At 48.9% G+C, this 286,547-nt stretch overlaps 2 protein-coding genes, 3 long non-coding RNA genes and 1 other non-coding gene across 12 annotated transcripts; 2 read left to right on the forward strand and 4 right to left on the reverse strand.

Annotated features, from left to right (window-relative positions):
• The first annotated feature begins 19,689 nt into the window (after nucleotides 1-19,689).
• CORO2B (coronin 2B) lies at nucleotides 19,690-154,135 on the forward strand. Of its 5 annotated transcripts, none has more exons than XM_077881649.1 (12): nucleotides 19,690-19,835; nucleotides 86,963-87,163; nucleotides 129,836-129,952; nucleotides 139,333-139,482; nucleotides 140,123-140,287; nucleotides 142,179-142,295; nucleotides 142,418-142,522; nucleotides 143,060-143,156; nucleotides 146,725-146,837; nucleotides 147,188-147,278; nucleotides 147,480-147,619; nucleotides 152,167-154,135. In XM_077881649.1, exons 1-12 carry the CDS (start codon nucleotides 19,821-19,823, stop codon nucleotides 152,296-152,298), a joined length of 1,443 nt encoding a protein of 480 aa, XP_077737775.1. In that variant the 5' UTR covers nucleotides 19,690-19,820; the 3' UTR covers nucleotides 152,299-154,135. The 5 variants fall into 5 exon arrangements, with proteins under 5 accessions (XP_077737775.1, XP_077737776.1, XP_077737778.1 ...); XM_077881650.1 differs by lacking the exon at nucleotides 19,690-19,835 and adding an exon at nucleotides 25,777-25,903; XM_077881652.1 differs by lacking the exon at nucleotides 19,690-19,835 and adding an exon at nucleotides 34,803-34,943.
• Nucleotides 33,161-40,500, reverse strand: LOC144303453 (uncharacterized). 2 transcript variants are annotated; one of them, XR_013370504.1, is made up of 4 exons: nucleotides 39,926-40,500; nucleotides 38,813-38,979; nucleotides 35,472-37,044; nucleotides 33,161-34,426 (listed from the first exon to the last, which is right to left on the reverse strand). It is a non-coding gene; the product is annotated as an uncharacterized LOC144303453 (long non-coding RNA). The 2 variants fall into 2 exon arrangements; XR_013370503.1 differs by having other exon boundaries at nucleotides 39,592-40,500.
• LOC144303450 (uncharacterized) lies at nucleotides 74,689-81,036 on the reverse strand. Its single transcript, XR_013370502.1, has 3 exons — nucleotides 80,066-81,036; nucleotides 77,935-78,041; nucleotides 74,689-77,051 (listed from the first exon to the last, which is right to left on the reverse strand). It is a non-coding gene; the product is annotated as an uncharacterized LOC144303450 (long non-coding RNA).
• A 14,027-nt stretch (nucleotides 154,136-168,162) lies between the features above and the next one.
• LOC144303454 (uncharacterized) lies at nucleotides 168,163-183,430 on the forward strand. Its single transcript, XR_013370505.1, has 2 exons — nucleotides 168,163-168,251; nucleotides 171,966-183,430. It is a non-coding gene; the product is annotated as an uncharacterized LOC144303454 (long non-coding RNA).
• An 8,301-nt stretch (nucleotides 183,431-191,731) lies between these two features.
• Nucleotides 191,732-229,582, reverse strand: ANP32A (acidic nuclear phosphoprotein 32 family member A). 2 transcript variants are annotated; one of them, XM_077881655.1, is made up of 7 exons: nucleotides 229,375-229,582; nucleotides 199,011-199,160; nucleotides 198,704-198,826; nucleotides 196,681-196,879; nucleotides 195,448-195,545; nucleotides 193,247-193,310; nucleotides 191,732-192,991 (listed from the first exon to the last, which is right to left on the reverse strand). In XM_077881655.1, exons 1-7 carry the CDS (start codon nucleotides 229,426-229,428, stop codon nucleotides 192,930-192,932), a joined length of 750 nt encoding a protein of 249 aa, XP_077737781.1. In that variant the 5' UTR covers nucleotides 229,429-229,582; the 3' UTR covers nucleotides 191,732-192,929. The 2 variants fall into 2 exon arrangements, with proteins under 2 accessions (XP_077737781.1, XP_077737780.1); XM_077881654.1 differs by lacking the exon at nucleotides 229,375-229,582 and adding an exon at nucleotides 207,749-207,808.
• A 22,308-nt stretch (nucleotides 229,583-251,890) lies between these two features.
• LOC144303694 (U6 spliceosomal RNA) lies at nucleotides 251,891-251,997 on the reverse strand. Its single transcript, XR_013370673.1, has one exon. It is a non-coding gene; the product is annotated as a U6 spliceosomal RNA (small nuclear RNA).
• Between the last annotated feature and the right edge of the window lie 34,550 nt (nucleotides 251,998-286,547).

The raw sequence follows: 286,547 nt of genomic DNA on the forward strand, positions 1-286,547 counted from the left end.
TTCTGTTTCACTGCCGTATCATCTCATCTCAGTAAATATTTCCTGAGCACATTACATGCTGGACACTATTGTGCTCGCTAGGCAGGAAGGGTGGGGAGGCAGATATGTGTAAGACACGGCCGTGCTTTACCGCAACCGCAGTCCTGGGGGGCAAGGAACAATGATAACTCAGTGGCAGCCCTGCTAGTTAAAAGTGCCAAGGTGTTTCATTAAGAATTTTATTAAGGTAGAAATTACCCTGTGCTTCATCATCTTAGAGGTTCAGCCCATCTTTCTCAAAGTGTGGTCAGAAGACCCCCCAAACCAGATCCCTGGCTCCCACTCCGACTGTGCCGCAGCAGCATCTCCGGTGACAGGGCCCAGGAGTCTGCATTTTAGCAAGCTGCCCACAAGATTTGGAGCAGGCGAGGATCTGCGAAATCCTGCCAGGCCGCTGGCAGGGCAGGCTGGGTGGCATCAAATGGGTGCTGGGTGTTGTGGGCATTGAGGGCTGGAGGGGGAAGTGGGCCTGCCTGGGGAGGTCAGAGGCCAGGCCACACAGAGTGCCCTGGGGGACAAGCGATGAGCTGGGAGGCCTTGCAGCCTGGCAGGGATGGCGGGGTGAGGGTGGGGGGAAGTGGTCCGTGCAGTGGGACCCTGCTGGAGAGGGCGTCTCTGCTCCCTGCCCCCTGCAGCCCCTCTCAGAGAGGCAGCAGGTCCAGGCAGGGATGTGATGCCGCTGAAGTTGCTTCTTGAAGCAGAACACGAGACTAAGACAGTTCCCATCCTGTGTTAAACAGAGACCAAGAGGAAATGACTCCGTGACTTGCTCCGGGAATGGGAAGACTGTGCGCTAATGGACTAGTCTACTAAGTACCAGATGCAGACCCACTTCGCGCCCCTTCTACCCGCCCCCGCCCCCTCGGGTCCCTGTGCACTGTCCTCTGTCCCAGCAATTTCCCGCTGCTTCAGGCAAGTGGAGGCTCTCAAATCATATCAGTGCTCTCCCCCCCACCCCCGCCGCCTGCTCCCCATTTTGGACACTTGCTGACAGCCTGTCAGAGCTGCAAGAGGTCTAGGAAACTCAGCTTTACTTCATCAGTGGATTTCTGGAATCTAGGGAAATGCATGGTCGACTTCTTGCCAACAACTTTGGTTGGTGCCTGTGATGTAAAAAGAAATGTATATGTGATCGGGGTGCCTAGGTGGCTCAGTCAGTTGGGCTTCTGCCTTGGGCTCAGGTCCTGGGATTGAGGCCCATGTTGGGCTCCCTGCTCAGCTGTGAACCTGCTTCTCCCTCTCCCTCTGCCTGCTTCTCCCCCTGCTTGTGCTCTCTCTTTCTCTCTCTCAAATAAATAAAACCTAAAAAAGGGGAAATGTATATGATCTTTGTCCCCTGACTCTGGAACAGAGCTCTTAAAACCCTTGGAATTTCCCAAAGTATTAGGAGTGTCATTCATCAGGAGCCCCTTTTGAGCACACCTGAATGTAGGCTGATGGGGTGACTTAGGACGGAGCCCCTAGATTGCCTCGGGATGGGGCTAGCCACCAGAAACACTGAGTAATTAGAGAGTTGGAACATTCAGACCCAGACAAGGACCTCCTGGAAAGGGGAAGGGAGGTAGTGGCCACGCATGAAGCTCTATAGAGATCATCGAACAGCAGGTGGCCATGTGGAGATTTGGGGAGAGGGCATGCTTGGAGCATCTGGAAGCTCCAGACCCTTTCCCACATCTCTTCCCCTGTGTATCTCTTCCACTTGGCTGTTCCTGACCTTTATCCCTTATAAGAAACTGGTAAATGTAAGTAAATGCTCCTCTGAATTCTGTGAACCACTTTAGCAAATCGATCAAACCCAAGGAGGGGGTCGTGGGAACCTCTGATCCACAGCCAGTGGGTCGGAAGCCCAGGTGAACAACATAGGGACTTGGGATTGACATCTGAATGAGGGGATAATCCTATAGTACTGGGCCCTTATCCTTTGGGATCAGATGCTATCTTCAGATAGAGAGTGTCAGAACTGAGTTAAATTTGTGGGATACCCGGGACACCTGAGTGGCTCAGTGGTTGAGCGTCTGCCTTGGGCTCAGGTCATGATCCTGGGGTGCTGGGATCAAATCCCGCATCAGCTGCCTGCAGGGAGCCTGCTTCTCCCTCTGCCTGTGTCTCTGCCTCTCTCTGTGTCTCTCACGAATAAGCAAAGAAAATCTTTTAAAAAAACTGTTGTGGGACACCCGGTCAGTGTCCACGGAGAATTGCAGAACTGTTTGGTGGTACGAGAAAAAATATATGCATCAGAGGTCATTTTGGCTTAAGAAAATAAAGACCCGTCCCCCTTCTTACACTCTGAACGCACAGATTGAACCTTGCCTACTGAGTAGTGGCCTCAATAGGTTTGCAGAATAACGAGCCCTGCTGACACCTTGACTTTAGCCCAGCGAGACTGATTTTGGACTTCTGACTTTCTGTGAGAGAACAAACTTGTGTGGTGGTGAAGTCACTAGGCTTGCGGTAATTTGTTTTAACAGCAATAAGGGACTCTTACACCTGCCACACGGGAGAAAGCCTCTGAGACGGGCCGTGGGTGCAGGGCGCTCAGTCCACGTGGCGGAAACAACTGCACCTGGGCTGGGGGATGTGGGGCTTCTGCGGGGCTCAGGTGCTCAGTGACAGTTGGGTGAGGGTGGGAAGCAGCCAGATGGGAGGAGGCACCACAGTGCAGAGGCTGGGCTGCCACGTAGGCTAGTTTCAAGAAGGTCGCTGGGCTGCAGGGAGGTGGGGGGCAGTCACAGGGGCTCGGGGAGCAGGGGTAGTGCAGAAGGCCCGTGTAAGAAAGGATGCACGTGTGTGGGATTGGCTCCCAAAGGAAGAAGAGAGCAAGGTTGATGGCACCAGCTGGCGCCCAGAAGAGGGGGCAGCAGAGGAAACAGGTTTGGTGGTGACAAGATGTTGTCACTTGCGAGGCCTTTTATTTTTATTATTATTATTTTTTTAATAAATTTATTTTTTATTGGTGTTCAATTTGCCAACATATAGAATAACACCCAGTGCTCATCCCATCACAGGGCCTTTTATGTCACCAATCCTTTCTCTCCCTGGACCTCAGTTTCCCTGTTAGTAAAGTGAACCCTGCGAACAGTCAGTGAACCTGAGGCCACACGGAGAGACCCTTACCCGCGGCCCACCTGCCTCCACTGGGGGAGCGTGGTTCCAGGCGGTGTCCACCAGAGGCCAGGGAGGCCTGCCGCCTCCTTAACTCCAGGGTGTCATGACCACCCTGTGCTTCCACATGCTCCCATGTGGGCCATTGTGGTTCTTGGCATCTGTGTCACTTTGGGTCCTGTGGGAGGAGCTAGGGGTGCAGGAGGTTTGTCGAGGCTTAAACTTGTGGCAGACAGGGAGGGGAAGATGCAGGGCAGGCCCTGCACAAGCCTCACAAAGTCCCCCCCGAGCCCCCACCCAGCAGGGACCCCTGGAGCACAGACCGCCAGTCTGAGGGGTCCTCCACTTCCACCTGCGCACGGGGAGGTCCCTGAAACCTGCTGTGCTCACACATATTGGCTGAGGGCTGCTGATGGAAGGTGCTGGAAGCTGTCCTCTGGCTGCACTCCCTGGAGGGGGTCTGCAAGTACTTTCCTGGAGACAGACGGGACAGGCCGCAGCCTCCCCTTCTTTCAAAGTGATGTGCTCCACAAACACCCCGTTTCCTCATCAACCTTTGCCGGTTGGTCTCCTTGAGTAGCCCAGTGTAGACCCTCCCTTGCACATGCGGTTTTTAGGGCCTGGGGCCAGTCTGCACAATGGCAGAGCCTGGACAACCCGAGGCACCCAGAGGAATCAGAGCTCAGGCCTCCTCGCCCTGCTGGGAGGTTTGCACAAATTAGCACCCACTCCTCGGGTTTCATATGGCACACCAGCAGCCCCAGGGAGAGGATCCAAAATGCGAATTGAGGAGGGGCCACACGGCCCTCCAGGGGAACGGCAACCGAAGGACGAAGGACGGAGAGCCCTGGTGGTTTGCAGGAGCCTGGGTGCCCCACCACACACTCCCAGCACAGCTCCACCTCTCAGTACCGGCGGGGTCCCAGGGCACTTTGGAAGGTGTTTTTCCAAAATCTGTGAGGCTGAGAGTGCTCAAGGAGATAAGATTGTCGGGGAGGACTGGGCTGCAGACGCTCTGCTGGGCTGTCTCCCTCCCCCCCGCCTCTCAGGCACCATCATGCCCATCTGCCATGGTGGAGCACTTGGGCAGGGCCTGCAGCTCCCCTCTCCTGGGTCCAGATGGCCATCCCAGGCCGTCCTCCCCCACTCTCCCCACTGCCCTCGCCCCCAGCCCCCCTCAGAGCCAGGGCCTGGGCAGAAGCCAGCACTGCTTCCCAGCACCTTCTCCTTCCCAGGTGGAGGGTCCTCGGTTGTCATGGAGACCGGGCCTGCCCACCCTCCCTCAGCCTTCCCTGTGGGGAGGGGGAGGATGGCTGGGGTGGAAGACAGGAGGCTGGACGGATACCCAGATAGGGATCGAAGGAGAAAAATGCCCCCCCCCCCCCACACACACACACGAGTGCCTGAGAAAGGATGAGCAGAGTATATGAGGTTTGTTGTGACTGTCCCTGTTGGGTACAGGGTCGACAGGGTGTAAACACGTATGCAAATGTGTCCAGGGCCAGGTGTCTGTGTCAGTGGAACATGTTTCAGGGACCTGAGCAGACGAGAATGTGTTTATCCGGTGGTGTGTTGGGTGATCCTGTGTGTACCGTAGTGCATGGGAATGTGTATCTAGTGACTGGTGTGCTGGTAAGAGCGTGTTTATGAGCTGTGGTGACTGTGCATGTGTCTAGGAGAATGCACATGTTGTGGGGTTTGCAAGTGCTCTGGTCTCCCACATGCCTTGTCCCTAAAAGCAGGCTGACTAGGACTCCTCAGCTCCTACCCACTGGGTGAAAAGGTGGACTTTGGGTGCTAGACACTGGGTGGTCAATGAACAGTGGGTGAGGGAACCTTGGAAGAAGCAAGAAGGAGCAGGGACCTTGGTGCCAAGGCCTGCCTAGCCCCTTTTGCCTTCATAGTGAGATCGTGCTGCCTTCCCCCTTCCTCATCTCCTTCAGATGGTGAGCCGCCTGGACAGGGATTATGCTTCCCCCTTGAAGTAAGTAACTGTCCAAGCTAGGCCCTGATTTTTTCCCTTAAATCAGAAGTTTCCAGAGCATAGGGCTGTGTCCTTACATTCTTATTGGAATTAGGTTCTCAGATAAAATACAGAATGCTCAGTTAAATTTGAATTTCAGATAAAAAGTGAATATTTTTTTTTAGTAAAATGCATCCCAAAGAGTACATGGAATATACTTATACTAAAAAATTACTCATTGTGTCTCGAAATTCAAATTTAACTGAATGTCCTATATTTTTATTTGCTAAATCTGGCAACCCTATACTGGAAGCCCCCCAAAGACACAAATAGGTTGGAATGAAAGGATGGAAAAAGATATCCTATGCAAAGATAGACCAAAATAAGGCAGAGTGGCCATACATACTAATACCAGGCAAAAGAGATTTAAAATAAAAAATTGTTACCAGAGACAAGAATATTATATATTCATAAAAGGGTCCATCCAACAAGAAGATATAAGGACATAAACAAATGTGCACTTAGCAACAGAGTCCTGAAATACATGAAGCAACCATTGACAGAATTGAAAAGAGAAGTACACAGTTCTGCAATTATAATAAAAGGCTTTAATACTCCACTTTCAATAATGCATAGGACAACTATGAGAAAGATCAACAAGGAAATAAAGGACTTGAACAGAGTTATAAACCATAGACCTGAAAGGCATATACAAAATATTCCACCCAACAACAGCAGAATACATATTCTTCCCCAGTGCACATGGAAGGTTCTCCAGGATAGATCATATGTTAGGTCATAAAACAATTCTCAGTGAATCTTGGAAATGTACCTCATCCAAACTATCTTCTCCAACCACTATCTTCTCTAGTTTCCAGTGGGACGAAACTAGAAACCAACAAAGAAGGAAAACTGGAAAATTCACAAATATGTGAAATCAAACAGCACAGTCTTAAGTAACCAGTGGGTAAAAGAAGAAATCACAAGGGAAATGAGGAAGTTAGAAAACACTTTTATACAATACAAACAAAAACACAACATACCAGAACTTCTAGGATTCAGAGAAAGCAGTGCCGGGAGGGAAATTTGTAGTGGTAAATGCCTACATTATAAAAGGAGAAAGTTCTCAAATTAGTACCATAACTTTACACCTTAAGAAACCAGAGAGAAGAGAGGCACCTGGCTGGCTCAGTCGGTGGAGCATGAGACTTTTCATCTTGGGGTTGTTAGTTCCCCACATTGGGCCTAGAGCTTAATTAAAAATAAAATCTTTAGGGACACCTGGGTGGCTCAGTGGTTGAGCGTCTACTTTTGGTTCAGGTCATGATCCCGAGGTCCTGGGATGGAGTGCCCTATTGGGCTCCCTGCAGGAAGCCTGCTTCTTCCTCTGCCCATGTCTCTGCCTCTCTCTGTGTGTCTCTCATGACTGAATAAATATAATAAAATCGTTCAAAAAATCAAAAAATAATAAAAAATAAAATCTTAAATAAATTAATAAAAAGAGCAATCTGAACCCAAAGCAAGCAGAAGGGAGGACTTAATAATGACTAGAGCAGAGATAAAACCAAATAGACATTAGAAAAGCAGAGAAAGCTGATGAAACCAAAAGTTGTTTCTTCGGGAAGTTTACAAAATTGACATAACATTAAGGAAAGAGGTAAACCTCAAGCAACTAAGGTCGGAAATGATACTGGAGGCATTACTACCAACTCTACAGAAATTTTAAAAGGTTACGAGAGTACAACCAACCAACTGAAAGCCAAAAAACTGGAGGACCCGGATAAAATGCACAAATTCTTAGAAAGACACAAACTACCAAACTTGACTCCAGCAGAAAATGAAAATCTGGACAGAACTGTAAGAAGTAAAGAGATTGAATCTGTAATGAAAAATCTCCCAACAGAGCCAAGCCCAGAACTGGAAGGCCTCCCTGGTGAATTCCACCAATCATTTAAAGAAGAATTGACTCCCATCTTTCCTAAACTCTTCCAAAAAAAAGAAGAGGAAGGACTCCTTCTCACTCATTCTTGGAGGCCAGCATTACCATCATACCAAACCCAGAGGAAGATGTTACAATATCCTTTGAGAACATTGGAGGGGTTAAGTTCTACATAACTACTGTATTTATTGTTGTGTGTGTGTGTGTGTGTGTGTGTGTGTGTGTGTGGACTGGGCAAGGGGGTATTATAAGTCAGCTTTTACTTACTATTTAATAAACAGTGTTTTCAACATGAGTCAATTTAGAGGACTGCCAATCATACAGAGGGCTTCATCACACCTAAACTAAGCTTCTACACAGCATTGTTTGGAGAACACTTCAATTACAGTGAATTCTTTCAAGCTTTGGGCATCCTTTGTGTCTTCATAGATTCAAAATCATCAGTGACTACAGTACAGGGTCATTGTAAAAATGAAGAAACAGAACATGAACTGGTCGACTGTCATCTCTCTAAAGCAATGGGTCAAGATCATGTCAATAACCTCTTTCAGCTATTTTCTCTGATTTTTTGGAGAAAAAAAAAAAACTTGAGGTTTTACCAAGTGGAGTGAAAGTTTTCTGGAAAAGATCTTTTACTGGAAGTTTTTGACTATGGAAACATTTGAAAACCACTGTAATCAATACTAAAGAAACAAAGAAATAAATGCATTGTAATTTCTAGATTTTGTTGTGTAATAATCTCGACCAAATTTATCCTTATATTTAAGACTTCTCCTACTTATATATCTGTTGCTCCATGTGGAAGAAAGTTTTCCGAGGTTAAAATTAATCATTGTTATTTCATGAATTATGAGCAAACATGGATGGGCAACTCTGGCTGCAGTGTCATGAACTGAATGTGATTTGGGAAGATTAATTCGGATACATTTCCATATTTGCAGATGCTGTAATGTGATTATTTGCTACCTCAACAGGCTACTATAGAGATACAAGTTTTTTGTGTGTTTTCAAATATATATTAATGTAACTAAAAAGTATTAATCATCGCTATTTTCCTTTTTTGTACTTGTAAATTTTTTATTGGCATGTGTGTGTATATATATATATATATATATATCTTTTAAAAACATTCTCATTGTCTGCATCTCTTCCAGCAATTTTTATTACTCCTGTCTTTTTTTATTTTATTATCTTATTTTTATCTTATTTTTTTTATCTTATTTTTTAAGAATTTTTATTTATTTATTCATGAAAGACCCAGAGAAAGGCAGAGATACCGGCAGAGAGAGAAGCAGGCTCCCCATGAGGAACCCAATGCAGACTCGATCCCAGGACCCTAGGATCACAACCTGAGCCAAAGGCAGATGCTCAACCACTGAGCCACTCAGGTGCCCCTGATTATTTCTTTCATTGCAGGATTATAGCTACTAGTAAGTTCCTTGTACAGCGGAATGAATGACCCTCACTCTAGGAGCCAGATGCTCTAGAAAGGGTCACTGCCTGGGAGAGCAGTTGCCTATGACCTTGAGACCAGGCCTACCTGATACTCTATGCCCACTTCACCCCTTTCTGGAACCTGGAATAATACCTGCTGAGGTGCCCAGTCTTAGATGGTGTTTCCACAGCATGCCTCTCGCCCCGCCCCAGGCCTGGCTGCTTTGTCTGCCATGTGCTTCTAGGCCCCGAGCCAGCAGGGAGGCAGACCAGGGTGAGAGCAGAAGGGAGCCTCACGGTGTTAATTGGTGCTAACGAATTCCTGCAGCCCCATCTTTACTCCACCACTATAGGGAGGCAGCTGAACCTACTGCTAGCTTTGTACTTTGCACCCTAAAGTCAAGCAGCCCCATTCCCCTGCCCTAGGTTCCCTGAACACATGAGAAGGGGGAGAAGGAAAAAGGGTGGTTTTTTTTGTTTGTTTTTAAGATTTTACTTATTTATTCATGAGAGACACAGAAAAAGAGGCAGAGACACAGGCAGAGGGAGAAGCAGGCTCCCTGCAGGAGCCCGATGTGGGACTCCGTCGCAGGACCCTGGGATTACAACCTGAACTAAAAGCAGATGCTCAATCACTGAGCCACCTAGGTGCCCCAAGAGGGTATTAATATTAAAAATAGTCAGTGCCTTCTTTGGGCCAGGATCCCTCCTATGCACTTTTCATATATGTAACTCATTTTACCTTCATGGCAAAGCAGATATTACTAGGAATCCCAATAGACTGCTGATAAGTAGCTAATATGTTCTGAGTCCTTACACCTTCCAGGCCCCATCCCAGGCCAGATACAGACTTTGCCCCAGTAGGTGGCTGCGATCATTCATTATCCCTAGCTGATAGCATAAGAAACTAGGGCCCACAGAGGCTAAGGAATTCAACCAAGGTCATACAGCCAGCAAGTAGCAGAGAGGGGATTGGGACTCAGATCGGGCTGATTCTAAAGTCTTATGCTCCTGATGGCCACACAAAACATCCTCTCTGGTGGGCTCCTACTTAAAATCCTGTCTCTATCCCGTGGATACAGGAGGGCCCTACAGGGACACCAGCCCCTCCCCTCCAGCCTTGGGGCGCACACCTGTGGGGAGTCAGCACACTCTACAGGGACTTGTTTCCAGCCATAGATGCTTTACTTTCCCCCGGGCTACTACCTGCCCCCTCCCTGCATGGTGACCCATCCCTGCTCCAAGGGCCTCCTCCGTGTTTAAAGCTTTCCTCTGCTGGCCTGAAATATGGGGTCAGAAGTCAAAAGGGCAAATGGGCTTGTACCGCCAGGTGCTCCTGGGGGGAATGCGGCAGGAGCCAAGGCTTTGGAGGCCCAGGTTTGGCCTCTCTTGGCTATTGATTTGGTGGGTCCCAAAAGGAAGGATTACAGCAACAGCACACACACACACACACACACACACACACACACACTTGCTCACTCATGCCTGACTCAACTGACCTCACCGCAGCTCAGGGACCCGAGGGGGTCAGTGCAAAATGTGCAATAAAAAACTCGGACCAGCTGCTCCCCACACTCCTTCTTGGGTCTGACATTTTCTGCTCTTTGACGTCTAAGCTTCAAATTTCTCTTCTTAAAGTAGGCATTAAAACTACCTATTCCACAGAGTTATTGTAAGAAATAAATGAAACGGTGTGTGTCATGTGCCTGAGGTTGGTCTGGGCTCACACTAAGTCCTGCAGAAATGTTGGCTATGATCATCACTTGTTATTATGAAACCAGTCCTCAGTGATCAGGCATTGGGACCAACCCCTGGGGCTTGGTCAGCCTGAAAAGCATGGGGATAAAACAGGAGGTTGAATACAAGCATTAGGCCTTCTAGAAACCTCTTTGCCACTGACTGGCTGGGCGACCCAGGGCAAGTTGCCTGTTCCCTACTCCACCTGCTGCTACCCCTCCTCTGCCAAGCCCATGCTTTTGTTTCTCATCTATAAAGTCAGGATGGGAGTAAGAATTAAATGAAATCGTGTGTACAGAGTGCTTAACACAGTGCCTAGACATAAATGGTGCCTATTATCATCATTATCACTACTCACTCTCTGAGGGGTTGTCATGGGGATGGGAACAAAAGAACAAGTATTCTTTTCCTTGATTCATAATGAAGGATATTGGGACCCAAAAAGTCAAAATGACCGACCTGAACTCCACCGCCGATTTCTGGTGCAGCTGGGATTTAATAACATAATATCACTGATCCCTCATACCAATAAACCAACTTGCTGTCTACAAACGATCTCCATGGTCACAAGCGTGTTTATCCTAGTCTCAGACCTGGGTCATTTTGCTTCTGGTTTTTAAGATAGATTTTTATTCTTTAGGGCAGCTTTAGGTTCACAGCGAAACAGAGCAGAAAATACAGAATTCCCGCACACCCCTCACCCCTTCTATAGACAGAGCCTCTGTCTCTATCAGCATCCTGCATGCACCAGAGTGGGACATTTGTTACCATCCACGAACCTGCATTGACACATGGTTGTCACCCAAAGTCCATAGTTTACGTTTAAGGTTCCTGCTTGGTGTGGGTTTTGACAAATGTGCGATGTTGTGTGTCCGCCGTTACAGGACCATACAGGATGGTTTCACTGCTCTGAAATCCTCTGTCTGCCTATTAAGGCATCCCTTCTCCCCCTTAACCCCTGGCAACCTCTGATCTTGTTACCATCTCCACAGTTTTGCCTTTTCCAGAATGTCCTGTGGTTGGAATCATACTGTATGTGGCCTTTGCAGAGTGGCTTCTTTCACTTCGTAATATGCAAAGTTTCCTCCATGACTTTTCATGGCTTCAAGGCTCATGTCCTTTTAGTGCCGAGCACTATTCCATTGTTTATCCGTTCACCTGCTGAATGACGTCACGGTTGCTTCCAAGTTTGGGCAATGATGAATAAGGCTGTTTACTGCTGTAAACACCACACACAGGTCTTGTATAGACGCAAGCTTTCAACCCCTTTGGGTAAATGCCAAGGAGCACAGTGGCTGGATTGTATGGCACGAGTATGTTTAGTTTTGTAAGACACTGCCAAACTGCCTTCCAAAGTGGCTGTGCCACCTTGTGTTCCCACCAGCAATGAACGAGATGCCCTGTCGCGCCACATCCTGACCAGCATTTGCTGTCATCAGTGTTTGGGAAATTTGCCCCCATTTTGCAGGTGGGGGGACTGAGGTGCAGAGAGGTAAAGGCTTCGCCCCGGCAGTGACAGATTGTCCTCCCACTCCACCTTCTCCCTGTGCACATAGCTCTCACGGCGCGTAGGCTGCTGCGTGTTCTTTGGCTAAGGAGTCGTTTTCTAGTGGGCTCTGTGCCCTTCCCAGCAGGCTGCAGAGGGGAGAGTCTCACCTGCAGGGAGAAACTACTTTGGTGAGTCACCTGAGTGAGCATCCGTGCAGAGGCGATCCTGTGCAAAGGGCAGACCTGCTGGGTGGGCTGTTTCTCTTTCCCTCTGTGGACGGCCAGGTGGTGCTGCAGGAAGGGCTGTCTTGCTTAGAGTTGCAAATGAGTCTGTATCCCAGTTCTGCCTCTCAGTAGCTCTGCGGCTGTGCATTCAAGTCACCTGCCCTCCCACCTGAAAAAGGAATGCCGCTCCATGGGGTTGTTGGTAGGGTCAAAGCAGACTGTGCAGGTAAAGTGCTGACAGGTAACACACCAGTTACTTAGACCTTAGACCATCTATATTCAGCAGGGATATTGCTCTATATCTTCTTTTTTTGTGATGTCATTATCTGGATTTGGTGTCAGGGCAATTCTGGCCCCATAGAATGAGTCAGGGGCTATTGAGGGTCTTAATCATGAAATTGTAAGACATTGGAGGAAACTTCTGGGTGGTGACTGGGTGTCAGGGGTACCAGGTGACTGGGTATCCTTGGAATGGAAGGGCTTTATGCTGAGCCAGCCGGGAGGAGAATGCATGGCGCATTCCTTGGGTGCCAAAGGGGGAACCAGGCACCAAGGGGCAGAGGGAGCAGGACCTGGGGGGAGGAGGGCCACTGTCAGGGACTGGGCTGGCTGAAGGGCATCTGGGAAGGGCAGCCCGGCTGTGAGTGTATCTCTAAGACCAAGTCTCTGAGGCCTCACACCTGCCTTCCAACTTGAGAAGCTCCTCTCCCATGAGGCAATCAGGATACTTGCCATTCCTACTCCTGGGGGCATCTTCAGGATCAGCCTATGGGAGCTAAGGGGGGCTAACTCTGGGCAGTACCCGGGGCCACTGAGTCTGCACATGTTATTTCAAGCTAAAGCACAAAAATCCAGAGCCATGGCCCCCTCTCTGGAGCTGCAGCAGGCTGACTCACCTCACCCCTTCCTGCTCCCTATCAAGCCTGTAATCTCCATGTCTTCAGTGGAAAGATCTTAAAAGCTTCCAGCTATGAATTTGAAGCCCAGGTTAAAATGCAGCACCACTGCCTGAGGGATGGGAGGTAAAACAGCCCCTTCCTACTGGTTCTGCGTGGTTTGTAAAGCACCTTCCCATCAGCTGGTCCACTGGGTGCCCACCGGACTCTGCAGAAAACCGGTGCTTCTCGGAATCCCAGGAGGACTTATTTAAACACACCCTGGACCTACCTCCAGAATCTCTGTGTCAGTAAGCCTGGTATGAGGCCCAAGAACCTATGTTTAGAACAGCTCCCAGGTGAAGCTGCTGCTGCTCTGGGACCCAGGCTTCGAGAACCACCGATGTAAGGTGTTACCAAAGTTGAGATGCAAAAGGAGCTCAAGGCTGGGAACCTGGTTCCGCGTCCCAGGTGGCTCTGTACCAGCGACTGCTCACACCCTCTGTTGGTGGTTGGCGGCACGGCGGGCTTTTCTTCCCCTTTCTTTTCTCTTTTGAACATTTTTCATTTTTTCTTTTTTAAGATTCTATTTATTTAGAGAGAGAGAGACAGAGAGAGTAACAGAGATAGCAAGAGAGAGCACGAGCAGGGAGGAGAGGGAGAGGCAGGCTCCCCGCTGAGCAGAGAGCCCCACGCTCGGCTCCATCCCAGGACCCCAGGATCATGACCTGAGCCGAAGGCAGACCCCCAACCCACTGAGTCCCCCAAGCACCCTATTTTTCATCTTTGATAAATGTTTGCCAATGGATAGTTCTAGAGTAGATGGGTTCTGTTATCTCATTCCACAAAGGAGTACGCCGTGCCTGGCGAGGCTATGGTGCTTTGATAAACCACAGGATCATGGGTGGCAAAGCTTGAGCTAGAACTCCCATCTCCTGATTCCCTTCCCGGTGCCCTGGAGGAGTCCTAATCCACAGGCTGCTCGGGCAGATACACAGCCCCCAGTGCTCTCTCACTGAGATCCTGTGCCAGCTCTCTGGGCCAACGTCATTACCTCCACATTGGAGAGGAGGAGATGGGGTACGAGGAGGTCAAACTAGTGTCCTGATCACACAGATAGTGGAGGCGGTAGGGGGGTGGTGGGTGGTGCAGAATTTGAGCCCAGGCACTGCAGCTTTCGAGCACAGCACCCAAGCACTGCGCTGTTTCTGGAGCACATCTGTCTCTGGGCTGCATGTGCAATGCCTGAGAGGGAGCCCTGCAGGGCAAGCCATCCTCCCCGCCTGTGGCTGAATGTGTCTGTTGGCCACCAGGGCCTGAGGGAGAGCTGCGGCAGCAGACAGGGCTAGGGGGAGCTGACCCCGGCTTCCCTCACTGTGCACCGTTATGCAGCTCCTCCTCCTTCATCCGTTTCCGTACATCCCACATATACACGACATGCATATGGACACACACGCCCATACTCACACACACGAGCTCACAGAGGCACAGAGTGGGTCACGGATGAACAGCCTGTAGCCCAGCTGATGGCGTCCCCAGCCAAGGACGCAGATGTGTCTGCTTTCAGGAGGCTCACCGACCACCACCCCTCCGATATGGGGTGAAGGATGACACCCCAGAACAGCACCCCTCCCTCCCCAAATCAGCATTATGTGTGTTCTATAGGGGCCATGGAGAAAAAGGGTGAGGGACAAGGAGAGAGAGTGGGTGAGAGAAAGAGCAAGACAGACAGGGACATGGAGATAAAAACAGAGATGAGAGGGCAAGAGAGTGGAGCTGGAGGAGAGAGGGGAGACAGAGACAGGGCATGAACGTCCAGCGGCGGGGAGGAGAGAGGAGAGCCCCCACCCGGGCATGAAGAGCAGTGGAGGGCCTGAGGAGGTGGAGGGCAGAGTGGGAAATGCAGGCATGAGGGGTGTGTGTCGGTGAAGAAGTGTGGAGAGGACACAGTCATGCAGATTGGAAGCCAGGAGGGCGGGGGCAGTAGAGACACGGGGTGGAGAGCACCTGGGAACTGAGGCATGTAGCCGGGGAGAGAGATTGGGGCAACAGGGAAAAAAAGACAGGAAGGGAGAAATTGAACCCATGAGAATTGTACAGAGGGAAGGGGATGAAGCAGGGTGCTGGAGTTGCTGTGTGCTGGAATCACCGAAGCAAGGAGCAGCTCCTGTCCTCAAGCGTGTCCTACTGCACGTGCCAAACACACCAACAGGAAGCGACAAAACAATGCACAAGCACAGAAGGTAACTCAGGGAGTATGGAAAGTAGCACTGAGGCTGGGCGGCTACCGTCCTACTCATACATAGTCCAGGAAGGCTTCCTGGGGGAGGCAACATCTAAGGAGAGCATGAGGAAGACTCTGATAAGTACTGAGAAGGAGAGATGGGCAAGAGTATGATGAGACAGGAAGCCTGAAGATTAAAGGGGCTGGAGCAGGTCTTGGGGAATCCTGTTCGGGCTTCATCCTGATGGCCCCGGGGAGCCCCTGATAAGTTTCAGGGAGGCAGATCTGTGTGTGTTTGTTCAGGAGGGCATGGGCTGCTGGGTAGAGAAAGGATTGGTGGGCATAAGACAGGAGGTGGGAGGACCAGGTGGAAGCGGCCCAAGCGAAGCAGAAGGCTGTGTTAGGGCAATAATAGTGGAGGCAGAGAGGAGGGGAAGGACTGACGGGCAGTGAGGCCTGCAGGCCCCGTGGACTCAGTACCCAGGGCAGGCGTGCGTGTGTCCTGGGATGGCATGAATGGGGCAGCCAGGCCTCCCTCCTCTGGGGCTCCATGGCTTTGGCCATCTCCCCTGATACCCTGATACTGGGTAGCGCTCATGCCTGGTCTCGGATGTGTCCCCACGTCTGTGGGCAGGTGGCACCCAGCATGGTGCCGGGGCGCATGAACCCACTAGGCAGGGCACAGCCTGCAGTTGAGAGCACCGATGCCTCCCTCCAGGGTGCTGGGACTGGAGCCAGGGGGTCACTAAGGCGGAAGCTAAACGTGCCGGCTTACTGGATCAGCTGACCAGTTACCCAGCATCTGCGTGCCAGCTACTCCTTGTGATGAGAAAGAGAGAACACATGGTCATAGCCCATCCAAAGAGACAGGTCCAATCTACTTAGTTAGGATAATTATCAGGCAGTTCGAATCAGGCCATCGTGGAGGTGGTGTCAGGAGAGCTGCATAGAGGAGGGGCCATTTGAGCTGGGCTTTGAAGGGTGAACAGGAGTTTGCCATGCAGTGAAAGAGGCGGTAGAGGCATCCGAGGCCAAGGAGAGAGCATAGAGCAAAGCACCAAGACATGAAAGCGTCTAGCGGAGACCAGAGCCGCTACTGTACACTCTACTCCACAGATTGTTTTTGTTTTGGGATTTTTTTTTAAGATTTTATTTATTTATTCATGAGAGACACAGAGAGAGAGAGGTAGAGACACAGGCAGAGGGAGAAGCAGCTTCCACACAAGGAGCCCAATGCAGGACTCGATCCCGGAACCCCGGGATCACGCCCTGAGCCAAAGACAGACGCTCAACTGCTGAGCCACCCAGGTGCCCCATAATACTGATCTTATATTGGCATCTCTTCCTTCCCAGACTCACTACTCACCCCCGTCCCCTCTGTCCCACTCCTACTTGCTGGGATCACTTTCCAAGTAAACCACCTGCACCCAACTCCTTTCTCAGGCTCTGCTTTGCGGAGAATGCAAACTAAGATGAGCCCAGGAGCCCAGGACGTTGCTGGAGCCCAGGGCAGGAGGAGTTGGGGTATAGACAACTGCACCACGGAAGACGCATTTCTGAATATCTTCGATGGGCCAAACCCTTGACTTGACAAAGGGATGCAGAGTTCTCTGAGAGGGTCCACGCTCTCCCAGACCTCCGTCCTGGTGGGGAGATGAGACAAGGGGGGGTGAGCCACCAGCTCGTGAGGGATCAGAAACGTTCTCTGTCTGCCTTTGGAGCATGTCACGTGGGTTGTGGGCAGCAGATTGATGTTCCTAATTACATTTGGCTCAAGCTGATATTAAGTATTTGTCTCATTCCCAGAGCCCACAATGCCGGCGGATGGTGGGGAAGGTGCCAAGAGCCATGCTGGCGAGCTGAGGCTAACAATCTGGGATTTTAAATATCCATGAGAGATAAAAGTGGACAAGTACAGCCATGGGGGAAGGGTGATTGGTGTTTTGGGGTTGTCCTTTAACGTCTTCCAAGAAGGGCTGGAGGGGCCCCGGAAAGGTCTTGAGTTCCATCCTCCTGTCTCCAAGACTGACCTACCCAGACAATCCAGACAGGGAATGTGACCCACTTCTGATGCAGGACAGCTCGCTGAGGGGAAATGCTTTTGTGAGTCTAATTTAAATTTCTGCTGCTGCACATCCAAGGTTTATTTGCTTGATTCATTGTTAATGGCATTAAATATTCACTGAGCACCTACTGTTTGCCCAGGGGTACACAGCAAGAGAAACCATGCCCTTGTGCTCGAGACACTTGACAGCTCACCATCTATGCCAGCAGAAGCTCATGAAGACAAGACCAGGCACCCGGGCCCAAATGCAACAGAGGGAGCAGGGGGTCTGGACTTGTCAGGGACGGGTACAGCAAGGAGATAGGGCCCCTGAGAGGTGGGGGAGTGTTTGGGTTAGTGCATAAACATGAAGAGAGCATTCTAGGCAGGGGAGCGGTGTGGTCAAAGGCATGAGGTCCAACCTGGGAACGGGAAGAGTGTGTACGGAAAAGACGGAGAACAGCATCGACATTTGCTCCCCAGGAGAAACAGTAAGCCATCCAAACTCCTCGTGTGTGGAAGCAGGGCTGGCAGCTTAGCTGTCCATCCATCTCCCAGAACAAGGGTGAAGCTCAAATAAGGCAGCAGGTTGGGCAGCCCGGGTGGCTCAGCGGTCTAGCGCTGCCTCCAGCCCAGGGCCTGATCCTGGAGACCCAGGATCGAGTCCCACGTCAGGCTCCCTGCATGGAGCCTGCTTCTCCTTCTGCCTGTGTCTCTGCCTCTCTCTCTCTCTCTGTCTCCCCATCTCTCATGAATAAATAAATAAAATCTTAAAAAAAAAAAAAAAAAGGCAGCAGGTATGAGTACACCCTGGAATCCACAGAGCCAAGGCACAGCGCTGTGCTCCATTTAAAAAGACCTCTGTTCCAGTGCCTGGGTGGCTCAGCAGTTGAGTGTCTGTCTTGGGCTCAGGGCCTGATCCTAGGGTCCTGGGATCGAATCCCACATCGGGCTTCCTGGCAGGGAGCCTGCTTCTCCTATGCCTCCCTCTACCTATGTCTTTGCCTCTCTCTCTATCATGAATAAATAAATCTTATATATATATGACTTCTGTTAAAGTCCTGGCTCTGTCACCCTGTGATCTTGGGCAGGTCCCCTCCCCTCTCTGAGTGTGTTCACTCATCAGCAAAATGAAGATGGTAATTCCTGCCTCATACTCTTGCATGTGGGATTACTGGAAAAAAGTGAAAATAAAAATAGCAGGTGGATCCACAAAGCGCTCTACAGATGCTGATTACTTGGCGCAGGGGACTCCGTGCGCTCCCTGAAGGCAGGTAACTGATCTCCCCTCTTCCTCCAGCACCTTCCACAGAGCAGGTGTCCACACACCACCTGGTCCACTTGGTCTAGTTCACTGCTTTGTGCAGTCGCGGTGGAGCAGGAAGCCAGCACTTCCGGGCTTGCAGAGGGGGTGCCCCCCCTCCCCAAAGATCCCTCAGCCTCGGTTTCCACTAATCCCTCCTCTTCTGAGTCTCAGCGGTTCAGTATCTGCCAAAACCGGTTCTGCTCAGGTGCTCGGGAAGGAGGAGACCTGCGGGGTCACCTTCAGGTGGTTGCCTCTCCAGTCCAGGAGCAGCTCGCGTGTGTGTACACACACACACACACACACACACACACGATGTGACCCGGGTCAGGAGTCGTGCACCAACAGGTCACACCCATGCTCCTCCAGGCAGGGCTGCACCCAAGCGCAGTGTGCACACCTAGGGCACGGATCGGCCGCTTTTGCACCAAGGGGCTCCGCAGAGAGCGCGAGGCGACGTGGACGGAGCGGGCGCCAGGAGAACCGCCCGGCCCGGCTGGGTGCGCTTGCCCAAGTCGCCGGGCGCGCGGCCTCAGGGTCTTTCCCTGTGAATTGGCCACGGAGCCCGCGGGCCCAGCCCCCCGCGGCGGGAGTTAGGCTCCGGGACTGCAGGCGCAGCCCCCCCACCCCCACCCGCGACCCCGCGCCGGGTCGGACGAGGCAGGGCCTGCGGCCGCCACGCCCCTCTCCGGCCGGACCGACGTCGCCAACCTCCAGGGGGGGAGCCCGGCGGGCTCCTCGGCCCACGCGGCGCCCCGGCCGTCCAGCGCGGGACTTCGGCCGCGTCCCCGGGCCCCCGAGCGCCGCGGTGGCCGCGCGCGCCCGCAGCCGGCAGGTGCCAGGACAGGGCCTCGCCGGGACGCGTGGCATCCGCGGGCGCGAGGGGGTTAAGGCCGCGGGCCTGGGCGCCGGGCCGGGGCTCCCGGAGCTGCGGTGCCCGGAGAAGGGCTAGCGAGCCCGGGGCGCGGGGCAGGGCAGCCGGCGGGCGCGCGCTTCCTCCTCCCCCTCCTCCTCCTCTTCCTCCCCCTCCTCCTCCTCCCCCCTCCTCCTCCTCTTCCTCCCCCTCCTCCTCCACCCCCTCCTCCTCCTCCCCCTCCTCCTCCTCCTCCTCCCTCCGCCTCCTCCTTTGTAGCGAGTTCCCGGCCCCCCTTCCTCCCCCCGCCCCCCAGCCTGGGCCCTCTCCCCCTCTCCCTTTCTTCCTGCCTCGCCTTCCTGCGGCGAAGGAGGCTCATCTATTATAAATGCACATTCGGGGCTGACATCAGCGGAGCGGCGGGCGAGCGCCGACGAGCGGTCCCTGCGCGCTGCCCGCCCGGAGCGCGGCCCCCAGGCTCAGCCGAGCGGCCCGCGGGGCGCAGGGCGCGGGGCACGGGGAGCGCGCCCAGAGCTGCCCGCGCCGCGCCCGCCGCCTCCCGCCGCCGCCCCCGCACCGCCCCGGACTTCCTGCATGACTGTCACAAAGGTAAGCGCCGCTCCCCGCCCGCCGCGCCCGGGACCCGGCCCCCGGCCCCCGGCCCCCGGCCCCCGGGACCCGGCCCCGCCGGCGCCTGCGGCCCCCGGGCTGGGCGGCGGGGGGCGCGGGGGTGTGGGCGCGGGGAGGGGGCCCGGGCCGGGGAGGGGCGGCGCGCGCCTCCTGGGCTCCCCCCAGCCGGGCCCTCGGGTCGCTCGCGCCCCCGGGACTGCGGAGGGAAGGGGGAGGATTGGCCCACATCCCTCCGCGCCGGCCCGCCCCGCGCCTGCATTTTTAACCCTTGTTTGGGGGTGCTGCATTTTTAACCCCTGGAGAGCGGCGTGGGGCAGCTGCGCGGAGTCCCCGTCGGAGCGCGCCGCGGGGAGCGCCGCCCGCAGCACAGTGGACGGGGAATGGGCTTGTCGCCCCGGGGAGCCGCCGCACCTGCCGGCCTCCGCCGCCCACCCCACCAACTCCGGCCCCACTCCGGAGCTGCTCCCCGGGAGAGGCGCTCCCCCGGCCCAGGAGCTGCTGCCACCAGGGATAGGACAGCTCCCGTGGTGACCTGCTCCGAGATATGGGGAGGGAATGTGACAGGGAAGGGGGAGATGCGCATTCGGGCAGCCAGAGTTCTTGGCCTCTGGCACGGGGGCCCGGGTTTATTGGAGAGACTTTGGGGGAACACTCTCTGCTATGGGAAGCAGACCGAGGTAGCTGCGCAAAGTGCCCGGCGTTAGGAGACCTGAGTTCACTCCCCAGCTCTACCCCAAACCCCGCGGGTGACCTTGGCTGGGCCCTTCCTCTCGTGGAATATGAGGATGAGAACATGGGTCCTGGGGATGGTGACAGACAGTTGGAGAACCAGTAAGAAGATCCAAGGTGGTGAACCCACACTTTTCAGAGGGCTCTGTTAGGGTAAGGAGTTCACGGCCTGGTCCGTGGTCCTTGGGGGTCCACGCACCCAAGGCCAGATTCCAACAGCTGCCCACCTGGCTCTCGGAACTGGAGAGTTGGAGGCTCGTGGGGAGAGGGCAGCTTGCTTGTGGTCAGAGCAGTGGACCAGATGGAGGGTCAGCTATGGAGGTGATGGGAGGGGTGGTTCTGGTTCCTCGTGATAAGCCAGGGGCTACCAGTCCCCCACCGGGAGATTTGCCTGCCATCAGACAACGTGTCTGACCGGGGTCTTGGGCTCAATGCCAGAATTGGGACTTAGAGCCGTTTTGGGAGAATGTGCCTGGGGGCTGAGGGTCTGCCTCAGTTTTAACTACTACTGGCAGGGCTGCTGTGGCCCACAGTGGGGAGGATGCTCAGTGTTTTGAAATGATGCAAATGCTCTTTGGCTGGGGAGGATTATTATCGTTAAGGTTATTAACGTCAAAGACGCAAGCAGGCCGAGGCAGAAGAGTAATGGATGGGCCTGGATGAGAGATAAAGCCTAGGAGATTTGTAATAACAGCACCGAGGTTTGACTCAATGTCTCCCCTGTGTCTCTTTATTATGCACATGAGCTCAGGCAGCCTTGCTTCCCAGAAGGCCTGCAAGGAAGGTGTGTTCGGTCCCCCTTAAAAGAGGAGGAAGCTGAGGCTCGAGAGGTAGAGGGACTTGCCTAAGGTCATGCAGCAAGTAAGTAGCAGAGCTGGAGTTTGCCCTCAGATCTGTCTCAACCCATGGCCTGTGATCTTTGCAGTGCTCTGCACTATGGAGTACCCCAGCGACTGGGTTATTCCCATGAGAGGGGGTCACTGCTTGGAGGCTCAGGCCCTGGGTGGGGAGAGCCCACGAGGGTCAGTACTCATCTACTAAATTCATTGACAGGCTAGCCTCTTGGTATCTAGTGATTATTCCCTAATGGCCTCCCCTTGGCCCCCATCCCCCACCAAGCCCTTCTGTATGTCCTTCCTGTCCTAACCAATGTGGCATCAGTTTAAGCCAGCTCAGAGGATTAAATAAAATCCCCACCTTAACCCTAGCTTCCCTCCCCTTGCCAGGCCTTCACAGACTGGCAGTGTGCATCATGGGGAGGCCTAGAAGAGCAAAAGAAATGCAGGAGAGGGCCTGGGGGCCCTCCCGCTGCCTGAAAGCCGGCTGGAAGAGGCTTCTCCATGAGTCCTAAGGAGAACCACAGTGGTCTGGGAGTCTGAAGGCCAGGCCTCTGGTCCTCAACCAGCCAGGAATAGGTTGTGTGACCTTGGACTAGTCACTTCCATCCTCTGATTTCCCATCTGTGAGGTGCAGCAATTGGTTTCCTTGATGTGTTGGGTCCCTTCTGTTGGGCCTTGGCTCAGTTCTGCAAGGAAGTTGGCTCTGATGGAGACAGAACTTTCTGTTCTGGAGTGAGGGTTGGTCTAGTTACAAGACAGATATGAAGGGGAGCCCTGAAGGGGGAACTGGGAGGTGGAGTGACAGGTAGTGGAGAGCAGGGTTAGAGGGTGAGACCCCAGTCCTTGCTGCTCCTCAAGGCAAAGGTCACCCCTTTCTGGTGACCCCCAGCTGCCTGCCCCCTTAGGGTCCTCTGGGCCAGGGTCCATTGTGGGTTGCATGGAGGTTCTTGTTAGCTCAGAGGGCCTGGAAAGTGGAGAAGAGGAAATCTGATGACAAGCTGCTAGATTTTCAGTAGCACTTCCTGAGAATACATGGGTCTCCAGTTTCTATTTACCATCCCCTGCCTCTCGTGCACGTACCCCAGCCCCCTTCCTTGTGAGGTGCAGCTGCTAAAGTCCCACATAAAGCCTGGACTCAACAGCACTGGAGATAAAGAACAGTGCAGGCCTCTTCCTGGAGTGGAACCTTCCAGCCAGATGCCATGACTCCTGGGTGTGACGCTTTAAACTCTTGCTTTATTGTGTGTAATTTCATAAGCTGTCTTAGTTTCTTTATGTAACGAGGAGGAGAAGGAAGAGAGAAGAAGGGATGCAGCTGCCCAGACCGTACACATCCACAGGAGGTTAAGGCCCCACCTCCTCCTCCCAGTTTCAGTCCAGTATCCGTCCAGAGGGCAAGTGAGGGCTGAGGGTGCAAAGGCTGCTTTCTCAGGAACAGGGTGCTTTGATTCTTTGAGCCCTTCTGCTCGCTCTCCACACGTTTTCTCTCTCTCTCTCTATGCCATTTCAGCCATATGCCAGACTACCAGCACTTCTCTGCTTCTGAATATGTGTCTAAACTGCCATGAGCTGCGAAAACAGAACAAAATGCATTAGAATTGTGTGTAGAGTACAAGTCAATAGGCTATAAGAAAAGTCTGCCCGCTATAATGCAGGACTGCAGGCATCTGCAAACTCCTTTTGCTGCTTTGAGGTCCTTCAGGGTGACTTCATGGCTTTTGTCTGGATGCGACCAGAGATGGGGACCAGAGGTGGGGCTCGTAGGTAAGGAATGTGATGGCTTTTAGTGACTGGGCTGCCTTGTTCTCAGGTGTGCCTTGTTACATTACATGCCAGCTGAGCGCTTTCCGCGGTCCCGAGGCCAGCTCAGGGGGTCAGCAGCCCAGGAACAGTACCCTGAGCAACCTGTGGGAATGCCCGCGGCGCCTCAGGTCTTAAGAGAAGGAGTGTGGGCAAAGAGAATACTCGCCTTCCAGGCCGCCAGTTCCAGATTCACAAGTGGCATCATCAGATCCGCCTGGCACCTCCCGCTGAGCGTCAACCTTTGCTCTCCTGCCGCTGGCCCAGCAGAGCCCCGCTCATCGCATAGGAGCCTCCGGCTCCTGCTAAGTGTGATGGGACAGAGGACAGTGTTGCCTTGTCCAGGTCGTCACTAACAGGCTTTCGCTTGGCGAGGTCACCGAAGAGCGGCCTCAGGGAATAAGATGTTTGAGTCAAAAAATCCAGATCTCTCTCTTGACAAATAATGGATCTGAGACCCAGGAAATGAGCCATGACTTACCGAAAGTCCCTCAGCAAGTTTGACGCCGGAGGGTCCAGAACCTGGGTCCTCCTCACTCCCAGGCAGTGCTCCTGCCACCTGGCTGTCCTGCGAGGGGGACCTCAGGCAGCCTGTGCAGGGACAGGGGTTTGGGGTCCACTCCAGTTACCCTACTGGACCCCTGGTGTCAGAGTTGCCCTCTGTTGGGCAGCCCTCTTCCCTTGTTGAGAAAGCATCGGCGGAGGAGTGGGGGGGCACATGGGTGGCTCAGCGGTTGAGCATCTGCCTTCTTTCAGGTCATGATCCCCTGGGATCATGTCCCGCATCAGGCTCCTTACAGGGACCCTGCATCTCCCTCTGCCTGTGTCCCTGCCTCTCTGTGTGTGTCCTTCATGAATAAATAAATAAAATCTTAAAAAAAAAGAAAAGAAAAAGCACAAGGCCAAGGTGTAGAGGAGCAGAGTCGGGATAGGAAGGAAGGGGTACGAAGCCCTTCTGGCTCCAACTCCCGGACCCAGGACCTGGTCCACCCAGGAGATGCCTGGACTCCCAGACATTCCACTTGCCAGCACCTCTTTCCTGTCTGGCTCTTACTGGGAGAAGAGATGAGCGAGCAAGCCTATGACAGAGCCAGTTCAAGGGCGGAGACGTTACCACACAGACCCAACTTCCAGAAACCTGAAGGGGGGGGTGCTTCTGCTGCCTTCTCTGCTGCGTGCACCCTTTCTACCTCCTCCCTCCACTCTGTTCTTCCTCCAGATACCCAGCATTCTCATGCAGAAGGTATGTGGCTAAAATTCACGGACTCTAGGGCCAGCGCCCTCCGAGCTCCTACTCAGGGCCAGGCCGCGTGTTAGGCATTAGGGCCACAGAACGCCGAAGCCACAGCCCCTGCTGTCCAGATGAGGGAGGAGATGTGCCAAAGTTCTGAGTTAAGAGTCTCAAGGTCCAGGGGCACAAGCCAGGAGAGGTCTGTCTTCTCCACACTGTAAGTGCTCAAAACTTCGAGGTCCTTCCATACTGTCTCTCCCTCTCGGAAGAGCTCTGATGAGTTCTTTTCTTCCCAGATGTGCCCCCGCTGCCCTGTGTTCTCTTGGCCTGGGGGCCCTTGCCACCTAAGTGCCTACGGCAGCTTGCAGAGGCATCTGGGAAGGACTGCGAGGCTCCCCGGGGCCCCAGAAGCTGGCCCTGCGGAATCAGCATAGACTTGAGCTTGGCGGGTTTGGGAGTGTGGACACTGGCTAGACCAACGGCCTGGCAGCCTCGGCCCCTGGCAGCTCAGGGATGGAGTGAGTTTTTCCATCTCTCTCCCCGGTTGGCTAGCCTGGAGCAGACATGGCCTCAGCCACCGCTGGCTCCTGGCACTGGGGCAGATTCTGATTTGTATATGCTAGCCACAGAATTTGTCTGGTGTCCAGGAGATGAGAGAATGTGCAGATTCCCTGGGCGCCCAGCCCCCTCGCCTTCCCTCTTCTCCTGATCGGCTTGTTCCGTGTCCTGCCTTCCCTGCCCGTGGGCCCTATAGGCTCAGGCCCCGTGCAGCCCATAGCCTGGGAAGCTTGGAGCAGCTGGCGCGGAGCAGGCCCTGCCAGGCCAGGCCAGATGCAAATCCAGTGGCTTCCACATGAAAAGAAGCTGTTGAGAATGAGCCTCTCCTTTGTGGGCCTGGAGTGGGGGACCAGCTGCAGAGGAGGCACCAGGCAGTGGGTTGGGGACAATGGAGGAGGAGCTGCCCCTCCCCCTGCCCTTCCTTGCCCACCCTCTCCCCTCCCCCAAGAGGCCCCTAGAGGACTGCCTAATTGGTTTCTGGCTGGCACCCTCCTTCCAATTAATTAACCCAGCAATGGGAGGCACCCAGGTCTGCTCAGGACAGTCCCCTTTACAGAAAACAAACACGAATCCTTTGGAGGGTCCCACAGTGAGGAGGGATCCCCCTATTTACAGCCGAATAAACAGAGTCTCTGAGTGAAAACATGGCCACACCCTAATCCCAGAGCTAATGTGGGTCAGAGCTGGGATGCACACCCAGATCTTCTGACTGGGAGCCAGAACCTTCTCAATCCAGTCGCTAATGGTCCGCATCCTGTGAAGATTAATCACCATCCCCTCAAGAATAACAGTTATTAAGCGGGCACTGGGCACACACGCTCGCACTGACTGTGCAACCATGAGGTGGATTCTGTTCGCAGACCATCCCATTTTCCAGAGGCTCAGTGAGGGTAAGTGGACTGCTCTGGGTTGCAGGTTTAGTGGATGGGGGAGTGTGGGTGGGGATCCGTGCCCAGGCTGTCAGACCCCAGAGCGCTCGGTGGGTGGGTCGGTGGGTCGTCTAACTTGCAGGGCCCTATTCTGACCCCACCCCCACCCCCAGAGAGGGCTCTCCCTCTGCGTCTGGGGCCCTGGCACCCAACGTGTGCTCGCCCTTGCCCTGAGGGTGAGGACACCCGTGGATGTGTTCTGCTTCGGCTTCCTGTGGCCTTTGCTGGAGCCGAGCACCACGTATTAATTTAAGGGGTGGGGGGAACAGTGTGAGCTGAGTGAGAAGGAAGGCATCCTGCACAGGGTGTGTGCCATCAGACAGGGCAGCCGGCCCCCAGGTGCGAGAACAGGTGTGACGGAAGCACAGCTTCTCATGTCCACGAAGCAAGCTTTGCGTAGGGAACACAGGTCTGCAGTCCAGCCCTGCAGGCCTCACCCTTTTAAATGTTTACACTCGCTCTGTGCCCCGGTGGGTGGCCCTCTCGAGATGGCCCCCGTTTCCCAGAGGGTGCTCGTGGCTTAGAATGCCAGCTTTCGAGTCAGACAGATGGCCCCGTATCATTTACTTGCTGTTTGTTCTTGGGCAAGTTGCCTAACCTCTCTGAACATCTGTTTCCCCATCCATTAATTGGGATTGGTAATAGTAGCACTTAGAAGGATTATTATAAAGATTAAATGAGCTGATCCGTGTGAAGCACTTACCACACGCCTGGCAGTTAGTGTTGGCTATTAACGTCGGGAAGACAGAAAATTAAACAAATGCTTGCAATGAGCGTCCTGGGGCTCGTGAAATGAGGAGTACAGGGAACTCTGAGGATAAGAGCAGAGGACCTGACCTAGTCAGAGGGGTGGGGAGGGGACTTTTAAGCTGATTCACGGGAGGATGAGTAGGAGGTAGCAGGTAAAAGGAGAGGAGCTCAGGTGAGGGGAGGAGGCAGAGAGAGGAGCTCAGGCCGATGTCAGAGGCCCGGAGTCAGAGGCAGTTCAGCGGGAGCACTTCCTGCGTGCCAGGGTCTGAGAGCTTGGCACGGGTATGCACTCATTTTATGCCCCGGAGTGACTCCATGGTGTATTCCCACTTCAGGAAGGAGGAAATGGGCACAGAGAGGCCGAGGATGCTGCAAGACGTTGTCCCGCGAGGCCCAGTAGAGGCTGGTCCAGCCCCGGGCCTCCTGGCTCTGGCACTGTTTTTCTCCTCCTCTCTGCGGCTTCCTGATGGTGGGAGGTTGGCCCTTCGTGGGCCGCTTTTTCTATCTGACCTGGGCAAGAGGGCTATGGAAGTGCCACGTTCTGTTGTCCAGCCTCTGCCGCCCCTCGCGGAGCCTCCCTGGGCTGCGTTCGGGAGGGCAGGGCCTCTCCTGGCTGGCAGGCAGCGCCAGGGAGGGGTCATTTATTTTTTCCAAAAGGAAACTTTGCCCTGGCAGGGAAATTTCCACCTTATATTTTTACCGGGCCCAATTATAATGATTTTTAGTCCTTAAATCTTTCCAATGACCTGGATTGGGCTTTGGTCTTTAAAATAAAACTCTAGGGGGAGGGGGACGCCTGGCTGGCTCAGTGGTTGAGTGTCTGCCTTTGGTTCAGGGCTTGATTGCGGGGTCCATGGATCGAGTCCCGCATCGGGTTCCCCGCAGGGAGCCTGTTTCTTCCTCTGCCTGTGTCTCTGCCTCTCTCTCAGTGTCTCTCATGAAAAAAATAATAATAATAAATCTTTGGAAAAAACTAAACTAGGGATCCCTGGGTGGCTCAGAGGTTTAGCACCTGCCTTTGGTCCAGGGCGTGATCCTGGAGTTCCAGGATCGAGTCCCACGTTGGGCTCCCTGCATGGAGCCTGCTTCTCCCTCGGCCTGTGTCTCTGCCTCTCTCTCTCTCTCTCTCTCTCTCTCTCTCTGTGTGTCTCTCATGAATAAATAAATAAAATCTTTTTAAAAAATTTAAAAAAAAATAAAACTAAAATAAAATAAAACTCTAGAGATAGAGTGAACTTCCTGGTTCCCTGGTGAGACAGAGGAGACACCCGTGGAGGCTCCAGCTGCCCAAACCGGCTATGTAGGGAGGCTCCCGGGGTGGGCGCTCACATGCACTCAAGGTTCAACTTTGGAGCTGTCCGAGGCCCTCTGGTTCAGCCCCCTGCCTCCGTGGCCCTCCACACTTTCTAGAAACACAAGAGTGACTCCTGATCTTAATTTAGATCCGTTTAATAAATACTGGTTTGTTAGAAGGCAGAGCCTAGCCTTTCATCAGGTGTTAGATCCCTGCTTTCAGGAAGCTGACCGCAGAAGGAGCTGACCTTTCTAGAGTCTTCGTTGATACGAGGCTCCCACAGAATATTTCATACTTATTTCCTCATTCACTCTTCATGTCCTCTTACCATTTCCCTGCCCCTCGGTGCAGAAACAGAGGCCTGGGGAGGGAAGGGAGCTAACTTCCCAAGACCACAAAGCTGGTGAGCAGCTGAGCCTGCCTTCCATGCCTTTCTTGCCACCTGGTCAGGCTGGTAGGAATGACCCTGAGACCTATGGCCAGAGCGGGGGATCCGGAGGCAAAAGACTCAGGCTCTGCTCTTGGCTTTGCGCCTCCGTGTGTGACCTTGAGCTAGTCCCTTATGTCTCCTGCCACCACCGGGGTCCCATGGCCCTGGGAGTTGGGCAGCGCATCCAACGACAGCTAACCCTCTTCTCCCCTGCGGCTGTCCTGACTGCAGAGCTGTCTCACACTGGGCAGAAGAGACCAGCCTCCATCTGTTTGTACTCCGTCAGGCTGGATTGGGCCAGATGAAAAGTTGCTTTTCCCTCTTCCTGTTCTATTTCGGCTGCTTTAGGATGCTTGGGACAAATGATCTGGCTATAAGAATCAGATGTCCTGCTTTCGTCTGAAAAGTGAGACAAATAAAGCATCTAAACGTTGATCTGTATCATCCTGGATCCCCACAGGCCTGAGCTCCCTGCAGGACGTGGGGGAAGCTTGATCCCAAAGCACAGTCTTGCCCAAAGTCTCCTGGCAGAGAGACCCAGCCCCCACTGGCTAAGGACCTTGACCTTTGCTCCAGATACACCCTGGCACCCCTGAGGCTCAGACCCACTTTTCCTTTGAGTTTATGGAGGGAATATCCTCTACTAGCTTGAGGGATTTGCAGCAAGCCACTTAATAAACACCTTGAGTATGACTTCAGAGCTCCCCGGGTTGTGATCAGGGCTCTGCGGGAGTTTCCAGGACGTCAAACAGCTGATGGAAAGGAAGGTGTTGGGGGAAGGGGACAAGAGGATTTCATTTCTGCTGGGCTTCAGGCTTCGTGAAGAAAATGCTGTTGGTGCCTGCCCTGCTGACCCCCAGGTGAAAGGTCACTTTGCAGGAATGCCTGGGGGAAATTTGGGATTCCGAGAAGTTTGGAATTCTGGGAAAGGGGATTTCTGTGTACCTGAGGGTCCATCTGATAACTTTTCATAATCTCACATGTGTCCTCTACAGACCCCAGGGCTGCTTTCCTGCCATAGTCATTAGAGTGTGAGAACAAACTCAGGTTGTTTTGGTCACAGGCTATTTCAGGGCCCCGATCGTCCTGTGAAATTGGCCTTTCCAGGGTCCCGATCTGAGTTAATTCCCTGTTCTGGGAGCTCCTGTCCTGCCCGGTCTCCACCACGCCAGCCACAGGTAAAGGTCCACCGCATTATGTTGTAGGGGGATTGTTTTGGGAGCTTGAACTTTGACTCCTTGACTTGATTGTGAGCTCCCTGAGGCCAGGGATAATATCTGATTTGGGGGGTATCTTTCCCCAGCACTTGTCAAAGGTGTGGTGTCGACTTTGGGGGTACTGGGTGTGAAATACAAGGTTGGGCAGGATTTTGAGGAAGCCGGAGCTACTCCCTGTATGTTGCTGCCTGGGCTAAATAAATCCTTGCTCCCCTACGTGCGTGGACTGCGAGAGCTGGATGGAACTCTAAAGAGATGGGATAGGATCGCCTATGTTGCAAAGGAGAAAATCCAGGCCCTGGAAGGTTTGTCAAGGGGGGGCACACGTGGCCGAGCAGGAAGCGGGGATCCCTCTGGTTGATGGCAGGCTCTAGTTGGGTGAGTTTCAGTTCAGTGGGTTTTTCTAGGTTTTTGGTAGAAATCAGGTTAAGGACTGATTCAGAGTAGGTGGTGGGGGGTGTTCTAGAAAGGAGACTTCGAGAACTTCGCCTAGATGGCAGGGGGCACCCGAATGGAGAGGCTGAGCTCCCCAGGTAGCCAGCCAGGAGCACCCCCACCCCCACCCCTGAGTCGTGGCCCTGGCCCTGGCCGAGGTGGGAGGAGAGAGTTCTGAGACTCCTTCTGCTCGGCCACGGGGCTGTGATTTCTGAGATCTGGCAGCCAGGTGCCCTATCTGCCGGGCTACCACCCTGGCTGCCAAAGGGGGGGCCCATGAGCCCCACTCTCCCTCCTGGAAGCCAGCCCTTCTGGCACGCTGGGCTGCAGGCAATCCTTTGTTTCTCTGAAACCATTAGAAGGGCCTCTGGGTTGGGAGCCTGGGTTGCTAAGAGCTTTCCTCTGGCCAGACCTTATCAGGGCTTGAGAAGCCTCCCGGCAAAGTTTTCCCTGGATCTCTGGCTTGGAGGGAGGGCGGGAGGGAGAGTGGGCGGAGGGAAGAGGGGGGCTCAGGAGCCTCACACAAAGCCACCCCTCTGCGCCCCGGAGAACCCGAGTGCTGGACAGCATCCTCTGTGGGCCTTTGCTTTAGAAAAGCAGCAGGAGCGATGGTCTCCCCTGAGCCTGCGCTCCATGCCAAGGATGTCACATCCATTATCTTATGTACCCCATGACTCTAGCATCACCCCCACTTTACAGAGGGGTAGAGCAAGCCTCAGAGAGGGTGGCACACACCCTGGCTCCCACCGCGGGGAGGGGGGGACCTGGCCCCTATGTGCCCAATTGCACTGCCCTGTGGACGTGCAGAAACTGAGCGGCCTGCGGGCCAGATGGGGGGGGGGGGGGGGCGTTGGTCGTGCTGTGTGATTGTCTTTCTAAGCTCACCCTCCCAGCACCGTGTCCAGGACTCCGTTCCTTTGGGCCTTTTAAAAGTTATTAAAATATAAATTCCCCCAGGAGGAGTAATACCTGACTTAAGTGGCTGTCGCTGACGGCGCCCAGCCTGCAGATAAGGAGACCCGAGGATAATGAGACTCCAGCTGGGGAGAGGTTGCAGAGGAGGAAAGTGAGGCAGCAGTGGGGGCTGGTGAGCCAGACGTCCCGGGGGATGGCCGTTGTTCTGTGTACCTGTCCGCCCTGGCTGCCCTGCTATCCTGACCACTGACCACCCTCCCTCCCCTCGCCCCTAAATAAAATGAGGCCCTAGTTAAGTTCAAAAAGCATTTGCCCTTGAGTGCTAGGCCCAAGGCTCATGCACCAAGCATGCAGGGATGCACCCACGCAGCCCTCTTGTCAAGGGATCCCCGTCCAGTGGGGCAGACAGGCCGCCCAGAACACACACTGCAGGGATGTGGCGCAGGGGAGCTGGTGAGCAGTGGTGTGGAAGGAGCAGGGATGTGTGCACAGAGCTTTGGAGCCCGGGGCACAGAGCAGGGAAGCCAGGCAGGGTCTCTGGAGGGAGAGATCGTAGCTCTTCTCCAAGGATGAGAAGGCAGAGACAGGTGAAGGGAAGGGCATTCTGGGGAGAGGGAACAGCATGAACCACACCATGGAGGGGGGCGCAGGAGTCGGGTGTGGCTGGGTGGGTAAGGTAGGGAGTGGTGAGTCAATGCTGGAGGGGCAGGTGGAAGCGGGTGGTGGGGCTTTGGGTGCACCTTGGGGAGGCACAAGGTGGTGAGTCAATGCCGGAAGGGGAGGTGGGAGCTGGTGGCGGGGCTTTGGCTGCACCTTGGGGAGGCACAAGGTGCCCTGGCAGGGTTTTAACAGAGTGATACGATCCAACTTGCCCTTTAGGGGGTCTGCTCCAACCCGACCTACAGGCAGAGAGTGAGTGGACATCCCAAAGCTCACACGCCACCAGGTGGGGGCAGGGGTTTCGGGCCCCCAGCCCGGATCCCCTACAGGTATCTCCCTGCACCTAAGAGTGAGCACAGCAGGTGCACCCCCCCCCCAAGGAGATACCCACTCGGTGGCATTCCCGGTACTGGGCTTTCCACCTGCCTGGGGCTACCAGAAAGGCTGGTCCTGGGAGTTGAGAAAACAGAAGCAGGGCCCAGAGGGCCATAAGTCTCCTGCTGGGAAGACGGGGTTGTGCTGTGGAGAGAAGACCAGTGCAGGCGGCTTCTGGCAGCTTAGCCTCAACCCCAGCTCTGATGCTGTGTGACCTTGGCTCAGTCATTTCCCCCTCTGGTTGGGACTTTTTCTTTTCTTTGCATTATTTTTATTAAACTTAGACAAATGTTACATCTTTTCATTGTACATTTTGCTTTTTTCCTCTCAGTATTATATATTGTGATCTATGTAACTATACGTCAAATTTGCACCTTCTTCCTAAATACTGTATTCCTATCATAGCAATTACACGGTATTAATCTATCCTTCTACTGATGAAAATGTAGTATGTATGTCCAATTTAGTGTCATACAAACCTCAAGGCAGTGATGAACATAGAGATGTGTATCTGTGTGCCCACAGGTGCATGCCTCTGAAGGCAATACACCAAAATAGAAGTGACTGTTTCATATTTGTGTTCTCAGAGTGATCCTGTTACTCTAAAGTAATAAATCTAGTTTATTTTCATCGTAGTTTTAGACATTTGCTTTTTATGTTCTGATCTTCAGTCTTGCTAGATTTTATTTTTGTATGTCATGTAAAATAGAGACTTATCATTTTTTGTTCATATGACTCTTCCATTTACTGAATAGGCCATTCTAGCTATCTTAGGATAAAATCACCTGGTCCAAGGCTGGGTGCGGGAGGAGCTTACGGATATACTTACTCCCTATTGCTGCCCAGCCTCAGACCCTGCCCCATCCGCCTCCCTCTGAGCTACATCCTCTAGGGCGTGCACACACACGCACGCCCCCGTGCACATGCGTGTGCACACACACTCCGGACTGCCAAGGTCGTGAAAAGCTAACAAAACTTGGGGGTTGAGGATCAGAGTTTGAGTCCTGGCTCTGACACAACTTGCCCCGTGACTTTGAGCAAGGGCTGAGCCGGTCGGAAACTTTGTGCTTATTCCCTCTCATTCCGTATAAACAGCAGCCCTTCCCGCACCAGGAACTCTATCGGTCAGCCTTTTCTGCGTCTTTTCCTTTTTTTTTTTAAAGATTTTATTTATTTATTCATAGAGATGCAGAGAGAGAGAGAGAGAGAGAGGCAGAGACACAGGCAGAGGGAGAAGCAGGCTCCATGCAGAGAGCCCGACGTGGGACTCGATCCAGGGTCTCCAGGATCATGCCCTGGGCTGTAGGCGGCACCAAACCGCTGCGCCACCAGGGCTGCCCTTTTTTTTTATTTTTTTTTTTTATTTTTTTTTTTTTCTGCGTCTTTTCCATACAGCCTCCTCCAGCCAGAGAGCCCTTCTCTGATGAACATTCTATTCACTTTTTATTGGTGACCCAGGGTGAGGTGGGGTATAGTATTAGCTGGGATAGGGCGCAAGAGAACCGTCTGGAGGGATGGGAGTCAAGTGATTGTTAGCATGTGTAAAAACTTTTCAAGCTGAACACTTAAGGCCTGTGCACTATGGGCATGTTGAATGTGTTTTAGTATATTAATATTAAACTATGAATATTTTATTTTTTATACAAAACAATTATTGACTTATTATATTGACTTGTTAATAATATAGTATTAATATTTAATATATTTGATTTTTTAAAGCAAGTGGGAAAAAGATCCTTCCCGGCTTTCTAGTTCAAGCTTCATTTCCCTCCATCCGTTCATATATTCATTCCTTCGACAAATATTTGTGCTCCGGGCAACCCAGGCACGCAGAGGCGCGTTACTGCCGTGGGAGCTCAGAGGTGCAGAACCCTCAGTGGCCCCACATTGTCATGACTGGTGGTGGCTCTCAAGGCTGGTGCACATCCCCTGGGGAAGTTTAAATAGTTGCCCCCAGGACCAGCTTCGTGGGATTGTGACCTGTGTGACGCTTGATGTTCTGCAGATACTATCTTGAAATTCTTTATAATTTTTGATCAAGGGCCTCTACAGATGATGTAGTTGGTCCTCTCTGCCCCCTTCCAGCCAGAACCATAGAATCAGATTCTCCGGGAAGTAGAGTCCAGGCATGAAGATCTCTTTAAAGCTGAATTTCCTTCTGGAGTCATGTCCAGGGCCAGCCCTCATCCTCCAGATACCTGGCTGAAACAGAAGCTGGCACCTGGCTCTCTAGACACTTGTAACTGAGTCGGAATGATAAGACCTCACACGTGAGGGTGTCACAGGAGCAGGTCCCAGGTGGCAGCGGCGACGGCGATCCGTGAGGAAGCTCGGGGAGGCAGGGGGGATCCTCGTGGGGTAGGAATGGTCAAGGAAGGCTTCAGGGAGGAGGTGGCTCATTCGCCATCCTGAAAATGGTGAGAGAAAAGAATGAGAGAGGGGAAGAGGCAGAGGCAGCTAGCATTTAGGAGAGGGAAGGACTCATCTCGGGGAAGGGAGCAAGCAAGCTAACCGTGGTGTGCGGTGTGACTGAGTGGAGGGAGTTGTGGCTGGGAAGCCGGAGTGGGGCGGGATTGGGAAGCACAGGAAATGACAGTCTGAGAAGTCAAAATCCGGTTGGCAATGGGGAGCCGATGAATGTTCTTGGCTCAAGAGTAATGTGCTCCGTGATCGACAATGAATAAACAAAAAGAGGGTGTGGGGGAGCCATGGGGGGGCTGGCCCGCTAAATTGCCAGGGTTTCCAGCCAGAGCTGTGGTCCACCTGCCCTTGGAGGCTCTGCACCCCCTCCCTGTAAGAGGTGCCTGTCTGTGCAGGAACCCCATGTCCCCTCCGCTGTGGTCCTGGGCAGCAGCGACTGACGCATCCCCAAGAACAACAGACACCGAGCAGGCCCTGTGCTCCCATTTCTAGGAACGGCAAGCGGTAGGTGGATGGGCCGGGGGGTGCCTCTGGTAAAAAGCGGGGCTGTACTCTCCCACTCCTACCGGGTTCCCCCGCCCAGGTGGGCCACCCCCCTTGCAGGAAGGCAGCTGTCCCTGCCATCCTGTATTTCCCATGGCCTGGGGGACACTGCGGGGGGCGGGGGGTAGGTGAGGGTCCTGCCGGAGTCACAGGAGCCCCCATTTCTGAGTAGCCGGCAGCAGAGCAAATGCAGATCTGTTTGTTTCTCAGCCTCCTGAAATATGTATGCAGGAAGATGAGAAAGGGGTTCTGTTTATTGAACGCATCCTCCAGGGAAGAAGCCACAGGGAACGGGCTGCTTCCCGTGTCTGAGAGCCAATGAGCAGAGAAGGAATTTCTTTGGATTTAAAGCCAGACAGAGCCTGTGTGCTTGCAGAAGGAAGGGGGAGATGGGATTTCTGGAGGGGACCGAAAGCCCTCCCAACCCCCTGCCTCCGGTCCCAGGAAAGCCTTTCGGCACACGCTTTCCTAGTGACTCCAAATACTAACTGAAATCTCAGCCTAGTTCTGTCCTGGGCTCTGCCTCTACTGTGCTGTGTGACCTTGGGCAAGTTACTTGACTTCTCTGGGTCTTTGTTTCCAGCTCTGAAAAGAGAGAGGTATCAGTCCAGTTCTGTCTGTCTCTTGCCAGTGTTTGGAGAGTCAGGGGGGCTGTGGGATGGGGAGCAGTGGAGGGGGAGGAAGGGGCGCAGGGAGCATTATACCACGCAGAAGTCCCCGCTGTGCAGTGCTCGAGGCCAGAGAACTGACCGGAGGCAGGACTGGACGGCCAGCCCAGCCGGCAGCCTCAGCTGCGGCCTGCGGGGTCAGGCCAGAGGGAAGGCTCCCAGGCCCGAGGCCCCCCCGGGACCCCTTCCCTCCCTCCTCCTCCAGCTGAGTCCCGCTGCATGTGTCTCTGAGAACTCGGGCAGGATTTCCTCCCAGGAAGGGGACACGGCTGTCCGGTTTAGACCCCGCGGGAGTCGCAGGCACCAAGGAGCACGGCTGCGCTTCCCCCTGACAGCGGGGCTGGCCTTGTCTTCAGATGTGAAAGTCTGCGCTCTGGGCCCCGAGCGTCCCGGCAGCCCACGCTGCACCCTGTTCTGTTTGGCCCCCGGGGCAGGGCTGCAGAGGCTTCTCCGGGGGCCAAGGTTCGGTTCCCAGCGACATCACTGGCTCGCTGTTCCCAGATCCACGATGGGCCTTGTAAGAGGTGAAGGTCAATAACGGTGTGAGTGTCAGAAGCACCTGAGTCTTGATCCAGGAAGCACCAGCTCCAAGCCAGGCACTGCTCAGAGAGGGGACAGAGGGGACAGGGGTCCCCCACCATTGAGGAAGCTGAGTTCTGCCTGGGAGGCTGACACTGATCCCGAGACGTGATTGGGGCAGCACCGATCGCAGGTCCTGAAGGCCGGGGGCGTGAGAGAGACTGGACGAGGCCCGCAGGAGGAGGTGATGTTCAAGTCTGACGTGTAGGGTAAGCAGGATTCGGAAAGGTGCCGAGCAGGGCATGTGGTGCGAGTGGAGACAAGGACAGCAGTGCTGCTGGGGTATCCAGAGCTTTGGGGTGGCCCAGAGAGGATCAAGTGTGGGGGGCAGGGGCTGGGAGCTGGGGCGGGGGCCACGGGAGGAGCCAGAGAAGTGCAGATTGAGGCTGGGGCCAGTAGCGGATCAGCCAGTCCAGAGCTTTTCATAGAGAAGAAAGATGATGGAGTCAATAGATCCCATGACGATAAATATTCATCAAGCACATACTCCGCCGGCCACCGTTCTAGGTGACAGGGCACAGCAACATCGCTGAACAAAAGATCCCCCCTGCCCTCAAGGGACTGGCTCTGGAGGCTCAGGAGACAGGAGAGAAGAGAAATACATAAATATTAGGATGTCAGGGTGTCAGGGGGTGGTAAAGGCTGTTGAGACAAATGCATAGGGGCGCCTGGGTGGCTCAGCAGTTGAGCGTCTGCCTTTGGCTCAGGGTGTGATTCCGGGGTCCTGGGATCGAGTCCCGCGTCGGGCTCCCAGCATGGAGGCTGCTTCTCCCTCTCCTCTGTCTCTGTGTCTCTCATGAATAAATAAATTAAATCTTTAAAAGAAAAAGAAAAGGAAAAGTGCATTGGGGCTGGGGGTGGGGCAATAGGCGAGCAAAGGGCCGGGCTACTTTAGATAAGGTGGCTCTGGAAGGGGGATGTGGAGGCCCAGAGTGGAATGAGGGGAGGGATGGAGCCACGTGGAGTGTGGGAAGCCCTTGCGGGCCGAGAGCAGCAAGCTCTCCGAGTGGGGGAGGCCGCCTGTCCCTGAAGGCGCAGCCAGAGGCCCTGGTCCAGGGCAGTGTGAGGGCAGAGGGTCAGAAAGGAGGCTGAGTCCTCCTCCTTCCCACAGGCTGGCACCTGCTTCCTGCTTGCTACTGTTTGTTGACTGACTGCTTGAGAATGACGGCTCAGAGCAGTGGGGAGAGGAGGCAGAAGAGACTGGAGGTCGAGCGCCCAGCAGCCACATTGAGCTGATGAGGCGCTGACCCAGGGCAGAGGCTGGGGCACAGGGAAGAGGATTCTCCAGGCCCGGTGACTGGGTGGGAGGAGAGGCAGATGGCAGCCAGGTATTCCCGGAGCTGGATCCACAGATCCGTGGGGCATTACCACACCCCCCGCCGCAACCGGTCACCTGAGCCAGCCCAGCCCCTGGCCGGTACCCGTGGAGCAAAACCAGAGCTTCCCCACCCCACTTGTCCTTTTGAGGATGCTCCAAACTGGGCTGCGTGCTCCCGCAGGGCCAGCTGGGCTCGGCAGAAGTCCTCGGGGGTGGCCTCCCCTGCCAGCCTCACCTGGCGTCCAACCTCATTAGTATTTTGAGCAGAAGCATATTTATTTTTTCCTGCGGGGAATTGGTGCCCTGCTCATTTCAAATGGAGTAAAACCAAAGAGCAATTAAGAAGAGGCCCAGCCTTCTCGGGTCAAGGAGAAGAAGGGAGGAGGGAAGTGATGTTGCTACGTTGCAGGCCGCTGGGCACCCACCTCTGTTCCGGGTTGGCCAAGGTTTGGGTGGCCAGGAGGGAGGTGCTGTAGGATTTGAATTCGCCAGTAACAAAATACTAATGATCAACGTTTACCTGGCGCTGAGCATGTGCCAGGGACTATGCTAACTGTTCTACACGCATCTCATTCTTTCAACAGCCTGTGAGGAAAGAGGGTGGGTGGCACGGGGTGTGTTGTGTCCATTTTATGATTGAGAAAACTGAGGCTCAGAGAGTTAAGTAGCGTGTCCCGGGTCCCACAGCTGGTAAGCTGGTGGAGCCAGGGTCCTAGCCCATGCCCGATGCACTGTGGAGCCCATGCCCTTTAGCTACCTGGCCATTTTTGAAATGTCCCTCAAAAGTATTGCATTTAACCCATAGCTTCCCTCTAATTTCTGTTTCCCTCTCATCAAGGGGGAAAATGGGCCAAACAAATAAAAAGCTCTCACTGGGCTGGCACACGGAGGCTTTAGTGGAGTTATTGAGGCTCACAGGACAGAGAGGGGGCTCAGCCAACCTCTGGTCCAGGCTGTGGGGCTGGCCCTGCCCCTCTCCCTGGGGCCTGCAGTTACACCCATTGCTCTTGGTGAGCCGGGGGGCAGCAGGCCTGTCAGGGGCCATCGTGGTGGATGGGACAGGAGGCCTGAGCCGGCCAGGTGGAAACGGTGAGGGCTGGAGAGGGAACAGGACACAGGCTGACGATTTGGAGGCAAGGGGTCGGTGGGGACACGTAAGAGAAAGCAGTCAGTGGGGCACTGGGGTTCCTGGGGCACAAAGGAGGAGCCGGCTCCGGTCAGCGGCCGTGTCCCAGATCCAAGCCCCCCTCAACCGAACCACCTACCTGTTCCACATGCTTGGCTCTGAGAGCATTTCCAACTTTCAGAAAATCAGCTCCCCCAGAGGCTGAAGCTCAGGAGGAGAGGGTCGACGGCTGGCCGGAATTGGGGTGTCCTGGCTCCTGGGCCCCTGAGCTGGGTTGCTGGCCAGAGAGAGGGCTGGGGGCGGGGGCTGGAGGGGTGGAGAGAGAGAGAGAACAAACAGGAAGTTTTGCCATCTCTGCTTCTCTGTCTTGCAGGGTCAGTGATTTTGCTAATAGCAACCTCCTGGAAAAAATTGATCCCATTTTCTCAGGATAGGAAGCCTGCTTTCTAAAAAAGTCTGGACCTCAGAGAAGCCGGGGGAAGGCAAGTCCCTGGCAAGCGTCCCCCCCATTTCCCCCCCCCCCGGCGCCCCGCCCAGCCCACCAGATGCGGGGGGCCTCTCTGCCTTCTCTCCCCAACTCCTTACTTCCCACTCGTGGCTCTGCAGCCAACCTTCGCCCTCCCTGCTCCCTTCCTCTCTCTATGCCGGGCTCTTCTCTGGGCAGCAAGGGGCTCATCTGTCACCTAGTCTGTGTCTGGGGCGCTGTGGGTTTGGTGCAGAAACCTTGCCAGGAAAAAGCGCCCATTCTGCCTGGAAATTCTGGAAGTCTCGCAAGGGTGATGCTGCTTGAGGGAAGCTGGGGGTCGGGAGCTAGGGGGACACGAGCTGGGCTGCCCTGCTCTGAGCCTGTCCTGGCTTTAGGCCTAAGCTGGCCTGGGCTGCCCCGGATTAGGGAAGGGGGCAGGAAGGAAGTCCTACCAGCCTGTGCACCTGGAGTCGTTGTCCACCTGGGCAGCAATATTCTTTGGCTTCCCCCTGCCCAGGCCGCTTCGCTGGGTGTTCAAAGCCTTCCCTCTCCGACCACGTTTACTTCCATGGCTCCTGCCCACACCCCGCCCTCGAGCCACACTGGTGTGCTTGCTGCCCCCAGATTCAACGTGTGCTTTTCACGAGGCCTCCTGCCCCCTGCTTTCAGGGTCCAGCCAAAACGCCACCTCCTCCACGGAGCCTCCTCTGATCTCTCCTCAAGTCCCAACTCTGTCCTTCTCCTGTCACTACTGTGCTAAGAGGGTTATAGCTGAAGATGCCCTACCTCCCCTGCCAGAGGGCAAGCCCCGCGTCCTGAGTGGGAGGGAGCGTGCGATGCCACGGATCCCGTGATGCATTTCTCGTGCCTGGCCCCGTATATGTTCGAGTAGAGATGTTTGAATGACGTATTTGTCTTTTGCACGGACAGAAGGAGCTATTCTGTGCCTGCAGCATGGTTTCAGCCATGTGAGATGCATTTGTCGGCAAATCTATCAAAGGGTGCAGGATAGAGCTCCCCAGCCCTGACCCTGGAAGGGCCTGGGACAGATATAGGGAGCCTATTCTTCTATCTCCCGCTCCCCCCCCCAACACTGCTATCGGCTCTGCTGCCCTTGAAGAATTCTAAAGGGGGGGAAGTGTTCCCCAGTGCCTCCCAGACCTCTCGCCCAAGAGAGGCGGTGGCCTGGTGACCTCCTAACAGCAGTGGGCTCTGCTGGGGCTCTCCCGTCCCCTGGGCGGCTGCCATATGCTCTCCGGACGTCCGGGTCTCATTATGCTCCAGCTCAAAAATTCATCTTGGCTAATTGTGCTCGAGGCCTGAGTGAATTCAGGAACTCTCACCCAGCCTCTGTGGGGCTGGAGTTTCCATGGCAACGAGGGAGGTGTTCTAATGAACTGCATCCTTGGAGACCGGCTAGGGGACCCTTGCCTGTCCCTCCTCGTAGACTGTTGGTGCTGCTGGACTGGGGGCCCCCCTCCACACGGGGCCTGGGGCTGGGGAGAGGGGATGCAAGCAACCTCAGCAGACCCCCCCCCCCAGGGGGGGGAATCCACAATCCACCCCAACACTGTGCCGCAAGGGATAAAAGACACTCCGATGATCTCAATCTCAGCCTCATTGCAGGTCAGGGAGTTTCCCTTCCTCCACAAACAACTAAACAAATACCCTTTCATCTATAGCACACACACATACTCCGAATTCCATTGCTTTGAGTGCCATCTCTCTGTGGAAGTTGCCCTCCTCCTTGAAGGTCTGGCTCAAATGCCGCCTCCTCCAGGAAGCCTTCCTGGAATCTCTCTTTCTCCCAGCCCCCTTTGCCACTGTGCTTGGTCTGTGCTTCACGATTGTTTTTCAGCACAGTTGCCCAGAAGCGGACTTTGCCAAGTGTACACCAGGTTCATTTCATACCAGGTAACAAGCTCCTCCAAGATAGGTAACTCCCTGCCTACCTGGAGTGGAGCCTCAGATGTGGTGGCCTCATAGGGCTCAGAAGGAGAAAAGGGGTTTTTGCTAGAAGCCTCTCTCGGCACTCGGTCCTACCCGAAGGCCCAGGCCTGGGAGCTTCTCTGTCGATGTGGTTTCTGGAGACCCTCTTTCCTCCCACGACTGCATGATGACCAGGAGACAGCTCTCTGTCTTTCCCATCCCTGAGGAAGAAGGGATGCCCAGGCTTTTGGGGGAAAGAGTGGGAACGAAAAAGAGACTAGAAGAAATGAAGACAGCAAGCGGGGGCAGCCCTGGCCCAGGGCCCAGCCTCCTGGCTGCTGGGCCCTTCAGCCCTGCGCCTGGTCCCCCACAGGGGAAGACGAGTGGGGGAGGAGGGTCGGGGGTGGGGAGAAGAGAGATGCAAACCCAGCGATTTCTCCACATCCACCGCACTTCCTTCTCATCTGTCCTGCTGACTCTTGGTCTCCAGAAGTGACCTGGAGACAGAGGAATGAGAGGGGAGGAGGCCGCCTGTCTGGCTTTTAATTAAAAGAGACAGGATACCTCCCAGCCAGCCTTTTGGGCAGTGGCACCCTGCAATGTGTGTGTCTCCCTCAAGGGATGGGGTGGTGGGCGAGTTTCTGGGTGTGTGAACGGCTGACAGAGAGGAGAGATTTGAAAAACCATCCGGAAAGCGGAGTCATCTTCTTGATCCCCCATGCCCTCTCCTCTTTAAGGCCACCAACTGTCCTTGAGCACCTGCCGTGTGCCAAGCCCTGGGCTGGGCCCTGGGGATGCAGTGATGGATGAGATGCCTCCCTGGCCACCAGGGCAGCGGGGACGGTGGGAAGGATGTTGGGACCCACCTGTCACTGGGCCTTCCTTCACCCGACATCCCCCGAGTGCTGCCTTTTTGTAAGCACTGACGATAAAACGAGGGACCTGGCAGCTTGACGGTCAAGGACAGGTGCAGGGCAGTGCAGGGTGTGGGGCCTGATGCTCACAACCGAGGCAGAGGGAAGTACAAGGAGGCCTGGGGCAGGAGCAGCTAACATAGTCGAGGGGAATCGGAAGGCTGGCCTGAGGAAGTGGCCCTGGAGCAGAAACCCAAAGGAGGAGGAGGATTTGACCAAGTTAGGAAACGTGGCTGAGAGAGAGGAAACTAGCATGTGCAAAGGCCCGGAGAAGAGAAACAGACTCCATGGGCCAGGAAGAAGCTGAGTGCATTCGGGGCTTCCGTGTGCCGTGCTGGGTGCAGGCCGAAGAGGGGGCCTCCAGTATCCAATGTGCAAGGACCACAGATTTGTTCCTGAGGGCAGAGGAGGGGGCTGTTTACTGGCTTTACACAGGGGAATGACACTGGATTTAGGTTTAAAAGGGTCACTCGAGTGTGTATTCTTTTGTGATGAAAAAATTAAAAGATTCCCAGGGTTGTTTTTTTTTTTTTAAGATTTTATTTATTTATTCATGAGAGACACAGAGAGAGGCAGAAACACAGGCAGAGGGAGAAGCAGGCTCCATGCAGGGAGCCCGATGTGGGACTCGATCCCAGGACCCCGGGACCACGCCCCGAGCTGAAGGTGGGCGCTCAACCCACCTCAGCCACCCAGGAGTCCCAGATTCCCAATTTTTCATGTAAGATCACTCTTGGTGCCGTGAAGGGAAGCTAGTGAGAGGCAAGGAGGGTATCGCAGCGATTGGGATATTTGGCCCACATTAGGGTCTGACTCTGACACACGCATACTTTACATAGACGTTTTCATTCACCTTGATACAGACATTTCAGGCCACTAAAGAGAAAGAGGAGCACAAGGGCTCTCGCTGGTTTTCTAACATGTGTCTTTAACTCCTGTCTGGCTCTGTTGTGTCCCCAAGTTAAACAGGATCCAGCGGTCATCTCCATGGTTCCTGGGGCTCTTATTGCCCTGGTTGGTGAGGGTCCCATAATTTGCCTGCTTTGGGGTGTCTCCTCTTTTATTGCCCCTTGTGGGGAAAGGATGGTAGCTGTGAGTTTCATAGCTCTCCACCCTAGTGAAGGGAAGTTCAGCGAGATAAGCAAAGCCCACTTTCTTCCCCACTAAGAACACAAAGAAGTAATTCCTTCCTTCCTTTCTTTTTTTAAAAGATTTTATTTATTTATTCATGAGAGACACAGAGAGAGAAAGTCAGAGACGCAGGCAGAGGGAGAAGCAGGCTCCATGCAGGGAGCCCAATGTGGGACTCGATCCCAGGACCGGGGATCACACCCTGAGCCGAAGGCCAGATGCTCAACCACTGAGCCACCCAGGTGTCTTGAAGTAATTCCGTTCTGCTCTTCTAATAGAAGTATTTCATGGAAGCAAATCTGTTTTGTGGGCAAAGAGGGACTGCTTGTACGAGTCATGCACACACACATAGTTATTTCTCTTGTTGGGATGCGTGCAATTTTATTTTAGAGGAGGGGGCACAGAGCTTTGCAACCCCTTGCTTGGAAACAGCTGTCCCATGGGATTAACGCCTGTTTCCCCCTGAGCAGGAAGGTGCTAGAGAGCCCCCTGCCCAGTTTGGGTTTGGCAGGGCAGGTGACAGATATCAGGTGGCCTGGGCTTAGGGAGAGAGTAGCCAGGTCGGCTGCTTTCAGATGCAGAATTGTCCCTGTCCTGTGCACTCATGCACCATCAAAGTCCCAGGGCTGGCAAGTGCCCGGCTTCTAGCAGGTGACTGGTTTACTAAACTAGGTGCTGGGTGGCTGAGTGGCTGACCAAAGCAATGACTGAGTTGAATGAATGGATGGGAAGATAGCACAGAGGAGGGGATGTTGGCCTGGAACCTCTAAATAATCATGATCCAGTACACACAAGGATGCTAAGGCGAGGCATGGTGACAGAAGGGCCTTCATGGAGGATGAGCCACGGGGACAGTGCGAGGTCACCCAGTAGACGCCAGCAGTCTGCATCTCCCAGAGCAGAGCCAGGTGCACCCGGTGTCTTGAAGTGGTTGTCCCCCGCCTCCCTCCCCATTCATATGTTGAAGCCTTAACCCCCAGTGGTGACTGTATTTGGAGATGGGGTCTTTGAGGAGATGATTCAGGATGAACCAGGGAAGAAAGGTGGAGCCCTAATCCTGTAGGACTGAAGTCCTTATGAGAGAAGCAAGAGACACAGGAGTGTGCGGTACGCAGAGGAAAAGCCATGTGAGCACCAGGAAAGGGAGGGCTCCCTGGAAACCAATCCTGCCAGCCCCTTGATCTCATCGGAACTGTGGGGGGGTTTAATGCAGCCAGCCTGTGGCGCCCTGTCACGGCAGCCCTAGCAGAGGAGCACGCATGGAGACGCTGGAACTCAGCTGGGAGGTCAAGGTGGACAGAGCAAGGGGGGGGCGGGGGGCAGGAATTCAGAAGGGCAGCTGGTCTCCTTCGGAGACTCATTCTAGAACGTGCACAACCCTGGAGATTCTGAACAAGAGGCCGGCTGTGGGGTCAGACTGGTGGGGCCCAGATCCCGGCCTCTTCCACCCTACAGCTATGAGGTCCAGGATGGGTTTTAAACCTTCAGTTTCCCCATCTGTAAATGGGGATAGTAAGAGTAGTCACTTCGGTCACCCCCTTGTACAAGTAGCATCGTGAGCATCGAGTTTCCTCACCTACAAAAGGAGTGAACACAGAGCCTGGTGCACAGTAAGCCCCCACCGCCCCCCGGAAACATACCCGCCCCTCTTTATCCCCACTGTGTTTGCTGGCCCACGATGTCACTTAGATGTCCCCTCATGTCACACGAATTCCAGGGGCTCCAGCCATTGCTTAGAATGTGTTGAGACCTACTTGGGAGCATCTTTCAACACCAGCTTCTAAGTAAGGTCAGGAAATCATTTGGAGCTTCATGGCCAGCCTCCCCCCACCCCCTCACCAAACCATCATTCCCTCCTTGAAAAGACCAAGCTTGTGTCTACATAACTCTGCTTGTGGCTAAGGAGAGGAACCCTATTAGTGAGGGGCAAAGCTATGCCCTCACTGAGGCCATCCCTAGCCAGTCCTAAGTGGGATTTCACTCCGGGAATTTAAAAAGTAATTTTTTGGTGTTCGTTTAAAGAAAAAAAAAGTGTTGATTTGCTCTCCACGATGTGGTTAGGATACGTGCATGTCCTTCCCAGGTTCCCAGGGGGCCACTCCCCGGAAGGCCAGCTCTCTGTATGTATCAGGCCTAACCTAAAACAACCATTTCACTTCTGTGTAAATACAGTGAGTTCTTTGTCCTAGCATCCCAACAATCAGAGGTCCTGGGAACCCGTGCAAAAGTGAGATTGTAGGTGCCTTCGTTATGTTTGGTTATATGTCTCCTTTCGCCTTTCTCTATTATTTATTATCTTGCTCGTTTGGAGAAAATTAAGCAAACTTTTAAGAGGCCTTCTAAAAAAGAAAGAAACTCCAAACTTCCAGCTGCCCCGGGTTGTCCTCGGTCCTGTGGCAGTGTGTTCCATAGGAGCCGTTATCAAGGACACATAAAAGTAAAGGAGTATCAGCCTTTTGCAAAGCAGTTTGGCAACATGCATCACAAGCCACAAAAATGTCCATATCCTGTGACCTAGTAGTAATCCTGCTTCTGGGAATCTGTCCAAAAGAAATAATCCAAAGACGCAGAAAGGCTCTATGCATCAAAATGCTCATCATGGCATTATTTATAACAACAAAAGATGGGAAGCAAAATAAAGGCCTCGCAATATGAGACTGGCTAAGTAAATTAGGCAGCATTTATTCAATAGAACATTTTGCAGCTGTTAAAAATTCTAATACCAAAATGATATGGCAATGTGGAAAAATGTTCATGCTGAGTGAAAAGGAAAGGATGCGGAGTTTTTCTGCACACCGTGGTTATCGCTGTGTAAAACCAAATGGAGGGAAAGTGGACAGGACCTAGAGGCGGGCCGGGGGAGAAGGGATGGGGGATTCACAGATGCTCTGAGGTTTGAGGGTTGATCTGCTTGGTAGATGGAAGTCCCACTTACTGGGAGTCACGGTGGCCGAAGAGGAGCAGATAGGGGTGGGGAGAGGATCAGTAATCTGTGCCCATGTGTTAAGCCAAGCATGCATGGGAGAATCCAAATGGATGGGATGAACGCTCAGGAATGAGGCCCAGGCCCAGGGTGGAAATTGCAGAGCCGTCAGCTTGTAGATGGTGTGAAATCCCCGAGTGTGGATGACCCGAGGCAGGGCAGTGGGTCTCAGCCATGACACAGCACCAACGGAGGTCCCTCCGGGCGTTGAATCAGAATCCCTGGGTAGATCGTATCAGTGTTTGTTCAGAGCTCCCAGGTAACCCAGGGGTGGGGGCAGCTGGGTCAAGGTGAGAGAAGGGGGTGGCCGGGCTTGAACCTTCTGAGATTAAGGACAGGAAAAGCCCCCAGAGGTGACTGAGGAGGTGTGGCCAAGAGAACGTCAAGGAGTGGGGAATGGTCATCCGTACCAACTAGCACCCAACTGCAAGAGTTTTGAGCTGCTTCTGGGTGGAAGAGGCCATGTGGAAAGCGCGGTTTGGATACAGAAACATTGAACTGATGGGGATGTTTTGCTAGCTCATGGGTATCGCAGGGCAGAGTATTTGAAACTGGGACAGACAGAAAAATCTGGAACATAACTTAGCACAGAGTTGCATATGCCCCGGTATCTCTGGTCAGCCTCTGATGGCTCCAGATAGGGGGTGGTTTCTTGAGCAGAGCAATGGGCATGGAAGACATTTTTGGCATCCCCTGGAGCTGCTGGCACAGGACTGGCACTTTGTAGGTGTTCGATACAGCCTTCATTAACTGTGGATGATTCAGAGCCGAGGAAAGGGTGTCCCATACTGGGGAGGGGGGGGACACTACAAAAAGGAGCCTTCTCTCATGTTCTGAGTGTCTCCCGGCTTTCTCTCTGGCTCACCAGGATAAAGACAGACATTGGGGTCTTTTGGAGTCGATGGAGGGGTTAGCAAGGAGTCTCATGGGTTCTGTGGTCAGACGATCATGGGTTCTGTGGGTCAGACGCAGCACAAAGACAATAGCTTGTCCCCCTTCCACAATGTCTGGGGTCCTAGGTAGGATAATGCAAATGATGAGGGGTGACTTGAAGAGCTAAGGGGCTTGAATCATCTGGAAGTTTCTTCGCTCCCTTGTCTGGTGCCTGAACTAAGGTGACGTGACTGACGGCAGGCTCATTTGGGACTGGGGACTGGAGCATCTATACGTGACAGCGCTGTGTGGCTTGGGCTTCCTCATGACATGGTGGCCTAGAGTAGTCAGATTTTTTTTTTTTTTTTTTTTTTTTTTTTTTTTTACATCATGACTCGGGGCTTCAGAAGCAAGCATTCCAGCAAACAAGATAGAAGAGGCACGGCTTCTTATGACCTAGTGTCACTTCCACACCTGGATTCAAGGGGACCGGACATGGAACCCACCTCCAAGTCTTCTTAAAATGGTACTTCTCTGGCTCTCTCGAAGGTGGGTCAGACTAGATCTCCAGGAGTGGGCACCATCCCGTGTTCATGTGGCTGGCTTTTCTGAGAGCCCACAGCCTTTATCATCTTCCAGTCAAAACTCGGGCTCTGCCTCTGGGCAAACCTCTCCTCTCTCTGCAGCCACCCCCAAACCTGGTGGCTTCCCCAGGGGTGCCTGTGGGTCCAGAGCCAGAAGCCAGAGCCTGTCCTGTGACCTGAGCTGTGCAGTCCCCAGGGTCGGTCTCCTATGGCAGCTACCACGGCCAGACCCCAGCAGTGGTGGTCACAGTCTCCAGGCCTCCTGGGGAAATAGCCAGCAAGGCTGGCTCTCCGTCCCCATGCTCTGCTCCCCTGGCCAGGCCAATCCGAGCAGGCTGACCTTCTGGCTGGCAGGGAGCCTGGCTCTCTCCACCTTCTCAGGTGTGTGTGTGCGTGTGCACATGGCGGGGCGCACTTCTGTTTTTCAAGGATTTGGAGGGGAATGAATTTTTGGAGAATGACATGAAGACCCAAGTCAGAGAAATGCCCCCCAACTTCTTCCCCCTTCCTTCTAGCCTAGAGAGGAACCACCCCCCTGGAACCAGAACCCCAAACCCTGAGTAATTGGGGCCTCCAGGCTTCGTTCTCCACCCCTCCCCTGCCAGACTCCTGGTGGCCCTTTCTCAGGAGTGAGGGGGCTGCAGGAGGGGACTTGGAGTTCTTCCTCTTGTCATCATCATCATCGCCATTATTCGCCACCTCCTGGGTGCACGATTCCAGCCCCCCACCCATCCATTCAAGTGTTGCAGCAGTATTTACTAAAGCTGCGGGAGCAAGAAGTCCAGTCCAGCTGTCCTCAGGTGGCAGCAGTGGAAAGGGCCGAGGGCATGGGTGCTAGCACAGTGTGCCTGGGGAGCAGGGAAGGGGTCACAGACGAGCAGTGCTGACCTGTGCCCCTGGAGGGCAGGGGGTGAGGGGGCGCAGGGGCTGGGATGTGGTCCCAGCAGGTGGGGAAAGGAGAGGGGGAGGAAGCTATGGGTGACTGGAGTGACCTGAGTGTGGGGCCTCGTCCCAGGGTGCAGGCACCCTGCAGGGGCACATTTGCTCCATGGAGAGAATTAGCCCTCACCCGCCAGCATTCCGCTCTTGAGCCTTTCCTAGCAGAGGGGAAGAGGGTTTGGTGACCTGGCTCACACACACCGGGCGGTAGGAATGGGCTTTCATCCCTCTCCTGGCGAGGGTCTATGTTTAAGGAGGCGCTGGCTGTGTGAGCTCCGGGATGAGGGGATCCCCACAATGAGCATCTAGTAGGTGGTAACAGGCATTTGAACCATCGTGGGGTCAATGGAAAGAAGAGGTGTGTGCGGAGTCGGGGAGTATCCAGGGCTCCATCTTCTCTCTGCTGCTGGCCGCCCCCAGCCCCTTCCCATGCCTGGCCTAACACTCAGGTGCTGCTGGCCCTTGGCCTCGTCACTCCCATTCTTTACCTGGAGCATCCTATGTGACTTAACCAAAGGCCTAAGAGCTACGGGTAGAAGGCTGCTGCTCGAGCTGCCCCGGGGTGAGCTGGGGTCAGTTGGTGAGGACGTGGGATTGAGAGCCGCTTTGCACCGCACGCGGTGTGGATGGGCCTTCTGGGCCTCATCACTGGCTGTGATGGCAGATGGGATGGAATGGGGCGGGGGAGCCCAGAGATCCCACTCGGTACACTGGCTTGACCTGGAATCCACATGAGTCATCCACATTGGCCCCCTAGCCCATCCCCGAGGGGCCCCATCATTGTGCAACCAGCCTCTCCCCTCCACCCACCAGTTTTCTTAGTGGAAACCGGCCAGAGACTCAGGCACAGAGAGAAAATCGGATGTGGTGATTATTCCAGTTGTTAGTCAAAATTAACTAGGTGGCTATTTACTGAGCACCCCCTACAAGGTGAGCCTTGAAGATGTGTCAGAAATGGACCCTGTCCTCAGGAGGCCAGCAGCGCTCAGTAAATGTAAACGGGTAGAGACCAGAAGAGGAGCTAGGGCCTCGCAGGAAAGCACATGGTCTCCAGTGCCCGGCTTAGGAAGCAGGCGCTGAGCCACTCCCTGACCCCGTGGGGGATGAGCTGGAGGCAGGCTCAGATCCTGGGTGCACCCCTTCACTGCCTACCCTAGATTTGACATCCCAGACCAGTCGCCTCCTGACCCCGTCTTCCCAGGCTGGTCCCCTGCCCTGATCTCCAGACGCCCTGTTCCAGCAACAAGCTCCCTGCTCGTTCCCAAATGGCCCATGAACTTCACCCGCTGTCCACTCATGCCTTTGCTCCTCTACGCCAAATGCCACCCCTCCCTCCCTTGCCCCTGGTTCTGTATTCCGAATCTGGAATCTGAGTTAAGCTTCAGGCAGATTCCCATGCCCGCTTTTCCTCGAATCCTTCCCCATCTTTCTTTTGGAATTAATCAGTCATTGTCCCGCCTCCTGCCCAGCATGGCAGTTAGTTGTCCAGCTCAGGCACTTACTGGATTGTGAGCAAAAGTAGTGCCTTTTTTTTTTTTTTTTTTTAAGAGGGAAGATGAGACATAGTGGGTTAACCTGAGTTAGGCTCTCAACTCAACTACTTACTAACTTATGTCCTTGTGCAGATGACCTAATAAGCCTGAAACTCAGTTCTGTTGTCTGTAGAATGGGGACAATATAGTACCTGCCTCCTAGGATTGTCACTAATCATCGGGGCAGCTTGGTGCCTGATGAGTTATTGTATGTTCTGTAGGTGTGTCCCCCCTCCCATTCTGCTTTGCAGTCCTTTGGTCCTAATGCTGTGCCTTGCATAGATAATATGTTCAGTAATCGTTTGATGAATAAAATGAGTGGCTTGAGCCCAGAAAAAAACCTCAAAGCATATACAGTCAGCTAATTTTTGATAAGGACGCCAAGAATGTACACAGTGGGAAAGACAGTCTCTTCAGTGGTATTGGGAAAACTGGGTATCCACATGCCAAACAATGAAATTGGACCCTTATCTTGAAGCACACATAAAAGTCAACTCAAAATGGATTTAAAGACTTAAATGTAAGACATGAAACTGTAAACATTCTGGAGAAAAAAAAAAAAAAGAAGGAGAAAGCTCCTTTACGTTGGCCTTGGCAGTGATGTTTTTGGATATCCAAAACACCAAAGCTCAGACAACCAAAGCAAAAATAAACAATTGGGATTACGTCAAACTAAAAAATCCTGCAAAGCAAAGGAAACCATCTACAAAATGAAAAGGCAGTCTACAGACTGGGAGAAAAAACTTTCAAACCATATATCTGATAAGAGGTTAATGTGCAAAAATATACAAGGGACTCCTACAACTCAATAGCAAAAAGACAAACAGCCTCATTTTAAAAATTGAGCAAAGAATTTGAAGAGACGTCTTTTCCAAGAGCAATCTACAAATGGCCAACAGGTACATGAAAAGGTGCTCACCATGACTCATCATCAGAGGAATGCAAATCAGAACCATAATGAGATATCACCTCACACCTGTTCAGATGGCTAGTGTCAGATAATAAAATAAAAGATAACAAAACAAAACAAAAAAGATAACATGTGTTGGCTTGGATGGAGAGAAGAGGAAACACTCGGGGCATGTTGGTGGGGATGTAAATGGGTCCAGCCACTATGAAGAATAGCATGGAAGTTCCTCAAAAAACTAAAAATAGAAATCCCATATGATCCAGCAATTCCTCTTCTGGGTATACAGCCAAAGGAAATGAAGTCAGTACTTTGAATAGATATCTGCACTCCCATGTTCACATCATTATATACAATAGCCAAGATATGGAAGCCACCTAAGTTTCCATCAGGGGTGAAGGGATACAGAAATTGTGACATGTTTGATATGTGTGTGTGTGTGTATATGGAACCAGACCAAGACTCCACCTTAAAGAAGGAGATCCTGCCATTTGTGACAACACAGATGAACCTGGAGGGCCTTGCACTATGTGAAATAAGCCAGGCACAGGATGAAAAAAAAATGCATGATCTCACTTACATGTAGAGTCTAAAGAGCCAAATTCATAAAGGCAGAGAGCGGAATAGTGGTTACGACGGGTAGGGATGGGATGGGGTGGGGGGCAGGTAATGGGGAGATGTTAGTCAAAGGGTGCAAAGTGGCAGTTCTATGGGATGAATAAGTCTAGAGATAGCATGGTGACTCTAGTTAATCATATTGTATTAAAACCTGGAAATTTGCTAAGAGTAGATTTCAGGTGCTCTCCCCATATGCGAGAGTGCACACACACACATGCACACACACGCTAACTGTAGAAAGATGTTGATTAGCTTGGCTTTGGTGACCATTTCACTACACACACACACACACACACAAAATCATTATGTTGTACACCTTAAATATATACAACTATTATTTAAAAATAAAATAATTTTCTTTAATGAAATGAGCTTTAATGAGCTACTTGATTGAGTTGCATCTGTTTCGGAACCATAAGATGTCCGAGTCAGAAGGGACCTTAAAGATCACTTGGGTTCTGCTCTCCATTCATATTTCCTGAAACTGACCACTGGAGAGCACATGATGATGTACTGAAGGTCACTTTAAAGAGTCGCAATGTGAATCTTAGTCTCCTGGTCCCCGTCCAAGACTCTGACCATTCCCGACATTTGGCTGGTCCCTTGGGGCCACTGAGCATGGGCACTACCAGGATGTGGATCCTTTGTTATAATCCTGCATCTTCATGCTCCTCTGCTCTTCCCCGCCCCACCCTTTTGTCCTACTCATCCAAATACCTCTAGGAGGTTTGGCACAACATCCAAAGATGGTAGAGACCTGGCTTTCCCTGGCTCTGCAGGGATGCAGGTTTGCTCCAGCTTGCTGATTCCCCTGGGAAAACTTGTGCCCTTTGCTTTGGTCTCACGTCCCTTCTGCATTTTCCCTTATGTCCCCTCCTCACATACATCCCTCTTACTTGCCCATCCCTCCCTATCCCGTTGCCCCTTCCCAAAGCACCCTGTGCCTTTAAGTTCTGTTGAAAGAAACCTGGCCTCAGCCTAGATCCTATGTCCATCTTCTATACCTGAGAGTACGTCTCTCCCAGAGTCCCATCTCTCAGGGAACTTTTCATTTTCCTTATTCAAATGGCTTATCACCTTGCAGAGTGTGATACTCTACTCCCCAGTAGAAGGATTCCAGCTTCTGTGAGGCAGCTTTGGGAGGCCAATGTGCCATCAGGCTTATCCAGAATGTTCACATCTAGAAACAGAGCGACAGAGTGAAAATAGTCTTTAGACCATCCTGTCCCTTGACTCCAACAGAGATACCAACCAACACCCAGACATGTCAGGTAGCACCTTTCATTCGACACCCTGGAAGGGGCCAAGGAAAAACCCCGAGAGGGAGCACAAAAGAAGCATTTTGCACAAGGCTTTATTTGTGTTGGCAAAAAAATTGGGAAATATTCCACGTACATCCATGAACATTTCATGAACAACAACCAAGCTAAACCAACTGCGGTTCTTCAACACAAGGATATGCACCCCAGGCACTGAGTACAACTCATGGGGACAGTCTCTGTATAGACGTGTGTGTGCTCACCATGGTTCTATCTGTTCCACTGTATTCGTTTCTACATTGACTTTTAAAATTACAATATCTTTTTTAGATTATACAAGTGACATTTTCTCATTCTGGAAATTTGGAAAATCAGAACACCGTAAAGATGGAAATAAAATATCACCCTTTAGCCTACTCTCTCAGGGTACTACCCTTTGTATTTTAGGCTTTCTCCTTTCACTTAGATTTTTTTTTTCCTCTGAGTGTATGTGAGCTTATCCTACCCTGTGCATTTATTATTATGATATTGTATCGAGAGCATTCCTCCATGGTATTATTTACACCATATTTCATTGATTATAATATTTTTTTTACATTTTGTGATCCCTGAAATTGCAATTGTATTTTCAATTGATAGCATGTTGCAGTTAATGACTTCATTTTTTTTTCCTCTGAATAATATAAAGTAATGGTCAGTCCTAGAAGTGGTTGATTTAGATTTGATGAAATGTGGTATATCCTTTTTATGTTTGTGGAACAGTCTATCCTATAAACGTGAACATACTTGATTTTTTTAAGATTTTTTATTTATCATTTGAGAGAGAGCAAGAGAGAGCATGAACAGGTGGGGAGGGGCAGAGGCAGAGGGAGGAGCAGACCTCCCCCCATCCCTCCGCCGAGCACGGACCCCGATGTGGGGCTCGATCACAGGTCATGAGATCATGACCTGAGCCAAATGCAGACACTTAATGGACTGAGCCACCCAGGCGCCCCAACATAGTTGATTTTATCAACCTCTTATTATTGGACATTTAGGTGGGTCCAATTTTCGACTTTTAAGTAATATCCAATATGTGAAATGCATCCCATTGATCGTTGTTTATTGGGGTGGATTCTTAAGAATAGATACAATAAGACAAAATGAATGAAGATTTTAAAGGCTCTTGATGTCTTTTCCATATACATGTTGACAAGGACCAAAAGTGAATATAGAGGGATAAAGATAGGCATTGAATTTAGCAAGTTCTTATTTTCTATGCAGTTCTTTGTGTGCAGACATTGAAATGATGATCATAAGACCAAATCAGCAGTAACTCCACTTATTTATGGAGGTAGTGTGCAAGGAGGAGGAAGAGAGAATGGGAGAGAACTTAGGAGACTGAGAAATGCCCAGCACTGCAGGGGAGCCCTCAAATCCTGGAATGGATGATGGAGGAGGGAGTGCTCTGATCTGAGGTCTGGGGTGGGCAGGAGAGCTGTGGGGATGAGGGGAGGTCGTTTGGTTGGATTTTGCATACTGCTAATTTCTGGGAGCCAGGCTCTCCCACTAGCTGGAGCACAACATCTAGAAAGCCCATTAACGGAGTGGGGCCAGGAAACCCGGGTTCCAGCCGTGGCCTGCTGGTAACTTACTCTCTAGCTGCTGACCTTGAACACACATGACTTGTTTCCCCCTCCATAAATGAGGGAGTGGGATTGGATGATTTGGGGATTCCTCCAGTGTGTAGATCGATAGCTTGGGAGTGCCCAACATGTGGGGAGAGACAGATGGCAGCGCCTGGTTTATAACCCATCTCGGCCCTCCCCACCCCACTTGTTCCTTGGGGCCTAGAACAACTTCCTTGGCATCTCTTACCAAGGCAGAACAACAGAGCCATTAACCACCCCCGGGCCTGCACAGGGAATTGGCATGGCCGGGCTTAGCACAACATGGGACTCCCCTCCCTAACTGCACCAACACTGATGACTCCTCAGAGAAACCCATCCATCTTCTCTTCTTGCCCAGAATTTCCAGGAGAGGCCATGGGATTGACAAGACTCTAGTCCTGGCTCGTGTGCCGTGTCTTCCCTGGCTTTTCTGAAGCACAAGACAGACAGCCCCCGACCCCCACCCGCACCCCTGGAGTCATGAAAGAGTGAGAAATGGGATCAGAAATAGGATTTCGGTTCGGGCTGGTCTTTAAAGGCCATAAACATGGCATAAAGTGGCATAAACAAAATTGAAGTTGATTTCTCTCTTACATTGCATCTAGATAGAAGAATCTGGGCTGTTAAGGCGGCTCTCCTTTCCAGAGGGCTCGGGGCCCAGGTTCCTTCTGTCTTTTAGCTCTGTCATCTAAGATGGCTCACCCCATGTCCCTGTTTCTACCTAGGGGGAGGGGGAAGGGGGGGAAAGGACTCCCCCTTCCTTTACAGGAAGGTACCTGGAGTTGCCACTGTGGCACTATTGCTCATATCTTATTGACCAGAACTTTCATCACATGATTACACATTTGGCTGCAAAGATGGCTGGGAAATGTAGTCTTTTTCCCTGCTAAAAATTGAGACTCTCTTACTATAAGAATAGGACAGAACTGGGGTGGGGGTGGGGGTGCAGGTTGGGGGCGTAGTGAGCAAGCTCTGGGGAAAAAAAGAGATTTTAAAGCCTGGAGCTTCAGGGGCTCCAAATAGCTGCATGATGGCGGCAGCAGCAGCTTATTAAAATGGCTTACCAAATTGAGATTTATCAAAATAGATTGAAACTGGCTCTTCCCCTTCTCAAACTCCACACTCCTTCCCTCCTTTATCTCTATGCAGCAAATCTTGGAGGACTAGTCTTCAGTCCACTGGTGAGTGGCAAGGCGCTCCCTGAACGGGTTGAGAACAGATTCAGAATTGCCAGCTTTTTCTTGGATTCTTAAGAGCCAGGGAAGCCCAATTCCACAGATTTGTATTTTAACACACAACCAAAGACTGCTTACAAATATCCCCCTGTATGCGGGGCACCTGGGTGGCTCAGTGGTTGGGTGTCTGTCTTTGCCTCAGGTCGTGATCCTGGGGCCCTGGGATCGAGTCCCACATTGGGCTCCCCACAGGGATCCTGGTTCTCCCTCTGCCTGTGTCTCTTTCTCTGTGTCCGTCATGAATAAATAAATAAAATCTTTTAAAAACCCAACCAAATATCCTCCTGTATCAAACAAGGGTGATCAAACCATGGTATTTGTAAACCCATGTTGTTACATTTGCAGAGTTTATTGGGGCCTTGAAATCAGCATCCTACCAAGACCTTGGCAAGGTCCAGCTATTGACAGCTGGAACTCCCAGAAATCTCAGTAAGGTCTTTTAGCCTCAGTGTCATCTTGACCTGGCCCCAGTGTCCAATTGCTGCTTTCCCTGCTTTTTAATGATCAATTGCTGTAAGTTTAGCACCATCACTATTGATTTAGTTTGTGGTGGGTTGTGTAGTGAACTACCCGGGAGTGGTACTTATTTGCATATTTGAAACCTAGAATTTTTCATTAATTGCTGTGTTTTAAAGTGTCACCTGTGGACCACCAGTTTTGGGATCTTTTAGTTACATGTTAGAAAATGCAGATTTCTGGGCTCTCACCCAGACATCCTGAATCAGCATCTCTGGGAGCAGGCCCCAGAATAAACATCTCCATGCTGGTGAGAGCCTCTGAACACATTTTGAATGTGTTTCTTTGATGGTTCAAAGACGAATCTCATGGGCCCTTATTGCTAAAGCATCTATACATGTAAATTGCCCAATTCTGCTTATATGAGTTGGGCTGCATGTGGATTTATCCACTGAAGTACTTTGCAACAGAAAGGGTGCTGTTTTAGCACATAAAATTGTGCTTCTTTTAAGTGTAGATGATTCATAACTCCCCTCTCTTATTTTCTGTTATCCCCGCTTTGCTCTTCCACTGATATGTGGGCATGTTAATGTGAGGGGCCTCTGTGCCAGCCAAAATCAGAAACCATTGCCCGAGAAAGACCCCAAGAAGCACAGTGAACCCTGATGGATGGTAACACCTGATGGAGAAACTCTTTTAAAGAAGAAAACATGAAGACCAGGACAAAGAGGGGTGCTAGATGGCTCTTCGTAGGTCACAAGGGAGAAGTGGCTAAGCCTGTGAATTAAGATGGGGCTGGAGGCTGCACTTGAAGGCAGTTGGGAGGATTTCAGGACTCCCGGGGCTGTCTGGGGACTGCCTTCCTCTCCACCCTTGCACTGACTGTTGGGGGAAGGGCTGCTTCCAGGGCCCCAGCAGGCCCCAGCAGGCCCTTTATCCGCTGCCCTCAGCTCTGACTGGGGCATTGTGTCCTGGCTGTGTCCCTCACAGCCTCTTAGTGACGGGCCTGTTGTCCAAGATGGGCCCGCGGCTGGTCCGGGCCTGCGCCCATGTATTATGCATCAACAGCTCAGACAAAGCTTCTGTGTGTGGGAGCCCAGTAGGGTGGGGGCTTGGCCCCCCACAGAGTCCTGTTTACCAGGCACTGGATGCCCAGAGGGTGGGATGGTGGTGGGTGCTGTGTACAGGAGGTGGGATCTGCAGAGAGGAGAGAGGTGTGGCATCATGGATGGCAGTACAGGCCTTCCTGGCTGCAGCAGGAGGGATGGCCTCCTTCTAGTTCAGGCCAGCAGGGAAACCATCCCTCCACCACCAGGGTCCCAGGCCTGCTGTGTATACACTGCTAGGTCATTAACAGAGGCGGTCCGGCTAACCCTGGCCCAACTAGCCAGTAATTTCCTGGGGTACCTGTGGTGTGGCCTGAGGGCATTGGCATCCAGGAGGCAGGACTAATGCCAACCTTCCTAATCAGAGCGGCTAGAGAATCAGTCATTCCCCCTGGGTGGGGAGCCTTCTTGAGGGGGTCAGGCAGGTTTCGCTCCTCTCCGTATCATGAACTCAGGGCCCTAGTGCATGGCAACAACGCAGTAGGTGTTTGTGGACTAAGAAAGGGTTTTTGAGCTTTCATGGTGGACTCAAGGGTTCAGGCTCAGAGGAAAAACAGAGGGAAGATGCGTAGCCCTCCTTTATATGCTGACCTAGCCTGATGGAAGACATAAACCCGACCTAGATGAGGAGGGAGATGGCATTTTCTTTCTTTTTACAGATTTACTTATTTCTTTAAGAGGGGGAGGGGCAGAGGGCGAGGGAGAGAGTCTTAAGCAGACTCTGTGCTGAGCACGGAGCCCGACAGGGGCTCAGTCTCACGACCCTGGGATCAGGACCTGAGCCACAACCAAGAGGCAGATGCTTCACCGCCTGCACCACTGAGAGCCAGACCCGCCGGGGGGTTAACACACAGGGTTCGCTCCCTCCTGTGGGGCCCTGTCCAGAGAGACCTGTTCTCCATTCTGTGCTGGAAGGACCCCTCATCCGCTGCCCACAGCTCTGACTGCAGCGCATCGCCTTGTGCCTCAGACCGGTTGAACTGGGCTTGGTTAGGGACCGTCCCCTGGCCGAGACTGCTCAAGGGCGACTCTACAACTTGCGCATTGGTAGCACACAGTGCCATGATGGGCATACCTGGGTTGCTGCTGGGGACATGACTAATCAGAATGAGCTCAGAAGCCTTTTCAAAATAAGACATGCCCCTCTTCTCTACCACCCAGATGCTGATGTACATTTATAAGGGGGAGGAGGGTTACAAATCTTGGGCAGGATGTATAAAGCTTGAAAAAGCTTCCCTTTTGTCCTAGTTCCTCCTCAGACAGGTATTTAGCCTTATTTTTAGTGTTATTTATAGATTTTCGAATTTGACTGTGACTCCAACAAAAGAACAAGGCTTTTGCTCAAGGTCACCCAGCGCCCAAGGGGGGCTTGCTGCCTGGCCCGCTGGCCTCTCTGCTATGCCTCACTCCCTTAGAAGCAGGTGTTGCCCTGGATCCAGATTCAAACCTCCAGCTGGAAGCCGTGGGCAATTGGGTGAGTCTCCCAGGCCGTGGCTGGGATGATTGTGACGAGCTGCAAGCGTGGCCGGTCAGCACGTGGGCCAGAACACACGCAGGGAAGCCCATGCTCCGGCGTCTGTGCGATTCCCGTGTGTCAGGGCCTGGCACTACCCAGGGCCCAAGGTCTGGGTCTTGTCTCCTGGGCACTGGTGGCGGTGTCATGGGCACACGCAGGGAACAATTACAGTTTGCTGACGTGCATTGAGTTCTGGAACCAAACACACAGGCCGGCTATTTCCAATTGCATGGATCTGAGAAGGCTTTTGGGACGGGGGTTTGAAAGGAGGATCGGGAGAGGCCAGCCTGAGGGGAGAGTGCCGTGCGTGTGTGCATGTGAGTGTGTATATGCTTCTCTGTAGATGTGTGTGCATGTGTGCACGTGCGTGTGCGTGCATGCACATGTGCAGAAGTGTGTGCTGTGTGCATGCGTGCGTGTTCATTCACAGCAAATTCTGCGATCCCAGATGACAGATGACTGGATGACTGGCCCATCTTGTTGATGGACAAAGACGGAAGAGATAAAGAAATAGGATCGAATCCTTGAGGGATGATTGAGTGTTGGGCTGGGGAGGGTGGACGTTATTCTCCTGGTGGAGGGATATTGAAAGTGTCAGAGCAGAAGATATGGTCAGAGGTGTTGTATTTTTGCTTGGAAGAACTCTCCAAGGGTGAAATAAAGGGTGTCAGGGAGAGGGGAAGGGAAGGGACGAGCATATGCACACAGTTACTTAACTTACCTTCTCCTTTGGATGTGGAGAGCTGTAACCATGGTTACCAGATGAGGCTCCAGGGCTCTGAGGGGTTAGGAAAACCGCCCAGGAATCATTGGGACTGAGTCACATCTGGCCTGTGCTTCCCCACGACATCAGCTCCCTCCCGTTCTGCAAAGCAGCACAGGTGGCCCCGGGGAAGTGGCATCAGAAATGGGGACAGAGGGGGAGGAGAGGCATGTCGGCCACTGTGACCTCTTGTCTCTGCAGGTCCTGGAGCTGGGCCCGACACCACCTCTCAGTCTTGAAAGGGACCTTTCATGCTTTTCCAGACCCTTTCTCCCGTCTAATGGGGTATTTGGCCTCTCTTCTCTCTTGGTCTTGGAACCAAGGGACTTGGTTCTAGTCCCAGTTCTGCCACTAGCCTGCTGTGTGACCTTGAGCGAGTCACTTGCCCTCACTGGGCCTCCACGTTGCCACCTATGGAATGAAGAGCGGCGTGCATGCATGTCGGGGGGGGGGGGGGCTGCGTGTATATGGGTGACAGTGTGCGCTTGCATGCGTTCCTTCTCAGCTGGACCAGATGCACTTTAGGCCTTTCCACACTGTGTTCCCTCCCCATGGGGTCGGCGATGCTGGCATCATCACTCCCATCTTCTAGAAGATGATAGTGGAGTCTTGGGAGAGGATCCTCAGTAAGTGGGGACTAAGCCATACTGTTCTTTTCCACCCACACCCGACAGCCTCAATTCGGAAATCCATCCCGGGGTGATCACCATCCTGCTGGTGGGTCCTGTGGCTGAACACGGGGGTTTATACTTGAACCTCAGGTGCCTGGGTTGCCCTAGTAAATATGCTATTCTGAATTACTGGATTTTCAGTTCACTTCAGTAATCTTTATTGAGAGGCACCTGGGTGGCTCAGTCGGTTAAGCGTCTGTCTTCGGCTCAGGTCATGATCCCAGGGTCCCAGGATGGAGCCCTACATTGAGACTTTTTGCTCAGTGGGGAACCTGCTTCTCCCTCTCCCTCTACCACTCCCCCTGCTTGTGCTCTCTCTCTCAAATAAATAAATGAAATCTTTAAAATAATAATAATATTTATTGAAAAACAAAAACAAACAGAATAATGTTAATTGAGTATCTACTACGTGCCAGGCTCTGTGCTAAGTACGGGGACAGGAGTGAACCTGGCTTGCTCCCTGGCCTCTGGGAACCCACAATGAGTGCTGTAGCATCCAGACATTTTTGGGCTATGACTCGTAGATGGAGAATCACTTTATGTTGTGACCACGAGTTCACACACGCACATGCACACACAGATATATATTATATATACCAAACCGAAGCAAGAGGCAGGCCATGTACTCTGATGTTTTTTGATCTTTTCTACTCTGTCTCATTTTTTTTTTTCACTGCTGGTAACATCCTACCACTTTGATTTCATGGTCTGCTGGTAGGAGGTGACCTTCCGGGGTGAGAAACATGGATTGAGTGTTGCGTATAGTGCGCATACGGTATTGCATGTAAATTAGGTGCTGTGGGAAAAGAGAACAAGGATGGGTTCTTTTGATTGGAAAAATCAAGGAAGGCCCCCAGTTTGAATGGCACTTGAGCGAGGTCTGGATGAATGATGGGATTTCAGTCAACAGAGAAAGGGGAAAGCCAGCTGGGCCGCAGCAACAGCCCAAGCACAGGCCAGGAGACAGGAGTGCACCAGTGCACAGCTCACACTGAAGCACCTGGCAGGCACTTTGCCTGGCTTTACCACACTCAGTTCTCATAATAAGTCTAGGAGACAAGAACTCTCTATACCTTCATGTCATGGATGAGGAAATTGAGACTCAAATAAGTACTGGAACACATGGCTACTAAGCAGTGGAACCCAGCTTTGAACTCAGGCAGTTCTAAATATGAAGTTCCTAAAGATATGACCCTGCAGATATATGGGGGCTAATTCATGGGGATGCTTGAATACAAGCCTGAGAATGTTTCATTTCATTCTAGAGGGAAGAGAAAAAAAAATTAAACGTTTTCCAAAAGGGAAAGTGATATGATCAAAGCTTTATTTGTGGGAAGACCACGAGCATAGGAGATGGGCTCAAGGAAAGACAGGGACAAGGGTCATGAGACAGGAGCAGCATCTTCCTGTTCAGGTCAGCAGCTCCTTATGTCATTATGTCATATTATGTCATATTTATCTCAGTGTAGTTAAGGTACATGGCTCATATATCACAGAAAAGGAGAATAAATCATGTTTCCCTTTTTACTTTGGCTGCTAGGAAGCTCAGAGTTCCAATCCATGGTGCTCTTCCATGGAGCATTCCAAGGGCTCCAGTGAGCCTTTTATGTATTCGTTTTGCCTTGTCTTAATTCTCTTACTCTCACTTTCATCACCACTTGATTTTTCACCCTACTGTAACGTATGCATTTTGGTATGCCTTAAAGCAGTCCTTCAATGAAATAAAAAGAAAACACAGGTGTAATCAGAGAGGTGTTTTGGTTTTGGGGGTTTTTTGGTTTTTTTTTTTTTGGTCTTTGGCTTTGATTTTTGGTTTTTGGTTTGGTTTGGTTTTTGTTTTTGAGACAAGATTGGAAGCTTCTGGAGAGTAGGGACTGGCTTACCAGCTCCTGGATCCCAGAGCTGGGTGCCAGGTGAGTGCATCAGGTTGCTGTACGCTTTGGGCTCTCAGAGGTGAGAGGGGCCCGAAGGCGCCTTTCTCCCTCTGTTTCTCAAGTACTGACATGAACCACCAGCGATGTACAAGATGTTTCCACTAGGGCCCTGATGAATGTGGTTTGGTTTAATCATCACCTATTTATTTAATGTGTATTAGAAAAACACCTCGAATCATTTCCATCATGAATAAAATAACTTAAAATGAGGCTAAGCAGATACTTAAATTTCTCAACTTTAAGGGTCAAAGTAAACAATATTCTTTATTAATCATTTAAAAATTTTTAAGTGATCTCTACACCCAACGTGGGGCTTGAACACACAACCCCAAGATCAAGCTTGAGCAGGCCAGGCGCCCCTAAACAAAATTATCTTTTTTTTTTTTAATTCTTAAATAAATACGGTTTAGGTGATTTCTAGAGATGGCAAAACAGCGTTGGCAGTGGTACATAAAATCAGGAAGTCTGGCATAATATCAGGAAGTTTGGTGAACATGGATTCATTTTAACCCCTCATCTAACAAATGACCAAACAGAAGCCCAGAAAACCCTCATCCTGGGATCCTATAGGAGTGAAGAGAGGCTTCCCCTTCTCATCAGGCCCCACACCGTGTGCTGAACCATTTTTATGTTTCCAGAATGCCTTCTGTCTTCTACTTACTTACTCCTTTTACCCCAGCCCTACAGGGCAGACAGAGCAGGAGTTATAGTTTCTCCCATTTTGTGGATGAACAAATTGAGCCCCAGCACGAGGAGGGGCCTGCCGTCACCCAGCCAGCTTTGGGGGGACCGGAGTTAGAATAGTTCTGGGCCTTCCCACCGTGTGTCAGGCACAGCCGGGTGGGGAGCCAGCTTCTGTGTTGAAATCCCCCAACCAATGGTAGAAAGTCGACCAGGGTGAAGACAAGCAGTCCCCTGGCCTGTCTCCCCCGGGAGCAGCCCGAGCCATACCTCACTGCAGAGTCCACCCTGCTCCACTTACGGGAAGGTACTGCTTTCCAGAGGATGTCCCCGCTTGCTCACTGGTGGGCTTGGTGGCTCTGCTCAGTGTGGACAGATGACCAAGGGGCAGTGAGTGCACCCTGCTGTGACCACCGCAGGCACGCGCCCTGTGTGGGACCCCCTGGCCACGAGTAACGAGACCACAGCATTTATTGGCCGTCTTTGCCTTGCTAGGCCCTGTGCTCACAGACGGACGCTCACGTTGAATGAGACACTGCCCTGGTCCCTGGAGACTCAGTCTCGGGAGGGAGGCACACGTGCACATTGCCAGAGAACCATGCAGTAAGTGCTGCAGTGGAGGAGTGCACCAAGTGTTACGGAGGGGGGCCCAGCCCTGCCTCCCCGGGAGCAGAGAGGCTCCGCAGAGCAGGAGTCATCCAAACTGACCCGTGCCCTTGGGCAGGGCTTGCCAGGAGCAGAGGAGAAGGCACTCCCAACCAGGGGCCAGCCTGAGCAAAGGCCCAGAGGCGACCGGGAAGGGTCCTGTTTGGCTGGGGTACCCTGCAGAGGGAGGCCGGAGTGGAGACCAGCGACAAAGGGGAGTTGGACGCATTTGGAAGCTGGGGCCCACAGGAACCCATGAGTGGCCAGTGACACTCGCTTGCGTGGACCTGGAGACCAGCACCAGTGCAGTTGAGGTGAGAATGGCTGGGCTGGAAGCAGCCTTTAGGAGAATTCAGTGAGACCTCAAGTAAGTCCTCCTCTGGCTCGTAGTGAGTGCTCAGTATGTGAGGTGCTACCGTGGCCAGTGATGATGGCGGTGACTACTCAGTGGGTGGCTGTGTATGTACAGTGTGTCCCAGTGTGGACTTGAGTGTGTTTTTGAGACGGTCCATCTGGGTGGAGCACGGCACCACAGTGTGAGAATGCAAGCGCTGGTTTTACACGCACTTGAGTGTGAGTCGACGTAGACAACATTTGGCTGAGGCTGCTGGTGGCTGGAAGGATGGGATGCGTGAGCCTGTCATTCTCTCTGGGTTGGAAAGGACCCTTGAGGTGTCATCCAGTTCGACGTGACCCTCATGTGGGAGTCCCATCTCCGACACCTGTGCCAAAGGGCCTTCCAATTTCATCAATTGCCTCCAGCGATGGGGAACTCACCCCTTGCAAATAATCCATTCTGTCATTGGACATCACTGGCTATTCGTTAGAAGCAAAAGCATCACCCCTGTGGAGTACCTGCCGAGTCACAAGATGCATCCCCATCTTTCTCTCCTTCTTCCCTTCCTTCCTTCCTTTTTTCATAGATATTTGCTGAGCACCTACTATTGCCAAGCACTGTTCTAAATCCTGGAAGGGCATCAGGGAAACAAGGCAGACACAGGCTTTGTCCTCACGGAGTTTACAATTTTGTTTACCTTATCTCCCAGTATCTCTGGACCTAGACATGGTGAGATTAGAATTGTACCCATTTAACGGATGGGGAAACTGAAGATGGCAGTGGCGATGGAGACAGCAAAGATGATAGAGGTCTGGAATGTGTCAGGGGCTTTATATACTTTATGGACTCTAATCTTCGCATCAGCCTTCTGGGGTGAGCACTCTTAATATCATCCCTATGTCATACTTAAAAGAAACGGGCTTTAAGAAGCTGAGGCTAGAAACCGCATGCCCGGGGTCACACAGCCAGGAGGCGGCCCACCTGTCCTGCCTATGGAAAGAAGGCCTGACACTTGCCAGAGCAGCAGAGCTGAGCCCCCGAACTGAAGCAGCTGGACTGAGACCCCAGGCCCTTTGCACACCATTGGAAGATCATTCAGGAACCCTGGCAGCCTCCACTGTGAGCAAGCTCCCCACCCACTGCCGTGTTCCCCCCGCCCTGCTTCACCCCAAGGGGACAGAAGTGGTGAGATCAGCCTCTCCCAGCAGTGGCGTATATGCACTGAAGCCATTCCTCATGATGTCCAAGAGTCATCACGGGCAGTGGGATGGACTCTGGATGGGGGCAAGGAGGGGGTTGGATGCCAAGGGCAGCCTGCAGATTCCTTTGCTCCAGAAATCCCTCTGGGCTTCTCCATCCTGAGCCTGGGAGCCTGGAGCACAGATTCCAGCAGCCCCTATGCGGTGGGGCACAAGGAGTGCAAACGGGCTTCTCAGTGGCCGATGACTCCTCCCTCTGTGCCCACCCCCTTCCTCAGCTCGGCCTCCAGTAAGGCAGGAGAGATGGACCCATGGACCTGGTCTCCGGTCCTGCCCCGGCTGCATCTTAGATGGTGACCTCCCCTCGCTCTCTGACTCTGTTATCTCATCCGATAAATGGGGATTAAGGAAGCCAGCTGCCTGGTTTAGATCAAGTAATCCCTGTCACGGCGCGCTGTAAGCCTGAAGCACCGTACCAAGGTTACACAGAATCACCAATGAACACAATCACCAGCATGAATAGTAATGGGGATGCACAGATCATCAGAATCTTTCAAAGGTACCATTCGCAGTGTTTTCCCCAGCCCGGACTCTTTAGGAACCACAGTCTCCAGGGCCCGAGCCCATAGACTGCATATCTCAAATATATAGTGTTACATTGGAATCACTCGAGAGGCCTTTTTTTTTTTTTAAAGATTTTATTTTATTTATTTGATAGAGCGAGAGTATACAGGCAGGGGGAGCGGCAGGCAGAAGGAGAGGGGAAAGCAGGCTCCCCACTGAGCAGGGAGTCCCGACGACGACATGGGGCTCGATCCCAGGACCCTGGGATCATGACCTGAGCTGAAGGCAGACACTTAAATGACTGAGCCACCCAGGTGCCCCTCAAGGGGCTTTTTAAACATCAGACTAGTAGGTTCCTGGGTCTGCCCCAGAGATTCTAATTCGGTGCACCTGGGGGGTAGAGGGCTGGTGGGGGGGCGGGTCTCTGTTTCTCCTACAGTGTTAGTGGTTGAAGGTCACACCTGCCCAGAGTGGGGGGCACCACAGGACAAGTGGCGATGCCTAAGGACACTTCCTCTGTGCTACACTAACCAAGGCTGCTCTCAGGGGGTGTCCAGAGTCCAGAGCATGCCACTGCTTGTGTAAAGGGACCTGGGTCTCTTCGGTACACCACCCAGGGCTTAGGAATCTCTAAACTTGAAGTGTTTTCATAGTTTCTTGTGTGCAACTTAATGTATCAAGAACCAGGACAGAAATGTCTTCGAGTAATTTTTTTAAAAGTTGGGTGCAGGGACGCCTGGGTGGCTCAGCGATTTAGCACCTGCCTTCAGCCCAGGGTGTGATCCTGGAGACCCGGGATCGAGTCCCACGTCGGGCTCTCTGCATGGAGCCTGCTTCTCCCTCTGCCTGTGTCTCTGTGTCTCTCATGAATAAATAAATAAATAATCTTTTGGAAAAAAAAAGAATAAAAGTTGGGTGCATCAAGGTACGATTTCTATGCAATAAAAATCATCCTATACAGTGTACAGTGCCACGTATTTCAACAATGTCATACGGAGTGTGGCCGCTAGCAGCTATGACATGGGACGTTTCCATTGCCCCCTCCCCCAAACTCCGTCCTGCTGCTTTGTAGTCAGCCCCTTTTCCCACTTGCCACGGATCTGTGTTCTATCTTTATCATTTTGCCTTTTCCAGAATATCATATAAATGCAGTGTTTGTGTCTGGCTTGCTTGGCTCAGCATCACGTATTTGAGATTCATCCCTTCTTATCGCCGGGTAGGACTCCATTGTACGGATGGGCCACGATCCATCTTCCCGGGGTAATTTAATTGTCCCTAGCTTTCGTCCGGAAATGCTATCCAGCCAGAGATACAATTTGTTTGGTTCACATGCAGACCTTTCTGCTCTGGCTGCTTCAACAGTCAAAGTAGACTCATTCTTAAATTAGTTCCTACCTGCCTCTTTTGGAGAACATAGTTCCAGTGCGTACAAGAGTTACAAGAATCGTAATGAGGGGTGGCTGGGGAATAATTAGTGCACCCCGCTTCCCTTCTGAAGGAGCAGCAGTGGGAATGAGGACTCAGAGTCGGCCAGATCTTCTGATTTCTGTTTTTTGTTTTTTTTTTAAGAAAAGGAGTCTGAATTTTTATATGAAGTATCTTGATTTTTTAAAAAATATTGGCAAGTAATTCAGAACGGTTTTAATCGCTATGCCCTTAAGCCCCACATCTGCAGGCCAGATTGAATCTGTAGGTCTCTGTCTTGTGGCCTGTGGCTTTTGCTTGTGCTAAGGCTAGGGATGCAAAGAGAAAGAATTTTTGTCTCCGAGCTGATCATATGCCAGTGGGAGAACCCAGACTTGCCGAGCGGTAATCATACACTGGGATAAGGTCCCCTGAGCCATGTAAAAAGATCTTTTGAGAAGATAGCATTTTGTACCCAGTACTCAGGACTGTCAGGAAAGACTCCCCACCCAAAGTGACCTTGAAGTGGGCCTTGATGAACGAGTAGGAGTTTGCCCATAGAGGGGACATGCCATTTGGAAGGGTCGGCCTGGGCCAGGGCTGTGGGCGCAGAGGAAGCTGGACCCTGCAGAGAATGGCAGGTCAGCAGGTGCGAGTGAGCGCTTTGGGCACTGTGGTTGATTTATTCTGAATTTCTTTCATGGACTTGACCCTGAAATATTGGTTTTGCAAATCAGGAAGTCGGCACTGCCCCAGATTGTTTTGCTCTTGTAACACATTCCACCAAAGACCCGACTGTCCACTGTCCCGGAAGTCTTGCCACGTCGTTTGATGGACAAGTTGTGGCGCCGTGTCCAACAGCTCGCCCCTTTCCCTCAGAGGCCCAGGGCCCTGGGGCTTTCTGGCCCTTTCTTCCAGATGTGCTTGGAGGCCCAAAGCCAGCTCCCAGGAGGGACTAAAGACCAAATTGCACAAAAATGGAAATAGCTGAGAAATGGCGCCAGTGGCCAGGGAGTTGGAAGGATGGTCACTAAGTCCTAAGGTTGGAGACACGGCGGGGGAACGCTCAGCGCCCTCACGTTCATATTCTGAGGCCGCTCTGGCGCCAGGTGTGAGGCAGCACGACCCTGGGCTTCCCCTGACATGTGGAGTGTGGTGTGGGCTGTGGGGGACATGGGCAGGAAGTGGGCAGGAGGGAGAGGGGCCTAGTCAGACCCCAGCGGGGCCCCGCCTCAGAGGATGACGGGTGCTGGTGAAGGAAGGGTGGCCCTCCTCCGGGTGACACAGAGCCTCTGTGGCTGCGGGGAAGGAGTGGCACCGTCCCCCCTCGCCCTCCACATCCACCTGGGCCCTCGCGTGGTTCACCTCCCGCAACTCTGGCATCTCAGTGGTTGCTCTGTACTGACGAGATCACAGCAAAGAGAGGCCTGAGGTGGGCGGCAGCGGTGTGCCACTCGTTCACTTAACCACTCAGCAAGTGTTTGTGAAGCTTCCAGGGTCCCTAAGGCCACCAGGGGATGCCACCATTCCAGGCCTGCTCCTTGCTCTGCAGAAGCCTACAGTCGGAGAGACCCTGGCCTCGCTGGGCTGGGGCTCTAACACAAAGTAGGCATAATACGGGCAGGACTAGGCTAGAAACATAAGGTGTTCTGAAGGCACAGGCAAGGAAGGCGTTGATCTGCCCAGGTGACCTAGAAAGACTTCCGGGAGGAAGTGGCCTTGGGATCTTTTTAGGCAGCTCAGTTATCATCTGCCGAGTTGAACTTTGCAGGGGCAGCCTGGTCCCCTTCATCTGCTTCCCTAGCGCTGTTTACCTCCAGCCTCCCCCGCAGTGCAGCCAACTTGATTCGCCGTGTGTCGGATGTACTGCGGGTTCTAGGGGGCTCTGGGCCTTATTCAGCCTCCCCTTGGTACCCGCAGTGTCTCTCCCTGCCCCCAAACTGGAAACCCTGCAAGTGACCTTCTAGAAAGAGTGCCGAGACTCCTGCCCACCACCTGCAGGGTGCAGCAACATCAGCACTGGAGGGAGGGAGAAAGGGCGAGAAGGGGCCCCTTGATTTCCGTGGGCGCTTTCATGTACCAACCAGTGGTCAACATTCCGCAATAGCAGTACATTAACGTGATGACCAATATTGAGGGCTTTCTGCGCACCAAGCATGTTGCATGCAGTATCTTACTTAATTCTCACGACAGCCACCACCAAGCCCTATGACTTGCTTGTTGAGCATACACCCAGTGGAGCTGGAAGGCTTGGGTTCAAATCTCTCCTCCACCTCCTCCCATCTGGGACCTTGGGCAAGTTACCGAACCTCTGTGCCCCAGTCTCCTCCCCTGTAATGAGAGGAAGTTTATGGCATCTACGACAGCCCTCAGTTGCTATGAGGATTAAATTAATATTTGCAAAATTCTTAGAATGGTGCCTAACACATAGCAGGTACGACACTGTGTCAAATACCTTACACATGAGTTCCGCTGCTTTGCCCAACTTGGATACAAAGAACCAAGAACAGCTGAATCAAGGGACGTTATAGCAGCTAAGCGTATTGAGCACATAGTGCATGCCGGGTAAGGTCAGGAGCATTCTACACGCATTTTCTCACTTAATCCTCTTGTGGTTTGAGGAAGCACCACTGATAGCTTGTGACAGTAGCTGGTTAGTGGTAGAGAAAGACCTCCACCCGGGGTGGGATGAGAACACGGGAGGGTAGGACCCCGCATGTCTCCCAGGAGGGCTGTGTGGTCCCCCTCCCATCGGGGCAAGGAGGCATGGATTGTAATCGGGGGCCACAGAGGTGCTATGACATTAACTAGCCTTCGCAGGTAAGAGCCCAGGGAGTGAGACCTACCGGGAGGTGCTGGGTGAGCCGTGGGATTGTGCTGGGGAATACTAAGTAGGTCTTGACGTTTTGTGAAGTTGTTGCCTCCTAAGGTGGTCTGGCCCACATCGGAAGTTCTGGAGTAGTCAATGTCTGAGAATAGCATTTAGGTCAGAAACACAGGAGGGTAATTGGAAAGGCTCCATGCATGGCCACCATGTACAGTTGTGCACGTTGTGCCTTGCACAAGGGCACCTGGCAGAGGAGCCGGTCCAGTTCATGTTTCACTCACCAAGCTGTGGGCTCTGATCTAGGTCCGCAGCTGCCTAGAGGAAGGAGCACCGTTTTCTATTTTTGCAAAAGTGTCCTATGGACTGGGATGGTCTTGACTCCATGGGAGGGGTGAGTAGAGAGATTTTATCTGCAGAGATGAGCCCGGGACCATGTTGATGGAAGGCTGAGCATCGAGCAACCTCTAGGGCTTCCTGACGTGCTCATGAAGGGGATGGGGACCAGCAGAAGTGTCAGTGACCAGAGCAGCCCCTGTGGGAACAGATCGGGAAGGTTTGGCTGCAACTGAAGAAGATGCTAACCCTGTGACGCTCACCCCAACTCACTGCGGAGTCAGGAAGGTTAGGCTCTCTTGAGCCAAGAGTGTGTGTGTGTGTGTGTGTGTGTGTGTGTGTGTGTGTCATGTGTGTCACTACCATGAGAGAAAGGAAAAAGAGTACTTCAAAATGCACAAATCCCAACGGACAGTGGGAAGGTATCTACCAGAGACACCGCCACCCTTTTGGAGCTGCCTGGTGACCATGTTTTGTCACCTGCTTTGCCATAGTGTTAGAAGGGAGATGGAAGGGTGCTGGTGTTTGTTTGCTCATCGCCCACCAGGGCCGTGCCAGATGTTTTATACACATGACTTCATTTCCCCTCCACCCCTCTTCCTCATGATTTGTGCAGCAATGACAACTTCCAGTGGAATTAAAAAAAGGGGGGGTGAAGGGGATCTCCTTTCAAGACTTCACAGCTTGCTGGACTTTGGACGTGCCGTGCGGGTTTGGCTGTATAGCAATAGGCAGCATGAATCAGACTCTTGTTCCCCGCCCCCCACCACGATCATCGCTGTTACCATCCCCCTCACCACCACCACCATCCATGCGACTTTTCCAGCAAGCACACAGGAAGAAGAGGCAGATGCCTCAGCCTACCCCAAGGAACTCTGCTGGGAGAGGAGAGAAAACCTGGAAGGGGAATGGAGGTTCTCTTCGCCCTGTAGTGGAGGCCTGGGCTGGGTGGTGTCCGGGGCCCCCTCAATCTCTGGGTTTCTTGACCGTGGGGGCAGAGCCTCTGAGACATAGAGACCTCATGGAGACAGGACTTAGGCTATGTCCAAAGACTCAGACATCTGTTACCCCCTGCCCTTTCTTCTATCCACTGGGATGCTTTGGGCTGCAAGTAGCAAAAAAGATCAACCAAGAATGACTCAAGCTGTAGGCATGTTTCTGTTTTATCAAAAAAGAGGCCTAGAGAGAAGAGGACCAGTAACCAAATAGGGACTGCAACAAGGCAATGCTCCCGGTGCTCAGGGAGGCTGAGTCCCAGGGACTGGGTGGTCAGGGGCCCACTGGGGCCAATTCATTAACGTCTTGAAGCCAGCACCCCACAGTGGAGAAAGTCCTGACGCGCCTGCACGAGGAGAGCCCCTTCTCTTAAGCTGCCAAAGATGACTGTTGGCCCTTCTCGTTGCCGGAGTGGGTACTCCGTTGATTGCTAGAAATAGACTGTGTTGCTGTCGGTAATAGGAGGCAAGAGAGTGACCAGCAGGCAGGCTTCAGTCTCCCAGGGGCAACCCCATGACCAGGCATCGGAAGCCTGGAATGATGTTTCCGATCTGCAAGTGCACGGAATCGCTTGGGTTATCTTGTCTGCTCAAGCCTGGCCTGTGGTTAGTGAGGAGAGCTCTCTTACTCTGCCCCCCGCCCCCGCCTCTGCAGCCTCCTCTTCACTGTGAAGGGACCAGCGGCACCTTCCCCAACGCCAGCCGGCGCTCTGAGACCCCAGGGGGCGCTAGTCACACGGCCAAGTGTGCAGTGCACAGCCTTCATGGCCTTCCATGGCGGCCCTGACAACTTGCATGTGCAGAGAAGAGACAGATGCTTTATTTTTCTCCAAAGCTGATCTGATGTCATTCAGAAGCCCCCCTCACAGAGTCACGGTGATAAAACACTCATCCCAGTTCAGTGGGGTCAGACTGACTCAGTCATTCAAATAGTCTGGTGATGTAAAGGCTCAGCCTCTTTGGGGTAATTTGGCTTCTGTTTAAAGGATTACAAAGGGCTCATCTTTCAGAGCTCCTCCCCCTCTGGCTCTTTTTTCAAAATAACATCTGTGGATACCCGTGGCCGAAGCTTATGTGACCTCAAGTGTCAGAGGAAGGAGGGCCTCTGGCTCTGTGCTGGTCCTTACACATGTCCTGGCTGATGTCCACCGAGGTGTGGCTGGTCTGACCTGTCCTGGAGCATTCTTTGGGGACCTTCTACTGAACTGTGCAGCTGACACTCGGGGTCCACTTTTTTCTTGGCCCTAATGGCAGGGTCCATTCCCAGCTGAGCTTTTTTGTCTCATATCCATCTTGTCACCAGCCTCTGATATAGTTGGCTTGTCCCTCGCGGTGGCAACTCCTTGGTAGCCTGTGGCTCTTAGACCTCCCATGTCCTCCCTCAGCGGTGTGCAGGGACCGACTCCTGGATCCTCTCTGCCAGCCAAGAGCTGAAGGGAGCTCAGGGAGCTCAGGTTTGCTCACCCAGCCACTGTTTGGCCATTCCCCTTCACCATCATAATCCTGTGAGGCCACAGCTTGTTGGAATAGGGGCCTTCTTCCAGAACCCTTTTTCTTTTTAAGTAGGCTCCATGCCCAGTGTGGAGCCTAACACAGGGCTGGAAGTCATGACCATGTGATTAAGACCTGAGCTGAGATCAAGAGTTGGACGCTCAACCGACTAAGCCACCCAGCTGCCCCTCCTTCCAGAATCCTAACCAAGAAATTGGAGGGAAACCCCTCCACCTACCAAGCACATTGCTCCTGAGATCTTGGCTCAAAGTATGAGCTTCAGGACACATACTTGAACGTGAACTTCCCCTCTGGTTTCCCTGCACATCTTCCGTCTCCATCTGTGAGGAGTGGGCTTTCCCCTTTCCCTGGTGTCTCACCAGAGTCAGCCAAGGGAGACTCTTCACTTGCTAACAAGGAGATGGGATCCAGAAAAGCCTCTTAAGTCTGCCTCTTAAGACTGTTGTGTAGCTGCAAAATCCTATTCTGGATGTCAGAACCTGCTTTTTTTTATTATTATTATTATTGCTTTAACCTAAGCCTCTCTGGATAAATAGATGCCAATAAGAGGGAGAGGGGAAGGTCACAATTAGCAAATGCAGAGGAGTGAAGCACACTTGCGTATCTAAAAAGTAAAAATGATCCTTTTTATGCTTCGTTCTGTCCTCTTCTCCATACCCTTCCCTGGGCTTATGGCTTCTGCCTCTGCCCCCAACTGCTGGCTCCCAGTAGCTCACATTTAAACCCTCCAAGGAAGGAGCTGAGTAGTTGAGCCAATTGCCATTGAATGTGGGTCTTCCCTACTGTGCAGAGCTCTGCAGCTGAGCTGGAGGTCCCTGTGGGACCCCACGTGGCCACCTTGATGAGGCTGTCGCTCGTGAGTTTGGGCAGCAATGGCTTTCGTAGGGGAATCGTTGGCCAAAGATCCAGGAAGATTCCCCTTTCCTTGCCGGTGCTTAAAATAATTAGTAGATTTTTTTTTTTTTTAATATGAGGCAATGAGTGAAAGGTAGAGAACATCATGAGACAGTCATCAGTCAGATGGTTTTTTAAACAAAACCCTTTTTATTTTCTCGGTGACATTAAGTTTAATCAAAAAGTTTCCACTCTAGTTTCTAGACCTTTAGCTGATGAAGTTTTTCCAGTGTCTTGAAGGAAATGGTGACTCCTACACACACACGTGTATGCACACGCTCGCACACACATCACCAGGGGGATAGCGGAGAGTGAACAATACAAAGAGTTTATCTCCAAATAAGCTGTGTGCATGAGGCCTGGTGTCCGCTTCTCTGTGGGCAAGCTGATGTCTATGCCCAAGATGGTTAACAGTGACAAAAAGGTCTTCAGCTTTCAGGGCCTCTGGGTGGCTCCGTCGGTTAAGCACCTGACTTTGGCTCAGGCCATAGTCTCAGCCTCAATCCTAGGACTGAGCTTCAGGAAGCCTGCTTCTCCCTCTCACTCTGCCCCGCCCCCTTGCTCATGCTCACGTTCTCACTCTTTCCCACTCAAATAAATAAATAAAATCTTTCTTTAAGAAAGGTCTTCAGCTTTCCCTTTCTCACTTGGGGCACTGAGAGATGGGTCGGCTTCCTCTGCTCTCTGAGACACTAGTACGTAGCATACAGACCATCCAGCTCTTCCATGGCCTCTGCTGATTGCAGTCTCAGGAAGGGGGACACCCAAGCCAAGTGACCAGGTCCCCCTCCCCCACAACACTTTATCAGCCCATCTTTGCACTGCCAGGTGACAGGGAGCCAAAGTCTTGTTCTGGGAGATGGTCCTAGGCCTCCTGGCCACAGGACCAACAAATGAAAGAACTCCTCAGCAGGACACAAGGAAAGCTCATGGGACTCCCTGCCACGGGCAGCTCTGAATGCCCCCTTTCCAGAAAGCACATGGCACATTGTTTTCCTTGACGGGAGCAGCATCTGCCGTGCTGGGTCTGACCACACACATATGAGCCTTAAAGTGCACTGGCTTGGGGACGCCTGGGTGAGCAGATCCCACCAGCCATGGGGAAGGACCCCTGCAATGAGGGTGCGCCCACTGTGTGCCAGGGACTGGACCGGGCTTGCTGCACTTGGGATCACAAATCATCCTAAGTATCAGGCAGGGCGTTTCACAGGTGAAGAGCCTGGGGTGTCTCCCCAGCCCGGCCTTTAGCCTCAACTACCAAGCAACCTTTAAAAAAAGTTGCTTCGCCTCGCCTAGCAAGAGACCAGAGGACCTCGGAGGCAGGTGTGAGAAGTAGAGAATACACGGAAAAAGAGAATCGGGCTGAGAACCAGAAGTCTTGCGTGGATTTCTGCGAGCCTTTATTAAGCACTTACTGCATGCCGGGCCTTGCGGAGTAAAGCCCTCGAGGAACACGTTAGGCCAACTCTTGGATTGACTCGCCCTACAGAAGGATGACAGTCAAGGACCAATGACATGACCTCAAGTAATTTTTAAGGAACAAGTGGATTTATAGAATAACTTGTATGACAGTTCACACAGCTCTCCACACACGTCACTATTTCACGGGGATCTCACGACTGTCCTAGGGAAAAGGTATGAATTCTATCCATTTCACAGATGGAGACGCTGAGACTCGGAAAAGCAAAGAGATTTATGAAAGGTCACAGAACTAAGGTCTCAGAGGGCACAGCGCTCCTTGCACCACAGCTCAGGGATTTCTTGAATCAGACACTGGAGGTTGGGCCCATGGGTCTGTGCTTTAGCCAGCCCTCACTCGAGTTTGGGAAGCGCGGATCTAGAGCACTGGTTCTCGATTTCAACATATCTGCAGATCACCCGGGATCTTGCAGAACTGGGTTCTGCTTCAGCCCTGAGTGGGGCCCGGGAATCCGCATTTCTGATCAGCTCCCAGAGGACCACTGAATAGCAGGAATGCCCGGGGGATGCTTGCTTCAAATGCAGATTCCCTGGTCCACTCCCAGAGAGTGTGAGCCTACAGGCCTGCAGCAGAGTCCTGCAAGATGAATTCCCGCAGATAACCCCGGTGAATCTGAGACAGGTGGCCTGCGGCTCATCCTCTGAGGATCCCTTCTCTGGAGCTCAGGCTTGCAGACATCCACCCCAGCCTCCTTTTCAAAGGTTTTCCTCCTCCATTCCCCCTCTCCACTGGCCCTGAACCACCCATCTGATCCCTTGCCAAACTGTGGGTTAAGGGGTGTGAGTGGGAGGCCATCCCTGAGCCAGTGGGGCCCTCGGTTCCTCAAAATAGGTCAGAAGTCTGGCACAGACCAGGCTCAGTGGCTGCAAATAGAAACCATCTGCTGGGCCTGTGCTTTGAGCTCCACTGCTCCTCCCTCACTGGGCAGAGGAATATAGAACTCGGAACCCCAGTGGTGAGTGGGTGCTTCTCTGGGCGGGGCCTGCCCACCCCAGACCCTCCCACTGGGTCTGCCTCTAGAGGAAATGAGCAGCCCCATTTTGTACACCCCCATCCTTTCACCCCTCCTCACCCCTCACCAGTGGGAATCTTGCAGTGTGGATCGGCCATCACATCACCTTGCTGTGTGATCTTGGACAAATCCCTCTCCCTTTCTGGGCCTTAATCTATGAAACAGACTGGATTTTAGTGGACCCAAGGGTGCTTCTCCTGGCTTTCTGCCCAGGTCGAACCTTACAGGTTGGGATTGGATCCTGCAGATCTCCATGAGGGGATGGGCAAGGTTTGTGATCCTGGAGGGCCAACGGGGCTCTGGGAGGCTTTGAGGGGAAGTGACAAGGTCACTCTTCCTTATTCCTCTCTTCATCCCCTTGCTCATTCGTGCATTTACAAAACACTTATCGATACTGTCTTAAGTCTAATGGTAAGCCCCGGGAAAACGAGGAAGAGTGAGACTCAGTCCCCACCCTCAGTAACATCCAGTGTGATTGGGGAGCAAAGATGTAATGTAGAGCCCCTGGTGTCAGACCTGAGTTCAGATCCAGCTCCTCCACTCACGTGATCTTAGCCAGCCTAGGAGCACCTGCCAGTGGGGATTCTTGTATCTTCTCCTAGGATCGTTATAAGGATTACGGGACGTAATGGACATTAAATGCTTGGCTCATAGCAAGCACTTAAACATTGGCTTCTGTTATTAGTGTGCTGAGCCAGGCAAAGGAGAGGACAAGACAGAGCCTGGGGGCTTCAGGAAAGACTTCCCAGCCCCGGAACCATCTTGAGGGAGGGGGGAGTTCTCCTGAAGAGCTTGAAGCAGCGCAGCCAGCAGCCTTCTCCTCACATGTCCAGTCCTGCTCAGCAGAACAGGAAAGACTGCAGGGATTCAGGGCAGAAGCTTGTTCCTGGAATAGACTTCATGTCTGGCTGGACGTGCGTTGGGTGATGGGCAGCAGACAGCATCCTGGGAGCTGGGAGCTGGATCCTCCCATCTGCAGGCTGTTGAGAAGGTGGCATCCCAACCATGCTCACTCCCACTTTGATCTGCTCTGATAACATAAAAGAGACAGGACAGGGCTGGGAGGGATCCCATTTCATGGCGGAGAAAGGCTTGCACGCAAGAGGCTCTGGGAGTTGGTGGGAGCGCTGGCCTGGAACCCAGGCATTGCACGTTTGCTGGGGGTGGAGAGAAAGTCATTGGGGTGACTCCAGATCATGGCCTTCCTCGGTGCCCCTGCATCCTGGCCGGGAACGACCAGGTGTGGAGGTTCAGTTGGATTAGTCTCTCCCAGGATGTGACTTTTGGGAGCTAATCGATATCCTACTGGCGCTGTCTAATCGAATTTTTGGCAGTGATGAGAATGCTTTGTAATCTGTACTCTGCAGTATGGCAGCCACTAACCACACATGGCTAGTGAGCACCTAAAATGTGCTTGGTCTAACTAAGGAACTGAACTCTTAATTTGATTTCATGTTAATTGATTAGTCACGTGTAGTTAGTAGCTGCCATGGGGGACAGTGCAGCTTTGGCCTTCTTCTAGGTGCAGGGAGGGGCTCGAGCAGATATTCGCAAAAGCTTGTGTCCACAAATATGTGCCCTCATGACATGCTCCTTGGAGGGTTCCAATGTGTAGTCAGGTTAGGGAATCACCAGACCAGGAGTCTGAAAGATACGGTCCCAAGGGAATAGGCAAATATCCCAGTGTGCGCAGCCTCGCACCATCCATTGCTCTGTCTGCCTGTGGCCTCTTAGCTCTTTTTCTGTCATCTTATTTCCACTGTGGCTTGATTCTGCACCAGCTGTACATTCAGTGATGCCACAGTCATGGTGGGAGTATTTGCAGCAGGGAAACTGGTAAATGCTGCAAACCGGGGCACCCCTCCCTCCCTGGCTGATAACCAGTTACCAGCACACCCTTGCCCTAGACCCACCGGCAGGTACGTTGAGTCTTCACCATATACCAAGCACTGTTTTAGGCATTGCTGATACCGCAGTAAATAGGAGAGACTGAAATCCCTGCCCTCCTGGAGCTGACATTCTAGAAGAGAAGAGCACAACGGGATACGTAAAAATACGTCATGTGGTTGATAATGACACGTGCCTGAGGAAGGTCTCATGGAGAGGTCACCGCTGAGGAAAGACCTACAGGAAGTGAGAAAAGCTCTACAAGAAGGGGGAACAGCATCCTCATGAGCAGGTCATGTCACAGTCAAAGGGAGCTGAGTCTCCAATGGGTTCGGGGCCTCATCCCAGGTTGGCCTGGCTGGGGCGGGGCCAACGTGCAAATGTAGGTCACCTGGCAGCAGAGCCCTCCCTGCTGAGCACTGCCATGCTGCTGAGCTGTGAACCCCGGCCTCAGGGGGGAACAGGGTCAGTGAGTCAGCCTCCCCCCGGCCTCTGCCTCTGCTGACATTGGGTGTGCCACGGGGAGTAGAGGATTCAGGGGCAAACCCTGTGGAACTCCCTGGAGGGCCGGACCCAGCGGATGCAGCAGTCAGACAGCGTGTCAGAGACAACGCGTACGGCCCAGCTTGCCATACTGGTGATTGCTTGCATGGCCACAGAATCTTCTCAGGGATCCTGAAAGCCAACGAGAACCCGGTGTCTTGGGCTAGACCACAAAATGGCAGAGCTGGGCAGTGGGCCGTTAGGCGTACACACGTCTTATGGCAGAAGGAGGGATTGCTTGATGGCCTGTAGTAGTTGAGAGGTTGAACCACCTGGAATGCAGGTTTCTGGCATCTTCCTCATATCAGAGGTTCTCAAACTGGGTTCCACAATGTTGTCGCAGACCGTTGCACAAATGTGCTCCCAGCTGCCTTCTCGACTTGAATACAAGCATCTCCAACTTGGCCTGTTGATACTTTGGAGGTCTGAATAGTGCTCTGTGTGAGAAAGGGGACTCCCACTAAAGGGAAGAGACCATTGCCCTTCATTTCACAGAGAAAGAAACAGAGGGTAGGGTCGGTCAGTATCACCGCCAGGCCTAGTGCGCCTCTCAGGATGCCAAGCAGCAGTCACTTCTGCTCCCTCCCGTTTGGGGGCATGTGCTGTGTCCCTCCCAGGTGTCCAGCCCCCCTGGGTTCAGGAAAGCAGAGCTGGTTCCAAGAAGGAGGAGGACCAGGTGACCGGCAGTCCCTCAGAGACCCCGAATGTTGTGGTCAAACGAGATGAGGATACTGATAATAGGTCCGCCCTTCGTTTCAGTGGCGCGCCGTTCGCAGAGCACGTCTCCCCTGTGTTCTCAGGTCCCGTCCTCAGAGATTCAGGACCGAGGTGCGGTTGATGCCCACGTTTGCACCAAGGAGGACCCTGAGCCCAAAAAAGGAAGGTGGCTTGACCCCCGTCACAGAGCCAGCGATTCCAACAAGACGGAAAAGGTCAGCCCGTGGACAGAAAGGGGCTCTCCCACGGATCCTGGTTGGCTGTCCAGCCGCCGCCAGCGTGGGTCCCAGGGGCCTCCTGGCTCACAGCTCTCCCCCGAGGACATAGCCACGAGCTCCCCCCTCACCTGAGTCAGAGTCAAGGCAAAAAAAAAAAAACAAAAAAACTGCCCTCATACATTTTTTGTGTTCCAGTTAAAGGACTGAATTTTAGTCATCATCATCTAGAAAATGCACCCGCTGGCCACAATAAATCATTTTTAGGATCGGAGGACAGGATACAATTTGCTTCCATGTGGAGTGTACATAGTGATTATCTCAGAGGAGAAAAAAGGCTGCCTCCATTTCTTAAGAGGCTATAAGGGCCATTCAGCTGCGAAATGAATGCTTCTTCCTTCCGGGCCCTCCCCCTCTCGGAGGGAGACCAGGATGGCGCGGGGCCCAGGGAGAGGCCGCCAGGGAGCAGGCCCAGCAGCTGCGCACATCTGGAGGCCAGAGCCTCACCCTCCCTCCTCCTGACCCTCAGCCCAGCCCAGCAACCCCCGCCCCCCGCCACCTCCTCCTGGCAGATCCTAGCCTGCCCAAGCAAACACTTAATTGAGGTTAGAGCTTCTCCTTGACAAGAGAAGAGGAGAGAGTGGAACTAGCGTTTGGCAAGCACCCACCCTGTGCCAGATACCTTGCCAGGCAGGTACTTCGTACTTGGTCGCTTCATTGCATCCAGTGAGCTGGGTGACATTCTTTGCATTTTATGGATAGATAAATTAATGCTCCGAGAGGTTGAGTAACTAGTCTAAAGTCACACAGTTAACAAATAACAGGATGGTAACCCTTGGATTCTAACTCCCTAACTCTGCCTACTGTATAGTTCCTTTGCAGTTTTGTGTAGTGCCCTGTGTTAGATGGAGCAAGTGTGAAGGGATATAAGTTTAGGGAGAGGCCAAAGGAAGAGAAGATGTGTGTTCTACTGGAAAGAACAGTAGACTCAGAGTCAAAAGTTCTTGGCTGGTCTTGGCTCGCCCATGTTCGTGGCTTGTGACTTGGGGCTAATCCCTTAACACCTCTGAGCCTCAGATTAGTCACATAAATACTATGTCTTTTCAGTGAGGTTACAGTATCTGCCCAGCTCTGTGCATTGGTCAGCTGGGGCGGAGGGAGGGGAACAAGGTGGTGTCCAGACTGGGTTATGGCTATGACACGGGTGGGCTTCTTGGGGCGGTTCTGCGGGCACTGGTCCCCTTGCTGACACTGTCCGCAGCAGGGATGCACTGAGCCCTAGCCTGAGAGCTGTGCTGAATTCAAAGGCCTTGGGCTCCCAGTGACAAGGAGCCCAGAGGACATGAGGCCACATGACTACAAGGAAGGGTGTGGACCCAGAAGCACTAGTGGGGGAGGGTAAGGACCAGGCCTGGCGTGGGTGCAGTGGTGTGGGGGCCGAAGGGGCCGGATGGTCAGGTAACTCATAAACTAGGAACAGGAGCAGGGAAACACAACCTGAAGCTTAGAATAAGTTGCACTCATCAGCTCTCGGATTCCCTAGGGGAGATGCAGGTGCCACGAGAGCAGTTGACTTCAGGGTCACAGCAGCCCAGTCGGCATGGCATCGCGCTCCCCGTTTTACAGAAAAAGGAGCGTCCTGGCCACGGTGACAGGACTAGGACCCCTGCTGGACACTCTGACCCCAGCACCCCTTTCTATTACAACACAATGCCTTTCATGGAGGAGCTCTGTGATCTCATCTGGGGGCCGGAAGACCAGCTAGTCTCATCCATTATCCCACACCATCCTGATCAGAGGCCACCCACCAGAGCCTTGAACCCCTCCAGGGATGGGAAGCTCATTACCTCTCAAGGCAGCTTCCTTTCCCACCTCAGGCAGCATTAACGATTAAGAAAGTCCTCCCTTTCAGAGAGCTCAAATGTGCCTCAATCTGTGCGGATTGCTCCTGAAAGGCTCAGAGAGAGCATGTGTGTCCTGCCCTCATTAGAATTAGCTGGAGGAATCCAAGGATCGAGGCTATGCTCGGGGGCAAGGGGTAAAAGGCAAAGGGCCAGATTCTAGGTCATCTCTTGGCTGTCACACTGACTTCCCTTTGAGGTCTGGGCAGCTCCTCCATCCCAGCCTCTGGCAGAAGAGGGAGGAGTGTTTTCATGCAGGCAGCTGACCTCAGAGTGAAGTCATGCCCTCAGGACTGCGGGTGGAAGGTCAGCCCTCTGGGGCCTGCCTTGGTCCGCAGTGTGTGTCGGTGCCCCCATCTGGCCTCCCAGGCCTTCCAGTCCACTGCCCTCCAGAACGAACCCTCAGCACACCCAGCCAGTCCCTCACTGCCACCGGTCGGACCAGGTCCCCGTCCCTCATTCCCTCTGCCTTCTCTCCATCCTTGCCCCACCAGAGCCAAGCGATGAAGAACAGGGCCGTCTTTAACCTGAATCGCATCAAAGCTTTATACCTGATTCCGCAAGTTTACAGGGAATCCAGGAATGACTTTGAAGCTGTCACAAAGCAACATGAGACAGATCGCTGGAATGTTTTATAACACAGCCGACTTGGTGTCTTCAAAAAGTCAATACCACTAAAAAAAAAAAAAAAAAAAGGAAAGAAAGAAAACAAAAAAAGATGATGGGAATGCTTTAGATGAAAAGGAGGCAAAAGAGAGATCACCACTAAGTGACACACATGGGAGCAATGTGGCTCCCCAGCCTGGTTGCTCACAATATGGAATAGTTGTAAAAGGCATTTTGGAGCATTTTGAGTAGGGGCTGGGTCTTGGAGGGTATTGTGGAATTGTTAATTTTCTTAGACGGGATAATGGTAATGTGCTCATGTAGGAAATTGCCCTCATTTGTAGGAAATGCATGCAGACATAACAAGGGGACAAGAGTCATGTTTGCAATCTCCTTTCAACTGATTCCACAAAAGAAAAAAAAAAGGCAGACACGTGCAAGCACGCACGCGCACGCACAGAGAGAAAAAGAAACATGGCAAAATGTTCATGATAATTAACTAAGTGATGGGTGGTTATTGAACCATTCTCCCAACAACATGTATTGAAATCTTTCATAATAAAAGCTTTGAGGGACACCTGGGTGGCTCAGTGGTTGAGCGTCTACTTTCAGCTCAGGTCATGATCCCGAGGTCCTGGGATCGAGTCCTGCATCAGGTTCCCTGCAGGGAGCCTGCTTCTCCCTCTGCCTACGTCTCTGCCTCTCTCTCTGTCTCTCATGAATAAATCTTTTTAAAAAATAAATAAAATCTTTTTAAAAAATAAAAGGTTTGAGAAAACGTGATCTGGACTGTAGAGTCAGAAAGAGCTGGTTCAAGTCGCCCCTGTGCTCGCTAACCCATGTGCTAACCCTAACCCTGTGCTGACTACCCCATTGGGCTGGGTCTGTCTCCCATCCTGTACGAGGAGAGCCGTAGTTCACCCACTGGGATCGTGCACAGCCCCGTGCTCTCTCTGCGCCTGGCACAGGTGGATGGTCCCCACCCCATGAGGCCCGCCCTGATCCCCCTCTTCCCTGACCTCCCCTTCCCATAGCACTTCCATTCCACAGTCTGTTTGCTGTTTGCCACTGAGCGACTGTCCGATTACTATGAACTTGTCAGGTACAGGTTTCATCTCCTCCACACTTGAAAGCAGGATCTTTGTAGGTACTTTCCTGGATACCTCTCAATAGCCTGGACCCACGGGAGCAGCAGTGGTATCTTGAATGGGACTTGCACCCACGTTATCTCATCTTGATCCTAAAAACAACCACATAAAATCGGAAATTAGGGATCTTATTTTAGAAATGGAACACCTGACGCTCAGAGAGGCAGAGTGTCTTTTCCAAGGTTAGCAGGAGTCGGAACGGGGAGTAGAAACCCAGGACCACAGGCTCCCGGTCCAGGACTCTGCCGTGCACTTGCTGTGGCTTCAGATGGGGTGAGGCTGCAGGCCCAGTGATGAGGACCACGATTGCCAAAGGTGCTCCCAAAGGCCTAGCTGAGCGATCCAGCCCCAGCCTACCGGCCAGTGGGAAAAACCAACCTGGGGCTTCCAAAGCCCTTGGAAAGACGCTCTCCACTTTCCCCAGGAAGCAGGCTTACATCATTCTAGGGTCCGCTGGGGCCCAAACCGAGGAGGCAGGCTCATTGGAAGAACAGGCCTGTCCCATGCCTGAGAGCTGGGCTCGGGCACCACAGGATGCACATCCAGTTCAGAAATGCTAGCTGGGCTGGGAAAGGCACCCATGGGATATGTTCAAAAATAAAGGGGAACCCACTAGGAGCCTTGACCACAAATGCCTCTTTGTCCACATGCACCCTGAGGAGGGGGGGCAGTGGGGAGATGGGGGGAGGGAAGGAAAGGCAGAGAGTGGGGCAGAGCAGAAAGGGGGAGGGGGACTGTGGGGGAAAGAGTGGAGGAGAGACGGAGGAGGAAGAGGTGAAGTCAGATGGGAAAATAATCCCAGGTATAGCCTGTGGGCTCCACCCAGGGAGGGTTCCGGGGAGCCTGTCTGGTCAGCTGACCTGTATGTCACCAGAGCTGTGGAACTAGGCATTTCTCAGAAGGCCCATGCGGATCCCCCTGGCCATGGCAGACACAGGCTGGGGGCCCCGAGGACCTGGGGTGGAGGTTGGGGGGCCGCACAGAGCCCTTCTTCCCCTGCCTCGTGTTCTGCTCTGGTAAGTGAGCATCGGGGGGGTGCCACACCTGTGCTGTGCACATCCTGGCATTGATTCCTCTGCACCCCTGGAGGTAGTGAGGCTTATTAGCCTCCCTTACATAAGAGCAGAGGTAGCACAGAGAGGTTAAGTGGTTTGCCCAAGTCACGCAGCGAGGCAGCCCCAAAGGTGGCACCGCCTCTGGAGCTATGTGGCTCCCAGTCTTGTTCTTGTCCCCCTTCCCTGCACAGCCACTCATGAAACCCTCCGGTGAAGTCTACACTGGGCAAAAATGTAATGCTGGGGCCTTATCAACAGGCCGGTCTCAGCCCACCCCAGGTGCCAGGCAGTGGGCTGTGCTTGGAATGGGAAGAGAATTTGTCGTCCTGCTTGCCAGCTGTGGGCTAGAAAGTGGCTCCCTGAGCCTTGTGTTCTGTGTCCAGCTGTCTCTCCACCAGGGGTAGGGGAGGTCTCTTAGGGGAGGGGCTCAGCCTGTTAGGGGCTAGGTGCCCAGCAGGTGTCCCCAGAGCATCCAGGACACATGTGGGCTGCCCAGGAAGAGCAGAGACCAGTCTTCAGTGAGGCTCAAAGGCCCTGGGGTCACCACTTGCCATCACGGAGCTGAGACTAACTTCCTGGGAAGAGAGAGCCGGTGACACAGTAGAGACTAGTCGCCGAGGGAGAGGTGCTGGCTGTCCAGGGGCTCTGAGGAGTCTGGGGCTATGGAGTCCCACGTTGAGTCCGGCCCTCAAAGGCTCAGGCTGGCCTGGGCAGGGAAGAGGCGTGAAGGTGTTCCAGCCCGGGAATGCAGCAGCAAGGAACAGGAGATGGAATTTCTTTCCTTCTCTTTCATGGGAACTGTGGAATCTAGAATGTTCTACCTGGAAAGGACAGAGCAATTTCTAGCATTCCCATATCAGACTGAATTTTTGCCAGGTCTATGCTATATTTTTCATACTGTATTTTTTTTAATCGATTCATTATTTTTTAACTTAGCCTTATTAGCAGTAGTATCTGTGAAATTGTGGATTTAGCATGCAAGTTATATTATTTCTAATGCAAATTAAAATAAACACGTAACGACTCAAATTAAACACTTCATCTCTGTACCGTGTAAGGGGATCATCCGTGACCACCTGGGGCCCCACCCTGGGCATCGCTGGTGTAATCCTGATGCAGAGTTGACACCCTGAGAGTGGAGAAGGTGCGGGTGGGGGGCCCCCTGGGGGGCAGGTGGGAAGAGGATTTGCCTGCAGGTGAGAAACCCTCCCTGAGAACCTCCTTACTGGATCTGAACTCCTTCCTTCAATGAGGAGAACTTTGCAGCTGAGCTCCCGGCTTTATTTCAATCCAATGCAAAGTTTTGTTTTCAAATCCCCAGAGTTAATGTCCTGATTCTGTGCTGCCTTTTGTCTTTCCTTCCCGTGGAAATTTCCTGTAGGGAAATAACCCTTGCCTCTTTCTGTCCCGAGATGGGGCAGGAGACAACAGGAGATTTGGCAGGAGCGGGAAGGCATTGATAGCGGCAGAGTTGGGCCAAGAGCATACTCATTTACAGAGGGCTGTCGAGCTCTAGCTGTATGCCAGGCCGTGGTACCTGCGTGGGGCCTGCTGTACTTGGAGGCATGCCTACCAGGAGAACACGGATTTGGGTTCCATCTGTGAGGATGACCATTTGTAGGGCTTCCCCCTAGGGGGCACCATCCTGTAGTGAAGCTGGACTCCATTGTGTGCTGTCCACCTGCTCCGGCCACCCACTCGTGCACATCTGCATTCTCAGCTGCAGGGCACAGGACACGCATGCAGCAGGGGCCAACTGGCTGGCCGGTTGGCTGGCTGGTTGGCTGGTTGGCTGGCTGGTTGGTTGGTTGGTTGGTTGGCTGGTTGGTTGGTTGGTTGGTTGTTGGCTGGTTGGTTGGTTGGTTGTTGGCTGGTTGGTTGGTTGGTTGGTTGGTTGGCTGGTTGGTTGGCTGGCTGGCTGGTTGGTTGGTTGGTTGATTGGTTAGAGCTCGTGTTATCAATGGCGGGTTGAGAGGGGGGTGGGCTCTCAAAATTTAGTGCGTTTCTGTCTTACTGAGCATTTCCTGTAGGTGGGTGAAAAGCTGAATTAAAATGCTAGTCTCTGGTCCCATCCCCCAAATCCTGGGTTCAGTAGGTCTGGACTGGGACCCAGGGATCTGTATTTCTCACCAACAATGTGAGAGGCTCAGATGATTTTGATCCAGGTAATTAATCCTCAACCCCACACTGAGAAACCTTGTTCCAAAGGGTATTTCCGGCACAGAAAAGAGTCTCAGATTTCCAGTCAGGGGACCTGTGTTCAGGGCTCTACTTATTAGCTGTGTGACCTTGGAGCAGTCACTTGAACCCTCTGTGCCTAGTGATGATGATGATGATGATGATAGATGGGACTATGAGATTTCTGAAGGTGCATTTGTGGATTAGAAGCTCTAGAGAGAACCAGAGGAGGGGAGGATAATGGATGGTCATTTGTCTCTTTGCACAGGTCCCCCCTCCCTCACCAACAGCAGTGTTCTTTGTCCTTGTAGACACCCAGCTGCCTCTGGAGGTACAGACCTCCATACTGAATTGAGCTCAGTCTTTGATACGCAGAAGGCAGCCCATATGTGTTGTTGGGCGGATGGTCTGCTCTGTCACATGCCATGTCCCTGGGAAGTGAAAGGACCTTACACATTTTCTGGAAGGTGGATGGGAGTGTGTACCAAAGGCAGGAAATGTATGAGTGCCCTCATGCGCATCTATGCTCTTACAGGACTTACTAGGAGAGGAAGTCCTCTAGCCCAGGGCTGGGCACACAGAGGTTGGGCGCTTCCTCCTCTCTCTCCACTTTCTTCCCCCCCAGTGCCCAGCCAAGGCCCTTCCCGAAGCAGTGACCTGCCTGACCCTTGTCTTTCCTGGTCCCTCACAGATGTCCTGGCGCCCACAATACCGCAGCTCCAAGTTCCGGAATGTCTACGGGAAGGTGGCCAACCGGGAGCACTGCTTCGACGGTATCCCCATCACCAAAAATGTGCACGATAACCACTTCTGTGCTGTCAACGCCCGCTTCCTGGCCATCGTCACCGAGAGTGCAGGAGGCGGCTCCTTCCTGGTCATCCCCCTGGAGCAGGTAGGACTTGCACCTCTCTGGCCGGGCAGCTGTCCCGAGCAAGGAGAAGCCCTGGCCGGTCGCTGCTGAGACTGTTGCCCCCATTTCTCTCTGTGCCCCTTGCCTTTTTACTGTGTTCGTCATGTGTCTGGTGGCTATGCCCTCCCCAGGGTTTTCCTGAGAGTCACCAGAACAAATGCAGGCCAGGATCCAGGAGACCTGAGATGCGTTCCCAAAACTTCCCCAAAGATTGCTTCCCTAAAGCGCTTGGATAAGTCACTTCCCTTCATCTGCATGGTTTTCCCGTCAACACTCTGGACTGGAACATCCGATCCCTAGGTGATCTCCAGGACCGGGTCCAGCTCTGCAATTCTGTGTCCTGGATGTCCTTTTGTTTTGTTTTAAAGGTTTTATTTATTGATCTGACAAGGGAGAGAGAGCATATGAGCAGGGGGGAGGAGGAAGGGGAGAGTGAGAAGCAGACTCCCCGCTGAGCAGGGAGCCCCATGAGGGGCTGGATCCCTGAGCTGACCTGAGCCGAACACAGATGCTTAACCAACTGAGCCACCCAGGCACCCCTGGATGTCCTTTTGGTTTGGAGCTGGAAGGGATGAAGACCCAGCCATAGGCACACGGGGCATCTGCAAAAATGACACACTCATTAAAAAAAAAAAAAAATTGCAAGCTCTCCACTGAGAGGCTGGAAATAATTTACCTTCTCTGTCATCCCCACTTCCTAGCTAAAGGTTTTCCCCCTTCTGTGGCTGCCTTTGTGACTCTAACAAATTAAATCTGCAAAGCCTAGATCATGAAATTTTGAAGCTCTGCATTCAGGCAGAGTCCCTGGAGGCCCGTGGGAGGTCACGCGCCTCAGGGAAAGTGCTCGTTGTCAGTCTGGCTTGTTTATGGCTGAGCTCTCCCTTCCCGGCCTGACTCATCTCCACTCCCACCCTCCACCAAACCACTCAGGGGAGGAGGAGGTACGTGCGGAAGGAAGCCTTAGTTTTTGAAATCTATCATCAGTTGGTGGTGGAGGATGGATTTTTCCAGTCTCTCCTACCCACGGTGGGAGAACAGAGATTTGGGAAAGCCTTGGGCCATATCTTCCTTCCCAAGATGCTGAAGACAGAGCCTGATGCACAGACAGGTCTGAGGAGCCATGACCTAGGTGGCAGGAGGTCTGGGTTCTAGCTGGCTCTGCTACCTGCCAGCCATGTGATCTCAGGCACGCCCCTTAACCCCACTGTACCTTATCTTCCCATAATGGTAAAATGAGGATGCTGAATCCTCCTCCGTCTCCATGTGCGATGTCGGCATGGAGTGGGATGGTAGACAGAGAAGCTCCTTGTGAACCACGTAGCATGTTAAAGATGTTTGGGTATTTTCCTGGGAAAATCTATTAGCTCTGCTCATGGACTTGGCCTACAGATGCCCATAGCAGCTATAACACATTTGGAAGGATTCTGAAATCTAGCTTGTCTCCCCTCTCAAACCAGAGGGGTTCAGATATCTGTCTACCTTGGGGACCAGCTAAGCTCCAGCCACAGCAGGTCCTCAGCCACGTGGGGGGTGGTTCTTACAGAGGCTCAAGCCCATTGCCGACACCCTGCGATACTTCACTGTGTGGCTTACAAAGGTCAGTAGTCAGTACCTTGTGCTGAAAGACCAATTCATTCTGGGTGTGTTAAAGATCTAAACACTAAAAGAAAAGAGAAGGAAGAGAGAAGAAGAGAGAGAAGAAAAGCTGCAAGTATATTACAGAAAAAGAGAGTGTTTTTAAAATCATGCAACAAGGAAAGGCTTTCTAAACAAGAATCCCAGAACCATAAAGGAAGTGATTAATAGGTTAAAACAAGTTTTTTAAAAGGCAAAGTTTCTATACCACAGTGAGTGAGACATGTAAGGAGACTTAAAGACAAACCCCATAACTGATACAGACAAAAAATCCATGTCCAAAATAGATAAGGATTCCAGAAAAAGAAAAAAAAAAACCAGAAAACAGTAAAGGATATGAATAAGCAGTTCACAGAATATGAAAATAAGTCTTTTAGCCTACTAAAATAGGAATAGAAAATCTTTAAAAAAAAAAAAAAGAAAGAAAGAAAGAAAAGAGGGTGGGTGCCTGGGTGGCTGTCAGTTAAGCATCTTCCTTCAGCTCAGGTCATGATCCCAGGGTTCTAGGATCAAGCCCCACATTGGGGAGCCTGCTTCTCCCTCTCCTTCTGCTCCTTCCCTCCCTGACCCCCTGTTCGTGATCACACATTCTCTCTCTTTCAAATAAATAAAAATATTTTAATAAAATAAAATAAAATAGAAAAAGATTTAAAAGAGTAGTTATCTTTGGTATTATCCAGGGTGTGAGAGAGCAGGTGCCCAAGTACATTGTTGGTGTGTTTGATGTTTTTACATCAAATTTACAGGTAACTTGACAATAACTGTTAACATACAAATGCACATGTCCACTGGCCTAGCATGTCCACTTCTTAGAATCTATCCAACAGAAATATTCTCAAGTATACCACCCTAAAAAAATGTTTGCAACATTTTCTTAGTACTCCTTTTTTTTTTTTTTAGAATTTTAAAATTTCTACAGAGATAAAATTTCTCTCTCAAATGGCTTAAAAGTTTCTAAACTCTTCTTCTCAGTTTCTGTAATGGTACCAAAGAGTTTTATATTGTCGGTAGCACTAGAATATGATCAGATTTTGTAAACACTTCATGGACAACAGGAAAAAAGATACTCTTTTACAGAGCATGAGGCTACATAGAGATAATGTGTATGTGGACACATTCATATATTCAATGAACACAGAGATTTTCAACTTTATTTGTTCCTGTCTTGTGATACATTGTGTTTAATTCGATTGCTAGGGACTGTAGTGATGGCTCACTCTACCAGTTGGTTTCTGTTGTTTTCTCTGAATTCAGTAGGTTTTCACTTTACATAAGTACATGATGGTTCATGCAGCACTTTTATAGTAACGAAAATTAGAAGCAACCTGCAGGTCTATCATAAGGAAATTTGTGAATGAATGAATTAGGGACATCCACATGAAGGGAAGCTAAGCAGTCATCAAAACTAATGATGTAGGGATGCCTGTGTGGCTCAGTGGTTGAGCATCTGCCTTTGGCTCAGATCATGATCCCGGGGTCCGAGGATTGAGTCCTGCATCAAGCTCGCCACAGGTAGCCTGCTTATCCCTCTGCCCATGTCTCTGACTCTCATTGTGTGTCTCTCATGAATAAATAAATAAAATCTTAAAAAAAAAAAAAAACTGACGATGTAGAACAACTAGTTGTTCCCAAGTGCCCAGCTCAGAATCCCTTTACACTTTTTAAAAGTATGGAGGAGGGGAACCCTGGGTGGCGCAGCAGTTTGGTGCCTGCCTTTGGCCCAGGGCGTGATCCTGGAGACCCGGGATCGAATCCCACGTCGGGCTCCCGGTGCATGGAGCCTGCTTCTCCCTCTGCCTGTGTCTCTGCCTCCCTCTCTCTCTCTCTCTCTCTCTCTCTGTGACTATCATAAATAAAATAAAATAAAATAATTTTAAAAAAATAAAAATAAAAGTATGGAGGACACCAAAGAGCTTCTACTTAGATGGGTCCTATCTATCAATATTTGGTATATTCAAAATGAAAATGAAGGAATTTCAAAAATATCTATCTGTTAATTCATTTAAAATATGAATTTTTTTATTCCTCCCTCCTTGCAGGCGAGCCCACTTCTCCTTCTGCCTGTGTCTCTGTCTCTCTCTGTGTGTCTCTCAAAAATAAATAAATACAATAAAATCTTTTTAAAAAGTAAACAAAAGAAAAAAGAAAAAAAGATAATTCCTATCTGTCCATCTACCTATCTAGAAAAGACTAGGTGGGTATACACCTAAGGTTAAGGTTAGAGGTGCCTGGGTGGCTTAGTCAGTCATCCCACTCTTGAATTTGGCTTAGGTCATGATCTTGGGGTCGTGGGATCCAGCCCCACTTTGGGTGCCGCACTCAGCTTGGGTCCTACTTGAGATTCTCTCTCTCTTTCAAATAAATAAATAATAAATAAAATATTTTTAAAAATAACATTAATGAACCCATTTCTGAACGCCTGGGTGGCTCAGCAGTTAAGTGTCTCCATTTAGCTCAGGGCATGATCCTGGTGTTCCCAGATCGAGTCCCACATCAGGCTTTCTGCATGGAGCCTGTTTCTCCCTCTGCTTGTGTCTCTGCCTCTCTCTCTCTCTCTCTGTGTCTCTCATGAATAAATAAATAAAATGTTTTTTTTTAATGAACCCATTTCATGTTCTCCCAAGAAACATATTTTTATGAAAAATAACTATTTTCCAAAATACAAAGAATTAATGAGAAAGGCATTGTTTTGCCCCTTTGTAAATCTCTTTAAGTTAGTCTAGCTTAATAGAAGTTTTGTGTGTTACGTATGTATATATTAGAAGATTTGTGTGTTTACTTTTGCATTCAGCCTATCCTAAATACCGTGCACACAGCCTCTGGAAACTCCACTGTACGCTCCTCAGAGAATGGCAGTGAAAAGGCAAATAATGTCCTCATATTATTTTTAAAATTGCTTCAACCCAACAGAATTCCTGAAAATCTTGGGAATCCCTGGGGATCCCCCAAACACACTTTAAGAACCACTGATGCAAAAGAGTATTTCATGAGAGAAAATTTTATGATGTATTGTTAAGTGAAACAAAAAGGCAAGATATCATTAATCCCATTAGAAAACTTGTATCTGGGACGCCTGGGTGGCTCAGTCGGTTAAGCATCAGGACTCTTGGTTTCCGCTCAGTTCATGATCTCAGGGTCATGAGGTGGTGCCCAGAGTCTGGCTCCACGCTCAGCCTGGAGTCCACTTAAGATTCTTTTCCTCTGCCCTTCCCCTGCTCGCGTGTGCACATGCTCTCTCACTCTTTCTCTCTCTCTCAAATAAATAAATAAATCTCTTAATAAGAAAAAAAGAGGGGCACCTGGGTGGTTCAAAGGTTGAGCGTCTTGCCTTTGGCTCAGATGGTGATCCCGGGATCCTGGGATCGAGTCCCACTTCGGGCTCCCCCGCAGGGAGCCCACTTCTCCTTCTGCCTGTGTCTCTGCCTCTCTCTGTGTCTCTCAAAAATAAATAAATAAAATAAAATCTTTTAAAAAAGGAAAAAAAAAGCTAATTTCTATCTGTCCATCTACCTATCTGGAAAAGACTAGATGAGTATACACCTAAGGTTAATAGCGGTCATCTCTGAGTACTGGGATCATGAAGGTTCTTTCACTTTCTTCTTTTTCCATAGCTATAGCTTCTAAATTTTTTAGGCGAACATTTAGTGTTTTGTGTCTAAGAAAAAAAATAAATAAATAAAAGCGCTCTGTTGGCATAAAGAAGGAGCGAGCCCCTGAGGTTTGAGAGGCTGTAGAGAGGAGCTCAGTCCAGCCCTCCATTATGTTGGTTGCAAATGTTTTCTCCCAGAGTTAAACATGCTTAAGAGCTTGCTGGAGAAAAGGGTAACAAGGCAGAGGTACCCACAGTGAGGATGAGGGTGGCAGTGTGATGGGTGAGTGAGGCGACCCTGATCTGGGGGGTTCACTTAGTTGAGGCAGGACCCAGTATCTGAGACCATGTGGACCAAGGTTCTACACCCAAAAAGTGGCTCCTTCGGAACCAGGCCAGATGCCTGCCACCCATCCTGCTGTGTGGGCCGAGGCTGTCAGTGTCCTGCCCGCTGTGACCCCGCTGAGCCCACAGGCATGGCCCGGCTGGCCTGGGGACAGGGCTTACCAGCTCTAACAGGAAAGCCAAATTCAGAACCCTCTCATTATCTGTCAGCAGAAGAGATGAGCTGTTCCATATTGGCCAATTTCTAGAAAGAAGGTTATAGCACCTAAAAAAGCACCAGGTTCTCTTCTCTGATAGAAATCTCTCTAAATACAGTTTCCTGTGTTTTCCAGTACAAACACCGAGAGGAGTTTGGCCCTTTCTTAGTGGATTCTAATCATTGCTTTGAGCGTTAATTATGAGCTGTGGACTCATGGGGACACACTTTTGTCCCTACACCAAATGGCTCCAGGCTATTCCCCGCCCCCGCCACCCTCCCTCTCCAGCAACTGGAAGGCCACAGAACATGTCTGCTTTTGTAGTTCTTTTCTTTTAAGATTTTATTTATTTACTCATAAGACACACACACACAGAGGCAGAGACACAGGCAGAGGGAGAAGCAGGCTCCCTGCGGGGAGCCTAAGGGGGGACTCGATCCCAGGACCCCTGGATCATGACCTGAACCAAAGGCAGATGCTCAACCACTGAGCCACCCAGGCGTCCCTGTAGTTCTTTCCTGAACTTTTTCCATCTACTATCAGGTGTCCTCATTCCTTTCTTGCTTCTCTGAGAGGTTCAGGGCCGCATGAGAATAGCGCTCCCTGGGACCCCCCCAGACGCATACCCCAAAGACGAAGCCTTCTGAGGGAGGCTCCAGCTGTCCCTTTGTTCATGTTCCTTCAAAGCTGGCTTGCCTGAGATTTCAATATCTGCTATGGAAAAGTTGTCCCTTAGGTAGGAGGCATGTCCCCAACAACTGCAAACGACAGCAGTGGGGTCCAACAAAATCTGAAACGCCGTCCTCTTGGGTGGTGGGTGGAGCCATCCGCATTTTACAGTTGGGGAAACTGAGGCTGGTCAGCGCCGGAGCTGGCCCCAAAGCCAGCTTACTTCTTCCTGAACCCACGGCTGTCTGCACTGCTCACGACACCGGTGAGCAGATACGTTGCGGCTGGCTGGCAGATCTTGAAGACGTGCATTTGTCTTCCCTGGGGCTCTTGTTCGGCTGCCGCTGTGAAGGCCAGAGCCTGTTTTTTCCTAGTTAACATTCAGCCGCCAGCTCTCTCCTCTCTGGAGTGGAATGTTAAGCTGCAGATGGGGGAGCAATCAGCACCCTGATTGCCTGGCACAGCTGGAGGGGCCTTATGAATATTCCAGAGACCAGGCATGGTGCCCAGCGGCCTGATTAACCACTTGGGCCTCCCCAGGTGCACCGCCCCTTCCCTGTTGCACCCCACCCCGGCTGCCTGCCGCCTCCAGATCCGGGCTGCAGGGAGGCCGAGGCTGGAGGCAGAGGGTCTCGCACGCTGACAGCTCCGTGGTAGCGCCCCCAGCATCTGCTAGAAGAGGCGTGGAACCTGGCCTGGGCATCAGGAGTCCGGGTTGTCCCCGTAACCCGCTGGTGCTCCGTGCTGGCCGCACGCTAGGATCACCTGGGCAGATGTTGAGAGTCTAACCCACCTGCTGCTTCTGAATCTCCCTTCAAGTCCCATGATGAAACTATAGTTACTCTCCCCATTTTACAGATAGTCATTCTCCCCATTTTAGAGATGAGGAAACAGAGGCTCGGAGAAGGCAAATTGACTCCTTCAAGGTTTCACAGCCCCCAAGCTGCAGAGTTTAAACACAGAGCTCTCCCAGCAGCGGGCCTGCCCACCTTAGAGGGGTGGCGTAGGCAGAGGCACGTCTAGAGATGTGCCTTGTACTGTTACTACTGTTGTTTGAAGGTCTCCAAGGACTTCCTTGGACATGAATTCAACCAGTACGTTGTGAGCTCTTCTGCTTTGCCAACACCATGTGTCCGTCCCTGCTGGAAGCCAGGAGAGCAGGTATTCCCTAGACTCTGTGGCAGGCTTTGTCTCTGAAGGCCTGAAGCAGCAGTTTCAGTCGGCAGGAAGGGATGGAGAGAGGTGTCCCCGGAGCAGGAAGCCAGACAAGAAGGTGTCCTTCCTGCAGTCAGCGGGCATGGACTGAGCACCCAGCCTGCTACCGGGCACTGGGGACCCGGGTCCCCGAGAGGCTCATCTGTGGGTGGGCCAGGCAGGGGGGAGTTCCCTGGGAGGGTCCTGCCCATGGACGCCTTGCACATTGAACCAGCCCTGCAGTGTGTCAGGAAGCTTTTGAACGTGCCTATCTTAACTGCCGCCTGTCAGCTGTTCAGAACGACGGGGCAGTCTTACGTTCTCTGGAAACTGGGAGCCCGGTTAATTTGTGTTCAGATTCAGCTGCATATAGTGCAAATAACTTGATTCTGGGATTGGGATGCTAGGCTTGGTCTCCAGGTGGGGGGTCATTTCAACCCCCTGGTGCAAGCCCTGTGGCCTCCCCCACCACTCCCCATGCCTGTTAGGACTCGGTGACCTGGTGATGGGACACATCCCCCTTGGACTTGGCTCTGGGGTGCTGTGTTCTCCTCCTCCAACCCCATCAGTGTGCCCTCTCTTGCTTTTGGTCCTGTCTTCGGTGTTCGAGGATAGGAGGTCTAACCGGGGCTGGGCACTTGCTCCCCGTCTCCCTAGCCCTGCAAGGGTGGGTGGTAGAGGCCAGCTTGAGCCAGAATGGGAGCTGCCCAAGGCATCTCAGTGAGGAGGGCAGAGCCCAGGAGGAAGAGAGCAGCACGGGACGGGAGCCAAGCGATCAGGCTCTAGAAGCAGACAGACCTTGCTTGAATCTCTGCCTTGCCACTTAGTTGCTGTGCGACCTCAGGTGAGACGCTTAACCTTCCTGTGCCTTAGTTTTCCCTTCTACAAAGTGATGGGGTTGGGCCACACACTCTCTCCTGTTCTCTTTCCCTCTAACACCGTTTTGTTCAAATATGTCCTTACCAGTGTGCTGGTGACCATGCAGAACAAGGCTCCTTCTCAGCCCCTGACGCCCAACTCCAATGAGGCCAGTTCCATGAAGCTTTCCCCATCCCAATACCCACCCAGAGGTAGTCTGCGACTGTCGCTGTTAGGGTACTTCCTAAATGCTTCATTATGTCCTAAGTGGTTAGTGTATCCATCCATCTATCCATCCCCGCACCCATCCATACATCCACGCATCCATCCACCTCCTCACCCACCCATCCACCCATCCACCCACCCACTCATCCATTCAACAAATGTTTATTGAGCTCCTACCATGCTTCAGTCCCAGTTCCAAGACCAGGGATACAGCGGTAAACAAGACCAAGAGCTTGTCAGCATGAAGTTTGCAGTTCAGTTAGTTACTTTGATTGGCCTGAGGGCCCTGAGGGTGGGGAACGTGTCTGACTTGTACAGGCCCTCCGTGCACACAGTAGGTGCTCAGCAAGGGGGCACTGGGCTGACCTGAGGCCAGGTGCCGAGGCTCTCGTGCCCCACCTCCCCATCCCGTGCTCCATTCTCTCTGCTGGCCCTGGGAGCCCTGCTCCTACAGGCCCTAGTGACAGCGTGGTCCCCCGCGGGGGCTTCCCAGTCTCAAGAGGGGGCTGCACTCCCCCCTTAAAGCTCTTAGAACAGTATTGCCGGCCCAGCTGCTCTTACTCTGGAATCACCCCAGAAGTTGGCAGACCAGTTAGCTCCATGACTCACAGTATGTTTGAGGCCTGATAATAAAAGAAGGACGAGAAACGAGTGCCCAGCTCAGTGCTGAAGATTATAATAAAATCAGACTTTTTGCTCCCCCAAAGCCTTTGCTGCCATTCCAGATTTCTGGAACACTGTCTCCCTGTCACTCCCTGCCCCAGCACTGAGCTCCTCAACCCTGCTGGCTCCCATGGAAAAGCCCTAAATCTCCATCACTGCTCCCCTCTGCATGTGGGTCTCCCCCTCTGGGAGGTGGAAGGGGAATTCAGAGAGTCTTTTCCAAATCCATTTTTCAGATCTTTCCTCAATCGTTCTTTGTTCTTCAAGCTGCCTTCCGCTTGGTGCAATTTGCATCTCAAAGCCTGTGACAGCCTGAATGTACAGTAAGTGACTTTGGGGAAGGGGAGGGGGGAGAATTGTGCTCTGAGAGAAGTCACAACTTCATTCCATTTGTCTGAGGGCTCAAGATTGACAGCCTGGCTTTGTGTTTTTCCCTTTTTTGGAAGAATGACTGCTTATTTTTGTGAAAAGTGAAGGCATGCTCTTCGGCAGACATGGAAGGGTTGCTCGCTTATTTTAGTTCAGGTTGTGGGCTGAGACCCTCTGGATTTGAGGTACGGGGGACCAGGGAAGCAGCCCGACTGGTGGATATCCCGAGAGGTCAAAGAATCCATCCCTCTGCCTCGGGTCAGGGCCTCTGCTGAGCTGTCTCCCTGGCTTCATTCCTAGCACAGCCAGTGAGGCTGGAAATAATAGGACCTGGTTCACTAGGACTTTGTGAGCTTGGGCCCTGAGCCTAACCCCACCGTCCCCTCCCTCACACCAGAGGCACCAGCCTGGACGCCAGACCAGTTTGCCAGATAGCTGGATCTGCTCTCCACTTTCCTTCTCAGGCCTAGAGCCTCCCACAGCTTTAGAAATGTCAGCTCCAGCCCTGAGCTGTGAACCCCTGGGCATGCTCCATCTCTGTGCCTCGCTTTCTCTTCTCTGTGAGTGTTGTTCACTAAGTAGGAGCTCGGTGGTCACAAGGGCTTTTGCCCACTGCCTCCTCTTCTTTGGTCCACCTGGGCCCAGAAGTAGCCCATGGGGCACCCCCCGGCCTGCAGCCAGCAAGAAGGAGGCTTGTCTCTAGCCTTCTAACTGTCTCGGTTGCTACAGTCAGTGAGCACTGTAGAGAGAAGGCACTCGCAGCCCAGTCATTGGTGCCCCAAAGGACATGGGGACAGTGATGCAGGGGATGTGATTGATGGGAATGCTTAGAGGAAGGCGAGCTTGGGGAGGGGCCGGGGTGCCTCTGTAGTCAGCCTGGCCGCTTATCTGGAGTCCACCTGTCTGCCAGGGTTAAATGAGATAAGGCATGGAGAGGTTTACCATGGGGTCGGGGGTACAGCAAGGGCTCGATAAACCGAGTTATCGTAACGTCTATCATAACTGCTATAATACACTTCTATCACGACTTATAGTTCTATCATAACTGCCATAACACGCTTCACATCATGGGGACAAGAGGTGCTGGAGACTGGGACAGGGGCTTTCTGGAGTCTAGCTGGCTCGGATCTGAGGCACAGGACCTCTAGGTGGGCATGAGTTTGAGATTCTGTGCTCTGAGCTGGCCTGGGTCCTCACAGTCTTCATAGCCCTTGTCCTCCTACCACCACCACCCCCAGCCACCTCCCCAGTACCCCAATTCCGGCCGTGCGTTGACACAATGCCGGAGTCGGAGGAGCCTCCAGTGATCACATGTTCTAAGCACCAAGTTGCACCCATAGAAAATCCTGGCCCCAAAGAGAAGTGTCTTCCCAAGGGTGCAGGGCACCCCTCGGTACCCCCAGGGCTCTTTCCCAGGGCTCCTCACCCTCAGCCCCTTGCCAGATTCCCAAAGCAGACCTACTGAGGTATTGGTGGTGGCCAAGGGAATTTGCATTTGCTAAAAGTCAGGGTGAGATTTAAGGAGCAAATCCGTGAGACCCCAAGGGATGTGTAGCCAGTAGTAGAATTTCAGCCCATGAGATCAGCTCCAAGGGCCCAAGGGCCAGAGAGAAACTTGCCTGTTCTCTGAGGTCGGGGGCTGTGAGGCTGCAGCATCTGGAGCTCCCTCCTCCAGGGTCCATGAACCCCAGACACTTCAGGAGCAAAGTGATGGTAGAGGGTACCCCAGGGCTGTGGGAGGGAGTGGAACTGAGGTGGCCTGGCTTGAAACAGGGAATCTCCCTGGGGACCAGTGGGGTCCTGAGGCCTTGGACAAGACCCCTACCAACTAGCCCCTCTCATGACAGCTTCCAGAACAATGAGTGTGTGTTTGCCTTGCCTGAGAAACTCCAAGCCTGATTCAGTCCTAAGGCAAGCTTTCATTTTAGGATGGTCTTCCTGAAGTCTCTGTCCCCATCACCATCCCAAGGCTCTTAAAGGACCAGGTCACCTTAAGGTGCAGGGATAGGTCACAGCACTCAGCCTCTTTAAGATGAGAGATAGGGGACATCTGGGGGGCTCAATCGGTTACACGTCTGCCTTTGGCTCAGGTCATGATCCCAGGGTCCTGGGATTGAGCCCCACGTCAGGCTCCCTGCTTGGCAGGGAGTCTGCTTCTTTCTCTGCCTCTGCCCCTCCCCCGACTCATGCTTGCATGCACTTGCTCTCTCTCTCTCAAATAAATAAATAAAATCTTAAAACAAAAACCAAAAAACAAGAGATGGCTTTGTAGCCTCAGCATCACATGGTGCTAGCCTGTCCTTCCCCCTTTCTATTCCACTCAGCCAAGACCTTGATTTTAGTTGCTAAGCAACCTATGCCTAAGTTTCCAAGTGGGTCACCATGAGGTGAACACAGGAGGGGGCAGGTAGGGACGGCCCTACTCAGAACCTTGCACTTCATAGGTGGAAACCCTGAAGGCCCAGATAGGGCTAGGGACTTGGTCAAGGCTGCACAGCTGGCAGGTCCCATGTGTCAGAGGATCCACTGGGCCCGCAAATCCTTCCACATCTCATTTCCCCGTGCCCCTCCCCTCACCAAGAGAAGCACCCAGGCAGCAGCAACACCATCAGGACTTTCTATGAGAAGCTTCCATCTACCCAGACAGGGAGGCAGATTCCCAGTGATGAGATAGGAAGGCTCTGCCGTCGGTGCGCCTGGATTCCAATCCCAGCTTCACCATTCACTGGCCATGTGCTTTGGGCTAATGCCTAATATTCACTGCCTCAGGTTCCCCAGCTGCAAAATGGAAGAAATACTAAGTCTCAACCCAAAGGCCATTGTGAGGATTCAGTGAGGTGTCAAATAAAGCCTGATGGGTGCCCAGTACAGGGCATGCCCATGGGCCCCCCACCGGGGGCACCAGCCCCCTAGCCTCTTGCTTACTCCTTTGTCTTCAGTGACTTCAGTCTCAATCTTGGTCTTCTGAGGTAACAGATAGGACACAAAAGTTTTCAAAAGTTTGGTTTTTATTTTTTTATTTTTTTTCAAAGTTTGATTTTTAACACTGGAATATTTTGTTCATAGAAAACAGGTTCTTTTCTTTTCTTTTTACTAATTTATTTATTTGAGAGAGAGAGAAAATGAAAGGAGAGACAGAGCGAGAGGGGAAGCAGACTCTGAGTGTGGAGCCCAACTCAGGGCTCGATCTCTCGACCCATGAGATCATGACCTGAGCTGAAACCAAGCGTCGGACACTTAGCCAACGGAGCCACACAGGCGCCCCAAACAGAACAGGTTCTTAACGGTAAAGGGGGGGCAACCTGGCTAAGCCGATGGCCCCCTTCAGAGAATAACATTTTTAACTACACAAAATAAGACAAATAGGATTAGAAAAGAAACCAATTATGTTGAAATCTAGTTATCAAAATGTATACCAGAATTGCGATATAGTATTATCTGTGCTTTTATGTTAACACGTTAAATAACATGATCAAAGTGAAGGACCTAATAAATATGATAATTTCGAAGTGCTGAGTGTGTAAACATGATTTTGGGACAGCAGGTACAGAATAATGTGATCTGAAAATACCTGCGATTATTGATGAAAAGGTCACAGGTTCAGGGAGCCTGGGTGGCTCAGTGGTTGAGCGTCTGTCTCCCTTCAGCTCAGGAATCCCGGGGTCCTGGGATCGAGTCCCACCCACCTCAGGCTCCCCCACAGGGAGCCTGCTTCTCCCTCTCCCTGTGTCTCTGCCTCTCTCTCTGTGCCTCTCATGAATAAAGAAAAAAATCTTAAAGAAAAAAAAAAGTCACAGGTTCACAGCTAATCTTACAAGGATTTGTTGCCTACACTTATAAATAAAAGAAATATTAAATTTCAATCAGGAGTTAGTAACATTTTCTCCTATCCAAGCTCGCATACCTAAATGGTCTGTAGACCCATTTAAAGAGTCCCAAGAAAAAAAATAAAAATTAAAAAAAAAAAAAAGAGTCCCAAGATACGGGAATCCCTGGGTGGCTCAGCGGTTTAGCGCCTGCCTTTGGCCCGGGGCGTGATCCTGGAGACCCGGGATCGAGTCCCACATCGGGCTCCCTGCTTCTCCTTCTGCCTGTGTCTCTGCCTCTTTCTCTCTGTGTCTCTCATGAATAAATAAATAAATAAAATCTTAAAAAAAAAAAGAGTCCCAGGATAAGGTCACAGGTGGAAGATCATTGTATAAAATCGGGATAAGTTAGAACAGCTCTGGTGGAAGCTTGGTCAGGAGACCAAACAGGACCTGCCCAAGCACCCCTCACCCCTAAATCCTAAGCTTTGCTGGCTTCTCCGCCTGGCTCTTTGTGAGCTTGGACAAGTCCCTCTGCCTTTCCGGGCCTCAGTCTCCCCATCTGTAAAATGAAATGTTGGACCCGTTGTCCTCTAAGATCTTGTCCCACGCTGACGTTGTGGGACTCATGCTTCCCCCCCCTACTCCCGGGCCCCCCAGAGACAAAGGCCTCAGAAGTGTGGGTCTGCAGGAGCCCTGGACCAGAGAGAGGGAACAGCTGGGGCCAGGCTGGCCAGCTCCCAATTGTTCAAGGCAGGAGGAGGAGGAGATGCGTGGTGCTCTCCAAAGCGACAGCTGGGTGAGCCTGGCTGGGGGCCTCGTCCTCGCCTGCCATCTGTGCCTCCTTCCTGTAGTCCCCCAGCGGGGGGCGGGTGGGGGTGCGGATGGGGCCCGAGGCCAGGCAGCAACCTGGGTGGGGGGGGAGGGGCCGCCTGAGAAAGAGCCAGGGAAAGAGCCTGGTTGCTCACGGTTGGGTGCTTAACTCTTTCCACCCTCCCTTCTTCTACCCTGGACTTCGAGAGAGTTCTGGAGAGGGGAAGGTACGCAGCCCTGCGTCCAGTTAGTTTATTTCATGGTTGCGTGACCTCTGACAGGTGACTTGATGTCTCTGAGCATCAGGCGGCTTCTTGTCCAACAGACATGATTCCTGGGACGCCCGGGTGGCTCAGCGGTTGAGCGTCTGCCTTCAGCCCAGATCCTAGAGACCTGGGGTCGAGTCCCGCATCGGGCTCCCTGCATGGAGCCTGCTTGTCCCCCTGCCTGTGTCTTTGCCTCTCTCTCTCTCTCTCTCTCTCTCTCTGTGTGTCTGTCATGAATAAATAAATAAAATCTTAAAAAAAAAAAAAAACAGACATCATTCCTAAAACTGGCCCTTGGGATCTGAATGAGATTTAAATGCCGTGGGAGAGGTAAGGTACCCCGGCCCAGCGAGGACAGCCACAGCTCTGGGCTCAGTGCGGCAGGGATCACGAGGGGGCTTACACCTGACACGGTGAACGTGCGTGCACCTGGAATGCTGCACTGAGGCCAGGAGGAGCCCCCCCCCGCAAGGGTCTGCAACACACACTCATGGCCCCCACACACTTGGGACTTTGCAGCCCACTTTCTCCTTCACTCGGGCTCCTCCCCTCCTCTGGACGGTCCTCACTCACCAGTGTCTGCCAACAGAAGGTCCTACCCGCTTAGAGTAACGTCTATCTACAGGTAAGTATTTTCAGGTAGTAAAATCTTCACACAGTTTAAGCTTCAAAAGCAATCAAAGGACATATAGGGAAGAGTCTGCCTCTCCCTCACACCTTGCTTCCAGTTTTCTTTTTTTTTAAATATTTATTTATTTATTTGAGAGAGAGAGAGAGAGTGTGTGTGTGTATGTGTGTACATGCACACACACACAGGAGCAGGGAGGGGAGAGGCAGAGAAAGAATCTCAAGCAGACTCCGAGCTTGAGCACATGGAGCCCAACGTGGGGCTCGATCCCATGACCCTGAGATCAGGACCTGAGCCAAGATCAAGAGCTGGATGCTTCACCTACTGAGCCACCCAACGCCCCTCGCTTCCAATTTTCAGTGCTTTTACCAGGAAGTGACTAGTATAATAGTTCTTCAGGTGTCTTTCCTGAATAAATGCCCAGGAATTGAACTGATGGTTCAAGAAGTTTGTGATTTCTCCTAGGAAACATACACACACGTATGGGTGCACATGCACACACGTGCACACAAGCACATGTTCACACGGACACACGCTGGAATTTCTTCCTGGCATTGTAGAAGGCAGAGGTTGTTTAACAGGGCCCGGAAAGCAATAATCATAAAAACCACTGACCAACTGGAGGCGATCGAGGTTAAAATCTTCTGTTCATCAAAAGATACCATTAAGAAAGCAAAAATGCAGGCCACAGGCATGGGGGCAATATGTACAGTGCATATTCCTGAAAGATGATTGGTGTCCATAGTGTATGACCACGATTGAATCGGGTGGAAAAAAAAAAAAAAAGAGGCAAGACTTAAATAAGCATCATCTAAAATTGAATATTCAAAAAGCCGATCAGCCTATGGAGAGGTGCTACTTTCTCAGGGTAGTTTCGATTAGCATTTTTATTAAGACTGAGGCTGGAAGTCCCCTTATATGTTTAAGACCTATTTGCACTTCACTGGGTCATTGCTCAGTAGGAAAATGCAAGTTAAAACAGGAGTTAGTATTATACACTCACTAGAACAGTCAAAATTTAAAAGACTGACAATCTCAAAAAAATAAAAATAAGGGATCCCTGGGTGGCGCAGCGGTTTAGCTCCTGCCTTTGGCCCAGGGCGCGATCCTGGAGACCCAGGATCGAATCCCACATCGGGCTCCCGGTGCATGGAGCCTGCTTCTCCCTCTGCCTATGTCTCTGCCTCTCTCTCTCTCACTGTGTGCCTATCATAAATAAATAAATAAAATTTAAAAAAAATAAAAATAAAAATAAAATAAAAATAAAAGACTGACAATCTCAAGTGTTGATGAGGATGAGGAGCCATGGGAACTCTTCCTGCTTTGCTGGTGGGAATGTAAAATGTTACGGCCGCTTTAGAAAACTGTTCTGAGTGTCTAATACAGTGAAACAAATGTCTACCCAAGGAATCCCACTCATAGATTTATACCCAAGAAAAATGACTATGTAAATCCATGAAAAAGACATGTACAAGAACATGCTTAGCAGCTCTATTTAGAATAGCCCCAAACTAGAAGCAACCCAAATGTTCATCACCAGGATACACAAATTGTGGTTGAATCATAAAATGGAATAGTACACAGCAGTGAAAAGGGGTAACTACTGATCCCCACAGCAGCATGATGGATCCTTAAAACACATTGAGCTAAAAAAAAAAAAAAAAAAAAAACATTGAGCTGAAGAAGCCGGACACAAAATGGTGCGCATTGTATGATTCTGCTCATTGGAAGTTCAGGACCAGGTAATATTGATTTGTGATGATGGAAGTGAGGATAGTGGTTGCATTTTGGGTTGGCATGAGAAAACTTTTAGGGTGGTGGAAGTGTTCTAGATATTGGTCATGGTGGTAGTTGCAGGAGTGTCTACATATGTAGAAATTTGATGAGCTGTGTAGCTAAGATCTCTGTATTTTATTGGATATAAATACTCCATAGTTAAAATTTACAAATTAAGAGGAAAGGATATGTGCTTTTGAAATTTTGATAGATATTGATGCAATTGTCTCCCATTGAGGTTGTAATGATTTACATTCTCACCAGCAAAGTGTAAGGGTGCCTGTTTCCCTGCCCCCTTAAAAAAGGAAATGTTGGCACACTTTTAAATGTTCTGCTAAGATGATGTGCGGGAAACTTTCTCAGAGTGGTTTTAATTGTATTTCTATAAAAAATGAAGTTGAATTATCTTTTTATGTTTAAAATCTCTCTTCATTTCCATTTTGTGTGAATTATCTGTCCATTTCCTTCCTCTGTTTTTCTACAGGGTCATTGATTCTTTTACTGATCAAATAAGTTCTTATATATTAGGGAAACGAGCCCTTTATTTAGGATATGAGTTGCAACTATACCTTTAAAATGGTTTTTGCAATGGAGATTTCTTCTTTTAAATCTCAAGAAGTCTAATTTATCTCCTTTTAGGGCTTCTGGATCTTGGGCCTTGGTTAGAAAGGCATTCCTTTTTCTGAGTTTGTACAGTAGCTTTCCCACCATGCCTTCCTATACTTTTATAATAATTCCATCTTTATATTCAAATCTTTGATACATTTAAATTTGCCTTAGTATAAAGTATGAGATATAGATTCATCTTATTTTTTTTTCTGTATGACTATCTGGTTGTCTTAATACACCTTAGCGAGTCCTCCATCTTTCAAAGCATCTGATTTGAATTGCACTCTTTGCTACATTCTGCATTTCTGTATGTACTTGGGTTTATTTATGGATCATCCAACCTTTCCTACTGATCTCTCTAGCCACATACCAGTACCACAATGCTGTGTTACTAAGACTTTTTAGTGTGTTTTAATATCTATAAGCCTGGTCGTCACTCCATTTTCTCAAACGTTCGCTTCCTCTTCTTGCCTGTTATTTTAATATTTAATTTTAGAATCTGCTTATATTGATATGAAATGAAACCCTCTTGTCTTTATTAGGATTATGTTAGATGCATAGGATAAATTAAAGAGAGTGGACAACCCTATGATGTTCAGTCTCTGTTTGTAGTTTACTTGTTCTGGTCCTTTGTGCCCTTTTGTAGTTAGTTAAAAAGTTTCTCCACGTAGATCTTATGCATTTCTTGTTATCTGTATTTACAACTTTGCTGTTGGTATTATATACAGGGCCCCTTTTCTATTATATCTGTGAATTGGTGACTGTATATTAGAAAGCCATCAGTAGGGACACCTGGGTGGCTCAATGGTTGAGCATCTACCTTTGGCTTAGGTCGTGATCCCAGGGTCCTTGGGATCAAGTCCTACATTGGGCTCCCCGCAGGGAGCCTGCTTCTCCCTCTGCCTGTGTCTCTGCCTCTGTCTCTGTGTCCCTCATAAATAAATAAATAAACAAATAAATAAATAAATAAATAAATAATCTTTAAAAAAAAAAAGATAGCCATCGGTTGCTCTATGTTAATTTTTTATCTCACGGTGGTACTGAATTCACTAATTGTTTATAGTACTTTTTCAGTGTTTTCTCTTAGGTGTCCTAGGGATACTATCTTATCATTTGCAAATAGTATAGTTTAACCACTTTACTTACAATTTTTTGGTACCTTTTCTTTTCTAATTACATTGGATAGCAGCTCCAGGAAAGTGTTAAGCAATGGTAGTGTCTTACTCTTAATGTTGATGGTCCTACATCACATGTTTACCCATTAAATACTTGGAATTGAGAAAGATAGCTCTCTTCCACCAACATTTTATTAAGAAACTTTGCAAACATACCTTAAAGTTTAAATACTCTTGCAGAGAACATCCCCCAGATTCTCTATCAAGAGCATACTATACTTGCCAATGCTGGGTGCCCTATTTGTTTGAGGCAGGGAAGGGGCTTCAGACAGAGAATTCTTTGGAGACATTCTGTGTAGCTGGCACAGGACCTGGCACATGCTGTGCCAACAGATGATGCTCCGATGCACAAATACTCATGATCTCAGAGTTGTGGTATCAAGCCCTGCACTGGGCTCCATGCTCAGGGGAGAGTCTGCTTGAAATTCTCTCCCCTTCCTCTACTTCTGCCCCTACCCCTGCTCTCTCTCTCTCTAAAATAAATAAATAAATCTTAAAAAAAAAAAAAGGGAAGAAGAAGAATAGAAGGGAGCCCAGATGTTAGGACATGAAGTGGGTGAGGTGGTGCTCAGGTGAAAGAAGGCAAAGGACATCAGCCCCCCACAACCTGCCAGCATTCTGAGCCCCTACAGGCCCCAGGGAGCACAGACAGCATTTCCAAGAGACACCCTCTTTCCTGACAGCTGGGGGAGGGGATTTCCTTTCTTCCTTCCTTTCTCTGTCTCCTGCTCCTGCCTCGCTGACCCCTCCTAGCAGAGCCCCAGACAAAGAAAGGGAAGTGGGCTAAGAAGGGACTTCCCTCCTTCTCTGAACGACCTCTTCCTGGACAGCTGCAGTGAGCAGCGAGGTGGGGGTCTGGGAGCTAATGAATAAAGGAAGGGGCCAAGAGAATTTTGTGCCTCTCTCAACCACATGGTGGACAGGGGGGCCTCTGCACTGTCATTTTTAGGTATACTATTGCAGTCCTCTCCTTGAGTTAAAAGCAATCACTCAATAAATAAATTAATATAGTTTATTTACATTTATTTACAGAATGCCTGGGTGGCTCAGTGGTTGAGCATCTGCCTTTGGCTCAGGGTGTGATCCCAGGGTCCTGGGATCGAATCCCATATCGGGCTCCCTGCCGGGAGCCTGCTTCTCCCCCTGCCTGTGTCTCTCTGCCTCTCTCTCTGTGTCTCTCATGAATAAATAAATAAAATCTTTTCTAAAAATAATAAATTTATATATAACTTGTATAAGTTCATAATTTGTATATGTAATTTATCTATATAAACACACACACACACACACATGTACACACACAGCTATCTAGTTGGATAGACTTGAATTCGAATCTTGGCACTGCCAGAAACTAGCTGTGTGACCTCAGGCGAGTTCCAATTCTCACTTCCCCTCGGGGTGGTGAGAACACCTGCAGTCCCAGTGACAAGGCCAGTCTGCACCTGCCAGAAGCAGGCCCTTGGCAGATGGGCACGGGGTGTCCCTCTTCCCAGCCTTGCCCTTCATGACTCTCCGTCACTTGCACGGGGCCCTCTGCCATTCTGAAAGTTCACAAGGCCTCCTCCTCCCTTGCCTGGTTAAGCCCACACCTGTCCTGGCTCCTGGAGGCTAGGGATGGTGCCCACCCATCCCTCTGTTCCCAACACCCAGAGTTCCATAGGAATCCTGGACCAGGATCTTTTGGGGCCAGGAAACATTTTGAGGCTCAGGATGGTGACAGGTCTTGGCCAAAGCCCTACATCTGCTGGACTACGAGTTTTGAATTTAAGGCCCTGGCTGAGGGGTGTGATGGGTGAGGCCCTGTGGACAAGACATGGACTTCTGGTAGATCACAGCCCAGCCACCCACAGCTATTCCCCCATGTGAAGGAGCAGCCTGAGTGGGTGTCTGGGAGCAGTATCCCAGTATCCAGTGACCTTGGCATCATGAAACCAGATTTGTCCTGGGCTTCTCTTTCCTAGCCACATGCCCCTTCTCAGCCTCAGCTTGCTCCATCCGTGAGTGGAAGAGCACACTGGAGACCGTGTCGGCACTGCCCCAAGCTGGAGGAACGCAGAAAGAGCTGGTCCTGTATGTGTTAGGATGTGGTTGCTGGGAAGGAGGAGAGAATTCACTCCCGTTAGTGCCTTCTCTATAAAAAGAATTGGAATATACAGCCTTGAAGTCATGTGCTTTGGGGCTTAGAATCCTGACTCAGCTAGTTCCTAGCTAAGCTATTAGACCCTAAAGCCTTGGTTTTCTTATTTATAAACTAGAGGTAATAAATCCTACCTGGCAGGGTTGTTATGAGAACAATAATTTCTCACACCTGTTGAGCACATACAATGGGCCGGGGGTTGTTCCGTGTCTTAATGGAGCGCTCACAGCAACCCTATGAAACAGGAGCTGTTCAGAGCGCCTGGGCAGCTTAGCCGATTACCAGTCTGCCTTTGGCTCTGGTCATGGTCTCAGGGTCCTGGGATCCAGCCTGTGTTGGGCTCCCTGCTCAGTGGGGCATATGCTTCTCCCTCTCCCTCTGCCTGCTGCTCCCCCTGCTTCTGTCCCCCCCCTCTCTCTGTCTCTCCCTTTCTCTCTCCCTCCTGTCAAATAAATAAAATCTTAAAAAAAAAAAAAATAGAGGCTGTCCCATGTTATAGATGAGGAAACTGAGTCACAGGAAAGTTTGGTAACTTACACAAAGTCACGTAGCTAGAAAGTGGCAGAACCAGAAGAAACTGGGATGATGTAGGCCAAGAGGTCAGCAGTCCCTGGTATGTACCATGCCTCCCTCGGTGACGTGGCCTAGGTCCTCTGCCCCACTGAGTACCCAGACTTGGCAATATGCAGGCACAGGTATGTGTGTGGACAGGGAGGGAGAACAGCAAAGGGAGCTACTGGAGATCAGAGAACCTTCCGGATCATGCAAACAGTACAGGCAGGTATACACACAAGGCTCCGTTCTCTCCTTGGCCACTCAAGGAGACCAACCATAAATAAGGGAGTACACTAGTCATTTAGGTGATTTCACAGAGTAAGTGGTGTGGAGAAATCCCAGCTCAGTAATGGGATAGAGACTTGGGAAGGATATATTAGATAGGATGGTCAAGAAAGACCTCTCTGAAAACTTGGAGAAGGGGCCAGTTATGTGAAAACCACAGGGAAGAGTGTCTTAGCAAGAGGGAATAGCACGTGCTAAGGCCCAAGGCAGCAAATAAGGCTGATGTAGGGGAGGGCCTTATGGGTGAGCGGGAGAGCAGAGATGCGGGAGAGATGGGCATGTAAGCAGGGGCTAGATGACGCAAAATCTGGCAATCATACTAGGAAGTTTGAGTTTTTACCTAGCTGCAGTGGAAGCCATTCAAGTTTCAGGTTACCTCTTACTTGAGCTAAGCAATGAAGTACACATCATAACACATCCCCTAGAAAACTTGAGACAGGATTTGACCTTGAGAAGCAAGGTTATCTTGTCCACATTTGGACCATGGTGTAATTGCTGGCATATTTGCCTATCTGCAAACAAGCAACAGGGCCTCTTTCCGGGCAGGGCAAAGTGGGTGTGGCTATGAAGACTGCGGTAGATTTTTCTCATCCAGTGGGTGGGATACGTTCCTGAAAGAAATTGCAGTGCTTTGCATAAACATAGGAGCAGGCCAGAGCTGGGAGCACTAAAAAGAAATCCAGCCCTGTGGTTGCCCCTGACTTTTGGTATAGCATGGGGTGGCCCCACTTTCTGTGAGAGCAAAGAACAAGGCTGTCTCTGAGTTAGCTATGATTTGATGCCCCTGGGCCAGAAATAAATATGAACTTCCTGAAGAGACCATTCCAGGGTGGTTTGAGGGCTCAGAAAAAGAAGTCCCTGACAGCTTTCCTGCTAATAAAAAGGTTGTATTTATTAGAGATAAACATCCCATTATAAGGAACTGGATAGGGACCAAGAAGGTAAAGTAGAAATGTTTAGAATATTAGTGTTTGTTTTAGTTGTCTACTGTTGCATAAGAATTTACCCCAAAACTTGGCTGGGGGGATCTGGCTCAGAGTCTCTCATGAGGTTGCAGTTAGATTGTCAGCTGGGCTGCAGTCATCTGAAGGCTCGACTGGGGATGCATAGACTTCCAAGCTCACTCACATAGCTGTTGGCGGGAGGCCCTCATTCCTTGCCATCTGGATCTCTCCACAGGCTAAATGTCCCCACTCTTAGCAGCTGGCTTTGCTTGAGTGGTGATCCAAGAAAGGAAGGGTCTGAGGCAGAAACCACCAGCTTTTATAGCTCTCACCACATTCCATTAGCAGCACAGACCAACCCTGGTAAAACTGGAGAGGGGACTACATGAGATGTGTCTACCGGGAAGTGGGGCTTGCAAGGAGCCACCTCAGAGGCTGCCTCCCACACACCCCCGGGTTAAAGTGCTTTAAAGAAACAGGTAGTGTTCTGAGAAGGCACAGGGGTGGGGCGGGGTGGGGGGCAGGGGCAACAAATCATGGAATTCTGACTATGCCTGGGTTTTTCAGAAGCCCAGGAAAATGTGATGGGGGATCCACAGGGATAGCAAATAGGGATGCAAGGACCCCACTCTGCTTATTCACTGGGTACAGTTTGGGGAAGACTTGCTCCCAAAATAATGGGGTTATCCCCAGGGATAACAGAACAACTTGGTAATTTGGAGTTGGGGTGTGTGTGTGTGTACTTTTTGAATGTGTTCAAGTTGTCTTCTTTGAGTATGTATAACCATCTGACTCTCAAGAGAAGCCACAAACGATGCAGTTTGGCTCAGCTTTGGAAGTGAGAAGAAAAGGTACCACTAGAACCAGAAGGAATGCTGGTCCAGGACAAAGTGGCCTGGGGGGAGGCGGGAAAGGAATCCGATCGATCAAGGCAACAAACCCGGTTCTGAGGTGGAGACCTGCCGCCCACGAGCCCATCCTCCCTGCTCCCCACCACATGGCCAGGCATTCTGGGGCCACCGGTGGAATGTGAGCTCAGTGACCTGCGACTTGGGTCAGATGCACTTGGTGGAAGGTGTCAGGGTCGCCTGGTTGACGAACTCAAGTAGAGGTGGATGAGAGTCGCAGCTAGGAGAACCCAAACTCCAAGGGAAAAAGACTAAGAACAGGAGGGTGGTTAAGGAGTACCTGGGAGCCGCTGTGGTGGAGAAACCCAAGCCAAGGGGAGGAGGATGTGGTGTCCCCTCTTCTCCCCTTCAGCAGTAACTATGAAAGGGATGTCATTGGGAAGGTCAGAATTGGGAAGGGCCTTAGGATTTATCAGGGCCCACGCACGCCCTTGTCTTACGGGTAAGGAATAAAGACCCAGAGAAGGAGAGTGTCTTGCCCCAAGTCACACACACTGTGGATGCCCAGCTAGGAAAGAGACTCCAACTGCCAAGAACTGGCAAGTAAAAAAGTCGCTGACTTTGTGTGGCTGCAGAAGGAGAGCACGGCACTTACGGCAGGACACGCAAGCAGGTGGGTTTTCATCTCAATATAAAGAATTTTCTCGCGAGTTGAAGCAACAGTGAGCTACAGTTGCCTGGGAGGCTAGAGTGTGAGCAGGAACCCAGTCTTAGGAAGGAAGAGCTGGTCTGTGAAATTTCCTCCCCGAAGGGTCTAGATCTGGCGCTCGGGATGCGGCCAGAGCAGCGCAGCCACCGCCCTCTGCTGGTGGAACGGCAGCAGCACAGCCTCCCGCCCGGGACCCGGTGCTGTGCTCTGGCCACACCAGCTGTCCAGCTAGGAGGCAACCCTTTGGGATCTGAACGCTCCCTGCTGGAGCTTCCGGAGAGGAGGTGGGGGATCTCCCCGGCACCTCGGTGCCAGAAGGCAGGAGAAGTAGGCAGAGTGCAACCTGGGAACAAGGTGACCTTCCTTCCTACCCCCATCCTACAAGCAGGGCCTCCAGGATTGACGGGGTGGGGATGGGCGCTGGCCTGAGTGTCTGCAGACCTGGGTGTGGCCCTGGGCACAGCCATTGTTCGTGGATTCCCCGGGTGACTTGAGCAAGTGCCTTCCCTCCTCTGGGTTTCACATTGATGGGCGGGTGGGGGGTCACGGGGGTAGAGGGGCTCTGACCCCCAGAGAGGCTCATCAGGAGGAGCCTGTCCTTCTTCTGTAGGACACAGCATGAAGAACACCAAACCCGGTGATGGCCAGCGACCTCATCAGCCAAAGTCTAAGGTTTAGAGTTTGCACAGACCCCCGCCACTTCATTCATCGTCATCTTCCCCTCCACCCTTCCAACCAGTACCCTTAGCTGTTTCCCCTCAAATCAGCCTCAAGGAAAGTGTCCGAAGCGCACTCAGAATGAGTCCGTGACCAACAACATCTCCCACGACCACGCCCTCCTCAGTAGTATCTGTATGTTAAAAGCAGCATATGTAGTACCAAAGGAATGAATCCCTAACGGTGGAGTTTTGGGTATGAGTCAACTGAAGAGTCTTATCCTTTTATAAACCAGCAAGATTTTTTTTATTAGAGTCGAGAAACGAGGAAATCTTCTCCTCTTCCTTTTGTGCTGGTCAGACCACAGGCTGGAAGTACGTTATTGTTCTCAGCTCTATGAGCCATACTTTAATTGGGAAATAGAGCAGAAGATAATCTGAAGAAGGCAGCCATGATGGCAGAAATACTTCTGATCCAGCAGGAACTGGAGTGTTTGTACCCCCCACCTTGCATGTGCTCTGGATTCCCTTTCCAGTGTCTGCCTTCTGTTTTGCCGTCCTTCTTTTATGAGGATTTCGCAGTGCCTGGGGGGGGGGGGGGTGGACAAGCTCGTGTTAATTCTTCCTCAGTCCCTCCAGCCTCTGCTTGGGCCTGCAAATCTGTCCACTCGTCTAGCTTCTTTTCCCAGGGAAAGCGTAAGTTTCTGAGGACAGGAACAGCATCTTCTAGGCACAGGAGAGATGCCTTGGTGTCTGAAAAGGGGCTCAGGGGGGAAGGTGTGAAGTCCTAAGTCCTACTTCCAGCCCTGCTACATTTTTGCTCTATGGCCTTGAGCAAGTCAATTAACCTCAGTTCTCTCATCTCTAAGATTAGGGAACTAGTATCTCCCCCGGGGGAGTGGTGAGAACTCAGGCAGGATGTTTAAAAATGTGTTTGCAAACCATAAAACCAGTATCACTCATAGAATAACACACCTGGACCCACCCAGCCCCTGCAAGACAGCTTTGAACTCAACCTCTCCCCATGTCACCTTAGGCAAGTCATTTGTAAACTGGAAATACCAAGGTAACGAGGTACTTAGAAAATATGAACCCAGTAGGTGCTCAGTAGACGTGAGTTATTATTACTACATCTCCTGGAAGAAAGAATTCATTCAGCCAACCAGTTTCTGCTGGGCACCTGCTATGTGCCAGGCACTGTTGGAAGCACCAGGGACCCAGCAGGAAACAAAACAGATAAAAATCCTGGCCTTCCTGGGGCCTACATTCCAGGGCAGGAGACAGACCATAGAGCAAGCTGTAGAATAAAATAGAAGATAACGCGAGGAAGGGAAATTAGGGAAGGGAACAGGAATGGGGGAGGCGAAGGGGGTACTTACAATGGGTGTGAATCCGAATCTGATTGGCTCGCTTTTAATTAATGTTCCTTCTGATCCAATCAGCTTCATGTGTGTGTTTGGGGCTTGGCGAACTTGGCTGCAAGCCTCCCCATCTATGGTTCGGGGCTATAGTTAGGGAGGCCATGTGACCTGTGCACAGACACTCCGCGGGGGGGACCCCTGAATTTCAAGCAGAACCTTCTCCTTCTCTTCCTGGCCCACCTTGGCTTTTGAGTTCCTCGGACCAGACTGGCTGAAGGTCTTCTTCTTCAGCTCTCAGGATTCGGGAGACAGAGGTTAAGCAGGCCACTTGAATAGCAAGGATAATTGCTCCCTTGCACCCCAAGTGCCGCTGTCCCTTCCTGACTAAGGCTTCGTGTGCATGTGGCATCCCCAGGAGAGTTGCTTAGCAGCGTCCATGCTGCTGGCTGCTAGCTCATCCTGCAGCCTCCGGTAGGTTTAGGGCCCCTTCCCACCGAGACCCAGCCAGGTGTGGTCTAGGGCTCCAGGGCACATGGTGTGGGCTCTGACGGGTGAGGAAGTCCTCTCTTCCCTCTCTCACCCAGAGCCCCCAGAAGGTGGCCTAGGGGCCGGGGGGCAACCACAGATGGTGTCCCAGGGATGGGCGGGTGGGCAGCCAAGGCCAAGCTCAGAGAAGCTGCCCGTGCAGCCTCCTGCGGGGGCCCCCAGACACGCAGACACGGCACCCCCAACCTCCAGCCTTCCTGGCTCCATCTGTTGCTGTTCCACACAGACTAGGCCTCACGTCCCATTTATTGTCTGAGAATTAGAGTAGCCCCAGGTCACTGGACAGATAATGGATCTGGCTTGAGGCCAGGTGGCAGGCCTACCAGGGGCTGTGCTCCCCTCCCCGCCCCCTGCCTGCAGCCCAGCTCTGCTCAACGGAGGAGCCGGGCCCTGCCCTCAGCCAGTGGGTAGATGAGGGAGGGTATGGACCTTCTGCAAGATGTCACCTGCTTCTCACTCGTACATCCATTCAAAAAATATTTATGGAGAGTCTGTCCGGGTCCTGGCACTGTGCTGGGTGTTGGGGATATAGCCGTGACCAAAACAGACCAAATGTCATGGGGCTCACACTCAGGAGGGACTTCATTTCTTTTTTTTTTTTTAATTTATTTTTTATTGGTGTTCAATTTACTAACATACAGAATAACCCCCAGTGCCCGTCACCCATTCACTCCCACCCCCCGCCCTCCTCCCCTTCTACCACCCCTAGTTCGTTTCCCAGAGTTAGGAGTCTTTACGTTCTGTCTCCCTTTCTGATATTTCCCACACATTTCTTCTCCCTTCCCTTATATTCCCTTTCACTATTATTTATATTCCCCAAATGAATGAGAACATATAATGTTTGTCCTTCTCCGATTGACTTACTTCACTCAGCATCATACCCTCCAGGTCCATCCACATTGAAGCAAATGGTGGGTATTTGTCATTTCTAATGGCTGAGGAATATTCCATTGTATACATAGACCACATCTTCTTTATCCACTCATCTTTCGATGGACACCGAGGCTCCTTCCACAGCTTGGCTATTGTGGACATTGCTGCTAGAAACATCGGGGTGCAGGTGTCCCAGCATTTCATTGCATCTGTATCTTTGGGGTAAATCCCCAGCAGTGCAATTGCTGGGTCGTAGGGCAGGTCTATTTTTAACTGTTTGAGGAACCTCCACACAGTTTTCCAGAGTGGCTGCACCAGTTCACATTCCCACCAACAGTGTAAGAGGGTTCCCTTTTCTCCGCATCCCCTCCAACATTTGTGGTTTCCTGCCTTGTTAATTTGCCCCAATCACTGGTGTGAGGTGGTATCTCATCGTGGTTTTGATTTGTATTTCCCTGATGGCAAGTGATGCAGAGCATTTTCTCATGTGCATGTTGGCCATGTCTATGTCTTCCTCTGTGAGATTTCTGTTCATGTCCTTGGCCCATTTCATGATTGGATTGTTTGTTTCTTTGGTGTTGAGTTTAATAAGTTCTTTATAGATCTTGGAAACTAGCCCTTTATCTGATACGTCATTTGCAAATATCTTCTCCCATTCTGTAGGTTGTCTTTGAGTTTTGTTGACTGTATCCTTTGCTGTGCAAAAGCTTCTTATCTTGATGAAGTCCCAATAGTTCATTTTTGCTTTTGTTTCTTTTGCCTTCGTGGATGTATCTTGCAAGAAGTTACTGTGGCCGAGTTCAAAAAGGGTGTTGCCTGTGTTCTTCTCTAGGATTTTGATGGAATCTTGTCTCACATTTAGATCTTTCATCCATTTTGAGTTTATCTTTGTGTCTGGTGAAAGAGAGTGGTCTAGTTTCATTCTTCTGCACGTGGATGTCCAATTTTCCCAGCACCATTTATTGAAGAGACTGTCTTTCTTCCAGTGGATAGTCTTTCCTCCTTTATCGAATATTAGTTGACCATAAAGTTCAGGGTCCACTTCTGGATTCTCTATTCTGTTCCACTGATCTATGTGTCTGTTTTTGTGCCAGGGACTTCATTTCTAGGTGGCCAGCACCGAGCCCAGGGAGGCTCCCTGTCTGTGTTTGATGAGCAAATGGGTGGAGGTTCGACTTGGAGCCAGAGCCTCTCAGAGCTGGAGGGGTCCCCCGCTCTTTCAGCTCGGTTCCGCAGACACTTCTGAGCCCGGGGCGCTGGGTCTGAGGGTGCAGGTTGGTTTAGGCACCAGCCCCACCCATGGGGAGCTCACCCATGGGCAGAGGAGACACAGCCAAGAGGCACAGGGCTCAGTCCGGAGCTCAGTGGTCCTGGGTGCAGGACACAAGGGCAAGGTGGGCACCTAGACCCTTATTTTGCAGATAATAATGATAAGTGAGGTTTATCGAGGGCTTCTTTGGTGCCAGGACTGTGCTGAGGGGCTTACAGTACTGTCTCCCGAAGAAACTGAAGCCCCAGGAGGGAGGGACTGGCACCCTCATCGGTGTGCACAGAGCCAGACGCCGGCTCCAGGAGCTCAGAGCGTGCACAGTGGGTCCCTTCACCCACCACCCAGCCACCGAGGACCACCGGCCTCAGCAGATGAGAGGAGGCTCGGGATGGGCTGGGGCATCTCAGAAGCGAGCTGCTCACCTCCCTTTCAAAGGGGGCTTTCAAGGTCATGGACGTCAAGGGCGATTGTCTCTGATGTAGTGCAGCCCCTCCTCTGGCCTCTGAGATATCCCAGAGGGGCCAAGGTTGAGGGGGTGAGCACAGGCCCCCTGCCCTGCCTCGGGTTCCACAGCTTCCGTGTGGGCAGTGCCAGCCCAGGGCTGAGCCTTGGCAAGGAGGATGCCGGGCTTTGGATCCCTGCAGGGTGGGCATGCTCTCGATGGATGATGGGCTCTCTCCAAAGATAATTCCAAAGAGACAAAGCAGAGGAGTGGCCCAGCCCTGGAGGGTGTGAAGGGGGCCTATGATCCACCCCCGCTGCTGACAGTAGCAGCATCTGGGCAAGCGGCAGCCTGTGGTTGGGGGATTATTTGATCCTGAGTATAGACTGACGTTGTGTTTAGGGCCAGAGGGCATAAGAAGCGTGTTTTATACTTTTTAGGTTTCGCAATAGGTTTCCTATATTCTGCTGAGAATCCTCCGTGATCATCTCACTTAAGAGAGGTGCTGATGGGGCACCCGGGTGGCTCAGTGGGTTGAGCCTCCAACTCTTGATCTCAGCTCAGGTCTTGATCTCAGTGTCGTGAGTTCAAGCCCTGCGTTGGGCTCCATGCTGGGTATGGAGCCTCCTTTTTAAAAAAAATGAGGCTGCTGATAATCTCTTGGGGAAGACAACCAACATCCACGATACGAGGCGGTGCTAAATCGAGAAGCAAGGCAGCATCATGGAGAGAAAACCACCGAAGACTGTGCACCCCGTGAACAGTACCCCCTTTGAGTTGTGCAGTCCACCACCCATGCAACTATACAGGGGATCTGATTAGGTCCAGGGTTTGTACCATTATTCTCACTCAGTTCACGGCACTCAACAAAAATTTACTAAGTTCCTGCCATCAGTCAGGCACAATTCCAGACATTCGGATCACAGCAGAGAACAAGACCAAGCACCACCCGTTGCACAGCTTACATCCTAATCCAGAGGTCACGCAGACTGAGGCCTGAGTCCTGGTCTTGCCACTGCATTAATTAATCTCCCTGAGCTTCGGTTTCCTTATCTGTAAAATGGTCACAACGGTGATACGTACTTCATAAGGTCCTTGTGATAAATAATTGAGGTAGCACTTGGCTCCAGGTCTGGCACATGGAAGGCCCTCAGTAAAGGACAGCCGGCATTATTATCACCAATAGTGGGTTTGGGCGGGGACAGGCATGTGAAGCTGATGGTACGGGGGAATCATAAGACATAGAGGAGACAGACAAAATGCCTTAGCAAAAGCAGGAGTCAGGGTGGCTCCTGGAGGATGGTTAGGGCTTACAGAGGGCCAGAGGAGCAGGTCCTTCTAAGGATGAGTGTCCTGAGGAACGTGGGAATGGGGAGGGAGGCAGTCACTGACCAGTGGGGAGGCCCCTGATTTGAGGACCATATTTTCCCAAACCCAGGGTCAGGACATACATGATCCAGCAAAGAAGTTCTGTGTTTCTTCCAGCTATGAGAAGCAGTCTGAGAAAAGGTGTGGTCATCAAAATTCTGGGATTTAGGGAGAGTTCTATATTTTATTAGGACCCGAGACATCACATTTAACATAGGGTCTGTCTCTTGACGGATCTGAGAAATATGACCCCAACCGAGCTGGACATACTGGTGGGTAAGGTCAGGGGAGGGCAGGTGGGATCAGGGTTTGGCCAAGCAGATACACTTGTTGAGGTAAGGTCAAGGCAGATGGCCAGGATTCCTGGTTGCTAGCAACAGAGGTCACACCAGACCCCGTAAGCCGATTCATGATTCATGATTCAAGGGGCTGAGGCTGAAGAGCCAGACTGGGAACACAGGGAAGCACCCAGTGAGCCCCTGAGGACCCAGAGCAGCAAGTTGGGTCAGTGTTTGGCCATCTGGGTGGGAGGTATGATTGGCCCCGTGTCAGGCGCCCCTCGTTGGCCAGCAGAGGACCCTGAAGTGGGAGGAGCCCCACTTCAGCTCTCGTGATGGAAGGTGAGGAGCTGCAGCCCATCAGTCCCCCCAAATCAGGAAAGGGACTTGGATATCCAACTGCCAGCATGCCTACAGACGGTTATAACCGTGGAAGGTTCTGGAGGGGCTGTACGGTGAGAGTGATAATTATGGAACGCCGATCTCACAGTGGGGTTCGAGAGGAGCCAAGCACCCGGACCAACTGGAAGGCTGCTGGAACCCCTGGGGGGGAGGGCACAGTCTAGAAGGGGCAGATATGAAGGCATTTGTGGGGATTAACTTACCAGAGGCCTGGGGCGTCCTCTCTGAATGCTGAGAGCTGCCCCACGTCCCAGGGGCCTGGGGAGCAGCTGTCAGAGCTCTGGAGGGTCACATGGCCCCAGGCAGACATTCAGCGGTCCCCTTGCTAATCACCAGGAAGGACCGCAGGCCTCAGGCAGGAGGCAGTGAGCCATTAGCGATGCCCGCTGTAGAGACAGAGCCCCGGGGGTGGCAGGTGTACCACGCGTTTGTTATCTGGGCCCCCCCAGAATGCCTCCAGTGTTCCGAAGGAGAGGCTAGAGCCCAGAGAGCCGGGACTTGTGCCAGGCCCCAAGCCCGCGAGCAGCAGGGCTGACATAAGCCCGAGGGCCGGGACTCCCAGGCCACCGGCCTTTTGGCTTTGACGGAGGCTCAGTGGTGTTTCTGACCCCGGGTGGACTGGGCAAAAATGAGAGCCACCAAGGACTTTCGTTTCACCCTGCAGGAGACATACGCAGGGACATCACAGCAAGGGCCTCAGGCCGGAGGGGGGCCCTTTCTCCCTCCACGGCCCAGACAGCGAGCGCAAGGGCCTTTCGTGCAGCAGCGCCTGGAAACACAAGAAGGCCTGGGGGCAGCGGGGCCTCTGCTGGGGTGGCCTCTGGGCCAAGAAGCAGAGGCTGACCTGGGAGCTGCTCCTGACCTTGACTCGGTTCCCCGTCAGGCGCATCCAGGCCTCCCGCCCTCCTCAGGCTGCTGGCATCTGGGGTGGGTTTCCCCGAGGGCCCTCTCCGAGGCAGGTCCTCCCGGGGAGAGGCACCCACCGGGCTCTGGGAGGACGCAGGATGAGGCCTGCATGTCCCCAGGGCTCCCCTCCTTCCACGAGAGCGAGGCTCTGTGGCAGCGGGGAGAGGCCAGGCCTCGGGGCTCCTGCTGGCGGGAGCACCCTTTACCTAGAAATTTGCTTTTCTAGACATTGTAAAACAAAGTTAAGTCTTTCCCCACGATTTACAGAGACGCTGTCTTGTATTTTGTACTTTTGTATTTTTTTTTTTTTGGGATTGTGTATTTTTCTTGTGTTTTGCCAGCTCTTCTGTATTTCCAACAGTTTACGGTTTCTGGGTTTCTGCCCACACACCCCTTCCCTACTGGGGGACACTGGGAAGCGATGGGGGCCTGGGATGCTGGAGACTCTCCTTCCCTCTGAGGTCTCTCCCTCACACTCTGTCCCCATCACACTTAAGACCCGAGATACCAGGAAACGTGCCCCCTGGGCTGGGAGTCCCTCCCTCAGCCCCTCGGCTCCCCGAACATAACACAGTTCTCACTCTGCAGGAATTGCCTGGCACATCTGGATCCCCCGGCAGCCCATTGTCCTGTGTTAAACCATCAATGGCTCTCTCATGGGGGAGAGTCCAGGCTCCTCCTTCTCAGGACCAGCAACTTCCTAAACCATCTGGTCTAGGCCTCCCTCTGCGGCCTTGTCCCTCTCCACTTACTGGGCTTTCCCAAATGTATTCGGGCCTTCGCAGGTGCTGGTCCTTCTTCTGTGTCTTAAGCACTCCTCATGCGATCCCTGGCTGTGTGCTCTCGACCCTTTGGATCTTCAGCATCCACTCTGGGGAGCAGCCCTTCCTGATTTCAGAGTCTCCAGTTCTTGTCCCTCCTCTGTGTTCCCATAACCACCCTTCCCCCCTATTTTACCCACCAAAGCACAGCCCACCAGTCACCAATTGTCTGGCTTTTTGTCTGTCTCCCCTGGTAGATTAATAGCAGCCAAACCTACACCCAGGACATCCCATCAGATTTGTCAGGGGATCCCTGGGTGGCGCAGCGGTTTAGCGCCGGCCTTTGGCCCAGGGTGCGATCCTGGAGACCCGGGATCGAGTCCCACGTCCGGCTCCTGGTGCATGGAGCCTGCTTCTCCCTCTGCCTATGTCTCTGCCTCTCTCTCCCTCTGTGTGTGACTATCATAAATAAATAAAATTAAAAAAAAAAAAGATTTGTCACGCACCGTAGGTTTGGGGTTTTCTTATCTTCTTTATGTATTTTAGCATAAGGTTTTATAAAAGGGGCCAGTAATCAGGAAACTGCAGCCACAAGCATAAGCCCTGAGGCCCAATACACGCATGCACACACGCACATGTATGCACACACGCACTGCCACTGGACATCTTCCTATCCCAGACTCAGGGAGCCTCTTATCTCTTCTTGTGGGATCTGCAAAATGATACTGCCTAGGACGGTAGACCAAGGTGGCCCCACCATCACCCATTCTTCCCGGAGCCTGGAAGAGCTGAGTGTGTCTCCTAGAGCTGAAATTCCAGGAGAACCAGGATTCCTTCCCGCTTTCCCCAAACGACACCACTCCTGCACCACCAGGCCACCCCTGCTGAGCCTTTTCCCACTTCCTCTGCCCATACGGGCATACACACGTACAAACACACCAGGGATCTTAACTGGAAAAGTCGGCAAACCCTTTTCATCTTGAAAACACAAAGATAAAAGAATGGGAGGAAAAATCAAAACAGGAAGTCATGAAGTGAGGAGGCTTTCTGAGGTCCCGCCGTGAGCTTGTGCCTGTCCGGGTGACTAACTTTAGAGCATTCACAACCCCTATCGCACACTCTGCCCTTTGACTCTGAATCTACCCCTGAGGCTCAGCCCCAGACGCAGAGTTTCTCAGGGTCACAAGAGCAGGAGCCAGAATCATGTCCCAGCAGAGGGACGGGAGAGAGCATTTGTCTATTCCTCGGATGATACTTTCCAGGTGCTGAGGATGGGAAGGGAGTCTGGGCTGAGGGAACAGTGGGAGCAAAGGCCCAGAGGAGGAAAATCGGGTGGCATTCACCCAGCTTGAGTTCTTACTGCGAGCTGGGCACTGGATGAGGCTCCAGACGTGCCTTTATCAAGGTCACTGACATCGTGGTGTTCCCAGCCTGGTGGCAGGGATCAACCAGGTGCAAAAGTCACCTGGGGAGTGGGAGCATCGGAGGCGGGGGCACGGAGGTATGTGTATAGTCATGAAGTGGCACCGGCAGTGGGGCGAGGGGTTCTATCAAAGCAGGACTGAGCTGGGGCTGCAAGGGCTCTGATGTCTGAACAAGGAGTTCGGCTTTTCAAATCTAAGCAATAGGGAGCCATTGAATCTTATGGAGCGGGGGAGTCGCTGCAGCAGAGGTGGACTTTAGGTGAGAGTACAGAAGATGGCTTGGCGAGAGCATTGAAGAGGGAGGACACTAGAGGCAGGCAGGCAAGTCGGGGGCCCACTCCAGGAATCCCACAGAACAATCCCACAAGCTCGAGAGCGAATAAAGCCTCCATCCAAAATAGATCTCCAGCCAGACTGCCTGAGAGTCTGAAAACCCAGGAGAGTGCACCTGTGGGCCCAAAGACTGTCGCTAAAGGCTCCTGCCGGCGTCGGCACAGATGACCTGCAGGGAGGAACGGACTGACCCATTATCCCCCAGTGTCCTCCTTAGCAGGCTTTCATTTATTGGATTAACTGGTCGAAGAGATCAGGGCCCCGAAGAATGGGACGTGAGGCCAGTGCATTCTGATCCGGACAGAGAGAGGGAAGGAGCAGAGCCAGAGGCCTGGACAGAAATGGACAGAAATGGCCACGAGGGTTGCACGTGCATGTGTGTATAAATGTGTGTCCATGTGCACGTGTGTTGGGGACTGTCACTAGTCAGTTGGGTATAACCCGGGCAGGCACCCCCGCTTTCGGTGAAGAGCACACAGTGTTTAGGAGCTTGAGACACCCCTTTGACCCCCGCTGAGAGGGCCATGGTGACACCCAGAGCCCCAAACCTGCACAAACTTGTCCTGGCTGTCACTTGCCAGTGCAGTGACCAGGGGCGACTTTCCTCATTTGTCCGGTCACACCTTCCCCTGGGCAACATTAACTAAGTAACTATGTTTAAGTGTTTTTAGTGAAGTGTCACGGGCTGTGAGGTGGGGGTGATGCTTCCTTCAGGCCCCGGGTGGGGACACAGGGGGCCTGACATTTGCCGCGGGCCTCAATGAGGACTATGCTTCCCATCTTATGCTGACTCTGTCTCTCTCTCATTTAGTATCAACTTCCATCTGGAGGAGAGAGGAGAGAAGACTGCACGAAGTCTAGCAGGGGGGTCTGGGAGGCATGGGACAGCGCGTGGTGGCAGGAGTATGACTGGGGGGCCTGTCCAAAAATTGATCCCCTACCAAAGCTTGGAATTTCGCCATTAGACCTCCCCTCTCCTGGTTCAGCGTTTCCCGTGACCCCAGGTCCTCCTTTAAATCATCACCTGGTCCTCCTTTAAAATGTCACCTGATGGCGACTGTTGCCTTCCTGCTTGCTTCATCTGTGCTTCGTGCAATGACGTTCTCTGATTTCTCCCCACACCCCTGCACCCACATGAGGTAACTCTGACCCTGTCTCAGATTGCATGGGTGCTGTAAGTAGTTGTGTGAGGCCCCGGCAGCCTAGGGAGCCCCTAGGGTAGTGCTTTCCAAACATTGTTGGAAATACTTGGGGATCTTGCAAAAACACTGATGTCTGGCTCCCCCACCGCAGACATTGCGGCTAAAGCAGTAGGGGTGCAACCTGGGCACTGGGGTTTTCTTAAACTTCCCAGGTGATTCTAAAATAGAGCCAAGTTTAAGAATCACTAGGGGAAGACACTGAGTGAGCAAGTTTAAGGGGCTCCTTTTTTTTTTTTTTTTAAGATTTTACTCATTTATTGGTCAGAGAGAGAGATCACAAACAGGGAGAGAGGCAGGCAGAGGGAGAAGCAGATCCCCCACTGAGCAGGGACCCCCCCTGATGGGGGGGCTCTATCCTAGGAGCCCGAGATCATGACCTGACACCTGGGGGGTGTCCCTAAGGGGCTTCACAACAGAGTTGCGGGCCAGCCCCTCCTGAGAAGCTCACGAGAACCCCTGAGGTCCTACTTCTGATCTATGACCACTTTCTCCCTAATTAAATTAGCCCAAGTCTCACCTCCGGTGTGAGACAGGAGGCGGCGGAGCGAGGGTGCCTCCAGCCGGACGGTGCCAAGTGCAAATTGCCACTCCATGCCCCCCAGGTCCGAGGCTTCAGCTCTGCCAACCCAGGAGCTCAGTTTTCTTACCCCTAAGATGGATTGTCACTGGAGGGTTAGAAGCATTTTGTGAGGCTTTGTAAGGTTAACAAGAATCAAATAGAACAATGTACATAAATTGCTCAGCGGAGGCTTAGGGCTTTGTAAGCATCTGTCCAATGACCTGATGTTACCATCCTTGTCTTTTTCATTGTCATCCTTAGCACTGCCATCCCGTGTCCTTCTGGTAACAGACTTGGGGTGACTCTGTACCTTCTGTCCTGGGCCCAGAGGCAAGGCCCTGTGGCTGCAGCCTAGCCTTGCTTCCTACAGCTAAGAGGGCCACCAAGAAGAAGCAGAGAAGGGGACAGCCCAGGGTGTAGGAATCTGGGTAGCCCGGAGAGGCCGGTGGCCACGTTCAAGGTCACTCGGCTGGGCGGGGTGCGGGGTGAGCCGCCTCCCGAGTCTGGAGTCGGTCCTTGCAGCCTTCCTGAGCTGATTCCCCGGGTTAGAAACGTCTTGCTTCTGTGCACAAAATTCAGCTTTGCAGCAGCGGCGGGAAATCCTAAGAAGCTGAAGCTCCAGGGCAGGTTATTTTGAAAATATCTTGTCCTCAATCAGTTCCTGGGGTTCAGGAAGAGCCTGGCCGGAGGCCCCCAGCACCCACTGCTCCCGGGGGCAGCCTTTCCAAGGGAGGGCCTGGCCTCGGCCGCCCGCGGGCACACCACGCACCCTGAAACCTGCTTGCAATCAGTTGTACAATGTTATTCAATTTCAGGGAGGTTGTTTCCCCCCAAACCATTTGTGGGGCAACAAGGAAGCAGAGAAGCCTGCGTGAGCAAAGATATTTGTGCTCCCCAGAAGCTTCTGGAACATGTAAATTGGTAGGCATGAGTCTGCACCTCACTTCTTTAGGACCTTTTTTTTTTTTTTTAAGATTTTGTTTATTTATTCATGAGAGACACAGAGAGAAGCAGAGACACAGGCAGAGGGAGAAGCAGGCTCCGTGCAGGGAGCCCGGTGTGGGACTCGATCCTGGGTATCTGGGATCAGGCCCTGAGCCAAAGGCAGATGCTCAGCCTCTGAGCTACCCAGGCATCCCGACATCTATCTTTTCAATTCAAAGTTTAAATGTTCGTCGTGGAAGAGTTGGAAACCACGAACACCCACCTAAGCCGGGGAGATTGCCACTATTAACATCTTGATGGATTTTCTTACCGACTGTGTGTGTGTGTGTGTGTGTGTGTGTGTGTGTGTGTGTAATAGACAGGGATCATTTTACATACATAACTTGCTTCTGACTGTTGCACTAACCATTAGCTCTTGTGCAATTCCCAAGTCATTAAGTATTCTTTGAAAACACCACTTCTCAATGACCTCATAATATTCTGTAATACTGGGGTACTGGAATTCATTTTGGCAACGCCCCCTTATTGGGCATTTATTATTTTGTTCTCTATTATAAATAACACTGAGCAGCAAATGTCCTCATGTGCTTCTCTATTGATTTACTGGCCAAAGGCTATGAACCTTTGAAAAGTCCTTGAGACACTAGGTCAAATGCACCTGCAGGAAGGTACGGAGAGGCCCGTGTCCCAGCCTCTGTCAACTGGGTCTTCTGGTAGATGAGGTACACTTGAGATGTGATGGGCCCCCCAGCACTCGGCAACTCCTTGAAAAGGCTCAGGGTAGGTGACATCCACCACCCAAGATTTGGTGTTGAAGGTTTGTCTCACTGAAGAGGGGGCTGCGTTTGTCCTTTGAGGCTTCCGGGATGAGGCCCACGCCAACGGCATGAAGATTTCCATGGCAATCATGGGATTATAGACACCAAGGAACGGGCTTCCCCGATCCCACCCCAGGCAGCTAGATCTTCTTTTGAGGCTGAAGCTTTCTGAGGTTCAAGGACCAGCTGGCAGGTTAGACCCCGGGACCCCTGACACCCTACCCTGGGGCACTGTGAACTGACCATCTCCACTACCATCTTGAAACATTGAAAAACCTTGACTCTGCTCCTCTGACACTTTCTAAACCTCTGCTCCCTCTGCTGTAAGATGAAGTTATGAAGATTAAATCTGATTACATTGATGACAGCTGTTAGTGTTGGTGTGGGTATTAGTAGGAGAGCGAGTGAGAGAAGACAGTTACGAGCCAGATCCGGATTCGGTCTCAAGTCACAGCCCCCTACAGAAATTGGAACAGAAAAGAGAGGCATTTGGGGGTCTGGGGAGAGGATTGTTCACATTTTTTTTAAAATGCAGAACAGAACGCCTGGGTGGCTAGTGGTTGAGCATCTGCCTTCAGCCCGGGTCATGATCCCGGGGTCCCAGGCTCGAGTCCTGCATCAGGCTCCCCACAGGGAGCCTGCTTCTCCCTCTGCCTATGTCTGCATCTCTCTGTGTGTCTCTCATGAATAAATAAATAAAATCTTTAAAATATATATATAGAACTAGCTTCCTTTAGAACATCTGGTACCTGTATTTTATTTATTTGTTCTTTAATTCGTCTGCCTCTCAAAGCAGTAGTGGTCCAGAGTTCATAACCACTGGTGCCACTGCAAAACCTATAGTACGGGTGATGTGCTGCAGTCTGCTCAGGCCGGCTCTTGAGGGCCTGTTGCTACATTTTTAGGAGTTCTGCAAACCCATGGGTAAACATGGCCATTATCAAAACTTAAGTTATGCAAACTTCCAATTAAATAAATTATATCCAAAACAAAGGTGCTAAGGGTTTTTTGTTTTGTTTTGTTTTTTGTTGTTGTTTTGTTTTTTTGTTTTTTTGGTGCTGGGGTTAACAAATCCCCTAGTTATTTTACTGCTCTGGTTCTCCAGATAACTTGTGTCTCTTGTCTCCACGGTGGAAAGCTCACGTGACCGTGGACTGCCAGGAGCCTCTTCTGACTCGACTTTTGGTGACATCACCCTGGTAGATCAAAAACGAGCGTAGTGGGAATATTTACACCACTGAAATTGGCAAATGCTCCCAAGAGGGCCTTTTTTTTTTTTTTCCTGGAAAACCAGTTAAACAGTTATCAGCACACCACTGCCTGTAACGTCAATCCCTCCCCCACTTCACTGCACTCCCCAAAGGGAGCTCCGTTCATTGCTTTTAGCTGTTTCCTTTTGCACTTATCCCCGGATTTCTTAATTGCATGCTTTCACCGCCATGTCTAGATTTTTTTAAATCTTAGACATTGTATGTTGACTTCCCATTATGGAAGATAAGGATCTGGCTCCCTTCCAGCTACACACACACACACACACTTTCCCTACCTCTGTGCTCCCGGTATGTTATAGTTTAACTCTTGTTTCAATAAATATTCAGGATTTACATTATTACAACTATGTAAATATTGTACATAAATCATTATCACTATGATTTACATTAGCTTTCTTTATACACCCTTTGTCCTGGAGTTAATCATGGTGTTTTTTTAATTGAGTTGATTTCTCCATAGAACAGTGGTTTCTCTGATATTTTTTTTCTTAGTACTGGAACTTGTCTTTCAAACAAATGTTATGTGGTAACGTATGGTATAAAATAGGAAACGCAGAGCTGCCAGGTTGAAAGGGGGTTCTTCCCTTGAGGGCTACCATGTACAGTCAAGTAGGTTGTGCACTGCACAACTGTAGGGGTCACCATTCACATGAGCAACAATGTGATTTAGTCATGACAATCATAATTCCCCACCCTATTGGGGAATGCATCCATTGTGTAAGGCGAGGTCCACCTGGGAGTATACATTACATCGGGATCATTCTCAGCTTTAAAAAGACCTATTCCCTTCCCAATGCAGGGCTCTGACCTCACCCCATTCTGAATAGGTTCCAGGGATGTTGCTTAACCTGTCCGTCCAGTGCATCACCCACACAGGCTGCTAGCCAGAAGCTGCTGCTAGCTGATGGCCACCTATTGACTGTTTCGGTGCCCCTCACATGCGCCTGGGCTGGGCTGGGTGCCAAAAGCTTAATGCAGGCAGCTTTGCTCAGGGATCACTCGGATGTAGCCTTCGGGATCATATGGTGCTGTCAGAGAGTATGTGAGCTGTGGGAGCTGTCTGCCCTTGGAAGTCGGGGCTAGAGGAGGGGACTTGACCCAAAGAGCTGTGGGATTCCAAAAGCTCAGCCTTGAGGGTCACCCCTAGGCAGGAACCCCCGTTTGCCTTCAGCTGGGTAAACTTGGGCAAGTTGCTTAAGCTTTCTGGGCCTCAAGTTCCTCATACCTAAATCACAGGGTGTGTGAGAGTCAGAGAAAATAATGTGTAACCTTGACAAATGCCATGGTCACATGTGGCTCAATCTGCTTAGACTCTGATTTAAAGAAAGAGTCCAACAGCCCAAAAGTAATTGAAAAGATATCCCAGGGGCACCTGGGTGGCTCAGTGAGTGGTTGAGCATCTGCCTTTGGCTCAGGGCGTGATCCCGGGGGTCCTGGGATCAAGTCCCACACCGGGCTCCCCGCAGGGCGCCTGTTTCTCCCTCTGCCTGTGTCTCTGCCTCTCTCTCTGTGTCTCTCATGAATAAATAAATAAAATCTAAAAAAAATAAATAAACAGATATCCCAGTTCTAACTGCATCCCCCATAGAATGGCAAAGGGGACCCCTTCCTAACTGATGACGGTGTTCCCCAGATCTCCATTGCCCCCATTCTGTAGTTTTCCCACAATGCACGTTGTCAGCCAAGCTCTCCTGAGTACACCTCCGATGCTGTTTTCCTCTCCCTCCTTCTCTGCCTCATGTCTCACCCTCTGTACCATTGCCATTTGCTCTTGGGTCTGTTTCTTCGCTACCCATCTCACCATTGCTGTGTCACAAAAAAAAAAAAAAAAAAAAAAAAAAAATCAGATGATCTGGAAATGAGCTGCTAGAGATGCGGGCAGGAAGTGGGTGGGGAGAGGTTACTGCAGGACACAGACTCTGAAATCACCCTGGCCCCATCATGCTGGCAAAGCGTAAAGCACATGAAGCAGAGGCTTTGCAAAAATTGATTCTCTTCTTTATTCATCAGTTGAGGGTCCTAAAGGGTGGGGGGGTGAGGTATGGCCTGCCCAAGATGCCTCTGATGACCTAACCACTATTCCCATGGGCAGTGACTGGGAAAATCCTGTTTCCTCCAATACCCCAAAATCTAATATTCAAAAGGCCTGAGGACGGAAACACGGCTTCTGGCTATAATTTTCCTTCCCTTCATTAAACATGGACTGCCCTGCCCTGTGTTCCTTGTTGCGTCTTTTGTGGAATCCATTCCCTTTGAAGGATGTCTCTCAGGTCATGTACCTAGCACGTAGCATATGTGCCAGGCTTGTAAGGAGCTGGATAATCAGAGACAAGAGACAGATCCCGTCCTCGGTTGCTCACAGATAGAAACAGGCCGCATTGCACCTGATGGTGCCTCATAGAAGGCGGCCTAGAATGCTAGGAGCACACAGAGGAGGAGCTCTTACCCCTTTGAGGGGTCAGGGAAGACCTCCTGGAGGAGCTGTTATTATCTAATCTGTATGACAATAATACTACTGTGCTATACCCAGCGTTCACTGTGATGATAATTTGCACACGAAGCACTTTGCTAAGTGTTAGCTCATTCAGTCTTCACCAAAGGCTGAGAGGCAGGTGTTACTCTCCTGCTTTCAGAGATCAAGAAATTGAAGCTCATCGAACCTCACTGACTTTAACAGGACCACGGAGCTAAAAGGGAGCAGAGCTGTAATTCAAACACAGGCCTCTGTGCCTCCAGAGACTACGCTTTGAGCCACGGGGCACTGTGCACAGGTGTTTAAGATGCACACTGAACACTTGGACCAGCCTAAGCAGGGATGCAAAGGTGGATACGACAGTGGTAGGTCCTCAGGGACCTTCCAGCCCAGAATAACGTCTCTTCTTCAGGGCCACCCTAGGACCATCCGACTAATCCCCATTTCTCTCTCTCTCTTTCTCCTTGGCAGACGGGCAGGATTGAACCCAACTACCCCAAGGTCTGTGGTCACCAGGGCAACGTGCTGGACATCAAGTGGAACCCATTCATTGACAACATCATTGCCTCGTGCTCAGAGGACACGTCGGTGAGCAGGAGGGGGGCTCCCCAAGGAGGGCAGACCCCCTGGGGGCTCCTCCCCACTTCCTCCTGGAGCCCTCCCTTCCTGAACGCCTCTCTTCCTCCCTTCTTTGCCCTTCTTCTACCAGCGTTGTTGTTGTCTTTCCAGCTAGCCCCGGATGGGGAGGGAGTCGGGAAAAGGACTGAGAAAGTGAATCCGTGGAATATTTGGCAGATCTGGCGCCTCTAGTGTGATGTCGTTTGGAGGTGTTGATTTTGTAGGTGAGACTTAAAACACGAAGCTTAGGGAGGTGATTGAGCGCTCGTCTGTGGTCTCAGAAGAAGACCTTCCTCCCTGTCCGTATTTTCCCTCCTGCCCTTCCTGGGCCAGGGAGGATGCGGCTGGGGCTGGGGGCAGCTGTGGAGCGCAGTGGTCAGAGCACAGGGGCTGCGTGACCGGGGAGAGGGCAGGTGGAGGGGCCGCGTCCTTCCCGAGGAGCGGAGAGCGTCAGTGACCACGGTTGGCGCGGCTCTGCCTGCGAGGTGTTGGGCGACTGTCATCAACCTCGAGGGAGGGAGCGGACAGGCTGCAACTTGGAGCTCCTCCGCTCTCTCTGAGCCAGGGTGTAGTTCGTCCTCGGGGTTCCTGTGTGAGAAAGCCACTGCCACCCTCAGACCGCGGCCAAGGAAGGGTCACAGGCAGGGAGTCCGCACGGGAGGGCTGCTGGCTGCACGACCCACGCGCCAGGTCTCGTCGTGCCACAAATGCACAGAGCAGTCAGCTGGCAAGCAGGTGAGCAGTGACCAGCTTGGGGACAGGAAGGACACACGAGCCGGGGCTTCTGCCTCGGGTACTAACTCCCACCTGACGGAGGGCAATGGTGCAAGGGTCACTGACGGAGCCGGGCCTGCCTGCTTCTGGCTCAGCAGCACCTCGTTCCCTTCCTGGGTGAGTCAGGTGCCTCTTGCTCCAGGGGCCCGGCTAGTAAACCAGGGATATTCGGGAAAAGCACGAGGCCCGGCACCGACCACACTAGCCGAGCGGCCCTCTTCCATTAGGCCCATGAGATCCCAGGACCACAGGGTGCCCGCCCCGCTCCCGGGGACTGGCCTGCCATCGGAGCTCAGCTGGGCCATCTCCCCACCCGGGACTGAATCTCAGCAGCACCGCTGGCCAGCTGGGCGACCAGGGGCAGATTACTTACCCTCCCTGGGCCTCAGTGTTGCTCCCTTTGTGCAACGGCCGTGTTGAGACGTGCCTTTGGCGGTTGCTATGCGGGGGTAAGGGGGTCTGTGCCCCCCACTGTGCCTGCGGGTCTCTGCCCTGCGCTGGAGCCACCAGCAGTACAAGGGCAGGGCATATGCCCCTCACCGACATGCCACGCAGAACGAAGTCCCTGCAGCCGCCGAGGTCAGGCCGAGGGCTGTGTGCACGGGGAGGGGAGATGCGTGTTGCCAGAAGTATCGGCGGGGAGTTAGAGAAGGCTGGGCTCTGGAGAAGCTGGACTGGTGCAGAGAAGGCGTTGGAGGAGGCCCCGGGGGAGAGGGCACGGGCCTGCGGGGAGGGTCTCAGTCCCCAGGCCGCTGTCACAAAACACCAGGCTGGGGGGCTTATAAACAGCAGGCATTTACTGCTCACAGTTCTGGAAGCTGAAGTCCGGGAGCAGGTGCCAGAATGGTCTGGGAGAGCCTTCCTTTTGTCGCATGCCCGCGGGGTGGCAGGGGCTGGGGTCTCTGGAGGCTCTGTGATAAGGGCACTAATCCCATTCCTGAGGGTTCCACCCTCATGACCTAGTCACTACCCAGGGGCCCTGCCTCCTAATACCATCAGCTTAGGGGGTAGGATTTCAACATATGGAGGGGACCCTGTGCTCCCCGGGGATCAGGGAAGGGGACCTCTCAGGCCAGAGGGGGGCGGTCACAGCTGGCTCCCTGGAGGAGTGTCCCCCCTCAACACACACACCTCAAGCCAACAGCCCTGGGATGTGGCTCAGCCAAGAGGAGAGGAGCACCCAGGGGAGGACCGTGGCAGGCAGGGGTGAGAGATGAGGGAAAGGACACCAGGCCTGGGGGCACAGCGAGGAGGACTGGCCCAGAGCATGAGCCAGAGAGGAGATGAAGTCTTTGGTCCAGAAGGGACCTAAGCTCCTGCTCCAGCCACCAGTCCAGCTGCCCATAAGCAGCAGCTTAGCCTGGTTGGTTCGCCACCTCTCCTGGGCCTCAGGGCCACTGGAGCTAACAGGCCCCCGGGCCCAGTAACCCCCTGGAGAAGGCCCCAAGGCCCAAGGTCACACAGGGAGGCAGGGCACAGGCGGGGCACAGGCAGGGCCGGCACTCCTCAGCACATCACCAGCCTTCCTAGGTTTACAGGTGAGGAAACTGAGGCCCAGGGCCACTGAGGGCTGGCCTTTGGGATCCACCACTCAGTGTGTACATCACCGCGACTTCTCTGAGCAGGGCCCCATGCCACACGTGCACGAGGGCACACGTGGGGCACACGGAGGGCAGGGCGGGAGGCGTCCTCCGCAGGTCCTGGGAGGGGGGCAGGTAAGGGGAAGGAGCCCGTAGCTCCACAGGCCAGGTCAGGAGGCCTGTCCGCACCACCGGGGCCATGCAGGCTGACCTTCCTGCCTCCCTCGAAGCGCCTCGAGGGGAAGCCACTGAGACACCCTCCCTCCAGGGTGGGAGGCCCAAATGGTCAACTTACTGCACATGGGACACCCAGAACCAGGCTTAGGGGGTCAGGCAGGAGACCTAAGTGCCGGGCTCTGTGCTACTCATGGGGCTCGGGGGCAGGAGAGTGGCTTTGAAGCGGGTCTGGCCCATGTCTCCAGGCGGGGCCCTCTGCTTGTCTCTCTGGACAGTCTGGGGACACTGAAAGGAGCCCACCAGCTCCCCCTGCTCCCCAGTTCCTCTCCCATATCTCCCACCCCTGAAAAACCTCCAGGGAAAGCCAAGCTCATGCCCCCGGCCCCCGCCAGGGCATGAGGAGGGCCTTCAGAGGGGGACCCCAGCCCTCCAGGGCTCCAGGGGAACCTACCCAGACCCCTTCCCAACGCACTCCTGTCCTGAGGGAGCTGTAGGGCCATAACTCTCCCTGGCATCTGGTAGGATCCAGTTCTTTCCGCCGCTGGGTGATGTCACCTATTGTTGAGCGGCTGTGCTTTTTATAGCTTCTGCTGCAGCTAGGGAGGGTGGCTGGCAGCGGCAGGGAAGGGCTCCGTGGGCTTCCAGCCCTGTGCTCCTAGCCTTCCCAGAGGGCCGGCAGCTGCAGAGAAACGGAGAGGTTTCTGACATCTCAAGGAGAGGGGAAGAGGGAGGCAGGGCCCTCTCCCTGGTGGGCTGAGCTCAGCGATTTCCTCTGCTCCTTTATCCAAAGGCTGCCCTCCCACCCCACCCCCGCTCCCAGAGAGGAGGGCCCTCCCCAGGAGCCGGGAGTGGGATGGGGCAGGATGTCAGCCCTGCAGCAGCAGCCAGAAGCCACCCACCACCCTGCCCTTCTACACACGCACACACTCTAGAACCATTACCTCTCGGAGCTGGAAGGGAACAGGGTGCCCCCTTCAGAGATGGCCGGACAGTGGCCCCACCGACACACCTGGCCCCGCAGAGCAAGGGGCAGCGCAGCTCTGTCCTTAAGCAGCCAGGCTCAGGCGGCCATAGGTTAGGGTCCACCACTTTCCAGACCTGCGACCTTGAACCTTTACCTCTCTGGGCACAAGCGGCCCTCCTGTAAAACTGGAGATCGTGTTGGACTCCGCATCAGAACAAAATGAATGTACGAAGTTTCGCGTTGATGGTCTACTGCGAACCCCACGGCCCCTGGGGCAGCCAGAGAGCTGGAGTCAGAGACCCAGGGCTCTCCCCACTTCATCTCACTCTTTGCTCATTGAGCCCCCAAGTAGACCTTCTATCACTGGTTTCCAAAAAAAAGACTACGCTGCATGGGAACCTCATACCCGAGAGAGAAATCCCCGACCCCTTCCGAGCCAGATGGGTGATTTCCCGACTCCGCAGCTCACCACCAGCCGGAGCGACGGGGGGCCTGCTCCCGCCAAGTCGGGGGCTCACTCGCTGCTGAACCTGCCGATGGCGTGACAGCCAGACTTCTGGGCTTCTAGGATTCTTCCGTTGGCTCACGCATTCAAAACTATGTGCCAGACACTGTTCCTTGCGCTGGAGGCAAAGGTCCTCAGACCTTAGGAGATCCGGTGCCCAATGGAGGAGTCGGCCACCCAGTAGGATGGCCTGGCACGTTATCGGTGCCCGATATCTGCATATGGGCACTGGCAGGCTGTTCCCTCTTTGGGGACAGATAAGCAGGACAAACTGTGACCTCTCCAAGGTGTCAGACCAATGCAGGGGTGAAGGTAGGCGTTGGGCAGCCAGTAAGGTCAGGGCCCTGATTTGAATAGAGATTGTGAGACTGCAAAGCTCCCACTTTATTGTCCGGCTGCTCCGTCCCCAGGCACAGGGACACTCGGCTCTGTAGTTTTATTAAACATCCTTATCAGCTCTCTTGCTTGAGCCTTGTCTGCACGGTCTGCTGTCTCCCCCGCAAAACCATGAGCTGCTGAGACCAAGGATACCCTCCCCTGGCCCCGCGACTGGTATGTGTGACACAGGCAGACACTGAGCGTATTTTGTTGGGTTGAATGTAGCTGCCTTGAACGTGGCTCCAATCTGGGGACCTAAGAAGGGGCACAGTTGGCTTGCTAGGGGGAGCATTTTGCCATATTTCTCCACCTCTTCCTTCCAGAAATCTGGTTTGTCTGACCTATCGGGTTTCCTGTTGAAGCAACCTCTGAGCAGATCCACAGTGCTCCTCCCACACCCATCCTCTCTGTGCTTTAGACAAATCCCTTGAATGCCAAGAGGTTGGAATTGCTTTTCCAGCTACCCAGGTCCACTGTGACCTCCAGCTCCTCCTCTGAGCTCCTACCATACTCGGTGCCTGGTGCCTACTGTTAGCTGTAGCCACAGATCAAGCTGTAGCCGTAGATCAAGCAGAGCCAGTCTCTCCCCCCTCCCCCACGATACGCTCGATGATGTCAAAAGTGGAGAACTTCGGGAGATTAACTAGTATTGCCTCGATGCGCAGGTGAGAAGACTGGGACAAGTGGCCATATCACATGGGGTTAAGGGAAGGTGCCTCTATCCCTTGCTGCAGGATATTTTTCATCCGGTCCCCCAAGCCCCACCTGGGACCCTACATCTCACAGTTATTGGTAACAAACAGCACCCTGGGCCTCCTGCTGCAGGCCTCGGCTCCCTGGCTCTTGGACCTAGTTCAGAGGCTGAACCTGGGCACAGGCAGAGCCGGCCCTCCCCCTCCCCCCGGCTGACCCCTGGCTTCCTAGGCAGACCTGTCATGCTAACCAATCAGCTCATCTGGCTAGGAAGCCTGAGACCCACAAGGACGTGAAGCTGAGTTTAGTTCAACCCACGCACCTCTGAATGGTGCCCGTGTCTCTGTTCGTCACCTAGACCGGGAGCCTGAGCCTCAGAGCGGTTACCTGGCTTTCCCAGTCATCCTGCGAGTGAGTGGGTTTGGAGGCTGGCTGGACCCTCCCTTCCCAGCTTCCCTCGGGCCTCCACCTTCGCCTGGCGTGGGACACTACCCAGGGAGGCGCCTCAGTTAGCTCCACACTCAGGAGTGAGGCTGATGGGGAAAAGGGTTTTTCCTGAGACGCAAGCAGAGCATCCTGAGACCTTGGTGACTTAAAGGTGTGACACACGTGGCACCTCCTCTGCCACATGCCAGCCTGCTCCACTCGGGTCAGGCTGACCCACCTGCCCTGCCTGCTGTGCCCGAGCCCACGCTGCTCGCTGCTCCTTTGTCCACCCCCTTCCTCTGCCCCCTCCCCACTCCCCCCAGCCTCTCCTTTCAAACATGGGCCCACATCCAGTCTTCTAGCCTTGCTCTTCCCAGACCCTCCCACCCTTGACCGCTCCCCAAGACTGGATCAGTGCCCCTCCAGCTCTGTTCTCATCTCAGCTCTGCCCTTCTCTGCCCCCCAAGTACTATTCAAGAACTGGAGCTCAGCACAATCCCATTGACTAAAAGGAGTCTGGCTCATAGAGGTGTGTGTGGAGTGGATAAGGCTGTAGTCTCTGTTTCAGAGATCTCTCTCAAAGTTCGGAGGCCACTTTCCTGCCTCAGTAAGCACTTCTGCACTGACTGCCTCAGTGTTCCCGTGTGTGCCTACTTGTCCGTTATCCTCAAGCTACAGTGCAAGGTGTCCAGAGACCACATCCTCAACCTCCTTAAAAAAAAAAAAAATGCTTTTTGTTTTGTTTTGTTTTAAGATTTTATTTATTTATTCATGAGAGACACACAGAGAGAGGCAGAGACACAGGCAGAGGGAGAAGCAGGCTCTCTGTGGGGAGCCCGATGTGGGACTCCATCCCAGGACCCCAGGATCACAACCTCAGCCAGAGGCAGACGCTCAACACTGAGCCTCCCAGGCGACCCCCACCCCCAGCCTGTCATTCTGACCCTCAACGTCTTATCCCTTAGAGTCTGAAAGTTTCTAGAGCTTCCTCCTCCGGTGCCGACAATAAACCCCATAAAATGATACAGAGTAATTCTAAGAATCAGAAATGCAAACCCAGACGGTGAGATGGCATTTTCGACCTGTTGGGTGGGCAGAGGTCTATTTCTGAAAGTATAGTTAGAGACGTAGATAAAGAAGCACTCTCCGACTCTGTTGGCGAAAACTGGGACAGCTTTTGGGGACAGTTTTACAGTAACTATTAAAAAATGAAACACCCGTAGGCATGTGCCCTACAAGACTATTTGCACTCAAACTTGTATTACGGGACTGTTCCTCATAGAGTGACTTGTAATAGGGACAAAAGTGGGCAGAGCCCAGGTGTCCGTTAACGGAGACTGATTAAATCCATTGTGGCACCGTCAGGCAACAGATGTCCCTCTGGCCACTTACTAAGAGAGGGTAAATCCATGTGTACTGGTGTGGAAAGATGCTCACTACCTATTACAGGAGAAGAACAAGTTGCAGAAGAACACATGCAACAGCCTCCTTTGGGGTAGAAGAGAAAAAAGTGGGGGGTGGGGGTTTGTGGTGTGTGTGTGCATGCAGGCGTGCATGCTCATGTGTGTCCAAACCAAGCATTGGTGTCCTTTCTTCAAGGGTCACCGTCCTCTGGTGCACTGGGGACAAGAAGACTGGGTCTTAGGGGTGACCACGCAGTCATCTACACTGGTCCCTGCTCCACCCTCCCATCCTTTTCCAGATCAGACCTCATCTCTGAATGCCCTTAGGCAGGGCCCACTTAGGAAAAACCATGGGTCCTACTGGGTCCCCTCTCTGTCACCTCACCCCCCAGCCCCCACCGCCCATCCAGGGCTTTTCATGGAAAGCTGGAGCAACCACAGGTGATGGCAATGTCAGAAAACTGTTTTAGACTGTCCCCTAATTATAAACTTTTTCTCGGGTCTGTTTTTTAAACCGAGAAGGGTACACTGAAAGGTGACCTCAGACCTTTGATTGAACCTGCCTTTCTCACCATGAAGCCTCCCACGTCTACACGTGCAGCGTAGGGTCTTCCGGGGACACGCCGGGAAAGGAAACTGTCACGGGAATCGCCTTGGGGGCACCCCCAGTTCCCAGCCTTCTCCCCTGTCCCGAGGACTGCCTTTGGAGTTCCATGTTTATTCGTAGGCTTCAGAATTATTGATCGAATGGCTAATATTGCATAGTAACATGACATATTAAATTGTTCCCCTGATGTTGGTCACTTCGAGTGTCTAAATTTTCCACGTTGCAGCGCACACCTTCATGCATGAAGATTTTTGCTTATATTGGGTTTTCCGAGTGGTATTACTAGGTCAAGGAATACGACATAGATGTCTTTATGGTTCCAGCTAAGGATTGCCAGATTGCTTCCCAAAGAGCTACTCTGAGTTAGAATACTACCAACACCGATCCACTCCACCAGTGCCGGTATATGATCCTGCCAGCACTGGCTCCCCCCTCCCCTCCCCCTCCCCTCCCCCTTCCCAGTCGGCTCCTTTAGAAGATTATGGCATCTCAAAGCAGTTTTTCCAGTTTTTCTCCTTACTGGCAAGGGTGCAGTTCCGATTTTCAAAAGATTTGCCTTAAAGGTGCCCTAAGTTGTCACGACCCGTGTTCTTTCCTCTCCGGTCAGAGCATAGTCAACAGCATTCATGATGACAGCAATTATAACAAGGATTAGAATTCCTTAGGTCTTTCGAGCACTTTACAGTTTACAAACTTGGGCGACCAGCGTCTCATTTTATTCTCCCAAGGAGCCAAGGCAGGGCAAAGAATTTTTTTCTCCCATTTGGGGCTGAAACAGTTGCACCTAGGCAGAGTATGTTTGGCCTGAGAAATGGAAGCCCACCAGGGCGAGATGGCAGTAATCAGGAGGGTACTCACGGATTGCAGAGAAACTGTGCACTTTGTCGCGCTGGGACCCCATGGACCACACGCTCTCTGCTCCTCCGTGTGTCTCATCCTCCTCTCAGCCCATCATCTCTTTCTGCCTCTTCTTTCTTTCTTTCTTTCTTTTTTTTTTTTTTTTAAGATTTTATTTATTTGAGAGAGAGACCAAGTGCAGAGGGGAGAGGCAGAGGGAGGGGGAGAGGGAGAAGCAGACTCCCCACTGAGCAGGGACTCCAGGACCTGGAGATCACGATCTGAGCCCGAAGGCAGATGCTTAAGCTTAACCCACTAAGCCACCCAGGCTCTCCTCTGCTTCTTTACCAGCATCCACAAAGCTGCAAATAGCAGCTGCATCCAGGCTTTGCCTGTCCTGGTGTCGGCTCCCAACATCTGATCAGTCTCTGCCCCTTGGAGCCTCACCTCCCAGAAGAGCCTCTGGGCCTCCCAGCCTCCCAGATGGCTTTTCCTCTGCTCTCGTGTCCACCTTGGTGAAGGGCAGCGTGAGAGACAGGGCCGTGTGGTACCAACAGAGCTGCTGAGGCTGACATCAGAGCTCTTTTTTTTTTTTTAAGAGTTTATTTATTTATTCATGAGAAACACAGAGAGAGGGGCAGAGACACAGGCAGAGGGAGAAGCAGGCTCCCCGCAAGGAGCCCGATGCGGGACTCGATCCTGGGACCCCGGGATCATGCCCTGAGCCACAGGCAGATGCTCAATGCTGAGCCACCCAGGCACCCCAGAGATCAGAGCTCTTAGAAGGGTGTGTGAAGGGAAGCAGAGGCAGGCTTTTACTGCATCACTCGCCCCAAGCTGCTTATGGTGTGAAGTGCACCCCGGAGCCTCCCCGAGCCTCGGTCAGGCCCGCCCGCTGCACCGGCCTGGAGGTGCAGATCCGGGGAAGCCTGGGGCCACGGGAGGGGGCTGTCAGAGGCTCCCCGGGCCCTGCCCACCCAGCCACGACCCTCGGCGCCCCCTGCAGGTGCGCATCTGGGAGATCCCCGAGGGGGGCCTGAAGCGGAACATGACAGAGGCTCTCCTGGAGCTGCACGGGCACAGCCGGCGCGTGGGGCTGGTCGAGTGGCACCCCACCACCAACAACATCCTGTTCAGTGCGGGCTATGACTACAAGGTGAGCAGCCCGGCCGCACCTGCGGCCACAGCCAGCTCAGGGCAGGGGTGGGAGGGATCTTTACCGTTAGATCCTGAGCGTGTTCACCCACATTGTCCCGTCCATCTGTCCACTCATTCATTCATTCAGTCATTCATTCACTACTGAGGCCCGGGCATCTTCTGTGCTCCCTGTCATTCCTGGAGCCCACACAGGCTGCCTCTCCGGCTTCCCTGGCCCTTAAGGATTAGAAGAGAATGTCCACTCCATGCCCACACCCTCTCCCGGGGCCACTTCTTAAATCCAGATGTGGCTGCCACCCCCCTGGTAGGAGAAAGGAGTGACCAGAGTTGCTGGAGGGAAGAGAACGGGATGTCCCCAAAAGAGGTGTGCCAGCTAGGGGACCCGGGTCAGGAACATCGATCCTTCTTGCAAGGGGCAGAAACTGAGCCCAGGCCGGGGCTGGGATCTGCCGAGGGCTGGCGGATTCGTGCGACGGGGGCGTCGGTCTTTGATACAGAGTTTAATCTCCATCCTGCCTGCCAGCACACCCCGACCCTGCGTGGGGCGTCTCTCCCGGGGCCGTGGGGCGCAGCCCAGGGACAGAGGCCTCATGCCAAGCCACAGGCCTGACCTGCCTCCGTCACGCCCACCCTCGCAGGTCCTCATCTGGAACCTGGACGTGGGTGAGCCAGTGAAGATGATAGACTGCCACTCGGATGTGATCCTCTGCATGTCCTTCAACACGGATGGCAGCCTGCTCACCACCACGTGCAAGGACAAAAAGCTTCGCGTGATCGAGCCCCGCTCTGGCCGCGTCCTGCAGGTGAAGCCCCACGGCTTTTTAGGGAAGGGAAAGGGGTCAGGATCTGGGGCATGGCTTTCCTGTCAGGCTCAGAGGAAAAGGCGGGGCCAGCTCCCCTTCTCCCATGCACCTGGCCTGCACCTCCATCTACCAGCCCACGCCTTCTGGGTTCTTCTCGACTCACAGGGACCCTGCCTTAGTCTGGGCAGGGAGGGACCTCGGTATCCTTCTTATCCCCACGGTACCCCTCTCCCCAGATGGGATTCTTCTGGCCTGCTCTGGGGACAGAAATGGTGACACCCTTTAGCACACAAATCCCTGGGTGTTGCCCAAGCCCCATCGTGGGCACAAGAGAGGGGGCTTCGGACTATCTGCCCAGCCACCAGCATGGGACAAGCATGAAGGAAATGGCTCAGGGCACCAGTCCCAGGGACAGCTCCAAGTGGGGAGGTTGCTGGTGAATTTAGTTCCAGCTAGGTCTTTGAATCTCCTGGGTCTTGACTGTGAGGAAGGGATCAGATGCCATTTGGGAGTAAGAAATTGACACTTCATGAACACCCACTGCGTGCCAGCCACCCGGCTAAGTGGGATGGAAAATTCGGATGCAATGTGAGGTTTGCCTCCTACACAAGAAAGGATTGATGCTTGGCCTGGTGGTGTTTATCTTGGAAGAGTCTGATGTTACAAGAGCAGAAAGTCATCTACTACTACCATCACCGATAATAAGGCTCACAGTTATTCGCATCATTAGGATCCGGCAGCATTTATTCAGAGCTCACTGCGTGGTGCGCACTGTGCCCAGGGCTCTACATTGTCACTCGCTGAATCCTCCTGCCAGCCTTCTAAGGTGGGCTGCTCTTCCCGCCTCACAGGGGGGAACTGAGCCCTGGAGAGGGTTCGAGATGGAAGTTATGGGCAGGGCTAGAATTCAGACCCAACCGGCCGGCCCCCAGAGCCCATGTTGAGCGGAGGAGATGGGCAGGAGCAGAGAACCCAAGCTCCACCTCACAGATGTGACACAGGCTGAGAGCTGGGAGTCCTCGGGCTACACTTGCTGGGCAGGACTGGAAGTGACGCCAGCCAGGGTCTCTGTGCTGCTCCCCCAGCCTCTGGTTTCTGACCTGATGCTAACTCATCCTGGCAAAGGACTGTGGTGTGCTAGAGGGAAAAGGAAGAGTCAGGAGCCGAGAGGCAGGGGAAAGGAGGATGGAGGATGGAGGCAGGTTAGAAGGAGCCCTGGGGTGAAGCAAGGCGTGAGCACCCCATGCCCCTGAGCCTCATCCTCATCCTCAGACATTCCCTGCAGGAGGTACTGTGGCAACACTTAGAAGAGATGCCCTGCTGAGAGCACCTGGCACCTGGCACCTGGCACCCCTGACGTCAGCTTCCCTTTCCCGATCCCCGCCACCGGAGGGTCGGGTGGAGAGGCCTGCTTTCCTGACCCTGGGACCCCATTGCTCCACAGCACCTGAGTTAGTTTCCTCTGGCAGCTGCAAGGAATTACCACCAACAGTGGCTTACAACAACCCAGAGAGCTTCTCTCACAGTTCCAGAGGCCAGAAGTCCAAAATCAAGGCTGCACTCCCTCTGGAGGCTCTGGGAGAGAACCTTCCTCGCCTCTTCCAGCTTCTGATGGCTGCTTGGTTCCCTTGCTTGCGGCCGTTATCACTCTGGTCTCTGCCTCTGGAGTCACCTCTTCTGTGTGTCCCTAGAGCCTCCCTTTCTCTCACCTCTTACAGGGATGCTCACAATGACCTTTAAGGCCCACTTGGATAATCCAGGGCAATTAAGGACCCCCTTCACAGGTTCCAGGGTTTAAGGCATGGGCCTATCTTTGGGGGGCCCCATTCAGCCCACTATACTTCCCTAGCGTCCGGTGGCCCTGCCTTACCGGCTCTGTCTGTCCCGCCAGGAGGCAAACTGCAAAAACCACAGAGTGAACCGAGTCGTGTTCCTGGGAAACATGAAGCGGCTTCTCACGACGGGGGTCTCCAGGTGGAACACGAGACAGATCGCCCTCTGGGACCAGGTCAGCCACAGGGAGGCCAGGTGGTGACACGGACGGGTTGTAGCTCTGGGGCTTTATTGGGGTCGGGGAGGGTAAGGTGCCATCCTGCCTGGACGTAGGCTGATACGGCCTTGTGCCCGCAGGAGGACCTGTCCATGCCCCTGATCGAGGAGGAAATTGATGGGCTGTCAGGCCTCCTGTTCCCCTTCTACGACGCTGACACCCACATGCTCTACCTGGCTGGAAAGGTAGTAGAAGATGGGGGTGGGAAGCACTGGGGGAGCCTGTGGGAGACCCCCACCTCCATCGTGTCCCTGCTCCTGCCCTTCCCCCTGAAGAAGAGCCAGGCCAGTGGCTCTGGTCTTCCCCTCGGGCTCTCGTTCTCTTCCATCAAAACCTGCCCTCGACTCTGACATTCATTCCTGCTGAGGTGCCAGTGACTGAAAGTTACTTCCGAGGTGCACTGGGGCGGGGTTTACACCCGAATAAGGATCAGAGCCTGAAGTCTAGAGGACAGCGACTAATCCTGGTATTTGAGGCACCTGCCGGGTGCTCTTTGGCAAAGATGGCCTTGTTTATCAGAAATGTTGTCTACACACACACACACACACACACACCACCCCCACCACCCCCACCTCCCCCACCCCCCACCCCCACCGCAGTCAGCGGGCCATGGGTCTAGAGGCCAGGTCTCCACCCCTGAGGCACAGCAGCCGCTTTCTTCCACAGGCCCCCAGGACCACTTCCCACTTTCCTTACCTCCCTCCCTCTCCCCCTGCCCCCAGGGAGATGGAAACATCCGGTACTACGAGATCAGCACTGAGAAACCCTTCCTGAGTTACCTCATGGAGTTCCGCTCCCCAGCTCCGCAGAAAGGCCTAGGTAAGGGGGGGTCCAGAGGCTTCCAGAGGGGTCTAGAGGTTTCCATGGCCGTTAGGCTATAGAATGAGAGACTGGGCATTTGGCTCATGGGTCACCCCTGCCTGCCTTTACATGAAAAATCAGGCTTGGAAGCCCTGGGCTACTGGCCCAACAGAATAGAACCAGCAGTTGCTGGACCTGAGCGGGTCACCTAGGCCTTCAGCAGCCTGTGACCCCCCCACCGGATGGACTGCCATCCCGTGGTGCTCAACATCCCCCATCATCTCTGATCATCAGCAGTGTCATTCATTCCCGTTTGCAGATGAGGAGACCGAAGCCCAAAGGGGTTGTGACACTGGTGGGTGATGGCCGAGTAACCAAGGTCAGAGCAAGGTCTAGGCCCAGACCCTTTCCTGAAGACTTTGGGAAGCCAGGCCCCCTGGCTCTGTTCTCACCTGAGAGGGTAGGAGGAAGTTCTGGAGTGCCCCCCTCACTACACCCCCAGACTCCCCAGCCTCCAGGCAAATCCTGCAGAGGGCCCAGGATTGATAGAGCAGAGTGAGTCAGGGCAAGGGTGAGAGCTCTGCACACCCCACATGCTACCACCACTGAAGTCTTCCAGCAAAACTTTCGTTCCTATCAACCGGCACTGGGATTGCCTATCATTCAGCAATCCCTGCTTGGGGTCAGAGTCACCCAGTTGGAAGGAGTTTCTTCCAGGGGCTCTATTCCCCCTTACCTTGGAGCCCAAGTCTGGCTTGCTCCCCCTGGTTATCTGACATTATGGGTATGGCCTTAGAGCCAGCTTGCAGGTCAAGAGTGCTGGAAGGGCCCAAGAGCCCACCTCAGTGACTCATAGCAGGATGGCGGCCCAGGGCTATGCCTGAGGTCCCAAGGACCATCCCATTGACTTCAGCCATCCCGAACTCTGGCATCTCCTCCTCACTGTCACCTCTTCATCGGGTAGGATGAAAAGCAGCCTGGACTTTAGGGGCAGACCTAGGTTTACATTCTGACTCAAATGTACACCTCACCCTTCTGAAGCTCAGTTTCCCCATCTGTAAAATAGGGAAAAAATCAAACCGACTTTTGGGTAAATCTGTTGTAAAGCTTAGCTAGAGTCCGCGTGTACAAAGCCCCTGGCAGAGCACCCAGTTCTCCTGCTCTTTCACATAGTCATTCAACAAACACTTACTGGGTGGCAGCCCCTGGACTCAGTGGTAAATAATACAGAACCAAGCTTTATCCCTGTGGGGCTCACATTCCACTAAAGGGAGACAGACAGTAAACAATAAGGAAGGAAAATATTGGATGGTAGTAAGTTCTAGGCAGAGAATCAAATAAGGCAATAGGGACACCTGGGTGGCTCAGCGACTAAGTGTCTGCCTTCGGCTCAGGGCGTGATCCCAGAGTTCTGGGATCGAGTCCTGCATCGGGCTCCTTGTGTGAAGCCTGCTTCTCCCTCTGCCTGTGTCTCTGCCTCTCTCTCTGTGTCTCTCATGAATAAATAAATAAAATCTTAAAAAAAAAAAAAAGCAACAGAATAGAGAGCGGCTGGGGGCTCTTTGGGACAAGGCAGTCAGGGAAGTCCTCGCTGTGGAGGTGATCTGAAAGATCTGAAAGGCAGGAAGGGGGAAGAGTAGGACCAGCAGGAGGAACAGTCAGTGCAAAGTTCCCATGGCAAGAATGAGCCTGGCGTGTTCTAGAAACAGAACAGATGTAGTGTGACTACGCATAGACTCTGTCACGTAGCAGAAGATAAGGAGAGGATTAGGACATGAATCTGGAGCTGAGGGCAGGGGCCAGATGCCATGGGATGGATTAGAAGGATATATTTGTGAGAGGTCTCCAGAGAAACAGAAATATATGTATATATATCGATTTATGAGGAACCGGCTCACACTATTGTGGAGACTGAGAAGTCCCATGATCTTGATCTGCTGGCTTCCTGGAGACCCAGGAAAGCCCAAGTCTAAAGACCTGAGAACCAGAGGAGCTGATGGTGTGAATCCCAATCTTAGGGCAGAAGATGACATGAGTTGTCCTACCTCAAACAGTGAGGCAGGAAAAAAAAGGAGTGACTTCTTCCTTCCTCTGCCTTTTGTTCTGTTCAGACCCTCAACGGATTGGATGATGCTCATCCACACTGGGGAGGGCTACCTTCTTTCCTGAGCCCACTGACATAGTTAACCTTCACACAAGGGAAGGAGTTTGGGTTTTACTGGGAACCCACTGGAGGGTTTCCTTGTCTTAGGCGGGTGGGAGCTGGGACAGTGTAGTGTGATCTGAAATGTTAGTCTAAGATTGCTCTGGCTTCTGTAGGGAGAACGGAGTTTGAAAGGACAGGAGGGAGGCTGAGGGACCAGTCTGGAGGCCACTGTGGGCTTCTAGCCAAAAAAGGACGGTAACTGAAGAAATGGCAGGAAGATGGTGAAATGAGTCCAGGTGTTGAGGAAGAGGGAGGAACCAAGAAGAGCTGTTTCTCCTCTTCCCCTCACCTGTGGCCACTGTGGAGCATCTGCCATGAGCCAGGCACTTTTCATAGGTTCAGGGTGGCTAAGTCACTCACCCCAAGCAGGTCACATAGATCTTAAGTGGCAGAGCCAGAATTCAAAACCAGGTCTGCTGGCTCTAAATCCCACTTGGGTATCATTACAGTACTTCCCTCCAGCTCCTAGAATTACTTTATCTGGAAGAGCAGCCTTCCACGCCAGTCAAGGAGAGCTGGAACTTTAACTCAGATCCACATCCTGGAAAAAAAAAAAAAAAAACTAACATTATCTGTGCTCACGATGATGCCAGGCAGTCAACGAGCACCTTCTCGCTCAGTGCCCTGACCGACCATCTTGTGAAGGGTCATACTGTCTGCCTCTAACCAGCCGGGAAGCTGAAGCTTAGAGAGGCAGTGATTTGCCCCATACGTCCCAGCCAGAAGGAGGGGCAGAGTCAGACTCAGAAGCAGGTGTGTCTGACCCCAAAGTTTGCATTCCTAACCCTACCCCACACGGTTTCCTCAATAGGGGCTTAGTAGACACCACTATTAGAAACACAGTAGCTAGGGCATGCGTGTGGGTAGTGCATGCACGTGCGCCCTGCCAGGACCAGATATATGGCTGAACAGCAATCTCAGGCTCCGGGGTGCATGGAGAAATGTTTCTCTCTCCTTCATCCTCTCTGAGAACCAGAAACACAGAGGGTTAGGGAAGCTAGTTTATTTTAGAGAGTGAAAGACTCAGTGGCCCTGCCCCAGCCATACTCTGTGACCTCGGGCAAGCCCCTTCCCCTAAACCAGCAGTAGTCTCATCCCTCAAAAGAATGGAAGAGACTCAAATATTTCAATAACCCCTTCCCGTTACAAAAGGCCCCAGTTCTAAAGCTTGCACTTGGTGCAGCGGGTCTGGCCCAAGGGGTTTCTCTGAGCCGCTGCTCCCCAGAGACGGAGCCTAACTCAAGAAGCCCCTGCGATGCCCTGTGCACAGATCATTGCCTCCTAAGTGCTCAAGGACACGCTTCGCCAAGGACATCGGGGAGGAGGGGCGCTGACAGGGGGCACCCAGGACCCCATGGAGCTGCGTGTGCCTGTCCACAGGGGTCATGCCCAAGCACGGGCTGGACGTGTCGGCCTGCGAGGTGTTCCGCTTCTATAAGCTGGTGACTCTCAAGGGCCTGATCGAGCCCATCTCCATGATCGTGCCCCGGAGGGTGAGTGGGGTTGCGCTGGGCTCCAAAGGGACCCCCCGTATTGAATCTTAGGGGGCTCACCACAGACTGTAAGCCGGAGGAGCCCAGAAGAAGAAGGTCCTGTGGAGTGGGGCCTTCAGGCCCAATTTGGGTGTGGGGAGGGGATTGTGAAGATGGGGGCCACTCTGGGGGGGGGACAGTCTGGCTTGCTGACGAATGCAGGGTGGGGATCCCACGCGGGAGACGCCTGAGTGCTCAGGCTTAGAGACAGGACAGCGGGAGCGCGGTGGGAGGCCAGCAAGGAGGGGCCGGTGAGAGCAGGGGTCATCAGTGGCCCCCATCTGTCCACTCCTCTGCTCCCCCCACTGCAGTCGGATTCCTACCAGGAAGACATCTACCCCATGACGCCGGGCACGGAGCCAGCTCTGACCCCTGATGAATGGCTGGGGGGCATGAACCGAGGTACCGTGGGGGTGGGCTCCCCAGAAGAGGCTTCGAGACCGCAGCTTTTGCCTTCACTCTGGTTCGCCCATTGCCCCTTGCACAGCCTCCTGCCTGATGCCCCCCCACTCAGCCAGCTGTCAAGCGTGGCGTGAATGAAAGATGCCGCCACTTGACACGCCACCAGACCGTCCGCGTGAACGTTTCCCTTGCCTTTCCTAGATCCCGTGCTGATGTCTTTGAAGGAAGGCTACAAGAAGTCCTCAAAAATGGTATTTAAGGCTCCCATCAAAGAAAAGAAGAGCGTTGTGGTCAATGGAATAGATTTATTAGAAAACGTCCCGCCCAGGACAGAGAACGAGGTAAGGAATATAAGTTATTACCTCCACGGGTCCTGGAAGAGCGAGACCTTCACATTTCAATTATGGGCTTCGGGCCTGTAAGCCGGCTCCATCTGGGGCATTTTTCTTCCTGTGACAAATACCCTAAGTAGCCTGCTATTGGCTTCCATTGCCTCTGACCCCAATAAATAGGGGCCGGGATGCGATAGCGAGATCAACCCCCCCCTCCCCGTGGCACTCACTGGCCCCCACGGTTCCGTACCCCATCTCCGAATGTGCCTGTCGTTTGCTGCTACGGGAGTTATAAATTCCCGGCTAGCCAGAGGAAAGCCTGGCCTGCTGCCTTCCTCCCTGGTGTTGTGACAGCCACGGGGTCTGACAGTTTGGGGGGAAGAGGCTGTGTTTCCGAAAGTGCTTTGCACCATTTAGAATGGGAGCAGCTCATTCAGGGGCAACCATAGCTGGATCATATCCAGGCCCCCCGGAGGCTTCCCCTTCCAACTGTACCCCGAGGCCCTGGTGCCAATTCCAGGGGCTGAGATTCGGCACAGCCAGGGTTCACAGATGCCTGCCCTGTGCCCAGCTGGATGCAGCAGCACTAGAGAGGGACCCACCCGCATCTGAATCCTGGCTCTGCCATTTCCCAGCAATGCCCAGGCAAGCTTCCTGATCTTTCTCATGGTAAAGTGGGGATAGGAGATAATACATGGGAATAACCCAAGGTATTTCCTGAGGATCCAGCACCCTTCCTGGCCCATAGGAAGTGCTCAGTGAGGCTCACTGTATTAGTTATCTATTACTGTGTAAAACATCTCCCCAAACTTAGTGACTTAAACCCCCAAATATTTATATCTCATAGTGTCTCAGAATGGATGCCCATGGTTCACAGTTTCTCATGAGACCTTGTAGTTAAACTGTCTGCTGGGCTGCAGCCACATCTGAAGGCTCACCCGGGGGAGGATTTGCTTCCAAATTTGCTTACACTCTGGTTGCTGGAAGGACTCCTTTCCTCACAGGTTTTTGGACTGAGGTCTCAGTTACTCATGGACTATCAGCCGGAGGCCTCCCACAGGTCCTTCTTACCCTATGGACCTCTCCATAGGGCAGCTCCCAACACGGCAGCTGGCACCCCTCAGAGGGAGCAAGAGAAGGTGTCTGGGATGGAAGTCACAGTCTTTTTGTAACCTAACCTTGGAAATGACATCTCATCAGTTCTGCCATAGTGTATCCATTTGAAGCAAGTTACTAGATCCAGTCCACCCTGGAGGGGAGGGAATAACATAGGGGCCACCTTAAAGGTTTCTTGTCACACCAACTTAGCCTTGTCACTGTCAGTCCTAAAAAGACTATTCCTGACCTCTGGGACCTCCCAGTCTTAAAGGGAAATTTGAATGGTAAACTGACCATAGCTATAAGATATATTTAGTACCATTATAGAGGGATGTTCAAATGTCGAGGATTGGGTGGGATCAGGGAATAGAAGAGATTTGCTTCAAAATAATCCCTGACAGAGGTGGTGTAGGTGAAGTGAGGAGGAGTACAGCTAAAAGCAAGAATGGTCATGTTATTTCTTGAAGCTGGTTGATGAGTACTTGAAGGTTCATAGTGCTAATCTTTCTACTTTTGTATATATTTGGCCTTTCCCATTTAAAAAAAAAAAAAAAGCTTTTGTTAAAAGCACCTTGAGAAAGTAGAAGGCACCTGAGTTGCTGGGATCGCCCATGTGCACCATATAAAGAGCCTGAGCTCAGTTCTAGCACCCAGTGTGGGGGAGGCAGGGTTGAGCAGTAGTGAAATCAAGTAACATTTAGTTACAACTTGTTTATATGAACCAACTGAAGACTCAGAGGGAAATTTTCAAGGGTCTCTGAGCAGGCAACACAATCTGTCTGCACCATAAAACTTATGCACCTGTCTTATTGCAAAGAACCCCACTCAGAGCCTATTGACTCTGGGTTTACCCACAATTTTAACCATTGCCCGATTGGGAGCAACCAATTAGAAACTGGGCTATAAATGGTGAACACGGGGCACCTGGGTGGCTCAGTGGTTGAACGTCTGCCTTTGGCTCAGGGCGTGATCCTGGAGTCCTGGGATCAAATCCTGCATCTGGCTCCATGAGGAGCCTGCTTCTCTCTGCCTCTCTCTGTGTCTCTCAGGAATTGATAAATAAAATCATAAATAAATAAATAAATAAATAAATAAATAAATAAATAAATAAATGGTGGACACATTGGTCTAAATGTGAAGAGAAACTGGCAGCTTGGCACAAGAGAAGTGACTTCCACAACTCTGAATTTTACTAAAACTCAGTCCATTATACACTTAATATGAGTGAAATTTATAGTATGTGAATTACACCTCAACAAAGCTGCTTTTTTTGTTGTTGTTGTTGTTTTGTTTGTTTGTTTTTAACAAAAGCTGACCAAAAGATCATGCAAAGGAATTTCAAGAACCTGGAAGCCACAGGAGTGCGTGGAATCATTTAGTGCAGGGGCAAATAGCACATTATCCCACCAAAAAAGGTGTAGCCAGTCCTGATTTGTTGGTTAAAAAAAAAAAAAAAAAGTCAGTTAAAGAGAGGATCATAAAAATGATAGAGATAGTCTTTAAGCCATTTATTTTCATTTAACCCATTAGGTAAATAGTGCTCGCTTTGGCAGCATATACACTAATACATTTAAATAAATAAATGAATAAATAAAGGGCACGTGGGTGGCTCAGTCAGCTGAGTATCTGCCTTCATTCAGTTCAGATCAGGGTCCCAGAGTCCTAGGATAGAGACCCACATCGGGCTCACTGCTCAGTGGGCAGTCTGCTTCTCACTCTCCCTCCGCCCCTCCCCATGCTCGTGCTTCCTCCCCCTCTCTCAAAGAAATAAAATAAAATAAGACAAGACAAGACAAGATAAAATCAATCAATCCTATTTTGATGCAGGACCAAGACTTTTCTTTGAGATTCCTGGTTGAGAATCTGCTGTGTCCTTCACGAATAACTCATCTTTTTGCTGCAAATCGCAGTTTCAGTTTCTTCGAGGTAGAATAGGAACTTCAATCTGAAAACAAACCTCGAGTGTTTTCAGAGTTTTCCCCAGCTTTTTCTCATTTAAGACAGGCGTATTAAAAAAAAAAAAAAAAAGGTGTATTGAGGTATAATTTCCCTGTGGTAAAAGTCATCCTTCGGAGTGTCCAGTTCCATGAGTTTTGACAAACCCAAAGCAGCCATATCACCACTATGGGACAATCAAGATATAACATATTCCCGAACTTTTATGTATATACTCAGGGGCAGTGTGGTTAGCATCACCTTTACCTGATGCAGTCACCTTAGTTTTCATGGGAACAGCACCTCTCTTTTCAAACTATTTCATCAATGTCTCGCCTGTATCATACAATTACAAGAACAAATGCAGCTCACACACACACGTGTGTGTCAGGAACCTTGTGGCCGGGTCTGCACGTGGCCCTCGGGGCTCAGTGTCTTGCGGGCACCTGCAGTCTGCTTTCTGGTTAATCCAGGTTGCTCTGTAAGGGAAGGGCTGCCAGACACCTGCCCTTGCCCCTGCGCACCGCAGACCTTGGCCTGGGATACTCACCTGTCAGCAGAAAAGCTGGCTTCCACTCCGTACCCTCGGCTTCCCTAAGAAAAACAAAGATACTGGGGCACCTGGGTGGCTCAGCGGTTGAGCATCTGCCTTTGGGTCAGGGCGTGATCCTGGGGTCCTGGGATCGAGTCCCATATCAGGCTCCCTGCATGGAGCCTGCTTCTCCCTCTGCCTGTGTCTCTGCCTCTCTCTCTCTCTCTCTATGTCTATCGTGAATAAATAAATAAAATCTTTAAAACAAAACAAATAAACAAAATCTAGAAAGAAAGAAAAAGAAAGAAAGAAAGAAAGAAAGAAAAATACTGAACATTTTAGAAAGGTTCCCATTCCGAATGGTAAATGAGAGCATTGTGTCTGCACCCCTAAAAGAGTGATCTTGGGATATTTAGGGATGGAGGTGGTGTGGACTCCTCCTGCCTCCCAGGGTAAGTAGGAGCCACGAGCTGGGTCTGCAGAAGGGCCCGTGGCGGGGACAGGAGCCTCTGGGGACACTAAAGCGGAGGCAGGGAAAAGGAGAAAAAATAAGTGGGAAATATCAGAAAGGGAGACAGAACATGGAAGACTCCTAACTCTGGGAAACGAACTAGGGGTGGCGGAAAGGGAGGAGGGCGGGGGATGGGGGTGACTGGGTGGAGGGCACTGAGGGGGGCAGCGCACACCTTCATGCATGAAGATTTTTGCTTATATTGGATTTTCAGAGTGATATTACTAGGTCAAGGAATACGGGATGAGCACTGGGTGTTATTCTGTATGTTGGCAAATTGAACACCAATAAAAAATAAATTTATCAAAAAAAAATAAGAACTAAAAAAAGAAATAAAAAGCATCAATGTTTCTGAAAGTCAAAAAATAAATAAATAAAGCAGAGGCAGGGGGAGGCCGCTCCGGGGACTGGGGGGGGGGGGGTCAGGGGTGCGCAGGGGTGCGCAGGGGCGCGGTCTCACCTGCTCTCCATCCTCCCCAGCTCCTCCGAATGTTCTTCCGGCAGCAGGACGAGATCCGGCGGTTGAAAGAGGAGCTGGCCCAGAAGGACATCCGCATTCGGCAGCTGCAGCTGGAGCTCAAGAACCTGCGCAACAACCCCAAGAACTGCTAGCTGGGGGCGCGGGGCCTCCGTGCCATCTCTCCGCGGTCCCTCCGCGCCCCTCACTTCCCCCTCCCCGGCGCCCCCAGAGACAGAGCCGGGACTGGAGCGGGGACACCTGGGGACCCCACCTGCCGCCTCGGGGACTGGGAGCTGACCTTGACCTCTCGACCTCACGCTAAGAAAGTCCCCAGCTTCTCCTGGAGACCCCCCTCCGCTGAAGGCCCCCCCTTTCCCTGCCACCCCGGAGGAGCCTCGGAGGGACAAAGACCACGGACTCCCCAGCGAGGGCCCTCAGTGGACCAGGGAGCAGAAGGGGAAGCCAGGACCCCAGCGGATGGAGACCTTGAACTCTTGCCCCTGCCAGGGGGCTGCGGGGGCATCCGGGCACTCGGGCCTGCAGGACCGCGCAGTGAGGCCTGACACAGCCTGGGCTGCTCCCCTCCCCGCAGCGCCCCCCTTCCCTGGCAGCTCCGCAAGCCTGACTCACCTGACAAGGGTTGCAAGCAGCCCAGCTCCTGTCTCTTGCCCCCTCTCTCTTGTCTTCAGGGAATTAAAAGGATTGCTCACCAAGGCCATAATGACCCCTTGCCTTCCCATGATTGTCTTCAAAGCTCTTGGAACACCCCTTCCCCCCTCTCCCCATCCCCCGTTTAATTTGTGAGGTAGGCAGGGTAGGGAATAGTGTCCCCATTTTACAAAGGACAGAACCAAGGGTTGCAGTGGGGAAGTGACTTACTAAGTCACCCAGAAGGTTAACAGTTGACCCAGGACCGGGACCCAGCGTGTCCAGACTGCCGGCCAGGGCCCCTCCCACTGCATGGAGATGCCAATCCCAGGGAAGGGGGGGCCTTCCCAGTGCCCAAGTCTCTGTGGGGAATGAGAACTGGAAGCCACTGCTACCATCTGCCCAACACCAGTAGTGCCAACGTGTCACACTGCCCAGTTGAGGCCCTTCCCACTCAGTGCCCCTGTACCCTCCTGGCCCCCACCCTCTGCTCTCACTCCCCGGGGGGACTCCCTCAGATGAGGCCCCTTCCTCCTGGAAGCCGAGGCTGAGGAGGGTGGAGCCCGGCCCTGGGGAAGGCAGAGCCGGGGTCTGATCGCTTTGAGGGATGCTCTGTGCGCGTCTCTCGCCACGTCCGTCTCAGCCACTTTCAGCCTTACACTTATTGTAGAACGACCACAGCCCCTCACTCCGTATAGCACTTTAAAGTTTACATGGTTCTTTGACCCGCAGGATCTCATTTGAGACTCATATCTGCTCCAAGAGGTAGGGAGCACTCTCTCTATTTTGCAGACCAGGAAACCGGAAGTGGCCCAAGGCCACAGGACTCTTTGAGACGCCATATTTCATTTGGTCTTCTACACGTTTTCTTTTTTGTTTCCTTCATTCCCCATGACACACAGAATCTATAAACACTGCTATCAGAAAAGTCACAGTCCGGGGGTGAGATCTGGCCTGGGGGTCAAGAAATGGGTGTCCACTCCTCTCTCATTAGCTAGGATCTACTAGACGCATTATGCCCTACACCTGCTCTTCCCATGTGGCCACCCTGCAGCACATCCATCCACAGAGGCTGGGGCTCCTGAAGCCCCTCCAGGTAACCTGGGCGGGGAAAGCCCCCACCCCTCAGGCTTTTCCTCCAAGAACCCTCCACCCTCTCAGCCAGCTAACGTGGGGCCTCATGGCCCTCCACCCCCTGCAGCTAGACAGTGTCAGCTCTCATCTCCTCCTCACACTTCTTGACCTTTTTTTTCTTCCCCATTGACCGTTGTGGTCTTCTGTGATTATTTATGCTGCCTCCCAAGGATAGAATTGAAATAAAATTGTTTTCAACTTATCAAACCTGGGCATGACCATCTCATTTAACCCCGGTGGCTGTTGCTCTTGGTCACCACGGTATCCTGATGGTCAACTTCCCAGACACAACTCTTGCCTTTCTGGAACAACAAACCGTGTCTGTATCGATAGACATAATTTCACACTCTGTTCATCGACGGCGAGGCTTCTGAACCAGCACCACTGACATGTGGGGCCAGATAATTCTTTGCTGTGAGGACTGTCCTGTCCTCTGCGGATCAGATACCATAGCAACCCCTACCCAGTTGTGATAAAAATGTCTCCAGGTATCACTCAGTGTCCCCTAGTGAGAACCCCTGTTCTTCAGGGGTTCAGTAAGCATCTGCTCTGTATCCAGCCCTGGCGTGGGTCTGGGGGACACCAGTGTCTTACACTGGAATGATGCTTTGCTGTTTCCACATACTTGACTCTTTTGATCTTTAGAGCAGCGCTAGATGCTGTGTGTTAATATTATTTCCATTTTCAAGGAGAGCAGTCAGATCTCGAGCAATGACATGATCAAGGTCACTTAGCTGGTGTAGTGGGGAAGACAAATAAGGATGTGGATCTTCCGAGCCCAGAGCCAGAGGAGGTATATGCTCCCAGTTCCCTGGTCAGGATCAGTGCTGGGTGAGTGTGGTCTGAGAAGAGGCCTGGGGCCCACCATGAGACCAGGGATGTTGGGGAGACACTCACTCTTACCACGCCAGGGTTGTCGTGGAACAGACTTGTCAGGCTACAAAGTGGACAGGTGTGTGGCAAGGTGGACACCACAGGAAATTCAGAATAGCCAGAGGAAAGCAAGGAGAGTCTTAGAAAAGAGGGCTGGAGAAGAAATGGCAAAGGGCTGTAGAGGAGCATTGGGCAGGACGCCGGAGATGGGAGGGGTGGTCTGAGCCCAGTTCTGCCTCTGGCTGTGTGACACTGAGTAATTCGCTGCTCCTCTCTGGACCTCACTTTCTCCTTCTATCAAATGAGGGACTAGGACAGTTTTGGGGTCTCTTCCTGGTCTAACACTGCAGTTTCCATTATGCCAGCAGTTGAGAGAAGGCACATTCAACCTTGATGAAGACATCCTCCTCCCTGGGTTCGGGGGAGCAGGTGAATGGACAGGGAGATCTGTCTCCTGTGTGCCTCTATTCCACTGAATCCCCAAGCCTGAGCCCTTCTGGACAGCTCTTTAATCATTACTTAAATAATAGCAAATAGTCCAAGGTCAGGGTCGAATGTGATATTCCGCATGTTCCCAACTGCATTGTTGAATAACCCATCAGTTCCTCCCTGGGTTGTCTTTAGGTCCTTTAGTTCTCATATACTAGAAAATATCCCATGCCTGGTCTGTGATGCTGATCCCTCTGCCGGTGACGGCCTAGCCCACCACATCGCTTTGGTTGTTGTGACAATGTAGGAAAGCAACCCCCTTCATGCCTCTTTGAACCCCCTTCGACTGCCACATTCCCCACCACATGCCTGCTCCCTTCTTTTCTCCAGGTGAGGGCATCTTAGGCTAAACTCTAGATCCTTCTCTTCTATGGAGAGGTCCCTCCTGGGCATGCCTAGAACTCCTTGTCATGCACCCCAGACACCTACGTGAATTTTCAACAGAGTCCAGCACATACTGAGTACCTGAATCTACTCAGTACTGGGAGCTGGGAACCCAGAAAAGGGGAAGAACCAGGCCTGCCCTTGAGGGGATCAGTCTGGGGTCAATCTATGAGCATCATGTCGCCCAGTAGGACACAGAGCCCCTGGATGCTGGAATGAGCTTCACCTTCTGCTGGGTTCAATGCAGGGCAAGCGGTTGTTTCAGGATTTGTTGTCTCCTGGGTTCTCTTCCAGCCAGATTCCTGAGATTCCGAGATGGGCTTAGGGCATTTTTAGACTGTCTCCTGGTGCTGAGCAAAACATCCTAGGTTGCCAGTGGACCGTGGGGGACGTGGTTGCTTCTTCACTGTGGGAAATGACTTCATACTAAAAACACCCCCACCACAAGCCCCTGCTTCCCAGCCTTACGGTTTGGAAGGGCCACACGCACTAATGAGGGGCTGCCCCAAGCAGGAGCAGACACTTACCTTGACCACGGGAAGCATCACCAGATCCCTTTCCACCCCGGCAGGTGTGTGGAACAGGGAGGGAGAGAGGGCCCTGGCTGGGAATGTTGGCAGAAGCTCCTTGTTCTCTGTGCATGTGTGTTTGTATTTGGAAACAACCCACAGCCTGTCCTCCCTTGGAATTTGAATTCGGTCACAAACACAAATGGGTCAGCCTTACTTGGCACAGGTGAGCATCCACAGGGCCAGGTTGGGGTGGTTCTACGAAGCTCCTGGCTCTGAGCCCCTCCCTTATACCTGGCCATCACACTGCTCGCTATTCCCCATCAGTATGTGGTCCCCTTTGGGGTAAGCATTGCCCTTGCCGGAGCCCTCTTCATATACCCATGCACCCCTAGGGTTGGGATGCTAGTGGGAGTAGGATTAACAGACCTAGTGGGGAGAAGATGGGGCAGTGGGAAAGGGCAGGCCTCTAGAGGGTGGAGGGCGGTGGGGACACAGGACGGAGACCAGGGATTTCAAGGTCAGGGCAATTAAGGCAAGATTCAAAGACCAGAAGAGTTTGCTGGAAGCTTGAATCCAGCCAGCAGGTGGCAGCTGATGGCCTTCCAAGCAAGCCCATTTTTCCGGAGCTGGGTCCTTTCTGCCACCACCCACGCCACCCGAGAATCCATGACCCACCCACAGGCACCAGGACTTCACGGCACAGCGGACCACGGAGGAGCCAGGATCCAAAATGCCCCAAGTACAGAAGAAGGAGGCTCCCAAGGGCAGCCTGGCCTCCCCCCAACCCGGCCCAGCTGCCTCCAGGAAGCAGCCAGAGGAGGGCGCTCACACCCCCTTCCTCCGAGGAGCTGGGAAGAGGCTGCATCTGGATTCCCGGCCCAGCCGGCGACCTGCTCTGTGACCTTGAGCTGCTTTTCCTCCCACCCCCTTCCCTGAGGGACAATGACCGGGAAGGCCTGGAGAGTCCGCCATTCCAGGAGGCCTGGGCCTGGGGAGGTGGCCGAAGGCAGGGCTGGAAGCGAGAGGCTTAGGGAAGGGAAGGCGGGGTGGGAATGCAGGGGCCTGGGCCCCACCTCTGCACCAGGTCACGGCCAGGCCTAGTCCAGCCCAGGCCCTGCGGCCTCCAGGACGTTCCTGATGAGAGCCACGGGGCGGCCTGGGGCACAGGAGGAGGGTCCAGCCAGCCAGGCCAGGAAGCCCTAAGCCCTTGCCTTGGGCTCCACTCGCTGCCCCCGGGAGCCAAGAAGGGAATGGCAGTAGGAATGGTCCGGGCCCTCCTGCTGCTGTGGGAAAGACTCAGAGGGCAGCCCTGAAGCAGGGAGCCAGGTGGGGGCTAGTGGGGGGGGGTTCCTAGGTGGTCACAGGCAGCAGTCAGGGCAGGCCTTTGGTGGTGGGGGGTGGGGTGGCAGGAGGAGAGAGAGAGGGAGATGGGGTAAAAGGGCTAGAGAGGGAGCCATGTAAGAAGACCCCCCAGGAAGGGAACCAGAGCTGGGGTGAGAGATGAGCCACCCTCTGCCAACAGATGGGCCACTCTGCAGAGGTGGGTGCAGCACCTCATAGGGCTCTTTTTTTTTTTAAGATTTTATTTATTTATAAATTCATTCATTCATTCATGAGAGATACAGAGAGGGGGGCAGAGGCACAGACAGAAAGAAGCAGGCTCCATGCAGGGAGCCCAACACAGGACTCGATCCTGGGACTCCAGGATCACGCCCTAGGCGGAAGGCAGGGACCAAACCGCTGAACCACCCTGGTGTCCCCTCCTCGTAGGGCTCTTAAACCAGCACCACCCAGCAGGGGACCCAGGACAGCATGGCTGCACCCTGCTTAGCAAGTGTCCTTTGGATTAATTCAGTTCTTTTTCTAATATCTGCATTTTTCCTCAATAAACACGGTGGGTTTTTTTCTTTTTTAATAAAAGAGGAGGTATTTTTTAGTTTAAAGTTATTTTAAACACATGTAAAAGCTTAGGATTTGCCACCAACTGTTTTCTTTGGAATGAAACCTCAGGCTCGTAATGTTCAAGGGAGCTGGGGCTTTTCCTAGTGTATCACCACTGCCTCTCCGGACCGGCAGAGACTGCTCACAGGAGGAGTTGGATAGGGTGAGCAGACCTAGGTCTGGCCGGGTGTAACCTCTGTTGGACACTTGACGGGTAGGGTCCCTACAGGCTCCCAGCTCCCTGCCCCCAGGATGCGCTGCTCCCATGGATGCCTGCAGAAGCTAGAGTGGCAGTGGATTTTCCCCAGGCCCTGATTCAGCCTTCCCTGTATCCTCTGGATGCTGACTTGGCCTTTCTTGATCCTTCCAGGTCTGGTGCCACCCACTGACCTCCTCCCACTTGACCCCAAGTGCCCCTGATCCCTAATCTTGCCTGTGAAGGAGCAGGCTACACTGGCTCTCCACACAACTCCTTCCCTGTTGGTGGCATAAACCCTATGACCTGGCATTGAGCCCTTTTGTCTTCAAGCCAAAAGTCAAAAGTCTTAGCTTTCGAGACTATTTATTGTTTCATCCATGAATTTTTGAAAATCTGTTTGGAGACCCAAAAGCTGAGAGTATTGACTATTTGTTTATTTATGCATTGTGGCTATCAGAATCCTGGTCTTCGCTGGGGCAATGAATACCTGGGGGGGGCGCGAGCTCCATCAAGTAGAGGCCACTTTAAGAAACAGGCTTGAGCTATGGACGCTTGAGCAAGGCAAAGGGGCCCACAGGGACACCTGAGCTGAAGGCAAACAGGCTCGTTAAACAATCCACTTCAAGGGCCGCCTGGGTGGCTCAGTGGTTGAGCATCTGCCTTTGGCTCAGGCTGTGATTCCAGGGTCTGGGATGGAGTCTGCAACAGGCTCCCCGCAAGGAGTCTGCTTCTCCCTCTGCCTATGTCTCTGCCTCTCTCTCTCTGTGTCTCTCATGAATAAATAAATAAAATCTTTAAAAATAAAATAAACAACCCACCTCAAAATAACCAGAGGCCCTAACTGACTAGTTAGACCAGGCACAGTTTCTAAGATTACCAAAAAAAGGAAAACTCGATACATCTCCATACTCCTCCACTCTGCCCTATAACTATAGCCCCTCACCACCGCCTCATCGCAGTCTCTCCTTTGCTGTCCTGCCCACTGCTCTCTTGCAATGGATTTGATATCTCTTTTGTTCTGCCTTGGGTGAATTTTTTCACTGCCCGTGCTGACAGCCCCTACCTGATAGGGATGCCCCGCATTTGGTGACCCCCCACCATCTGATTGGAGCACCCCACATATCTGGGACTACAAAATCAACAAATCTACTCTCTCCACCCCTACACCACACATGCACATGCAAACACACACACATATATATATAACTGGATCATTAAAACAGCCAGAAAGATTAAGATCATATAGGACTGGGAGAAATGTCATTCATGACATGAAACTGGAGAACAGTGTTCTTTTGCTAATTTTCAATAACATTAAACTAGGTGCCAGCGATATAAAATGGACTGAGATACACAAGCCCCTGGCCTTGGGTTTATTGAGGGATGCAGACGTGTACACAAGTGATCATAATTCAGTGTAATAATCACTATCTCAGGGCGGTATCGAGGAGCAATCAAAACCTAGAAGACAAAAAAACAAAAAACAAAAAACAAAAAACCTAGAAGACAGACTTCATAGTGATAGGTAATCTGAGTCCTATTTTTTATTTATGGAGGTGTGATTTACATATAACATTGTGTAAATTTAAGTTATGCACAGCGTAGCATTAGCTAACACCTCCATCATGTCACAAGGTTGCCATTCTTTTTTGTGGTGAGAACATTTAAGATCTTAGTCTAGGGATCCCTGGGTGGCGCAGTGGTTTGGCGCCTGCCTTTGGCCCAGGGCGCAATCCTGGAGACCCAGGATCGAATCCCACATCAGGCTCCCGGTGCTTGGAGCCTGCTTCTCCCTCTGCCTATGTCTCTGCCTCTCTCTCTCTCTCTCTGTGACTATCATAAATAAATAAAAATTAAAAAAAAAAAAGATCTTAGTCTATTAGCAATTTTGAAGTACGTAATACAGTATATAGTACAATATGCTGCACTACAATATTGTACGCAATTACACTGTATAATACCATGCATTAGATCTCCAGAACTTATTTATCTTCTAATTGCAAGTTTATACCCCTTTGACCAACATCTCCACAGCCCCCTACCCTCCAACCTAACCACCGTTTCTACTCTCCGTTTCTATGAGTTCAGCATTTTTAAATTCCACATAGAAGTGATGTCATATAATTTCTGTCTTTCTCTGGTTTCTCTCACTTAGCATCATGCCCTCATGGTTCATCTACGTTGTCACAAATGGCAGGATTTCCTTCTTTCTAGTAACCTGAGTTATTGAAGTGAAAGCAGTTTCCACTAGAGAGGAAAAAGAGGCATTCCAGGCAGGGAACAGCATGTGCAAAGTCTTCGAAGGGAAACAGCTGGCATCTGGCAGGATAATTACAAAGGGCCTTGAGTTGCTGAAGCCAAGGAGAAGGAAGGTGAGCAGATAGTCTGCAGAGGGCCTTATACTCGGGCTATTTATTTGAAGTGCACTTTTGAGCAACAAAAAGCCTCAGAAGGTTTTTAAGCATCAGAATGATCAGTCAGATAAAAATCTGCATTTAAGAAAAAGCAATGGGGAGGGTGGAAGAGAAAGACTAGAGGCAAGGAGGCTGGTGAGAAGATTCTGGGAGCTCTCCGAGAGTGATGAAGGGGAAGCAACCTGAGAACCAGGAGCAGTCGGGAGGGAGGTGGGCTACAGTGTGTAATAAAATACCACGCTGAGAGTTAAAGTATTATTCTTAGTGGGTCATGACATCAGTTTAGTCGGTAGCAACCAGCATTTTTTAGTAGAATAGAATAGAATATAGTAGACTAGAAAAGAAATAGCGGTATGCAGCACACAGAATAAAGATAAGTATCTGCGCATGGAACTTTGTGCTGCTCTACGTGTGCGTGAGACAGGAGACGGTGGTGTGGCACGCACCCTGAGATGCAAAGCAAAATACGTGTTTTTCTCTGTGGGTCGCAATCAACCACGTTTTCGAGCCACTGATCTAGAACATGCTAATGGTGCAAAGCAGAGAGTAATTGCTAGTGGGATTCCCAGGAGAGAGAGATTCAATCTGTGTGTGGCTGTCAGGGATGGCTCCCCAGAGGGTGTTCAGGAGTGGGGATTGGGCCTCCAAGGAGAATAGGGGAAGGATGGGGGAGGGAAAGGAGCTGCATCAGGGTGAGAGAGGGCCTTGAGGTGGGTCCAGAACAGTCCTACTGGATCCTTCCCTAGCCTTAGCCCCTTCTAACAGCCTCAAGATGGTTATCTTAGGGGGATGACAATTCAGTCTCAACACAGAAAGGCATGTGCTGACAGCTCATCTTTTCCTCCAGCTCTTCTGTAAAATCTATCTGCCAAATAACCCATGTCTCTTTTGACCTCCTCCACAGGAGTATCAAGTTCATTCTCAAAACAGCTCACTTGACTAACAAACAAGGGACATTTTCCATTGTCAGGAAAACTCTCCAGGGAAAGCGAACTGAATGAGCTGGGATTTGGGTTCAAGTTCTGGCTCAGAAATGCATCCATCTGGTCAATGACCGTTTCTAAACTCCATTTTTGCCCATCATAAAATGAGCTCACCAGCACTACCCACCCTTTCTCCCAAACCTGCAAGCACCAGATCAGAATGATGATGGGATCAAACCTAAATTACCACGAGTGCAGACCAATTACTCTTCCTGTTGGCCAGAAGGCCCACCCTCAGGTCAAATCTCCCAAGGAATAAACACGATTTGGCAAACTTGTCATTGTTGTAGCAGATAAGAGAAGCTATTACTTTATCAGCTGGCACCAGAGTTCCTTTTAGGGAAGGAAATGTCTTTGTTTAGGAAAATACCTTGATAGGTCCCTTGGGGGGGAGGGGGGGAGGTGGAAGGTGAGGCCCTAAGGACATGGGTGGGGAGGGAAAAGACAAAGAGACAAAGAACTCTGCCTAAGACGGGAACAAGAATTTGAGGTTGAGGAAGAACAAAGAGAAAAAAAGGAAAACTAAGCAAAATGGTCAAAGACAAAAAGTTAAAACTTGGGGAAGCTGCGTTTTTTTTAAAGATTTATCTATTTTTGGGAGAGAGAGAGCGTGAGTGAGCTTGTGTGCATGAACAGGGGATGGGGAAAAGGAGAGGGAGAGAGAGAGAATCCTCAAGCAGATTCCCAGCTGAGCGTGGAGCCCGATATGGAGCTCGATCCCAGGACCTTGAGATCATAACCTGAGCTAAAGTCAAGTTGGACACTCAACCAACCAAGCCACTCTGTGGACGTTTCTTAAAAAGAGATCTCGGGATCCCTGGGTGGCGCAGTGGTTTGGCGCCTGCCTTTGGCCCAGGGTGAGATCCTGGAGTCCCGGGATCGAATCCCACGTCGGGCTCCCGGTGCATGGAGCCTACTTCTCCCTCTGCCTGTGTCTCTGCCTCTCTCAATCTCTCTGTGTGACTATCATAAATAAATAAAGAAAAAAAAATAATAAATAAATAAATAAATAAATAAATAAATAAATAAATAAATAAAAAGAGATCTCTGGGTGGCACAGTCAGTTAAGCATCTGACACTTAATTCCAGCTCAGATCGTGATTTCAGTGTCATGAAATCAAGCTTCACACACTGGTGTGGAGCCTGCTGAAGATTCAAGATTCTTTTATTATTTTTCTCCCTCTGTCCCTCCCTTTCCCCAATGGCCTCTAAAACAAATAAATAAATAAATAAATAAATAAATAAATAAATAAATAAATAAATAAATGATTTATTTATATATTTTAGAAAGAGAGAGACAGTACAAATGGAAGGGGCAGAGGGAAAGAGAATCTCAAGTAGACTCTGTGCTGAGTTCGGAGCCCAACTCAGGGCTGGATCCCAGAACCCGGAGATCATGACCTGAACTGAAACTAAGAATCATTGCTGAGCAAAAGTACCAGTCTACCTTGTGGGACAAGTCTAAGAGGTTGGCGGAGCAGGCTACGGCCATCATCTGTTTGCAGAGCCGTGGCCTCCCTGAGGGTCAGCTGGGTAAAGAGAGCCCCTCCTGGCACAAGTGCAAGCGGGAGGCCCCTGACCAAGACCCTGGGGGTCCTGGAGCTCAGGAGCAAGCAGTGCCTGGGGAGCTGTGCAAGAAGCTCTTTGTGGCCTTGGGAAGTGAAGGGAGCCCCCTGGAAGGCTGGTGACCATTGTCCCTACCTTGGTCACTCACTTCAGGAGCCTGGCCATAAGATATCTGTGGGTATGGAGCATGAACCAGATGCCATTGGACAATTCTCTGTTCTTGACAGGAGTTAGGAGGTCCTTACCTGGGCCATCAGCCTGGAGCACCGACTAAAGGGTGTATACACCTCCTTTGGTGGGTTTGAAGAGCAAGGCCAAGTTCCCAGTGACCTCAGTATTTTCTTTGAAAATGGGAGCTTTTCAGGTGGCACCCGCTCAACCTGACATTGCTACAGTGCAATAAAGATACCCCCACCTTTAAAAACAAACAAACAAACAAACAAAAAAGAAACTATGAATCAAATGCTTAACGGACTGAGCCATCAGATGCTCAGTGTGATATATATATTTAAAATATTATATTATTATTATTTGTTATTATATATATTTATATTTATATAAGTTTCAGTTATTATATTATTTGTTCGCTTTTTAAGAGAGATCTCTGGCTGCGATTCAACCCTCTCTCCAATGTAATCTTCAAATCGCCAATGGATGTCTATTCACAGAGCTATCTCATGGGAGCAAGGTTAGGGGGTGTGTAAGAGAAGGGGTTGTGTTCAACTTTTGGGGCCATTCTGGGATAGAGATAAAGGTGTGGCCACAATTCAGCAAATAACTTTTTTTTTTATAATTTAGTTTTTTTTTAATTTATTAATTCATACATGAGAGACACACAGAGAGAGAGGCAGAAACACAGGCAGAGGAGAAGCAGGCTTCATGCTGAGAACCCAATGCTTCCAGGACCCTGGGATCACGACCTGAGCCAAAGGCAAATGCTCAACCACTGAGCATTTTGGATGCATTTTGGATGCTCAACCCAGGCATTTTGGGATGACTTTTTTTTTTTTTTAAGATTTTGTTTATTTATCCATGAGAGACACAGATAGAGAGGCAGAGACACAGGCAGAGGGAGAAGCAGGCCCCACGCAGGGAGCCTGACGTGGGACTCGATCCCGGGTCTCCAGGATCATGCCCTGGGCTGAAGGCGGCACTAAACTGCAGAGCCACGCAGGCCGCCGAAGAAAGACACTTAGAGTCAGAGGTGACACTGTGAAATCTAAATCCAAGGAATTATCAGCAATCTTGGAGAAGGCCTGGTTTTTCCCTACCTTGTGAGGTAGACTTCAGAGCAATCACATGGAGAATGGAGGTGTTAGGATAACCCCAGTAGGTAGCTGAAACCATCAACTATCTGATTCTTATCACAAGAACCATTTTTCCAGGCTCCTCTCCGGCTGAAGTCAGTATTATTTGGCTAGTATCGATTGAACTTCAGTCATAATTTAAGATTCAACCACACAAGAGAGTACGGCAGCTTTTATCTTTTTTTCTGAACAATATATGTGCTGGGTAGTATTAATCCAATGCAGGTAAGTGATTCTTTTTTGATAATAATCTACTGCCTCCACATGCTATCTAAGATTCTTCACCACCTTAGCTCACTGAATACCAGGTCTTCCAAATAACCCTATGAAGCCAGAAAGATATGAATTACCAATTTCATGTTAACAACGAGGAAATTGGGGTGCCTGGGTGGCTCAGTGGTTGAGCGTCTGCCATTGGCTCAGGCGTGATCCTGGGGTTCAGGGACTGAGTTCCATCGGGCTCCCTTGCAGGGAGACTGCTTCTCCCTCTGCCTGTGTCTCTGCTTCTCTCTCTACCTTTCATGAATAAATCAAAACTTTTTTAAAAAATGAGGAAATTGAGACCCAAAGAATCAAAAAAATAAAACTGGATTAGGTATGAGAAAAAATTTCAGACCTTGAGGAATGTTGGATTGAAAAAATATAAATGCATGAAAAGTCAAATAACAGCATAAATGAAATAGGAATAAATATAAAAGTAAATGTTGTAGGGGTGATTGGCTGGCTCAGTAGGTAGAGCATGTGACTCTCGATCTCAGGGTTGTGAGTTTGAGCCCCATGTCAAGTGTAGAGATTACTTTAAAAAAAAAAAATCTTTTTTAAAAAAACCAAAACTAAAAAAAGAAAAAGTTGTAAGGAAGAACACAGTTGCTAGAAGAATGGTAGAGGTCACCATGCATCCAAAATCAAAGTAGGGCCAGCTCAACCTTCTCACGACCCCACCCACTCCTTCCACCTTCATGACCTCCCAAGGCCATCATTGTCTCCACCAAGATTACCATAACAGCTTCCTCACTAGTCTCTCTGACTTCAGCCTTACTTTTTCCCCTTTTTTATTTATTTATTTATTTATTTTTTAGAGAGAGAACAAGCAAAGGGGCAGGGAAGGGTAGAGAGAGAGAGGGAGAATATTAAGCAGGCTCCACACTCAGCACAGAGCCCAGTGCAGACTTGATCTCACAACCCTGAGATCATGACCTGAGGCAAAAATCAAGAGTCTGATGACACTTAACCGACTGAGTCATCCAGGCTTATTTTTCTAATCAGGTCTCCAAACAGGATGACTTTTGTAACATACAAATATTACCCCTTCACTCCCCTTCTTGAACCTTTAGTGGCTCCCCATGGCGCTAAGCTCAAGTAGAACTCTTCGGCTTCATCTACAAATCAGTCTCTATCCCTTGCCAGCAGTTGCCTGAAAGCCTCTGCTCCTTACAGACTGCTGTATAACAAAAAAAAAAAAAAAAAAAAAAAAAAAATCTGGTCTTTGTCTCTTTTCCGGGAACAAAGCTCCTAAAACATTTGGGATTTCCTGAGTGAGAGGAGTGTCTTTTGTTATTCATAAGAAGTCCCTTCCTGTTGCACCTGCGTTTATGCTAATGAAGTGATCTAGGGTGGGGCCGCCCTAGATTGCCTCAGGATGGGGCTGGTCAGCAGAGAGACCAGGGATGAGAAGGTCAGGACCTCCAGCCCCACCCACAACCTCCTGGGAGGCTAGAGGTTAAAGTCTATAAAAACCTTGACAATGGGACACTTGGGTGGCTCAGCGGTTGAACATCTGCCTTTGGCTCAGGGCGTGATCCCGTAGTCCCAGGATCGAGTCCCACATCGGGCTCCCTGCATGGAGCCTGCTTCTGCCTCTGCCTGTGTCTCTGCCTCTCTCTGTGTGTCTCTCATGAATAGATAAAAAAAAAAAAAAAAAAAAAAAAAAAACTTGGACAAGAGAGATGTGGTGTTGGATGAACATAGGTATTGGGAGAGTGGTGGACCTCAAGTTCATTTAGACAGAAGTTCCTGTGCTTGGGACATCTTTCTGATGTCTCCCTATGTATCTCCTCATCTGGCTGTTGATTTGTCTCCTTTATAATAAACTATCAAATGTAAGTAAGGAACCTTCCTGAGTTCTGTGTACTGATCTAGCAAATTATTGGACCCAAGGTCGTGGGAACCCCCAATTCACAGCTAGTCAGAAGTGTGGGTGATCTGAGACTTGGTAAGTGGCATCTGAATTGGGGCCTTTAGCTGTGGGGTTAGTGCTAACTCTGAGTAGTTAGTTTCAGAATCAAATTGAACACTCAGTGTTGGAGAATTGGTTGGTGTCAGAAAACATCCCAGAGATAATTGTTTTCTTTTGCTTTCCCAGTGTCCTGAACTATGTTTCCAGGCCCTCTGCCTCCTGGCTTTTGTACAAGTCATCCCTTTTCCTTGCATCACTCCTACCGAGACTCCTGGTCTGGCTAATCTCTTTTCATCCTTCATGCCTTGCTTTGATGCCACCTCCCAGGAGAGGTCCTTCCCGTCACTAGCATGTGTTAGCACCTACACCCTGCTCCTTCATAGCGTCTTTGACTTCCCCTTCCTAACAATGACTTACATGCTTGTCTTCTCCTAGAGCAAAGGTAGCTCTGTAACTCACAGACAGGTGGGCCATGTCTCTCTTGCTCCCCATCATATCCGGCACTGGCCATTCTGCCTCGTGTGTCGTAGGTAGTTGAGTATATTGGGTTAAAATGAATGAACGAATGGATGTTGTAGGAATTTAGAAGAAAACAAAAAAGAAAGCAGTATAGCTTGAGATGTCAGGAAAGAGGTAGGCTAGGTCCTGAATGACAAGTGGATAAGCTTGAGCAGCTGGCCTGATACATCAGGACAAACCATGGCTCCTTCCTCCATCCCAGGGGACAACTGTGGTGTGTAGGACAGGACAGAGCACTGAACTAGGAGACAGTAAAACACATTTTTTTAGGGTGATAAAAAAGCACTGACAAAATATAGGGATTGTTTATTTGGCCCAGAGTGTGTATGCACACACATGCTATATCCAAAAAAGACAAGGTGGTGGAGAAATGCAAAAAATGAAAGGAGAAAGAATGCTATCCTGACAAATAAATAAAGCCACTTGCATCTGTCTCTCTAGGGCAAAGGTTGGCCAAGTTTGCTTGCATCTTTTACCACGCTGGGGTTTTATTTATTTTAAAACAGCTCTATCAAAAAAATAAATAAGTAAATAAATAAAACAGCTCTATCGAGGCATCATCGATATCAAAGAATTACACATATTTAACAGGTACAATTTCATGAGTTTGCACACATGTGTAAACACTCGCACTGCATCACAAACAAGGTAACGGATCTATCCATCGCCTCCCTAAGTTTCCTTACGTCCCTTAGTTTGTTTCTTTGTTTCTGATAAGAACACTTAGCATCCTGACCATTGACCAAATGTCGGTGACAAGGACAAAACCAAATAGGGAAGTTGTTGGTCCCGGGGCCCAGTGAGATGCTAGACCCCAGGAAGTGATGTAATCCGGGAAGTCACATATTTCACAGAAAGGTGCAATCCAGGAAGTGGTGTTTTAGTTTCAGTCGAAAGCGCAGGAGGCCAACATCATTGCTGAGACCTTGCGTAGGGATCTGCCAAAGAAAAGGGCTCAGGGTAAGAGGCAAAACTTGGCAGGAGGTGCAGGGGCTGTGGAGGGAGAAGATGGGGCAGATGTACCACCCCCTGGAGAGGTGGTGAGCTGGGGGGGGGCACTCCATCAGCATGTACATGAATGGGATGACACAGGACCAGCAAGCAGGCTTCTTCCAGGCTCCATACTTACCCACTTTCATCCTAAGGGAAGAACAGACATTTTACGTACTTCTGTGAACAGACACTGTTTTAGTTAAGTAAGGGAAATAAAGAAAAGGAGAGGAAAAAGGAAAAAGAAGCACAAACACCAAGGGGCCAGTAACAAATGTCTACCAGTGAAGATGAACCACGATGGAAAAGATCTCAAAGAAGATGAAAATCTCTGTCCACTTTTGCCGCAAAGCCCTGGGTATGACTTCCAGCTTTGGGATCCCGAGCACGGCCAGAGACTGCAGATTCATCCGGCTTCTGGATGTGTTTAGGACCCATAAACCATAACTCCAGTTCAAGGAACCCCTTCCAGGCACCTGCAAGAGAGGATAGAGTGAGTTTTAGGGCAGTAAAACAGGGTCCCCAAGATACAGGCAACATCACATTTTTAAGATCAACAGGAAAATAAAAATAAAAATAAATTTTAAAAAAAAGATCAACAAGGAAAGGCGAAGGTAAAATCTTTTACTCCTAAAAAAATTTTTTTTCAAATACTCCAGAAAAACTCAGAAGGATGAGAGAGAGAGAGAGAGAGAAGACTCAGGCAAAGGAAAGAAGGCAGGCTGCATGCCCCAAGAAGTATGGAAAGCATGACAGAAAGGAGAAGAAGCTTGCAAAATTAGGATCCCCTGCTGGGCGCTCCATCCAGAGCCAGCAGCTGACTTACAAGGCTGGAGGGTCGGAGGTCCTGAATCATGCCTCCTGCTGAGACATCAGAGCAAACTTCTTTATGAGAAGATGAAACTTTACTTTCTTTCTCAGCTTTCTGGGTACAGAGCTGATTCCTTAAAAAATTCCCTTCCAAAAAAAAAAAAAAAATTCCCTTCCACCCTTCCAAGTGCTCTCTCTCCAAAAATCAAACTGTCATTTTCCCATGGCTCTCCCCCTCCCTGGAAAGCTCGAGAGCCCTCTCTCTTCCCAGCCTCAGAGAGGTGCCCAGGGGCGAGGCAGGGCTCCTGCACTTGCTGAGCTGCTGGACCCGGACTGCCTCCCTCTTGCCCTCCTGACATCCACAGTGACACCCCCGGCCAGCCTGCCCCCAGGCCTACTCCACCACCAAGGCCTGGACCGCACCTTTCAGAAAAGGGATTCCCTTTAAAAAGGATCGCTCATAGACACACCTTGCACATCCTGATGAAAAATAATCTAATTTTCCTTTAATTTGTAAGTGTTTACAGAGAGCTTCAGATCAGCTTGGGAAGATTCCAGAGAGTAAAAACTTAGAAATGGGGGAAAGAGTTCTAAAAGTGCTAAAGAGGGGGGACGCCTGGGGGGCTCAGCTGTTGAGTATCTGCCTTTGGCTCAGGTTGTGACCCCAGGGTCCTGGATTCGAGTCCCGCATCGGGCTCCTTGCAGGGAGCCTGCTTCTCCCTCTGCCTGTGTCTCTGCCCCTCTCTCTCTGTCTCTCATGAATAAATAAACAAAATCTTTTTTTTAAAAAGTGCTAAAAAACGAAGTGAAATGATATTTAACCTATATTTTAATCATTTAAAGAACATTCTTATTTGGTAAGTGACTTTAGTAGGCAATTGTGTTGAAGTACCGCCCAGGTAATACGGTAGTGCCACTCAGGGCTATTTATCCCTGAATCCTGGTTGGTTCTTTTTTATTTTTGCTCACGGGGGCCACGTGTGCTTTAACATCCAGTCACTTTGGGTGTTTCTGATGAAGCCGGTGTAGGGATGAAGTCAAATGCCAGGAATCTGAAAATTAAATGCCTCTCTACACCAGTAACAAGCTTGGTATAGGAACACACACATCCTGAAAAAAGATTCAAATAATTTGGAAGTGTATGAAGCAAAGTCCCCGTTCCCATCTGCTCTCCCACACCCAGGGGTGTTTAGAGTGAATATCCTTAACTATTTAATCATCCTTCCAGGACCTTTTAATATCTATCTGTCTATCCATCTGTCATCTGCTTGGTACATGGCATACTCACATATATCGAAACTTACTCCGGCTGTGCACACTGCCCAGCACCCTTGCTTCTAATTGTTTTTAACAAGACAATATGTTATGGGCGTACACTGAGGTTGTTATATAAAGATTTACCTCATTCATTATCATGGTCACACTGCCTCCCACAGTGTGGGTTTATAACTATATAAACTAACTGCTCTGGGAACTCTGGGCTTCTCAAATATTTTCCCACTACTTCAAAATAGTGTATTTGGGGCATCTGGGTGGCTCAGTGGATGAGCGTCTGCCCTTGGCTCAGGTCGTGATCCCGGGGTCCTGGGATCAAGTCCCGCATGGGGCTCCCTGCAAGAAACCTGCTTCGCCCTCTGCCTGTGTCTCTGCCTCTCTCTGTGTCTCTCACGAATGGATAAATAAAATCTTTAAAAAAAGAAAAAGCGTATTTGTATCAGGCTTAAGAGCACAAGACTTGTACCAGGCTGCTGGGGACTCTGCTGCTAGCATTACCCACCCAGTGTGTCAAGTCCCTGTGTCTGTAACCCTGGGACAGCTGCCCCTACCTCGTAGTGCTACGCCCATCAGACGGGTTCGTATCTGTAAAGCACTTTGCAGGGCATTTGCCACATGCCAAGTGCTTGCTGAGTATCATCTACGCCTTTGTAGCCTGGGCTAGCATTTCTGTAGCCTGGGCTACTATTTCTGGGCTAGCGTTCTGAAGTAGAATTTAAGAGATTTGCCCAAATGCCTTTCGAGAAGTCTGATTAATTTACCCGGTCACCAGTCAGGTACAGGAATGTCACTTCTCCCTCACCTCTGTGCTGAGACTTTTCTAATTCTGTTCTCCGACTCAGATTTCAGGCCCAACCTTCTCAAACATTCCGTTTGTTTGTTTGTTTGTTTGTTTGTTTTTAAAGATTTTATTTATTTATTCATGAGAGACACACACAGAGAGAGGCAGAGACACAGGCAGAGGGAGAAGCAGGCTCCATGCAGGGAGCCTGATGTGGGACTCGATCCCGGGACCCCGGGATCTCGACCTGAGCCAAAGGCAGACGCTCAATCATTGAACCACCCTGGTGCCCCTCAAACATTCCTGATCCATGATTTCTTTAGTATGATTCCGGTTTGAAGTGGCCTGGAAATGTAAACTTGAGCTTAGAACACCTGCCAAAATTTCAAATACCTGTACTCTTTAATCCAGCAGTGCTGATTCTGGGAACTGATGCTACAGATAGACTAACAGACTTGCCAAAGGATGTGTCTACAAGGTTATTCATTGAGGTATTGTCTGTAACAGCAATAGGCAGGAAGCTAATAGGAGACTGGTTAAATAATTGATGGCTCATCCACACAGTGGATTACTATACAGCCTTTTTTTTTTTTCTTTAGAGAGAGAGAAGCTGTTTTGAGCTGTTTTGTATCAATACAGAACAATATCCCAGATGTATTTTTAGGTGAAAATAAGAGTATAATAGATAACACTTGGATCCCACGTTTCGTCAATTCTGAGATGTGCATTTTTTCCCCACTCTGTTACATTTTTGAAATAAGGATGTGTGATAGTCAGAGACATGTCATAATTTAATTGGAATGGTTTCTTTTTCCTAGCCCATGAAATAATGATGTCTTACAGTCTGTGGCATCTTGGATCTGATGAAATACAATAGCGCTTACCAAGCCCAAGGCACCGTTCGTTTCAATCTCACGACATACCTGGGAGGATAAGTACTATTCTTTTCTACATTTTACAGGTAAGGAAATGGGATTTGACCTTGGGCAGTCTCACTCCGGAGCCCATGCCCTTAGAATCCTGACACCGTACCTCTCTGTGATGACAGCACCACGTGCCTCATGTAGAGGACTCCCTGTGTGCCAGGCCCTGCCCTAAATGCTTCCTACCTGTATGTGCTCATCTAATCCTCAATCACCATATGAGACAGATGCTAGTATTGTCTTCATTATACAGAAGAGGAAACTGAGGCACTGAGAGGTTATGAAACTTGCTTGAAGCCACACAGCTAACAGGTGGAAGAACTGGGATTTGGCTACAGAGGTCATGCTCGTAATACTCTTTATGCTGCCCTTGGTATAAAAAGAGAGGGTTATGATATATTCGTATTTGCAAAATGGCATCTTAGAAGGAATAAAAGAAGCAATTACAAGTGTATCATTAGGGTAGTAGGTGGGAGCTGAGTAACTGGGAAGGGGCTGGGAAACAAAACTTCCTATTGTATACCTTTTTATTTGATTTTTGTCTCCTGTCAGTGTATGACCTGTTTGAACCAAGCACAATGACAATTTTAACTTTAAATTAATAAACCAGTGGTGGTCGTAAGTATCAATAAGATTTCTGTATCCATCTGCTCTTTTAATATCTATCTTTTAAGCCTCAGAAGGTTTTTGCTTTATTGTTATTAAAATAGCAATGGAAAAGAGATGAAACCCTCCATCAATCATGATCACATATACCATGATTCCAAGGCTTGTGTCTCATCAACACACTGCATATGTAGCTCTGTCAAGCCATGCCACTACGAGGATGGTAGTGTAAAACCCACGCACAGTTCCACCGCTCTCTCTCTCTCTTTTTTTTTTTAAGATTTTATTTATTTATTTATTCATGAGAGACACAAAGAGACAGGCAGAGACATACGCAGAGGGAGAAGCAGGCTTCCTGCAGGGAGCCCAATGTGGGACTCGATCCCAGGACCCCAGGGTCACGACTTGAGCCAAAGGCAGATGCTCAACCACTGAGCCACCCAGGTGCCTCCCACCCCTCTCTTTAATGGCTGTTGTCCTGGGGTGTGAAGAGTGGAGTAGCGTGAACACCAGTTGTGTTGTGTATTGATTTCTTAAAGTTTTTAATTCTCTGTAATGTTCAATTTATAGAGCCATTGACCCACCTGACATTTTCCCCCATCATAATTCAGAGAATCTGAATCTCTTGAGTATCTAGGTTCCCCCAGAAATCCTACCTTGAAGGATGGGGGCTTGGATTGCCTTGTATTTGTAGTCCACTGCTGTGGCATCAGCTTTAAAGTGAATTTTAAGCCCAGCACCCCATTCTGATGCTACAGAGGCCTGGGTAAAAAACAGCCATCCTTCTAATGTTGATTTTTCCACATGCTATTCCAGCTCGAGGGGAAAATACCTGGGTTCTGTTTCTTTCCACATAAAGGCCTAAATAATCAGCTAATGCAATTCTAGTATTCCTAGATCAGGGTGTACTGTAGTCAGAGGACTCAGGACTCGCTGTAAATTCCCTAAGCCATCAGAAGAGACCTCAGGGAATGCCACATTTTAGAATTCTTGGTGAGGTTATAAAATGAAGAAACACCCAGATGGGGCCACAAAATTATGGCGTATTTGAAATATACATATTTTTAAGTCAGTCCTTTGACTAATTAAAAAACAAAAATGACACAATGTACTGTATTTCTGCTAATTGGAAGATAATTTCAGAATTCATAAAAACACTAACTCATAGCACAAGATCAGCAGTGTGGTCCAGTGATGGGCCACAGGTTTAAAGGCGCTGGATAAACATCTTCTTTTGATATTGTTGGTGTGTTTCTGTGGTTATGTGTATAATCTCATTTGGAAATAAGATTAAAATTCTATTTATTTAAGATGGTCTGTTCCTGTGAGGCCTGGGGGAATTCAGCAAAATTCTCGGGGCAGGGGAGAATTATTCCCAAAAAGAGAAATTAGAAGAGTCCTGACAACGGTTCTGCTCTTTGGCATAAGTTCTGCAAGGGTTGGTATAAACCAGCTTTGAATTGGGGATATTAAAGTTACTACAATTCATTTCTATTTTTTTTTATTAATTTGTTCACCCATAAGAAGGCATATAGGGAGTAAAGTAAGTGAAGTCAGCAATGCCACTTGGTCTTTGCACTTTAAGATTCTTTTTATTATGGATAACTAAGAGTTCACTACATATATATATTTTTTACAAGTATTTAATTAGAATTCTTATCACCCATTCCCCATTTGAAAGAAGCTCTTTAGAAAATATAGCTCTCATGCAATGGCTACATGCAAAAGAATGGAACTGGACCACTGGCTTACACCATATACAAAGATAAATTCAAAATGGATTAAGGACCTAAATGTGAGACCTGAAACCATAAAAATCCTAGAAAAGAACACAGGCAGTAATTTCCCTGACATTGACATTGGCTCCAGAAACTTTTTTCTATGTATGCCTCATGTGGCAAGGGAAACAAAAGCAAAAATGAACTACCAGAACTACATCAAAATAAAAAGCTTCTGCACAGTGGAAGAAGCAGTCAACAAAATGAAAAGACAACCTACTTAATGGGAGAAGATATTTACAAACGACATCTCTGATAAAGGGCTAGTATCCAGATTATATAAAGAACTTACAAACTCAACCCCCCCAAAACAAATAATCCAATGTAAAAAATGGGCAGAAGACATGAACAGACATTTTTCCAAAGAAGAAACACAGATGGCCAACAGACACATGAAAAAACACTCCATGTCCCTGATCATCAGGGAAACACAAATCAAAAACTACAATGAACGATCACCTCACACCTTCAGTCAGAATGACTGAAATCAAAACCACAAGAAACAACAACTGTTGGAGAGGATGTGGAGAAATAAGAACCCTTGTGTACTGTTGGTGGGAGTGCAAGCTGGTGTAGTCACTGTGGAAAATATATGGAGGTTCCTCAGAAAGTTAAAAATGAAACTACAGTCCAGCAATCACACTCCTGGGTATTTAGCCCAAAAAATACAAACAGACTAATTCAAAGGGATACATGCTTATAGCAGCATTGTTTACAATAGCCAAGTTATGGAAGCAGTCTGTGTCCATTGACTAAGGAATGGGTACAGAAGATAGGGTATATGTATATAATGGAATATTATTCAGCCATAAAAAATGAAATATTGCCATTTGCAACAACATGGGTGCAACTAGAGAGAATAATGCTAAGTGAAATAAGCCAGGTGGAAAAAGATAAATGCCATATGATTTCACTCGTATGTGGAATTTAAGAAACAACACAAATGAGCAAAGGGGGAAAAAGAGATAAACCAAGAAACAGACTCTTAACTATAGAAAACAGATGATTACCATCAGTGAGGTGGGTGGGGAGAATGGGTGAAATAGATACCGGGAATTAAGGAGTGCACTTGTTGGATGAGCACTGGGTGTTGTATGGAATTGTTGAATCAGTATACTATATACCTGAAACTTCTATAATATTATATGTTAACTATACTGGAATTAAAATTTAAAAATTAATAAAAAAGGGGCCCCTGGGTGGTTTGGTCAGTTAAGCATCTGACACTTGACTTTGGCTCAGGTCATGATCTTGAGGTCATGAGACTGAGCCCCAACTCTGGCTCTGCCCTCAGCCGGGAGTCTGCTTAAGATTCTCTCCCTTTCCCTCTGCCCCATCCCCTGCTTGCTTGTTCTCTCTCTCTAAAATAAATAAATAAATCCTTAAAAAGTTTTAATAAAAAATAAAATAAAATACAGCTCCCATGCAAGTACCAACCAAAAAAAAAAAAAAAAACCAGGAAGGGCTATATTATTATTATCAGATAAATTGGACTTCAGAACTAAGAATTTAACCAAGGACATTACACAATGATAGTGGGATCTACCAAGAAAGCATAGCAATCCCAAGTGTGTACTCACCAACAATGATGCTGCAAAAGATATGAAGCAAAACCTGATAGAACTAGTGGAGAAATAGACACATTCACCCTAATGTTAAAGATATCAATATGGCTTTTCTCAACAACTGATAGAATGAGACAACAGATCAGTAAGGATAGAGAAAAACACAACAAGCAGTGGGACCTCACTGACATATTTAGAACATTCCACTCACCAGCAGAGCAGACGTTCTTTTCAAGCACTCATGGAACACATATCGAGATACACCAGGATAGGCCACGTACTACGCCATAAAACAAGACTCAACAAATCTAAGAATTAAAGGCATTCAGAGTTAGTTCTTTGAACACAATGTGATCAAATTAGATAGCTAAAAGTTACTGGTGAAATTTTCAAACAATCGGAAACTAAACAACACACTACTATAAAAATCCATGGGTCAATGAAGATCATGCAAGAGAAATTTAAAAAAAATACATTGAACTGAATCCAAATGAAAATGAAACATACCCAAATTTGTGGAATGCAGATAAAGCAGCACCAAGAGGGAAATTTTAGTCATCAATGCATACTTTTGAAAAGAGGGAAAATCCCAGATGAGCTATCTAAACCCTCACTTCAAGGACCTAGAAAAAGAGCAAAATAAACTCAGAGCAAGATGGAAATAATAAAAACAAATAGAGAAATCAATGAAATTGGAAGCATAAAAACAATAGAGAAAATGCAACGAAACAAAGAACCTGATCTTTGAAAAAAAATCAATGAAATTGCCAAAATTAGGAAAACGGAAAAAAGAAAAGAAGAAAAAAAGAGAACGCATGAATTACCAATATCAGGAATGAAAGTGAGGACATTTCTACAGACCCTGCCAAGATTAAAAAGAAACTGAGGTGATACTATGAATGACTCTACACACATAAATTTCACAGCTTAGATGGAAAAAAAATCCTCAAAACCCACAAACTGCTACAATTCACTTACTGTGGAATAGATAAGTTGAGTAGCCCTATAACTACAAGGAAATTGAATTCATACATTAAAGAATTAACACCAGTCCTACACAGTCTTATTTAGAAAATAAGAGAGAAGGGGCACCTGGGTGGCTCAGTTGGTTAAGCGTCTGTCTTCGGATCAGGTCATCATCTCAGGGTCCTGGGATTGAGCCCCAAGTCAGGCTCCCTGCTCTGTGGGGAGCCTGCTTCTCACCCTCTTCCTCTACCTCCACCTCTCTTCCTGCTTGTGCATGCATGTGCTCTCTCTCTCTCTCTCTCTCCTCTCAAATAAAATCTTTCAAAAAAAGAAAATAGGAAAGAATATTTACCAATTTATTTTTTTGAGATTTTATTTATTTTATTTGAGAGAGAGAGCACATGAGTTGGGAGAGGGGCAGGAAGGAGAGGGAGAGACAGAATCATCAAGCAGACTCCTCACTGAGCATGGACACCACCCCCAACATGGAGCTCAATCATGTAATCCTGAGATCATGACCTGAACTGAAATCAGGAGTCAAACACTTAACCACTTAACTGAGTCATCCAGGCAGCCCCTGCCAATTTATTTTATGGAACTAGTATCACTCTGATACCAAAACTGAATTTTTAAAAACTAAATTTAAAAAAATAAATAAAATAAAAAAAATAAAAAATAAATAAAAAACTGAATATTTTATGAAGCTAGTATCAGTCTGAAACCAAAACTGAATTTAAAAAAAGAAAACTAGAACCTGATATCCATCATAAATAACGATGTGAAAATGCTAAACAAAATACTAGCAAATAGAATCTGGCATTATATAAAAATAATTATATAGTATGGCAAAGTGGGTTTATTTCCAGCCTGTGAGTTTGGCTCAACATTTAAAATCAATAATGTAATTAACACACATGAACAGTCTAAAGGGAAAATGATCATATCTATCATTGCAGGAAAAGCATTTGATGGAATTTAGCATTCCTGATAAAGACTCTTAGGAGGGATCCCTGGGTGGCGCAGCAGTTTGGTGCCTGCCTTTGGCCCAGGGTGCGATCCTGGAGACCTGGGATCGAATCCCACGTCGGGCTCCCGGTGCATGGAGCCTGCTTCTCCCTCTGCCTGTGTCTCTGCCTCTCTCTCTCTCTCTCTCTCTGTGACTATCATAAATAAATAAATTAAAAGAAAAAGACTCTTAGGAAAAAGGGAATAGAGAGGAACTTCCTAGATTTGATACAAAAAACCTACAGGTAGCATTATACATATTGGAGAAAGACTAGATGCATTCTCCCAAATTTCAGGAACAAGGCAGGAATGTTCACTGTCATTACTCCAACATAGTGCAGGAAGTTCTTTCTAGTCAGAGCATTAAGTCAAGAAAAGAAATGAAAGGCATAAAGATCAGAAGGAAGAAATGAAACTTCCTATTTGCAAATGATATGATTATCTGCACAGAGAACTTTCTTTCTAGATAGAAAACTCCGAGGAATCTACAAAAAACAAAACAAAACAAAATCTCCCATGACCAATAAGTGAGTTCAGCAAGATTGCAAGATACAAGTCCGGCATAAGAAAAATCAATTGTATTTCTACATCCTGGTAATGAACACGTAGACACTAAAATTAAAAATAAAATACCAGGGACGCCTGGGTGCCTCAGTGGTTGAGTGTCAGCCTTTGGCTCAGGGCATGATCCTGGAGTCCCAGGATCAAGTCTCACATCAGGCTCCCTGTGGGGAACCTGCTTCTCTCTCTACTTGTGTCTCTGCCTCTCACTCTGTTTCTCATGAATAAATAAATACTTTTTTAAAAAGTAATGATAAATAAAATGAAATAAAGTGCCATTTAAAATTGGTTTAAAAACCTGAAATACTTAAGTATAAATCTAACAAAACACATACAAGACTGGTGTGCTAAAAACCACAAAACACTAAGAAAAAAATGAAACAATATCTAAATGGAGAGACAGATGGCATTAACGGATTGAGAGACTCGAAACACAGTAAAGATGCTACTTTTCTCTAAATTGAGGTATAAGACTAATGCAATTTATATCAATACCCCAAAAAGATTTTTTTGTAAATATAGATCAGGTTTTTCTAAAATGTATGTGGAAAAAAAATAAAATAAATAAAATAAAATGTATGTGGAGAGGCAAAAGGGACTAGAATACCTAAAACCATTTTGAATAAGAAGAATAATGTGGGAGGAATCTGTCTACCTAATTTCAAGATTTATTAGTTACAGTAATCATGATTGTGTGGTATTGGTGGAGGGATAAATACATAGAGCGAAAGAATGGAATACCCAGAAATCAATCAAGCAATCCACACATGTGCCCAATTGGTTTTTGACAAATTTGTGAAAACAATTCAATGGAGGAAAGATAGACTTTTGAAAATATGGTGCTGGAACAATTGGACACACAGAACTTTAGACTTAAATGTAAAATGTAAACCTATGAAGCTCTCAGGAAAAAACATGAGAAAAAATCTTCCAGATACAGAGCTAAACAGAGTTCTTAGTCTTGATACCAAAAGCATTATCCGTGGAAGAATGAATTGAACTTCATCAAATTAAAAACTTCTGCTCTGCAAAAGACCATGTTAAGAGGATGAAAAGACAAAATACAGACTGCGAGAAAATATTTGTAAACCACACATGCAACCAAAGACTAGTAACCATTATAAATAAAGAACTCTCAAAATTTAAGAGTAAAAAAGAAAGAAGCAATCCAGTTAGAAAAGATACTTCACCACAGAGGATATAGCAATGGCAAAGAAGCACATGCGAAGATGACTTACATCATTAATTATTAGAGGAAAGCAAATTAAATCCAGCAGGAGATACTGCTTGACAGCTATCAGAATTTCTAAAATAAAAAATAGTGACACAACAAAGGCGTTTGGCTGGCTCAGTTGGTAGATCATGGGACTCTTGACCTCTGGGTCTTGAGTTTGAGGAATTGGGTTATTATATATTCCTGGTGGGCATGTAAAATGGTATGGCCTCTCTGGGAAAGAGTTTGGTACTTTCTCTGAAAACCAACCATGCAACTACCATATAATCCAGTTATGCACTCCGAGGCGTGTATCTCAAGGAAATGAGGACTTATGTCTAATAGAAACCTATATGTGAATGCTTATTGCCACTTTATTCATAATAGCTAGAAACTAGAAACAACCCAGATGACCTAGAATGGGGGGAATGGAGAAACTGTGATCCATCTGTATCATGGAGCACTACTGAGCAATAAGAAGGAGCAAGTTATTGATACAGACAACAACTGAGATGGGTCTCCAGAGAATTAGGTTGAGTGCAAAGAGACAATCCCAAGTGGGTTACATATTGTATTAGTTCATCCATATAACATTCCTCAAATGACAAATTCTAAAAATGCAGAACAGAATCCTGGTTGCCAGGGGTTAAGGAGGGATTGAAGGCAGGAGGGAAGTAGGTGTAGCTATAAAAAAGGTAACACGAGGAGTCTTTGTTGTGATGGAAATGTCCTGGAGATTGTCAATGTCAATGTTAATATCTTGGTGATGATATTATACCATAATTTGCAAGCTGGGTGAAGGGTGGGTGAAGGGGAAGTTGGATGAAGGGTGTGCAGAATTTCTCTGCATTGTTTTCTACAACTACATTTAAATCTATAATTATTCCAAATTAGTAAATTCAATTAAAAAATATTCAATAGGGGATCCCTGGGTGGCTCAGCGGTTTAGCGCCTGCCTTCGGCCCAGGGCGTGATCCTGGAGTCCCGGGATCGAGTCCTGCATCGGGCTCCCTGCATGGAGCCTGCTTCTCCCTCTGCCTGTGTCTCTGCCTCTCTCTCTCTGTGTGTCTCTCATGAATGAATAAATAAAATATTTTTTAAAAAATATTCAATAATCTGGGGAAAATATCTAGCAAACACATGGGATTAATAAATTCATTTTACAAAAAGCTTTAATATCAATATTTTTAAAGCTTTAATAAAACAATACAAATATAGTAAAAATCCCCCCAGAAAAATAAGGAAAGGATGCAGACATTAATTCAGAGAAGCAATACAAATCACTAATAAAAATTTGGGGAAAGAAATGTTTAATAGTAGGGACACCTGGGTGGCTCAATGGTTGAACATCTGCCTTCGGTTCAGGTCTTGATCCTGGGGTCCTGGGATCAAATACCACATCCAATTCACCACAGAGAGCCTGCTTCTTTCTCCCTCTGCCTATGTCTCTGCCTCTCTCTCTGTCTCTCATGAATAAATAAATAAAATCTTTTTAAAAATGCTTAATAGTATTCAAAAGAATACAAATTAAAATTATAATAAGATACAATCTCCCTCCTATGAAATTGGCAAAAGAAAAACTAAATTTAAAAATATTCAAAGTTGACTAAGTTGCAGGGGGAAAAAGGCATTCTTACATACTACTTGCTGTATGTAAATTAGTAACCCTTCTGGAAAGCAATTTTCTAGTATTAAATGTACAAAAATGTTCCTAACTTTTGACCTAGTAACCCAGCTGCAAGGAATCCATAGTACGGAAAAATCAAAATGTGGTCAAAGATGTATGTACCATAGCTTTGTTTGCAATAGAAAAACTTGGAGACAAGCCAACACTTAACAATAGGGAATGATTAACAATTTATATATAGTACATACATACAATGAAATGCACTACTATCTAAAAATCACATTTGCAAGAATATTTAATGACAGGGAAATGTTCGAGATATGTTTGTTAAGAAAATACACCAATAGGTTGTGTATTAGATCCATAGAAAATTGTTTTCTATGGGTATGTATGTATAAAACACAATTTTCTATGGGTCATGGGATTACAGATTTTAAACTTTCTGTTTCAAAAAAGGAAGAAATTTTTGTTTCTATTCTGCATATTCCAAACTTTTTATGAAAAGCTTTTTTTTTATTTTATTTTTTACTCTGGTAATACAGAATTATGTTAAAGTAGTTTAATAAGCTGAATACAAAATACAAAGTTAATTTTTCAGGTGATTTAAGAAATTATCCATAATCTTTGTTTCTTTTGTTTTGTTTTTAGAGATTTTATTTATTTATTTGAGAGAGAGAGACAGAGTTAACAGACATAGTGAGAGAGAGCATGAGCAGGGAGGAGAGGGAGAAGCAGGGTCCCGGCTGAGCAGGGAGCCAGAGGCCAGGATTGTGACCTGAGCCAAGGGCAGGTGCTCTACGGACTGAGCCACCCCGATGCCCCCTCCATCTTATTTTTTATGCATTTAAAAGTAAGTTCCAGAAATCAGTGCCCTTTACTTCAGATTACTTCAGCATGCATGTCATTAGCTAAAGTTCCGTATTTACTTATGGTTCTTAATTTTTTCAGTTAAAATTTGCACATAGTGAAATGCACCAGTCTTGTGTTTGATGATCTCTGACAAATGTACACCCTCTGAAACCCAGGCTCTAATCAAGATATAGAATAATTCAGGATGCCTGGGTGGCTCAGCCGTTTAGCGCCTGCCTTTGGCTCAGGTCATGATCCCGGGGTCCTGGGATCGAGTCTCACATTAGGCTCCCTGGATGGAGCCTGCTTCTCCCTCTGCCTGTGTCTCTGCCTCTGTCTCTGTGTCTCTCATGAATAAATAAATAAAATCTTAAAAAAAAAAATAACCCAAAAAAACAATCCCATTACCCCAGCTAGTTCCTGATGCTCCTTTTGAATCAATCCCCAGTTCCAGGGCCCAGAGGCAAAACAGTGTTTGCTTTCTGTCACTATAGATCAATTTTGCTTGTTATTAAATTTTATGTAAGTGGAATCATACAGTCCGCACTCTTTGGTGTCTGGCTTGGTTTGGGTTAGCATAATAGTTCTGATAATCTCCTGAGTTGTGTTGATCAGTCTATTTATTGGTGGGAAGTACTCCATTATATGGGCATACTACAATTTGTTTCTTTACTCACCTGCTGCTGGACATTTGAGTTGTTTCCAGTTTTGGGCGATTACAGACAAAGATGCTATAAACATCCTTGTACAAGTCTTCTCGTGAACATGTTTCATGTCTGCTGGGTAAATATCTAGGCATGGAATTGCTGGATTAGACGGTAAGTATACAATTATCAAATTAAAAGAAGTTGCAGAACTTTTCCCCAAGGGGCTGTGCCATTTTATACACCCACCAAACACATAGGAGTAGAAGTGTCTGGTTCCTCCACGTCCTCACCAACTTTTATTGTTGTTAGTCTTTTTAATTTTAGTTATCGTAGGGGGTGTGAGTGATAACTCATTTCCCTGATAGCTAATGATGTTGGGTACTTTTTCATGTGCTTATTGGCTATTTGTATCTTCCTTTGAGAAACAGTCTGTTCAGATTTCTTCATTTGACTCATTTTTTTTAATTGGGTTTTTTTGTTCTTATTGAATTATAGACCACATTATCTTTTTCATATGGCAATAAACTTTACATATTTTTCTTATTTGTATGCATGCTAATTTGTTTTCTCATCTTTGCAAAAAATTTTGTAAAACAATTATATAACATTTCTCCTTTTTTCCTCCTGGACAGCTGGAAGCTTGGTCCATTTGTCATAAGCCTTTTTTCCATGCTGATACAGTTTTAAGAATTATCAGCGTGGGTGGCTACTGACCAAATCTGGAAAAATTTAATTTGTCACCATAAAATCTCAAGGGACACCGCACATTCAGATTGCACTTCAGTCTGCCATCTTGAAATTAGGGAGAAGATAAGCCTCCCTGAACTTTGTGGTCCCACCCAATACCTTCCACTATGGCTGCCATGGTGGTCAATACTTGCTTTTTCAGTATTTCCTGTGGTGTGGTCCATTTCACGAAATATTGATCTGTGGGGGAAAATTTGAATCCCCAGGATCAACAGGACCATCAGTTTTTCCTACGTAAGACCTCTTGCTCTGAGGGCCTTGTTTCTGCTCTCCTTTGCCCTCTGAGGAATTGACTGGCACAGCCTGGAGGCAGTCGGGAGTTAAAGGACTGCCAGGAACCTAAATTATGGAGATCAAGGAGATGTCCAGGAGCCAATCAAGGCAGCAGAGAACTCACAGAATCTGGAAAAGAGTTCAAGGAAGTGGGCAAAGACAGGGACTGTGACAGAGGCCCACAAAAGATCTGGGGTGCACGAAGCGTGAGCAACAAAACTCAGAAACACTAATTCTTCCACAACCCTTGAAACTTCAAGAGCTTAGCTTGCCTACAGCCCCTCCTGAGAGAGGGGGCCCTGGAAGCTCTTTCTGCCCAGTTGATAGGGTTTGTGAGTTGGAGTTGGAGCCCTCCGGCCAGAAGACTGAAGCAGGGCTTGGTGTCCAAGCCAGAACCTGCCTAATAGTGGGGGGTCCTGACAGCTGGTGACTAGTCAGCTCCCCAGCTTCTGCCTAGGGAAGGAAAGGCAAGATGTGCAGAGAGCAGCAGAGTCCACTGAATGACTGAGGCCCTGCAGCCGCCATTATAGCTGAGTGACAAAGAAGTCTTTGCTGGAATTCTCCAGAATATTCATTATGTAGTCCGTGAGGGGCTAGGACATGGAGGGGGTGGGCTGGGGTGGCATCTCCATGGTCCCTCCCTGCCACTGGAATCCCAGTGATGAAGTCTGGAATGCTGGCCCAAGGCATGTATGATCTGGCTTAGATATTTGGCCAGTAGATGCCCTATCACGAAGTCTTGCTGGAACAGTTCTGGAGGGGGAGTGGGCTCAAGCCAATGGGCAGAGACTAGCACCTGTACCTGGCTGGAACAGGAGGCGGGGAGTGTGGGGTTGCAGGGGGCTGGCCCCCTGTGGGGAGAGGCTGGCAAGCTCCAAAGAGTCTGAGACAGCAAGCAGAAGGCACGAGCTTCCTCAGTGGACACCTGCAAGTACCAGAATGGAAAAGACCTGGTCCTTTTGCCTGCCTTAGCCGCACCTGCCTCCGACGTCGAAGATGCACAGAAGTTGTATTAGGAGGAACCAGGGCTCGTCTTCCCCCCTTTCACCTCCTCACACCTTCTGCAACCGTGTGCAGTCCATCGGTGAACAGTGGACGGGCCTCCTCCCTTGTCCGAACTTGAGCCTGCTCTGAACCTGATGACTCCACTTCCCCTGCAGCCTCCGCATGAGGAGGCACAAGGGAGGCAGGCCCCCTTCTTCATGGGTCCCTAAGCCTGGAACCCGAGACTTTTTCTCCTTCCCCATCGTGGCTTCTGTGTCTCCTTCCTACTCTTTTAAAAAGTTATGACCACCTCTTTGTTGCTTTTGTGCCTTCTCGTTAGGGAGGTGGGTTAGCATCCCTTTTCCTCTTGTAATTCCTGTTATCATTCTCAGCAATGACCTCGCAGATGAACCATCCAATGTCTTGGCCTCTCGGTTCTGCCAACGGCTCACCTCCAGTGCAGATCCACTCTTCCATCCCACTCGGACACCCACCCCACGGCCCTGTCCTTGACCTTCCCTCTGAGGGCTGCCTCCTCCCCCCTTGCAGCTCACCTGCCTCGATGGTCCCCTCCCAACAGCCCTTCCACCCTGGCAGTTCTCCAGTCTACAGACCTTCTCCCACTTCCTCACTATCAATCAGGACTGGCTTCCCCCCTTAGCCAACCTGGAACTCCTTTCCGGGCTGCCCTGACAATCTCCCAGACATCTGGTCTTCCCTGTCCCCTGCCTTACTCGGTGTAATCATCCTGCTATTTAAACCCAACTGTCTGCCACCCCACTGCGGACACTCAAGCCACTGGGCCATGCTGACTAGTCTCCCTTTACAGTCATGTGGTTCTGGGGCACCCAGATGGCTCAGTGGTTGAGCGTCTGCCTTTGGCTCAGGTCATGATCCTGGGGTCCTGGGATGGAGTCCTACATGGGGCTCCCCACAGGGAGCCTGCTTCTCCCTCTGCCTGTCTCTGCTTCTCTCTGTGTCTCTTATGAATAAATAAATAAAATCTTTAAAAAAAATAAAGTCGTGGTCCCCAATTGCAGGTAAGTGGGCATGGGCTCCTCCCAGGCTTCCCCAGGGGTGGCTGTTTCCCCACCCTCTCAAACAACTCTCTCCTGCCTTCTCATCTCTCTTCAAACCCTCACTCCCATTTTGCCCCCCTCTACCCCCCAAACTCCACGGACCACTTTGCTTCCTATTTCCTCCAAAAGCAGACAGGAAGCCCGCCACTTTCGCTCCACCAAATCTACCCACCTGCCAGCATCTGAGGCCTTTCTCTCCCTTCTCACCTGCTACAGAGGAGGAAGTGGCTTTTCCTCTTACCGAGAGCTAAACAGGATCCCTTGCCTCTGACTTCCTCCAGGATGATATGCATTTCATGCACATCATCAACACCTCCTTCTCTCCTGGATCATTCCTGTCAACACACAAACATGCTCTGCACGTCCCGACGCCTCTGGGATGTAGATCCTGCAAAGAGGTGGCCTGTCCCAGGTCCCAGGGCTTCTTGGCTCTCGCCCAGGATGGTGTCCCTGGAGATGTTGCCTCTTCCTATGTTTGCGAGGACTGGAAGGAGCTGCTGTTGCTCCTTCAGAACATCCAGTGTCCCTCACCCCAGAGGTAGAGATCAAGCCTCCTTGCTCCTGAGGTCCAGATTGTTTTTGTTATAGGTATCTGTTCCCAGGGACTCTGGAGAGACTGGTTCTGTCACACACAGGCTTAGAAGTCTGGAGAACCGCAGAGCAGAGTGGGAGGACCGTGCTGGCCCTGAGAGCTAGATTCCTGAGAAAAGGTGTGAGATTAGTCAAACCAAGATTTGGAACAGACGAATCTCACTGCAGCTACGCAGGGCTGAGCACGGAGGAAGCCTCTCCAGCCTCCAGGCCAGGAAGCCATGGGTTCTCATACCGGCTGGGGCCTTCCTGGCTGTGTGATCCTGAGCAAGTTCCAGAATGTCTCTGAACCTTGGTCTCTTCATCTGGAAAGCGGGAAGGACACCTCAAAGACAGTCTTGCTGTGAGGTTGAAGTGACATCACACATGGCAAGCTCTGGGCACACGGCGAGCCCTCCATACAGATGGGTTTTCTCTCAGCTTCCTGACTGGCTCAGCTGGGTTACCCAGGCAATTGTGGGTGTGCATAGACCAGGCTATCTGTCTACACAGCGAGACCTCAGAGACTCATTCTGCTAATTCCTCATCAGAGTGCACCTGTCTCCCCAGGAAGGCTGTTTTTCCCACCTTGCCCCTCGCTGTGGGCACCCAGGCTGGTCACCAAGCCTCCCTTTCAGCAGAGGCCTGACTGGGGGCCTCAGGGCAAGAGGGAAAGACAATCACAGCAAACCCTCAACTGAGGCTGTCAGACGTCACTTAATCCGCACTGCTCTTCTCAGAGCTCGGAAGGGCCATGCATCCGTGATCACCCAGCCCGTTAGTCTCGGAGCCGAGCTAGGATGGGGGGTCCAGGCACCCCGACTCCTGAGCCCGGGCCAGGACGTGCATGTCACCACTCAGAGGGCAGTCAGCAAGACTGAGGATACCCCCGGAGCGCAAATCCATTTCTTTTTTACAACTAGGATCTTTCATAAACTGAACCCTGACTGTGACAGTTGATGCAAAGAGTGAATTTTATTGTATGTAAATTTTTTGAGGGGGAAGAAGAACCTTCCTTGTAGATTATCTTAGTTACCAAGCGGCTTTTATTTATTTTTTTATAAAGATTTTATTCATTTATTTAAGAGAGCGAGAGAGTGTGCACACATGAGCAGGAGGGAGGGGCAGAGGGAGAATCAGGCTCCCCGCTGAGCAGGGAGCCCGCCGCAGGACTCGATTCCAGGACCCTGGGATCACAACCTGAGCTAAAGGCAGACGCTTAACCAACTGAACCACCCAGGTGTCCTACCAAGTGGCTTTTAGGACTTTGTTTTCTGCTTGTTACAGAAAGCATTTGGGTTGTTTGGGCCTCTTTTTATAAAAGTGGCATCTCACTCTTTTTTTTTTTAAGTTTATTTTTTTAGTGATCTCTACATCCACCGTGGGGCTCGAACTCACGACCCCAGACATCAAGAGTTGTGTGCTCTTCCAACTGAACCAGCCAGGTGCCCCTCTCCTTCTCTTTTTAATAGCAGTTTGCCTTCCCTTTTGCAATATTCTTTCCCATCTTTCCCGTCGCCTTACAACCTATGAGCTACACAGTAGTTAGTATCACCCTCTTTCTGTAACAAGCGTGAAAGTGGCGGAGACTGGGGTTCAAATCCCAGTTCTATCGTGCGCCTGTGGTAGCTTGGGCAGGTTAGTTAATCTGGTTCTCAAGCCTCACTTTCTCAACTTCAACTGGGGATGGCCACACCGTCCTCGCCAGGCCCTTGTGGGCACTGACTTTGACGCAGCACTTCCCAAACGTCGCCAGTGATGAGAATCCTCTGGGTACTTGTTAACACACACATTCCCAGGCCTCCATCCAGAGTGACTGAACCAAAATTCCCAGGGGGTGAGGCCTGGTCGTCAGAAAAGCCCCAGGGATTCTTATCAGGGGCATTTGGGAAAGCACCAGGTTGATTTCTAGAAGGCATTTATTGTTGCATCTGGCACCAAGCAGCTAATATTTATCTAGCACTTCTATGTGTTCAGTCTTTGAAATGGGAATAAGAAGGACTCTCCCAGATGAGAAACAAGCAAAAGGACATACAATGTCCAGCGGACAACAAGTTTTAAATATATGTTGGTGTCTTCTCTCCATCCTAGTGGTCAGGATGTTTCCAGGCTGAGATGGAATGATCCAGAGGCTCTCTCCAGGGGATGTGTGTGCCTCCACGACTCCAGGCCTCCAACCTCCCAGCCCTAACCCCACAACAGGAAGTTTCTCATTTTCCAAATTCCAGGGACCAAGCTTCATTTAAACAGTTTGGCTTCCAGGCTCTTGCTTGTACCAGTCCCTATGGTCAGTTTGGAATACACCGATTGACCAGGACTGAGTCATCCCAGGAACCAGAGATGAACCTCAGGAATGGGAAGGAGTGGTCCTGTATCCACCTGAGTTCCTCTGATGGTCCCTGTAGTGTCGCTGCCAGACTGACTCCATGGATGTCCCCTGCATCAGTTTCCTGTCACCGTCAGTCAGCAGACTACCGCATGTCCCATCAGGTTGGAATCTTTCTCACCTCTCCCCTGCTGGCATACCCACGGCCTGCCTTGATTCAGCCCAACCCACTCTCCCCCATCCCACCATCTCCAGCCCTCTCCTTGGATCCTGCTCACTCACCCTGGGGCCCAGCCTGCCACAGGGGCCTGTCCAAGGGCTGGTCCAGGGACTCGGCCACCATTGTGCAAAGCTGCTTATTAGGGACCCACTGTGGGAATCCTTCCAGCCGTGAACAATGAGTTTCTGAACAAGGATAAAAACAGCCTTTGCAAGTCAGCAAATGAGAAAAACGAAATTGCTCATCTCCCCCCCCGCCCCATCTGCCTGCCTCTTTTAACACATTGGATAAGAACAAGGTCTCTACCGGCAGGACGTAGGGTTGAGGCTTACCTGCCACTTACGAGCCAGGCTAGTTGTCTTCTCTTTGAACTTCGATTCTATGAATTCTGTGCCAGGATTAAGGGAGGCAATGGATATAAAGCACATGACACAGAGTGGCTCATGATCTAGATGCATCATCATCATCATCGTTACTCTTCCCAGGGACTGGTCCTTTATCAGGAAATGCACACCGATTCCAGGCATCATCGATGTCAGACACAACGGGGGAGCCAAACCCCCGTGGATATTTAAGACATAGGATCCACTCCACAGCCACATAGAACACATGGATGTGCCATGGCACTTGCTACATCCTGTCCACCGAAGCCTTGGCTGTGTTGTTCCAGGAGATGCTCCCCTACTTCCCACATAGCCAGCCTCCCTGCAACCCCGTGAAGCGGCAGATATGGTGCAGAAGCCCAGGAACAGTCTGTGGTCCAGGCTGGGCCCTGCCACTGCCTTGCAGTGCTACTTTGGGCACATCACTCACCACCTCCCCACCCCAGGTTTTGGCTTCTTCTTTGGTGTAATGGGACAGTGGATGACTGGGTGATTTCTAAGGGCCGTTCCCCTCTCAAGGGTCCATGCTACGCTATTTGCTAGCACTCAGCCTGGAAAGCTCTGCCCCCAGGACCGATTGGCAAGGGGGAGGAACTACTTTAACACAGCTGGCCTGTATAGGCGGTCCCAGCTCAGGGTGGGGAGGCTGCTGGCAGTCTGGTGTACAAAGAAAGCTGGTTCTGGAAACCCCGCCCCCCTGCCCACCCCTCAGCTTATTACCGGTTTTGCTCTTTTCTGGCTGCATGACCTTGGGCCAACCCCTCTGAGCCACCCATAGAACAAAGATAACAGCATTTACCTAGGGTGGCTGTGAGGATTCAGTAAGATGAATGAGGTGGCTCAGTAAATAAAACCCAGTACCTGGCACATAGCAAGTTCGGTAGATAGGCTTTTACTGCCTCTCCACCGCCTTGGGCTGAGCTTCCTTCTTCCTTGCCATTCATAACGGAGTTCAGTGACATGGAAATAGCCCCAACAGACCTGGATTTTATCCTCTCTCCATCTCTTCTTACCTCCCGTCACTTTGACTGGTTTCCCTCATCTGTAAAATGGGCACAGTAAGACCTTTCTTTGAAAGCTTGGTATGATTGGTACAGATTGCCTACTCTTCCCTTAATCCCATCAGCACTAACCCATTCATCGCTAACCATTTTACCTGACATTTTAGAGCATTTGTGTCCCGATCTACGTGAGTCAACTAAGCCCTAAAGACTCCATGGAGGGAGTCAGAGCCCGAAAATCTTGGGCGAGGTCTGAGTGCCTCGTTTCACCCCATTCCCACAATCTTTCACTGGTTCTGAGAGGCCATCTCCCCATCCTATACCTGGAGCCAGAGGATGTCTGTGCCAAAGAAAGGGACCATGGTGCCAGGGCACCACTGAGGGGATAGGTTGTGTCAGTCTCTTCCCAAGAGGCACATCATTCTGTTGGAATTGTACAGAACTAGGCCTTGCTGTGGGGTTCGAGGCTATAGGGCTGAGAATGAACATATGCGTCTATGCATTAATTACACAGCACATTGGTATAACCCTTGTGGAAAACATAGAACCTTCCTTGCATATTAGCCTTAGACATGTCAACTTTTGGTTCAATCACCCCACTTTTAAGCATTTGTACTAAGAAACCCACAAAAAGTATCACAACAGAACATCTGCTGTAGCTAGAAGAGGGAAACAGTCCAAACGTCTGTCTAACTGACCGTGCGGTTAGAGCTTGGCGAGTCAGGAGAGCTGATGGGCTACCACACAGCCATTGACGATACATGCTTTTGAACTCTTCAGAGGCATGACGATACATGCTTTTGAACTCTTACCATCATGACGATGAGTAAAAAAGCAACAGATTTGTTTTATGCGTTCCTGAGGTCTTCGAGCACGCGTTCTTCCTTGAGAGTCTGAACAAGGAAACTGTGAAAGAGAATTCAAAATAAGGCCCCAAAGTCGGCCTAACAAAATTTTTGGTGACAGTTCTGGCATTAGAATAACTCTGTATCTTTCCATCTTTTGGGTTTTTATGCTGACGATGAAGCTTTTGATGAAGACAGCTCACCACCGAGCCTTGCTTTGAGACCCAAAGCATCCAAACTCGGTGTCAGGTTACCTACCCTGAAAAGAAGCTATTTTATCAGATAACAATGCTAAGCAAGGGCCCCCCCCCCTTGCTTCCCCGCCCCCATCAGCTAGCAGCTTATCTGGAATGCATCTTAGAAAGATCTTAGAAAGATCAATGGCCTGCTGGACTCAAAGAAGCCACCCCCAAAAAAATTGTATAAAAAGATTTATTGAAATTTATCAATGACAAACAGACATAAAACTCAAAGTTTGGCTCTTCTGAGGGGGAGGAGAAAAACTGGTGCAGATGTTCTTTTATACAGATGAAACACGGGCTAGGAAATAACACGTCACTTCTAAAGCAATCCAGAAGAGGGACATGGGAGCAAACCTGTACATTCACTAGGAATTTGCAGTCATTTCAGATTTCCACTAGGTAAGAAAATACAATTTTGCGTTAGTTTTTCCGTGCTCGGGTGTATGAAAAAAAAAAAAAAAAAAAAAAAACAACCCAGCCGACATGCAGCAGCGTCTCCTGTGCTCAGGTTGTAAAAATGGTCTGAGCACAGAAGTACGTGTGGAAGGATTCTCTTGTCATTTCGTAAAACAAAGCGTTCTAATATTTTACAGAACAAGATAGGACAGTTTGTTGTTGTGGTTGTTGTTTTTGATCTTTTAAAGAGGTTGAAGTTTGAGGGTTTGCTTCTTCTCTTTTAATTATCATTACCAAATCCATTTTACTCATTAACTCCTAAGCCTGCTGTTCTCAGCCCTCTGGCTCCAGCTCTAAGAGTGACATCAGAGTCTTCTCCGTAGAGCAAAGCCCACCACCATCTGTGAAGGAGGAAAGAAATGAGAGACGGGGAATGTCCCCCAACCAGTGCCAAAATACGCCTTGAGGTTGCTATTTACAAACCAGGGCGTTGGATGCCTCGAGCAGGCCCAAGAAATGCAGAAATCAAGGGAACCGGGGCCAGGTAAGATGTGGCTGGTGCTCAGCCCCTCCCAGGCTCTTGAGAAACCAAAGGGAGGCCAGCCGTGACCTTCCAACCAACTGCAGAGACTCAGGGAAATACCAGGAGATTGTAAGAGCCCTCTAAACCGTCCTCTTTGAGAGTAAGGAACAAATGCTCACTTGGTGTGTACTCAGCTATCGCATTTACAGGGACAAAACCAGACACAAAGAAAAAGTAGGGGGAAAAAATAAAGAGTGGCAGTAAAAATAGTATTTTATTCCACCCCCTCCCGCCCTCCCTCCCCCCACAACCCCCAGTACACTTTTCCCCTCTCGTTCCCACAGCAACGTTACAATCAGAAAAAATAAGTTTCGGGGGGCGGGATTTCAGGGGGGGTAATGGGTAAAAACAGTCAAATCACAATAGGAATTTTTCAAAATAGGGTTATTCCACTTAGTCATCGTCTTCTCCCTCATCTTCAGGTTCTCGTTTTCGCTTCTGACCCCTTTCTTCTTCTGGAAGAGTAAGGAAAAGGTGTTTAGGCTAAGGCGCTGATCCTGCCTCTAACTCACCCCACCTGCCCGGAACCCATGGGACCACGCGTCTGGGAAGCTTTGCCAACCCTGGGAAATCTGTGAAGCCAGGGAGGCACAGGGGGTGGACCTTGCACAGGTGCAGTCTGCCCCCAGTCGGGTCCCTGGGGCCTGGCCATCTACCGCCAACTGAGGGCACCAGGCTGCTACCAGCGGAGAGTAAAAATGCCGCCATACCACCAACATCTTCTTCATCTTCCTCATCGTCTACTTCCCCGTCGTTATAACCCTCTTCATCCTCCTAGGAGAGAAGATGGACACCAGACATTAGGAGTGCCCCTCCCCGGCCCAGGGCATGCTGACAAAGCCCCTTCCCCAGACAGTTGGATCAAAAAGATGGGGGCCGCCCTACTTCCCAGAGCCCCGACAAGAACCTGCCACCTCGGGATGCCAAGCAGAGGTTCTTTTGCATCAAGGATCCCTTTAAGAATCTGAGAAAGCCTCAAACCCCTTCTCCAGGAAATACCCACATCACACATAGGATCTGCAGGCTGTGTCTGGGGGCTGGCAGGTTCTAAACCAGGTTCAGATTTTTCGACCCAAAGTCCCTGTAACTCAGGCAAGCTTTCCCATCTGTGTGCTCTCTGGAGAAAACACTCCCCAAGCTGACTGTCATGCAAAGCCAGCCAGCCCTTTTCCTTTGTCTTCCAAATGGTTTTGGCTTTAAGGGAGGACCCTGGTTTTAGCACATCCAGATTCTGTGGGCAAGTCCAACCTCACTCCACCCAGTCCGTCTACACTTCGCACACTTGGATCACTTGGAGGGGAAGATGAAGACTTCCCCTAAAGACATCATTCCCAGGCTTGAGATCCCAGCAAGGTGCAAGAATTCACTCTCAACCCAGGATTCCTGCTTCATGCTGTTTCTGAAGTCCTGTGCTAGCTAAATCTCTGCATGTTAACACCGTTCCTAAAGCGTCAGGCAACCAACCCATTGTTTAAAAAGAACTTGGTGATTGACTCCTTTTTGTCAAGGGAAATATCCTTTTATAATGTTACCAAATAGTTTTTTCAGTCTGTTTGCTAAGACTTCTTTTTTTTTTTTTTTTTCGGTCTGTGTATAAGCTCTCCTTCACTGGAAGCTGGAACTCTGCAGATGGTCAATGAGATTACAAAAAAAAAAAAAAAGGGCAAAAAACAAAAAAACAAAAAACCCTGCATGCTGTGGCTCCTCTGACGGGAAGTGCAAGATGAAAAATCCATTAGCCAACATGACTTACTGCCCTGTCCTAGGAGGACCTATTTTTCTAACTCTTTATTTTTAAAATACTCTCAGTATTCTTCAGAGTTGAGCCTAGTACCAGCCTGCACTTAGGGAGAAGGGAAACCCAGCAGCTGAACTAGGCAGGAACCAGGCTGATCCCACTGGATTTTTCTGTTCGTCTCGACCTGTTTCTCCCCAGCTTGGGGTGGGCCGGAGATCCTGCCCACGTGGGTCTGTGTGACAGGCAGCTGTCTGCACCCTTAAAGGATGGAGACAGGAAGTCAGGAAGGAAAAGCAGGTACCTTGTCCGTGCTGAAGTCATTTTAAGCCTTTCCAGGTCTGACTTTTGTAATTAGGAAGAGCTGATTAAGAATTCCAAACAAGTTATAGAAAATGACTCTGGTATAGAGAGGATCATCCAAACTCAAAACCCAGCACACAGAGCCATGAACCTTGAAGGGTGTGAAAGCCTAAAATACTAAGTGATCAAAAACTGTCCTCAATTGTAACTTAGGAATTACATTCTCAAGAATCCACCAAGTTGATCCCTATTAATAACCCAGATATAAAACAATACTTATTTTACAGACAAAGAAATAGGCTCAGAAAGGTTAAGTACTTGTCCAGGGACACACAGCTAGCAAGTGATAGAACTGGGATCTACCCCCTCATAGACATGCAGACCTTTTTAAGAAACTGGGAGCCAGTGAAGGTGTTAGGATAATAGTACTACTGCCATGTGTGCTAAGGACCCTTGTCACTCTGATCTGCAGCCAGCTGGGTCTTACCCAACCACCCATGAGTTCAAAGTAGTCTTCAGTTTTCCCTAGCAAACTCTAAGCGCTCAGTAAATATCTGAATTAACATAGGAATGCAAAAAGGCAGAAAATAGGGATGTGGATTCCCTAGGAACTTACTCTCTGGTAGAAACAAGGGCTAGGCTTATTACACGGGACTTGTGTGCCCTGCCTCCAGGATCCTCTCCCTCCTGCCCTCCCAGGACAGGCTGCAAGTCTTGATTCCCTCCGGCAGTCCGATAAAAGGCCCTAAAACAGTCTCATTTCCCCACCCGAGGTTTCTGGGCTGCCAAAGATTGATCACTGACTGAGGCACAGAGTGGGACCGACTCATAGGCATTAAGTAAGGGGGACTCTGGGGAGATGGTGCCTCTTACCTCCTCTTCTCCGCTCACATCCTCCTCTTCTCCTTCTTCCTCCTCCTCTTCATCCTCCTCGTCTTCCACTACCTGAGCATCTTCATCATATTCTTCTTCTGTGCACCAGAAATGGGGACAAGGGCACTGGTGGTAAGCTGGCCTCCCTCACAGCACAAACCCAGGCTCAGGTCTTCTGTGGGGCCCCGGGACCCTCCCACAGCCACCCAGGCTCAAAGCCTGGATGCTCCAATGTGACTCAACACATCCTAAAGCAATCCAAAGATAAGTCCTCCTCCCAAGTTTTACAAAAACAAAAGATCCCATGTAGAGGCTGAGATCACAGAGACACTGCTGGATCAGAGGAAGAAGTTACAGGGCTTACAAAAGCCAAGAGGTCGATTTCTTTGCAAACAGCATCTAGCCAGACTCCTTGCTTTAAAGGCAAAGATCCGAGTCCTTGAGGGGAGAGGGGACTTGTTTCAAGGTCACACATCAAGTCAGCCACAGAGGTGGGCCTAGAAACCGGGTCTCAGGACTCAGGCCCTGGGGCCTGCTATACAAGATAGAATAAACTAAGGCAAATGGGTAGGTGACTATCTTGCAAAATACTCTGACCTAAGAAGGAAAAACAAGAAATCTGCTGCCTGAATGCATGGGCCAGATGTCTCAATTCTCACCGTTCCTGTGGCCATGAAGACCTGAGGGAAGCTGCACTGTGCTGGTGCACAGGAAGGGGACAGTGGGAGGTGGTCCTTCCCTTTCTTCCTTCCTTCCTCCCTGTAGGCCCTGCTGGCTCACCCTCACCCCCCTGTACTGCCAGGGTGCCCAGTGCACCTCCCGCAAGCCTCTTCCACCTCCGGGGGACCCCTGGGGCACACCCTGCAAGTCCCATGGTCCTGTGGCCTGCAGCCACCAGGGGGCTCCCAACCTCAGCTCCACTAGTGGAGACTCAGCTGAATGGGACCCTCAGGCCACACCCCACCTTCCTCCAGGTGCTCACCCCTCTTCCCCACAACACAGAGACACTGTAGGATCTCATTCTGGGGGAGCCTCTGGAAAAAAGAGGAAAAACCTGATGGGAGAGTTCGGTTAGATGTTCTTTTAAGGAGTTACTGCAATCAGGGAGCCTCAGGGTGCTTCTCTGGGGGGTTTGAGCCCCCGTGAGAAAGATCAGGGACAGAGGTTCCCGAAGCAGCTGCGGAAAGAAGAGGCCACCTGGCCACCCCCACCGCCCTCACCCCCCACACCCACCATCCTCGTCCTCCTCGTCGTCATCCAGGCCCTCCACGTAGCCCTCGGCGTCCGAGTCGGGGGCCTCCTTGTCGTCCCGGTCGTAGCCATCGAGATACGTGAGCTGCGGGAGGAGCTTGAACACGTTTTCTCGGTAGTCGTTCAGGTTGGTCACCTCACAATTGAAAAGGTCTAAGCTCTTGAGGTTTTCTAACTTTTTCTGCAAGTGGAAAGACGAAGTCAACAGTGAGGGAGCAAACAACAGGTAGAGGAATCGGCTCTGCTCTGGCCCGTCCCTGGCTTGTAGGCCTCAGGTCCCTCATCTGGAAAACGGAGGATGGACTCTAGGGCCTACCTCTAAAGCCTCATCCAATGCCAACACATTTAGTCTGCAAGTAAGCTCTGGCCCTATCAGTGACTGGCTTCAAATTAACCTGGGCTCCTCTGGGGCTCCAGCCAGAAGCTCTGCTGCTGCCTCTGTGGCTAAGGAGCCAGAGGGGAACAAAGAAGGTGGCACGAGCTAGCAAAGTCCTGGGGGTCTATCAGTAATGCCAGTGAGGGTGCTGGCCATGGACACAGCACACCAGGTGTTAGCTCTGTTTATCCTCACAACCCTGCTAAGGCAGAAGGGATCACAGCTTGGCTGCTCTCAAGATCTCAGGAGTGAAAAGTCATGCTCAGCAGGTCAAGGGCAGGGAAGGTGTCTGGGCTGTGGTCTGGGTGGGTGAGCCCAGCACCTTCCTGTCCTGGGGAGGTGAGCACAGCGCATCCATCACACTGGTCACCACAGAAGGAGAAGATACAAAAGCACCTGTGGCCTGGGCAGCAGGGTGTGTGTGTGTGTGTGTGTCTAGGTCTGACCTTTAACGGTAACCGAATCAGAATGATTTATATACACTTGGTCTCCATACCTGCCTCCCAAAATACACATATACTGAACTTCAAAGATTTTCTTATGAAATCATAAAATCAAGGCTTCCAGGTAGATCAAAATAGTTTTGCTTTGCCCTAGGAGGTCAGCGGAAGACCTGAAAAGAAGATCTACGGGAAATATATCTCATAGTTGACTCCAGGCCATAGAGGGGAGAAGTCTGAGCTCAAGAAAGCAGGGCCAACGTCTGGTTCTGCCGCCCTGCCCATCAATCTGCCTCTCCAGCGGACAGAGAGGGCAAGGGGTGCTTCTTGGACGAGAACCTACAAACCCAAACTGAGGGATGCCCCAACCTCTCCTCCATAAACTTAAAAAATGGGAAATGTGGCAAACTTGGCAAAATATCCTTATGACCTTCCCCCAATCCTAAGGTGCGTGATCCTCTGGGAGGGTTCTTATGGCAAATGTGCTTATTTCAGGTGACGGTATTTCTGTATTTCGAGAAAGCTATTAATCGATGACATAGCTCAAATCAAGGGAACACAATCCATCAGATCCCAGGTAATACAGAAATTGCTGTTCTGACCATGCCCTGTTCCTTGCTGGTGAGACAATCCACAAAGTGTGGGGTACGTGCAGCCGTATGGAGATGAGGCCCTGGTCACCATCACTGCAAGGCCTGGAGACCAGGGGTCAGCCACTCTTCCTGCGTGCCCCTTACAGGAAGGCCGGCTATCCAAGGAGGAAAATAGGTGGCAAACTCCAGGGGCAGCTTCACTCCTGGATGGCTCCTCCCTCCCCAACAAGGGCCAAGGAATCAGGCTCTAAGAAATGACAGCTCAGGTTTCTGAAGCTGAGCAGAAAGTGGAAGAAGAAAAGCACGCCACCAGAAGTTGAGGCAAGGGTCTGACCCCCCGCCCTTGCCCCCGACTGCCCACTCTGGCTGTGTGACCTTGCTCAAACCACTGAACGTCTCTAGGCTTCCACTTCTCTATGGACAAAGCAGAAACAGTAGCTCCAACTCGATCTCATGGCACGTAATGGGAGCCCAATAAAGTAAGATAAGTGGGAAAGAAAAAAAAAAACCATTCTACAAACCTAAGAGTAGTATTCCCTGATACCAGTCCCTCCCCCCTCCCATCCCATGCAGAGGGAAAGACCCAAGTGACTCACCAGTGGCTCTATTGTGCTGAGGTCTTTAATTTTGTTGCCACTTAAATTTAGATGCGTGAGGTTCGGACACTTTTCTGCCAATACTTCCAGGCCCCCTGAGATTCTGTTATCGCTTAGTTCAAGCTGAACGGGGCAGGGAGGGGGAAAAGCAGAAAGAGCTCTTATAATGACGTCTGAGGGCCCAGCGCGCTGGCCCTGGGCAGAAGGCGAGTCGGTGCTCGCCTGGCTTCACCTCCAGGGAAGCTCCCTCATCACAAAGTAACGACCCCCTCCTCCCCACGCACACAGACTCCTCCACCCATTTTACCTTCTTAAGTTTGTTTAACTTTGGTAAGTTTGCGACTGAGGTGAGGCCTACGTTGATTGTACTTAAGAACTCCAGTTCCTCAAATTCATCTGTGAGGCCTTCGATTTTGCCTTCAATCGACCGGCAGTTGTCCAGGACAAGCTCTTTCACCTGGAAAGGAAGGCCCAATGTGAACGGAGGCGCGGACTGGGGGCTGAGGCTGGGGAGGGGGTCGGCCCCCTCGGGAGGACCAAGAGACAGGCCCAAAAGGCCGTCCGTCGCGTACTAGAGGCAACATTTGCTCTGCCTCTTTGGGAGCATGGCACCACCGACTGAGGATCGCGGCGGGGAGGGGACGGGCGGCGGCACACACTTGGGACAGGAGCCTGGGCCAGACTGCAGGTGACAAACTCCACAAGCCCTGCTGCTGTGGGCAAGGCCCCGCAGGCTCATTCTCCAAAACTGCCGTTAAAAAATAAGCCACCACGGTCCCCAGCTTCCCGCCAGCACCAGCCACACCATCAGATCCCTCCAACCCCATGCCCATGTGGCCGCAGCCTGACCTGCTACCTTACTTCCCATCCTCGGGCCCCACCTTCCTTTCTGCCTCTGCATGTCTGTGACTCTGCGTGCGGATGGGTCCCAAGACACCAGGACACCTCTTGTCACAGGCTCACCAGCCAGAGCCTGCCCACCAGGTCTGGTGCTCATCACCATGGTCACCAGACTAGGGAGCCCCCCATTCTCCATTCTGTACACCAACCTTGTGCAATAGAACTTCCCACAACGATGGACACCTGCTGAGTCCATGAGAGGAGCCACTGGCCAAGCGTGGCCACTGAGCACCTGCAACGCGGCTGGTGAGAACGAGGGACTGAGTTTTCATTTTCCTCATTTTAAGCATAAATACTTACTACTTACAGTTACCATATCAAGGGGAGTTTCTCTAGACCCTGCTCTTCATAGGGTCCTGAGTTAGACGTGAAGGGAAAAAAATGAAACCCCACAAATGGAGGATGGCCCCATAGTGACACACTGAGGCCGTCAAAGTACAAAAGTTGGTCTTTGGAAGCACCTCTGTGACCCTGCCTGTCTCTTCTTTCAAACTGCCTGGAGGCAATTTTGCTGCTAGAGTTCTTAGATTCTCCTTGTTTCTCCTCTTACCCCCATTTGGGTTCAAATCCTGTATTTCCAAGACTGTAGAAAGACTGATAAAAAGCTACTTCTCCTTAGGTTGCTAAAAGGTCGGTGTGGCTGAAGGTGATCCAGGCTCCCGTACAGGGGGAGACAAGCCGAGGAGGGTAATCGAGTCTCGGGCCTGAATGACCCTGGAGAGTCAGCAAAGGAGGCCAGGGTGTCCTGCCCACTAGGCAGATGCCCCTGGTTACCCACTGCTGCCCCAGCAGTCTGGTTGCTCCCTGGTCACTCAGGGCTGGCAGGCACCATACGGGTGACTCCTCCTGGCGGCACCAGGTGCTTGACACAACATCCCCACCTGCCCGCTTCCTGCAGCCCCCAAGAAGCATGCCTCAATGGTAGGCTGCCTCCCTGGGACTTCCACCCACAGGTTATTGTCACCGATGGGTCAGACAGTATGGCTAGTTCTTCTCCACAGCAGTCCCACATTCCCACATTGTCCAAAGGGTCATTCCAGCCACTTGGAGCCTTTTCTTCTCCTGGATAAGCACGGCGATTTGCCCAGAGCTTCCTGCTGGCTCTAGGACGACCGGCTCGCCAGTCTCTGGTCCTTCCCCCTTCCTGAGCCTCTTGGGGCCAACAGGAAGCCTGGGGGAAACAGAGTCCACAGTGGGCCTGCTGTGCCCAGGGGGCGGGCCAGAGGAGTGCGGGGGCACATCTGGGCTGCAGAGCCCCACGGCTGCCCCGATTTCTTCCTCGCTGGTGGAGGGAGGTGGTGTGCTCAGCCCCGGGCAGCGGCAGCGCGCCAGAAGGGGCCAAGCCAGGCGCGGGAGCTCCTTCCCAGAGCTCACAGTTCCGGGCCGAGGCGCTGGCCGCCAAGGCCCGCCTTCCCCTTGGAGCTGGGATGGGAGAAGTTAAATCCTTTTCCACTCCCTCAGTCCCCAGGAGAGGCCAGATGTCCAGGTCAAGCCACCTTCTCAAGGTCACTGGCAAGAGTGCCTGGGAATAAATCCTGCGAGGCCTTCTGCCCCAGGGCAGGAAATCAGCGTAGAGCCAGGAAGCCAGGCCTTAGGGCAGCAGGGCAAATGGCAGGAGAGCTGCCGTCCGGGGGAGGGAGGACCACCTCCTCTGGTGGCTCCTAACACTGGAGCCCCAGGGCCCGTGGTCTTCAGAAGGCGCCGGGAATTCTTGAAGCTCCACCAGAGAAAAGACAAATAGGGGGGATTCCAGTCCAGCCTCAAAGATTTCAGACATGAGGTTTTTCCAGACGGGTCAAGGGCTTCTCCTCTTCCGGCCATCAGCCAAGGAAAAGAAGGTCTTCGAGATGGGGGAGGTGGTGCTGGGAGTCAGGGGAACTCCTCCTGGAAGTTGGCCTCTTTTCTAGAGAAGCACGATGCTGCCTGGGAATTCTACGGCCCGACCCAGGGTCCCAGTCTCAGCACCACCACCAACTGGGGGCCGTTCCTCTCGGGGACAATACACAAGCCACTACCACTAACGTATTTATTAATAGTAACGGGCGGATCTTTCCTGAGCCCTCACAGGCACCCTCGACATGCTTTGCCTGCACCAGCTTGCTTAATCCTCACTAGGGCTCCCCGGGGGTAGGGGGGTGCCTCCCACGTGACAGCCACCTCAGAACCACCAATCCTGAAGTCCCAGGAATGGAACAGGATGGTGCCTAGTGGACCCAGCTGGTCGGTGTTGGCTCCTGATAGCTTCTCAGACGTTCCCAAATGTAAGCCGCAGGCTCTCCCAGACCCAACGCAACCCTACGAGCTCCCCGACACCCCTCTTTCTCATGGTTCCACCAGCAGGGTGGGGGCCATCCCGGCGGTCCCTAGCCTGGTTACACTTCCTCGGTTAAACAAAACAAACTCAAGTCGGCCCTCCTCCAGAGGACACTGCTATTAGGGAGCAAGGATGTGGAGAGGGGCTGGGAGACCTGGGACCCTGCTCCTGCCAAGTAGGAAGAGGTCACGCCCCAGCCACTTGGGGGAGCCTGCGCTGTTTGGAGCGCCAGCAGGTGGCCCTCACAGGTCAGGTCTGTGGAGCCTTAGGGACCTCAATGGGGTTCTGCACTTCCTTCCTGCCAGGGGGTTTCAGCAGTGTGTGGGGCAAGAGACCAAAGAGATGGGAGGTGGGGGGGTCGAGGTTTAGGCCTGGAGGCTGCTGATATCACCAGAAAGCCCAAACCATGCAGGGGATGCTTTGGGGAGGGACTGTCACTCTGGAGATGGCAGGTAGGCTGCCTACGAAGTGTCTGGAATGGACCAAATAGGAAAAAACAAAGATACCAGCCCAACAGGCGGCCTGGAGTCGTTACATGTACCCTCTGGGTCCCCCGGCCTCCGGGGAGGGCCACCTGTTCCTAGAGTTCCGGACAGGCTCACATGTTTCCAAACCTCCAACCAGCCCAACGCTCCCCAAAGCCACTCTGAACTCCTGCTCCTATTCCAACCCACTTCCTCCTGTCTGTGTGGCGGCCGCCACTCCAAGCCATTCCAGGCAAAGAGCGTATCCCCTTTTACATCCAGGGTGTGTTCTGCTTAAAAAAGAAAGAAAAAAAAGGAAAAAAAAAATTAAGGTCCACGTCCCCGTGCCAAATCCTGGGTGTGAGCTAAGTGCAAAGTTAAAATTAAACTGAAAATTTGTACTTTGGGTTTCGATTCTCTCCCAACTCCACTGGCCCTTTAAAAATATCTGAATGTGGTTACTCTCTCTCTAGCCCAACAACTAGCTTACTCCGCTGGTGTCAGAAGCTTTTCAAACACCCATGGATGGAACGACACAGGACTCTTTGCTTTCGCTCCTCAGGTGTCAGCCCTGCGAGGACTCTGCACGGTCATCCTCGGCCCCCACGAGAGGTCGGGGTGGGGGTGGGTGGGCAGTGAAGCTTCCCAAGAAATCAGACTGTCCGGCTCCAGCATTTCCTGAAAAACTTGTCCCCAGAGCAAGGACACAGCAATCATTTCTCACCAATGGGAGCTGAAACGTCCGTGATAAACACAAACACATTATTCCTCTGAGGAACAACCCGTTGCTTGTTTCAAAACTGTGAAATCTTGTCTTCACAGCTCTCTCAAATTTGATCATTTCCTCTCTATTCTCTACACTGCAGTCCTGGTCACGGTCATCATCTAAGTCACTCCGAGTCTGTTTCTGCCTCCAAAGAGGGGTCTCTGTGACAGCGGGGACACTGGAAGACTGGAACAGGCCAAGGACCCGGCTGGCTGATGACCCTGACTCTGTCCCCGAGGTCTGAGGCTCTGCCTCTGTGGAAGGGGGAGGACGGTATCTGTTTAACCTACAAAGTGCAAACTCCAGCCTAAGAAACATTCCTCCTGGCTTCCTGCCGCTTGTGGGGGGAGGGTGCTCCGAGTTCCTAAACTGACCTAAGGAGGACCGGCCCTCCCCTCTCCACCCCTTCCCACGTCTTACCCCTGCACCACAAATGGAGTTCAGGCCCCGCTCCCCGGGAAGCCTCCCCCACCCAGCTCTGAGCATCCCAGGGCACTGAGGGCAGCTGCCACATGAATCATTTAATCGTGTATTAAGCATCCGATCCTCCTAGAGGTCAGGGACTGTCCTTCCTCGTAATCAGCCTAGCGGGGAGCGGACACCGGAGCAACTGCTTAACAAATGTCCTGGTTATCGTGCCAGGCACACTACTAGGTGCCGGGCATACAGAGTGAGTCAAACCATCATGAAACTTAGTGTCACTGGCCCCACAGAGACTGAAGGAACCTGACCTCTTATAAACAATGTTTTGCAGGGTGTCTTGTGTCCCCCAGGAGGCAGGCCAATTGCACACACTCCTCCTGCCCTGACCCAGAGCTTGGTACACTGACCTCTTGCCTAGAAGAGGCCCCTCCCTCCGTAAAGGGTGTTCCTAGGACACGGTTCACCTGGGTAAATGCTGAGGGGACTCAGAGGCGGTGGTGAGCCACAGTTGGGGGTCCCTGCCAGCCAGAGGTGTGGTGACGGCGAGGAGGAGGCCGATGGCTGGTAAACAGCTACTGGAGCAGTGTGCCAGGTAGCAGGCTCGAGGGTGGGATGGAGTGCATTCTTCAAATGCCTCCTCCCCAGAGAGGACAGGCATGCTCAAGACAGGAGGGACCCAGAAAAACCCAGAAAGGGGATGAGCTGTATCAAAGCCAGGACTGGCTGTGTTAATTGGCAAGGCTTTAGTTCAAAATGAACATGTAAGGCCCACTGCTCAAAAATCGTTAAGAATTCCAAAACAGCAACAGCGGTGCATGAAACCCGAGGGAGGGCCCTTCAAAGCCCACGGCCCTGTGTGACTGCATGGGTCACATGCCCACGGTCAGGGGGCCCTGATTTAAATGGGCAGCTTAGGCCTACAACAGAGCCCTCGGAAGGCCAGAAGCAGAGAGAAGGAAGCTCAAGTGAGAACAGCTCTTTATTTTTCCAGCACTTCCGGAGGCAACATGGAGAGGTGGACAGAAGGAGGCTCTGGAGTCAGACAGACTTGGCTCAAGTCCACATTCTCCACTTGCTAGCTCATCTCACCTCCCCTGAGCTTCCGCTTCCTCCAGTGACAATAGTGCCCGTCACCTTGAGCTGGATTAAGTGGAATAATGCACTTAGAGCATCTCCAACTTGGGAAGAGCCACTGGCCTTCTCCCTGACCCACAGCCACCTTTACCACCGCGTCCACAGCCGTGGCACAAGACGGGAGCAGAGGCAGGCCAGCAGGTCCGAGCCGCCAAAGCTAGCTCTCATGGAACGCACGAAGCCTCCCAACACTCTGGAGAGCGAAGATCGTGACACCCAAAATATACCCCTCCTGACTTCACATCTACACCTTATTTTGTGTCTTCCCATCACCACCCCCCCCACTACCCTCGAGCCTTGAGATTTTCTTTTCTTTCACCGAGCAAGAGTTCAATAAATATTCGTAGCTTCGGTTACAACCCTGTCCGTCCCTGACCAATTTAGCTTTCAGGTTCCAGTCTTACACAGAAGAGGAGACTCAAATCAAATTGACCCCGTGTTTTTTTGGCGCTCATGGGTTTTAAATAGGTCAGTTTTTAAATGGGCCATCCCCTGTTGCAGATCCCATTTCTAGCTAGAAGGCCAAACTGTTTGAGTCACCAAGGCTGAGGGGAAATGAGCTTCTTCCCCAAGGTGTTCAATAGGAGTGACAGATGCTAGTGATTTTGTTTTTTTGACCCTAAAAATCTCTACGGTTGCTTAATAGTCTGTGGTGCAAAACCTGCAAAAACCAGTCAGGTTCCACGAGGGGAAAGACAGGCTGTGGGAGAAAAGTCGGACATTTCGAAAGCTAGAAAGGCCTTCGGGATCATCTAGGTCAGTGGCTTTCTGACCACAACCCACAGTAAAAAATATATTTATGCCTTGGCTCGGTGTACACATGTTCTGTGTATACAGGCACACACACCAAAACAAAACATACCTTATTACCATCGCTCTTATCTATTACGTTAAAACATTTTTTTTTCTTTCTTAAATGTGATCCACAGCTTGTAAAATGCTGCTCGAGTTTAGCCAGAGGAAAAAGCCAGGTCCAGAGCTGGTCCAGAGCCCAGGAACCAGGCACTGGAAGATTCTCCTGCCACGCCACCCCACACCATTGCTCTGATCAGAAATCACAGTCCCCAGTGGAAGACTGTGGAATCATCCATCCAGCTCTCGAATTTCTGCTAACAGGAGGATATTCCGCAGCTGCCTTGTAGCTAAGACTCTGGTCTCCGCACTTAAAAGATCTCTGAAAATCTTAACTACGGGGCAGGGTCCCAGTATTAAAAACAAAAACAAAAACAAAAATCCCTCCAAGAAAGCAAGCATCTGAGTGTCTGGATTTTGTTTGTTTCCTACAATAGAGCTCGGGAGGCACGGGTGGGAGCACATGGCCGCGGGAAGTCGGTGACGCCATCCTTATTATTTTAGGGAACCGAGCAACGCAAGCTGAGGCGCGCTGCAGCGTAATTAAGCTGTCGGCCCGGGTAATAGGCTAAGCGCAGGCTGGGGGAGGACCCGCATTAACATAAACCCGGTGACCGCCTCCTGGGCCGCCTGGAAGCGGCCTCCTACCTCCTCCAACGGTGTGGGTAGGTCTTGGTTTCTGCCTCCCCGAGACAGAGGAGCTGGTTCCACTGCAGGTGCCTTCTCCAGCCAGGACACCCTCGGCAGTAACTGGAGGCCAGCAGGCGTGGCTACCGGGCCTGGGCTTTGGGCTTGTCCAGTGGGCCTGTTTCGCTGGCAAGCCCCCAGCAGAGCTGGGGCGCCTCCCGGAAGTTACACCCTGGAGTTCCTCCCTTTACACCTCATTCCTCCCTTCTGGACCGGTCTAGATTCTGCTCCACTTCAAGACCTTGTCAGTTCCACCTCCTGGAGGAAGCCTGCCTTGATTGCCCAGCCCCTGCCCTAGCCCTGCCTGCTTTAGGTATGTGAAGGAAAGTCCTCCTACAGCAACAGAAAATAGGTTCAGAACACGGTTTGGGCCCAAGAAGTGGGGAGGAGTTGTCTTAGTCTGACTTTGCTAGTGGAAGAAGGTATAGTGGGAACAGGGAGAGATGAAGTTTTGGAACTGGTGGATGACGCGCTCAACTGGCAATCTAGCAGGCTACATCTTCTCCGTGGCTGTCCCTTCCCACCTTTAGTACTGGGGGGTGTGATGAAGCAGTTTGAAGCGGAGTCCAGTGAAGGCACTGGTCCCAGCAGATGGTATCTGAATGGTGGAGAAGGAAGGGGGACAAGAAGCAGGAGGTACAGTGCAAAGGATGCTCATCAGGCAGTCTGATGACCTGGACCCTGGTGCCCACTTTGCCAGTAACTTGCTATGTACCTTGCGGGGAATGTCACATCCCTCTCTGGGCTTCTGCTAGTCTCCTAATTCACACACTGGACAATGAAGCCTGGGCACAGAGAGGAGATCCCTTCTTGTTCCAAAATTTGGCGAATCCATACACTTTTAATCTCACCTCATATCCAAACACAGCCTCTATTCCCCAAAAGGAAGTGGGACATTGTATGGACCAAAAAAGCCTAGGATTCATCACTGAGGGATGCCAGAAAAGGACATTTGGGGCCCAAGGCAATTAATGAAACACAAAAATCAATTGTGTAGTCTCTTAAAACACACCAGGATCACAAAAACAGCCCCCAGAGGCCCAGGGTGTTGGGTTCCAAATGCAGGAGTCTGGCATCGTCCCATCTGATGTCTGCTATCTCCCAGGGCAGCAGGGAGCAAGCAGCTCAGCTCATGGGGACCTATTCCCTGTTCAACAATGCTGTGGTTCATTAAAAACAAACAAACAAACAAACAAACAAACAAACAAACAAAAAAACCCCACACTGTCCATGATGATCTTATTAAAGAGCCACAGCACTGGCCCCATGCAACAGAAAAGCCATGAGACAGAAAAGGAAGCCCCGGAGAGCAAAGGAGTGAATCCTGGCTCATCTTCCTAAAACACTGCTTTGATCAGATCCTGTCATGTTCCATCACTCCTGGTCCACAGCCTTTAATGACCACAGGGATTGCAAAGCCAGAGAATTCCCAGCCTCCCAGCCATCAGTGCTCCCGGACCAAAAACCCCGTGCCTCTTCCCAAGGCAAGTCTGTCCCCACCTCACCTCTCTGCCAGCCTCCCTGCCCTGCAGTAAACACGGTGACGTCATCTGGCATTTCTTCCCCATGTGACAGTTTACAAAGTGCTTCCCCAGGTATCACTTCGCCGAATCCACAGACAGACAACTGGAGCTCTCCCCAGCCTATCCCTCTCATAGGTGAACCGCCCCGGTCCACCAGGGCCCTCCGGGAGCCGCGCGTGGCCACAGGGCCCCTGGCAATCCTTCCTCCCGCCGTCCCTCCTCCAAACACTGCCTTCCCGAGGTCTGAGGTCCCAGTGTTCCCCGCTGGTGCCCTGCCAGAGGGGCTGGCTTTCAGCAAACACTTGCTAAGTGGTCAAACTAGACTGGGTCACTCAAGCTAGAGCCAAGAATGGAGTGGGGGTAGTCAATGGCTCTAAAGAATCTTCTGGATTCTAAAAGGCTCACCAACTTCTTCACTTTTCTGAAGCAAAGCATCCCACTAGTTCTACTCTTAGGCAAATCAACAAACATGGCTTCCTGGGCCCTGTCCCAGCTGCCTGATGGGGTTGATCTGGGCTTCTCATATTAGATTCGGGGATTTTTAGCCCAGCCCGGGTCACCTGTAGACAGCAGGGGCCATATGCTGTGGAAATGCCACTGCAGTCCTCAATCAGCAGGGTCTGAAGAGAGGGTACTGGGTCTCTGCCTGGGTCCAACGTGGACCTTGCCCTTGACTGCTTCCCACTCCCCATGGCCCCCCGAGTGGAAGAACAGTCTGCAAAACAAAAGTTAATTCATTGTCTCAGTTTCACTCTTTGGCGATCCATGAGCTGGCAGGTCCAGCCTCTGCCCAGCCTGGCCCAGCGGCATAACCCATCCGAGAAGCCTCGGCACTACGCAGACTCAGAGGCCGGGCCACTTCCCACAGCCCCTGGCTGTTGCCTCTGTCGGAATTTCCAGCTGGCTTTGAAGAGCCAAAGGACCCTATCATCACCATCTCTCGGGAACCACTGGATCCCATCCAGCTCCTTAAGCAATTGATGAAGCCCCATGGAAACCAACCGAGTGACTCACCCAAGGTCACACAGCCCATTACAGAATCTGTCCTTGGGCTGTTCTCATTTCTCCCAATTCAGGGCCCACACCCAAGTCACGGGCCTCTCTGGGGTGAACTCCTGGAAGCAAGAGGAAGCAAAGGAGGACAAGGAAACCAACTGTGAGGAAAAGAGCCCCAAGCCTGAACCCGGCCCTCCTGTCTTTCTCACTGCCCTCCTTGCAGGTTTGGAAGTGCAGAAGGGGCAGAGAAAGGCTCCATGGCCTCGGATTCGAAACCCTTGACCTTGGCCTCCTTCCCCGCCACCTCAACCCCAAATGACAGCGGCGCTGGCAATGCCAGAAGTGGAGCAAGGAAACAGCACAGCACCGAAGTCCTCACGTCCAACTACCTATCGGAAACTGCTGATTTGGGCAGAAACCGGGAACCAGTCTCACAGAAGAGCCTAAAGCTGGTGGGGGAAGTTTTCTCTCTCCGAGGCCTCAAAACAAATTACCTAAGGGTCACACATGGGAAGCAATTTAATGCCAGTTCTTTCTCCTTGAGAGAGATGTGACATGTGCACCTGGCCTAAGTCTGTAAAGGAAAGCCTTATGGTAAAAGCATTAGGGAGGGATGTGCAGGAGAGGCTGGGGAATCGCTGCTTCCAAGTGTCTGCCTCCAGGTGGGGTGGGGATGGGAAGCAGTGGCAGGAGAGCGTGGAAGGGGTGGGGAAGCACAGGGACAGACAGACAAACACTGAAAAAAAGCCACAGGCAGTCAGAAAGAGGGAAGAAATGATGGAGCTAAGGGCTCTGCACATTTTGCTTTACTTCTAGAGTTCCACCCTCTTCTCGAGGATTCTGGATACAGAACTGGACCTGTATTTACTGTCTTTTAAAACTGGGTCCAGGTCAGGTTCCCTGTTCTTCACGGAGCTAATTCAGCTGCTATAATCTCAAAACGCTAAAAGCCAAAACCAAAGACCTTACAACCTTTATGATTCTGGATGAGTTGGGGACGGGCTCAACCACTTAAGAAAGAGTGTGAAGGGGCGCCTGGGTGGCTACGTTGGTTAAGCATTCCCAGGGTACTGGGATCAAGCCCCACACTGGGCTAGGGACTCTGCAGGGACTCTGCTTCTCCCTCTGCCTCTGCCTGCCGCTTCCCCCTGCTTGTGTGCATGCTTGCTCTGTCAAATAAATAAATTTAAAAAAAAATTGAAGTAAAGAGATCGTGTGAAGAACATACGGAGTTCTATCTTCATCAGCCGAGGGTACCCCCAGGCTGTGTTGACAGCCACATCCACAGGGGCCAAAATTCCTCAGTCAGGGTCCTAGAACCTTCTCTTCTGACGGGACTAAACGTTAAATTCTTAACCTCGAAGCAGAACAAAGTTGAGGAAGGCACCAAGGTGGGAAGGCCCCTGACACCTGTGGCACTGGAAGGACAATCAAAGGAACCGGTGATGTCCTAGCGGAGGGTGGGGGAGCCTTATGATAAGCTATCCTTCTCCAACGATTTGAAGGTGTGTCATAGGCACACGAAAGTCCGATCATTCTATGTTCTCCAGCACTTCGGGAACTCAGATCGGTGTGCAGGAATTACAATCGAGGTAGTTTTCAGCCCCATGTAGACTATAAGAGAGTGTTTAAATCATGACCACTGTCCCACAGAAGAATGGGCTGTGCTGAAAAATCAGTGAGCTGTCTCCCTCAGCAAACAAATCAGAGGCTGCTAAGTGAACATCTGAGGAGGGCTCTACACAGACACAGTGCTGAGCGATTATTAAATGAATTAAGATTATATGATGAAGCTCTGCAAAGAGAGAGGCCTTGGGTCTTTTCACCTCTTAAGAAAAAACTGCTATGATTTGCTTCTTTCCTCTTTAAAGAAGTGTTACTTGTTGAGGCCACAGGGCAATGGACTCATTCCACAATATTTACAGAGTCTCTATTAGATGCTGGGCACCTGTGCCAGGCTGGCGTTAGAGACACAGTGCTGAGCGCCAACTAGCCAGGCTTTGCGGGCTTCCATCCTAGGGAGGAGTGAGATAATAAACCAACACATGTGAGCTGTATGTAACATATACAAATACCATACAGAAAAATCCAGGGAGGAAACAGCAACAGTGGGAAGGGACACAACTCTAGGAAGGGTGGCTGGGGGAAGACCCACCCAGGTGAGTTTTCCAGTAGGGACCTGAGGCCAAGTGAAGTCCGAGGGAGGAGCTTTTTAGGTAGAGGGAACAGCCAGGGCAGAGACCCCGAGAGAGGGGAGCACGTGTGGCTCTTCTGGGAAATAGCTAGGATGACAGGTGGCAGCAACAGAATTTGTGGAAGAAGGGAAGGAAAGAAAGGGAAGTGGTGGCATGAGGACGGGGTGGGAAGAAAGCTGCTGTCTGCCACATGCACCCTTACACACATATGGGACATTCTGCACGTAACTGGTGCTAAGGTGGGGAGCTTCACGCGCAACGGAGGGCAGAACTGTTGGGACCAACAGCAAAGGGGGAAAAGAGTCAACACGTGTCGGTAAGTCTGAGATTTTCACTGCCCTTCCATAAAGGAAACCCGCGAAGGAGGTTTATTTTAGGGCTGTGCTCACCTGGTGTCTCCAGGTAGAAATGGACCTAAGCCACACACCTCCAGGAAATATCCTGCGACAGAATGTTCTCACTAGGCATGTTTGGGTTCAGGAAAAGCAGTCACAGAAATTCTGGTTTGGTTCCAGGCTTCACCATTTAGGAACTGTGTGGCTTTGGGGCAAGACTTCACTGAGACTCTATTTCCTCATCTGTAAAATGGGAAGAGTCCCTTCAGATCCCACAAGTCTCTGTGGAACCAGATGAGGTAAACTGGGCAGTCCTGGAGGGTATGAGAAGGGATTTTACACTCAGGTTTCTCACCCAAGACTTCGCGCCCTGGAGAGCAGAGACGAGGTGCTATGTAGCTCTGACTCCCCCACATTGCCTTGCACTTAGCTCTCAATTAATGTTTGCTGAACTGAAAAGCATTAAAAATAACCTGGGAAAACATTCTGCCATTTTTTTTTCTTCCTATTAAACTGCAGCACTTTGCCAGAAAGCTCCAGAACAGTCTCTCTTCACTGTAATCCTCCTGTCTGGGGGAAGAACCAACTGAGTCACACCAGGGCAGGGTGTTCAGAGGACAAACTGCCAGGAATGGGGACAAGAACAAGGCCGACACCTCTGCAGAAGGCCCCTTTCTCTCGGCATCACCCCAGCCTTTCTCCAACAGCCTGAGCCGAACCAGGGCCAGGCCGCCAACAGAAGGGACTGCAGACCACCCCAGGACAGGGTCAGCATCCCCAGGAAAAGCCCACAAAAGCCAGAGAGATGCCCAATATATACAACATCCCCCTCCAGATGAAGCTTTGTTCTAATCCAATCACTTCATTGTTCAGACTGGGAGACTACAGCCCAGAGAGACAGAAGAGCAGATCCAAAGTCACTTCCATTATTTTTTTTCTTTTTAATTTTTTGAATAAGTAACATCCATTCTCATGGCTTCAAAACCAAAAAGCCTAAAATATACAGTTAATTCTCCATTCCATCCTGCCCAGTTAACCATCCCACCCACTAAGTATCCTTCTGGAGTTTTCTTGACACATATACGAGCAAATTCAAAACCTTATTTTTTCTCCCTTTTACCCAAAAACTCACATATTATATACTGATCTTTGCCTTTTTTCATGAAGTTTACCTAATACAGTACATGAGAACCTTCCTCGTTTCTTATTTCCATTGTGTCCCGTTGTGTGGATGTACCATCATTTTTCTTAACCAGTCCCTTATTGATGAGTATTTGGGTTGCTTCCAATTTTTTGCTATAATCATGTTGCAATTTAGATAAGCAGGCACATATGTCATTTTGCATTCACCTAATTTATTAACCAAAGAAGCTAGAGTCAGATCCTATGGCAGCCTGGGTGGCTCAGTGGTTGAACAACTGCCTTTGGCTCCGGTGGGTGATCCTGGTGTCCTGAGACGGAGTCTTGCATGGGGCTCCCCGCAGGGAGCCTGCTCCTCCCTCTGCCTATCTGTGTCTCTCAGGAATAAATAAATAAAATCTTTTTTTTTTTTTTTTTTTTAAATAAGCAGATCCTACTTGTGGCCCAGAGAGAACCTGCCCCAGGGTCTCGGAGTCCTACAATTTAATGGGTTTACCAGTGTACCTAGGTGGACAAGTTACCTTACCTCCATTCATTCAATAAATGCTTAAAATCTGCCAAATGCCAGGCACTGCACCAGGCACCAGGGGACCCAATGATAAAGGTATCCTTGCCTTCTGCCCATGGGTCATCCAGTCTGGAGGGACAAGCAGAAGGGACTGACACAACTCACAAGGCCAGCTCGATGTGCCCCAAGGGCCATCTAAACTCTGTTGGCCAGTCTCCTTATCTGGTAATAGATGACCATTATGTATACCTTAGGGATGTTCTAGAGGATCAAAAAAAGTATTGTTCGCCAAGTCCCTGGCATGATCCAAGGCTTGCAGTAGGTGCTCCGTAAGGAGGGCAAGCCTGAGTCCTGTCCCAGGAGGGGTCCTGCTGAGGGTAAGGCAGCAACGGTGGTGTTCCAAGCAAAACACGCTGCTGTGCCCCTTCCACGACCACTGCTGCTTCGTTTTTGAGATATCACCTAAACCCTTATCAGTTCCAGCAGCTGGAAAAGGATCTGGTCTTCTCCTGCTTTTCAGACCCTCTGAGGCACCCTTGCTATGCTTCCCACCTATGTGCCTAGGCCCTCCTGTTTGAGGGATGTCAGTGCCACGAGGGGAAGCACAAATAAGACCCCGGCACACACAGGTCAGGGAAGATACACGAGGGTTGATTTTGCTGGGACTTCCTGACAATGTAAAAATAATCATTTGGTCGGGGGGTGGGGGGTACAATTCAAAGGAGAAAAATAATCAAACCTCACACTTCTTTCATTTACTCTAGAGTGTCCTGTTGTCACAATAAAATATTATCTAAAAACCAGAAATGCTGCTGTCATCTGTTCACCCTCCTAGGGAATACGAATGCAGCAGTTTTGGTAGAGAAGAGAAAGAAATAAAAGTCAGGAATCTAGAGCATTTTCATTATTAGCAGCAGCCCCTAAAGTGGCTGGGAAGACATGGGAAGTCAGTTAAGATCCGAGGTCATGTGCGTGGCTCTGAAGTCAATGACCCGGCTTCGCACCCAAGCACAGCTCCTCAGTAGGATGTGACCTTCAGCTAGTTCCTTAACTAGCTGTCTGAGCCTCAGTTCCCGCATCTGTTAAAGTGGGAATAATCTCACTTATAGCATTTCCATACAGATTAAATAAGAATAAATATGGTATCTGGCACATAGATACTCGACACTTAAAAACAAACAAAATACTTAGAAAAGACATTACATTTTTCTCAGTATTTAGTAAAACGATGAGAATCTAGTGCCTTCCCTTCAGAAGCCCAAAGCAGAAGGGTGGTCATCAAATTCATCCAGCCCCCATAATAATGGGAAGCCGTTTCCCTAACAGGCTAATTAATGAAGTCTTACTTCACCAGAAGCTCCTTTCAAATTCATGCAGGACACCTTCTAGATGGAAACTATCAGCCAATTAAGGCTCTTTCTGGTCCTTGGGAGAAGAGGTGGGTCAGGCTGGTTCTATGACCTGATTTTACTGTGTTCTCCCTGAAAACAAGCCCTGGGTAGGGGGCCTGTGAGTCATACCTCACCAGCTTTGGTCAGAGGCATCGGTAGGATCTCCCTAGCCCACCCAAAGGCACCTGGACCCTTGAACCAGGCTAGGAGGGCCAGATGGAATCCTAAAAGTCACAATGGGATCCTCTGAGAAATTTGGCTCTTTCAGAAAGAACCATGGAAATCCCATGGAGATGGGCAGCCTGTGTTTACCAAAACTGGGCCACATCTCTGCCTAGGCAGGAGAAGACCAACACCAGGTGGTTAGCCCTTGCCTGGAGGGCCAACTGGTGGACACAAGATGTGTTTAAACTTTCTGCCCTCCACCCCCCAACTCACACAGCCATAAATGAGAAAATAAGCCTGCTATTGCTAATAAGTGCAAATGTGCAAGTACAGATCTTTCAAAGCTTGAGTCTTGACAGGATAATAAAAGACATTCTGGGATGAAAAGGTCGAGGGTCAGCTGGCCTGGGGAAACGCCCGGCATTGGTGAGCGGAGTACTGGCCAGTGGTGCTCTATCCTCTGCTTCAGCCACATCTTTCCTATCTATCGCCTCATGAATCTGCACCTTAACCTCGCTTGGCCTCAGCTTGCTTATCAGCACGATGATTCGTACGTACTTCGAGATCAGATGTTCTAAGGTTCTAGCTCATGGGGGCCAGATGTCCAGTGTAGGTTACTCCAGTAACTGCTCAAACGCCACCTCCTCAGAGAGGCCTTCCTGGATCACGCATCTCCTCTAACACAGCTCTGTCTTCCTGGGACCTAGCACACCAGCAGTCTTGCCTTCAGTTTACTGAGCATCTCCCTCGGCAGAACAGGAGCCCCAGGTAGGCAGCACAGACAATGAGCTTGTCTAGTCCACTGCTGCAGCCAGAATGCCCAGGAAACACCCAGCACACAATGGTCATTCAATCAATATATGAAAATGAATGACTGTTCCTCAGTATTTTCTGTCTGCAAAAATCACCCTCGTAACTCTGGTTGCCATCAGACACTAGCCGGCCAAGTGCCGCTTACCATCAGAGACGTCTGCGGCCATCATAAGCCTCCTGGGGCTAGCAAAGCATTTACCCAATGCAAGTCTGGTTTCTCACTACAGTGGGCACCTTGCAGACCAGGATCCAGACCTCATTGAGGTCTATGGCCACTGGTCCAACTCAGAGGTGTATTTCCACTTCCACATCAGATCCTCCCCGTGGCCACTCCTGGCAGTGACCACACTGGCCACTGGAACGGAGGGAAGGCTCCCAAGTGCCTACAGAGGCCAAATGCCTGCCCTGAACCACGTACTCTTTCACTTTTAAGAGGACGGCATTCCATTTCTGTTCCCATGACCACAGCTTCTTTACCTCCACCCCAAACAGCAGCCGTGGAGGGCCCCACTCTAGGAGAAGCCTCCCTAGACTCACAGACCACACCTAAATGTACAGACACACCAGCTCTCTTGACCAAGACACACAAAGGCATATCTGCAACGGAGCAGCAAACGGAGCTAGAAGGAGCAGAACCACTCATTATGGCGGCAGGCCAACCTCTGCAGATAGGATTCTTCAAGCCTCCCAGACACAGCTGGGGAGCTGTACCAAAGCGCATGCCTGCCCACCCTTCCTGGGCCACACCCGGGGTGCACCCAAGTCTCCAGGGGGAAGAGGAGACACACAGAAGTGGCAGGAACGCCCTGGGTGAATGTGATGGCCAATTCCTGGCCGACCATATGGAACAGGCCCCTGTGCCAGAACAGACAGATCCTTCCCACAGGCAGCTAGGCGGGAGGCTGGAGACACATGACGTCATCACAAAGCCTTCCTGATGCACCCAGCTGCAGGGGAGCTGTGCCTGGCTCTGCAAACCCTCAGCACTGCCCTCCGGCAGGGGCAGTAACAAAACACTGACCTGACCCCATGGAGACCCGAGCCACAACGCACACCCCAGTGAGGTGCTAAGGGAATTAGCTCAGAGGAGAGCACAGCTCCAAGTTCTGGGGACCTCTACATCTTGCCGTCACCTAGGAGGGACACAAGTCACGTCCTTTCTTCCGGTGAGTGGAGGAAGACTTCCTGGAGGAGGCTTCTCAGGAGCTGTCCGCATGAAAGAAGACAGGCCCGAGTGGGGCAGGCCCAGATTCTGCAGCCAGGAGGGGAGCTGAGAGGCAGGAGAGTCTGCGGGCTGTTCGGGGGCAGAACAACCGCTCCAGGAAAGACAAGCCAGGCAGAGATCCCCGGGGCAGGGGGGCAGGGGTTGTCTGCAGCTCGCCTGCTCCAGCCCCACCTCCACAGGAACATGGGGCTGCCTCTAGCCTGGGGCCCCTCCGGCCCCCTCCCACCTGGCTCAGCAGCTCCAAGGGAGGCCTCTTCTGGGGCAGGCAAAGACAGCTCTCCCCAAAACTGCTCCCACCACACACAGGCTCAGACACCAAGCAAGGGCCTTCTTCAGACGGGCCACCCCCTCCCCAACCCTCCCCAACCCGTTCAAACAGCCCCTTCAAGCCCGGGCTGGTTAGAATCTACTAGCCTTCGGGGGCTAGCCACGACACACACAGGCAGGAACGTTTCTTTCCGGCCTGACCACAACCCCTGGGAAGCAGGTATTCCTGTTAGTCACCATTTTACAGACCAGGCAGCCGAGGCTCAACAGCAAACAGTGGAGAGGTGCAGCCACTGCCCGGGACACCCAGCTCCTTGGCTCTGGGGGGCCCCTCCTTCCTACAAACACCCCCCCTCCAGCCCGGCCTCTCAGTCCCCAACAGCTGGAATAAGGGCCAACTCCAGGCTTCCTTGAGAAATCCCACTGGTCGCTCCAATAGCAGCCCCAGGAGAGATTGGTAGGGGTACAAGGCCAAGGACCAGAGCCGGGCACCCCAGTGGCTGCGATCCCATACCCCTCTTTCCTTCCTCTTTTCCTCTTCTTTGACATCCACTCAGTTTACTTCTTCCTACCTGCTGGGAAGTTCTGCACCCTGCCTCAATGTGGCGGCTCCCGACTGTGTTTAGAGCCCCCTCTAGAGCAGTCTAAAAATACAGACACTGGGCACCACCCTCGGAGGCTGATTCTGTAGCTGGGTAGAGCCTGGGAATTTCTTAAAATGCTCCCCTGGTGGCTCCAATACACAGCTGGGGTTGAAACCTGCCCTTCTAGCCGCATACCTTCTCTCCTTCTCAGGCCTGTGCTCTGTCTCCCCAACCCCACCAGAGACACAATTCCATCCGTCCGGAGCCCACTCCCCACCCTCTGCCACATACCCCCCCACCCACCCACCCAGAACACAGGAACTGGATCCAGTAAATTCGAGCTGCTATCTCAGATTTGTAAGCAGCATTCACGGAACTCCCTGCATCATTCTGGATGCTGGGCACACAGGCCGTGTCAGTGAAAGTGGGCTCCCGCACCCTCCTTCCCTTCACAGCCACACCATTTGGGCCTGCTGGTGAGGCCAGCAGCTACAAAGAAAGTTGGTTACATAATGGGGGACGAGTGCCTCCCCGGGATACATGCCCCTGAAGAAATCTCTAAGTAATCCCTTTACATTCACTATTACAGGTTTTTGTCTCAACCTCACCACCCCCTTCTCTCTCTCTCATGACTCCTAGGGAGGCAGCAGAAACCAGTGACCAAGACGTTCTGGACACTTCTGAGTACAGAGTCCCAGCTCAACGATGCCCACACAGAAACAGGCCCTTCTCCTGCAGATTTCGCTCTGGCCCTCCGTTCCAGTCTTCCAGCCTGCAGCAGCCCCCTTACTCCCAGCCTGAGGACAAGCAGGAGCAACCTCCCTCCCTCACCCCAACTGGCCTCCGTCTGCTGCTCCTGGAACCCTCTCTCCTTAGACACTTCTGAGCCTCACGAGCCATCTGCAGAGCAGCACAGGGGTTTGCCTTTGCTGGATCCTATGGGGCGGCCTTCCGTCCTGAGGGGGCTTTGGTGGGTGCGTGCACATAGCCTACGCAGGGAGCACCTCCGGGCACACGTAGCCATGGACAGTCCCCTCGCTGGGGATCTCAGGCAGACCACTGTGCTTCTCCTGCTCATCAAAGAAGGGTTAGGAATGCTGGCCACCCCTAACGCAGCACACGCCAGGGCTGGGAAGTTCTGAGTAAGGAAAGAGTGCTGGGTGAAGCGCGGGCATGTCTTACACAGCACGGACCTTCATGACCAAATTAAAAATAAAATAAACCACAGATTAGAGCAGTGACTCCTAAGTGGATCGGCCAATACAATCCACTGACGTGCAAGAAGACAGTATTAGGACTGTTAAATATTTTCTTATTTCCTACTTCTGAGGTCTTATTTATTTACTTATTTTGGTGTTAACATTTTACAATGTACATATAGGTATGTGGTGTGTCTGAACAATCCATTAACTAAATAAAAGGTAGACAAACTACAGCTGAGGTTCAAATTCTTTACACCAGGGCTGTGGGGAAAAAAAAAAAAAAACAAAAAACAAAAAAAAACAGGAAAACTGGAGGAGCACAGGGCACTAAGAAAGTGTGAATCGCCCACCCAGAGGCAGCTCACACTCACCCAGGGAAGAGGTGGGGAGTGGGGAGGGTGAGGTTGGAGACAACAAACCCTGCAGTGTCTCTGATGCTTTGTTTCTGGAGCTTGTGCTTGGCTTTCCAGACAGAGGATGATGACAATGACAGGAACGTGCAAGCACCCTGGTCTCTTCATTCAAGCAACATTTCTAGAATGCCCACCATGTGCCAAGTGCGGTGCTGCACTCTCGGGGTACATGGTGATGTGTACCAAAAACAGGGCCTTTAAATCACGCGGCTACACAGGGGGACAGAAATGCTAATTAAAACACTCACATTCAAGAATGTATAATTACCAACTGAAGCACTGCGAAGGAAATTTCTATAAGAGTTTCATAACAAAAGAACCAGACCCAGAGCTGAGGAGGGTGGAGGGTGAGGGAGCTGGTGGAGACAATTAGATGCTAAGTCGGTGACAGTGGCAGTTATGGCCTGGAGTAGTTTTGGAGGAATAAAGGCGGTGAGGGAAAAGATGAGGGCAAGCAGTGGCCAGTCCATGCAGGACCTTAGGAAGGTCCTGGTAAGGCCTCTGGACCCTCTCCTAAGAATGCTCTGTGTCTGAAGCACGGTGACATAATTACATCTGTGTTTTGGGGAGAGCACGCTGGCTGAAGTCTGAAGCATGGCTCGAGGGGGCTGCCGATGCCAGGACACCAGCTGGCAGGCAGGAGAGGATGGTATTTCGAAGAGACAGGACTTGTGACCAATAGAAGATCATGGGTACATCTGCAGGAGGATGGAGGTGACAGTGACAGAGGCCAGGGGCTCTTCCTGGACATTCGCTTGTGGGGTGATCTGGGGACATTCAGATGGAGACATCGGGTGGGTCCCGAGCTCAGCCAGGAGTTAGGGACTGGGAGGCACACATCAGATCGCAGACAGCGCCAGGTCCCTTCAGCCGTCCGGGCGGGACGACACAGCATCATCATGCGGAGGGAATGCAGGCTGAAAAGGCCCAAGGCCCAGACCTGCCTGGCCACAATACTGAAGGCCACACAGAGGAGGGCAAAGGACACTAGAAATGAGGAGTGGCCAGGGCTGAGGGAGACGTTCACTGGAGAAAGGGAGAGCAAGAGAGAACGCATCCCAGGAAGGTCAAGGGTGCAAACACTGCTGAGGAATCACACAAGGGAAGACAGGGAGGTTGTGTTTTTGGAGCTGTTGAGGAAGCAAACCAGAGGAGGGGGGCTGAGGTATCAGAGAAGTGAGGGCACAGAGAAGGTGGTTCTAGACAGTTCAGGAAGTCTGGCTGTAAAAGGGGAGAGAGCCAGGCAGCCGTCAGGATCAAGCTTGAAGGATCAAGCCAGGTTTTCTGTTTGGTTTAAAGGTGGGAGATGGACAGCCCGGATGGCTCAGCGGTTTAGCACCGCCTGAGGCCCAGGGCGTGATCCTGGAGACCCGGGATCGAGTCCCACTTCGGGCTCCCTGCATGGAGCCTGCTTCTCCCTCTCCCTGTGTCTCTGCCTCTCTCTCTCATGAATAAATAAATAAAATCTTTAAAAGACAAATAAAGGTGGGAGAAATACCCCAGCTGGAGAAGGACCAAAGGAGCAGAGCGGCTCAGGTGCCCCGGAGGCAAAAGGGGAGCGGGAGTGGGGCTGACCTCAAGGCCAGAGGAGCAGGGTACTGCCTCAGAAAACCAGGTGTGATCTTCTGTGAGGTGGGGGGAGCTGGGAGGAAGGCCGGGGGCAGGGTCAGGGGCAGTAGCCTTGGTAGGGGGGTCTGAAGCAGCTGCCCCCGGAGGTGAGGGAGTAAAGGCACGTTGGAGGAGCGAGGAGCGGGTGAGCAAGGACCCGACCCGACCCTCTGCAGAAACTGCCTGGGGTCCAGTGCAGGGGCTGTGCTGCGGGGCGTAGATGCTACAGCTCTACTCACATCTAGGAACAACACATTTACTACTGAATCATTTGTGGGGGAAAAGACTTCTGCCAAGTTAGAATGTCTAGCTTCTAACCTCTTTCTCTCACTGAGACAAATGTTACTTTTTTATGTGATGTGTCTGTTGTTAATGTACGTATGGGCGTGTTTTTTTAAATGAAAGCCAACGATGGTGTTTCCAGCCGAACAGACCATAATAACAATAACAGTTACCGTTTACTGAGCACTTACTGTGTGGTAGGTACTATTCTATCATCACGTTAGAGACAACAAGGGCCGCATGGCTGGAAGTGGGGGAGACAGGATGCACCACCCAGGCAGTCTGGTGGGGAGGAGCCAAGGCACTCTCCCCTCTCTCCAACAGAATCTCCTCCATGCTGGAAAAGGTGGGAGCCCGAGGCAACCTGCACAGTGTGTGGCACATGGAAGGATGGAGGGCACTGGGCGGGGGGGGGGATGGGAGGAGATGTTGGCTGAGGGCCCCTGGCACTACCAGGAACCTTGGAAGGCATCCACCTAGGGTAGGAATTTGGGGTAAGGATTCTTTAATGCTAGGAGAAGGTTTAGTGGTAGGAAAGAGCTAGAACTAAGCAAGGGGTGCCGTTTAAGAACCTGGGACCCAGAGAAGAGCTGGCTTAACTAAAAACCAGAGGAATCACTATTAACTTTCGGGGGGAGAGGGGGATTTCACAAAGTTACACGCAGCATTCTCTCATTCTCAAACCAAACCACAAAATATGTGCATGTGAAGGAAGCTTAATAGCCACCTTTTAATGTCTCTCAAAATAATCACCAGCAAAGCGATCAAGGCCAGTACACTTTTTTAAATGAACAGAAGTGTTTTACCTGTAGTAAGAAAGCAGCTCATCATTGTTCTGTATAACAGGTAAGCATATATACACTGGGTAGTGACGTAAAACGTATTTTTACTGTCAGGATCAAAAAGTTTGAAAGCCACCAATCTAATTCAATACTCCGATTTTAGAGCGGAGGAACCAGAGGCCTCCAAGAAGCCAAAGCCAGTTGTCCAAGTCAGTTAATAGTAGCAAAACTGAGAACAGCACACAAGTCTCTAATAGTCCTCTGCTAATTTCCTCACCAAACCGGAATCTCCAAACACAAACATCTCTGGGAAAGCCAGCCTTGACTTTAATCCACATTAGGGTAAGTGATAGTGGACTAAGTAAGCTGATCTTTTAGATCTGCTGCCTAGAGCAAGTTCTGGTAAAGAAGAGAGATGAGTACACCAGGGCAGCTGTGGACTACAACAAAATAAATCTGAGTGGAAACACGGGGGTTGCCGGGTGTGGCTCAGTGGGCGCGAGACAAGGACTGGTGTGAGAAAGATATTTCATCTTGTTTACAGACTTTGTATTAACAAATATCATTGGGACAACTGGTTCTATATAAGGAGGCTGTTTCCATGTCCGGGCAGGTGGCCCAGGGCCACGGGTGCTTTGCTCATCTTGTTTCAACAAATTTTATTAAATGACAAGTTCTGAATAACAGATGCCTTCGCAATTCTCCATCCCTGCCAGACTCCATCTCTTTAATGAAAACATCATTGTTGGGTATTTATCATTTGTACAATTGTATTTCAATATAACATAAGATTGTAAGATTCAAAGTCAGGTCCTTGTTTCCCTTATTTGTGGGCAGAAGGTAGTGGTGATGAGGGACTGGTGGTGTGGACCTCCTCTAGGAAACTAGACTACTAGCTAGAGCAGGGGGTGGGCAGGCACGGTAGCACTCATCCGTTAAGGGAGTGGCCCCCTCTGGACACCAGAGTAATGAGCCTCCTCTTCAGAATTCAGGCCAAACAATTGGGCCAAGTTCATCAGACCGGGGCTCATCACCACTCAGCAACAAGCTCTGCGCTCCTTTCCCAAGCGACTACAGCAAGGTACAGGGGGCAGGCCCAGTGGTGAGGACGCGGCTGAGCAGTATCATACACAATACCCGTAAAGGATCAACCGCAGCCCCAAGCTTCTTACTTCAATGAGGTATCATTAATTCAGACTGAAGCTTTGGGATGACCAGCCCCCAAAGCTCATGTAGGTGCCTGTATTACAAATGCAAAGGACTGTGAGAGTCCAGAGGAAGTCACCTGGAAAGGCCAAGGGAGCACAAGCGGCCAAGACAGGGAACAGGGTCTGCGGCCTGCTGTCCTCTTAAGTACAGGCAAAACTTATGGGGACTGGGATTCTTCGCCTTGGATTTATCTCCTCCTGTCCTTGGCCTGGTCAATCTCACTTCTATTCCCTCTGCTGGTTAGCTCAGGCACCAGAGGCTGGAAGAAGAAAGAAGGGCTCTGAAACTCAAAGCCACTTTGTTGCTGGTATGTTCCCCAGGAAACATGCATGGTGGGAGAGCAGCAGGGCAGAACCAGAGATTGCAGGATTATCTGTGGCTTTCAATGATCTGTGTTCTGAGGGTCTGATGTCAGCCATGGAGGACACAGCTGCTGTACCTTCTGCAGGCCCCAAAGCCCTAAGACGACATCTGAAATTTAAGAATAACCGTTCAACTATGAGATATGCAAAAACCTTTTGAAATACTGAGTATGCAAACTGAAGAATTTTGGTTGGTTACACGGAAGAACTTCTAGATAGAAGGGGCACACAATTCTAAACTGGTAACAGGGACAATTTCTCTTCTCACGGACGATCTTGGATCAAGGCCGATTACCACTAGGCATCAACTAGTTAAGGGGCACACATAAAAGAACTTGGAGAGACTCCTAAAGCACCACCCAAATGAATGCCTTGCCACGTGTTTAATAAAAAAATTTACAAATTAAAAACAAAACCCCCAGATCCTCATCTGAATCCCCCCTCCCCAAACCAAGGAACACCAAGCTTTCTCTATAAAAGCCAGACATTAAACTTTACTGAGAGACAAGACTAACAATTCTACACAGGCACCTTTATAATGATAAGGAAACACATTACCACAATTCTTTTATTGACAAAATTCAAAATGTATAACAAATACAGTTTGGTGGGGGGGGGGGTGGGTGGAAGGGTAACAACCATCTAATGAGATGAGTGGAATTCTTTTGGGGGGATAATATTTCACTTAATTCAGATTCAAAGTTAAGTGTTCCATTTCATCAAATTGATTGCAATGTTTCTATGTACAGATTATCCCTAGCTCATGATACTGAAACAGGCCACTCATCCTGAATTTGACGACCCTTGTGCTAAGCCAATGTCCAGGGGTGCGGAGAATCTGCAGTTTACACACTCCCCAGGTGATTCTGATGAAGGGCCATGTCTGGGACCTAATGGGAGTACAATGAAGGGCCATGTCTGGGACCTTGTATACTCTCATTAGGCCATTTAGGGGTTTTATGTCAGTACCTTCAATGACCAGAAAACTAAATCTCTCAAAGTCCCTACTGCCCAACTAAGGGGGCCTCTGGTTTCACAGTGGCAGAACCCAACTCTGTTGCATGCCACAACCACCCTCACAACATGGAGGATCATCACACTGCTTGGCCTGCCCTGGACAAGTTGTTAAGGTGAATTAAAGGAGCTGATCCATGAGTTGTTACCAGTACACCACATTTTAGGTACAGAGGGCATACCAACTCTCTTCAGTTTTTTGGCTGTAGGTGGTGACAAATAAAAACGGAAGATGCGTTACATGCAACATCCCATAAGCCACTGCTTAAGAGTCTTCACATTACCCAAAATGTGTACCCCAACACCTAAAAGGACAGACTTATGTCAGCCTAAACAGATTATGACGTTCTAAACCAAACTCGGAAAGTATATGGCTTCCCCCTCATGGGAGCCCCTGGTCCTGACTACCCACCTCAGTATCTTCAACCCCGAGGCCATTTAGGGGGTTCATGTCAGTACCTTCAATGACCAGAAAACTCAATCTCTCATAAGGTGGCACTGTTTTAAAGCCAGAGAATAAATGGTTCAGTGTCCAACAAGAAAAGGGTGCTTCAGGGGACGGCACAGAGAACAAGAGACTGGCTGCGAGAAGCTCTCTATGCCTCAATTTCCCTGTGTGTATGTAATAGGAGGATAATAATAGTACCCACCTCACAGTGCTGCTATGGGGACTAGATTAACTGAACCGTTTAATCCACTTAGAACTGTGCCAGGCACAGTGTGGTCCCGGGTGAGCATCCGCTATTATTATTGTTGTTATTGTTGTCCAGAACCAGAGAGGGGCTCAGAGCTGTGCCTCATCGCACCCCAGTTAGGTCTCCAAAGCTAACACCAGCACATACTGAGTACCTGAGGGGCCAGATCCATTGAGCCGGTTCTGTCGCTTATTCATTACACTAGATCACTATTCTCCTTCCACAGGTGAGGAAACTAATGTGCAAAGAGGAGGCTACCATATCCTGCCTCTTTCTAGGAGGAAGAACTCAAACTCAGGCCCGTGGGGCTCCAAACCACAGCTTCACCGTGGAGGCCCCCAGACTCAAAACCACCACCAGCAGCAACCCCGTTAACAAAACCCAACTAGCCAGGACCCTACGGAGCTGGAGCTCAGTCCTCTGCCTGTGGACCCTTGGTTGGCCTGCATCAACCGGAGTTAATATCGGGCTGCGGGAACCCAATTAGGCAGTAAGTCAGCCTGGAAAACATCACGCGACGTGTTCCAAAGGTCAAAGTTAAAGCTGGCTTCCCGGGCGGCCTTTGCCAGACGCTGCCATCAAAAGCCAGTCTCCTACAGACACCAGAGTTCAACCAGTGAGGTGCTTAACCAGCACTGACACCGGCTTTGTAAAAGTCCCGGAGAGAAGCCAGAGACGTGACGCAGAAAGGCGGTCGGCAGAAAGACATCATTTACTTAAAAAAAAAAAAAAAAAGGAAACCTTACTCTCTTTTCGGTTTGGGGGTCACATTTACTCCAGTACACTGCCTTCCCCCAGGCAAAAATAAAAGGGGGAGGGGCAGGTGATAGGGGCTGGGGGGCAGGAGGGGGCGCCCCTAGCCGGCCGCAGGGCGCTGCAGCACCCACCTGGAGCCCGGAGCGCGACCTACCTTCCCGGAGAGCCCAGCCCCGAGGGCGTCTCCCCAGCACACCGACAGCTCGTCCCTCGTCCCTCCCGGGCGAGCGGCTGCTGTCCTCGGCTCGGCTCCAGTCGGGGCCGTAGAGGCGCGCGCGCGCCCCCCTCCCGAGCAAGACACCTCCTGCCTGTCTCCTCGCCCCCCTCCCCTCCTGTCGGCTCCTCCGAAAGGGCGCACACCCGGGCGACCAGGACGTCTTTAGGGCCACATTCAACGACGTCTGAAACGGCAGCGGGAGGAAGGGCGAAACCCCGGCGGGGAGCGGGGCGGGGGGAGGCGGGGAGCGCGCAGGGGGCGCGGGCAGGACGTCGCCCTCCAGGAGAGCCTCGGGCCGCGCTGGCGCGCAGGGCACCCCCATCGGGGCCCGGGGCACCCCCGGGGGGGGGTCCCCGGAGCCCGCCTCCCCCGCTGCTCCGCGTCCGGGGCCGTCGGGGCGATGGCGCAAGACTCTGCACCCACCCCCCCGCCCCCCCCCGCCGCGACAACAGCCACGGTGACAAAATGGCAGCTCGGCGCCCGGCAGTCGTGCCACCGGCGAGCAGGGCCCCGGCCCCCCGGTAACGCCTCGGCGCCCTCGGGCTCGGCCTGCGGCGGGCCTGGCCTGCACGGAAATCCCAATAACAAAACCCCGGAGCTCCGAAGCAGCCGGGGAAGCGGGAGGCCCGCCGCGCCCCCGCGCCCCCGCGCCCCCCGCGCGCCCCGCTCCGCGCCCCCCGCTCCGCGCGCCCCGCAGCCCCGCGCCCCGCGCCCGGCGCCCGCTCGCCGCGCCATGGGGGAGGGGCGGGGCGGGCCGCGAGCCCCGGGAACATGGCTGCTCGTCCTATTTCGGCGTCGCGGCGTGGCCACCGGCCCCCGGATCCGAGTTGGGAGAGGCTCCGAAGGTGGGTGTGTGGGGGCCCCCGGGGGGGGCGGCCGCGGCGGGGAGGGGCGCAGGGGGCGCTCTCCCAGAGCTGTTTGTCTTAAAGAACGCTTTAAAAAAAAAAAAAAAAAAAAGAACCACCAACCCCATAGTTCCTCCTCCCCCACCCCTTTTGTCCCTCATTAGCTCGCTTTCTCGCTCCCGCGCGTCGCCCGCGGTGCCGCCAGGGCCCCCTCCGTCCCCTCCCGCGCCCCACCCCGCCTCGAGGCCGGGGGCCGGCGAGTGGGCAGGGACGCTCCGAGGCGAGGGGGCGAAGCGTGAGAAACCGCTCCCGGCTCGGCGCGCCGCGCCCCTCCCCCCGCACACACTCGGGGAAGTTTAAAGAGCCGGTTCGACCCGCTTTCGGGCTCGCTCGCACTTGGCCCCCGCGGGGCCGCGGCCGGGGCCGGGGGAGCGCCCGCACACCCCGCCGCGGGGACGCCGACCCCGAGCCCGACCCCCGGCCCCCCGGCTCCCCGGGCTCCCCGGGCTCCGCGGCCGTGCGCCCTCCCCCCTCCGCACGGGGGGCTTCCGGAAAGTACGCGGGAAGCCCGCGGCTCCGGCCCCCTCCCCCATCACCACACCCAGCCCCCAAATCCTCCGGCTCGGGGTCGAGGCCGGGACGAAAGCGGCCAGAGAAAGGCAGACCGCGGGCAAATTGTTCGCGGAAAGTCCTGCCCGGGCTGCGGGCGGCGGGCGGCGGGCGGCGGGCGCCCCCTCCCCTCCCCTCCCCTCCCCTCCTCCCTCCCTCCGTGTGTCCCCCCTCCCCGCCCTGCGCGCCATAAGGCACTGCACGTCTCCAGTCCACAGCTGCGTTATGATGGGGGGGTGGGGGGGGGCCACAAAAAGGGATCTTGTTTTCAAAAGTCTCACTCAGGTTTGGGGGAGGAACTAGAGAAAAGAGGAAGCAGCAAGGCCTGCCTTTTGGGCAGGGATTCTTCGGGCTTTCGCGGGCTGGAGGGGCGACAGGTCAGCTGCGCGCAGCGCTCCCCAAACTCCCAACTCCGTGGAACCCCGGCTGCCGAGGCTGTCGGAGGAGGAGGAGGAGGAGGAAGAGGAGGAGGAGGAGGAGGGGGAAAGGGGGGGTCCCTCCCGCCCGCGCCGCCCTGGTCCCCGCCCCGGAGCCGGGGTCTCCTCCGCGGAGCCGCCAACTCCCATAAAACACTGTTTGGAAGCGAGAGGGGAGACGGGAGCCCGGCCCCGCGTCCGAGGAACCCAGCCCGGCCTGGCCCTCCCCGGGGGTGGGCTCTGCGCCCGAGCCTCCCAGGTCGCATCCGTGCAAGTTTCCTCCGGCCGCACTCCCGCCGCTGCCCAATCAAGATCGGCGGCCGGAAGGCTCGGTCCCATCCCGGAGCTGCGAGCCTCCCGGGCCCGCACGACTCCGGACCCGGCCGACACCGGCGCGGGCAGCGGCTCCGGGCGGCTCGCGTCCGGACAAAGTTTCCCGTGCCCGCGTACCCCCGGGGCGCCGAACGGCTGCGGGCGAGCCCACCCTGCAGAGAGGCGGGGCGCGGGGCGCGGGGGCGCACAGGCCCGCAGGAGCAGGGGCGAGGGGGGGACGGGACGTCGCCTCGGGGTAACTTGCAACAGCGATCGCTCGAGGCGGGGAGGCGCGGGGACCATCGGTGCCTTTGCACGTTCCAAAATCCCTCCCCACCCCCCCCTCCCATTTATCCTCCCTTCCGAAGGAGAGGAGGAGCCTCAGCATCTGGCCCGAAGGTGGGGTGGAAAGAGTGAGGGAGAAAGAGGAGGAGAGGAAGGGAGGCAGAGAAAGGGAGGGAGGGAGAGAAAGGGCGCGTTCACGAACACTACAAAGTTACAAATATGGCTCCCCCGTCTCTCGCCTCATCACTGCAAAGAAATGAAGACGCACTTTAAACTCGAGCCCTTCCCAACTCCGCCGCCGCCCCCTCCCCACGCGCTCTCCCCGGGGGCCTCGGCCCACATTTATCAGAAACTAAACCGGACTCGCGGAGCCCAAAACTTATTGTGTGTGTGTGTGTGTGTGTGTGTGCGCGAGCGAGGGGAGGGAGGGAGGGAGGGAGGGAGGGGGAAGGCGCGGGAGGGGGGCGGAAGGGGGGATTCATTTATAAAATATATATAAAAAAAAAAAAAACCCTTTTTTGTTGTTGTTGTTAGATCCGGGAGGCAGCCCCCCTCCTCCTCCTCCCTCGCTAATCTTCCTCCCCCCCCCACCCCCCCCAGCAGACGGGAGTCCAGGGAGCAGCGAGCTCGGGGGGTTATTCCGCCTCGTTCTCTCCGACCCAAACGCGTGCGCCCGCTGGCCTCCCGGTGGGTGCACACTCGCACGCACACTCTCGCACCCACACTCGCACACGCGGGAGCACACGCACAGGTAGTCACACACCAAGGGCAGCGGCGGCGGCGGCAGCCGGAACATGCTCGGATGGCATTGCAACCCCCCCAGCCTTGCAATTCATTTGCAGTCCCGACCCCCAAACCCACGCCTCCCGGGCGCCCCCCCTCCAAAAAAAAGTGCCTTCCGCCCCCCCCTCCACCCCCCAACGCACACACACACACAAAGTAGGAGAATGGACCGACAGAGATATTTTTGGCAAATGCTCACATCAGAGGGCGTCCTGTTCCGCAGCTCTAAATGAATCCGTTTGTCCATGTCCATCTCTCGCGCTCTCTCTCTGCAGAGGCTCCCGCGCCGGCGGAATTCAATCAATAAACCCCGAACCCACGGCCGCGCGTTTTAGGACTTTGAAGGCTCAACCAGCTCCGCTCGGTTCTCGAGCCCCCAGCACCCGCGGCGCACACTAACCTGATCACGGTGGAGGCGGGACCTGCGGCCCGGCGGATGAGCGGCAACGGCGGGAGCCAATCGCCGCCGAGGGTCTCCGGGCAACAGCCAATGGCGGCGGCGGCGGGGGGGAAGGGACCAATGGGCGGGCTGCGCAGCCGGCCAGGGAGGCTCAGCCATTTGGTTGTGGTGCCGGAGACGGACCCCTTTAGATTTCGGGGCGGCTGAGGAGCGCGGCGGCTGCTCGGCGGCGGAGCTGGGGGGGTGGGCAGGATGGCGGGGGAAGGGAAGGTGACTGCGCCTGGAGGGCCGAGCCGCTCGGCCCCGCCAGCCCGCTGCCGCCGCTGCGTGTGGCCGGGGGCGGGGCCGCAGGTGCGTTACTGGGGGGGAGGGGCGCGGCCGGAGGGGTCGGGGTCGCGGTCGGGGTCGGGGTCGGGGTCCCTCGCGGGGCCGGGCTGCAGAGGGGGCGGCGCGCGGGCTGGGGGCCGTGGGGCCGTGGGGCCGCCGCGGGGCGGGCGGGCGGGCGGGAGGCCTGCAAAGAGGGGGAGGGGTCAAGGGTGCAGCGGGGGAGGGGCTGGTCATTTTCTGGGTCCGGCGGGCCGAGCCCGTGGCGCGCGGCTGCTGCCCTCCGCCTCCCGCGCGGCATCCCACCCCCGGGCTGGGCCCGCGCGCCCCTGCGCCCCGCGCCCTCCTCCCTCCTCCAGCCGCGGCCACCGCCGCCCCTCTAATAAACAAGCACATGAAAGCAAGATGCGTCCACCTTTGGATGACTCCCCCCCCCCCGCCCCCCGCGGTCGTGACCCCCTCTCCACGGAGGGGCATTTCCATCTGCCGTCACATAAGGTCAGCCTGGAAGGAGCGATCACCAGGAGACACCCAGGACCTTGTTGGGTCAATAAATGAACGAAGACCGTGGATTAAGGATGGTTGCCGAATATACCGAATATTAAAAAGTGGAAAAGGAAGGTGCTAATTAATAACTCCCGGTTTTCTGGATCCGACATCCTTTATGGGTTTTTGTAGACCTAGGGAAAGAAAACGGCGCACAGTTTAATCTAATGGTTTGGTTCAATTTGGGTTGCCAAAGAGGCTCTATTTGGAGCACTTTCTCCAGGTGTTACGGTTTGCTTGCTTTGGGGTCTTTTTTTTTCTTTCTTTCTTTTTCTTTCTTTCTTTCTTTCTTTCTTTCTTTCTTTCTTTCTTTCTTTCTTTTTTCTTCTTTCTTTCTTTCTTTTTTCTTCTTCTTTCTTTTTCTTTCTTTCTTTTTCTTTTCTTTCTTTTCTTTTCCTTCCTTCCTTTCCTTTCCTTTCTTTCTTCTTTCTTTCTTTTTTTTCTTTCTTTCCTTCCTTCCTTCTTTTCTCTTTCTTTTTTCTTTTTCTTTCTTTTTTCTTTTTTCCTTTTCTTTTTTCTTTCCTTTTCCCTTTCCTTTCCTTTCCTTTCTTTTCCCTTCCCTTCCCTTCCCTTCCCTTCCCTTCCCCTCCCTTCCCTTCCCTTCCCCTCCCTTCCCTTCCCTTCCCTTCCCTTCCCTTCCCTTCCCTTCCCTTCCCTTCCCTTCCCTTCCTTCCTTTCTTTCTTTTCTTTTCTTTTCTTTTCTTTTCTTTTCTTTTCTTTTCTTTTCTTTTCTTCTTTTCTTTTCTTTTCTTTTTCTTTTCTTTTCTTTTCTTCTTTTTTTTAATCACATTAGTTGTAAAACCTAAAAGCCTTCATTCCCACTGGGTTACCCACTTCTTAAGGCCAGGCCTCGGACCTTGTCATTTACTAAGTTGGCTGCCTGGGGCTGTTAATAAATCTTGGGGATTGTTGTCAACAAGGACAGATACATCTTTACCTTTCCACACTGTTGTTCAGTGCTTCTACACCTTTCCTTATGCACACCAAGGTGTTTTTGTTTGTTTGTTTGGTTGGTTGGTTTTTTTTGTTTTTTTTTTTTAATTGAGGGAGATACATTGTGTTTGTTTTTCAGGCACATGGGTTCGAGGGAGAGGGAAACCAGTATGTATGTTGCAAATTCGAAATATTGTTACATAATACCAATACAGTGTTTCATTCTTGAGCATATAAAGTTTAGTGGGAGACATAAAGTGACAGAATGTAAATAAAACGCACATACAGAGTGCTCACGCAAGGGAAGAAACCGTAGCTAACTTTCATATTGTAACCTGATGGATTGTAAACGTAAAATCCTACAGCTAAGCATTTTGCTCTGTGAATTTTTCTTTCCCATAAAGTGATAGGCGGGATTTGAAAAGTGATCATGTTTACTCTGAGTAGCTGGGAAATGCAAATAAAAATGGAAAGTCATTGTTTTTATTTCATCTGGGTATAAATAGTATGATGTATTGGACTTGTTGATTTAGCTGACATATTTACCTCCTCGGTTTTGTTAATCTTATTGAACTCAATTTGTGTAGTTGGAATTCATTTATTTTTAAATTGTATTGGCCTTGTTATAGAACATACAGGGACCCCAAATTACCTCTCTTTGCCAGAGTCCGTTGTTATTTCTGGATATGGCATTTAAGGTTGTTTTAAAACAGAGCTCTTCATCACACACACATTAGGTCAATATGAGGTGTAGGAACTATGCAACATAGGAGTACTGAGGTTTACCTTCTCTTTGACGGCAAATACTTGTCTTCAATTTGAATTATCAACCACAAATAAGTCCACACTGCTAGCAATGTGATACAGAACAGTGCCTTTCAAGAGGAGTAATCCTTTAAAAGCCAACCAATCAAATGCAGAGATGTTCCTGATCCAGCTCTGCTAAACAGCAGCAAGTATAGCTCATCTTATCTTACAAAGATCTGAAGAGGATGACTTGGAAGCCCAGACCCCCACTAAAGAGGGTGTACAGGAACAAATTAAGGTTGGAATTGAAAAAACTATGGCTTGACCACTAAACCAAAAACATTAAACTTAACAGTTGTTTTTAGAAGCATTATTATACATTTTGATAACATTCTGTAGTGGTGTTAGAAAACCAAAAATCTTCACTAGATTCCAATCTTACAGAAGTTGAAATATCCAAAAAGTACATATAACCAATTGAATACTTTGCATCTTTCCAAAAATACTTTGAAAAAGCAGAGTTCCTCGCACTCTTACAAATATATTTGTAGTTTATTTCTAAGAAAATTGTATTAATTTTGACTATTTCTGATCAAAAGGAAGTCAGAATTGAATTCAGCTAAAGCGGTGCCATTTTTCCCCATGCTACTTGACCAAATGTTTAAAAAAAAAAAAAAAAGAGACTAAACCGCTCTTATATTCCTTATCTTGCAGATTTGTTTCTTAAATAAATAGAATTTCGTTGCATATTTTAGTAGTAAATAAATGCTCTGAATGGGTCCGAATATCAGAAGATAGAGTAAGAAGAGAAGCCCGTTCGATGATGGGAGTTAGGTTATGAAAGCTGCAGTCCGTAACTTCTGGAACTGGATTGGATTCACACTGAGAAGAATAAATGAGATACAATTCAAAGGCTCGAGCCCACAGGGAGAAAACCTTCAAGTAAGGAAAGCTCTCTTCCTGCCTTCCAGGATATTCCAGAATATCTTCCTTCAAGAACCATTCCAAACAAACAAGCATCCTATTTTGTTCTCTAAGAGGCACGAGCAATGGGTGTCTTAGCTTCTTGATATGGGTTGCAAAGGACTGTTTCATAAATGACCCACCGTGATGCTGCTGCTGCCATTTAAGCTCTTTGCCCTTGTTTGGTCTCCAAAGATGGAGACCCTCTGGGTAGCATTCATTTTTTGAGTTGAGCTAATGTATTCACAGTTCAACTTTTTGTTCTTCAGCTTGAATCACATACATTGGAAGCTGGCCATAGTACTTTTTCACCTACATCGTGGTTCTGCTGCCTGGACCCCAAAAGACAATGCTGTGGAAAGGCTCCAGCTTAATTATGTTCTCTTTTGTCTTTCTATATAAATAGCTTTTAGAAATGTAGATTATTCTTTTGAAATCCTTGCTAACAAATGTGAAGACTACTGCATTTTGATTTGAATAGCAAAGGAACTTCGAGGTCCAGGATCTAAAAAGTTAACTATTAATTCGTTTACTTAATACAGCATTGGGTGGTTTGGTTTGATTTATTTATTTAGTTAGTTATTGAAGTTATCTTTTCAGTGGGTTGAACATGAAGAAAAAGCACTGTTAGATGAAAAGTCATGCAATTTTTAAAAATAGTAAAAAATCTTAACACCAGCTTAAAGATGGTTTATTTTGAAAAGAGGGGAGAAAAAAAAAAACCCAACCACAACTATCACCTGCACACTAGTTTGGAAATCCCTAGAAATGTTTTGAATCCAATTCTTAAATATATTTATTCACAATAATCTGGGAGTAGCGATAAAAGAAAGTTTGATGACCATTCACCAAGAAGAAAACCAGAGCTATACGCTCTTCTTTCTAGAATTAAAATATGATTTATAAAGGTTAAAAAATAGATACCTTAAAGGCAAATAATGGAACGAGGAGCCAGTAGAAACAAGACTGGCTAAAGGCAAGCAAGGATGAAAAAAACAGCAGGTTCTAAATTAATGCAATTAATTTAGAACCTGCTCGTTTTTTTTTTTTTAGTCTACCTGCAGTTGAAGTTTGCCTCTGAAGAAAAAAAGGTACTAAAGTCTATTAAAATATAAGAGGTAGAAAACAGACTTTCCAAGAACTTTTAATATATTTACTATTTGGCAAGTAGTATTTCTAATTATAAGCCCCAAATAGTCCTGGTTATCTACTTTGTGGCAGCAGTTATTTGTACACATAAGTAACAATTTTAAAATATAAACCCTACAGCTCATCTTGAATTAGAGATCAATTTCATACGTTCTGAGAAATTAGTAATTTTTAAGTGAATTCCTAGTTGAAATAGTGGTCCTCGGAAGAGTATACCTATAGCCTAAATTTTCTCTGGAAATCCTGAATCCTAGCAACTTGAATATAAAAATGATGCCTCCATTTGCACATGACCAAACTAAGGTAGGTGCAGGAGGACTTTTACCCAGCACAGAACACAGGCTTTGCTCTCCTGGATTAGTTCTGCCCTAAGAATGTATCTGAAATCATTTTATATGCTTTCCCTTCTACATATATTTATTCAAAAGAAACTTGAGTAAGTGTGACAAATATTTTTTACTAGGCTGGACCAACTCTTCATGCCTGTGTTATGTTCATATGAAGAAGAAATGGTATAGATGAAGCTATTATAATACCAGGCAAATAGCAAGCATGTGATTGCAGTGTGGTAGAGCTTTCTGTAATACCTAAAGAAAGAAACAATATATTCATGTGCCCAGGAAAAAGTTGGGGAGAGTCTGCACCAGAATATGTTTCAAAAAAATTTTTTTTACAAAGTTTCTCTGGGTAAGAGTGTTACAGTGTTTTTTGCTTATATTTTCTAAGTTTTTCAGTGGGTTGGACATGGAGAAAACGCACTGTTGGATGAAGACAGTCATGTGATTTTTAAAAATTAATAGTAGTTGATATAGTTGATAATTTTTGCAATAAGATAAAGTTATTTTAAATGGCAATAGAAGTATAGCAGATTTGGGGGATGTTTGTGCCAGCTAGAATTCTTGGTTGCAGACAACAGAAGTTTTCCCTGACCAATGCAAGCAGAAAGCAATTTCATACAAGGCTATCACAGAACCTAAGAAGAACAAGGCCCAGGAAAAAAAGCAGGAACCCGGGGAAGCTGGGCAACCTGGTGCTGCCAAGATGGTGTTCCTTGTATGGTCTGTAGAGGACAGCACACCACCTCCCGCAACCCCAACCTCAGAAGTCATCTCTGGACTGTGGCTGCACCCCTCCACTGCTGCAAGTGACCTCTCAGGAGCCTCCATTTTTGTGTCACTCCTTCAAGGTTCAGAGCTCTTGCCAGGAACATTTGCAGATGCCCCAGCTGTGAGGGAAAATGATTATCTGCCCTCTTTAGTTTCTACAGCAGAATGTGTGACCCTGTCGCCTATTTTAGGATTCTGCCCAAAGAGTATTCTGATGCTAGGAGACCAAAGGTAAAATCCACTAAGGTGTTCTGATTGAACAATACTGTGAAGGTTTCCTAGTAATCCAAATTACTCCCCTCTTAGCTCTTCTCTGGCTCCATACTACTTCCCAGGAAGAGACTCGCTATGGTCTGAATATTTGCACACACACCTACCCCCCCTCAGATTCACATGTTGAAATCCTAATCCCCAAGGTGATGGTACTAGGAGGGGCCTCCTAGTAGGAGGTGCCTGGGTCATGAAGCTGGACCCTCAGGACGGAGATTCATGCCTTTATTAAAGAGGACCCTCAGGGCTCCCTTGTCCTTCTACCAATGAGGATAGAGCAAGAAGTACAACTCAGAAGAGGGTGGCCCCTGATCTCAGACTTTCAGCCTCCAGAACTGTGAAAAAAATAAATGCCTTGTTTGTTTAGAAACCACCCCATCTGGTATTTTGTCATAGCAGCCCAACCAGACAAGACTGCATCATCTACCTGGGATCAACCTAAAACAGAGCTAATACCTGAAATCCTTAATTTCCTTTCAAATGATTCCCTCTCCAAATCCCAGGCCATAATAAACAATCTATTACTGTTGGTGTCAATGGACTACTTAACTGATCATAACTTTAAGACTTTGAGAAGAAGGCTCTCCAGTAGAGATATCTGATTTTAAGTCACAAAGAATTTAGTCCTGAGGCATACACTGAAGATAGTAATAATCTCTTATATCTAATAATCTGTTCCAGCTCATGAGTAAAGGCAGCAATCTCTGGATATCAAGCAATAGAAGATCTTGAGTAGTGATGTATTTATTACTGCTGATGGGTTTCCATCTGCCACTCTGAGAACACGTTCAGGCTCAAGTGCAGGACGAAGCTGAAGTGGATGAGATTTGTTGTAAAAATTTATTGGGAGTAGGCAAGTGGTCACAGGCTAAGTAAGGGATCATAAAAGGATGCAGTCACTTTAAGGACAATTTTGAGGAAAAAATGCTGATGGTGAAAGAAATGTCAAAACCACAAACACATCAAAGAGGCCCATATTCCTGGGAACAGAGAGGAAGGCCATAAAGGATCTGCTTATAGAAAACATATTAATCCTGGGGTACTATCCTCTTTCCTCTTGCCCCCCCATCATCTCAGGTCACTTAGCGCAGATTGCTTTTCAGCTAGAAAAAGCAAATGCTTGCAAGGACTCTGAACAATGTTACAGGAATTCAACTGTTTGTGAGTTTGATTGGTATAACTATTAAACTGTTACACGAATAGAAGTTCCTTACAAATGGCAATAACTTCTCTCCAGACATGCAGTGCTAAAGGTTCTGTTCATTGACACACAAACAGGCAGGCTCTTCATGACGGACAGTTTTAGTAATTTATTTAAATTTAACTTTGTACTCAGATGACTGAATGCAAATTGTGGCAGACTACTAATTATTCAACAAGATCTATTTCCTCTTCTTCCTGGACACAAACCTGGATTGCGCTTCCCCACTGCCCCTGTAGTTAGGTCAGGCCATATGACTCTTAGGCCATGAAGTGTTCCTAGAAGTGACGTTTGCTGCTTTGATGCCTTAAACCTCCAATGTATTGGCCGGCTGAGATGAAGGTGACAAAGAACCTGAGGAACCACATCTTATTCTTGAGGGTGGAACCTGCCTCAGCTTGAGTGTCCAAAGAGAACCTGGCCACCAACCTGTTCACTTGCTTAATCAAGAGACAACTGGTGACCAAGAGAAACTTTGATTGTACAGTGCCAATACCTGTTGATTTATTACCGCAGCCTATGCTAACTAATACACTAATAAAGTTGTGTTTCCAGTCTTAGTTTTCTATCCATTTATGATTTTGTAGATGATTGCATATTTCAAATATTTATTATTGTATTTGCAGTATATCTTTGAATTATAGGTTCTCAGAAGCACCATAAAACAGCCATAAAAGAATCATATGAAGTCACAAGGACTTAACGAAGAAAAGATCATTGTAAGAGAGTCTATAGAAATGACACACAAATATATCTCTTTCTCTCACAGTTAGTGCTTGGTTCATAGTAGGCGTGAAATAAATGTCTGTCGGCTCATCAATAAATGAGCCTCCCTCCTAAGCTCCAGGCTGACATTTCCATTGCCCATGAGACAGTTCCAAACAGCTCTCCTCAGGAACATCCACAGAACATTCCCCAAACTAATCTTCTTTGTCAGCCTCTCCCTGCTCTGGCTGCACCAATATACCATCATGCTCCTCCTCTCCCGTTCTTATCATTGGCACCCTTGGAGTTGTCCTCTGTTGACTCACATAGCCAAAGAGTCACCTCATCTTCTAAGTTTTATTCCCCAAATATCTTTGCTCCCTTCAGCCCACTTTCTCTGCTCTAAGAGTGCTCTAACCTCCCTCACGTCCACATTGACCCAATGTGACAGTAGTACTCAGGCTTCTGGGTTTGTTTTTTGTTTTTTTTTCACCAGTAACATTTCCAAAAAAAGGTGTTTTAAGGACCAACATAGCATCACCAACTTTTACTTTTGCCAGGTAAAAAAATTTTTTTCTGGCTGAGATATATAGACTATTGAGATATATTACATTTTCTTTATCCATTTACTGTTGATGGACACTTAAGTTGTTTCCATGTCTTGGCTAATGTAAAAAATGCTGCAATAAACATGGGCATTTAACATTTATTTGTTTATAGACTGTTTTAAAATGGTAATATAAGGGCACCTGGGTGGCTCAGTTGGTTAAGCGTCGGACTTCGGCCAGGTCATGATCCCAGGGTCCTGGAATGGAGCCCTGCATTGCACCCTGTTCAATAGGGTGTCTGCCTCTCCCACTGCCCCTCCTGCTGCTCATTCTCTCTCTCTCTCTCTCTCTCTCTCTCTCTCATAAATAAATAAAATCTTTTTAAAAACATGGTCATGTAAGGAGGACTCAGATTCAGAATATAGGTGAGTCATTTACATTACATATATTTAATTTTATGTAAACTCACTACAGTGTCCAAGACTTTCTACTCAAGTAGTTGGAAACTCTTCTGTGGGCTAGCACTCGTCCTAACATCCTTTTGTGGCTGGAGGAATGTTTCTGAGCTCCAGTCACAGTGCTCCTATGATCAGCAACAGCCTCTCAGTTTCTGGTGGCTCCACTCCCCTCCCCAGCCTGTCATTTAAACTCCCAACAAGGAGACCCCACATTACCTTCCCATTCCTACCTCTAGTTTCCAGACAAACTGGACCTTCCGCTATTCCCTTCTTTTCTATCTTTGACTATGTGTTTTTTCCCAGCTTATGTATTCTTTTTTCCCCCTACCAGTCAAAATTCTACCCAAAATTTAAGACCAAATTTGATGCCACTGCTTTTATGAAACCTTTTATGATCCACCCAAACAAACAAAATCTTTCCTCTCCTTGATTTCCATAACACTATAATGGGCAGCAGGAGGCCAGTGCTTCCAGGTGCTATTTTTTTACCCCTCCCAAAATAAATCCTTGAAGATAAGAATAATGTTTAACTTGTTTTTGTTACTCCTGGCTTATTTGAACATCAAATATTCAATACATACTTCGTGAATAAGTAAATGTTTTGAACATGGTGGGCACCCTATTTTTAAAAAGTCCCTTTGACACATTTAAATAACTTTATTCTTCAGTGTCAAGTAAATAGCAATAGGATATTGGTGAAACAGGGATTGCTAAGTAACTTCTTTATTCTTTCCAACATGAGAGAAACAAAAATAAATCCTTGTTTCTATGACCATAACACAGAAGCTTTCCTACTATAAAAATTTTATTTTAGACTTCTACCCTGGAATTGTCTTGCCTTTTATTTTAGGTTCCTACCCAGGATTGAACTGTCTTACAGGCAATTTGTAAGAGAGATGGGAATTACAGAGCTCACTAACTCTGATTTTGCGTCTATGCCAATTTTAGGGAGGGTACACATCTTTTGTTCCTTTGGATTTTGCGTTCAGCAAAAAAAAAGCAAGAAGAAATGAGATGACAAAACTCAAAGACCTGAAACTATAAAACTCCTAGAAGAAAACACAGGGCATAAACTTCTTGACATTGGTCTTGGCAATGATTTTTTGGATTTGACACCAAAAGCAAAGGCAACAAAAGCAAAAATAAACAAGTGGGATTACATCAACTAAAAAGCTTCTGCACAGCAAAGGAAACCATCAACAAAATGAAAAGGCACTTACAAAATGGAAGAAAATATTTGTAAATCATATATCCAAGAAGGGGATAATATCCCAAATATATAAAGAATGCATACAACTCAGTAACAAGCAATCTGATGAACAAAATGAGCAGAGGGAGGCGCCTGGCTGGCTCAATTGGTGGAGCATGTGACTCTTGATCTCAGTGTTGGGGGTTCAAGCCCCACGTTGCATGTAGAGGTTACTTAAAAATAAAATCTTGAAAACAAAAACCAAACAAACAAGATAGCCAGATCTGAATAGACATTTTCCAAAGAAGACATACAAAAGGCCGACAGGTACATGGTGCCCCACATCACTAATCATCAGGGAAATGCAAATCCAAACAACAAGAAGCTATCACATCACACCTGTTAGAATGGCTATCGTCAAAAAGACAAGAGATAACAAGTGTTGGTGAGGATGTGGAGGAAAGGGACCCTTGTGCACTGTCAGAAATGTAGACCGAGGGATCCCTGGGTGGCGCAGCGGTTTGGTGCCTGCCTTTGGCCCAGGGCACGATCCTGGAGACCCGGGATCGAATCCCACATCGGGCTCCTGGTGCATGGAGCCTGCTTCTCCCTCTGCCTGTGTCTCTGCCTCTCTCTCTCTCTCTCTCTCTCTCTCTCTGTGACTATCATAAATAAAAATAAAAATTAAAAAAAAAAAAAAAGAAATGTAGACCGGTTGAGCTGCTCTGAAAAACAGTATGGAGTTTCCTCAAAAAATTAAAAATGGAGCTACCTACCATATGATCCAACAATTCCACCTCTGGAATATGTCTGAACGAAATGAAATCACTATTTTGAAAAGATATCTGAACCCCAAGTCCGTTGCAACATTATTTACAGTAGACAAGACATGGAAATAACCTAAGTATACATCAATGAATGAATGGATAAAGAAAAATGTGAGAATCTACCTATGACTCAGTCATAACAAAAAATAGGAAATTCTGTTTGCAACAACACGGACAGAACTTGAGGATATGCTAACTTATGCTAAATGGAGTAAGTCAGAAAAAGAAATATTACATGATCTCGCTTATATGTGGAATTTTAAAAATCCAAACTCACAGTTACCGAGCTTGTCAGAGGCAGGGGGGTTGGGGGCTGGACACAGTGTGTGAAGGTCATACAGTACAAACTTCCAGTTATAAAATAAATAAGTTCTGGAGATTTAATGTACACCATAGTGACTATAGTTATTACTGCATCCTATATTTAAAAGTTGTTAAGAGAATGGATCTTGAAAGTTCTCATCACATACATACATAAATTGTACCTATTTGTGGTGATGGATGCTAACTAAACTGACTGTGGTAATCATTTTACAATATGTACATATATCAAATTATCATGTTAGTGGGGCACCTGGGTGGCTCAGTCGGTTGAGCATCTGCCTTCAGCTCAGATCATGCTTCCAGGGTCCTGGGATCCAGCCCCACATCAGGCTCCCTGCTCAGTGGGGGGTCTGCTTCTCTCTCTCCCTCTACCCCTCCCCCTGCTCATGCTTTCTTTCTCTCGCTCTCTCTGAAATAAATAAAATCTTTTTAAAAAACTATGTTACTAAAACTCATACAATGTCATATGTTAATTATATCTCAGTACAAATGGCAAAGTTTAGATTAAAAAATATTTTTTTAGCTTTTTAAAAAGATTTATTTATTTCAGAGAGAGAGAGAGAATGCGTGTACACAAGTGCAAGCTTGGGGGAGGAGGCAGAGGGAGGGAATCTTCAAGCAGACTCCCTGCTGAGTGTCCCTGTTTTTTTTTTTTTTTTAGATTTTTTTTTTTTAAAGAAGGAATGAAGGGCACTTGGGTGGCTTAGTCAGTTAAGCACATGACTTGATTTTGGCTCAGGTCATGATCTTGGGGTCATGAGATCGAGCCCTAGCTCTGGCTCTGCACTCAATGGAGAGTCCATTTGAGGTTCTTCCTCTCCCTCTGCCCCTCCTGCTCATGTGCTCTCTATCTCTAAAGTAAATAAATAAAATTTTTAAAAAATTAAAAAGAAGGAATGAGATGACAAAGCTCACCCATTTCATTCCTCTCTAACAACTGAAGGAAATCTGAGCACTTGTACTTCCATGCTCTATGTTTGACCAAAGAAACCTAACTTTTGCCTCTCACAGTCTATAAAAATCAATATGATGTAAATGTTTTAGGTTTACTCCAATTATATGAAAAGGAAATTTAGCAAAGATTGGGATGAGTACATTTTATTAAGCTCTTCACTTTTATGGAAGGTGTGGAAATAAAGGACAGAACCCTATAAAAATATAGGACTTTCAATCTGGGATTTGAATTTGACCAAGAGAATTTGGTAAGAGGCTCTTTATGTTTAGCCTGGCACTACAGCTAGAGTCTGAGAATAAACATAATGCTTCTTTAAATTAATTCCTTTTAAAAGATGAATCTCTTGACTTCCAGCTCTAGTTATGATTGAGTGCCTGACCTTGGACTCACCTTCTGCTGTAAACAACAATAAAAGCTAGACAAATGTGGGCATTTGAACAGGCAACAATTGCAGGCATTGAACAGAAACCAAGGCAGGGCTCTTATCCTTCAGAAAAAAGAAGCACATGAGGTCAGCCCTGCATTCATCACAGGACTATGGAGCCCAAAGAGGAAACAGCATGTCTCTGGGCAGAGGAAATAGAGCTCAGAGCACAGGCCGGCTAACACAGATGGGTTCGGAGGGCAAGGTGCCTTAGAGGAGGTGGCTGCAGAGACAGAACCCTCTAAAATTGCATGAAAACTTCCCTTTGGTACTTGGCCCACTGTTAAAGATGTATATGAGCAGGGCAAGACTGCAGGAGACCCCGGGGAAGTTTCTGGGAGGCTGAAAGTTGAACAGATTTCAGAGGTTGCACAATTATGGGAGACATGAGAGGTGAGGCCCAGCCTCATGTAGAACATATAAACATTCATAGATATGTAGGCATGAATGGAGACCCCAGAGAGGTCACATCTGGGATTAAGGGCCATGAAATACCAATGTTAACAGGAGTTTGGAAGAAGTAGGTTCCAGTCCATATGGAGGACTTTGAGATGTTCAAGACTTGAGTGGAGGAAGTCACTGCAGATGTGGTGGAAACAGCAATGGAACTGGAATTACAAGTGGAGTCTGAAGGTGAGACTGAATTGCTGCCATCTCATGATCAAACTTGAAAGGATCAGGAATTGCCTCTTACGGGTGAGCAAAGAAGGTGGTTTCTTAGGCTGGAATCTACTCTGGTGAAGATGCTGTGTAGACTTGAAATGACAACAAAAGATTTAGAATATGACATCAAGTTAGTTGATAGAACATAATCAGGGTTTGAGACCATTGACTCCAGTTTTGGAAGACTACGCAGAAAATGCTATCAAGCAGCATTGTGTGCTACAGAGAAATAGTTCGTGAAAGGAAGAGTCCGTTGATGCAGCAAACTTCACTGTTGTCTTATTTTAAGAAATTGCCACAGCCACCCCAAACTTCAGTAATTACCACCCAAATCTGACAGCAGCCATCAACAGCAAACAAGACCTCCACCAGCAAAAAGATAATGACTCATTAAAAGCTCAGATGCTAGGTAGCATTTTTTAGCAATAACATTTTTTACTTAAGGTATACACATTGTTTTTTAGACATAATTCTGTTGCACACTTAATAGAATATAGGGTAAGCATAGCTTTTCTATGCACTGGGAAACCAAACAATTCATTTGACTCTATTGTTTTCTTCACTTTATTGTGGTGGTGTGGAATGAAACCCACAACATCTCTGGTATGCCTGTATACTGCAAATGATAAACATTGTGGAAAAATTTAGGAAAGACCTAAAGAAATGTAAATATATAATATTCATTTAATAAAAAACTCAATTTTATTAAAATGGCAACTTGCCCCAGTTTGGTCTATATATTTAACATCCTCCTAATCCAATTCCCAGGCAGCATTTTTTGTAGCTAATCAACAAGCTGATTCTAAAATCTGTATGGAGGGGATCCCTGGGTGGCTCAGCGGTTTGGCGCCTGCCTTTGGCCCAGGACGCAATCCTGGAGTCCCGGGATCGAGTCCCACGTTGGGCTCCCAGCATGGAGCCTGCTTCTCCCTCCTCCTGTGTCTCTGCCCCCCCTCTGTCTATAATAAATAAATAAATAAATCTTAAAGAAAGAAAAACTATAAAATCTGTATGGAAACCCAAAAGACTACTAAAAAAAAAAAAAAAAAAAAGGAAACCCAAAAGATCTAGCAGAAATCAACTTGAAAAAGAAGAACAAAAGTGGAGGACTCACACTACCTGATTATAATGGTACAGTAATCAAGTATAATGGGGGTATCGATGTATTAGTAGAGGACAAATCAATGTAATAGTATTACATTAGAGAATACAGAAATGTAACAGCATCACATATAGAGTTTACAGAAATAAATCCACATGTATGCAATGATTGATTCCTGACAAAAAGATCCAAGGTCATTCATCAGAAAACGAAAATCTTTTTTTAACAGAAAGTACTGGTACAACTGGATATCTGCATGGAAAAAAATAACCTTGGCCTTGGTCTCACAGCATAAAGAAAAATTAATTTGAGGATCAGAGACCTAACTATAAAGGCTGAACTTTAAAGCTTTTAAAAGAAAAAACGGAAGAAGATTTTCCTGAATTTGCAGTAGGCAGATTTCGGATAGGACACAAAACACTAGCCGTAAAATTAAAACTCATAAGTTGAACCTCATAAAAAGTAAAAATTTTACCATTAAGATAATAAGAGGCAAGCCATAGAGTGGTTAAATACACCCTCGATATATACATTTTAAAAGGACTTGAATCCAGAATATATGAAGAATCCTTACAAATCAATAAGGCAAAGGGAAAAAAAAACCCTCAAGTAGACATTTATGAAAAGAAGTACAAATAGCCAACAAGCACATAAAAGAAGCTCTAAATCATCATTAATCAAAGATAGCACTCTAGAAACATAATGAGACACTATGTCATACCCTTTAGAATAACTAACATTTAAAGGAATGACAATAGATCCATATCCCTTTCTCTTTCCCTTTGCTTCCCAAATGACTTTAGTCCTAAAGCCATTATGTGGAGCAGAGCAAAGTGGGTGCCACATGATGGAGATATGGGGGAAGAGGCAGCCACAATGGGTTAGAACAGTGTATCAGAACTCTAGCAGAGTGAGGGGAGCAAGCCTGTTTAAGGGCAGTCCTGTACGGCATATTAGAGCATAAGCAAGGTAAGATAGGTGCTCACACAGAGTTAGATGTCAGAGCCTGAACAGGAAGAGCAGAGAGTCCATATGGGAGATAGCCCAACATGGGGAGTTAGAGCCTGAACGAGTGAGAAGAGAAGGTGTACATGTGAGGGTGGCCCAGAGAATCAGAGCCTAAGTGACCTAAGGAGAACATCCACTTGAACAAGAGGACCAAGGCAGGATTTCAGAACCTGAGCAAGGAGAGGAGGGTGTCCTGGTAGAAGAGTAATCTAGAGTGGAGTATCAGAGAGTAAGTATAGTGAGGAGGGTGACCACACTGGGGAGGAGATAGCAGTGGACATGGGAGATTGGATACATTCAGTGTGCTGATCAAATAAATATAAGGATAACACAGTCAGAGAAAAGAGTTACAAATATGGAAAGTGGGAAAACTAAAGGAAACTATAGGAGTTGGGTTGAAATTGAAGTACTGATGTAGACTTACGGTTTTCAAAAACGTAAAGAGGTATAGAAATAAGCATAGATTGGGGTGCCTGGGTAGCCCAGTCAGTTGAGAGTCTGACTCTTGATTTCAGCTCAAGTCATGATCTCAGGATTGTGGAGCCTGTTTAAGATTCTCTAAATAAATAAATAAATAAATAAATAAATAAATAAATAAATAAATAAACAAACAAACAAATAAATAAATAAAATTCTCTATCCTTGCCCTCTGCCCTTTCCCCAACCCCACCCCTACTTGTGCACACATGCATGCATGCTTTCTCAAAAAAAGGGAAAAATAAACATAGATGTAAATGTGTGCATTTGGTGTATGTGTGTATCCATCCACATATTCCCTAGTTTTCTCCTGAGACAGGCACTAGAAGCAGTGACATGCGAATAACAATGAGCACACCAAGTGCCTAAATCTTGATTTCTAAATACCATCCTCCATTAAAAGAAACTAAGGCTCTTCAGAGAATGGCTCATTCTCAGTTCAAGGCAATAGTGAATGTTCTTGTGCCAGAAATCAGAGAACTGTTCCAAGAATGATGGGACATTTCAAAAGGACAGAGTAGCCAGCTGATAGGGCCAAATATGTACAATTTGAGTATCAAAATAAATGATAGTTATAGATTATTGCCCCCCTGAAGAACATAAAAAACCACAGTCCATATCTATAAATTATTAAATGAACAAACTAAAAGATTTGGAAGCAATTAAATAGTTACCTAATATCAGAGTACTTCCCTACAAAAATATTAACTACAAAGAGAAAAGAGTAACTTTATATTGGAGAAACCATGCAGACACCACCTTATTCAAATGATCAAAGTAAATATTATCAGTAAGGGAACAAATTAAAGTCATATACCTTCTATGATAATCTTGCCAAAGCTGTATACATTGGATACAATTACAAAGAAACATCAAATGGCCCCAAACATGAAGTCATTTTACAATAAAATTGGCTTGGAATCTTTAAAAAAGGCAACCTATTGAGGTACTTGACTGGCTCAGTTAGTTAAATGTCTGACACTTGGTTTATGGCTCAGGTCATGATCTCAGGGTTGTGAGATTGAGCCCACATTGGGCTCTTCACTCAGCATGGAGCCTTCTTAGGATTCTCTCTCTCCTTCTCCCTCTGCCCATTCCACTCTTACTTTCTCTCTTAAGAAATAAAAAATAAAAATTAAAAGAATTTTAAAAATAAAAATAAAAAAGGCAACTTGAGAAAAGTTCCACTTTGATGGAGACTAAAAAAATTTGACAACTAAATGCAACACAGGCTTTTTGAATAGGATCCTTTTACTAGAAAGAACATTATTAGGACAATTGTTAAATTAAATAGTGCATACTGAGGATTATATGTTTGTTGTGCACCAAGATTAACTTCCTAATTTTGATCATTATGTAGGAGAATGTCTTTGATTGTATAAAATACATACTTAAGAATTGCAGGGAGGCAGGGATGGAGCATCAGGTTGGCAACTTATTCTAAAATGGTGAAGGAAAATGTTCTTTATACTGTACTTGCCAGTTGTGTGATTGTGCTAAAACTTTAACAAAATATATTAGAAATATAATCACAGACAAAAGGTAATACCAAGTTTTGGTGAGAATGTGAAGCAGCTATTCCACACTGCTGGTGGATGGTTAAATGGTACAACTAGTTTGAAAAACTGTATGTCAGTTTCTTATAAAATTAAAGTTACACCTACCCTATGCCCCAGTAATTCCACTCCAGAAATGCCTACAAAAAATCCTGTACTAGACTGTTCTTAGTAGATTTATTTGATATAACCTCAAACTGGAAAGAACTCCTATATCCATCATAAGTGAACAGATAAATAAACTGTGATTTATCCATGCACTGGAAAACTATTCAGCAATAAATAGAAGTGCTAATACACAGAATAACATGGATGACCCTCAAAAGAATTATGTTGAGTGAAAGAAGCCAGACATTAAGTGAGTTTATACTTAAGATTCCATTTATATGAAGTTTAAGAACAGTGAAAACAAGACCAAAGAGATTGAAATTGGAATAGTTGTTGCTTTGGGGAAATGGGGATTGACCAGAAAGGGGCAAGAAAGAACTTTTTGGGTGCAGAAACATTTTGTAGCTTGATTGGCTGATGGTTAGATGGGCATATATATTTGTCAAAACTCATCAAACTGTACATTTAAAATCTATGCATATTATTTTTTGTAAACTCAATTTAAAAAGGGGCACATGGGTGGCTCAGTCAATTCAGCATCAGACTCTTGATTTCTGCTCAGGTCATGTCTCAGGGTTGTGGGATGGAGCCCAGCTTCTAGCTCCAAGCTCAGTGCTTAGCGAGGAGTCTGCTTGAGATTCTCTATCTCCCTCTGCCCTTCCTTGCCATGCTCAGGTATGCACTAATAAATAAATCTTCCCTTTCTCTCTAATAATAAATAAATCTTCAAAAAATAAGATAAAAAATAAAAAGCTAAATTTAAAAAAATTCACTAAATCATCAGCAGCAGTCACCTTTAAGGGGTAGGATTCTTTCATTTTCCACATTATATGGAAATGTATTTCTGAAGTGTTTGAACTTTCTTCAACATGCATGTCTTAATTAAAGAGCCACATTTAGAATCTAAAAATAATTTTTTAAAGATTTTATGTATTTATTCATGAGGAACACAGAGAGAGACACAGGCAGAGGGAGAAGCAGGTTCCTCGCAAGGAGCCCAATGTGGGACTCAATTCCTGGACTCTGGGATCAGGCCCTGAGCTGAAGGCAGATGCTCAACCACTGAGCCACTCAGGTATCCCTAGAATCTAAAAACCTAATTACATAAACGTAGGATTTGTCCAAAGGATGCTCAAGCAACTAGTTGTTTCAGGGGAAAATTAAGTTAGATTTTCCTTTAATATATGCCCCCAAAAAAGCTCAGGTAAGTCAAAGAGGTAATGTATAAAATCAAGCCATAATTTTAAATCAAGCCACAAATAACAGAAAATAGAGGTTAGTATTTACCTTATTTCCGAATGGCAAATAAACTATTTAATATTGAAAGCAATGTTAGGAATTCTAAAGGAATAGATGTTTGCTTACATAAAAGCAGTAAGATGTATAATAAAATTCTATGCAAGCAAAATTAAATGCAACAAGACGTTGGGGGAATTTATAAAAACATGGTATTTGACAGACTTATAGGCAAAGCATGTGAATTCTAGAAAGGAAGGAAAGTAGGTAGAAAGAAGGAGGGAGAGCAAGAGGGAAAGGAAGGAAAGAAGGAAAAAAGAGGGGAAGGGAAGAGAGAGAAGAGGAGCAGAAGGGAGGGGGAAGGAAGAAGAAGGGGGAGGAGAAGGACGGAAGTTAGGATGGGAAGGAAGAGACCGAGAAAGAGCACAATCTTGGCTAATCAACAAGTGCATAAAGACCAAGCCTGAAATTTTACCTGGCAAATCAGCAAGCGTCAGAGTCACATTCTGGTATGTGATGGCAGTCATGGGCTGTCCTGGCAGGGAAGACAAATTCCGGGTCACTACCTGCAGGAGTGCAAATTGCTACACTTCTGGAATCCAACCTGGCAACGTGTATTCACAGCCTTTCCCATGTGTATACTCTTTGAACCAGAAATATCACTTTTTCGAGGCTGCCTAAAGGACGTGATCGTTAAGAATCGCTCTTTTCGGGATGATTCATAATTGCCAAAAGACGGTCTTAAACGGTAGCCTAAATGCCAACATTATGGGACTGCACTTCGTCAAGTCACAGGATACCTGTTCGATGGATTATTCTTCTACCATTAAACGGAGCTTATAAGTGAGGTTTTAATGACACTTTTTTGATTTATTATTATTATTATTTTTTAATGCCCACGATGCATGAAGACTAGCCGGGCTGGCTCCGGTTTGCCTCCGAGAAACAGAATTTCCCACAGGTGCAGAAACACCGCCTCTAGACACACCCCCTCCCCCGCACGCCACGCCCCCCCCCCCTTGTATTTTAAATATATCAAACGTTAAATGGTACCTCTGCCCCACAGACACATGTATTAGTCAAGGTTTGTGCCGCAGAACACAAGCCACTCCGCGTCTTCTGGGTCCCGGGTGCGACCCCGCAGCAGCGCCCGCGGGGGCTGGAGCAGAGGAGGGAGCCGCGCGGGGAAGTCGCCGCCGGGGCTCGGGGGGCGCAGGCGCGCTCAGCCCGAAGCCGGGCAGCCTCGGCGACTGTCGCGGCCGCCACCGCCTCTGCAGGACCACCGAGCCCCTCGCCCGTCTCTACCTTCCAAATCCCCCCCCCCTCCAATTCCTCTCCTGCAAACTCCCAACCTCCAGGTGCGGGGCATTCTGGGAAATGTAGTTCGCGGCTGCTCTGCATTGCGGAAAAGGGGTGGACAGGATGCGAGGTGCTCCGGGAGCCTCTCCAGCATCACCCTCCCTCCTACTCACCTGTCCGAGCCCCGCGACTAGTCAGGAGGCCACAGGTGTTAGGGTCCAACAGAAAGATACTCCGGATTAGGGGTGACAGAGGTGGTTGGTAGCACACATTTTATTATTAAAATAGCTCATTTTTTTTTGCACGTGTGAGGCACTTCCAGCTTATTTTATTACAATTTTGCAAAGCAGAACACAGCATGGAGCTGTAGGACTCTTTTTTTTTTTTTTATGGAGCTGTATGATTTAAGCCAATTTATAGATCCTTTTTAGAAAGATTGGAAAATATTAATAAAACTACTCAAAAACCTGTTGGAACCCCTCATACACTGGTACCAATGTATAATGCTGCGGCCACTGGGGAAAACAGGCAGGCAGAGCCTCCAAAAAGTTAAGCGTGTTACTTAAAAATTTCAAAAATTAATAATAAAAAAAAATAAAGAGGTACCTGGCTGGTTCAGTCCATAGAGCACATGACTCCTGATCTCAGGGTTGTGGTTCGAGTCCCACTTTGGCTATAGCAATTGCTTAAAATTAAAAATTTAAAAAAAATCTTTAAAAGTCAATCATAGAGGGACTGTATAACCCAGCAATTACCCTCCTAGGTATATATCCAAGAAAGGTATGCTCGCACAAAAACTTGTCCACTAACGTTCACGGCAGCATTATTCTTACAAGTCACAAATGGAAACAATACAAATATCCACCAACAAACCAATGAATAAGCAAATGTGATATATCCACACAATGGAATATTATTTGGCCATGAAAAGAAGTAAAACCTGGTACATGTTACAACAATTGGAAATACTATGCTAAATAGCAGACACAAAGGCCACATACTTTATTATTTCATTCATATAAAATGTCCACAACAGGCAAATGTATAGAGATAGAAAATAGATCTGGGGCAGAGGAGAAACAGGGACTGGGGAATGATTGCTGGCAGTAATTGTTAGTAATTGCTAATACCAGGTTTCTTGTGGGAGTGACAAAGAATGTTCCAGAATTAGAAGTGGTGATGGCTATATGACTCTGAACACACAAAAAATCATTGAACTTTTAAAACTTGTGGTAAAATATACATAAAATTTAACATTTTAAGAATATTTAATTGTGTGTTTCAGTAGCATTAAATACATTTACATTGTTGAGCAACCATCACTACCATCCGTTTCCAGAATTGTTTTCATTTTGCAAAACCAAAACTCCATATCCCATTAAATAGTAACTCTCCATTCCCTGCTCTCCTAGGAATGAATTTGACTTCTCTAGGCTCCTCATGAAAATGGACTCATACTGTCTTCATCTTTTCGTGACTGGTTTATTTCACTGAGCACAATATCCTCAAGTTTCATCCATGCTGGAACATGTGCAAAATTTCCTTCTTTTTCCAGGCAAGATTATATTTTATTATACATATATTATGTATAATATACATAACATTGTATATATATCACATGATATTTATACATTCATCTGTTGACAAACATTTAGGTTTCTTCCATTTTTTTGGCTATTGTGAATTATGCTGCTATGAACATGGGTGTTCAAATACCCTTTTTTTTTTTTTTTTTTTTTTTTTTTTTTGAGACTTCGCTTTCAATTCTTTGGGGTATATACCTAAGAATGGAATTGCTGGGTCACATGGAAATTTTATTTTGAATTTTTGAGAAACTGCCATGCTGTTTCCCATAGTAGCTATCCCATTTTTCATCCCCACCAGCAATACACAAGGATCCTAGTTTTTCCACATCCTCATCTACATTTGTTATTTTCTGTTTAAATTATTTTTCTTATGATAGACATCTCTTTAATTTAATTAAATTAATTTATTTGACAGAGAGCACAAGCAAGGGGAGTGGCGGGCAGAGGGAGAGGGAGAAGCAGATCACTGATCAGGGAGCCTGATACAGGGCCTGATCCCAGAACTGTGGGGTCATAGCCTGAGCCAAGGGTAGATGCTTAACTGACTAAGCCACCCAGGTGCCCCTTATGATAGCCATCTTAATGTTTGTGAAATGGTATCTCATTGTGGATTTTTTTTTTTACACCTCATGAATTTGCATGTGTTCCTTGTGCAGAGGCCATACTAATCTTTTCTGTATTGTTCCAATTTCAGTGTATATGCTGCTGAAGTGAGCACTCAATGTGGTTTCAATTTGCATTTTGAATTATTCACTCTTAAAGGGCGAATTATATGGTACGTGAATTATATCTCAATTTTAAAAACTATTCATTGAGAGATCCTTGTGCACTGAGTACACCTGATGTCCAGACCTTGGTTTCTAAGCATCTTTCATCACAAAAAAAAAAAAAAAAAAAAAAGCCAATTTGGGGTGGAGAAAGTTGCAAGGTGAGCCTGGGACATTTCATTGTACCAGAAAGCAAGGAAATGCTCAATGATGGGGTGTGTCTAAAGGACACTGGCCAAATTTGGGACAACTTGAGCATCAAAATTAGTAATGACTATACTTGTAAAATATTGTATAAATAACAATTCATGAATTCATGGTAATAAAAAGGAGAGAAAGTGGTGATTCTTTACAGAAGAGTGTTAGCTAATAAATGTAAAAGGAACTAGAGAATTTAGAAATCACCATTTTGCAATTCCTAATGAAATAATTGGTTCAAGCAAGGATTTGGTAATAGATGCTACAACGATTAAGTGAACAATTATTACGAACTGGTATCATCTCCTGTATTACTTTTAATTGCAAATGGAAACGTATGCCTTTGCAATGGAGAAATCTGGCAAGTCCTACTTTTTAAAAATTAATTAATTACTTAGAGTAATCTCTGCACCCAGCGTGGAGCTCAGACTCACAACCCCGAGATCAAGAGTCGCTTGCCCCACCGACTGAGCCAGCCAGGAGTCCCTGGCAATTACTACTTTAAACATGTGATTAGTTCAACATCATGAATCATAGAAAAACCTGACTTATGTGCTTTCTAATATGATGCAATAGTAAGTACACAATGAATCTTACTAAAAATGTGTGGCCTGAATGTAATCAACCTTCTCTAGACCCCCTCTTCATTTTCTGGGGATTCAGGGGCTAGTGGGACAAGTTAAAGGGCACCATGTAGAATATTCTACAAGGTACTTGACCGCAAATCTTCAAAAAGTCAAGGCCACAGGAAAGGGGAAAGAAACAACAGCAAGGGACTGCTGTAGATTAAAAGACACTTAAGAAACCTCATTAAATAATAGCAAAGAGAACAAAACATCACACCTGTTCAGTAAGGGTCTACTGCTGGCTGCACGTAGATTTCGGAAATGGGTGCTAACATTATGCAGGCACATTATTTATCATGCTTTAGTAATAAAACTAAAATATTTATTTTTAAAACTTGTTAATGAATGGAAAGTTTTATTGCAATTCTCTATCGTATTCTCCCCCTATGGGAAAAGAAATCATAATCACAGAAATGGCTGTCCTTGAAAGCATATAATATAGCACGCACTTCAAGAATTTTGTATGATTTATCACTAAATCACAGATTCAGCCTGGAAGAAAATAGAAATGTATGGAACAATTTTTCATTTCACTGGGCATGCAAACCCCTTCCACCTGTTAATGTCATTAGCTGCAGGATGGGCCACTCCATAACATAATATTTCTAGACAAATGAAGCTTCTAAAATAGCACTGCCCAAAGAAATATAATGTGAGCCACAAATGTAAACCCATATATAATTTTACATTTTTAATAGTTTTTAAAAAAGTAAAAATAATTTTAATAATATATTGCATTTAAAACAATACATCCGGGCAGCCCCAGTGGCACAGCGGTTTGGCGCCGCCTGCAGCCCAGGGCGTGATCCTGGAGATCCGGGATCGAGTCCCACATCGGGCTCCCTGCATGGAGCCTGCTTCTCCCTCTGCCTGTGTCTCTGCCTCTCTCTCTCTCTCTCTCTCTCTCTCTCTGTCGCTCATGAATAAATAAATAAAATCTTTTTTAAAAAAATAAATAAAACAATACATCCAAAACATCACTTTCATAAGTCATCAATATAAAAGTCATAAAAGACATTTTACATTCTTTTATTGTACTGTTTTTGAAGTCTGGTACATAATTTATACTTCTAGCTCATTTCAATTTGGACTGGCCACACTGCATATACTTAACCAGTGGCTTACATGTGGGACAGTGCAGGTCTAAAGTAATAAATACTGAATTATTGAATCTAAATAGAATTGGTTTTAAGTGCTACAGACAATGGGACACCTGGGTGGCTCAGTGGTTGAACTTCTGTCTTGGGCTCAGGTCATGATCCCTGGGTCCTGGGATCAAGTCCTGCATCAGGCTCCCTGCCTGCTTCTCTCTCTGCCTGTGTCTCCACCTCTCTCTCTGTGTCTCTCATGGATAAATAAATAACACCTTAAAAAAAAAAGATTTAAGTGCTACAGATGACTGGTATCAAATACAAAATTTTCAAAAATGAACTTTCCTAATACATACATTTGCTTTGGCACTAGATTTTTTTCTTCCCCCAGGGGCCAACAACATAAGCTGAAAAAATATTATTTACCTACCACATGACCAACATCTTTGCATTTAGGGTAAAAAAGTGGCAATAACAGTTGAGGTGAAAAGACCTCCAGTTTTTACACATATACGTTCAAAATCATTAAACACTAAGCCAGCTTATAACGCAGTTTGCCATGAGTGTCTGGATGCAAGGGAGATAAATGTCCCAAATTCTCCCTTCAGAGCAGCCTTGGCTTTCTTCCTTTTAGATTCCCAGCCCCAGGCCCTAAGGCACCAGCAGGTGGGCTGATAGGGGCTCTCTCTTTTTCTCTGCCCTGCCTCACGGACACCACCAGATCCGTGCTTTGCCACATCCCTGCCTCACTGACCTGTAGGTGCAGCAACGCCACCTCCTTGTGTCTCAACCATCCTGGAGGGAAGGCTGCTATTATCTGCCTTCCCAGCGTCTCAGGCTCGCCCCGATGGTCCCCTTTCCATCCAGTCGTTTCCCGCAGGTAAGACCCCCTGCCCTCGGTCCATCTGGGGAGCTAAGTGCTAGCCGCCCTTCCCTGCCTGCTGTAAATGTCACATCTCTAAGGAAGCTTGCTGTCCTGGCAGTCAGCCAGCTACTCTCACCCTTTGTGCCCAGACTGAGTCGCTTGTCCACTGTCGTTCACCTAGCTGGTGGTTGTCCCCAGGTGTATCTTACCTTGCTTGTGAGCCTGCAGGGGCGAGATCATGGTGTTCTGCGGACTGCGGCCTCCTGCCCGCCTCGGCTGCTGGGGCTGCCGTGGGCACTCGGGCATAGAACCACCTCCCCAAGTCTTTGCCACAGCGTGCAGATGCCTGCAAAGTCCAAAGACGTGCATAATTCTTGCTTAAGAATTGAAATCTCAATTCAACTTAAGAAAAGTATGCGTGGCACTCATGGTGACTTTGGCACAGAGCAAAGATCAGGGCCGTGGAAGACATTGGCCTTTTGGGAGATTCTCAGCTTCACCCTGTTCTGTGTCCACGCCTGGTGCCATGTGACTCTGCAGCTCCACACCATCATTTCCCCAGCCTTGAATCTGGGCTGGCCACACCACTTGCTCTGGCCATTTGCATGAGTCACCTGTGTGGCTCAGTGGTTGAGTGTCTGCCTTTGGCTCAAGTCATGATCCCCGGATCCTGGGATCGAGTCCCACTTTGAGTCCTGCTTCTCCCTCTGTCTCTGCCTCTCTCTCTGTGTCTCCCATAAATAAATAAAATCTTAAAAATAAATGAATGAGACAGAAGAGACAAAAGGGTCAGTGAGGACCCTAGGCCACCAAGTAAACATGATCAGTGTGGACAGTGGGAGGAGAGGAGAGTCGGCTGTCTGGGCCCCCATAAGCCGGTCTGGCTCTGCTAGTAACCCAGCAGGATCCCTAGGGTGAGGCCCTTTACCTCCTGGGTCTTGGTTTCCTCCTCTACAAAATGAAGAGATTCAACCAGGATAATGCTGAAGAGTCTTCTAGATCTTTATCATTTCACGTGCATGAGAACTATTTCCACATATGTATTATGTACAGGCGTTCTCACGGAACTAGTACCAGCCACTGGGGAAACCGAGAGTATCCCATACGTGGAGCAGAGAATCGAGATGTGTTTACACAGGCTTAGCAATCACTGAAATCTTAAACCATCTTTGAAAGTAGTCTCTAAAATTAGTCACTACTATGTGCCAAGTGCTTTCATGTACCATTGTCTCGTCTCATTCTCCCAAACGAGCAAGATGGATATCAATTTCTTGTGACTTCCGGGGAAACATCACCGCATAGGTTAAACAATCACCTGGGGTCGGGCAGTTAGTGGATGGCGGGTGGTGCCCAGATTTAGATCCTGGTCCGACCCAGAGTCCATGCCCTGCCTGCCAGGCTGCACTGCCTTGAGACACAGAAGCTAATGTAACTGACTCCATGCATTTTGTTGTGAAGACAATCTAGTAAAACACTTTTTTCTTAACCGCACTTAAAGATTTATTTATTTATTTATTTATTTATTTATTTATTTATTTATTTTTGAGAGATGGAGAGTGTGTGCACACCTGCGTGAGCATGGGAGGGTGGGGAGCAGAGGGAGAGGGAGAGAGAACCCCGAGCTGACTGTCAGCTCAGGGCAAAGCCTAACCCTGGACTGGATCCCATGACCCTGACTGAGATCAGGACCTGAACCAAAATCAAGAGTGGGATGCTTAACACACTGAGCCACCCAGGTGCCCCCAATCTAGTAAGACTTTTAAAACTGGTAATTTTTAAAAAAATATATATATATACTTTCATCCTTTCCGCTCAGTGTTTATGCCTAGGTGCAAATCCACAGTTAAGCCTTTCCCCTTAACCTCCACTTCTCTGGGGCAGTTCCCCTGGTCAGAGCTTCCCATGGTTAGGGACTCACATTTCCCGGAACATCATTCACATTTAGAACATGGATGTTATGCACTAATGAGATTATATTTCTGCTTATAAGGTGCACTGACAAGAATGGAGGAAAAGCTATTTTTCTTACAATTTTAAACTTGTGGCCCTTTACTGGACACCAGTGCTGACAGTGCATTGTTCATTTATAGCCTTATAATTCTTCTAGGTATCTAATATGTCACAAAAGTAAACAATTGCACATTTCGTATTTTTAGGAAGGTCACGTTCATTATGTATAAACATTTAAAATATGCTCTAAGTGTTGGAACTCTAGTTTGAAACTTCCATATTTTATAACACAGACTTGATAAAAGAAGAAAGGGGCTGTCTACTAAGAAACACCAGTTTCCAGTCACCTGTGAGCCCTTCAGGGTACAGAGAACACTAATCTGATAGGATGGCTGGTTTCATGTTCTTTCTAGAGAGGAACAGAATATACAAACCTAATTTCCTCTAGCACCTAAGTAGGCAATGATTCTGGAAGGCTGGTGGTCTACACACAGTCCAATCCTCCCACTCCGCTGAAATCATAAAGGGAACCACTGACTTCCCAACTCAAAGGAACACTTAGCAGAAAGCCAAAACAAAAAACTAAAGGTCTGCTTCTAGCTAGGTCAGAGTAGGTGGTATCAGATTTATCCTCCTGCTGAGAACCACTATGAAAACTAGATTTTAAAAAGCTGCTTTTTTGACTGCAGCGGAGAGTAAGCTAGGATTTAAAGGACCAAAATCCTAAAGCCAAAGGAATCGTGCTGATGGTGATCTATATTTTCAGTAACTTGCTCCCTCGTTGCAGTTTTCAGTTCATGGTCCAGGCAACAGAAGCTCCTGCTTCCCAGAAGCAGGAGCAGAGAAGGGGCAGCCAGTTTCCTGGGCTACGGAGGCAAACACTGGAGTTGAGGAGTGAAGATTCCAGAAAAAAAGTCAAATACAAAGTGAGCCTCAAATTCTCTTTATAATCCCCTCCCAAGACATCTGTTGACACCCTAAGTTGAACCTATGCGCTTCCAAGAATAATGAACAGAAAGTTGCTAATGGGCTAAAAAGCTAAGCACAGATATTGGCAATCTCTTGTTTATGTGGAGACAAATATGAGAATTTAAAATCCACCAAGATGGGGTGCCTGGGTGGCTCAGTGGTTGAGTATCTGCCTTGGGCTCAGGGCGTGATCCTGGGGTCCTGGGATCGAGGCCCACATCAGGTTCCCTGCAGGGAGCCTGCTTCTCCCTCTGCCTGTGTCTCTGCCTCTCTCTGTGTCTCTCATAAATAAATAAATAAATAAATAAATAAATAAATAAATAAATAAATAGATAAATAAATAAATCTTTAAAATAAACACATAAATAAATAGAAAGTGTGATGAGGATCAGTATATTATACAGTTTAAAATTGCTTCCCCATAAATATTAACTGCAAAGGACAAAGAGCAACTTTTTTTTACCTACGGTATGATTCCACTTACACGACTTACAGAAAGGGTGAGACTGCGGAGTGGAGCACAGATCAGTGGTTGCCAAGTGTTAGAAGGAGAGGGAGAGCTTGACCAAGAAGGGACAGCACAAAGCGGTGTTTTCTGGTGTGACAGGATTGTTCTGCATCTAGTCTAGGGTGATGGTTACATGATTCTATGTACCTGTCAAAACTCACAGAACCGTGCGCCAAGAAGAGGTGAATTCTACTGGACGCAACTTTTAAATTTAAATTTTCTGTAATTTAAACAATTTCAAAAGGAGTAACTTTACAGTGGAAAAGCCTGAGAGACGACACTTTAATCAACCAAAGTGAAAATCATCAATAATGGGGCCAACGGAAACCCTGTGATACCTAAGAAGATTCAAGAAGAACACAATGTCACTTGTGATATTCCTGCCAAAGATGCATAACCAGATATAGACCCTGTACGCATTTTGTTAGAGTCGTATCTAGGTATTTTATTTGTTCTTGAGTGATTGTAAGTGGTACCGAGTTTTAAATTTTGTCTTGCACGTTTGTTGCTAGCATATCAAAATACGATTGATTTTGGGGTGTTGATTTTGTATCCTGGAACCTTGCCCAAGGTGCTGCCTCTTGGCTTTTCCTTGAATGTTAGAATTTCTTATCCATACTGGGGTTTTCCCCCCAGAGTACTAGATTATTTTATTGTCAGTGGCCCTGCTTCTGAGTACAATGTTCTTACTGTAGCTTTGTTGCTGTTGTTGATGCTAATGACTTTTTGTTTTATTGGGGTGAGAACATTTAACCTAAGACTTACTCTCTTAACAAATGTTTAAGAGTATTATGCAGTATTGTCATAGGCATGATATTATACGGCAGATTTCTAGAATTTATTCATCTTGCTTAACTGAAACTTCATGTCTGTTGAGTAAGAGCTCCCCTTTCCCCTCCTCCCAGCCCCTGGGACCCACCATTCAGCTTTCTGTTCGTATTAGTTGACTTTAGATTCTTCAGATGAGTGGAATCAGGCAGTATTTGTCCTTCCATGGCTTGACTTATCTCAGTCTAGTGTTCTCCAAATTTGTTTATATTGTCATGTACGGCAGGATTTCTTTCTTTTTTAAGGCTGAATAATATTCCATTACACATACATACCACATTTTCTCCATTCAACTGTTAATGGACATTAGGCTGTTCTCATATCTCAGCTATTGTGAATAATGCCTTCAGGATGGAATCTCTGCAAATATCTCTTCAAGATCCTGATTTCAGGGGCACCTGGGTGGTTCAGTCAGTTAAGTGCCTGCCTTTTGCTTAGATCATAATCCCAGGGTCCTGGGAATCCCTGCTCAGTGGGGAGTCTTCTTCTCCCTCTCCTTCTCTGTGCTCACTCTCTCTCTATCAAATAAGTAAATAAATAAATGTTTTTTTTAAAAAGATCCTTATTTCAGTTCTTTTGGATAAATACCCAGAAGGGGATTACTAGACCTAATGGTAGTTCTATTTTTAATTTTTTGAGGAACCTCCATACTGTTTTCCACAGTGGCTGCATCATTTTACATGCCAACAACAGTGTATAAAGGTTCCAATTTCTTCACATCCTCACCAATATTTGTTATCTTTTGTTTTGGAGGTTGTGTGTGTGTGTGTGTGTGTGTGTGGTGATAATAGCCATTCTAATAGGTGCGAAGGGATCTCTTGTTTTGATTTTCATTTCCCTCATTATTAATGATGTAGGTCACCTTTTCATATACCTTTAGACTTTTGTATGTCTTCTTTGTATCTATAGCATTAAAAAAATATTTTATTTATTTATTTGAGAGACAGAGTGAGAGAGATAGCCAGAGAGAGCATGAGGGAAGGGGCCGAGGGAGAGGAAGAAGCAGACTCCCAGCTGAGCAGGGAGCCTGATGTGGGGCTCGATCCCAGAACCCTAAGATCATGACCTGAGCTGAAGGCAGATACTTAACCTACTGAACCACCCAGGCCCCCCTCTACAGTGTTTTTGAAGGTATTTCTTTCATAGATTTTTCAAACTTATCACAGCTCACTAGTGCTATGGACTGAATTGTGTTCCTCCCAAATTCATATGTTGGAGCACTAACTCCCAATATAACTATATTTTTGACATAGGCTATGTAGGAGGTAATTAAAGCTAAATGAGGTCATAGGGGGCCTAATTGGATAGGACTGGTGGTCCTATAAAGAAGAAGAAGTGAGATCTCCCTATTTTTCCACACAAGCACAAATAAGAGGTCAAGAGAGCACACAGCAAGGTAGGCCATCTACAAGTTAGGAAGAGAGCTCTCACAAGGAACTGAATCAACTGGAACCCTGATCTCAGTCTCCTAGCCTCCAGAACTGTGGGAAAATAAATTTCTATTGTTTAAACAGAGTCCATGGTGTTTTGTTATGGCAGCCCAAGCAGACTAAGACAACCGGTATCAACATTTTACCGTTCTGAGTGAAATGTAGAAACATTTAGGTCTCTCTACCTTCCTCCATATAATTGTCTTAAATATTTACTCACAGGCTTTGAGAACCATACCATACAGCATTTTAATTTTTTCTTCAACCATCAAACATAATTTTAAAAACTCAAAAGAAGGAAAATCTTTTATACTTACCCACATTTTAATTTTTTGTTGTTGTTATTTTTTCTTCATTCCTAATGTTTCAAGTTTGCTTCTTTTAACATTTCCTTTTTGTTGAAGAATTTTATCCACTATCTTAGGGTCAGTCTCTGGTAACAAATTCTTTTAGTCTTCCTGCATCTGAGAATGTCTTGATTACCACTTCATTACTGAAGGATATTTTGGTATTTTCTCATGATTACATTTAGGTTATGCATCTAGAATTTCTAGAATTTCTGATGCTTAAAAAAAAGTTCCCATTTTCCCCTCCAATTCCCTATCTGCTCACCCATTTGCCCATATTTTCCTGTAGGTTCTCTATCATATTTATTACAGCAATTTTAAGGTCCTTTTCAGCTAATTCTAACATGAGTCACTTGTGGATCTGCTTCTACTGACCTATTAATTACAAGTCATATTCTTTGCTTCTTTGCAAATGTAATAATTTTTTTATTGCATATTGGGCATTGGGAATATGTTGTAAAAACTCTGGGTTGAGTGATCTTCTTGTAAAGAGTATTGTATTCCACCTTGATTCTTGGAGGATTTTTGGTCTTTGTTGGAGAAGCTATATTCAATTTGGTCCTTGGTCCTCAGATGTGGTCTTTACCCATAAAGTGTGGCCCTCCTGGATTGTCAGTGGGAAGTCCAAGCTATTTACCAAACTCCTCTATTTTGGTTGGACTTAAATCCCAAACTTGAACTCATGAGTCCTGGACAGCTGCTAAAATCTCAGCTCAGTTCTTTAGCTTCCTTCGTTTTGCTGGGTTTCTTCCATGCATACATAATTTAGGAATCAGTCAGGATTTAAGGGAAATTTCTATGGAAATTTTGTATCTCCTTCTTTCACGGCCTTTTTCTTTCTGGGATTCTCCCCTACGCACCCCCATTTCCAATACGTCTGGATCACTCCTAAAACTCTGACTCTGTCTCTTCGGCCTAGTAAGACTGTTACTCTCTGCTTGAGCTCTATTTCCCCAGGCCCTGCAGTAAACTATGAAGTGCCATCAGGGGAAAATCCAATTCAGTGTGGACCTCACACAGTCAGCTTCCTTTCTTCAAGGATAATATCCTTTCTATTTCTCCCCACTTTGGGTTGCTCTCCAGTGCCTTCACAGAGTTGTTTTTTCTGTTTTGTCCAGGATTTATAATTCTTATCGGCAAGAGGGTTAATCTAATACAGGCTGCTACTCTGTTACACCAACTGGAACTGAATATGTTTTGATTCAAGAATATTTAGAATTAACTATGAAAATGAAGAACAAGCAGTGTTAATACTTATGTCTTAATGAATTTGTTTGGCCCTTCAGGAGTTTGTACTGTTTAATAGAATTTAGCATGCTAGGTTTGCAATTCTCACTTATAATGTGTAATTGAATAATTGGTTTAAACGTGTCATATAATGTTTAAATCTGACTTATTTTATAAACAGTATGGGAACAATTAAAGGTATGTTAGCCTCATCATGTTTATGTTTAATTGACTGAATTTACAAATATTACTTAGATACTTCGGAGAGATTTCTCTGTAAATCAGATATTGAAATACTTAAAAAGGAAGCTGACTATATTAAATTTCAAATTTTAATTTGAAATAATTAAAGCATTTAATTAAATTTGTAAGTGGAGCCAAAATTCATAAAACTCCTTATTAATAGTTATTAAATTTTCTACATTTATAAGGAAAATAAGAGAATGATTAACATTGTGAACTGAACCAGAATTTTGTATTTGTAACTTTAATAAATTGAACAATTAATTTAAAAAAATATTCTGAGGATTTACTGACATAGACCCCCAGGTACACACGGGTTTGGATTCTACAATACTCGGTTAAAACTGCTCCAGATCACAATTTATTTAATGTTCGTCATTCTCAATTTCTTAATCTGTAAATGGGGATAGTTACCTCCCTAAAAGTATGTGTTTCAATAAATAGTAAAGTTCATGATGCAAATAATGATAATTAATGATAACTTATTTTCAGAGGAGAATAATAGAATAAAGTGTATAGTGTGATTCCAGTTTTTGGTTAAAAAAAAGGTATGCAAACATAGGTATTAAAAAAAACTCAGGAGGCTATGTATTTGACTTTAATTTTTATATATAATTTTTTATCATTTCTAATTTTTCCACCATGTAAATATATTCTATTAGGATATTTATTTGTGTGTGTGTATATTCATATATAAAACTTTTAGCTAATTTTGTGAGGTGGGATTATGAATAATTTTTACTACTTGTTTCTTAATTTTATTTATTTTCTATGTTGAACAGGTGTAATATATAATAAGAACAAACATATACCTGAACTTTCTAAAGTTAAGAAAAAGACATCCATCTTTCCTTGGTTTTAATCTTTCATGAAGAGCCTATCACAAGGATTCAGGGAGATAGAAAGAAGTCATGCTCTGTATAATCCATCAGCACAGCCATTAAGTTATTCAGAAATCCTTCTTTAGCATACTGGCTTTGAGATTGGGTGCAGGCTGATTTCCATCCATCCATATTTCATTCCTGCCAGTAAATGTGGTCTTGCATCATAGTGTAATGGAGGTACGTGCCTTTGCCTGCCCTGATCTGCTACTAGAGTTTGTGTCTGGGGAGAACACTGTATCCTTTCCTTTTTCCTTTTGCCAACCCATTTCACTCTTCATGCTCTCTTAAAGTGCTTAAAGACCTTAAGCACTCTTAAGGCCTCCCTGATCCCCCCCACCTTCACCACGAGAGATTTCCAAATCTGTCTCTTAAGTTCCTTCCTCTTCCCAGGACCCACATCAGAATATCCAAATGTCTACCAAGTGTTCCCACTTCAAACCCAGCAAACCAAACACGGAGAGAGTTCTATAGTCTACAAACCAGCTTTTTATCCTTTTTAAAAGATAATTGTTAATGAGCTCTCCAGATATTTACTTAACTAGACAAACTATACTTAATTTAAACTCATTGGTCATTTCCTCCTGGAGGTACCTATAAAATGTTCTCATCACTTGTTCATTGTCTTGAAGAAAAAGCAATGCATTTTGAGACTTAAAAATGTACTCCCCTATTGAGAATAGGCAACTTCTTTACAGAAGAGTACCAACTAACATATGTAGATAACCTACCTCCTACTACAACTATGGCCTATATTTAGTGACTCACTTCCAAAGAGTAGTGTATAGGAAGGGAAAATATAATAACTTTACATTATAGAAGCCTTGCCGACACCACCTTAATCAAGTAATGAAGGTTAATATTACCAGTGATGTCATGTAGATATCAGGTACCCCCGGTAAGATGTGATGAGTAAGGCACTTCACGTCTGTGCTTCACCCCAAACCCATAACCCCAGTCTAACCATGAGAAAACATCTGACCAACCCAGACTGAGGAATATCCTGTAAATACCTGAACTGTACTCCTCAAAACTGCCAAGGTCATTCAAAAACAAAGACTTGAGAAACCATCCCACATCAGAAGAGACTAAAGAGACATGATAGTTAAATGTGATGTGGGATCCTGGAAATATTAATGGAAAAACTGATAAAATCTAGTATTTTCTTAATGATGATGTACAAGTGTTGTCTTTCTAGTTCTCACAAATGCACCATAGTAATTAAGAAGATAATATTTGGGAAAACTGAAACTGGATAAACAAGGAGTTCTCTGCACTATATTTGTAACTTTTTTGTTAAGTCTAAAATTACTTCAAAATTAAACGTTTATTTAAAAAAAATCATTTCCCCATATATTATACCCCATGTAAAAGCCAGAAGGTCAAACATCTCTATCTGGATATAAGTGGTCCCAGTTAGTTAGATACTATATAATAGAATTGAGCAATTAAAGCAACATAATTTATTTTTACTTTATACTGATTGTAATGGTCTGTGGAAGAGAATACCAACTGCCTGATTATCCATTCTTTACTAACAGAACCTACGTTGGTGCTCAGTTCAATGGCTGCATTTACTGCCTCCCGTGTAGCCTCCGGTGGCCCCGTGACTAATTTCTGACCAATGCAGGAGTATTTGGCATTTCTGGGGTGTCCCCTCCAACAGGATGGAAGCTCCTTTCCTGTTTCCTGCTGCTGGTATGGGAATGGAAAGACCCTGAGGTGGTCCACCATGCCTGATGAAGCCAAAGAGAGCATGAGTCTGAGTCTTTGATGAATTCCTGGAGGTGTCACACCTAATTCTGATTGATACATGATTTTTTAAAAGTGGGAAAAATTCAGAACAGCATATAGGCACATACGGAAGAGAATAAACATGAGTTGTAATCCTACCACCCAGAAATAGATTGTTTTGACATACCCAGTATCATTTATGAGATAGATACATATTAAATTTTAAAACCTCTTAGGATTCTACAGGATGAGATTTCTATCTTATTTTTTATTTTTTTTGGGGGGGGGGGGGATCTCTACATCCATCATGCAGCTTGAACTCACAACCCCGAGATCAAAAGTTGTGTGCTCTTCCAACTAAGCCAGCCAGGTGTGCCTCTATCTTATTTTTTTAAAAAAAATTATATCATGGGCATTTTCTATATATTTATTAATTATTTTTAAAAAGACTTTATTTATTTATTCATGAGAGACAGAGAGAGAGAGAGAGAGAGAAGCAGAGGGAGAAGCAGGCTCCCTGTTGGGAGCCCGATGTGGGACTCGATTCTGGGACTTCAGGATCACATCCTGAGCCAAAGGCAGACGTTCAACTGTTGAGCCACTTAGGCGTCCCTATATTTATTTTGTTAAATATTGTTTTGATGTTTGTATAATATGCATTACAGTAATGAATGATTATAAGGAGTAGGAATTTGGTGTTACACAGACTTGAGCCATTGACTGTGTAACCTCAAGTAAGTTGTGCCACCTCTCTTTAAGATGGAAATAGAGGATTTACCTTTTAGAATTATCATGAAGATTAAATGAGTTAATGAATACAAAATCCTAAGCACAGGGCCTAGATCTTAGTAAGGTATTAATAAATGTAAACTATGGTGATTATTATCATTCTTTAACCAGTTCCCTCTTCTTGGACAGTTAACCTGTCAGGGTCTAATAAAGAAGTACAAACCACATGAGAACTTAAAACAGAAGGAATTTAATGCAGGGAATTGATTACAAAGGTGATAGGAAAACTGAGAAATCAAGTTTATTTAGTTATTTTAATTGGGAATTAGGTAACCCAAATATTAGCAACAGCAAGAAGGCATTACCACCATTAGATGTAAGGAAAGAGGGAAATGGCAGTGTAACCAGAACCCAGGGCCAGGGTCACCCAATAGAAGCCCGAGTCATGGCAGAGCTTTCCTATGGGAGCTAGAACCATGGAGGAAATTCAGCTACTTCTGGAGATGCCACTGGAGATGAAGAAGGGTGGGGGGAAAGACTGGGTTCTCCCTTTCTCCCACCTTATATCTCTTTCCAGACCCTCTCCTTGGCCAAATCCATCTAAGGCCATGGGGAAGAGTCTTCAAGGATCAGTTTTGAGACACAGAGCAGAACTGGGGAAGAGGTTCTGGATAGAATGGATTTGATGGAAACTGACCCAGGACCAACACAATCCACTCCTTTACTCCTACTCAAGCATTCATTCTCACCTTTCCACCTATTTTCACAACTTCAGACTTGAAACACCTCTTTCCTACAAATACTTTCTCCTTCCCTCTAACAAGAGGAGTTGCAAATCCCACCAGCTATCGCAGTCATTTTGGGTCGAAGATTTCCAGATGAATTTCAGTCCTCTCCATTTAGTGTAGACATGGCATCTCATGGTCTAGTGAACTCATTGTGAAACTAAGCCCCAACAACATTCCTCATATAAAAATACCAGGGAAAGAAGGGGGGGGGGAGAGATATCAAGGGTTAACACACACACAAAGTATGTATAGATCCTTCAGCTCTCATTTCTATAACCAGTCACAAGGCATTGATATATTATCAATGATAACATATTGTTTTATCATTGATATTTTATTCCACCACCCATTCCATGTTACCCTAGTCCTTGGTTAGTAGCTTCACTAGTTGGGATTATTTCCTTGGTGAAAAATACCTTTGTACCTGAATGATCTGAGTCCTTGTTATTCTATGGCTTTATTCGGTTGCTTTAGTCTTTAATTGACCTTTAATTTTGGAATGCAATTACTATTCTTGAACTATTTCTCTATTCTAAGTGGCACCCCAGTGGCATCCTTTGGTCACAGATATGGTTCTTCCCACAGCAGATGTGTAACAGCAAGGTCGTTTTCCCTTATAATTGATACCAGTAATCCTAGAAAGTGCAGTTCTTCTTTCTCAACCTGTCAATTCAGTGCCCGGAGGGATCCTAAATGGTCAGATGGCATACTCAACTTCAAGTGTAATAGAACCATTATAGTGTCTCCTGAAGGAATAATACTTTTCTTGAGGACCTAGATGACAAAACTAGCAGAGCCCAAGGTTTGGAAATGGGAAACAGAATTCTTCGAGTGACTATCAGTCACTCCCAAGTTTACATCTTAGTTCTCAGACCCTTTAGGGCAGCACTCTAACCTCATGTATTGCCTCTACGTAGACACCAAAAAAAATTTTTTTTAATTAAAAAAAAAAGTCTTCAGCAAGTCTGTTTAATGGGACATCTGCTTCTGGGTGATGGCCTATGTGATGAAACCAGTGAATTTCATGGGCAGGAGCCTGTTGGTGCCTTTTGATTCCTATGAAGTGAGTGCTTTGATAAAAAATAAATAAATAAATAAATAAATAAATAAATAAATAAATGCTTGGGATTTAATGTGATAAAATAAGATTTTCTGATGGGGCTTAGTTGATTCAGTATCTGATTCTTGGTCTCAGCTCAGATCATGATTTCAGGGTCATGAGATCCACCCTCAGCACGGAGTCTGCTTAGGACTCTTCCTCCCTCTCCCTCGGCTCTCTTTCTCTCTCTCTCTCTCTCTCTTCAATCAATCAATCAATCAATCAATCAATCAATCAATCTTTTAAAAAAAAAGACAGATTCTCTGTAACTCCACAAATAGTATACTGGCAAAAGCCTGGTAGACAGGGAAGACAAACAGATATACCAAAATAAGTGTTTATCCTATTTGGGACAAATGGATGAGTCCAAGGTAACATAGTTGCTAATGGGTAATTGACTGGTCTTCTTAGGAAATAGTACCCAGCCTTGGTTTCTGCTGTTAGGTGGTCCAATCTAGACTCATAATTGCATTTGGTTGATGTGGCCCCCTTAGTATTAAGGGCTTTCTCTGTAATAGTTGCCCTTGAGTGAGCATTAACTTGAGGCACTTTCAGCCTATTTCAGATGTTCCTCCTCATACCTCTTACCCAGACTTTCTTGTCACCAATCTTACAATCTTCTTCTTTCCAAGTCTCTAACCAGGTGTTAGCCACCGCCCAAATCTGTTTCTCAGGTCATTCTTCTTCCATGTATAGTAGGCAACCATACGAATTGTTCCAAACTCTGTCTACTGGTTGGAATTTCCTTCACCATTGTCCATCAGGGCCATGCCTGATTGGGGCTGTACTACAGCAGCATCCACTTCTGGCTAAGCCATCTATAAACCATGCACAAATTCTTTCTTTATCTGTCAACTCAGCAACGAGAGGTCCTCATATGGGCACAGGTGTGAGTTGCAGGAGGACCAGCATTGAAGAAGAAGGTGATAGGTGTAACTTCCTTGTGCCTTCCAGATCTCCTTGAATCTGATCTCATGGATACTGCTTCCATTGGATAAGAGATTATCTCTGCATACACCAACCCTTGTGGTTTAGTGGATCAGAAAGTGCTCAATTCATGATGGGGAGCTCAAGCCACATAGTCACTCATAGCCCATGGGATAGTGAATACGGTGGCCCCCTCCCTATATCTGCCAATCCAGGACTGAGACACTCATTACCCTAGTTACCAGGGGCATGATCACAGTTAAGCCCCCTCTGGAAATTTCCCAAGCCCATAGAAGCAGCATTGCTCAAAGTTATGCCTCTTCCCTGGGGGAAGCCTGCATCTAATACCTGGTTGATGTGGCAATACTTGGCTCCCTTTCCTCTTCAAGGCAACACAACTCTATAGGGATATCCCAACCCCAGAGTTCCCTGTACAATCAGCTGAGGCTGTTGCAACTGGATCACAGTTCAACGTCTCTTTCTGCCCAATTCTGACTCTCTCACAGTGCTTGCTTCCAGGTTCAGTCCCTAGTATGTTCACTGTGTACCAATCTCCATCTCAGAGTTGGCCCCCTGGGGAACCAGACATACAGTCAAGTGTCCAGACTCTATGAAGTCCTCAAGGCATGCCAGAGCCTTCTTCTCAAAGGGAGAATAGTATTCACTCAGGAAGGCACAGCTTTGCTTCAAAACTCTGTGGGACTCTGCTGTGATTCTCTTGTTGGGACTTTCTTGTTCCACAAAACTTTGAGTACCATTGGTTCTATTAGGTCACAGGCCAGAGCCACAGCCCAGACTCAGAGCCACAGCCCAGACTCACTATATAATCTGCTCTTATTCAGAGCCTCACTTAAAACTCAGTCTTATAGATTACTTGGTGGATGGGTGGAAGCATCACACCCAAATATGGAATATATAGCCTCTGAAATCTAAAGAACTTCAGGAATGATACACATAGTTCAGTAAAATATATTAATTTTATAGATACTTAGTAATGTCCATTATGTCAGTCACTCCGAGAGATGCAGGGGAAAAAATGAAAATGGATTCACCCTTTGAGGAATTTCATGCAGTCAATTGCATATCAATATGAGCCATGACTATGGCTTCTGGTGGACAGTGCCATACTGCATTTATGTATGAAGTGCTATGAGCATGCAAGGAAGGAGTCATCATTCCTACCTTGGCGGGCTGAATAGGAGGAGCAGGCAATATCTGGTCATATTAAACTGAGCTGATCAGCTCCATGAACAACAAAATATTTTATTCAGGCCAAATATGAAAGTTGTTAAGATATTTCACGACTCTGAGATTTAAGCTGTTCCTAAATATATAATTTATCTACCAGATAAATTTGTTTTCTGGTTTTAGATCCTAAAAATAGCAATAGACTGTATTTCTATTTTTCCTTTATAAAAGGAGACATTAAAAGTAATTCAGGGATGCCTGGGTGGCTCAGCGGTTGAGTGCCTGCCTTTGGCCCAGGGTGTGATCCTAGAGTCCTGGGATCGAGTCCCACGTCAGGCTCCCTGCATGGAGCCTGCTTCTCCCCCTGCCTGTGTCTTTGCCTCTCTCTCTCTCTGTGTCTCTCATGAATAAATAAATGAAATCTTTAAAAAAAAAAAAAAGTAATTCAGATAATTTCTGACTACTCTTCAAAACAACAACCATATAATCTTTACCATTACCACTTTCTGTTCATGGCCTGGCGTTGAACAGTAATAAACAACTATACACTTATTATAAATCAGGTGCTAAATGGGTGTTCTAAGTATATGATTGGACATAATAATATTGGCACCACATTTTGAGAGTTGAATGCAGCCTTTCTTTTGTCTCTTAATGATAAAGCAGATGCAAGATACTCAGAACACCCTAGTATTAATTCTCGTTCACTATTTCTACCGTGTGTGTGTGCGCATGCATGGTTTTTTGTTTTGTTTTGTTGACTAAATTTTCTTGGAAACATTCAGTAACTTGGATCAACAATCTGTATATGACATCTTGTATATACTTAAGTCAAATGTGATCAATTTTGAATGGGGGTGCCTGCCTGGCTCAGGTGGTTAACGCTGGACTCTTGATCTCAGCTAAGATCTTGATCTCAGGGTTGTGAGTTCAAGCCCTGCATTGGGTTCCACATTGCATATGGAGCCTACTTAAAAAATAATTGAATAATTTCTATTTTCTTTTGATAGCAAAGATATTTTGAACTTTCTTTACAAAATAAAATTCTCTTTGATGCTTTTTTCTTTTTAAAAGATTTTATGTATTTCTTCATGAGAGACACATACAGAGAGACAGAGACACAGGCAGAGGGAGAAGCAGGCTCCCTGCAGGGAGCCTGATGCGGAACTCGATCCCAGGACCCCAGGATCACGCCCTGGGCCAAAGGCAGATGCTCAACCCCTGAGCCACCCAGGTGCCCTGATGCTTCTTTCCTAAACTAAGACACATAGAGTCATTTAAATGTCTTGTTTTATACTGTTATACCTAATATCTTAAGGCTTAGTGTATATCTGAATGGTGTTGGTAGTTCATAATAGTGTGTGTGTAAATAATATATCTCTAATAGTCTCCTTGATAAATTCAAGCCCTTTTGGTTAACTTTGTCAGACATGATCATTTAATGGCTGCTATTTTTCAACACTGTAAATTGGCAGGAGATATATCAGGTTTACCCCTTTTTAGTTGTTCGATTGTGCTGGCTTTATTAGTGTTATCTTTGATCCAAGATCCCTTTGAAGGCCCAATTTTTCCAACGTTTTGGGAGGGTTAGTTAAGTTAAAAGAGATAATATAGTCTGTAAATCCATGTCACCTCGTGCCCATAAACTTTCAGTGCATTGCTGTGAGCTAGAACAGAGGAGTCTCTCAAGGGCACCATTGTCAGCTGATCCGGGTCATGGAGCCACCTCTCATCACGCAACTCCCTGGGCTTCCCCTGGATAATGTGCCTGTCCTACGTTGAGGTGAGGGCCCTAGTGACAGTCTGATTACAAGCACTTCATTTTATTGTGTTTTGCTTTACTGTGCTTTGCAGCTATTGTGCTTTTTTACAAATTGAAGGTTTGTGGCCGCCTTGCGTGGAGCAAGTCTATGGGTGCCATTTCTCCAACAGCATTTGCTCACTTCATGGCTCTATCACATTTTGGTAATTCTCGCAATATTTCAAACTTTTGCTTTATCATACCTGTTATGGTGATCGGTGATCACTGATTATGACTCACTGAAAGCTCAGATGATGGTTAGCATTTTTTAGCAATGAAGTATTTTTAAATTAAGGCATGTGCATTGTATGTTTTGACGTAATGCTATTGCACATGTAGTAAGCTATAGTACAGCTTAAGTGTAACCTTTATACTCACTGGTAAACCAAAATATTCACTTGATTCATTTTATTGTGATATTAGCTAAAGCTAATAAATTGTAGTGATCTGGAACTGAACCCAGAATGTCTCTGAGGTAAGCCTGTATTACAGAATCATGCATGGGTAAAAATCCATTCAAATTGCAAGGTGGACCAATGGATTTTAATATAACAGCATACTAAAGGTTTATTGCTATGGTTTCAAATCCTGCATTGCAATTAACCTAAAAAAAATCACAATGATTTGAAAAGGCTATTGAAATATTTCTCTTTTTTCCAATTACAAATCTATATGAAATCAGACTATCTTCAAATATTTCTACCAACTAACATATCACAACAAATTAAATGCCAAAGCAGAAATGAGATCTTGAGAAAATAAGAAATGAGAAATAAGATCTTCTATTAGGCCGGATCTTGAGATTTGTAAAAATTAAGTAAGGGCTTAGTTTTCTCACTAATTCTTTTTTGTGTTTTTGAAAATACAGTTATTTTTCATAAAATACATAGTTTGTAGTAATATGCAATAGGTTATTATTGTTATTGTAAAATCAATTAATATTTTTAAATTCACAAACTTTATTTCTTTTTTTTTTTAAAGATTTTTATTTATTTATTCATTCGAGACACAGAGAGGGAGAGAGAGAGGCAGAGACACAGGCAGAGGGAGAAGCAGGCTCCATGCAGGAGCCCGATGTGGGACTCGATCCTGGGTCTCCAGGATCAGGCCCTGGGCTGAAGGGGGAGCTAAACCGCTGAGCCACTTGGGCTGCCCACAAACTGTATTTCTAATATGGTATCAATACATATAACTTTCATAAAGAAAAACTCTTGGAATCTTCAATAATTTTTAAAACACCAAAAAATGAAGAAAATGAAGGTATCATGGTAACATTAACCATATGGATAAATTTTATTAACATAATAAGGAGTAAAAATACGTTTTGCAACAGTAGTATAATGTCTGTTTAAAAGATTCAAGGCGTGGGGCACCTGGGTGGCTCAGTGGTTGAGTGTCTGCCTTTGGCTCAGTTCGTGATCCCAGGGTCCTGGGATCGAGTTCTGCATCAGCCTCTCTGCAGAGAGCCTGCTTCTCCCTCTGTCTCTGCCTCTCTGTGTCTCTCATGATTAAATAAATAAAATCTTAAAAAAAAAGATTAGAGATTATGACATCAGCATCATGACTGAATAAGACGTCCCTCATCTGGGTCCCCTCCCCCAACAACAATTTGGCACCCATCCACGGACAAAAGTGCCTTTGTGGAGTCTATGGGATCCAGCACCATCCACCAAGGGACCTGGGAGGAGTCTCATTGCGTAATTGACATACAGATCTCAGTCCCAGTTTAGACCCTAGAAGTGGCTGTGAACTGGCTCCAGCTCCCCCTGGCCACGATATGGAAGCCTCTTAGACAATCCCCCACAGATGGAAGTCCAGGTTTCCAGTGGATAATTTCTAGTACACTGCTAGAGAAAAAAAAAAAAGTTTTGGATGCATTGGAGACGCAAGAGGAAACAGTTTGACTTTACCTGAATCATCCCTGCCTCAAGGTGACAACCTAGGGCCAGGAGAGATCTTCTTGGCCTGTGATTTCTCTCATGGGAAAAGAAAGAGCATGTGAATGAGCACCTGGCTTCCTCAGCTGTGTAGGATGCTCCCAAAGAAGCTCATTTCTCTCTCACCACATCCAGCATATTGAATCATGAGTTGCATGACTGGGGGTGTGTGGGGGGTGGGCAGGAAGAGGCTGGGAGAATGGAAGATATGACTCCTCAAGGTCATTCGAGGATGTGGATCTTACCAACTGTGTTGTAGACTCTGTCATGAAACCTGCATACAAGCCACTGGGGGACACCTTGCTCGAAAATCTCCCAACTAACCCATGGGCACCCACAGCACTCTGTATGTCGCAGACACAGACACAGTCACACACACACACCCCACACACACACCCCATGGCCAGCTCCTGGGCGCTCCTGATGGTGGCAGTGAGAGCAAGGTTTGTCAGACAGCTTAGCAACCACGTACCAAAAGCCTTCCCCGATCTACAGGCCAAGGAGAGACTACAAACTTGAGCTTTAGCACCACCTCTGGGAAAACCAAAAAGAGGCTGTCAGAGCTCAGCCTGGAGCATTTCAGAATAGAGAGAGGTCATACAAGCTTTAAAATTCTCCCACAAGAGGGAGCAAGAAACATGGAGCAAATGTATCCACAGAAGTTCTGAGAAAGCCTCAAAATCCCCAGCAGGGTTGATGGAAGGTATTTCTGTCCCAAAGGCAGTTAATAAGATTGGAGGAGGTGGCTCCTCTTTCAAAGGTGAAGACAGCAATGCAAAGCTTCGAGGAACATGAAAAATTAGGGAAACATGACACCCCCAGAGGGTCACAATAATCTTCCATAAGCAATCCCAAAGACATAGAGATGGGTGATCTAACCAATAAAGAATTTAAAATAAATAAAATAAAATAAAAAAGAATTTAAAATAACCGTTTTTAAGGAAACTCAATCAGTTATAAGAAAGCACAGAAAGCAATTAAATGAAACCAAGAAAACAATATATGAGCAAAATAGGAAATTTAAGAGAGATAAAAATCATAACAAAGAACCAAATAGAAATTTTGGAGCTGAAAATTACAATGAGTGAAACGGGGGGAAAAAAGCAATAGACAGCATCGCCAACAGAAAGGATTAATCAGAAAAAACATCTGTGAGTTGGAAGATGAGAAGTTTGAGGTTATTCAATCACAGGAAAACAAAGAAAAAAGAAAGAAAAAGAATGAAGCAAGCCTATCTAACCTGTGGATTCCATCAAAAGAAGCAATTTGCAAATTATTGAAGTTCCAGAAGGAAAAGAAAAAGAGAGAAGAGGTCAGAAAACTTATTTAAAGAAATGGTGGCTGAGAACTCCCAAATCTGGGGAGAGATTTGGATATCCAGGTTCATGAAGCTCATAGGCCACCAAACTAACTCAGCCTAAAGAGATCCTCTTCAAGACACATCATAACAAAACAAAAATCAAAGGCAGATAGACGATCTTAAAAGAAGCAAGAGAAGAGAATCTTGTAACTTACAAGGGAACTTCCATAAGGCTGTCAGTGGATTTATTTTTTATTTTATTATTTTTTTAAAGATTTATTCATTTATTTATTTATTATTTATTTATTTATTTATTATTTTTTTTTTATTCATGAGAGACACACAGAGAGAGAGAGAGAGAGAAGCAGAGACATAGGCAGAGGGAGAAGCAGGCTCCCTGTGGGGAGCCTGGTGTGGGACTCGATCCCAGGACCCCGGGATCACCTCCTGAGCCAAAGGCAGACGCTCATTCACTGAGCCACCCAGGCATCCCTATTCTTCCCTTTTTCTGTTGAATTTCAGATGTACAGAATTTGTTTAGCGATAACGCTTAGTTAATATGGCACCAATACCATCAGTCCCCTCATGGCCATTTTTTCGTATTTATTCATGCCTTCGCGTAGCAACTAGAATTTCACCAGTAACTTTTCATTACCTATAAGCTCCTCTCCTTCCTCCCCATCAGGTAACCATTATTCTCAACTGTACATTTATCATCCTTTTGCATTTTTAATAGACTATCACATAAATATGTATGCTTATTCAATATACATATAGTTTTAGGAAGTAAATTAATGTTTATTTAGTTGTTAACCACAGTGAAAATTAAACAGGTGGGATTCTCTCTATGGTGTACCTTGAACTCAGGAGAACTAAACTGTCATAAATGCAATGTGAACGCTTTCTTGTTTCAACCCCAAAGTAAAATTTGTTATGAGCATGAATTTTAATCAAAATAATGAGGGATCCGGGATCCCTGGGTGGCGCAGCGGTTTAGCGCCTGCCTTTGGCCCAGGGCGCGATCCTGGAGACCCGGGATCGAGTCCCACGTTGGGCTCCCAGTGCATGGAGCCTGCTTCTCCCTCTGCCTGTGTCTCTGCCTCTCTCTCTCTCTCTGTGTGACTATCATAAATAAATAAAAATTTAAAAAAAAATAATGAGGGATCCAATCTGTCTTTGGTACTTAAATGCACCTGCCTGGGCTCCTTTTTCTCCATCCCCTCGGTTCCCACACCAGATCAAGAAACTTAAAATCCTGCTCCTTTAGCCTCCTGCTCAACACATATGTAACAAGGAAATCCTATATCAATCATTTACTCCTTGTTACAAATTTAGTTTGTGGGCTATCTCAAGGTTATTTGCATTTTAAATATCTCCATTTGAGAAATGAAAGAGATTTGTGTTCTGTTAAAACACATTCCAACAAGGAAATACAAGGGATATTTTAAGAGAATCAAAATTTCCTTTCCATAGGAACATGACTCTTATTTATTTATTTATTTTAGGAACATGACTCTTATTAAAAAAAAAATACAATGTGGGGAAACTAGTAGAACCTTATAGACTAGGAATTTTACCTCGATACGATCTCTTAGGCCTACTTGGGCCATATTATACTATATTATATTTAAAACCTTTTTTTTTAACCTCAACTACACAAAATCCCGATAATTCCTCTTCTCAGTTCATGACTCTTCACATTGTTCTTTTTTTTTTTTTAAGATTTTATTTATTTATTCATGAGTGACACAGAGAGAGAGAGAGGGAGAGACAAAGGCAGAGGGAGAAGCAGGCTCCATGCAGGAAGCCCTATGTGGGACTCGATCCCAGGACTCCAGGATCATGCCCTGGGCCAAAGGCAGATGCTCAACCGCTGAGCCACCCAGGCGTCCCTTCACATTGTTCTTGAAAAGATCCTCGTCTGTTCCATTTTTTCACCTCTCCCTTCAGCTCCTCTTCAATTCCCTTTCCCCCCCTTAGGCAACTACATTTTTATTTATTTATTTATTTATTTATTTATTTATTTATTTATTTATTTATTACTTTATTTATTTATTTTAGAGAGTAAGGGGAGGGACTGAAGGAGAGGGAGAAAAAGAATCCTCCAGCAGACTCCCCCTCTAAGCGCAGAGCCCCACACCGGGCCGGATCTCCTGTGCCTGAGATCACTACCTGAGCAGAAACCAGGAGCCTGTTGCTGAACCCCCTGCACCACCCAGGCACCCCCTTATATATGACCACTTTTAATAAATCTTTCCAGTCAATGTTTTCCTTGGCTTTATTGAGATATAATTGACATATAATATGATGTAAGTTTAAGGTGTACAGTGTGTTCGTTTGATGCGCTTCTGTATGATGAAGTGTTTACGACTGTAGCATTACTTATCTCCATCACCTCATGTAATGACCATTGCTTTTTGGGGGTGAGAACATGTAAGAGCTACTCTCTCGGTATCCCTCAAGTCTATAACACACCATTGTTAATTAGAATCACCATGCTGTGCATTTGACCCCCAGTTTGGATTTTTAGATTCCACATATAAGTGATACCAGTATATCAGATATTAGATAACAATCTTTGTCTTTTTCTGTCTGATTTTTTGCACCATTTGGTCATGGTGTATGATCCTTTTAATGTGCTATTCAAGGTGGTTTGCTAGTATTTTTTTTTTTTTGAGAGTTTTTGCTTCTATACTCATCACTTCTATATTCATCATTCAGTTATCAGCCTGTATAGTTTTCTTTACTCCTGGTGTCTTTATCTGGCTTTGGTATCAGGGTGATGCTGCCCTGGTAAAATGAGTTTGGCAGTGCTCTTCTATTGTTTGGACGAGTTTGAGAAGGTTTGGTGTTAATTCTTCTTTAAATGTTTGGCATAATTCACCAGGGAGACCATCTGGTCCTGGGCTTTTCTTATTGGGAAATTTTTGATTACTGATTCAGTCTCCTAATTCGCTACTGGTCTGTTCAGATTTTGTGTCTTCATGATTCAGTCTTGGAAGTTGTCTGCCTCCTGGAATTTATCATTTCTTTTTGATTGTCCAATATGTTGGTGTCTTGGTTCATACTATTCTCTTACGATCCTTTATATTTCGAGGTATCAATTGTACTTCTCCTGTCATTTCTGATTTTATTCAAGTCTTCTCTCTTTTTTCAGTCTCGCAAAAGTTTTCAGTCTTGCTTCTGTGTTTAAAAAATCAACTCTGAGGGATCCCTGGGTGGCTCAGCGGTTTGGCGCCTGCCTTTGGCCCAGGGCGTGATTCTGGAGACCTGGGATCAAGTCCCACGTCGGGCTCCCTGCATGGAGCCTGCTTCTCCCTCTGCCTGTGTCTCTGCTTCTCTCTCTCATGAATGAATAAATAAAATCTTAAAAAAAAAATCAACTCTGAGTTTTTTTTATCTGCCCTCCTGTTTTTTCAGCATCTCCTTCATTGATTTCTGCTCTAATCTTTGTTATTTCCTTCCTTCTGCTATCTTTGGGCTCTGTTCATTCTTCTCTTCCTAGTTCCTTGAAGTATAAATTAGGTTATCTATTTAAGCACTTTCTTTGTTCTTGATGATGTGGGCATTTATTGCAATAAATTTCCCTCTTAGAATTGTTTTTGCTGTATGTCACAGGTCTTGATATGTTGTTTCCGTTTTCACTGCTTTCGAGGTATTTTTTTATTTCCCTTTTTATTTCTTCTTTTATTCGTTGGTTTCTCGGGTTGTGTTTAATTTCTACATGTTTATGGAGTTTCCAGCTTCCCTCCTCTTACTGATTTCTAGTTTTGTACAATTGTGGGAAGAAGAGATACTTGGTATGATTTCAGTCTTATATGTGCTCAGGTGGTTTTGTGAACTATCCTATGATCTATCCTAGAGAATGCTCAATGGGCGCTGGAGAATGTGTTCTGCTGCTGTTGGATGGCATATTCTGTGTGTGTCTGTTAGGTTCCTTCTCTTTATCTTTTGTTAATCTACTGTAAGTTTTTGCTTTGTGGGTAAAACATCTTATATAACAGTCTATTTTATGCTAATAATTTAATTTCAGTCGCATATGAAAATTCTATCCTTTTACAATCCCCCCCCCATTTTTTTTTAAGATTTTACTTATTCATGAGAGACACAGAGAGAGGCAGAGACATTGGTAGAGGGAGAAGAAGGCTCCCTGCGGGGAGCTCAGTGTGCGACCCAATCCCAGGATCCTGGGATCACAACCCGAGCTGAAGGCAGATGCTTAACCACTGAGCCACCCAGGTGCCACACTTTTTTAGTTTTCGTTTTTAGTTTTTGATGTCACAATTTACTTCCTTTATGTTGTGCGTTCTTTAACAAATTATTACCACTATAGTTTTTGTCACTGTAGTTATTTTTAAGTCTTGTCCACTAAGCTCTATACTAGAGTTAAGTGGCTAACATACCACTATATTACTGTAATAGAGAATTCTGAAATTGTCATTTACTTCCCTTTAAAAGTGTGTTTTCATGTTTCTATGTTGCTATTTGGAATCCTTTTGTTTCAGCTGAAAGAACTCTTGCAGCATTTCTTATGGCAGGTCTAATGGTGATCATCTCCCTCAGCTTCTGTCTGGGAAAGTATTTCTCCTCCAGTTTTGAAGGATAACTTTGCTGGATAGAGTATTCTTGACTAGCTTTTTCTTTTCAGCACTTTGAATGTATCACCCCACCCTCTCCTGGCCAGCAAGTTTTCTGCTAAGAAATGCACTGATAGGGGCGCCTAGATAGCTCGGTTGGTTGAGTGTCTGGCTTTTGATTTCACCTCATGATCTTGGAGTCATGGGATTGAGCCTCATGTTGGGCTCCATGCTGAGCATGGAGCCTGCTTGGGTTTCTCCCACCCTCTCCCTCTTTCCCCCCATCCCCACTCACGTGCACACACACTCTCTCTCTAAAATAAATAAATAAATAAATAAATAAATAAATAAATAAATAAATAAAAATAAATAAAAATTCTTAAATAAAAAATAGGGGTATTGAATGGCCCAGTGGTTGAGTATCTGCCTTTGATTCAGGGTGTGATCCCAGGGTCGTGGGATCAAGTCCCACATCAGGCTCCCTGGGGGTAGCCTGCTTCTTCTCCCTCTGCCTGTGTCTCTGCCTCTTTCTGTAGGTCTCTCATGAATAAATAAATAAAATCATTAAAAAAAGAAAAGAAAAAGGGAAAAAATAAATTTAGGGCCTGGTGACATAGATGAAATCTGAGGACCAAATCTGTTAATAGCATCTACAGATGGACGCCATTGTTTCTAGTAGAGGGGGCAGCATTTTTGATGTTGGAGAACCTGTTCTTCAGCATCTCTCCTGGACTCGTGAGTCAGGCCAGGGCTATCCTGAGAGGTGATCTGATTTTGCTTTATCTCCTGAAGGAAGTAAACTGAGGCAGTTCTGCATCTATCCTGAACGAGACAGCCCTTGAGACTGAGTCATCTCTCATCTGCTCGATGATTGGGTACGCTGGAGCCCCACCAAGTGTCAGCTCCTTGGAGACCATTGCAGAAGTGCAGCTGGGAGGAGGCTAAGATTAGATCTTAAATGTTCTCACCATGAAAAAGAAATAGGCCTCCCTTATGGGTGGCCTTAGCAGGGAAGGAGGTAGTGACAGAAGCTATAATGATAGAGGCTGGTCCAGAAGGGCAGTCCTCCCATGCAGAACCTTCCTGGAGGCATTTGTTGTACAGGAGAAGCCCAGAGAGCTGGTGGGAAGGGGCCCACCTGCATGTCAGGGGCCTTCTCTGGGAGCCCGCCACTCCTAAATGTGGCAGGTGCTGTGGAGGGAGGAATGGTCGGACCCACAGCTTCCTGTATTGTGGGTGGCAGAGGCAGTGAGTTGTGGCTTCTCCGCTGAGGGGTCTGGTGGCAGAGCAGGGACATTGAACCACTTACCAGGAGAGCCCCCTCCCACCCGAGCCTGGCACAGGACCCTCTGTGGTCTGCCACCAAGCCTCAGTCTAGTGTGGGGGCTCCTGGTCGGGCCTTTGCTAATTCAGTTCTGCCCACTGACCTCCTGTGTTCTCTTTTATTTATTTTTATGTATTTAAATGTTTATAAACAGGAACACCTGGGTGGCTCAGCGGTTGAGCATCAGCCTTAGGCTCAAGTCATGATCCCGGAGTCCTGGGATCAAGTCTCGCATTGGGCTCCCTGCGGGGAGCCTGCTCCTCCCTCTGCCTGTGTCTCTACCTCTCTCTGTGTCTCTCATGAATAAATAAAATCTTTTTAAAAAATTAAAAAGGAATGTTTATAAACAGGTAATACAATGACATATTCCAGAATTCAAAAGCAAGCAAAGGAAAAAAAAAAAAAAAAAAAGCAAGCAAAGGTTATGTACAGTGAAAACTCCCTCCCTTCCACCCTTCATTCAGTCCTTCATTCCAGAAGCAACTATTACTGTCAGAGCCTTGTACTGTCTCTATTATATACATACGTGTGTCACTCTGCAAGCATGTATTCCTTTTTCTACCTGTCACACACTAATAAAAAATACCATATACATAGTCTTGTACTTTTTTCCCCTAATTGGTCTTGAAGATGTCTTCATTAGGAGCTTTGTTCTTATTTTTAACAACTGCCTGATTTCTCACTGGATGCATGTATCATAACTTGTTTAGCCAGCCACCTGTTGATGGATATTTAGATGTTTTCCCAACTTCTGATAACACAATGTCGCACAGAATGACCTGGTACAATGTAATTGTCATATATGAGAATATCTGTAGGATTAATTCTGAGAAGAAAATCGTAGGTCAAAGGTATATTCATGGCTTTGATAGATAATTGCCCACTGCAAATATACCAATTTTCAGTTCCACAAGGACGGGGTGAGAGGTCTTATTTTCTTGAATCTTTGCCATCCTTGTGTATTATTAATTTTCTTGAGTTCTGCTAGCCTTCTAGGTTAAAAATGATATTTTGATGGGCTTTCCATTTGTTTTTCCTTAATAAGAATGAAGCTGAACACATTGTCATATGTCCCAGATGCATTTTTCTCTCTTTTTGGTAAACCTTTCATTCAAATGCTTTACCCATTTTTCTATTGAGTTATCTGTCTTCTTTGGGATTTGTATGTCCCCTAGGATGCACTTTGAATATTTCTGGCATTTGTCTTCTGGTTTTTCTCATAGTATTGTGTGTGTGTGTGTGTGTACAGTTTTTCTCCTTTTTGCATTGCTACTGGATTTTCGTCATGGAAAAGGATTCTTAATATTGAGATTTTTTTGTCACCCTTATTTATTCTAGTACTTCTATGGCCTCTGCACTTTTTACACATAAATTTTAATCACTTGCCATTTGTCTTTATCCAAATTGTGAGACATGGGTGGTAACTTTATTTTTCCCAGATGGTTACCCAGATGTTGCAAGGCCATTTGTTAACTCACACATCTTTCCCCCACTGATTATCTTTATCAGAATTCTTCTGACTATTATTGCTTCTTTGTTGTCTCTCTGTTAAAAAATTAGAGGGGTACCTGACTGGCTTAATTGGTAGATCATTGACTCAGGATGTTTAGGTCCCAGGTTGGGCTTGGAGCCTACTTAAAATAAAAATTAAAAAAAAATTAGAACCAGTCTCTCCAGATACACATACACAGAAGATTAAAAAAAAAATGTTAACCTAAGGAAAATTCACATCTTTGACATATTGCTTGATCCTTCTCATGCATGTGGCAAATTTCCATTTGGTCAAGTATTTCTTGTGTCCTACAGGGGTATTATAAAGTTCCCATTTCCTGGCTTTTGCCCTGGAGCTCAAGTCTGCCATCGTGTGGCCACTGCTGAGCCAATGTGAGGGCCCCAGACTGTATGAGCCACCCAAGGGGCCACCAGTAGTATCCACCATTTTTTAAAAAAATCAACTTTATTGAGGTATAATGTATACATAATAAACTGTATCTAATTAATACATTTTCACTCAAAAAATAAAATGTCAAAAAATTTGTTCAGAAAAATACATTGACACTAAAAGGAAGACTGCAGGAGGTTTTCCCCAGACCATGAGTGCAATTTAGTCAAGGGCTGCTATATACCATTCCTGCCTCATTTGCCTTCCTCTGGTCCCAAATAGGCCCTCTTACACTCCTTTGTGGAGTCTGTGACTCCAAAGCATCCTGGGATGTTGAAGCTAGAAGAAGCCCCCTGCAGCCCAGTTGACCAGTTCAGTGTCATGTAGGAGACAGAGTGCTGCATTAAAAAGCAAGGACACCTGTGCATCCTCGTCTCAACCCACCCAGTATCCAGGTGCCTGGCCAAGACATTTAGCTTTTTTTTTTTTTTTTAAGATTTTTAATTTATTTATTCATGAGAAGCAGAGAGAGAGAGAGAAAGAGAGAGAGAGGCCAGGGCCCAGACAGAGGGAGAAGTAGGCTCCATGCAGAGTCCAATATGGGACTTGATCCTGGGTCTCCAGGACCATGCCCTGGGCTGAAGGCGGCGCTAAACTGCTGAGCCACCTGGGCTGCCCAACTTTTAGCTTTTTTGAGACTCAATTTCCACAGGTATGACCGAGAGGTACATAATACATGCTTGATCTACCTCTAGGATTGTTATGGGGATGAAATGAGACAGGGGATGTGGAACATATTAGTACAGTCAAAAGATGATGAAAATATAAGGGATTATTATTAAACAGATAAGAGAAATAAAATGCAGCCATAGTAAAGTCCCCGCTACCCAATGTCATCTTCTTTTTGATTTAATGACACCAGTTCAAAGAGTTCTGTATCTCTCACCAAACCCTATAGAGCTTACCTCCTGGCCAAGCGTTGTGTTCGGACACAAGCAGTAGAAGACATAGTTATCTCTGCTCTGGAGAAACTCGTCATCTAATGGAGTAATAGATTTCCTTTTCAAAAATAAAATAGACTCTTGGATACGGTACAATGAAAGTTTGTGTCCTTCTCTAGTATGTTAGCTTCTACACAGAGTCTACAGAAAAATAATTTGATTCATTTTAACTTTCTGTTTGTAAGATGCATTTACAGATTTGAATGTAGCACAGCATTTTATCATTTGTCGCACTACATTTTTTTCTTTTACCTCTTGTACTAGTGATAGACGTTTAGTTGTTTCTTGTATGTAGTGATTGTGAACAATGCTGCTGGGAAGGTCCTTATATGTGTCTCCAGGGGCATGTGTACATGAGTTGCTCTCTGGGGCTGAAAGAGTCAAATCATTGGTTATAGGTAACTTCAAGTTTACCAGAAAGCATTAAGGAGGGTTTTGAAGTGGTCATTCCAATTTCTCCAATTAATGTTGACGGACATTAAAATTTTTGCCACTCTGACTAGGGTTTGTAGTATCTTAGGTTTTACTTTGCATTTTCTTGATATAGAACCTTTTTATATGTCTATTGGCCTTTTGGATTTCTTCTTTTAAGAAATGCTTCCTCAAGACTTTCCCATTTTTCTATTGACTTTTCTTTTTCTTACTGATTTGGATTGAGGATTACTTAAGAATTCTGGAATTCTAAGTGGACAGATACCCTGGAATCCTAGTATAATCCAATGGGATCCAATATGACCCAATGGGAAGAAGTTATAGCTTTGACATCTCTGAAGTTGTCAGCTATGCTTCTTCTCTCAATATGTCACTGAGAAAAATGGATTTTCTATTGTTTTTATTATTGATTTTTATCTTAATTGCCTTATGGCCAATCCTCTGAAATTGTTGAGATTTGATTTTTTTGAACTAGTGTACAATCAGTTTTTGTAAATATTCCAAGGGTGATGTGAAGAATGTACATTTTGCAGAGTTGTTGCAGGCCTATGTGTGTGCATTATGTCAAATGTTTTATTCATGCTGTTCAAATCTGTATGCCTTATTGATTTTTTGTTTGCTTGTCCTATTCATTACTGAGATGAGTGTATTAAAATATTTCATTGTAATTACAGATTTGTCCAGTTATCCTTAAAATTCTGTCCACTTGTGCTTTATATACTACAAGACCATTTCTGTCCACGTTTGCTATACTTATTACAAGTCCACATTACCAACCCAGCTTCCAATCACAGGTTATAGGGAGCCCCTAATGCTGCCTGGTGATGGGCCTAAAGCCCAGGCATCATGAAGTGTTTCCTTTCACCCCCCCTTTATAATTCTGCTTCTCTTCCTTTACAAAAGGAGAGCATCTCATCCATTTCACTTCCTACAGTGCTTCTTTGCCTCTGGAGCACCAAAAGGTATTCCAAAATGCTAATCATTAATATTAATCAAGACACCATCAATAGAAGGCAAGGCTTTTTGTTTATCATTAGTTAGACATCATTTGAACAATAAGTAGTATTTATCATAGATATATGAACTAACTGAAAAACAAAAGCCCCAGCCATTTCATTAAGAAATACATCCACAATTTAATTTAAATATATTTAATATAATCCAAAATTTTATGTTTAAGAAATATAAAAAATTAAGGTTCCCTCAGTGGCTCAGTCAGTTAAGTGTCGCTTTCAGTTCAGAACATGATCTCAGGGTCCTAGGATCAAACCCCGGTCAGGCTATCTGCTCAGCGGGGAGTCAGCTTCTCCCTCTTGCTCTGTACTTTCTCTAGCTCTTGCTCTCTCTCAAGTAAATAAATAAAATCTTAAATTAAAAAAAGAAAAATTAATAATTATGATTTAGTTAATTTTATACCAATAATAATTGCAATGATAACAACTAGAATGTTTTTAACATTTAGACCTTCATGGTCACATGAAATTAAAAAATGAAAATCAATTTTCCTATATTTTAGTTACAGATAAGGATGATAGGGTAATCAATAAAGAAACCTTGAAATATAAAGATATACATTTATGTAAAGATATATTTTTATATAAAATTCAAGGAGAAAAAAGAATAATGTAAAATGGCTATTAAATGAGTTAGTTCATGTACTTTATCTTTTTTTTTCTTAGAGTAAGCAAGAGTGAGCAGAGGTAGGGAGGGGCAGAGGGAGAGAGAGAGAGAGAGAGACTTAAATAGACGCAGTGCCCAGAGGAAAGCCCAACATCTGGCTTGATCTCACAACCCTGAGGTCATGACCTGAGATAGACCAAGAGTTTGACCCTTAACCTACTGAGCCACCCAGGCACCTCGTTCATATCCATTTTAAAGGACTGCAGTGGGAATCAAATTGCGTACTATTTATTTTCCATGGTGTAGGTTTAAAAGAATGATGTGAACCTTTTTTAAAAGGTGTAAATTCCTGTGATGTGCAATAAATAACACGATAAAACATTGTGAGATCAACTTTTAAAAAGTGTAAAATTCTTTTAGGGTGTACATGAGCAGAACACTGGTGAAGACCCATCACCTCCTGCTGTCCTAATCTATCTCCTGCCTGTGGGCATTCCAGCCCTGCCAGACACTTGAGAAACTGCGGATTTCCTGGGAAAACATTCCTCCTTTGGTAAAAGGTTTCATTATCTCTGTGCATTTACCACCTGGAAATTCTCCTAATACTCACCTTTATACTTAATCTAGGTAAAGGTATGCTTAAGGCCTTGATTATCTCCCCAGGAACAGAGTAGTGGCACCCAGCAGTGAATGCCCAGAGCTCGAAGTATTCTAAAAGGAAATGAAATTGTGGGCAGTGCTCCCATTTAGAGCTAATATCTGGTTACCCACCTTACTCCTGCTGGAAAGAATAAGAAAGGAGAGAAAAAGAAACAGACAAATTTATGAAGGGCCTACTGTATTCAGATACATTACTGGCTGCTTTCCTGCACATTGTTTGATTTCTAGAACAATCCATCCTACAGATAAGGAAATGGAACCTCAGGAAGATGACTTGCTGAGGTTTGTACAGCCTATCAGTCGTGTGGTTGGGATTTGATCCCAGGTCTGTCTGACTTG

The sequence above is a fragment of the Canis aureus genome, chromosome 32 (assembly GCF_053574225.1).
Source record: "Canis aureus isolate CA01 chromosome 32, VMU_Caureus_v.1.0, whole genome shotgun sequence".
NCBI classification, from domain to species: Eukaryota; Metazoa; Chordata; class Mammalia; order Carnivora; family Canidae; genus Canis; species Canis aureus.

What these genes read in the sequence shown, in the direction of transcription:
- CORO2B (XM_077881649.1), top strand. An exon ending in AGATCGCCCTCTGGGACCAG is followed by an intron (nt 142,296 to 142,417) that starts GTCAGCCACAGG and finishes TTGTGCCCGCAG; the next exon opens with GAGGACCTGTCCATGCCCCT. An exon ending in CGCCCAGGACAGAGAACGAG is followed by an intron (nt 147,620 to 152,166) that starts GTAAGGAATATA and finishes CATCCTCCCCAG; the next exon opens with CTCCTCCGAATGTTCTTCCG.
- ANP32A (XM_077881655.1), bottom strand. Translation starts at nt 229,428, where the DNA reads ATGGACATGGACAAACGGATTCATTTAGAGCTGCGGAACAGGACGCCC. An exon ending in CGACGAGGAGGACGAGGATG is followed by an intron (nt 195,546 to 196,680) that starts GTGGGTGTGGGG and finishes TCTGGTGCACAG; the next exon opens with AAGAAGAATATGATGAAGAT. An exon ending in ATGTGAGCGGAGAAGAGGAG is followed by an intron (nt 193,311 to 195,447) that starts GTAAGAGGCACC and finishes CTTCTCTCCTAG; the next exon opens with GAGGATGAAGAGGGTTATAA.